The sequence below is a fragment of the Salvelinus namaycush genome, chromosome 20 (genome assembly GCF_016432855.1).
Source record: "Salvelinus namaycush isolate Seneca chromosome 20, SaNama_1.0, whole genome shotgun sequence".
Classification (NCBI taxonomy): Eukaryota; Metazoa; Chordata; class Actinopteri; order Salmoniformes; family Salmonidae; genus Salvelinus; species Salvelinus namaycush.
In genome coordinates, this window is record NC_052326.1 from 21404947 (window position 1) to 21687880 (window position 282934).

At 42.6% G+C, this 282934-nt stretch overlaps 12 protein-coding genes and 1 non-coding gene across 35 annotated transcripts; 5 read left to right on the forward strand and 8 right to left on the reverse strand.

Moving 5' to 3' along the window:
• Positions 1-5460: 5460 nt before the first annotated feature.
• On the forward strand, positions 5461-18472 carry LOC120064695 (protein PHTF2-like). Its single transcript, XM_039015315.1, has 17 exons — positions 5461-5688; positions 5899-6012; positions 7619-7679; positions 7740-7823; positions 7932-8090; positions 9269-9461; positions 9562-9679; positions 15274-15429; positions 15517-15756; positions 15836-15964; positions 16170-16439; positions 16549-16680; positions 16811-16897; positions 17069-17224; positions 17310-17405; positions 17536-17661; positions 17916-18472. The coding sequence occupies exons 2-17, from the start codon at positions 5983-5985 to the stop codon at positions 17934-17936; spliced, it is 2058 nt and encodes a 685-aa protein (XP_038871243.1). The 5' UTR covers positions 5461-5688; positions 5899-5982; the 3' UTR covers positions 17937-18472.
• Positions 18473-26666: 8194 nt separating this feature from the next.
• LOC120065119 (6-phosphofructo-2-kinase/fructose-2,6-bisphosphatase 2-like) lies at positions 26667-36079 on the forward strand. Of its 2 annotated transcripts, XM_039015855.1 has the most exons (15): positions 26667-26794; positions 27520-27645; positions 27994-28090; positions 30642-30708; positions 30807-30881; positions 31074-31130; positions 31292-31416; positions 32222-32429; positions 32754-32900; positions 33126-33230; positions 33326-33455; positions 33540-33602; positions 33754-33818; positions 34332-34487; positions 35818-36079. In XM_039015855.1, exons 1-15 carry the CDS (start codon positions 26707-26709, stop codon positions 35878-35880), a joined length of 1572 nt encoding a protein of 523 aa, XP_038871783.1. In that variant the 5' UTR covers positions 26667-26706; the 3' UTR covers positions 35881-36079. The 2 variants fall into 2 exon arrangements, with proteins under 2 accessions (XP_038871783.1, XP_038871781.1); XM_039015853.1 differs by having other exon boundaries at positions 34332-36079.
• Positions 36080-38150: 2071 nt separating this feature from the next.
• On the forward strand, positions 38151-41462 carry LOC120065120 (ubiquitin thioesterase OTU1-like). The gene is made up of 3 exons (XM_039015856.1): positions 38151-38190; positions 38999-39222; positions 39343-41462. Exons 2-3 carry the CDS (start codon positions 39015-39017, stop codon positions 40038-40040), a joined length of 906 nt encoding a protein of 301 aa, XP_038871784.1. The 5' UTR covers positions 38151-38190; positions 38999-39014; the 3' UTR covers positions 40041-41462.
• A 6480-nt stretch (positions 41463-47942) lies between these two features.
• On the forward strand, positions 47943-51201 carry LOC120064696 (specifically androgen-regulated gene protein-like). Its single transcript, XM_039015316.1, has 3 exons — positions 47943-48047; positions 48305-48500; positions 50012-51201. The coding sequence occupies exons 1-3, from the start codon at positions 47943-47945 to the stop codon at positions 51199-51201; spliced, it is 1491 nt and encodes a 496-aa protein (XP_038871244.1).
• Positions 51202-53906: 2705 nt separating this feature from the next.
• On the reverse strand, positions 53907-65339 carry kif17 (kinesin family member 17). Its single transcript, XM_039015317.1, has 14 exons — positions 65109-65339; positions 64610-64756; positions 64279-64380; positions 63813-64002; positions 56998-57450; positions 56772-56866; positions 56518-56683; positions 56231-56334; positions 55999-56112; positions 55669-55926; positions 55190-55448; positions 54978-55048; positions 54761-54881; positions 53907-54097 (listed from the first exon to the last, which is right to left on the reverse strand). The coding sequence occupies exons 1-14, from the start codon at positions 65337-65339 to the stop codon at positions 53907-53909; spliced, it is 2502 nt and encodes an 833-aa protein (XP_038871245.1).
• Positions 65340-70139: 4800 nt separating this feature from the next.
• LOC120065121 (SH2 domain-containing protein 5-like) lies at positions 70140-80181 on the reverse strand. Of its 3 annotated transcripts, none has more exons than XM_039015857.1 (10): positions 80090-80181; positions 76313-76427; positions 74962-75042; positions 74721-74795; positions 74490-74636; positions 74165-74365; positions 73826-74021; positions 73583-73688; positions 71148-71307; positions 70140-71046 (listed from the first exon to the last, which is right to left on the reverse strand). In XM_039015857.1, the coding sequence occupies exons 2-10, from the start codon at positions 76364-76366 to the stop codon at positions 70840-70842; spliced, it is 1227 nt and encodes a 408-aa protein (XP_038871785.1). In that variant the 5' UTR covers positions 76367-76427; positions 80090-80181; the 3' UTR covers positions 70140-70839. The 3 variants fall into 3 exon arrangements, with proteins under 3 accessions (XP_038871785.1, XP_038871786.1, XP_038871788.1); XM_039015858.1 differs by lacking the exon at positions 80090-80181 and adding an exon at positions 78852-78900; XM_039015860.1 differs by lacking the exon at positions 80090-80181 and adding an exon at positions 76769-76787.
• A 725-nt stretch (positions 80182-80906) lies between these two features.
• Positions 80907-95604, reverse strand: LOC120065122 (heterochromatin protein 1-binding protein 3-like). Of its 5 annotated transcripts, none has more exons than XM_039015865.1 (13): positions 86469-87183; positions 85855-85930; positions 84858-85053; positions 84606-84765; positions 84373-84510; positions 84120-84191; positions 83689-83843; positions 83363-83453; positions 83096-83255; positions 82835-82946; positions 82483-82635; positions 82210-82365; positions 80907-82125 (listed from the first exon to the last, which is right to left on the reverse strand). In XM_039015865.1, the coding sequence occupies exons 2-13, from the start codon at positions 85919-85921 to the stop codon at positions 81864-81866; spliced, it is 1722 nt and encodes a 573-aa protein (XP_038871793.1). In that variant the 5' UTR covers positions 85922-85930; positions 86469-87183; the 3' UTR covers positions 80907-81863. The 5 variants fall into 5 exon arrangements, with proteins under 5 accessions (XP_038871793.1, XP_038871792.1, XP_038871790.1 ...); XM_039015864.1 differs by having other exon boundaries at positions 80907-82103; positions 82143-82365; XM_039015862.1 differs by lacking the exon at positions 86469-87183 and adding an exon at positions 94978-95604 and having other exon boundaries at positions 80907-82365.
• Positions 95605-96691: 1087 nt separating this feature from the next.
• On the reverse strand, positions 96692-182762 carry LOC120065123 (eukaryotic translation initiation factor 4 gamma 3-like). Of its 13 annotated transcripts, none has more exons than XM_039015872.1 (36): positions 182180-182762; positions 164888-164960; positions 127715-127882; positions 124331-124423; positions 123926-123976; positions 123682-123714; positions 121527-121547; positions 118665-118844; positions 118443-118554; positions 118053-118159; positions 115974-116108; positions 114714-114843; positions 113795-114565; positions 113374-113462; positions 112841-113102; positions 112594-112715; positions 111370-111519; positions 110840-111004; positions 110427-110624; positions 110015-110158; positions 109596-109832; positions 108986-109090; positions 108467-108605; positions 108116-108246; positions 107114-107204; positions 100609-100735; positions 100290-100501; positions 100062-100177; positions 99775-99947; positions 99550-99675; positions 99116-99197; positions 98782-98880; positions 98523-98669; positions 98240-98321; positions 97988-98134; positions 96692-97708 (listed from the first exon to the last, which is right to left on the reverse strand). In XM_039015872.1, exons 1-36 carry the CDS (start codon positions 182341-182343, stop codon positions 97527-97529), a joined length of 5364 nt encoding a protein of 1787 aa, XP_038871800.1. In that variant the 5' UTR covers positions 182344-182762; the 3' UTR covers positions 96692-97526. The 13 variants fall into 13 exon arrangements, with proteins under 13 accessions (XP_038871800.1, XP_038871804.1, XP_038871798.1 ...); XM_039015876.1 differs by having other exon boundaries at positions 127775-127882; positions 164888-164987; XM_039015870.1 differs by having other exon boundaries at positions 115974-116099; positions 164888-164987.
• Positions 182763-183533: 771 nt separating this feature from the next.
• ece1 (endothelin converting enzyme 1) lies at positions 183534-211521 on the reverse strand. 3 transcript variants are annotated; one of them, XM_039015882.1, is made up of 19 exons: positions 211439-211521; positions 200075-200161; positions 198447-198585; positions 196940-197152; positions 196627-196751; positions 196261-196407; positions 195832-195897; positions 195250-195438; positions 194805-194947; positions 189181-189295; positions 187963-188073; positions 187766-187864; positions 187153-187230; positions 186726-186829; positions 186286-186396; positions 186009-186076; positions 185488-185678; positions 184847-184942; positions 184489-184665 (listed from the first exon to the last, which is right to left on the reverse strand). In XM_039015882.1, exons 2-19 carry the CDS (start codon positions 200159-200161, stop codon positions 184489-184491), a joined length of 2259 nt encoding a protein of 752 aa, XP_038871810.1. In that variant the 5' UTR covers positions 211439-211521. The 3 variants fall into 3 exon arrangements, with proteins under 3 accessions (XP_038871808.1, XP_038871810.1, XP_038871809.1); XM_039015881.1 differs by lacking the exon at positions 211439-211521 and adding an exon at positions 210315-210510; XM_039015880.1 differs by lacking the exon at positions 211439-211521 and having other exon boundaries at positions 183534-184665; positions 200075-200218.
• Positions 211522-212653: 1132 nt separating this feature from the next.
• On the forward strand, positions 212654-230373 carry LOC120065715 (alkaline phosphatase-like). 2 transcript variants are annotated; one of them, XM_039016800.1, is made up of 13 exons: positions 212654-212802; positions 213047-213124; positions 215213-215335; positions 216473-216592; positions 218502-218617; positions 219462-219636; positions 220106-220281; positions 220492-220632; positions 220818-220887; positions 227876-228010; positions 228177-228368; positions 228771-228890; positions 229040-230373. In XM_039016800.1, exons 3-13 carry the CDS (start codon positions 215230-215232, stop codon positions 229303-229305), a joined length of 1617 nt encoding a protein of 538 aa, XP_038872728.1. In that variant the 5' UTR covers positions 212654-212802; positions 213047-213124; positions 215213-215229; the 3' UTR covers positions 229306-230373. The 2 variants fall into 2 exon arrangements, with proteins under 2 accessions (XP_038872728.1, XP_038872727.1); XM_039016799.1 differs by lacking the exon at positions 213047-213124 and having other exon boundaries at positions 229040-230146.
• A 16444-nt stretch (positions 230374-246817) lies between these two features.
• Positions 246818-252698, reverse strand: LOC120065201 (guanylin-like). The gene is made up of 3 exons (XM_039015995.1): positions 252627-252698; positions 250781-250967; positions 246818-246888 (listed from the first exon to the last, which is right to left on the reverse strand). The coding sequence occupies exons 1-3, from the start codon at positions 252696-252698 to the stop codon at positions 246818-246820; spliced, it is 330 nt and encodes a 109-aa protein (XP_038871923.1).
• A 3222-nt stretch (positions 252699-255920) lies between these two features.
• Positions 255921-256774, reverse strand: LOC120064917 (guanylin-like). Its single transcript, XM_039015507.1, has 3 exons — positions 256691-256774; positions 256196-256391; positions 255921-255979 (listed from the first exon to the last, which is right to left on the reverse strand). The coding sequence occupies exons 1-3, from the start codon at positions 256772-256774 to the stop codon at positions 255921-255923; spliced, it is 339 nt and encodes a 112-aa protein (XP_038871435.1).
• A 19919-nt stretch (positions 256775-276693) lies between these two features.
• trnaa-ugc lies at positions 276694-276769 on the reverse strand. Its single transcript has one exon. It is a non-coding gene; the product is annotated as a tRNA-Ala (tRNA).
• Positions 276770-282934: the final 6165 nt, after the last annotated feature.

Below are 282934 nucleotides of genomic sequence, written 5' to 3' on the forward strand. Positions count from 1 at the left end.
ATGTAATCAGGACTGAGGACAGAATGACACCAAATAAAAGAAAATTGAGGTCTCAAGGAGTATCTATATGACAAGTTATTGTGCAAAGAAAGCATTCGAATGGGGACAAAACCCTTTGTCTAATGCTCAATGTATTCCCAGCCATAATTATCACTTTCAATTCTCATAGACTAGGCCTACTGTTCTATTTCATTATTTTTCTATGGTTTCTTTGAATCGCTTTCTGCTACGGTCCAGGTAAGGAATAACAACAAGACTATAGTGCCCCCCTCTGGAGAATGATGTGACAAGACAAGTGTATAATTTTTGCCATTCAAAAAGGTCTAACATAGGAGTAAAATAGTTACCCCAAACTGAAAAATTATGTATGAGCAATGTATGTTTGTTTTAGTTTGTGATTGATGTTTGTAATGAGATGCATAACAAGTCAGATAGACTTGAGCTTGTTTGATGTCATTGATGTGAAACACGCCTCACTGTCACGCTGGCTACTCTGTCGGAGATAAAAGTGCTGAAGCAAAGACCTTGGTCCATAAAAACAGACTGGAATTCCACTAAAAGGTATATTTATGCCTGTGAGTCCCACTCCTGGGAGAGTATACTTATTTAGATTTTCAACAGTCGTCTGTAGTTTTTGACAACCTGTTTGAGGCATTGAAATGAAAAATAAATCTATAAAGAAATTCGAAAGGGGGGAAAACAAGTCTAGGCTAGTCTAGGTAAATGACCTTTTAATTGCGTCAGACCGAGGCTCTGCATCTGTCCTCGTGCTACTAGACCTTAGTGCTGCCTTTGATACCATCGATCACCACATTCTTTTGGAGAGACTGGAAACCCAAATTGGTCTACACGGACAAGTTCTGGCTTGGTTTAGATCTTATCTGTCGGAAAGATATCAGTTTGTCTCTGTGAATGGTTTGTCCTCTGACAAATCAACTGTACATTTCGGTGTTCCTCAAGGTTCCGTTTTAGGACCACTCTTGTTTTCACTATATATTTTACCTCTTGGGGATGTCATTCGAAAACATAATGTTAACTTTCACTGCTATGCGGATGATACACAGCTGTACATTTCAATGAAACATGGTGAAGCCCCAAAATTGCCCTCGCTAGAAGCCTGTGTTTCAGACATAAGGAAGTGGATGGCTGAAAACGTTCTACTTTTAAACTTGGACAAAACAGAGATGCTTGTTCTAGGTCCCAAGAAACAAAGAGATATTCTGTTAAATCTGACAATTAATCTTGATGGTTGTAAAGTCGTCTCAAATAAAACTGTGAAGGACCTCGGCGTTACTCTGGACCCTGATCTCTCTTTTGACGAACATATCAAGACTGTTTCAAGGACAGCTTTTTCCCATCTACGTAACATTGCAAAAATCAGAAATTTTCTGTCCAAAAATGATGCAGAAAAATTAATCCATGCTTTTGTTACTTCTAGGTTAGACTACTGCAATGCTCTACTTTCCGGCTACCCGGATAAAGCACTAAATTAACTTCAGTTAGTGCTAAATACGGCTGCTAGAATCCTGACTAGAACCAAGAAATTTGATCATATTACTCCAGTGCTAGCTTCCCTACACTGGCTTCCTGTTAAGGCAAGGGCTGATTTCAAAGTTTAACTGTTAACCTATAAAGCGTTACATGGGCTTGCTCCTACCTATCTTTCCGAGTTGGTCCTGCCGTACATACCTACACGTACGCTACGGTCACAAGACGCAGGCCTCCTAATTGTCCCTAGAATTTCTAAGCAAACAGCTGGAGGCAGGGCTTTCTCCTATAGATCTCCATTTTTATGGAATAGTCTGCCTACCCATGTGAGAGATGCAGACTCGGTCTCAACCTTTAAGTCTTTACTGAAGACTTATCTCTTCAGTAGGTCATATGATTGAGTGTAGTCTGGCCCAGGAGTGTGAATGTGAACGGAAAGGCTCTGGAGCAACGAACCGCCCTTGCTGTCTCTGCCTGGCCGGTTCCCCTCTCTCCACTGGGATTCTCTGCCTCTAACCCTATTACAGGGGCTGAGTCACTGGCTTACTGGTGCTCTTTCATGCCGCCCCTAGGAGGGGTGCGTCACTTGAGTGGGTTGAGATACTGACGTGATCTTCCTGTCTGGGTTGGCGCCCCCCCCTTGGTTTGTGCTGTGGTGGAGATCTTTGTGGGCTATACTCGGCCTTGTCTCAGGATGGTAAGTTGGTGGTTGAAGATATCCCTCTAGTGGTGTGGGGGCTGTGCTTTGGCAAAGTGGGTGGGGTTATATCCTTCCTGTTTGGCCCTGTCCGGGGGTATCATCGGATGGGGCCACAGTGTCTCCTGACCCCTCCTGTCTCAGCCTCCAGTATTTATGCTGCAGTAGTTTATGTGTCGGGGGGCTAGGGTCAGTTGGTTATATCTGGAGTACTTCTCCTGTCTTATCCGGTGTCCTGTGTGAATTTAAGTATGCTCTCTCTAATTCTCTCCTTCTCTCTTTCTTTCTCTCTCTCGGAGGACCTGAGCCCTAGGACCATGCGTCAGGACTACCGGGCATGATGACTCCTTGCTGTCCCCAGTCCACCTGGCCTTGCTGCTGTTCCAGTTTCAACTGTTCTGCCTGCGGCTATGGAACCCTGACCTGTCCACCGGACGTGCTACCTGTCCCAGACCTGCTGTTTTCAACTCTCTAGAGACCGCAGGAGCGGTAGAGATACTCTTAATGATCGGCTATGAAAAGCCAACTGACATTTACTCCTGATTATTATCTGACCATGTTGGTCATTTATGAACATTTGAACATCTTGGCCATGTTCTGTTATAATCTCCACCCGGCACAGCCAGAAGAGGACTGGCCACCCCTCATAGCCTGGTTCCTCTCTAGGTTTCTTCCTAGGTTTTGGCCTTTCTAGGGTGTTTTTCCTAGCCGCCGTGCTTCTACACCTGCATTGCTTGCTGTTTGGGGGTTTTAGGCTGGGTTTCTGTACAGCACTTCGAGATATTAGCTGATGTACGAAGGGCTATATAAAATAAACTTGATTTGATTTGATTAGTCTTTGGAGGAAACTTATTAAAAACCCTCTGCTTACTATGTAGAATACATGATAGAATCCCAAGAGAAGAACATGCATGAGCTTGTGCTCTAATTAGTCCTGTACTCATGTCAACATATTGATACTCACATGGGGAAATTACACCACTTCAGATTATTGATCTCATAGGGGTTTGAAAATGAGTAGCAAGTGAAATTCAAATGTCACCTTAGCCTATATCAAGGATCCTTCAGCATGGGTTGACTTTATTCCAAGTTCGACTTATAGTTACGGGTGCTGTCTAAAATACGCTGTTATGTCTTAAGCACAGCTAAACCACGACATTACCATCTTTCATTCATATTTTGAGAATGGAGCAACACTGGATTAGAAATGTACACTGTCAGGATTGTTACTCTCCACTGTGCAGCAGAGGTTTGTGAAACAGTATGATTGTTCTTGTAGGTGAATAAAGCAGTGTGAAGAGTGGGAATCAGAATAGAAGGCTACTTTCCCAGTGCTCCGAATTAGACTAAACATGCGTTATTGCTAGATATTTATCTGTGCTGCTGTGTCCCTGGGTGACATACTCCCAGGACAGGAGAGAACAGAAGTGAGCAGTGCAAGGGGCCAGCTGTGCACGTTAAATGACGTAATCAAGCTGCTTTTACATCAACAATAACAAAAAAACACTGCTGAGGTATGGGTGCACTAATAATGAATATTACCCCATTGAATAGGCCATCCTAAAACATTACTGTTTGTTGCGTTATGCCATAGATTTATTTTTATTTTTATTGAGGTTTCTGTTGAATATGGCCATTATTGACATTAATGCTGACATCTGAAAAGAAAATACTCTTACTCTTGGTTACATTTTGTAGTGAGTCTTAGGAGGGGTGAAGTGAGTGTTCTAATGTTGTGCCCTAATAATCCCCACAGAGTACAACATGCTATATACTGAAATTAACCACACTGAATGACCAATACTGTGTTCACGTTTCTGTATTAATAGTCGCAGGTAAGGATATGCTTTCCGCAATCATTGTCCAATAATTTAGAGAGTGCAATAGGGAACATTTGTTCACAGTTGGTGTATGCATATGTAACAGATGTGAAATGGATAGCTAGTTAGCGGTGGTGCGCGCTAATAGCCTTTCAAACGGAGACTTCACTCGCTTTGAGATCTTGAAGTAGTGGTTCCCCTTGCTCTGCAAGGGCCGCGGCTTTTGTGGAGCGATGGGTAACGATGCTTCGTGGGTGACTGTTGTTGATGTGTGCAGAGGGTCCCTGGTTCGCGCCCGGGTTGGGGCGAGGGGAAGGACATACAGTTATATTGGTCTCTATTGGCCCGTGCAATGGCACCATGCCTGCCTTCACCCTGAATGTTGTATTCTTACGCATAGACAATGTCATCTGGATTTACATGCTGACGGTTGTGGCTGACAAGAGGGTCTTCTTCTCCTCCTGTTATGCCTCTCGCAGTCCCATCTTCATCATCAGCTCCAATAAGAAGGTCAAGAGCAAGTTGGTGTGTGCTGCAGCCGACCATGAACAGCCATCAGCCGACACCCAGGACTTCAGTGACAATATCTCAAATGTAACCCAAGCTCTGGATAAACTTTATGTCCTTCTGGGGCTATTATACCACATGGATGGTCTTCTTGTGATTATTTTGTGTAATTATGTCTGTGTAGCCTACTTGTTATAGGCCTTCTATTTATTTGTGTAAATCATTGCAGTTTTCAGGATTTTAGATTTAACTAATGTGTGACATGAGGTTTGAAACTAGTAAGGGATTTATCATTCTATTGGACAAGCAGGAACTGTGAGGATAGACGACAAATACAGTACAATACAATAATGTAGACAAAAAAACAACAGTAACAAAACATGTAAATAGTTATAAGTAATGCTATGGAAATCAACATCATGTAAAAATCTTTATTTTACTCTATGCATTGATGTTTATTCTAGAAGTCTAGAGTGGTAAAGCCTTCACTCTAGCCGAGCTGTCACAAGTTATTTATTATAATGTGGATATTCCACAAACCACACGCGGCACAGATTTGACAGTTCTGAAAATTGTCAACAAGCAGGCTAAAATGAATCGGATTAACCCGGATTTTTTTTTTTCGGGAAGAGCCGTGTCGGTTTGCATTTCTATGAATTCGCCTTGAAATACAACTGACAACGAAGTTTGCATTTGGAAAATCGTTTAAATAACTGAAATAAAATAAATTGCTCATAAATCTTTGCAATTCCCGCAGTCGAGATGCTGCTAGCTGGTTAGCTGCGCGCCACTCCTGGGCTGAAGAAAAGCTGGCGAGCTAACTTTGCTTAATGGTAGCTAGCTAGCCTCTATCTAGATTAGCTAAATGTGCCGCGAATCTGTTTACCTATTTTGAATGGTGGCAAATTTAGAAGTTGAAACGTGTTTTGTACGAGTTGAAAAGTATAGCCTAGCTGAGGTTGCCTGAATGATGATGATGGCGAGGCAGAGCTAGCTAGTTTGCAATCCTATAACGTTACTGCGCCATCCCACTTGATACTGCTCCTGGATGAGGGTTCTAACAGTACAGACTGATCTTTTAATGTTTTTGGAATGATCTCTAGTATAGAGTTTCACCCGAATACAGTTGGACAATTGTATCACCTATCTTCAACCACATTATCCTTTGGCTTTGGGGTAAGTTTTAGTCAGTTGACTTTCTGTAGCCTATACAGCTAACAGTAGTTTTGTATTGAGTATAACAAATGTACATGCAGCACAATTAAAAACAGTTAGCAGTGATTATTTCTGGTATTGAGTGAACATGTTATGTGTGAATGCCCTTTGTACTCCACAATGGCTTTGTTTTTGCTTTATCTCTAATGTTCTTTCCTTTGTTTTGACAAGCCTGGGTTGCAGTCAGATCTTATCTGCCCCTGTGTCCCCTGGAAAATGACCTGACACAATCTTCATCACATTCATAAAACAACAATGGCAAGAATAGCTTGGTATCAAGAGAAGGTAAGGGCCTCTTTACACTACTTTGACAACACAAACTAGGTCCAGGAGAGATACTTGTGTTGTGTAAAGAGACAGATCTAGATTCAAATCTCTTTAAGAGATGTCTCCCACACTACCACAACCGGCTGTGATTTGAGTGCCATAGGGCGGCGCACAATTGGCCCAGCGTCGTCCAGGTTTGGCCGGTGTAGGCCGTCATTGTAAATAAGAATTTGTTCTTAACTGACTTGCCTAAATAAAACCTCCGGAGGTATGTAAAACCAGTAGATGATATGCCATGTTCAAAACAACTGGTAACTCGGAAATCTCAGACTTCTGACTTGAGTGCGTTCAAGACAACTGGGAACTCAGAAAAAAAACTTGCTCCGACTGAGGAAAAATCCTTTTGAACAGTCATCCAACTCGGGAACTTGGGCCTCTTTCTAGAGCTCCGACTTTCCCATCTGTAGATCACTGACGTCATGATTTGACCTCGTATTTTTCTGTGTTACCAGTTGTCTGGAAAACTCCCAATGGCGCCTGAAGTATTTGAATTTGAAGCGTGCCATATTGGCAAAGATATTTGTAACTAACCTAAGATGGTTCATCTGTGTTTACAGTGGGTGCAAATTAAGCATAGTGGGCAGATAAAGCAAGGAGGTGGGCAAAGCCAAGCACGAGCTAGCGAGATCCTGTTGGCTCGTTGTAGTATGTATTTGCATATTTCCATTTGGGAACGCCTCCTCTGTGAAGTGCGCGTGTGCACAAACTCAATTCAACCTTACACTCCTTCTAAACAACGCAATTTTTTAAAAACTTCGGCAAAGTGTCAAGTCTATAAAACGCTCAATGGGGAATTCGAACTTACACCGCAAGTGGCAGTAGATGTCAGGACCTCGCCGCCTTACCACTGTGAGCTAACTGTGCAGAGACGTATTTGCCCACGATGCAGATCATTTTATTATCAGAGCGTGCCAGTGGACTTCTGGTAAATATGCTTTAGTGAGAACGTGGTGGGATGTTTACCCACCCCCAAAATTAATATTTAGGAGATATTCCCCCCACCCACAACATCTCACCCGAATGAATATTTGTTAAGTTTGAAGGGGTCGAGCAAAGGCTGAAATTGGGGTTGAGTTACCCTTTAAGAAAAAGTCTCTCCCACACCACATGGCCCAACCCGAATTACCGTAATTGCCTTAATACAATTACACAGCGTTCTTGGTCTGTTAGACAAATTGAAAATTAAAGGCTTTTAAAATATCCACATATTTGTGAATCATTGCATTATTTAAGTGTGAAACACTGTGCAATATGGTTTAGATGAGAAGCTCCTGTATAGTTAAAATTTCTAGCGTTATTTTGGTTGTCTAAATACTATGGTGTTTACGGTATGCTAATAGCTGCACTCACATGAAGCAGGAATGTGGCTTTGGCCAAACTACATCCCAGGCTTGTGTAAATAGAAAAGTTGCAAATCTGATGTTGAAGAGAGATAGATCTCACTAGACATATTTTACTAGTGTAAATGGCCCCTAAGACATGCTAGAATTACTGACAATGTAATGAGGGTCTAAAATCCCCTACATGAGATGATACAAACTGAAGTGTGTCCATGTGTCAACAGATTGGTGCATATGATCAGCAGGTCTGGGAGAAATCTCTGGAGCAAGCAGAGTTTAATGTAAGTTCATGACATTTGGCCTAATATGCACACGTTTCTTATATAATCAGCATTTGTCACTAAGTGTCATCCCCACAGGGTATTGACAGTAAACCAAAGAGGTCTGGCCACATCAAGACAGACCTCATTGATGTTGACTTAGTAAGAGGTGAGTATCCATTTATTACAAGGTGTTATATCTTATATCTTACACAATGTCGCTTATTGGATGGATATGGTGCATGCAACACTATTGATTGTCTCTCTTCTATTCCAGGATCCACATTCAGCAAGGCCAAGCCAGATAGTCCATGGACAGCATTGACTCGTAAGGGTCTGGTCAGGGTGCTCCTCTTCCCCTTCTTTTTCCAATGGTGGATCCAGGTGACCTCCAGGTCCATCTCCACCTGTATCCTGGTGCTCTACTTGATGCAAGGTAAACTCGCATCTCACATTAACATTGCTTTAGGCATGGGTCAGATCATGCTTGTTGTCTACTGTTAACCTGTCTAGGACTGGGGTTCCACGTTCCGCTAGCGGAACCCCTCGCCAACAGCCAATAAAATTGCAGGGCGCCAAATACAAATCAACAGAAGTCTCATAAATCAAATTTCTCAAACATACAAGTATTGGGCACCATTTTAAAGATACAATTCTCGTTAATCCAGCCACAGTGTCTGATTTCAAAAATGCTTTACAGCGAAAGCTCCACAAACGATTATGTTAGGTCACCACCAAGTCACAGAAAAACCCAGCCATTTTTCCCTCCAAAGAGAGGAGTCACAAAAAGCACAAATAGAGATAAAATTCATCACTAACCTTTGATCTTCATCAGATGACACTCATAGGACTTCATGTTACACAATACATGTATGTTTTGTTCGGTAAAGTTCATATTTATATCCCAAAATCTTATTTTACATTGGCGTGTTAGATTCAGTAGTTCCAAAACATGCAGTGATATTGCAGAGAGCCACATGAATTCACAGAAATACTCATAATAAATGTTGATGAAAATACGGCTATTATACATGAAACTTTAGATACACTTCTCCTGAATGCAACCGCTGTCAATTTTTTTTTTTAAACTTTACGGAAAAGCATAATCTGAGAACGGCGCTCAGAGCCCAAACCAGCCAGAGAAATATCCGCCATGTTGGGTAGTCAACATTATTCATAAATAGCATTAGAAATATTCACTTACCTTTGATGATCTTCATCAGAATGCACTCCCAGGAATCGCAGTTCCACAATAAATGCTTGTTTTGTTCGATAATGTCCATCATTTATGTCCAATAGCTTCTTTTGTTTGGGCGTTTGGTAAACAATCCAAAAGCGCGATCTGGTCCATTCGGACGAAACGTTCAAAAAGTTATATTACAGGTCGAAGAAACTTGTCAAACTAAGTATAGAATCAATCTTTAGGATGTTTTTATCATAAAAGTTCAATATTGTTCCAACCGGAACAACCTCTCAAGTGAAAGCGCGTGACTGAGAACGAGGCTGTAGGCAGACCCCTTAGTAAAACAGCTCCCATCCGGCCCCCCACTCTCTAAAGAGCAGGTTTCTACCATTTTTGGGTGGCCTGTTAACTTAATGGCTTTCTCTCTGCAGTGGCAGCATCAGTGTTGTACATGGAAGTTCCTGCAGCCAGTGCTAGTGAGCTATTTGGGCCCATGTGTCTGATGTTGTTGCTGGGGACAGTGCACTGCCAGATAGTGTCCACTGAGTCCAACCGGAGCCCCTCAGACAGCCCTGTGAGCAGCACCAGCCCTGCACGAAGGAGGAGGTTGTACTCTTACAGCATGTAACACACACACACTGCTGTGTGCTCACCCTTTTATACACTCTTGCAAACTGCTCTCACACTGTATAACATGTTCCCTCATTTCTCAACATTCATTCAGGCCAAGGAAGGGTAGAGGATTGAAGAGAACAGAGGGACAGGGGAATGACGGGGACATTGAGCTGCAGCCTTGGCAGCTGGAGGAAAACCAGAGGTTGTACAGATCAGAGGAGAGAAGGGTAAGGCCATACAAACAATGACCAGATCCTCTACCTGAACATAAAGCAATAATTCATGTTTGTGAGTCAAGCAGTCGTTAACCCTTTACACTCTAGGAATTGGCCTATATGGATGGGGCTAAATTGAATTGTTTCTTACAGAAGAAATATGAAATGCATAACCATGGTAGCAATAGAAAGGGAATAGTTTGGAGATAATGGGAAAATTATTAGACCAAAGTTGAGGACACAACAGTTCACCGGACACAAGACTGAATCCAAACATTACACTGTTGATGTTATGTGCATTTTACATTTACTGTACTTTTTGCCACATTTGTTGATAGCGAAGTCTGAAAATACTCTTGATACATTCAGTAACATGATAAGAATATTCCTGCAAAATGTGCAGTAGGTGCAACATAAGACAACAAAAATGACAAGGGTTTGAATGAGAGGACTAACTGGTGTCTCCAAGTGGTGACACACCTCTCCAAAGTGTGTAGAGTTCCTAAATTGAAATGCACTTTTTTATGACTCAAAGAAGAGTCTTCAACTATAAGGTGCTTTTTTGAGCTCTCCTAGCTGTGCCGTTGAGGAACTAGAGCAAGCACACTTGTAGTTGTTTTGTTTGGAGCACAACAATGCATCCCTGCCATCACACAATCACTGTTGTTGTTTCATGCAATACAAAAACAGCCCATTATAAATCGCAGTCTGGTTCAGTTGGGCATAATTTCAAAACGTGTTTTATTGCCAACATGACTAGCTAAGTTGTAAAATACGATCTTACAGTGTTTGACTTTCACAAGGCATTTCAGAGAATTTTGGTCCCCATAGAAATTTTGGTCCCCATAGAAAGGAGTAATGAGTGCATTCAGGTGCATCTCTTCTCAATAGACAAACAGGCTCTTTCTGTTCAGAACAACCCAGGGTATGACGCCATGTCATATTGTAACTGAACATCAAACATAGTGATCATAAACGTTGACACTCTATTAGGGCTGACCCCATTTAGTCGACTGGTCGATTGTTTGGTCGATAGGCTGTTGGTCGACCGAGATTTCTTTAGTCGAGCGGTTGCAATTGTGTTTTTTTCAATGTGCACAAAACACCTGTCTAATTCATGCCTGTCTCAGTTGACTAATCCACTGCGGTGGCCGCACAGATGGCACAATCCATCATTCTAAGACGTGATACTGAAATTGTATATGATTATGTAAGAATAATGGTGCAACACTAATAAATCAAATTTTAGTCCTGTCCAAATCTGCCATGTCAATAATTTGTACATGACAGGAAAGTAACAATTCCAGCCAGAATAACCTAATGTTTTTTGGTGAACTCCAAGGTCCTCTGACAATACTAGTCCCGTGCAAATCGACATCCCTATGTTTTGAGAGAAATGTCTGCGTTTGACAGGTGTTGCTCACGGTTTGAGCAAGAAAACAATAACTGCATAGGCTAAAAATGAAGGGCCTACATGTATCAACTTTCACAGTGAATGCTTTTGTTCATATGTTTTGTGCGTATGAATTGAATATTGCCAAATGCACCTGTGAAGAATATTGCACCTATTTAATGTAACCCTTGGTTAATAGATCGCAAAGCAGCATACAACTGACCTAAACGTTTGAGAATGATAAGTTCACTTTTGCATCCATAGCCTTAAAACACATCTACAGTGCAAGTGCACTGTTCAGCTCACATCTGAAGGCTGGGCGGCATTTAGGATGTCTACTGCAGATCGCTAAAATATCCTAATGATTATTATCACACTTCCTCAATTCAAATATTATGGCGACACTGTTATCGCCTGGACTTGTTGAAATATCTTTGTGTAGAAAAAAAACACTCCAGGCTTCCGTCATAACTGTCCATTTTTTAAAAAACATTTTAGAATTACAGGGGGCAGTTTGGAAAAAATGTATCCCGTCCTAGTCTGGAATAACAGACATTCTGGGGTAATAATTACATAACCAACATTCTCTAGTAATACTAGTCCTGTGCGAAATAGGGCTTAACCTAATTGTCTAAGAAAATTGAGGAGCCAGCAAACTCCAACCTAATTAGGTCTATAATCAACAGCCTAACTGTTAAATGTGCCTGGCTTTATACATCATCCATATACAGAATAAGACCCAGATGCAGACCGTTCGAATCACAGATGTTTATTAACAAAACGGGGCAGGCAGACGACAGGTCAAGGGCAGGCAGAGGTTGGTAATCCAGGGCAGAGTCAGACAGGTACAGAACAGCAGGTGGGTTCGGGGCAGGCAGAGTAGTCAAAACTGGAAAAACTGGAAAAACAAGGGCTAGAGAGAAACGAGAGTATGGGAAAAACATGCTGGTAGGCTTGATGAGACAAGACAAACTGGCAACAGACAAACAGAAAACTCGGGTATAAATGCACAGGGGATAATGGGGGAAATGAGCGACACCTGGAAGGGAGTGGAGACAAGCACAAGACAGGTGAAACAGATCAGGGTGTGACAGTACCAGTCTAAAGTTTGGACACCACTGTGCCCTGTTAAACAAGTGTGCCCTGTTAAAAGTTAATCTGTGGAATTTATTTTCTTCTCAATGCATTTGAGCCAATCAGTTGTGTTGTGACAAGGTAGGGGTGGTATACAAAATATAGCCTTATTTGGTAAAAGACCAAGTCCATATTATGGCAAGAACAGCTCAAATAAGCAAAAAAGAAACAGTCCATAATTACTTTAAGGTCAGTCAATATGTAAAATTTCAAGAACTTTGAAAGTTTCTTCAAGTGCATCCGCAAAAACCATCAAGCGCTATGATGAACCTGACTCTCATGAGGACCGCCACAGGAAAGTAAGACCCAGAGTTACCTCTGCTGCAGAGGATAAGTTCATTAGAGTTACTAACCTCAGATTGCAGCCCAAATAAATGCTTCAAAGTTCAAGTAACAGACACATCTCAACATCAACTGTTCAGAGGAGACTACATGAATCAGACCTTCATGGTCGAATTGCTGCAAAGAAACCACTACTAAAGGACACCAATAATAAGAAGAGACTTGCTTGGCCAAGAAACACGAGCAATGGACATTAGACCGGTGGAAATCTGTCCTTTGGTCTAGTAAATCCAAATTGGAGATTTTTGGTTACAACCGCCGTGACGTTGTGAGACATAGAGTAGGTGAACGGATGATCACCGCACGTGTGGTTCCCACCATGAAGCATGGAGGAGGTGTGATGGTGCTTTGCTGGTGACACGGTCCGTGATTTATTTAGAATTCAAGGGACACTTAACCAGCATGAGTACCACAGCATTCTGCAGTGATACGCCATCCCATCTGGTTTGCGCTCATTTGTTTATCAAAAGGGCAATAACCCAAAACACACCTCCAGGTTGTGTAAGGGCTATTTGACCAAGAAGGAGAGTGATGGAGTGCTGCATCAGATGACCTGGCCTCCAATCACCCAACCTCAACCCAATTGAGATGGTTTGGGATGAGTTGGACCGCAGAGTAAAGGAAAAGCAGCCAACAAGTGCTCAGCATATGTGGGAACTCCTTCAAGTCTGTTGGAAAAGCATTCAAGGTGAAGCTGGTTGAGAGAATGCCAAGAGTGTGTAAAGCTGTCATCAAGGCAAAGGGTGGCTACTTTGAAGAATCTCTAATATAAAATGCATTTTGATTTGCTTAACATTGTCGGTTACTATATGATTCCATATGTGTTAGTTCATAGTTTTGATGTCTTCACTATTATTCTACAATGTAGAAAATAGTAAAAATAAAGAAAAACCCTTGAATGAGTAGGTGTATTCAAACTTTTGACTGGTACTGTATATCTACAGAAATAAGGCAGATCTTGCTTCTGTTGACTGTTTGAGTGTTTGTTTAATAGCCTACTGATTCCGTGAGCATCAAGCCTCATGCAACGGCAAAATGACGGATAAAGACATTTCACAACATCTCAAGACATCAGTCAGGAAGTTAAAGCTTGGTTGCAAATGGGTCTTCCAAATGGACAATGACCCCAAGCATACTTCCAAAGTTGTGGCAAATGGCTTAAGGACAACAAAGTCAAGGTATTGGAGTGGCCATCACAAAGCCCTGACCTCATCCTATCGAGAATTTGTGGGCAGAACTGAAAAAGCGTGTGCGACCAAGGAGGCCTACAAACCTGACTCAGTTACACCAGCTCTGTCTGGAGGAATGGGCCAAAATTCACCCAACTTATTGTGGGACGCTTGTGGAAGGCTGCCCGAAACGTTTGACCCAAGTTAAACAATTTTAAGGCAATGCTACCGAATACTAATTGAGTGTATGTAAACTTCTGACCTACTGGGAATGTGATGAAAGAAATAAAATCTGAAATAAATAATTCTCTCTACTATTATTCTGACATTTCACATTCTTAAAATAAAGTGGTGATTTAGGCCAGCATCCCGGAGTCGCCTCTTCACTGTTGACGTTGAGACTGGTGTTTTGCGGGTAGTTTCTTGGCAAGTTCTCGCATGGAATAGCCTTTATTTCTCAGAACAAGAATAGAGTGACGAGCTTCCGAAGAAAGCTCTTTGTTTCTGGCCAATTTGAGCTTCGAACCCACAAATCTGATCTGATGCTCCAGATACTCAACTAGTCTAGAGAAGGCCAGTTTCATTGCTTCTTTAATCAGCACAACACTTTTTGGCTGTGCTAACATAATTGCAAAAGCATTTTCAAATGATCAATTAGCCTTTTAAAATGATAAACTTGGATTAGCTAACACAACGTGCCATTGGAACACAGGAGTGATGGTTGCTGATAATGGGCCTCTGTACGCCTATGTAGATATTCCATTAAAAATCAGCTGTTTCCAGCTACAATTGTCATTAACAATGTCTACACTGTATTTCTGATCAATTTTATGTTATTTTAATGGACCAAAAATTTTCTTTTCTTTCAAAAACAAGGACATTTCTAAGTGATCCCAAACCTTTGAACAGTAGTGTATATGGAAATATAAATTTAAAACATTTTCAACCAATCGATTGGTCGAAAGAACAGGACGACTCTCGGGGACAGCCTTACACTGTATATGACATGAGTTTAAATTAAATGGAAATGTGAAGTTCACATTTGGATTCACGGGTGTTTGGCTTGCTTGTATGACATCAAAGCGGTATTAATATAATTTATTAACATCTCATCAAGTCCTCTTAATTTACAGCATTTCCCTCACTCAGCGGGGAGGGATGTGTGCAACTTTTTGATGCACTAGGTGTTCAAGTTCAGAACAGCTGTCAGTCAAAACCTATAAAGCACTGTGAAGCGCAGAGCCTGAGCTCTGACAATTTATAGCATGTTACTGTACAGCCACTGCATTCAAATTTAGGTGCTTATCAATGCCCAAATCTGCAATTTTGACCCGTATAAGGTTAGAGTGTTAAGGGCTACCAGAGTTCCAAAAGTTCCTATTTTCATGTGTGTGGGGAATCTCAAAATGTATTTGTTACTTTTTGTGTTGCCTGAGCAAATGTGTCTAGCAGGTTGTAAGGCTGGGCGGGGCTTTTAAGGGGCTTTGTCTGTGATTGACATTTTGGCTACCAAGGTGGTGTTGCTGTTTATCCTGCGGATTCTATTGTTGATTGTGATGCTGTTCCAGAACAACCAGAGAAAGTCAGGCTTTGGGGCCTCTGACGAACTTTCCAGTGAGGAGGATGAGGAAGAAAAACTACCTACTGGTGTAGCTGGAACTATACCTGCCTCTGTCCTCAGGAAGAGACGCCTTCACTCCTTCTCAAACCCCTCATCACCTCAGGTAAACCTTAAGAGGCAGTGAGTCCTGCTCTGTTTATTGTAGCCAGAGTGAAAGGGGGACATTTAGTTTGACCTATTATTTGCACAGGAGGAAAGTAGTGGAGGTGCCATGGACACTAAGGTGAAACCTCATGAAGTGGAGCGCCTTAGGCCTGAAGTCTCACGCCCGGCTTCTGACACAGATGACACAATATGGGAGGAGCTTCTTCAGGGGCCTGACACCGCCTCCACTGGCAGCAGTGACAGTGAGGGGGACGGGCGATACGGCCCTGGCCTGACCCTCCCTCCGTTCACCACTCTCAGCAGTGATGATGAGACCCTGCTGCAGGTGGGTCCGTCCACAAGGACTCACTTTAATCACAGAAAGGGTAAGTATATATCAGCTCACCAGCTTTCTCTCCCGACAGGGCCATCTATCGTGGCTGCAGGCGTGCCACCCATCCAGAGACCGGGTCAGTGTCATCATCTGGGAGCAGGGGGAGTGCAAGAAAGCAGATATGTCAGTACTGGAGATCAGTGGGATCATCCTCACACGGGTACACCTCCTATGACCACTTCATTACACACTGATGCCTTTTTGGTAGAATTAACACACATCCAATACAGAGGGAATGCTGGTCTGTAATGCTTTGGGACTGGAAAGGGATTCTGTCTGATTCTATTTATAGAAACACTATTAGGGCTGTGTACTCTGTGCTCCATGCCACTCTCCTCCTAACAGAGGTCATTTCTCCTGTGTAGGTGAAGGTGGTGGAGCAGGGCATGGGTTACCTAGCCCTGGGGGGGTTGTTCACTGCCACACTGGCACTGCTTCCTTTTGTCTTCCGCCTGGCACAGCAGCTGGACATGAAGCGCCTGAGCTCCCTGTCCCCGGTAGAGCTGGCTGTCATGGTGGTGGGGCCGCCCAACACCCAGATCTACGCCTTCTTCTTCATCACCACCGTGGAGAGGCTTTGCCTCACAGGACTCTTCTTCTTCATGATGTGTGTGGCAGAGAGGACCTACAAACAGGTCAGCATGTTAGTCCCACTGTACTGTAGTAGACATACCACTACAAAACAAACATGCTGGAAATTGTGTGGCTGACATACGTTTTTGCGTGGTTCTCTTTCAACAACAGCGGCTTGTTTTCGCCAAACTCTTCAACCACATCACCTCAGCACGAAAGGCTAAGAAGTGGGAAATCCCCCATTTCAGGCTGAAGAATGTTAGGAACATAAAGATGTGGCTGTCGCTCCGCTCCTTCCTCAAGGTCTGACTTACTCTCACTACTCCTATGACTTTTTTAGGTATACTTCAGTGTATGGCTTTGACCAGTAGGGGGTGATTAATGTCTTACCCTCATTGATTAATGTCTTACCCTTTTTTCCCGTTCATCACAGAGACGTGGGCCCCAGCGTTCCGTTGATGTCATCGTCTCCTCCATCTTCCTCCTGGCCCTCTCCATCGCCTTCATCTTGTGTACACAGGTCAGACATATCGATAAGAAAGAGTGTGTGTATCTCTGATAAATACACAGGATTCCAGGAAACACCATGATTTACCTTCCCCTTGTTATGAATGGGCATTGGTTAAGGTCCAACCTGTAGGAACTCAATCGATGAAAGATCGAGTACTCTTTTTCTATCTCTAACTCCCAGCTCCTGAACAGTCACCACACCTTCCTGGACTCGGAGACCAACTGGGAGCTCATGGTGTGGGGTTCCTCTCTCATCCTCTTCCTGCTCCGCCTGGCCACCCTGGGCTCCGAGACCAACTGTAAATACAGCAACGTGTCAGTGCTGCTGACGGAACAGGTGAGGCTCCCTACAACACACACACGTGCACATGCAGACAGACCACTTTAATTCTTTCAGTAATGCATCTCCTCAATTCTTTCAGATCAACTTGTATCTTAAGATGGAAAAGAAGCCCAACAAGAAAGAAATGTTGAACATAGTGAACAATGTTCTGAAGCTTGCAACAAAATTAATGAAAGTAAGCATGTCTTTAAACTTTATCCATATTATGAATATTTGGACTTAGTCACATCTTCTGGGCTGGTAGTTGTTTATTCAGCATTACGTGCAGTGAAGGCATCTAGCTTTTCATACCAACCCTTTCACAGGAGCTTGACACCCCCTTCCGACTGCTGGGTCTGACTGTGAACCCTCTTATCTACAACATCACACGTGTGGTCATTCTGTCTGCAGTCTCCGCTGTAGTCAGCGATCTGCTCGGCTTCAACATCAGAGTGAGTGGAGACACTTCTAATACCACAGTGCTGTAGCAGAACACTGATATGTGGTGGAGCACAATTGGCCCAGCGTTTGATCTTAATTGACTTGCCTAGTTAAATAAATTTAAAAAAATTAAACACTGTTTACCAAACAGTGATTCTTCACCTCTGTCAGAGTTGTTTTCCTCCTAGTACATTTGTATTAACTTCCAAAAGTGAGTATATGTGCTGTGTTTTTAAATGCACCCTCCTTCTTGTCTCTTCTACAGCTGTGGAAGATCAAGCCTTAATGCTAAACCACTAACTGTTGGACAATGGAGACTGCCAACTCCTACCATCCACAGCTTGCTATCTGTGCAAAGTGTGCAAATCTACTGAGTGATCGCCTATGCATCTCAGTGCCTTCCCTCCCAGGAACATTGAACTTTCAATCACACAATACCATTGTGGTCATACACAAGCGTGAACTCTTGACAATGAATGATCTACACATCCTTGAATACTACATCTGCTGCAGCAGTTCCAGTAACCCAGTGCCTGAATCTGGAATGTCCCTGGACCTGACCACTTCCTGGCTCTCACATGGAGAAACAGTAGCCAATGGGTGCCTTCTGAACATGGAGAAATTTGCTGGCCATTTGAATGTAAACCATTTTAAGATATGGAGAAAGGATGGAATAGGAAACAAGAATTAACAAATTCTTATAAAAGAATTGGACATTCCAGTTTGGTTTGACATGTACACTGAACAAAAATATAAACGCAACATGCAACAATTTCAAAGATATTACTGAGTTATAGTTCATATAAGGAAATCAGTCAATTGAAATAAATTAATTAGGCCCTAATCTATGGATTTCACATGACTGGGAATACAGATATGCATCTGTTGGTCACAGATACCTTAAAAAAAGGTTGGGGCGTGGATCAGAAAACCGGTCAGTATCTGGTGTGACCGCCATTTGCCTCATGCAGCGCGACACATCTCCTTTGCATAGAGTGGATCAGGCTGTTGATTGTGGCCTGTGGAATGTTGTCCCACTCCTCTTCATTGTCTGTGCGAAGTTGCTGGATATTGGCAGGAACTGGAACATGCTGTCGTACATGTCGATCAAGGGCATCCCAAACATGCTCAATGGGTGAAATGTCTGGTGAGTATGCAGGCCATGGAAGAACTTGGACATTTTTAGCTTCCAGGAATTGTGTACAGATCCTTGCGACATGGGGCCATGCATTATCACGCTGAAACATGAGGTGATGGCGGCGGATGAACGGCACGATAAAGGGCCTCAGAATCTCATCATGGTATCTCTGCATTCAAATTGCCATTGATAATGTGCAATTGTGTTCGTTGTCCGTAGCTTATACCTGCCCATACCATAACCCCACCGCCACCATGGATTTCACATGGATTTCTCTCTGTTCACAACGTTGACATCAGCAAGCCACTCACCCACACAATGCCATACACGCTGTCTGCCATTTGCCCGTTACAGTTTAAACCGGGGTTCATCTGTGAAGAGCACACTTTCCCAGTGTGCCAGTGGCCATCGAAAGTGAGCATTTGCCCACTGAAGTTGGTTACGATGCCAAACTGCAATCAGGTCAAGACCCTGGTGAGGATGACGAGTTGTACAACTGATTGCATTCAACTAAAATGTCTTCCTCATTAACCCAACCCCTCTGAATCAGCGCTTCCGTGAGACGGTTTCTGACAGTTTGTGCAGAAATTCTTTGGTTGTGCAAACCCACAGTTTCATCAGCTGTCCGGGTGGCTAGTGTCAGACGATCCCGCAGGTGAAGAAACTGGATGTGGAGGTCCTGGGCTGGCGTGATAACACATGGTTTACAGTTGGGAGGCCGGTTGGATGTACTGCCAAATTCTCTAAAACGGCGTTGGAGGCTTCTTATGGTAGAGGAATGAACATTAAATTCTCTGGCACCAGCTCTGGTGGACTTTCCTGCAGTCAGCTTGACATTTCCTGGCCTTTATATTGTCCCCAGCACAAGGTGCACATGTGTAATGATCATGCTGTTTAATCAGCTTCTTGATATGCCACACGCGTCAGGTGGATGGATTGTCTAGGTAAAGGAAAAATGCTTACTAACAGGGATGTAAACAAATTTGTGCAAAAAAATTGAGAGAAATAAGCTTTTTGTGTGTTTTTTTTTATTTCAGATCATGAAACATTACATGTTGCGTTTATATTTTTGTTTATGTTACATGTACTCTCTCAAACACAGCTGGTAGATTATGTAGAAATCTATAGATCTTCAAAATGGATTACTGAACTAACTTAATTACGTATTTTCTTTTCAATATGATGTATTTAACTCTACTCTAATTGTATTTTGCGATATTTAAGGGAATTTAATATAGATTTTATGGGGGCTTTATTTATTTATGGGTTTTCAGTATTTCATTACTGACATACAGTGCATTCAGAAAGTATTCACACTCTGACTTTTTCCACATGTTGTTGTGTAACAGCCTGAATTTAAAAGTTTAAATTGAGATATTGTCACACTGGCCTACACACAATACCCCATACTGTCAAAGTGTAACTATGTTTGTAGACATTTTTACAAATGAACTAAAAATATAAAAACTGGAATGTCTTGACATAAGTATTCAACCCCTTTGTTATGGCAAGCATAAATACAAAGGCACTTATTGATAGATGGGTAAAAACGAAATGAAAAGCAGACATTGAATATCCCTTTGAGCATGGTGAAGTTATTAATTACACTTTGGATGGTGTATTAATACACCCAGTCACTACAAAGATACAGGTGTCCTTCCTAACTCAGTTGCCTGAGAGGAAGGAAACCGCTCAGGGATTTCACCATGAGCCCAATGGTAACTTAAAACCGTAAGCGTTGAATGGCTGCGATAGGACAAAACTGAGGATGGATCAACAACATTGTATTTACTCCACAATACTAACCTAAATTACAGAGTGAAAAGAAGGAAACCTATACAGAATTCCAAAATGTGCATCCTGTTTGCAATAAGGCACTAAAGTAAAACTGCAAAACTTGAATTTACAGTTGAAGTCGGAAGTTTACATGTATCTTAGACAAATACATTTAAACTCAGTTTTTCACAATTCCTGAATGTAATCCTAGTAAAAATTCCCTGTCTTAGGTCAGTTAGGATCACCACTTCATTTTATGAATGTGAAATGTCAGAATAAAAGTAGTGATTTATTTCAGCTTTTATTTCTTTCATCACATTCCCAGTGGGTCAGAAGTTTACATACACTCAATTAGTATTTAGTAGCATTGCATTTTAAATTGTTTCACTTGGGTCAAATGTTTCGTGTAGCCTTCCACAAGCTTCCCACAATAAGTTGGGTGAATTTTGGCCCATTCCTCCTGACAGAGCTGGTGTAACTGAGTCAGGTTTGTAGGCCTCCTTGCTCGCACACGCTTTTTCAGTTCTGCCCATATATTTTCTGTAGGATTGAGTTCAGGGCTTCGTGATGGCCACTCCAATACCTTGACTTTGTTGTCCTTAAGCCATTTGCCACAACTTTGGAAGTATGCTTGTGGTCATTGTCCATTTGGAAGACCCATTTGCGACCAAGCTTTAACTTCCTGACTGATGTCTTGAGATGTTGCTTCAATATATCCACATAATTTCCACCCTCATGATGCCATCTATTTTGTGAAGTGCACCAGTCCCTCCTGCAGCAAAGCACCCCCACCCCCGTGCTTCACGGTTGGGATGGTGTTCTTCGGCTTGCAAGCCTCCCCCTTTTTCCTCCAAACATAACGATGTTCATTGCAAACCGTATTTTGGCTTTTTTATGGCGGTTTTGGAGCAGTGGCTTCTTCCTTGCTGAGCGGCCTTTCAGGTTATGTCGATATAGGACTCGTTTTACTGTGGATATAGATACTTTTGTACCTGTTTCCTCCAGCATCTTCACAAGGTCCTTTGCTGTTGTTTTGGGATTGAATTGCACTTTTCGCATCAAAGTATGTTAATCTCTAGGAGACAGAATGCGTCTCCTTCCTGAGCGGTATGACGGCTGCGTGGTCCAACCTAAGTGTATGTAAACATCCGACTTCAACTGTATGTCCTGAATACAAAGCGTTATATTTGGGGCAAATCCAACACAACACATTTCTGAGTACCATTCATATTTTCAAGCATTGTGATTGCTGCATCATGTTATGGGTATGCTTGTCATCGGCATGGGAGTTTTTTTTAGGATAAAAGAAATGGAATAGAGCCTGGTTCAGTCTGCTTTCCACCAGACACTGGGAGACAAATTCACCTTTCAGCAGGACAGTAACCGAAAGCACAAGTCCAAATAAACACTGGAGTTGCTTACCAATACCACATTGAGTGTTCCTGATTGGCCTAGTTACAGTTTTGACTTAAATCGGCTTGAAAATCTATGGCAAGATTTGAAAATGGTTGTCTTGCAATGATCAACAACCAACTTGACAAAAATAATAATGTGCAAATATTCTACGATCCAGGTGTGCAAGGCTCTTAGAGCCTTACCCAGAAAGACACAACTGTAATTGTTGCCAAAGGTGATTCTAACATGTATTGACTCAGGCAGTTGAATGCTTATGATGTAATCAAGATACTTTTATATATCTAGTGTATGTGGACACACCTTCAAATTAGGTGATTCAGCTATTTCAGCCACACCCGTTGCTGACAGGTGTATAAAATCGAGCACGAGCCATGCAATCTCCATAGACACACATTGGCAGTAAAATGGCCGTACTAAAGAGCTCCGTGACTTTCAACATGGCACCGTCATGGGATGCCCCGGTCAACTCGAAGTGCTGTTTTTGTGAAGTGTAAAAGTCTAGGAGCAATAACTGCTCAGCCGTGAAGTGGTAGGCCACACAAGCTCACAGAACGGGACTACCGAGTGCTGAAGCGCGTAGGGCATAAAAGTCGTCTGTCCTCTTTTGCAACATTCATTACCGAGTTCCAAACTACCTCTGGAGGCAACGTCAGCACAAGAACTGTTGGTCGGGAGCTTCATAAAATGGGTTTCCATGGCCAAGCAGCCGCACACAAGCCCAAGATCACCATGCGTTGGCTGGAGTGGTGTAAAGCTCGCCGCCATTGAACTTTGGAGCAGTGGAAACGCTTTCTCTGGAGTGATGAATCCCTTCACCCTCTGCATAGTATCAACTGTAAAGTTGTGTGGTGGAGGAATAATAGTCTGGGGTTGTTTTTCATGGTTTGGGCTAGGCCCCTTAGTTCCAGTGAAGGGAAATCTTAACGCTACAGCATACAATGACATTCTGGACAATTCTGTGCTTCCAACTTTGTGTCAACAGTTTGGGGAAAGCCCTTTCTTGTTTCAGCATGACAATGCCCCCATGCACAAAGCGAGGTCCACACACAAATGGTTTGTCGAGATCGGTGTGGAAGAAATTGACTGGCCTGCACAGAGCCCTGACCTCAACCCCTTCGGACCCCTTTGGGATGAATTGGAACGCCGACTGCGAGCCAGGCCTAATCGCCAGACATCTGTGCCTGACCTCACTAATGCTCTTGTGGCTGAGTATTTTTATTTTATTGTATTTAACTTTATTTAACTAGGCAACTAGAAGCAAGTCCCTGCAGCAATGTTCCAACATCTAGTGGAAAGCCTTCCCAGATGAGTGGAGGCTGTTATAGCAGCAAGGGGGGAACAACTCCATATTAATGCTCATGACTTTGGAATGAGATGTTCGGCGAGCAGGTGTCCACATCCTTTTGGTCATGCAGTGTATCTTTCCTCATGCAACTTCATCTAACTTGATATGGCTTCATCTAAATAGATTCAAATGTCCACATGTATAATATCAACCAATCAGATACTTTTATCTTAGCAGTCTCATCTTTAGTATTTGTCCTATAATTGAAAACCATCCCTCTCACATTTCCATCAGATATTTCTAGTCAGAGAATGAATGTATCATTCTTGTCCTAAAGAGAGCTGATTATCCAATGAGACTGTACTTGGATACTTTTGGTCATGTAGTGTTTATATTTTTCATTAATGTTTTGCAAATGTTAGAATTTTTATTCCACTTTGACATTACAGAGTAGTTTGTGTAGATCAGTGACAAAAGTCAATTAAATCCATTTTAATCCCACCTTATTAACAACAATGTGTAAAAAGTCAATGGGTGTGAATACTTTCTGAAGGCACTGTAACTGGTTTTAATGTATAGGAATGGTACCCATAGATTGTACCCTTTGGACCGCCATCATCAGCAATGTGCAACTGCAGCCCGCAATTCAGTGTGTTCCTGCATGTGGACATTCCTGCACAGTGGCGGTCAGTACCGTATATGATGAGGGAGACCCATTTTTTTCCCCCCATGAGCATGGCCTTATTTCTATTACAACATGTTGGATGACTGTCATTCATATTCCATTAACCCTGTTCAATATAACATCGATAGGTTTAGGCTACTACATGATACTTTAATTTTCCCAATACCCATCATGAGGTTGCTACAACCTAGCCTATGAATGAAAGTTTACAACGTAGGTGCACACAGGTCAAGAGAGACATTTGAGATGACAGACAGTGACGCATTCAATATTGCCTACATTTAGTTTATCTAGGGTGTAATAATTAGTCCAACAGTTGCAAACGAGAATTTCTATTGGACAATTTCAGGTATTTTTATCCCTGTTTTGTTTGCTTCCATTTAAGAAACGTTTTTTCAACAGAATTGGCAGAATGAATACACACCTGATCACGCATAAACACAGTTCACTTTCATAGCAGCTACATTGTATTCCTTCTCGCCTCTATGCATTCTCCTCTCACCTTTTCCCTTCGTTTGTGGACTTCAATGAACAACACATCCATCAGCTGTATTTGACCAGGCGAATAAACGTTTCCAAGCCAAACCATGTCATAACCGCTACACACAGTCTACATCGTTGTCCCCATATTAGCTAAAGTAACGTACTAGTCAACATAGCTAATAGAACTAATACATTAGTAAACCTGCTACAATCATTCAGTAAAGTTAGTGTATAGTCAGTAAGCAGTTACACTGGCGGCCCCTGGTGGCAATACATTAATAAAACCAAAAGCTTACCTTGGCTTGGAAGAGTTCCAGTGTTGTGTTGGATAGTCATAGCCAGCTAGCTAACATAGCATCCCGCTGTTTGAGTAACTAAACTAGCCAGCTGCCTTTGCTAGCTAAGTAAGTGAAACTGAAAGTGAAAAAAATGGACTCTCTCTCTCTTGCTTCTCCTTCATTTTTGAAGAAATTAATTTGTTAAACTGTTCAATTATTGTCTTTCTCTCTCTTTGAGTCAACTACTCACCACATGTTATGCACTGCAGGGCTAGCTAGCTGTAGCTTATGCGTTCAGTACTAGATTCATTCTCTGATCCTTTGATTTGGTGGACAACATGTCAGTTCATGCTGCAAGAGCTCTGATCGGTTGGAGGATGTCCTCCGGAACCTGTCATAATTACTGTGTAAGTCTATGGAAGGGGGTGAGAACCAAGAGCCTACTAGGTTTTGTATTGAAGCCAATGTACCAAGAAGAGGACGGAAGCTAGCTGTCCCCCGGCTACACCATGGTGCTACCCAAGAGTGCTGTTGAGGCTACTGTAGACCTTCATTGCAAAACAGTGTGTTTTAATCATTTATCTGGTGACATGAATATGTTTAGTATAGTGTTATCTAACTTTTATCTAAATGTTTTAATGTTTTACCATTTTTATGAAATTCACTGAGGAGGATGGTCCTCCTCTGAGGAGCCTCCACTGTTCCTGCAGGAACTCCACCCTCGAGCATCCCATGTTCTGCTAAGCAAATGCACAAATAGTATAGTTTGATAAAGACCTTCAATAGGCTGATGATTGTATTATTACTGCTGTCTGGTCAATGCATATAATCTGATTTTTACTGCCTATGCGCTTCAGAAGTCTGTATATTATGAAGATTACGGTAAGGAAATTGTGACTCAGACACACCTCATGCTTTTCTGGTTTGGAAGGTGTAGTCAATAGTTACCACAGCCACAAAGTCATAAACCCCGCCTATTTCTACAATGTATCTTAAAATGTGATTTTAAACCTAATGTTAACGACACTTCTAGTCTTTTGCCTAACCCTATCTTTAAATTAAGACCAAAAAGCGAATTTTTGTTTTCATGAATTACAATATATTTGGACCGTGTGGCTGTGGTAATTAGTGGAAGGGCATCAACCGGGTCCGCGCCACCAACATACGAAGGACAGCGTCGACCCCGACCAGACATTCGCAACGCAGGCTGTAGTGGGACAGAAACATCGTAGAGCAAAAGATCGCGTATCCGTCGTCAGATTAACCTTTTCAGTTCTAATTGCCTCATCGTCTCGCATATTGCAGGTAAATTGCAATAGCTTTGGTGAGTGTATGTGTGCGAAACAACCAATAAGCCTATTATCAGTATTCCAGACAGACATTTTAAGACCCCGGCCCGAGACTACCATTGCACTACAGTAGTGTCGTCGCTTAATAATATTGCATAGCGTACTGCGGTAAATGGCTTCCTTTAGCATCATTTAGTGATGTCCGTTTTTAATGCGTGCGCTATTTTTGATGATAGCCTCAGATATGGTCGCGCAGTAGGCTACATAGTGGCTGTGAAGATCAGATGTTAGTCTCCCTCACTTTGCTGTGTTACTATGTTCTTGAAGGCTGTGGACAGAATATAAAAGTAGCCTATATTACAGCAATATGTCAAGTCGTATACCATTACTTTGTCATTTATTTGAAAGTTCATATCAAACTCATATTACTTAATGTATTGCCAATTTTGAAGTGCTTTTACATTTTATACCAGTACATCAACTTTACTTTAATTGAATATTGTTCAGATAGTGAGTAAATTAGTAATTCTTATTCAGGGAATAGACATGAACATGTTATGAGTTACTAAGAAATGAAATACTAAAATACTCAGTTACTAGGCCTAGACCTACTGCTACAATAAATCAACCTTCTGTTTCAGATTGTCTGGGGTGATGCTCTTCTAGAGCCTTTGGAAACCTGGCTCAACAAGGACACAACTTCACCATGTCAGCAACCATTCAGAGAAAGACTGGCTTGGCCAACTCTGCTGAAGCCAAGAAAACAGAGCTCAGAATTAATGAGAAGAAATGCTGTAAGTACTGATAAGTCTCCCAGAGAAAACTCTTCAATGCAGGAGAGCTGTGCACAGGCAGGGTCATGAGCAGGACGGCATCAATTCCTCTGCGGTCTGCGTGATTGCCTCAGGTTGTTTTGACTGGCACAGAATGAGTCTGCAGGTGATGTTTTGGCTTTATCTCTGAAAGATGTCCCTATGCCTGACATGCAACACATGTAGCTGATGCACACATTCTCAAGCAAATTAGTTTAAAAGAAATACAAGTGCATCAATAATATTGTGAGAGAATAGTCTTCTCTGAAAATGATTCCTTTGGGCATATTTTGGACAAATGATTCAGTCTCTTTCCACATCATATTTGTATAATGCATATTATATTGAAATATGATTATAATTAGCCCATATTCTGAACAGTATTCAGCCTATATGCAGTCCTGTTGTGTCCGTAATTGATATGAGAATAGCAAACTATGGCTTGCCAGTGCACTTTGATCTGTCCCTTTTCATCTGAGTATACAGTACATGGGAAATCAAGGACAAGAAATGAATCCAGTGATGTTTGATCACACCAACCAACAACTTTGATAGTTCAATTGTTTTGCCTTATCTACTGTATCTCATTTCATTGTCAGTGATGTGTATCATTTGTAGGTATACTGTATAGACAGTATACAGTAGTATCTGATTTAGTCCAATGTGAATGCACTATAGTATGTATGTCTGTCTGTCTTTTTGTTCAGCATGGGCATCCTACATGACAAACTCTCCCACAGTGATTGTAATGATTGGCCTACCTGCCAGGGGAAAGACCTACATGTCTAAGAAACTGACACGATACCTCAACTGGATAGGGGTGCCAACCAAAGGTGAGTGGGGAAAGACAACCTCTCTACAACTTTACATTTGAAGACATTAGACATGTCTGTTTAAGTCTTCCATTATGACAGACTATTGACTATTAACACTCTGGTTTTTGAGAGATCTTTAAATAAGCACATGACTCAACTTTAAATCACAAGTGTATTGTGGCCCACAAAGTAAGGTACTTTCATTATTTAGGTAACTGTCAAGTTTTAAAGCTCCTGAGAACTGAGACGCCCCATGTTGAATAGGATCCTACTTTAAACCAGTCCCATTTCTATGATAGGAGATAGTAGACACTGATAAAAGCTAGTCATAACTCTATTGTTGATGCCATTTTGTTTGTTTTGTAGTGTTTAACTTGGGTGTCTACCGCCGAGAGGCCGTCAAAGCTTACAAGTCCTACGACTTCTTCAGGCACGACAACAAGGAAGCCATGGAAATAAGGAAGTAAGTTACATTTGTTTTATTCATGCAGTGATATGCATGAGTCATACTGAAAAAGCAGTCACAACTGCTTTGCACACTTTAGTTCACATATGAGAGCCAAAGTTTTGTATAAATGGTAAAATGTTAGGAAAAAAATCATTAATCAAGTATTGTGTCTCCATCATCATGGTCAGATCTGAGTCAATCTCATTACTCCAGCAGTACACCAGGTTCTCTCATGCTTAATTTCACAGATTTACTTTGCAGGGTTGGCTGCTGCATCAATGGCTAATGAGTTTCTGAATCAACACACTGTCTGCTGTGCAAGCAGTTATTCAGTGTACAAAATACTCATATTCTATTAACAGAATACAGTGTACTCAGAAAGTATTCAGACCCCTTCCTTTTTTCCACATTTTGTTACATTACAGCCTTATTCTAAAATTGATTGATGAGGAAAAAAATGTATTCAATCTACATCCAATACCCCATAAAAACAAAACAAAAACAGGTTTTTAGATTTTTTTTGCAAATGTATTACAAATAAAAACAGAAATACCTTATTTACTTAAGTATCCAGACCCTTTGCTATGAGACTTGAAATTGAGCTCAGATGCATCCTTTTTCCATTGATTATTCTTGAGATGTTTCTACAACTTGGAGTCCACCTGTGGTAAATTCAATTGATTGGACATGATTTGGAAAGGCACACACCTGTCTATATAAGGTCCCACAGTTGACAGTGCATGTCAAAGCAAAAACCAAGCCATGAGGTCGTAGGAATTGTCCGTAGAGCTCAGAGACAGGATTGTGTATAGGCACAGATCCAGGGAAGGGTACCAAAAACATTCTGCAGCATTGAAGGTCCCCAAGAACACAGTGGCCTCCATCATTCTTAAATGGAAGAAGTTTGGAACCACCAAGATTCTTCCTAGAGCTGGCTGGCCACCAGGCCAAACTGAGCAATCGGGGGAGAAGGGCCTTGGTCAGGGAGGTGACCAAGAAACCGATGGTCACTCTGACAGAGCTCCAGAGTTCTTCTGTGGAGATGGAAGAACCTTCCAGAAGGACAACCATCTCTGCAGCACTCCACCAATCCACCAATCACATGACAGCCCGCTTGGAGTTTGCCAAAAGGCACCTAAAGGACTCTCAGACCATGAGAAACAATATTCTCTGGTCTGATAAAACCAAGATTGAACTCTTTGGCCTGAATGCCAATGTGGAGGAAACCAGGCACCATCCCTATAGTGAAGCATGGTGGTGGCAGCATCATGCTGTCGGGATGTTTTTCAGTGGCAGGGACTGTGAGACTAGTCATGATCGAGGGAAAGATGAACGGCGCAAAGCACAGAGATCCTTGAAAACCTTCCCCAGAGCACTCAGGACCTCAGACTGGGGCGAAGGTTCACCTTCTAACAGGACAATGACGCTAAACACACAGCCAAGACAACGCAGGACTGGCTTCGGGACAAGTCTCATTGTCCTAGAGTGGCCCAGCAGAGCCCGGACTTGTACACGATCGAAACATCTCTGGACAGACCTGAAAATAGCTGTGCAGCAACGCTCCCCATCCAACCTGACAGAGCTTGAGAGGATCTGCAAAGAAGAATGGGAGAAACTCCCCAAATACAGCTGTGCCAAGCTTGTAGCGTCATACCCAAGAAAATTTGAGTCTGTAATCGCTGCCAAAGGTCCTTCAACAAAGTACTGAGTAATTGTGATGTTTTTATTTTATTTTTTATTATACATTTGCAAACATTTCTAAAAACCTGTTTTTGCTTTGTCATTATGGGGTATTGTGTGTAGATCCATGAGGGGAGGAAAAACAATTTAATCCATTTTAGAATAAGGCTGTAACAAAATGTGGAAAAAGTCAAGGGGTCTGAATACTTTCCGAATGCACTTTCCGAATGCACTGCATGTGTGTGTGTGTATACACAGGGTCTGAGGGTCTGTATACACACACACACACACACACACACACACACACACACACCAGCTGCGGGATTCAAAATGAAATTTGCTTCGTTTTTCATAGTAATTTGTGATGGATTACTATTTTCCAACTAGCTGAACATTTTCTAAGCAAGCACAAAACTGTATCCAGTATAATCACTGAATGAGACATGCATCCAAATAGGCTCAGAAAGTGAATGTAGTAGTCTGTGTAGAGAATTGCCCTTTATGGACCTGTAAACAGCTTTACTGTTCTTGACATCACAGAATGCTGATCTAAATATACTGCTGCTGCTGTCACTCTTCTGCTCGTATGAGCCTTGCAAAATGTTGAATCGGTATGTTCCGTCACTGTTCTGTCAGTGTTACTATTCAGGTGTCGGTATAGAAGAAAGATAGGCATACAGTAGATCACTCTGGTCTTCTGGCCCGCTTCCCTTACAATCAAACACGAAATGAGCAAATAAATGGTACAGGGGCCGTTAAGATAAAGTATCTAAATAAAAAAAAGTATAGTAGTTTGGATTGCATACCTGCCCCCTTTGCTGCAGACCCACTTTTGAGCCCTTTTTGCTGCAGGCAACTGTAACTGTATTTCCCTCCTCTCCCACAGACAGTGTGCCCTGGTAGCCCTGGAGGATGTGAAGGGATATCTAACTGAAGAAGGTGGACAAATCGCTGTACGGCATTTACTCTCTCATTTTGGTTCTTTTTTTGTCTACTCGATATATTTCACACCAGTCCATCAGTTTTGTGATGTTTGCTTTGCTTTGATTAGGTATTTGATGCAACAAACACAACAAGGGAGAGGAGAGACCTCATTCTTGATTTTGGGAAAGAGAATGCATTCAAGGTAACATGCAATGTGCTAAATTGCCAAATATATTTTTGTGTTTGAATTGTATCTCCATATAACATTACTCTGTATTATGGACAGCCATTTAATATTGAGATGAATCTGATAGTGTATGGTCATGGGACTCTGCATCCATCCCTGTGGTGAGGCAGTATATTGTTGTAGTCTGAGCTATTTTCTTTCCAACAGGTGTTCTTTGTGGAGTCAGTGTGTGACGACCCAGAAGTCATTGCTGCTAATATTCTGGTATGTTCCGATGTCGCCATGTGGGATTGTAATGCTTTACTATGACCCCAGGCCACGGTCAAAAGTATAACCTATTTATACACTGACTATATCTCTGCTATGTGACTGACGACTCTCGTTGTTTCTTTGCCCACATTCTAATGTGTTATATCTCTATACAGGAGGTGAAGGTATCCAGTCCAGACTACCCAGAGAGGCACAGAGAGAGAGTGATGGATGACTTTCTCAAACGCATAGAGTGCTATAAGGTTACATACCAACCTTTGGATCCCGATGATTATGACAAGTAAGAATGACCAAAGCATATTGTTTATCTCAGTGTTTTGCATTTGAATAGGAGTTTGCCAGGTGGGCTCCGTAGCATTTTTTGGTTGGGGGCCCCCCACCTCGTGGCAACAAAATATAGTGGCTCCCCCTCTTGATGGTGGATAGATAAATGTACTGTAATTCTACCCATTTTGCCTGTGGTGGAGAGAAATGTTTGCAATTGTATAACACATTTCATCTAATTATACTTTTCTTTTTTCATGGGGCAGAGAGAAAAACAGTGCAGTTTTAAAGCTAATACCCTGCAATTCTACACATTTTGCCATGACTTATGCCATGTTAATATGATATCTGAGTGGGAATGACTAACAAAATCAATGAGTTCCCCCTGGAGGTCAGGGCACCTGGGCACGTGCCCTGCGTGGTATTCGGCCATGATTACTGCAAGTTTAGATGGCTGTCTAGACTAACTACAAATTCAAAAATTGATAGCTGACATGGCTGAGTGACATAAGAGAGAAACTGCTGATGGATTACCAATTTTAGAAATTGCACCTGGTGTTTTTCTACTATTCTTTCTCTCAGTTGAAACCCCAACTGAGTTGTTTTATTTTTTTTTGTCCGGGCCCCCTAGTGGCCGGGCCCCTAAGCAACCACTTGCCTCAATTAAAGGCAATAACTGTTCATACGGATCATTTGTTGTTATACTTAGTAGGCGTTAACAATAATTCTTCAGAATTCCTGTAAATTTGCTGCAACAGTTCAGATGTAAGCCGCCAGGTGGAGACAGAATACAGACAATTGTGTTACTGTGTATCCCGTAGGGACCTATCCTTCATCAAGGTGGAGAATGTGGGCCGGCGCTTCCTGGTGAACCGGGTGCAGGACTACATCCAGAGTAAGATAGTGTACTACCTCATGAACATCCAAGTGCACTCTCACTCCCTCTACCTGTGCCGGCATGGAGAGAGCAATCACAACATGGAGGGCCGTATCGGAGGTGACTCGGAGCTCTCCCCAGGAGGAAAACAGGTATGTGTCCTGTCTGCCATAACGGTTAGGCCCACTCTTGAGAACACAGTCAGCATGACACTGACCCCTGTATTTGAGTCAGTGGACACTACCAGTTTCTATTTCGATTTAGTTGCAGCTAATGGAAAATACTAATTAAAGCTCCTGTACTTTGAATTTGAATAAACACTGGTAATCTGATCATGTAATTATATACTCTTAAATAGTTAATAGCCTGTTTACGACTATATACAGTAAAAAGTACCCTGATGGATGGGCTTGTTATTGAAACTAATCTCTTCACTAGTTTTACGGTATCTTTCTCCTTTGCCCCCTCTGGTCCAGTTTGCTCATGCCTTGCACAGCTTCATTGAGGAGCACAAACTGTCTGACTTGAAGGTATGGACTAGCCAGCTGAGACGCACCATCCAGACTGCTGAGGAGCTGATTGTGCCCTACGAACAGTGGAAGATCCTCAACGAGATCGATGCTGTCAGTACTGACTTCACCTCTGATCTCTCACTTATCACTGGTCTAACATAATTAATACCATGAGGGTTTAATTTAGGTAGACACCTTTTGTGATGAAAATGAACTTGTTCTGTGATAAAGGACTTGTAATATTCCTTGTTTGTATAATAATTAATGATTTATCATTACCTGTCAACTCAACTGACAAGGCAAATTTTCCAGAGTTTTCTCTTTCCTGTCTGTTAGGGTGTGTGTGAGGAGATGACCTATGATATGATCCAGAAATCCTTCCCAGAAGAGTTTGCCCTGAGGGACCAGGACAAGTACCACTACCGCTACCCAGGGGGAGAGGTAAAGTCCTACCCTCTTACCACTTTTCTGAGGCCCTGTTCTTGGCAGGGTGAGGGATCACTAAGGCTCAGTGTGTCCCCTCTCCCTCCCTGTAGTCCTACCAGGACCTGGTGCAGCGGTTAGAGCCTGTCATCATGGAGCTAGAGAGACAGGGCAACGTGCTGGTTATCTGTCACCAGGCTGTCATGCGCTGCCTGCTGGCCTACTTCCTGGATAAGAGTGCAGGTGGGTGAGCACACACCGCACAGTACTTTTACTGACAGTTTCACAAACACCAGAGGTAATGACACTTTATTTTGTCTTTCATAGATGACCTGCCCTACCTGAAATGTCCACTGCACACAGTGCTCAAACTCACTCCTGTTGCATATGGTAAGTCTTTGTGTTCATTAAATGCTGAACAAATTGTTCTGACAATTATTTTATGCATGTTCACATCTGAGTTCCTGTTCCTCTATCACCACTTGTCGTTTGTATTGCAATTAGGAACGGGTCACATCAATTTCTCTGCAACTTTCCCCAGGCTGTAAAGTGGAAATGTTTTATCTTAATGTGAAGGCAGTGAACACACATCGCGACCGACCACTTGTGAGTAACATTGCACGTTATCCTCAGTGGCAAGGCTCTGCTCTGTTCTGCTCACATATCACATGCTTCACTGAACATTTTCTTGGTTATTTTTCCTCTTTAACCAAACTAGCTCAAGCTACAGTATGTCTGGTTAAATGAGTAGTTAGTGTGACTTTATATTTAACTTGGAGGCAGCTATAACTGATCACATTTCCCTGCTTGCAAACACCACCACCAATGCTCTGGTCCCCTTTAATAACTGACTTGTATTGATGGGTGTACAACACAGTGTGGTGCAAAGGACAACAGCCTTTGCACCATAACCTTTGCCCTCTGAAGTTGCTTTTAGATTGTCTTTTTTTGCAGAATCACCTTTTTCTTGTCCAATAGCATTTAAAAAAAAATGTGGGTGGTGGTTGGTCAAGGAAAACTATTGTTCGATTGCTGTATTTTGGGGAATTGTCCCAGTAACGCTGGGTGTGCTCAGGTCTTTTTCTTTAATGCACCTGGTGTTTCCCCATCTCCAATCAGGATAATGTCCCGAGGGACCCAGCTCCCATGCTGCTCCGGCGGAATAGTTATACCCCCCTGTCCAGTCACGACCAGTTCAAGCGGCCCAGGCTCTACAGTGCCGGAAGCCGGCCCTGGCTCCCCGAGATGCCAGAGGGGATGCTGCAGCAAAGCCAAGTTAGTGTCAAAAATTGGCACCCACTTAATGAATCACTCTTAATTCAACTCGGTCACATCCCTCTTCCCACCTGCCACCCCCACCCCACCCCAAGCCAATCCCTCTTTATCCTTAGCATCCCCTTACCCTTAAATCCCCTTGATAATCCAGACATGTTGTGGTCTTGTTGGTGGCTTCTCCTCTTTATATTATGTCTGTCTCTCCCCCAACATCAGCTGTTTGTCTTGCATGGTCTCCCTTTTTCTTCATAGGCTGTATGTCTCCAGCTTGAATATGCATAGCACTATTCCTATCCCAAACAAACTGCACCACTTACCTCTTATACTCATTTACGTCTTCTGAAAACCATTCCAGAAGATACACAGTTAAAACGTCTTCCAGTAAGCAGGTGTTATACATTAGTCAGTTAAATCCATCTGGTGATCCTAGGAGAAGCATGCTCTGTACAACAATTAGCTTCAGAGCTCAATACCACACAAGGACAGTAAATATAGACATGTTGATGTTTTGAGATGCATATTCAAAGTTTCTTGTTGTGGTGCAAGTGTGTTGGTTCAATTTGGTTTGTTGTGAGTTCAGTACTATAGCTAGTCCCCCCATTTGTGTCTCTTCCTTTTGTCCCTGTCTGTCTGTCATTACAGCCTCGTATAGGAAGCTGTTTTCTGTGAGTATTTTAGATATATTCCTGCAGAAAGTTTCTGTTTAAGCAATAGGGCCCAAGGGGGTGTGGTATATGGCCAATATACCACGATTAAGGGCTGTTCTTATGTACGACGCAACGTAGAGTGCCTGGATATATCCCTTAGCCATATATTGGCCATATACCACAAACCCCAAAGGTGCCTTATTGCTATTATAAACTGGGTAGCAACATAATTATAACAGTAAACAAGTAATTTTGCTTCTACGCATGGTATATTGTCTGATATACCACAGCTTTTAGCCAATCAGCATTCAGCGTGCTAATTACCCAGTTTATAATTTCATTTATTCACATGAGACGTAATCTCAAACAATGGATTATGTATCACCTTTAAATAATATCGACATACAGTATGATGGAATGCTGTATCATAATTTTCAGTTACTGATAGTACTAATCATTTTGTTCCCTCTTTGTAGTATATTGATGATGGTGTATCATGAGAAACATTTTCCCTAGCAGAGATCTCTGTGCATTGGTTTTTCTGAAGCAAAACACTAGTAGTAATGTAAGACCTGTCTTTTCTTTTTAAGACAATGATTAATCAGACTGCTCTGAAACGTGTTAAGACAGTGATAGAAAAGAGACCAGGAATATTATATGAGTCATGTCTGTTCTGTTTGAAGGACTCCCTGTGTGAAGGAGTCAACTATGACAGCCCAGAAACTAGTGGCTGTTTCCGCTTCTGAGTGACTACGAAGTCACCTTCATGTTCAGCTGGTGCCTCTATCTCCCTGTGACCCTGAAGCTCATCATCCTCTCCTCCATTTCTCTGCATGCCAAACCTCTGGAACAACTGGTAGAATACTGTAACAAAAAAAGCAGTTTTAGAAACATCTCAAGGATGATCATTGGAAACAGGATGCACCTGAGCTCAATTTCGATTCTCATAGCAAAAGCTCTGAATACTTATGTAAATAAGGTGTTTCAACCTGTTTTTGCTTTATCATTATGGGTTATTGTGTGTAGACTGCTGAGGATTTTTTTATTGATTTAATTCATTTTAGAATAAGGCTGTAACGTAACAAAATGTGGAAAAAATCTAGTGGGCTGAATACTTTCCGAAGGCACATATATATATATATACTTTTAGATTAGAAGTTAGTCCAGTGCTCTTTAAAAGTTGAATTATTGTATACTGAAGTTGTCACATTTTATTAATGTTGCAAGTTATTTCCTGTGCCTTTTGGGGCATGCTGAAAGCCTTGCTGGAAACTCATCTGTTCTGTGCATAATAAATATGTGTATAATCATACACATGAAGGTTCCAAATAAATGTCAAGAGGTGTGACTATATATTTGATAGTTTTCCAAGGATAGCCTGCTCTGCTCAAGAATGTACTGTATTCAATACACGGTGGCGTGAATTTTAACATGCCAAATGTTGCCTGTTGATATGTACTTCATTGCATCAATCAGCTAGTTTAGCATTGTTGAATTGTATTTAAGACGTTTCTCCAGTAATTGTATTAAAGAGTCAATGAAGATATAAAACAGGTGTAATTGTTCTCTCCTTTTTGTGTGTGAGTTTTGGGGAAGGAGGTATCAGGTTTCAAGTTCATTCCCTACTCTTTGTATGGCTCAAGATAACTATTAAGCACTACACACACAACTCAGGTCATGTCACTTCAAATGCATTATCAGAATATTAACTATATGAGGCTTTAATATTTCACTGTAATTTGTATTTGACAGATGTATGTACTTGACATGCAGACTGTACAGACAGTGAGTCACGTGGCTTGCTGTATAAAGCAAGCAGACAGGCATCGAGGCATACAGTTACTGTTCGATTGAACTTTAGAATGGTCAAAATTAGTGACCTAAGCGATTTTGAGTGTGGTATGAGTGTCGGTGCCAGGCGTCCCGGTTCCAGTATCTCAGAAACGGCCTCCTGGGCTTTTCACGCACGACAGTGTCTAGGGTTTACCGAGAATGTTGTGACAAACAAAAAACATCCAGTCAGCAGCAGTCCTGTGGGCGAAAACGGCTTGATGAGAGGTCCAAGAAGAATGGCAAGATTCGTGCAAGCTAACAGCGGGCTGCAAACAGGCAAATAACGTCTCAGTACAACAGTGCTTTGCAGAACGGAATCTCGGAACGCACAACTCGTTGGTCCATGTCACGGGTGGGCTATTGCAGCAAATCAAATAACGTTTTATTTGTCACATGCGCCGAGTACAACACACCTTACCGTTAAATGCTTACTTACAAGCCCTTAACCAACAACGCAGTTCAAAAAATGACTATATATTAAATATTTAATAAATAAACTAAAGTCCAAAAATGTAAAAGTTACAAAGTTACATAACAATAACGAGGCTATATAAAGGGAGTACCGGTACCGAGTCAATGTGCGGGGGTACAGGTTATGAAGCTGGTTGAGAAAATGCCAAGAGTGTGCAAAGCTGTAATCTAGGCAAAGGGTGGCTACTTTGAAGAATCTCAAATATAAAATATATTTTGATTTGTTAAACCCTTTTTTGGTTACATGAGTCCATATGTGTTATTTCATAGTTTTGATGTCTTCACTATTATTCTACAATGTAGAACATAGTACAAATAAAGTAAAACCCTTGAATGAGTAGGTGTGTCCAAGCTTTTTGCTGGTACTCTGCACTATGACATTGCTCATCCAAATATTTCTATATTTCTTAATTCCATTCTTTTACTTTTTAGATTTATGTGTATTGTGTGTTGTTAGATATGACTACACTGTTGGAGCTAGGAGCACAAGCATGTCCCTACACCCGCAACAACATCTACTAAATACTGTATGTATGTGTATGCGACCAATAGGATTTGATTTGATTATATTTTTAACTGATAATAAAATGAATCAATCCCCTCTTCAGGCCAAAAGAAAACAAGCTTGTGTATACGTCATATTTGTGTATAGTAACAACATTACGAACGACACAGTTGTGACGTTGTACACTTTAGAGACTGTCATTGGATATTGATTGTTCGCGCCGCGGCAGGGTAACACTTTTCATCAGGTAAGCAAATAAATAATGGTCAATTATTAATTAAACAGGTTCATTACGTAGCATTGGTGTCTATGAAGCTAGTTATGTAAAGCAAGGCTGCAGTGTCGTTAGTTAGTGTAAAGTACCATATTTATATATTTCTTAATTCCATTTAACTTTTAGACGTGTGTGTATTGTTGTGAATTCTAGATACTTCACAGTTGAAGCTAGGAACACAAGCATTTCGCTACACCCGCAATAACATCTGCTAAATATAAGTATGTGACCAATACAATTTGATTTGAACAGTTTAGCCAGCTAGCTTAGTAGCCGTTTGCTAGCCAAGCATTGGCTAGCAAATGGTAGCTAGTTGTCAAGCTAGCTAGCTAACTACCAATCAGTTCATCAATGATATTGCTCATTCATAAATATCAGACAGTTTGAGTTTACCATTTTAATTGAAGCCAGATAGCCAGCTCGTCTAGTATTGTAGCTAGCAGAAGAAGAAGGTGTCCATAACATGCTAGCTAGCTAACTTGCTAACTGGTGACTGTGCTGCTAAAACAAAAATACTCTTGGGAGTGGCAGAACAAAGAAATTGTTGCAGTCAGTTGTTTTGCTTGCACTGCTGTGATCAGCAGTTTAGCCACTTGTTTAGCTCCACCAAAGTGTCATCAGCATGGTGTGACATGAAACAAATAACTTTTTCATTAGAAATGTAAGTAAGTCTAGCTTCAAGGTTCCTTGGTCTGAATAAACTAGCATACACTTCACAGGCTTGTAGGTGACTTACAACTGAAGATGATCCCTTGTTGAATGGTGTTTTTTCCTCCCACAGTTTAAGGACCCCCAGGATGTTGCGTCTGCGTTGTAAAACCAAAAATGGGAGCCACATAATGCAGGGCCTGACCCACCAGTCCAGTGTGCAAGAGCTGAAGAGCAAGGTAGAGGAGCTGACTGGTATTCCCTGTGATGTACAGAAGATCATGGTTGGCTACCCTCCCTCCAGCTTGGACCTCCGAAACAGAGATGCTCACCTAAGGGACTACCCTATCAAATCAGGTAGGCTATGGTGTCTCTTCTTACTTGAATAAATCAAATGTTACATTCACACAGCTGGATAGACTTCACCCTGCTATGTCATGGCTGCATTTGATTCAGAAAATGACACATTTGTTGCAGGAGACACTCTCATTGTTGAGGAGAAGAACAAGATGAAGACCCAGACCATAAATTCAGCTGTAACCAAGGGACCCCGTCTGGAGTCTCCCCCGGTGCTGGCCAGACGGGTCGTTCCAGCAGACAACTCCTGCCTGTTCACCAGTGTCTCTTACGTGGTAGAGGGGGGGGTATACGACCCAGCTTGTGCCCCCGAGATGCGAGGCCTCATCACCCAGATTGTGTCCAGCAACCCCATGGCTTACTCTGAGGCGGTGTTGGGAAAGACCAACGAGGAGTACTGCACCTGGATCAGACGTGACGACACCTGGGGCGGAGCCATCGAGGTGTCCATCCTGTCTAAGTTCCACCAATGTGAGATCTGTGTAGTGGACACGCAGACGGTGCGTGTGGATCGATTTGGTGAGGACGCTGGCTACCACAAACGCGTGCTGCTCATCTACGACGGCATCCACTACGACCCACTGCAAAAGGAGACGCCCGGCTCCGACGCTCCACCCCAGACCATCTTCTCCACCACAGACGACATCATCCTGGCCCAGGCCCTGGAGCTGGCGGATGAGGCGCGAAGGAAGCGGCAGTTTACGGACGTCAACCGCTTTGCCCTGCGCTGCCTGGTGTGTCAGACAGGCCTAGTAGGACAGAAGGAGGCCCGGGAACATGCCAAGGAGACGGGCCATGCCAACTTTGGAGAGGTGTGAGTCAGAGCACTTCCTCACAACCACCACGAACCACCATGCCCCCACATCTTACAACTCTGTGTGTCTGTATGATCCTCTACCTCACTTGATCCAGCATCAGACACTGTGTTCAGTCTTACCTGTTCAGTATTACAACTACATCTGTCAGCTCACAGGCTACTTTACTGCAAGGTTATGAGCTCATGAAAAATATCCTGTATAATTGTTTTGGGGTCATTTTTAGTCTCACCCAACACATAGTGGGTGATTGTTCGTTGAAGTGTTGTTGCTCAGCAATGTAGCATGTGTTCAGTTTGTCGACACTAATGGAGCAGAAAACTTTCTTAACAGACCTGGAGATGCCTGAAAATGCCTTACTTTGACAGTTGATTTGTGGCATAAAAGGTTTAGTATGGCTAGACTCCAGTACTACCACAGAAATCAGAAAACTTTTTCTGGGGCCATTGTGGCATGATACATGTTTGGTTTTACACATCAATGACAATATTAATTTAAAAGGTTTTGTTTGTAGATGCCTCACCAGTACTTGAAAAAAGTGAAAACTGTTGCAAAAGATCAAATATAAACCCAGTTACTTGGTAGAAAAGCTGTTCTTTCATTGTTTTACAGTGGCAATGTCTTTAATATTAGATAATAGCGGAGTTTAGCTAGATTCCTTATAGGTCAATACAACCCTAAATTCTTCAATGGTGCTGTGACAAGCTTATTTTCCAAATGTAGGCTATTACTGAATTAGTTATTTTATGCCGTGTGAGGTGTCTGCACCTTGGTGTGAAACATTAATATTTAATGCAATTATTATTATGCCATGGCACTCTGCCATTAAAAGGCCTTGGCATTACCCATAGTGGGATTGGTTTTTCTTTATTTTTTTGTGTTTTCTATATGGTGTAATTTTATTTACTGAACAAAAAATTTGAATTGTTGTATTTTTGAGCTTTTAATCTTGGAATTGATAGATGAATAGACTTTATGATATATAATGTAAATCTAAGGGATGAATCCTCTTACATTTGCAGTTCAGGTACTGTCTACACAATGTGCTTTGCATCTCAACATTCACTTCATGATCGTGTTTTTTGTTTTTATCTCCCATTACCCTCACTCATATTGTTGGACTATTGTGAGGACCACCAAGTGTTGTCATGTTGAACTATGTATGTTACATCTAAATGCATGTCAGAGGAAGACTGCGACTCTTTATTATACTTTCACCAATGAAAGCCACCTCGGCCTTGCTCTTGCCTGGAAACCCGATGTTGAATTGCATTGAATTCTACGCCGGGCAGAAATGACTGTTTTAATCAGGAACGTTTCTTCCCACGACCTCTACCAGCCAGAATGTTGAATAAATTTATATTTTAATGTACTTTACTGGTTGTCCATGCGGTTGGTCCTTTTGGCGGTAGGAATGTGAGACTATATTCCACAGGAAAGTATAATTACATAAGCTTTTCAAAGCACTGGTAGTGGGTTCAGATTTCTATCACCTGAAGCATGCGCACAAAATAGAAATGCATGTACAAGATGCATGCATACTTGCCAAGCTTATGCATGTGTTTACATGGTTCTGCGCATGCTTCAGGTGATAGAAATCTGCACCCACTACCAGCACTTTGAAAAGCTTATGTAATAATATAGTCCTGTGGATATATATTGTCTCACATTCCTACCACCAAAGAACAAATCGCACCGACAACCGGTAAAGTACGTTAAAATGTCATTTTATTCAACATTCTGGCTTGTAGATGTTGTGAGAGGAAACTTTCCTGATTCAAATGCTCATTTTTGCCCGATGTAGAATTCATTGCAATTCAATGTTGGGTTTCTTGGCAACCCTTGCTATTGAAACGGAGTGTAGAAGACGTTGATATAGATAGTTGAACCCTTTGAACATGAATTCGGACATTTCTTCAAGTGGTTGGTAATGTTACTGGCAAAAAGATTCCTCCCATTATTTTTGTTGGCAGAGACCAGTGTAATGGTGAAAGGCTGGTGATTTGGGGTTTTTCCCCATCAGACTACTAATACAGTCTAAAAGCTCTCGCACATCTATTCCCATTTTTCTAAACAAAATATATCTTTTAGCTTTTGTCAGCTGGTCATAAACAGATACCAAAGTGTCCCTTTCAGAAAACTCGTGACTTGTTATTTATAGAAAATGTATCATCACTAGAAATCTTGTCTTACAATGAAATACTCTGGGTCAGGGCCGAGTTTGTGTGGTAGCCTATACTGCCCTACAAAGGCAAAATGCCGTAACTACGAAGTTGGTCAAAAATATTTTATCTATTGTAATTGCCAGGTATGTTTTCTGATTAATGTGGTATTTCGTTTCCTGACACAAGAAGTCAATTGATCAGAATATATAATGGTGTATCAGAAATTGCTGTCTCTAGACAGAAAAAGACTGAAGACAGATTTTGATGTTGCCTGTTCTTGCTTGGACTTTCCAAAGCCTTTGACGTGTAAGAGGTATGGGTCTGGGGCATGGTTTTAGTACAGAGCTCTCCAACCCTGTTCCAGGAGAGCTACCTTCCTGTAGGTTTTCACTCCAACCCCAGTTGTAACTCACCTGATTCAGTTTATCAACCAGCTAATTATTAAAATCAGATTAGGTATGGAGTGAAAACCTACAGGACAGTAAGTAGCTCTCCATGAACAGGGTTGGAGAGCCCTGTTCTATTGGGTGTTGATGTGATTACATGGATGTTCAAGAACACTTTCAATGAATGTTGCACACAAAGCACTACAGAGAAACTGAGTTTACTTGATTTTTCACAATAAAAGTCACCATTTAGGAGATTATTTGAGTGAATGTGTTTTTGTATTTGGTTTCAGATTCTAATGTGCTTTAAGTCCTGCAAATTGATACCATGTTGTCAACCAATGAATGATCTATCCCTCTTAGCAATAGTACCGCTGCCATTCACTGTTAACCTTTTGCAATGTAGGCTACTCTGTTCTAACAGTGTATGAGGATCTCTGTCAGGCTTTAGTTTCATGTTTTAAAGCATATCTCTCTGATGGGAGAATGTAATGTGGAGCTATATGACAGTAACCCTAGACACCATCAGTAACTGAATACAGTAATGCATATCTGTTTTCCTTATGATAAATTGCACAATACAGATGGGATTCATTTGCAGGATGTCAGCAAAAAGGCCTAGCCTAGGCCGCCGCTAGTGGGTGTTAGATATCGGAGAACTAGTGGCTGCCTAGGGAACAAAAATGGTAATGCTATTGTAGTATACTTGTATTTAAATATTGTACAATTTGGGGCTCTATTCACGCTGTAAAATTGAAGTGTCACAGATTCTGCGATATAAATTTAAAGGTAATTTCAGATTGAGCCAACATATGCAGTGTTTACCGTGAATACTGTCTCTGCTAAAGCTGAAACATTGCCTTTAAATTTCAATTACGTAAAGCTGAATTTCTGCAATGCGGATTGAATAAAGCCCTAAATCTTGCTCAATTTAGTTAGTAGACTAACTTTATAATTATACAGAACAAAAATATAAATGCAACAATTTCAATGATTTTCATATAAGGAAATCAGTCAATTAAAAAAAATTGTATGGATTTGGGACTTAAGATTCACATGACTGGGCAGGGGCGTGGGCCTGGGAAGGCATAGGCCCACCCACTGGGGAACCAGGCCCAGCCAATTAGAATGAGTTTTTCCCCACAAAAAGGGGCGTTACAGACAGAAATAGTCCTCTTTTTCATCAGCTGTACGGGTGGCTGGTCTCAGACGATCCCGCATGTGATGAAGCCGAATGTGGAGGTCCTGGGCTGGCATGGTTACATGTGGTCTGCGGTTGTGAGGCTGGTTGGACGTACTGCCAAATTCTCTAAAGTGATGTTGAAGGCAGCTTATGGTAGAGAAATTAACATTAGATTATCTGGCAACAGCTCTGGTGGACATTCCTGCAGTCAGCATTCCAATTGCACGCTCCCTCAACCTTGTGTTGTGACAAAACTGCACATTTTAGAGTGGCCTTTTATTGTCCTCAGCACAAGGTGCACCTATGTAATGATCATGTTGTTTAATCAACTTCTTGATATGCCACACCTGTCAGGTGGATTGATTATCTTGGCAAATGAGAAATGCTCACTAACAGGGATGTAAACAAATTTGTACACACCATTTGAGAGAAATAATCTTTTTCTGCCTGTGGAACATTTTGGGGATATTTTATTTCAGCTCATGAAACATGGGACCAGGGTTCAGGGACCAAAGGCAGCTATAATGAATCCCAATCCTGCAAACAGGATTAAATCAATTGAATCATTGCCAATTTGCTGGATTAGACATGTAATTTTAAAAGAACCTTCAACCTCCAATAATAGGATTGGAAACCTGTGCATGACTAGTGACACACGTCTACACTCATTTTCAAACAGGTATTCTGTGAATATAAGACATTAGTGGTAGGCATTATTTTAAATACTGTAACAAAATTGCTTACTGCTTCCAGGATCAAGGTTAGCAGCCCTAAAACATGTAGTACACCCAGTGACGGAAGAGGAAGCGATGCACCCCACTCGCTGTTCAATGAATGTCAATAGGCTTCTTCGTCATTGCAGGCGACTGCCTACTGACTGATCTACAAATAAACTTCCATCATCAATAACTACTCGTTATTATTCGTAGATCAGTCAGTCCTTTACAATTGACCAATAATACATACGGTTTTAATCCTCTCGAATTTGGCCATTGAACTAACTAGACCAGCCTCGATGAGTCTATGGAAGACACACCAATTAAGTAGACCAGAACTGACCATTTTTTTCAACGTTAAACGGCCTCAGTGAACTATCTTCATTTATCCACCATCTTTTGTAGACCTACAACTACACTGGCTGCATTTAGACAGGCAGCAACAATTCAGATTTTTTTTTTTTTTACACTAATTGGTCTAAAAGACCAATATCAGAATTGGGTTGCCTGTCTAAACGCAGCCATAGATGTGCAGCTTGAACGAAGCCTTAACTGCTAGGTGTACTGTGCTCTGATTGGTTAATAATGTGTTGCACATGGTCTATTATCACCTGTAGTAGCGAGGTTCTGAACAGAAGCCCCGACGGTACAGGCAACAGGTCAGATGGACTAAACCTGCGCGATTAACGGAATGTGGTGTTACTAGCACAAAGCCTGTAGAATTACAGGTAAGCGAAATTATAAAACAATAGGGAATAGATTACTTGTATATTTTATTTGATATTAAACTGAATGATTCTTGAAATTAAAACAAATGTATAGTCTTCATATTTTGCTGTAAACTATTTGCATGGCTACTGTATTTTGCCAAGATTGTATGGCTACTGTTAATAAGACACAATACCAGCGTTTACTCATATGAGCTATATCCTCAATACAATTGCCTTTGTTAAAACATAGCTGAAATAGTCCTATGGGAGTGGCAAGATCAGAAAAATACTTTGACCCTGGTGTTGAATATCAGCTAGCAAATCTTAACCTGCCTTATGACAATGAAGTGTTATTGCCCATGTTACTTTAATGCCCCCAGCGCATGTGCATGTCTGAACAATTCCTGCAACAATGTTTATAGTGCAGTTTGTCCTAAATGGATGGGGAATGACACATTTGTTTTTCATTGTGTGTCAGGTGACTCACCATCAAAGTCACATATTGGTTAGATTCAATATGCCCAAATGGCTTCAGAGAGCTGAGCCAATTGAGTAAGCCCTTTGATCAGTGGATAATAATATTGTTCTGATTAATAAGTATATGTACTTCTATGTCAGAAGTGGTGAGTTGAAGTAATGATTAACTAGATGATCTGTGGTCTGTCATTCTGAGGAGATGTCAGCAGGTTTTTACCCCACCTGCATAATAGCTATTAAAGCTTTGTACACACAGTAAAGCAACTGAATATACTGTGTGGTGATAACCTTCATACATTTATTTTCCCTTCTTGTGAACCCTCAAGCAATATTTTCCAAGACTTTGCTTTCAGCCATAGAGCACACATTGGCATGCTAGGGGTATGAGGGTTCAAGTATTTTGTCTCTTGGTTAAACATCTGTGAAATACATAGTACAAGACACAATGGAGGTTATTAATTTAATATATTAAGCGCTTGGGACTGGAAGGTTCTATCTGCAAAAAGCAGATTCTGAGATAAGGTAATTGACTTAAAAGTGGCGGCAGGTAGCCTAGTGGTTAGAGCCAGTAACCGAATGGTTTCTGGTTCAAATACCCAAGTTGACAAGATGAAAAATCGATCGATGTGCTATTGAGCAAGGCACTTAACAATAATTTGCTCCAGGGGTGCCGTACTACTATGGCTGACCCTGTAAAACAACAAATTTCAGTACACCTATCCAGTGTATGTGACAAAAATATTTTTGCCGGTAATGTAACCGAGTGGTTAAAAGTGTTGGGCCAGTAACCGCAAGGTTGCTGGTTCAAATTCCCTAGCTGACTAGGTGAAAAAAGTCTGTGCCCTTGAGCAAGGCGCTTAACCCTAATTGCTCCTGTATGTTGCTCTGGATGAGAGCGTCTGCTAAATGACGTAAATGTAAAAGGTTCTGTATCCCCATTGGTTTGAATGGTGTCAGCAATTTTATGTTGTATTCCTTTGAATTTAACATGAATTGGGGTATTTACAGTATCATATAGGTGACAAAAATGCAGATAGAATCTTAAGTCCTAAGCTCTCGATATTTTGCATATCTCACATCTAGTGAAACATACATTGGAACATGCTATACAGTAGGAGACTGATATCCACTGATAAGGCATTTTATTACTTTTCTTTTCTATCCAGTATCGACTGTATTGTTATTCCCCTTTGGAACACTTGTCTTTTGAACCAGAATAGATGATGTCGTGTACTATCCATTGTCTGAATGACCTGCTACTGCCCTGCTATTTGCATGAGATCAGTCTAGATTGTGCAAGGTTGAAAGACAACAAACGTTATCACGAACTTCACATTCAAATTCAGAGCTCAAGAGCTGAAGATTGCAGGTTGGATGTATACTTTACATAAATGCTTGTGGATAGGGGACTTAACTTCCACAGGGAAATGGCCTGGTCAGGCTGGAGCACAGTAACGTGACAAAGCCTCAGCAGTGAACAGAACAGGACTGCTATTGTGTATACTGACCTACTTAGTAGCCCCACTCAGGTGTTGAAACCAGAGTAGAGGCATTTCTTATAAATCAGGTATTACTTTATTATGGTCTCAGTCACAACACCACAAGAGCTACTTCAATATAATATTTGAGGTTTTTATCTCACATTTGTTTGTTAGTTGTGCATTCACACAATATGGAAAAAGGTGTGAAGAGGGATGTTCAACAATAGCTCCATCGTTACCTACATTATTCTACATTTTTCAAAGACATACAGAAGAGGCTACTCTATCTATACCAACAGGTATATGGTTAAGTAGGATGCAGCGTTAAGGAGGGATATCATTTGTATTGTCTTTCATTCTCGCTGAAATTGATCCTGCTGAAGGAGATTAGAGTAGCGTGCTGTAATCTGAGTCACGTGTGGCCAGGAGAGTAGTTAGCTAAGATATCGCACAGAAAAATACTTAGCTATGATACCCTGTTATTCTCCACTAGCTCTGCTACCCATTCATCAGGTCCATGTGAATCTGACTGTTTAGAAATGTGTGTGTGTGTGTGTGTGTGTGTGAGTGTGTGTGTGTGTGGGAGGGGGGGGGGGAGAGAGAAAAGTTTTATTTGTGGACAATTAGATAAGAAATAGTAATGAGTGGTATATTCAAAGTTCCAAGTTTAGTTAATGATTTTATTCATACATCAAGTTGTTTTGTATTTCTTTTTGACAGGGAAAGAACGGTTCTTCACTACCAACTTCTATTACTACCTTGGACTTGAGAAACCTTCATCTTTACAATGCCAAAGAGTGACACATGGCCTGGTGGCGTCGCCATAGGGACGATCACTGGCATGGACAGTGCAGGCAGCTGTGACAGTGTTGTCAGAATGAACTCTGGATTTGTAAGTACATTTGGTCATCCTCACATTTCTCAAGTTGTATTCCTGAACCTGCATAGGAAAGCAAGCTGTCCCAACAAGAAATCGATTTTGTGACAAATGACTGCATTTCACAATTAACTGAATTGACAATAGCTTCAGGGATTTGTGGGGGACAGTTTGACATTTTGGCAATGAAGCCCCTTTTTCTACTCACTCAGTCAGATGAACTCATGGCAACGATTTGTTTGTCTTTTAAGTTGGTCTGGTGTGTCTTACAGAGTGACAATAGCCTCAAGCACCTGTCTGCTGAGGAGAGGGCATGTCTCATGTTCTTGGAGGAGACCATAGAGTCCCTAGAGACTGAGGAGGACAATGGACTGTCCAATGATGAGCCTGACTGCCTGCCCACCACCGGCAACGTGGCCACCAAGATGGCCCACCTCTCTGCCTCCATGGGCCAAAACAAGCTCAACAGTGAGTGACCTGCCCAGGAGGCAATTACATCCTCTTGAATATCAACATACCGTACTTCAGTGGTTTGTATTCATGGATGCCAAAGGAAGCCAGTCTTCCCTAAAAAATTGACCAAGAAAAAGATATACAATTATTTATCTTTCATCTCTGTGTTTTCATAATTTTCCTACAATTTGGAAGAGGCTGAATGTACACTATATATACAAAAGTATGTGGACACCCCTTCAAATTAGTGGATTCGGCTATTTCAGCCACACCCATTGCTGACAGGTGTAAAAAGTTGAGCACACAGCCATGCAACCTTCATAGGTTGACTTTCAACGTGGCACCGTCATAGGATGCCACCTTTCCAACAAGTCAGTTTGTCAAATTTATGCCCTGCTAGAGCTGCCCCAGTCAACTGTAAGTACTTTTATTGTGAAGTGGAAACGTCTAGGAGCAACAACGGCTCAGCCACGAAGTGGTAGGCCACACAAGCTCACAGAACGGGACCACAGAGCCCATAACGCGTAAAAATAGTCTGTCCTTGTTTGCAACACTAACTACCGAGTGACAAACTGCCCCTGGAAGCAATGTCAGCACAAGAACTGTTGGTCAGGATGAAATGGGTTTCCATGGTCGAGCAGCCGCACACAAGCCTAAGATCACCATGTGCTATGCCAAGCGTCGGCTGGAGTGGTGTACGGCTCGCCGCCATTGGACTCTGGAGCTTCCGACGGACGAATCTGGCTTTGGCGGATGCCAGGAGAGCGCTACCTGCCCCAATGCATAGTGCCATCTGTAAAGTTTGGTGGAGGAGGAATAATGGTCTGGGGCTGTTTTTCCTGATTCGGGTTAGGCCCCTTCGTTCCAGTGAAGGGAAATCTTAATGTTACAGCATACAATGACATTCTAGATTATTCTGTGCTTCCAACTTTGTGGCAACAGTTTGGGGAAGGCCCTTTCCTGTTTCAGCATGACAATGTCCCTGTGCACAAAGCGAGGTCCATACAGGAATGGTTTGTCGAGATCGGTGTGGAAGAACTTGACTGGCCTGCACAGAGCCCTGACCTCAACCCCATCGAACACCTTTGGGCTGAATTGGAACACCGACTGCGACCCAGGCCTAATCGCCAAACATCAGAGTCCGACCTTACTAATGCTCTTGTGGCTGAATGGAAGCAAGTCCTGCAGCAATGTTCCAACATCTAGTGGAAAGCCTTCCCAGAAGAGTGGAGGCTGTTATAGCAGCAAAGGGGGACCAACTCCATATCCGTAATCATGATTTTGGAATGGGATGTTCAACGAGCAGGTGTCCACATACTTTTGGTCATGTAGTGTATCACGGTCGCTAGGCAAATTAACTAACAGGTTATAGAGCAAACAACACATTTATCACAACACACAGGTTGTGATATGGCTTTTTTTCCTGGCTTCCATAGTGATTTTTACCCACGCACCGCTACTGTAGTACATTCATCCATTTCAGCAGGGGAAAAAAGCATCTAATGATCATTTTGTTTGTCTTTTAGATGTATCAAAATATCCCAGTGATGAGTACGGTTACCTGGTTCCTACTCCGTTCATCCTGGCCAACAGCACCTCCTGCATCCTGTCCAAGCCCAAGCCAGGAATACCCCCAAATAATGAGAACTCTCACCCAAAGCCCCAGGTCACTGCCTTGGACAACACGCCATCTCAGAGCCATCACCCTTATGTACCCCCTGAGGTCAATGTTGTGGTGATACCCCCTCCATCAAAGCCCAAAGACTACCCTTGTCAGAGACCACCCCCTTCACCCAGGGGCCCTCTGTCCTATGAGACCCTAGTGCAGCTGAGGAAGAGTGCGTCCATGAAGAGAACCCTTCAAAGGTCCACAGCTGAGACCAGAGACTGGAACAGGCAGCCCTCTTCATCAGCCGTTCCCATTGACCTGCACCATGGGAGCACACCCAGAGACCCCTCAGTCACCCCAGCCCAGGTCACACTCCTCCAAGAGCCCAGCAAGCAGAATGACAGTCCTCCAGTAGTGTTCCCAAAACCCCCCAAAATACCCTCCCACATTGCCCTGAATACCCAAAAGGGTACAGCCAACCCCACCACAGACTCCAGTGCCCCTTCCTTGAGCTCATCACCCACTGACAGGCATTTGTCGGACCCCCAAAAGGTGAGAAAGGAGGCCCTGCAGAAGCTGGGGCTCCTGAGCGACAATAATGAGTCCCAACCTAAGTCTGTTACGCCACTGTGCTCCTCCAAATTGCACTCCACCTGTGACCTAACTTCAGCCAGTGTGGAAGTTAAATCTCAACCCCACGGTAACTCAACAAGAAGCCAGCCCTCATACACCTCCCAAGGACCCAGAGAACCTAGCAGCAGGCCGGTACAAAGCAGCAGCTTCCTCCATCGCTCTAGGAGTGAGGAGCAGCCCCCCATACCGCCCTCACACCTGACCAAACCCAGTGGGGTCAAAGCTGCCACCCTAGAGCGTTCTGGGGTGGGGCTTGGGACCTACGTGGCCGACCACCGGAAACCTCCCCAGGATGGACGTTGCACCCCACCTGCTCCCATCAAAGCCCCAGAGCAGGAGAAAACAACCCTCGCTGCCCAGCCAGTGTCCACTCACAAGACCCCGCACTGCCCGGGCTTCAGTGTGGTGATGGTGCCCAGCATGGGAGAAGACAGACGAGAGGCTCTTAGGAAGCTGGGGCTGCTGAAAGACTAGGCCTGGAGAGAAGGTAGCCGTATCTCTTCCCAGTGGATAAATGGATATATAAAAGGGGTATCAAATGGAACAGACTTCCACCACCGTAGGCAGAGAAGCAGCATAAAGAGGGAATTGAATGGATTTCTGTAAATATTTTTAGCACTAAATGTGCTGGTTTATCAGGAAAATACCTTCTTTCTTCCTTTTCTGTCTGTAAAACCTCTTACTGCAGTTTAGTTTTCATGTCAGTTGTTTATTAACATGATATTTGCAAATTGTTTCTAAAGGGTTTTGCTGTTACAGAATCAGTCACTGCACACTTATACAGTAGATCAGAGGAATGAATGCAACAGGCTTATTCAGAGGGGTTGGGTTAAATGCGGAAGACACATTTCAGTTAAATGCATTCAGTTGTACAACTGACTAGGTATCCCCCTTTCCTATTCATCATATTTTTGGTATAATTGCTGTGTAACAGACTGTGTTCATTGTATGCTTGAGATGAGAACATGTATTTGACCATACACTAAAAAGTTAGCCTATTTTGTGTCAGATTGTGAACATTTCCTTAATTTCCCCCAACCAGACTGAGCTTATTGTTGTTAAATTACAGCCATGTTTTTCCAACCATCACAGCCCCATCAGAGAATATTTTTTGTAAAAAAAGATAAAGAATTATTTATATTCCCGAGACCCAACAATACATTTTTGTCTTCTCTAATGGACATTTGTTTTTGGTCCATATCTCTAAAGGCCATACATGCCATTGTGTTAGGGCCCATTGTACCTTTGAGAGGACATTCTGGGCTTTAGAATTTGAATATCAAAATCACAAAAATGCTACTTACAATTATACACTTACTATAAAATGTGCTAATTGTGATGGTAGCCATTTTTAAGAACCAGGAAGAAAAAAAATCAAATCACACCCCCACAAGTGATATCATTGAATATCACTTGTGGGGGTGTGATTTGATTTTTTTTCTTCCTGGTTCTTAAAAATGGCTACCATCACAATTAGCACATTTTATAGTAAGTGTATAATTGTAAGTAGCATTTTTGTGATTTTGATATTCAAATTGTTTCTAATAGGTAAATATAATTTCTTCACATTAAATAAGATATTGTTAATAAAGTGGACATCAAGATGTGCTGTTTTTCACGTACTGTCCCCATTTACTGTAATGTTATTTTTTTATTTTATTTACTATAAACAAGTCCCAAAGAAACGTTTATTCACCCAAAACACAACCTTTCCACCTGCCTTACCTTTTTCCCCCTCGATGCACCCTCCTCTCTTACAGACTACTAATTTTACACATGCCACTTTCGCAATGAGAAAGCCTACTCAGCTGTCTGTGTGTCATCAGATTATCTTGGACTGCACCTCTATGAACTTGTCCTACTGAACAGACCGACCAGTGCTTTCTTTTCTGTTCTGGTCATTGTTGATGTCCAAAGAGCTCTTTCTTTTCATTTAACAGTATAAGAGAAAGGTCAGTATCTTATATATTGTTGGAACACTCTCTGGTAATTGTCATATCATCAGTGTCTCTATAGTACCACTGCAGTTCTCTCTCAGTGAGGTATTATTATAGTGGAGCCGTATCCAAGTCTGAGCAGAGTACTTTGCATACGATGGTGTCACATCTCGCAACTGAAAGAACCGCGGTCGGTCAAGTCATATTGAACAATAGATGAAAAAAATCTATCCATTGCCTAAGTGGGAAACACGATACGGAGAAAGAAGAGATGGTTTGATTCATCGATATTCAGATGAAAGGGACACACAACCCTGAATGATTTTCCATTGTGATGGCAATGTATGTGGTTAGGGACATTAACTTAAATGTCATATTCAGAATTGTCAGAGGTATTGTAATTTGTAATTTTCTGGAATGCTAAATACATTTTTCTGCCGAGGAAGCCTGGCTCAGATTGCTTGTAAAAACCAATTCAAGTTGGCTGTGTCACTCAGCTCCCTGGAGATCACAAGGTCGCTCCACACTTGTCTTGTTTGCAGACAACAGGGAGGTTTGTCTTTGACACATCTTTTCAGAGGCCAGGAAACCGGAGGCTAACCTACACGGTCACCTGTGGCCTGTTAACACTCTGCTAATATGACAACACCACCCTGGCCACAGAGCACTCGTTGAGTCATCCATCTGATGTCACATTGAAACTGGTTTAACATGTTTGTGCATTTCTTCCCTGATGGTGAAGATGACCTTCCTTTACTGATGCTCACAGCTAAATATTTTACAACCAGACGCATTCTGTGAAGTGATTGAGAACTAGACATGAAATGAACAAGATCTACAGAAAATATATTGTATTAACAGTTAATCCAAAAACCACAACAGTGATAAATAGTACATTCAGGGTTGGATAAACCATCATATCACAGCCTTAAGAGTCAGTGCAAGCACTATGGTGTGTGGCATTAGGTAGTAGCATAATGTTAGCTAACATTTAAAAAAGGTACTAAAAAACAAACACACCAGTAACATCACATTGCCAGACCAAGTGTCCATGTAAACGTGACATTATATTGCTGGTTAGCAAAAGTTCAATAGTGCACCAACACCAAAGGGTCAATAACAGTGGATTAACGAAATACTCTACCTAAACAAGTCAACAAATAGTGAGGTCTCTAGGAGTCAAAAAGGGTGGCAGGTAAAATTTGAGAGGTTGCAGAAGAGTGCCCCTCTAGCCCAGCTCTCTCAGTTCCCCTCATAGGGGATGTGCGTTTTGCTTTTCTTCCTCTTCACCTTGCCATTGGATGGGGTGATCCCCAGTGACTCGAGGCGGAAGGGACGAGGGAGGAGGGATTCAGTGCTGAGTGAGGGGCCGATGTTGGAGCCGCTGGAGGTCAGGTGAGGCGTCCCGTTCCCCTGGGGTGCTGAGTGAACTGCTGCAGGGGAAGAGGTCATCAGTGGGACAACAGCAAATATAGGGCAAAGGATCTGTTGAAGTTAAGTGGATAGCAGGCTAGATCTTTTTAATGTTTCCAGTAACTGACTTGGACCCTTATAAAACAATTGTATACTAGCAAGCAGTACGTTGGTATTATATGTGGTGCTATTCCAAAAGTTCATTCCAAAAGTATCTGAATTGTATTATTTTCTTATAATTTCAGGCACCTCCCCCTTCGGCCTGCACACCTTATTAAATACCGATTCATAGTTTGCCTGTTTTTATGTTAACATTAACTACACCTCAGTCACAGTTGTGCTTCAACATCTGCATTGCTTGCTGTTTGGGGTTTTAGACTGGGTTTCTGTATAAGCACTTTATGACATGTAAAAAGGGCTTTATAAATACATTTGATTTGATTTGAGTTGTAACTCCAGTGATAGTTGAACTCAGATAAGAGTGCCCTCTGCAGTTTTCAGTAAGAAAAAAACCCTATCCATGTATAACATTTACAGTAAGAGCAGTGAAAATGCACTGGGCTGGGCGAGGCTAACATAGTTTATTTGTGTAAATACAGTACATTTTTAGTGAGCAGATCTGCTCTCCCTCCTGTAGCCTGGCCTGTGGAGTCAGGGGAAGGGCCTGTAGCTCCTGGTCTTACCCAGTCCCTTCAGGGGCTCACCGCCCAGCAGCTGGTTGGCTCTCTTAGGCTTGAAGTAGTTGCTGGCGAAGTTCTCGCTGTCGCTGCGGTTCAACATCTCCTTATATCGGTCCTCGTCATCCTGCACAAAACATAGGCAACAATGAGGGATCATAGACATTTTATGTTTTAATTCTCATATCCCATAAGGAACGTTTTTAAAAAGATGAGTACACACCTGAAAGGACTCTCCTGTGTCAGCCACTGAGCTCCTGCGTACAGAGAGCCTCTGAGCTGAAGGAGCTACTGCTGAAAGAGAGATGGGACAGAGGATCCACGCAATCTCAACATATAAAATCTACACAAAAAGTCCATCCACTAAAAATGTGAACATTAATCCTATCTTCAAAGAAATCCTCACAACATAATTTCTCCCCGTCCTACAATCACCTGATGGCAGGGACGTTTTCTGCACCACCACCTCAGGCAGCCTCCAGGTGGTGCCGTCTTCATCCCAGGTGGCCTCCTTCCGCAGGCGGTCTAGGTTGCTGTAGTTGCAGTCACGGCGCACCAGAGGGGCCATGCGCTCCAGCAGTGCCTGCAGCAAATGGCCCTCCCTCTCCAGCCTGCGGACGGTGACCAGGTAGTCGTTTCTCTCTAGCTCAAACTCCGCCTGCAGGTCCCGGATCTCCAGCTTGGCCGCCTTCAGCTGTGAAATCACATCAGGAGAACACCACTTAAAACTAGACCATACAGGCTTAGGTTTACTCTTAAATCTTATATCTATATCACAGTTCATAATGTATTCTTAACAGAATCAGCAATCAGAATCAATTTAAAAAAATGTGTGTAAGAAATCTAGTACAGGAACATGCGTGCTAGTAGATAAATCATTCATCTGGCATTTATTTTCCATGAAGATGACCCACCTTGCCCTGGGTGTTCTCTAGGAGCCGACTCTTAGCATGGACCTCCTCCTGGATGGAGTCGTAGACATTGAGCATCACATTGTCACTCTCCTCACGGTTCTCTGCCAGGGCCTCAATCAGCTGCTTCTTCCTCTGGTCTGCCAGGGTCTTCCTCTGTCGGTGTCTCTGCTGTAACTCCTTGTTCCGAGCCTGCTCCCCTCCCACCACTTCCTGCTCCAACTGCTGCAGCCTGGAGACAGGATAGGGCACCAAGTCACACTATCACACCACTGGACATGATGTTATGCAAAGGGTATATTGTGGGTGTGTGGTCACTCACCTCTCGAGGACATGCTTCTGGTCCAGAGGGCCTGGGGTGCCAATGGGAGGGGAGTCTGCATTCTCCTCCCCCTCAGACCCTGTCTGGACACTGGTCACCTGGCGAGATGCCTGTGTCTGTCTCACCTACAAGAAGAGAAGTTACACACGTCATTAAAGGGGCCGCTCTATTCTGATGTGTACTACTACAAAATGCATGCATAACCTGTTATCCACAAGTACTGGGAACTTGAGGCATGTGTACCTTGGCCAGGGCTGGTTCCAAATCAGCATGCTCATGTGGGGCAGCAGTGACACAGCATGATTCCTCCTCAAGAGCTTGTTTCATAAGAATGGAGATCTCTGACTCTAGGCAATGAGAAAACAAGGCATAGTATCATGTAAAGTACTAGAGCAACATCTATACACTTGAGTGCTAAAGGTATTTATCTTAATAAAATCTCTTATTAAAATCCTTGGCTATGGTTGTCTAACTGTGTGATAATGAATTGGTTGGTTATTCTAATGTAGACAGGGATGTTGTAATGGTACCAGCCGTGGTAATATAGTGCCCTCTGCTGGCCCTAGACTTCTCCAGACTGGACAGCTTGGTCTCATATGAAGAGCGCAGAACAGCTATGTCCTCCTGTAGCTTGGCCTTGGACTCCTGCTCAGCGTTATACTCAGCCTGAAGCCTAGCCAGCTTCTCCTCGTACTCCTGGAGGTCACAAATAGGTCAGTTCATCTACCCCTCCCACTCAACAGCCTCTCAGTCAACTAACCCTGTGGAAGAGTACTCTACCCACCTCTTTAATCTTCTCCTTCTCCTCCAAAGTACTGCTGGACTGTGGCCTTGATGGACCAGCAGAGGGCCCCGCAGACAACTGACCAGCCAGAAGCGCTGATGAAAATGGTACAATTGAGAATAATCCAATTTTAGACAAGACATAATAACCTAGCAGTTTGATCTTCTATGTGAAAACTCTTACTCTCAATGGTAAGACAAAGTGTGGAGAAAAACATGGTTCTCACATGACAGGTTGCCACTGCCCAGCTGGCCAGAGATGAGGGCGCGTAGTTGCTTGATTTCCTCCTGATACTCTCGGAGCAGGGCATCCTTGGGGTCCTCATTGATGCGGGGCCTGTTCTGGATGTTCTTGGCCCTGTTGGCGTAGCGCAGGGTGCTCAGGCTCTCCTCATAGTTGTTGTCTGCAGGTGAGAGGCAGGCCACCATCAGGGTGCGAGTGTTCCCTCCCAGGGAGTCCTGCAGCAGCCGGGTCAGCTTGGAGTCTCGGTAGGGGATGTGTTTGGAGCGGCCATCCACCAGGGCAGAGATGACGTTGCCCAGAGCCGACAGGGACAGATTGATCTTGGTGGCCTCACGGAGCCGCTCCCCGGTGGCACCAGTCTTAGACTGCCTCTCACTGCCTGCCAGGTCAACCAGGTTCAGTTTGCCCGCACGCAGGTGGTCCTCGCCAGCTGAATCTGAGACCACAGGACACAGACAGTGAATGTTTGGCCTCAAAGCCAAGGGCTAACACAGACAAGAACACGCATTATGGTTGAGTTAGCTGTCATAATCTGCCGTACTAGTTTCTCTCCCTTCTTTTGGACCCTGAGATCTAGATACACTGTGTATGCATATACAGTGCATTCGGAAAGTATTCAGACCCCTTCTCCTTTTCCACATTTTGTTACATTACAGCCTTATTCTAAATTTGATTAAATTAACATTTTTTCCTCATCAATCTACACACAATACCCCATAATGACAAAGCGAAAACAGAGTTTTTGCAAATGTTAGAAAATAAAAAACAGAAATACCTTATTTAATTAAGTATTCAGATCCTTTGCTATGAGACTCAAAATTGAGCTCAGGTGCATCCTGTTTCCATTGATCACCCTTGAGATGTTTCCACAACTTGATTGGCAGAATTTGGAATGATTTGGAATGGCACAAACCTGTCTATATACGCTCCCACAGTTGACAGTGCATGTCAAAGCAAAAACCAAGCCATGAGGATGAAGGAATTGTCCAAAGACCCCCGAGACAGGAGTGTGTCAAGGCACAGATCTGGGGAAGGGTACTGGAGCACTGAAGGTCCCCAAGAACACAGTGGCCTCCATCATTCTTAAATGGAAGAAGTTCGGAACCACCGAGACTCTTCCTTGAGCTGGCTGCCCAGCCAAACTGAGCAATCGGGGGAGAAAGGCCTTAGTCAGGGAGGTGACCAAGAACCCGATGGTCACTCTGACAGTGCTTCAGAGGGACAACCATCTCTGCAGCAGTTCACCAATCAGGCCTTTATGGAGAGTGGCCAAACGGAAGCCACTCCTCAGTAAAATCACTGCCAAAGGGGCTTCAACAAAGCACTGAGTAAAGGGTCTGAATACTTATTTCAGTTTTGTATTTTTTTATAAGTTTGCAAAAATGTCTAAAAACATGTTTTTGCTTTTTCACTACGGGGTATTGTATGTAGATTGACGAGGGGAAAAAATATTTCATCAATTTTAGAATAAGTCTTTAACATAACAAAATGTTGAAAATGTCAAGGGGACTGAATACTTTCCGAATGCACTGTATATAAGGTTTAGCTTGTCAATCATGCTGTACAACATTGGCAGCTAACAGCTGAATTGCAGCCCATACAGTGGAAGTCGAAAGTTTACAAACACTTATTTTGGAGTCATTCAAAAAAAATTCAACCACTCCACAAATTTCTTGTTAACAAACAATAGTTTTTGGCAAGTCGGTAAGGACATCTACTTTGTGCATGACACAAGTAATTTTTCCAACAATTGTTTACAGACAGATTATTTCACTTATAATTCACTGTATCACAATTCCAGTGGGTCAGAAGTTTACATACACTAAGTTGACTGTGCCTTTAAACAGCTTGGAAAATTCCAGAAAATTGTCATGGCTTTAGAAGCTTCTGATAGGCTAATTGACATCATTTGAGTCAATTGGAGGTGTACCTGTGGATGCATTTCAAGGCCTACCTTCAAACTCAGTGCCTCTTTGCTTGACATCATGGGAAAATCAAAAGAAATCAGCCAAGACCTCAGAAAAAGAATTGTAGACCTCCACAAGTCTGGTTCATCCTTGGGAGCATTTTCCAAATGCCTGAAGGTACCATGTTCATCTGTACAAACAATAGTATGCAAGTATAAACACCATGGGACCACGCAGCCGTCATACCACTCAGGAAGGAGACGCGTTCTGTCTCCAAGAGATTAACGTACTTTGGTGTGAAAAGTGCAAATCAATCCCAGAATAACAGCAAAGAACCTTGTGAAGACGCTGGAGGAAACAAGTACAAAAGTATCTATATCCACAGTAAAACGAGTCCTATATCGACATAATCTGAAAGGCCGCTCAGAAAGGAAGAAGCCACTGCTCCAAAACCGCCATAAAAAAGCCAGACTACGGTTTGCAACTGCACATGGGGACAAAGATCATACTTTTTGGAGAAATATCCTCTGGTCTGATGAAACAAAAATAGAACTGGTTGGCCATAATGACCATCGTTATGTTTGGAGGAAAAGGGGGAGGCTTGCAAGCCGAAGAACACCATCCCAACCGTGAAGCACGGGGGTGGCAGCATCATGTTGTGGGTGTGCTTTGCTGCAGGAGGGATTGGTGCACTTCACAAAATAGATGGCATCATGAGGAAAGAAAATGATGTGGATATATTGAAGCAACATCTCAAGACATCAGTCAGGAAGGTAAAGCTTGGTCGCAAATGTGTCTTCCAAATGGACAATGACTACAGGCATACTTCCAAAGTTGTGGCAAAATGGCTTAAGGACAACAAAGTTAAGGTATTGGAGTGGCCATCACAAAGCCCTGACCTCAATCCTATAGAAAATGTGTGGGGAGAACTGAAAAAGCTTGTGCGAGCAAGGAGGCCTACAAACCTGACTCAGTTACACAAGCTCTGTCAGGAGGAATGGGCCAAAATTCACCCAACTTATTGTGGGAAGCTTGTGGAAGGCTACCTGAAACGTTTGACCCAAGTTAAACCATTTAAAGGCAATGCTACCAAATACTAATTGAGTGTATGTAAGCTTCTGACCCACTGGGAATGTGATGACAGAAATAAAGCTGAAATAAATCATTCTCTCTAATATTTTTCTGACATTTCACATTCTTAAAATAAAGTGGTGATCCTAACTGACCTTGACAGGGACTTTTTACTAGGATTAAATGTCAGGAATTGTGAAAAACTGAGTTTAAATGTATTTGGCTAAGGTGTATGTAAACTTCCGACTTCAACTGTATGTAAATATACCGTACCAGTCAAAAGTTTGGACACACCTACTCATTCCATGGTATTTCTTTATTTTTACTATTTTCTACATTGTAGAATAATAGTGAAGACATCAAAACTATGAAATAACACATTTGGAATCATGTAGTAATTTTAAAAAGTGTTAATCAAATCAAGTCAATCTGGAAAATGTCAAGAACTTTTAAAGTTTCTTCAAGTTCAGTCGCAAAAACCATCAAGTGCTATGATGAAACTGGCTCCCATGAGGACCGCCACAGGAAAGGAAAACCCAGAGTTACCTCAGTCGCATAGGATAAGTTAGAGTTAACTGCACCTCAGACTGCAGCCCAAATAAATGCTTCACAGCGTTCAAGTAACAGACACATCTCAACATCAAGTGTTCAGAGGAGACTGCGTGAATCAGGCCTTCATGGTCAAATTGCTGGAAAGAAACCACTACTAAAGGACAGCAATAATAAGAAGAGACTTGCTTGGGCCAAGAAACACGAGCAATGGACATTAGACCGGTGGAAATCTGTCCTTTGTTCTGATGAGTCTGAATGAGAGATTTTTGGTTCCAACCGCCATGTCTTTGTGAGATGCAGAGTAGGTGAGCGGATGACCTCCGCGTGTGTGGCTCCCACCGTGAACCATGGAGGAGGAGGTGTGATGGTGCTTTGCTGGTGACACTGTCTGTGATGTATTTAGAAGTCAAGGCACACTTAACCAGCATGGCTACCACAGCATTCTGCAGCGATACGTCATCCCATCTGGTTTGCGCTTTGTAGGACTATCATTTGTTTTTCAACAGGACAATGACCCAACACACCTCCAGGCTGTGTAAGGGCTATTTGACCAAGAAGGAGAGTGATGGAGTGCTCCATCAGATGACCTGGTCTCCACAATCACCCAACCTCAACCCAATTGAGATGATGGTTTGGGATGAGTTGGACCGCAGAGTGAAGGAAAAGCAGCCAACATGTGCTCAGCATATGTGGGAACTCCTTCAAGACTGTTGGAAAAGCGTTCCAGGTGAAGCTGGTTGAGAGAATGCCAAAAGTGCAAAGCTGTTATCAGCAAAGGGTGGCTACTTTGAAGAATCTAAAACATAAAATATATTTAGATTTGTTTAACACTTTTTTGGTTAGTACATGATTCCATCTGTGTTATTTTATAGTTTTGATGTCGTCACTATTATTCTACAATGTAGAAAATAGTAAAAATAAAGAAAAACCCTTGAATGAGTAGGTGTGTCCAAACTTTTGACTGGTACTGTAGCTAAATTAACAAATTAAGAAATGCGATAGTTAATAGTCATTGAGGGAGGGAGGGAATATCATGTCACATCCAGGGGGAAGCCTTTGAGCCTAGGTCAGAGTAAAAGACATGTCCTCTGAGAGTAATTGAACAAGGCACCTTGCAGCAACTGGTCTCCATTGGTAGTTCGCCAGCTACTCCTCGACCACAACCAATATGCAGAATATTATGTTATGTACACTGAGTGTACAAAACATTAGGAACACCTTCCTAATATTCAGTTGCATCCCCTTTTGCACTCAGAACAACCTCAATTAGTCCGGGCATGGACTCTACAAGGTGTCGAAAGAATTCAACATGGATGCTGCCCCATGTTGATGCCAATGCTTCCCACAGTTGTGTCAAGTTGGCTGGCGGTCCTTTGGGTGGTGGACCATTCTTGACACACATGGGAAACTGTTGAGCATGAAAAACCTACCAGCTTTGCAGTTCTTGACACAATGAAACCGGTGTGCCTGGCAGCTGCTACCATACCTGTTCAAAGGTGCTTAAATCTTTTGTCTTTCCCATTCACCCTCTGAATGGCACATATACACAATCCATGTCTCAATTGTCTTAAGACTTATAAATCCTTCTTTAACTGGTCTCCTCCCCTTCATCTACACTGATTGAAGTGGATTTAACAAGTGATTTAAGAGATCATAGGTTTCACCTGTTCAGTCTCATGGAAAGAGCCAATGTTCCTAATGTTTCACTCACCGAACAGTTTATTAAGTACACTAATCTAGTACTGGGTCGGACCCCCCTTAACTCATAACATGATGCAGCCACCACTATGCTTGAAAATATGGAGAGTGGTACTCAGTAATGTGTTGTATTGGAATTGCCCCAAACATAACACTTGTTATATCATGAAATTGTTGAATACTCCTTTCTGATTAGCTTGAAGGGCATTCTAGGGCGTGCATTATTTCCCACAGTAGAATTTAATGGCTATAGTTCATTTTTACATGTTTTGTTTGAGCTGCTTTTGAAAGCAAGTCAGATTGAAAACAGTATTGGTATTGTTGAATTCGATTTTCATAATAGCAAGCTAGGACTGATGGTTTGTTTAGCTAAACTAACAAGTCTGTTTGTTTGGTTACCACAGCAACTAGTACTTTAGCTATCTAGTAAACTTGCTAGCTACTTCAATGGACGTTGAACACATTTCTACAGGCAAATGAACACATTTCTAGTGGCAAATGTGTTAATGGTATAAAAGGGATAATCAACTCAGGGCTCTATGCGTTCCCTGGAAAATAATGCAACTCCGTGGAAGCTCAGTTCCTCTCCGCTAGCGCTTCATGGAACACACCTTCCACGTCGTTCATTATTTTCCATAGAACGCATAGGTTAGTATCGTGGAGTAACTACAATGTAGTTTTCTCCTATCACAGCCATTAAACTCTGTAATGGTTTTAAAGTCACCATTGGCCTCATGGTGAAATCCCTTAGAGGTTTTCTTCCTCTCCGGCACCTGAGTTAGGAAGGACGCCTGTATCTTTGTAGTGACTGGGTGTATTGATACAACATCTAAAGTGTAATTAATAACTTCACCATGCTCAAAGGGACATTCAATGTCAGCTTTTTCTTTTACCCATCTACCAATAGGTGCCCTTCTTTGTGAGGCATTGGAAAACCTCCCTGGTCTTTGTGGTTGAATCTGTGTTTGAAATTCACTGCTTGACTGAGGAACCTTACAGATAATTGTATGTGTGGGGTACAGAGATGAGGTACTCATTAAAAAATCCTGTTAAACACTATTATTGCACACAGAGTGAGTCCATGCAACTTATTGTTACTTGTTTTGCAAATGTTTACTGCTGAACTTATTGAGGCTTGCCATAACAAAGGGGTTGAATACTTATTGACTCAAGACATTTCAGCTTTTCATTTGTTATTCATTTGTAAAAATGTGTGTAATTTTTTTTCCCACTATGACATTATGGGGTATTGTGTGTAGGCCAGTGACCAAAAATCTAAATTTGATCCATTTTAAATTCAGGCTGTAACAACAAAATGTGGAAAAAGTCAAGGGGTGTGAATACTTTCTGAAGGCACTGTATATGGTTTTTGAGGTTATTTATGCAGCTGATAGGGCTGTTTTAGTTCCATGGATTGCAAAGAGACAGAAATATGACTCAACATTCCAGCCTCCTCACTAGTTTCTGTTTAACTCACTGAATATGTGTGTATTAGTGACTCATCTGTAGAGGCGGGTTGTGAATGACTGAGTTTGTGTGTGTTGATGCACAGACAGAGGGGTGATCTCACCTGTGTTGCAGATCTCCATGTGAATCGTAAAGATTGAGTGGGAGCGGGAGGAGTCCTTGTTCATCAGGGTGTAGCCCACAGATCGATTCCCCCAGCCCTGCACCATAATGCGCTCACACTCCCCCACGCTGTGCACTGTGTGCAAGGAGAGGTCTCGCACATATACACCATGCTCTGGGTGCTCCTTCAGCTGACATCCGCCAACAAGCACACGCACACAAACAACAAACCTGTCATCATATGAGGACACCTTAACAAACTCACAAACAGGCACACACTTCCCTGTCCTATTCTTAAGTCGCCACGGTAACAACCATTGTGCCGGAAATACAAATGCCCACCGCACAATGAAGCGGTTCCTTTCCTATCATCCCATGGCAAGAAACAACCTCTATATCAGAAACATAAATGTGCAGTACTTAAAAAATTAATACCCCTCTAATATTCTGGTACTATGCTTTCTTACCTCCATTTTCTGTTTGGTGTCATTTCCCAAAAGGTCTCGGATTTCTTCATTGTAGATCTCTAAGTAGGAAGCCCTCACCAGGAACTTAGTATTTTCTGCACACTATCTTACACAGAAGACAACTAATGAATAAGAACCTATTCTTGAGAGGAAACACTTGATAATGAAGCACATTCATGTGACCTACAGTAATACAACCTGGCCACTCAAATAGGCCCTGCCAGTCAAGGCCTTGTCTGAGGTCAGCTTTTCCAACCACAGCAATTCTGAAATAATGATCCCCACCAACTTATCCTTGGTGGCATTACAATATTGAAGGTGAAGACTGTACCTGAATGCTTTCGAAGATGTGCTCAAAGGCCCTTGGGATGACCCCTCTCTGGGCTGCTGGCTCAGATACCCCCTGCATGGTGAAAGACTTGCCACTTCCAGTCTGGCCATATGCAAAAATTGTTCCATTGTACCCTTCAGTCACCCCCTGTCAGTAGAAAGAACAGTCTGTTTGCATCAACCATCACATTTTCAATTGACAGTGCAAGGACAAATTGACATGCTTGTAGATTTTTTTTAAGCAATAGGCCTATATGCTTACAATTAATTTCAGCAGTAGATTGATAGCAGCCTTTTCTCTAAATGATGAGCTCCAAGGTCATTAGCAAGGGGATATACTGTAGCTTAGGTGGCAGTGGCACACTTGTTTTCCTAACTGTGACATGTATTTCATTTCAGATCTCTACTGGAGGTGTCCAATAACCCAAGAGCTGGTGCTGCTGCTTGAAATCCACCAAAATCAAGTTGTGGAAATGTAGTAGGATTTATAGTAGGCCTACCTCAACCAAAGGGTAGGCGATCTCGTTGTACATCTGCTCAGTGGTTTGGCCAATGAAGTAGGTTCCATCAAAGGTGAATTGTTTTGGTGGCTCCTCCTTCGCCCCTGGCTTCTTGATCAAACACTGACACCTACTCATCTCTACTGATACTACCATCTTACAATTCAGGATTTGCTCCCTATCATTCATCGGCCGACACCTGACCACTACCTTCACTGACTCTGAAGCCATTTTTGCCTCTGTCTTCTTGGTATGTCTGATATCAGGCAAGCACTGGTGACAAGTTAGCAAGGCAAAGTCTGACACCAATGTTTGCCTATAAGAATGATCTCTTGATATTGGCTACAAAAGTCAATATCATCATTGATATTATTGGCTACCAATGTCAATATCAATCATCAGTTGTTGAATCCATTTCAGGCATTGTGCAAGCTAGCGGCAAGAAACAATACTTGTCGTTACAATAGTTTAGATTACTGTTCATTTGTAGCGAAACAATTAATCTCACTGGCAGCTATGACAGACTTCCTCCAGCTGACATACTATCTAATCAAAATAATAAAGTCTAACATCAACCTGTTGACCTAATCACAGAAGCAGGATAGCAAATCAGCATGATATAACGTTAGTCAGTAGCTAAACTAGCTATTTCACATTGACCAAGTATCAAAGCAAACACAACCTGTAACATTACCGACGTTAGCTAACATATCAGGCCGTTTATCGGTTGGATTGGCAGATGACATGTCCTTCAATGAATACAATCCGTGCACAAAAACAAAACAAAACTGCTAAACAAAGACTATCAGATCGCCCGGTCGCTCTGTCTGTCTGTCTGTCTTCCCACGGCGTTCCAAGTTGCTAGGCAACCATACACTTCTGCGATCAACCACGTCATGTTATAAGTGCCAAGAAGAATCGTCCAATCTTCCAAAGTCCATTATAAAGATTATATTACAGATTTAGGTCAAGTTCATAGAAATATGTGTTCATTTATGCATATGTACAGTACCAGTCACACCTACGTTCTACATTGTAAAAAAAATAGTGAAGACATCAAAACTATAAAATAACACATATGGAATCATGTACCAACCAAAAAAGTGTTAAACAAATCATAATATATTTTAGATTTTATATTCTTCTAAGTAGCCGCCCTTTGCCTTGATGACAGCTTTGCACACTCTTGGCATTCTCCCAACCAGCTCCATGAGGAATGCTTTTCCAACAGTCTTGAAGGAGTTCCCACATATGCTGAGCACTTGTTGGCTGCTTTTCCTTCATTCTGCGGTCCAACTCATCCCAAACAATCTCAATTGGGTTGAGGTTGGGTGATTGTGGAGGCCAGGTCATCTGATGCAGCACTCCATCAGTCTCCTTCTTGGGTCAAATAGCCCTTACACAGCCTGGAGGTGTGTTGGGTCATTGTCCTGTTGAAAACAAATGATAGTCCCACTAAGAGCAAACCAGATGGGATGGCGTATCGCTGCAGATTTCTGTGGTAACCATACTGGTTAAGTGTGCCTTGAATTCTAAGTAAATCACTGACAGTGTCACCCCCACACCATAGTAGTGGTTTCTTTGCAGCAATTCGACCATGAAGGCCTGATTCACTCAGTCTCCTCTGAACAGTTGATGTTGAGATGTGTCTGTTACTTGAACTCTGTGAAGTATATATTTGGGCTGTAATCTGAGGTGCAGTTAACTCTAATGATATCCTCTGCTGCGGGAGGTAACTCTGGGTCTTCCTTTTCTGTGGCGGGCCTCATGAGAGCCAGTTTCATCATAAACCTTGATGGTTTTTGCGACTGCACTTGAAGAAACTTTAAAAGTACTTGACATTTTCCGGATTGACTGACCTTCATGTCTTAAAGTAATGATGGGCTGTCGTTTCTCTTTGCTTATTTGAGCTTTTCTTGCCATAATATGGTCTTGGTCTTTTCCCAAATAGGGCTATCTTCTGTATACCACCCCGTCCTTGTCACAACACAACTGATTGGCTCAAACGTATTAAGAAGGAAAGAAATTCCACAAATGTACTTTTAACAGGGCACAACTGTTAATTTAAATGCATTCCAGATGACTACCTCATGATAGCTGTTTGAGAGAATGCCAAGAATGTGCAAAGCTGTCATCAAGGCAAAGGGTGGCGACTTTGAATAATCTCAAATCTAAAATAGATTTTGGATTTGTTTAACACTTTTTTCATTACTATATGATTCCATATGTGTTATTTCATAGTTTTGATGTCTTCACTATTATTCTACAGTGTAGAAAATAGTAAAAATAAAGAAAAACCCTTGAATGAGTGGTACTGTATACAATAGTGGTTCCCAAACTTTTTATAGTCCCGTACCCCTTCAAACATTCAACCTCCAGCTGCGTACCCCCTCTTGCACCAGTTTCAGCGCACTCTCAAATGTAGTTTTTTGCCACCGTTGTAAGCCTGTCACACACACACTATACGACACCTTTATTAAACATAAGAATGTGTGTGTTTTTTTCACAACCCGGCCCGTGGGAAGTGGCTCTTATAGGACCAGGGCACAAATAATAATATAATAATAATCAATCATTTTGCTCTTTATTTAACAATCTTACATATAAAACCTTATTTGTTCATCGAAAATTGTGAATAACTCACCACAGGTTAATAAGAAGGGTGTGCTTGAAAGGATGCACATAACTCTGCAATGTTGGGTTGTATTGGAGAGAGTCTCACACTTAAATCATTTTCCACACACAGTCTGTGCCTGTATTTAGTTTTCATGCTAGTGAGGGCCGAGAATCCACTCTCACATAGGTACATGGTTGCAAAGGGAATTAGTGTCTTAACAGCGCGGTTTACCAAAGCAGGATACTCTGAGCACAGCCCGATCCATAAATCTGGCAGTGGCTTCTGATTAAATTAAATTTTCACAGAACCGCTTGTTGCAATTTTGATGAGGCTCTCTTGTTCAGATATCGGTAAGTGGACTGGAGGCAGGGCATGAAAGGGATAACGAATCCAGTTGTTTGTGTAATTAACTCACTCAGGTGCATCGCTATATCATATTTGACATTGTCTGTAAGCTTGAGTTCATTTGCGCACAACAAATCATACAATGATGGAAAGACCTGTGTGCTCTGCAGACAGAGAACAGCTTCAACTTCTTAATCATAGCCTCAGTTTTGTCCCGCACATTGAATATAGTTGCGGAGAGTCACTGTAATCCTAGATTCAGATCCTTCAAGTGAGAAAGAACATCTCCCAGATAGGCCAGTCGTGTGAGAAACTCGTCATCTTGCAAGCGGTCAGACAAGTGAAAATGATGGTCAGTAAAGAAAACTTTAAGCTTGTCTCTCAATTTAAAAAAAAATGTGTCAATACTTTGCCCCTTGACAACCAGCGCACTTCTGTATGTTGTAAAAGCGTTACATGGTCGCTGCCCATATCATTGCATACTGCAGAAAATACACAAGAGTTCAGGGGCCTTGCTTTAACAAAGTTAACCATTTTCACTGTAGTGTCCAAGACGTCTTTCAAGCTGTCAGCTCATTCCCTTGGCAGCAAGAGCCTCTTGGTGGATGCTGCAGTGTACCCAAGTGGCGTCGGGAGCAACTGCTTGCACGCACATTACCACTCAACTATGTCTCCCTGTCATGGCTTTTGCGCCATCAGTACAGATACCCAACACATCTTGACCACCAAAGTCCATTTGATGTCACAAAGCTGTCCAGTAATGAAAAAATATCCTCTCCTGTTGTCCTGGTTTCCAGTGGTTTGCAGAAGAGGATGTCTTCCTTAATTGACCCCCCATAAACATAACGGACATATACCAGGAGCTGTGCCAGGCCCAACACGTCTGTTGACTCATCCAGCTATAATGCATAGAATTCACTGGCTTGTATGTGAAGCAGTAATTGTTTCAAAACATCTCCTGCCATGTCACTGATGCGTCGTGAAACAGTGTTGTTTGATGAAAACATAATCTGTATAGTTTTTTTTGCATTTTCCAACCAGCATTGTCCCAGCCATATCCGCAGCAACAGTAAGAATTAAGTCCTCCATAATAGTATGGGGTTTGCCTGTCCTAGCCACTCGGTAGCTCACCATTAATGGTATCTGTTATTTTTATACATGTCTTACTACTCTAAAGTCGTCTTAATTCTCTCTCAAAAAACTCCCGTGGCTTATTTTTCAAATTGGCATGTTTTGTTTCTAAATATCTGCACAAGAGTGAAGGTTTCATTGAGTTGTGAGATAGTACTTTTGCACATATAACACACTGTGGCTGAGGAAAGGCACTACTCCCAATATAAATTAACCCCAAATCAATGTAGTTCTCATCATATTTGTGCCTCTTCAATGGTCGAACGTCACTGTCTGTTGTTTGATGCTTTCCCGGGTAAGGGGGCAGTAGCTCTTCGGCTGCATCAGATTCACAACTGTAAGTGTCCATGCTAGCTGGGCTAACAACAAATGTAGAATTACTGATGCTAGCATTGGAGGTGCTCGTGGAAGCAGAACAACTTGTGTAGTCGACTTTTGCAGGTGTAGTAGCAGTACTACCTGTAGAGTCTCTATGGACGTGGGCCTTAGTTTTTTATTTCGACCATTTATGAATTTTCACGCAAACGGAATGAGCAGCAGATACTGTTATGGGTGTAAGATGGCACAGTGATGCCATCTGTTGGTAAATGTTCATTACTGCAACTCATGTGTTTTACCGGGGTGCTTGAGATACCCGGAGGTATTGTGATGTACTGAACAAGACTGGTTACTCGCATCAATGCCTCTGTCTCGTCATTTAACATTCAAACAGATACGTTTGGTTAGCTGGAATTCCCGCGAGAGAGTAACAGTTAATGTGATTGGATGCTAATTGTTTGACTTGACTACCTGTATTTGACATTGTGTTGTTATTTCGCTGAACACTAAATGGTTTCATTTTATTTTTGGCAGTGAAACGAGGCTACTCAGGCGAGAAAAAGAGCTCACCCAAATGTATAGCCCCATTGGAAAATATAAATGGACTGTTTGAAAATTTGAAGATTTATATTTTATTTTTTTTAAATATGTGAATCACATTTTATTTGGTGTACCCCAGTTTGGGAATACCTGGTATACAGTATACAATATGGTAATGAATTATGCATAAAAATATAAAACACAACAATACACTTTCGTTCAGCAAGTACATTTATCTGTAATCAAAATGAAGAAATGCTGCTAGTTCTCACAGAACACTTTAAAAGACGGCAGTGAAAAACACAAATTCAAAAAGACAGCTTAACATGAGTCAGAGTTAATGTACAAAAAAACCTTAGTCTGCAAAATCTATAAAAAATGTCCCTATATAGCCTATACAAACACACACATAATATTCCTACGTTTTAAAATATTGTAATTAAAATGTATTAAAATAATATAATTCAAACGTAGGTGAAGTAAAGTAGGTGCAGCTAAAAAACAGAAGAATATACTCAAACACACATAGCTTTTTGACATTAAAACAACCCTACATCCCAGAGCCTAAGTATCAAAATGCTACTCTACTTATCACAATTCACCTGCTGGAAGTAAATTTGATAGTTAGAGTTGTGTTTCTATCAGAAATCTGAAAACAATAACAAAAGTGAAGCATGCAAGTTAATTAATTATATTATATTTAAGGTGTCAGTGTAACATATGGTCAGTGTCTTTTAGAGAATGAGATACATCGATCAATCCAATGATCAGAAATTACTTTTAAACCCATTGTTTCCTCTGGGTATATTTTGCATACTTTCTTTTGAGGCCTTGGTGTAAGGCTAAAGGCAGTGCCTTAGCAACGTTCTCCTCCCACTCATAGCAGTGGTTCACACGGGCACAACTCAGCAGACAGTCCAGCTCCCCCTTGATATCGGTGCAGTGCTCTATCAAGGCAGCAATGGTGCTAAATTCTATGTGGCAGTTCTAGTATAACAACATAAAAAATACTAATTACTACATTGCCAGAGGAAAATACATTAAACTTAAAAGCAAGTCAAATATGAATAATTGACAAGACCGCTCACCTCGAGCAGGTATTTGCCGTTGGAGGTGTTGTCTATTAGGTGGGTGACCAGTCCAGAAGAGAAACGAATTATGAGAGAGCCACAGCCAGGTCTCTTAGGATGGGGGCACAGCAGGTACGACCCCAGGACATCCTCTGCAAGCAGGGAGGAGCTGCTGTCACTGCAACACATGATAAGGATTTAGAGACCACTGACAGTTCAGATGAGTTCTCATCAAGTGACAGTGGTGGAAAAAGTACTCAATTGTCATACTTGAGTAAAAGTAAAGATACCTTAATAGACAATGACTCAAAAAGTGAGTCACCCAGTAAAATACTACTTACAGTGGCAAGAAAAAGTATGTAAACCATTTGGAATTACCTGGATTTTTGCATAAATTGGTCATAGCATTTGGTCATAGCATTTCATCTGATCTTCATCTTCAACAACAGACAAACACAGTGTGCTTAAACTAATAGCACACAAATTATTGTATTTTTCTTGTCTATATTGAATATATCATTTACACATTCACAGTGTAGGTTGGAAAAAGTATGTGAACCCCTAGGCAAATGACCTCCAAAAGCGAATTGGAGTCAGGAGTCAGCTAACCTGGAGTCCAATCAACGAGACGAGATTGGAAATGTTGGTTAGAGCTGCCTTACCCTATAAAAAACACTCACAAAATGTAAGTTTGCTATTCACAAGAAGCATTGCCTGATGTGAATCATGCCTTGAACAAAAGAGATCTCAGAAGACCTAAGATTAAGAATTGTTGACTTGCATTAAGCTGGAAAGGGTTATAAAAGTATCTCTAAAGCCTTGATGTTCATCAGTCCACAGTAAGACAAATTGTCTATAAATGGAGAAAGTTCAGTACTGTTGCTACTCTCCCTAGGAGTGGCCGTCCTGCAAAAATGACTGCAAGATCCCAGCGTATCATTCTCAATGAGGTTAAAATAAATCTTAGAGTGTCAGCTAAAGACTTACAGAAATCTCTGGAACATGCTAACATCTCTGTTGACGAGTCTACGATATGTAAAACACTAAACAAGAATGGTGTTCATGGGACGAAGTTCGCAAAAGAGCACCTGGATGTTCCACAGCGCTACTGGCTAAATATTCTGTGGACAGATGAAACTACAGTTGAGTTATTTGGAAGGAACACACAAAACTGTGTGGACAAAAAAGCCACAGCACACCAACATCAAAACCTCATCCCAACTGTAAAGTATGGTGGAGGGAGCATCATGGTTTGGGGCTGCTTTGCTGCCTCAAGGCCTGGACAGCTTACTATCATTGATGGAAAAATGAATTCCCAAGTTTATCAATACATTTTGCAGGAGAATGTAAGGCTATCTGTCTGCCAATTGAAGCTCAACAGAAGTTGGGTGATGCAGGACAGGACAACGACCCAAAACACAGAGGTAAATCAACAACAGAATGGCTTCAACAGAAGAAAATACGCCTTCTAGAGTAGCCCAGTCAGAGTCCTGACCTCAACCAGATTGGGATGCTGTGGCATGACCTCAAGAGAATGGTTCACACCAGACATCCCAAGAATATTGCTGAACTGAAACAGTTTTGTAAAGAGGAATGGTCCAAAATTCCTCCTGACCATTGTGCAGGTCTGATCCGCAACTACAAAAACCTTTGGTTGAAGTTATTGCTGCCAAAGGAGGGTCAGCCAGTTATTAAATCCAAGGATTCACATACTTTTCCCACCTTGCACTGTGAATGTTTACACGGTGTGTTCAATGAAGACATGAAAAAGCATAACTGTTTGTGTGTTATTAGTTTAAGCAGACTGTTTGTCTATTGTTGTGACTGAAGATCAGATCAGATTTGATGACCAATTCATACAGAAATCCAGGTAATTCCAAAGGGTTCACATACTTTTTCTTGCCACTGTAAGTAAAAGTCTAAAAGTATTTGGTTTTAAACATACTTAAGTATCAAAAGTAAATGGAATTGCTCAAATATAAAAGTATAAATCATTTCAAATTCCTTATTTTAAGCAAACCAGAAGGCCCAATAATAATTATATATATATATATATTTAAATTTACATATAGCCAGGGGCACACTCCAACATAATTTACAAACAAAGCATTTGTGTTTAGTGAGTCCACCAGATCAAAAGCAGTAGGGATGACCAGGGATGTTCTCCTGATAAGTGCGTGAATTGGACCATTTTCCTGTCAAAATGTAACGTGTACTTTTGGGTGTCAGGGAAAATGGAGTAAACTGTACATTATTTTCTTTAGGAATGTAGTGAAGTAAAAGTTGGCAATAAAATAAATAGTAAAGTACAGATACCCCCCCAAAAATACTTTAGTAGTACTTTAAAGTATTTTTACTTAAGTACTTTACACCACTGTCAAGTGAACACTCCATAAAATACACTAGGGACTAGCATCAGTGTGAGTGAGGTAAATGCAAGAGAGAGGACTCACGTGGCAATGCCAGCCCAACACCACACTGCTTGAGCCAGAGCTTCTTCTGTTTCAGCAAGGCTCGGGGCCCGGGCTCTCCTCACTGGCATTTTGTCCTGCCCCTTTCCTGTTTCACACACAAGAAGAGAGATTCCTTAGCATCTTGTGATGATCCCATTCCAAGTGGTCCCTCTAGGGAATTATTTCAACATTACCTAATGAATTGTTTCACCCTTGAAAGTGCTCTCTGCACACTTGGCCCACCTTCTGGAGAGTTTAGCTGATCCTGGAGGTGACGTTGTTTGTGAGGGCTGTAAGTGAAGGAGCGATAGGCCCCTGAGCGCAGTACTTTGTTGCGGATGGCTCTCTTGCGCACCAGGGAAGGAGAGGAGGTGAAGACCTCCTCTTGGCTGCTTGGTTGTTCCTCAGTCGTTGTTCCATTGTTCTTCAATGGGAAGACCTACAATAAAGACCCATAGAAAGTATTAACTGGCCAACTGCTAGGCCAGCAAAATGTACGGGCTCAGCAAAGCAAATAAAAATAGCAAAGTGAAATAATACTTTCACAATTCAGTTAAAACATAAACACAAGTTTGTCCTGACCTTTTCCCCTGGGAGTAAGCCCTGAGTGGGGGCCCTTCGGAATGACACAAGGGCACTGACACTGAGAGGGAAGCCCTGGTTGAGGAGGGAGGGGGCACGGCTGGGCAGTGGGCCGACAGACTCATCCTGCGCCTCCTCTGGGTGCTTTGCCAGGTAGGACAGCTGGAAACAGCGGCACAGCAACAGGTTCAGGAACTGGGCCTGGGAGAAAACAACATACCAACAGAGAGACAAATCAGACACAAGAAACTGCAGCTTAACAGACACACAGAGGAAATTTGTTGACAATCATCTTGGGAGATAACGATCCAATACAGGTTCTTACTGCTCTGGCATGCCTAGCCTTGAAAAGGTGGCAGTATAGCTGGGCATCAGGGCTGCCGGGGTTGTGGGAAACAAAGGCGAACTGGGCTTCCAAGGGGTGGGCAGTGGAAAGGGAGACCCTTGGTAGAGCATGGGCCATGAGGAGGGTCTACAGACAAGGAAGGGGAAAGTAATTCACAAAAGGAAAGAAATGATGTTGTTGACTTTTAAGACTGGGAATTTAAACTTTTACCGTCTCATCTTCATCATACATCTTCACCCCTTTGATGGAAAATTTAAGGGACACAGACCTCCTTTTCTTGCATGTCTGTGAAAAAGACATTTCAACACCTCAGGCAAAGCTTTTTGTGTTTGCCTTCTTTGACTTTGGACTGTCTAGAAATTCCACATCTCCACCATAATAAGTTGTGAACAGTCAAAATGTGTTTTAATGTACTGCTGCTGCTTTCTAACCTGTCATTACCAGCACCTACTTTGAGAGACTTTAGCTGTGTGTGCAACTGCTGCATCTGATCGTCCAAACAGCAGTCGTCCACGTGAAAAGAGCCAACATACTATATAAACAAGAAAGACTATGTTACACATACTATAAATTGTTGATTATAGATAAACACGTAATGTAACCAATTAACAAGGTCTTAAAAGGGACAGATTATAAGGGAAGTAAAGTCCACACAGATTTCATCCTCTTAGGACACACTTTTTTTTTTCAAACTAATATACTGAACAAAAATATAAACGCAACACGCAACAATTTCAAAGATTTTACTGAGTTACAGTTCATATACGGAAATCAGACAATTTAAATAAATCTTATCTAATCTATGGATTTCACATGACTTGGAACACAGATGTGTTGGTCACGGACAACTTTTTCTTTTAAAGGTAGGGGCATGGATCAGAAAACCAGTCAGCATATGGTGTGACATCTCCTTCGCATAGAGTTTATCAGGGTGTTGTTTGTGGCCTGTGAAATGTTGTCCCACTCCTCTTCAATGGCTGTGAGAAGTTGCTGGATATTTTCAGGAACTGGAACACGATGTCATACACATCGATCCAGAGCATCCCAAACATGCTCAATGGGAGACATGTCTGGTGAGTATGCAGGGCATGGAAAAACTGGGACATTTTCAACTTCCAGGAATTGTGTATATATCCTTGCGACATGTGGCTGTGCATTACCATGCTGAAACATGAAGTGATGGTGGCGGATGAATGGCACGACAATGGGCCTCAGGATCTCGTCACGGTATCTCTGTGCATTCAAATTGCCATCGATAAAATGCAATTGTGTTCGTTGTCCGTAGCTTATGCCTGCCCATACCATAATCCCACCACCATGGGCACTCTGTTCACAACGTTGAAGTCAGCAAATTGCTCGCCCACACGATACCAATCACGTGGGCTGTGGTTGTGAGGCTGGATGGACGTACTGCCAAATTCTCTGAAACAACGTTGGAGGCGGCTTATGGTACAAAGTGGCCTATAAAGTACATTATTTTAGAGTGCACATTACACAGGTGCACCACATTTTAGCGTGGTGCATCTGTGTAATGATCATGCTGTGTAATCAGCTTCCTGTCAGGTGAATGAATTATCTTGGCAAAGGAGAAATGCACACTAATAGGGATTTAAATAAATGTGTGCACAGAATTTGAGAGAAATAAGCTTTTTGTGCGTATGGAACATTTCTGGGGTCTTTTCTTTCAGCTCATGAAACACAGGACCAGCACTTTACATGTGTTTATATTTTTGTTCAGTGTAGTAACCAACTCCTATATGGGGAGGAAGATGTGTTTTGCTCTGTCAGTGGATATGGCTTACCTCAGCTGACCTTGTAACTGTGCCATCCTCCCTGACTGGTGTCTCACCCATCATTCTCACTCCTGAGTTAGCCTACTTCTTTATGCTGCTGTTTCTGGAGGAGTTCCCCTGAGTTCTGCAGAATCAGAATATAGCAGAGAGCTTTACAGCACCCAGCATGATAAACATTAGACATGTGAATGATGTGTCATATGCACTGGCCGGAAGTGTTATTTTCCCCATGTGAAAAAATGCTTTTGTAGGCAGGTAGAAGTGATAAAATGAGCTGTGAACAATTCAAACCTTTTCATTTTAAGCTAGAAACAGGTATGTTTGGTGAAATGGTGTAAAGTACTTAAGTAAAAATACTTTAAAGTACTATTTAAGTCCTTTTACTTCACTACAATCCTAAAGAAAATAATATACAGGACTTTTTACTCCATACATTTCCCCCTCACACCCAAAAGTATTTCTTACATTTTGAATGCTTAGCAGGACTGGAAGATTGGAGGAGTCCTGCTGCAACATCATCTATCAGAGCAGTCATCCCTCAGGGTCTACAATGTCATCTCTCAGGAAAAGTGGGGGTTTCGAAAGGAGTGGACGTTTTGAAAGGAACCATATAAGGAGAAGTGTGGGTTTCGAAAGGTGCCACTCAAGATGTCAGTCATGGTCTGCAGAGATGACAGTAAGGAATTTTAGTTATCCCCCCAAAAATGTCTATTCACTCATTGTGAGCTGTGTCTTTGAACGTTACCTACTGGTGACCATGTATGTAACGTTACGTTTTTCGTAAATGTAAATACTAGCTAATGTTAGATACCTGAACTTGAACAATGCATTATTTATTATTGAATATTTTAAATAATAATAATAATAATTGAAATATCAAGTCATTGCGGTTCTAGCAGTTATGGAATTCCAGCACTTCTAGTGTTAAAAGACTCCTTTGAATCGGCACTTCTCCTTATATGGTTCCTTTCAAAATCCCCACTTCTCCTTATATGGTTCCTTTCAAAATCCCCACTTCTCCTTATATGGTTCCTTTCAAAATCCGCACTTCTCCTTATATGGTTCCTTTCAAAATCTCCACTTCTCCTTATATGGTTCCTTTCGACACCTCCACTTTTCCTGAGCGATTCACTGCACTGAGAGATGACATATCAGTAGGTGGCAGCATAGAGACCCTGAGGGATGACTGCACTAAGAGATGATTTCGCAGCTGGATCCTATTGGAAAATTGTCCAATTCATGCACTTATCAAGAGAATATCCCTGGTCTTCCCTACTACCTCTGATCTGGCAGAGTCACTAAATACAAATTATGTCTGAGTGTTGAAGTGTGCCCTTGGCTATCCATTAAAAAAAAATCAAAAAGGAAATTGTGCCGTCTGATTTGCTTAATATAAGGATTTTGAAATTATTTATACTTTTGATACTTAAGTATATTTGAGCAATTACATTTACTTTGATACTTAAGTACATTTAAAACCAAACTCTTTTAGACTTTACTCAAGTGGTATTTTACTAGGTGACTTTCACTTTTACTTGAGTCATTTTCTATAAAAGGTATCTTTACTTTTACTCAAGTATGCAATTGGGTACTTTTTCCACCACTGGTATGGTGGTAGATGTCTTCAGCAATTTCCAAAATTCGAGACTGTCAGGTCATTATCTGCCCCTTCTCCTCTTGGCCATATTATGAAAAGGTTATGTGCACCTGCAATCTAATAGGTTGTTGCGTTGTTGTGTTTGAATCTTCTAATTAATTACATGCCACACATTTTCAGTAGCATACAAATCACTACTACTGGTGTGGATTTAACCAGATGTAAAAATGTATTCCATAGTCTACATCATTCAGAGCATGCAGGTATCACCCATTAGTCTGCAGGGTTGGGTAGGTTACTTTCTAAATGTAATCAGTTACAGTTACTAGTTAGCTTTCCAAAATTGTAATCGGTAAAGTAACTTTTGGATTAACCGAACTCAGTAACGTAATCTGATTACATGCAGTTACTTTTAGATTACTTTCCCCTAAAAAGGCATTAGAAGAAGACAAAAATGTATGTTACCAATTGAACTACATCTATTGCAGGATAAATCAATGTTAAAGTTTACATAGCTGGCCATATATGGATGTTAAATGTTACTTTATGGGTTGGTTATGTAGGCTTCTTCTAACCCATCTCTTCCCCACTACATATAATAATACGATTAAATTATATATTTACATTAAAAACCAAAGTCTATCAGAATTCCAGTCATTCCAATAAATGTTAAACCCCTTGATCTTCAAGAATAGGATTTGGAAATATGGAAGTATAGATTAGCCAAATTGTTTTGCTTGAGCCTAATCCCAAAACGAAGGATTTATTAGCCAGCCCTACTCTGTTGTTAATGATTTTGTTGTCATGGAGGACTGATTGGGCTCATTGATTCGAGTTGAAAAATAAATGCTGCGCTCATGGAATGGCGTGCTTTGAGCGCTACTGAAAAGTACTATTTACATGTGAAAAATGAATACCATATGCTGCATTTGCTATTGGCCTATTGTTTACCTTTTTGTTGGTGACACTTTGATATCTTGATAGCAGTTTAAAGGGCAAATCCACCGATGAAACAATAACAAAATCGTTTCGCCGCCTCTGTTTTGGTAGGCTGAGGGATGGGCCTGGAGAAATGTAACCACTCTCAGATTAATAGACAGAGATATGGATGCAAGTTCTGACCATCCATGATATCAAAATTATTGTTTTAACCATATTATGAGGCTATACCGTGTTTGTTTACATTTACAATGTTTTGGATAAAAACAAGGTTATATTTTGGGTTCTCATGGAGTGTGAAAGTTGAACTAAGCTCATGAGTTCATCATTTATAAGTCAAAAATTGGATGTAGCAACAACAGATTGGCCCTTTAAGTCTATCAAAAGTGTGCGAGTAGGAACGTGTCCATTACGCCTATGGGGGGGGGGGGGTCCATTTGTATTCCATAGGCTGGGATCCGCACCATGCAGCTGTTGCAAGAGCGCATTTTTCACTGGCTGTCCACTGGTTTCAAAAACAATGATTGATAGGCAGCTTAAACTTCTTGAATGCAACCATTATCGGGTTCAAATACACGTTAAGATTTGTGAACAGCCATCCACAACAACCACAATCCGTAAGGTGCAAATAGCTAAATGAGAGAGCAGCAGTGTGATTCACATCAATGCGCTATGTAGATATCAATAAGTGATATCCGTATCGCCGTAGACTACACTGCTGTCATCCTTACCTCCAAGCGTTTATTCAAATGTAATAATCTTTGGATGCTGACAGCAGTCGCACCATTGGAAGACATAGCTTGGACTGTAGCCCACAAAAACCTATTCCTGCTCTTCTCCCGCGATCGATCAAACACATTTCGTGTGTCATCATAGTGGTCTCTGATTTGTGGTCAGACTCGCTCAGGTGGAACAAATTTAAATGTGTGCCTTTTTTCAATGCTGATTTGAATGTCATTGAGAAAACAGAGAAGTGTCAAAGATTGTTTTTTGCAAACATCCTTTCTGAATTTAAAAGTAATCCTTGAAGTAATCATCTAGTTTTTCAAAAGTATCTAATCTGGTTACAATATTTTTGCTGGTAACAGATTACAAGGACCGTTTTTGTAATCTTACATGTAATCCGTTAGTCCCCAAACCTGTTAGTCTGTTCTATGAGCGCAAACATTTATGCAAGGATTCAGTTAAACGCAGGTACAGCTTTGGCAAAGTAAACATGTCAATAAATCAATGCTAATCAAATCTCTTACTTTAGGGCCACAACAACGCTCTTTTCACTTCCGCACTCTTGTACTCCGGACCCCGTTCCACTGTTCCAAACTCTGATTTCCCCTCCCAGTCAGTTATCTCATGTCAAATTGACGCCCGCCCCGACTCAATTCAGAGTTGGCTATTTACCGGTGTGTTTGGGCGGGACTAGAAACGTTTACCTTTCGAGGCATATTTGAGATTATGAAAACACGTTTTTACGCACGACGCGGCGATATAAATCAGCCCATACGCAAAGGCATTTCTGTAGCCCATATTGATGGTCCATACACTCATTGCGTAACATAGGTGTAGACCTAGATATGGGACGTATTCATTACGCGACTTCTGTTGCAAAAGGTTTTTTAAACGGAAGCAAACGGAACGAAATGGAGTGACATACCTGCATTTGTCTGAAAGACACTAGTTTTAACTAATGATTAATACACCCTTCACTGATTTGCAGCAGCCCATCCATCCTGAATTTAAATGTATGTTAATTTCATAATTTCCCCCTTGTTCATCAACATGCTCAACATTGGCATAAGTAAACATGTTATGCATCTCTCTGAATGAGAGGATTCACTTAATGCACCAAATAATGATTTACAAGCTGTATGGACATAGGCCTAATAAATTGTAAAGTTATGGTCTATTTAATAACCCTTTACTCAAACTATCCAGCACTTTATTCATGAGTGAACCAAATTGACATCTATGGATTTGTATTGTGTAGTATTTAAAATGTATACTTCAGCTCCAACAGCAGACACTATTTAGTGTTTGTCTCCCCTTGAGACCATGACAGAATGAAGGAAGTACAAATATAGCCATTTTAATAATGACTTGGGAAAAAGCATAACATAAAGGGTACACACATGCATGCAGGGTATGAGCTACGCTCCTTCAAAACAAAGTATCTTATTCCCAATCTTTCACTATTACACAGAATGTAGAAGAATGTATTGGTCTGTTTTCTTTTCACTTTATAGGACACAACCAATTCACTTTGATTAGCTTGTTTGTTTACACACATAAAATAAATCCCCTAATACTATGCAGTAGTACCGAAAATCACAATGACACAGTGCTTCCTGATCAGTTAGTCTGCAATCAAATGAAGTATTTTAACCACAGGCCCAGCGATGGATATGTTTCACTCATACAATCATTTAAATAACAGAATTTGTAATAAACAATAATTCATTACATGAAAAGTTGGCTGTCATTATGCTCTCAAATTCACTTAACAACATAAGTCTCAATATCCTTTAAGATTTGAGTTCACTCCAGATTAAATGTAGAGAAATCAAAAATGTTGTAGAGGAAGAAAGTTTCCAAAATGCTAAACAAATTATTTGATAAAAGGAATGTGTCCAGGTAAAACATGGTAGAGTGGACTGGGATGAAATGCAAAAAAGTAAAAGACAAGTCACTGATTCTGGATGTCTGCCTATACATTATCAAAATTAAGTGTGTGAGGGAAATAAAAGTAGTGATGGAAATTTCACAATTCTTTACCTAGGCAGTTTTACATATTTTAAGAGGCCATTCTACACAATGGAGATTAAAAGTTGGGTTCACAGAAATTGAACAGTTCCCAAGTACAGTAAATTGACATTAACTAATAACTGCCACATCCCAATCCTACAGAGAAAATAATTCTATAGCCCCAAACTGGAGGAAAACAATGATGCGAAAGAGAGCATGGAGAGAGGCAGAGCACCGCTGTCTTCAGAGCTACAGTTAAACTTCCGCTGCTGGGCAATAGTAAACTCACTTCTTCCCCCTCAGGGACTTGCGAGCTGCTGGCTTGGCCTTCACTGCAGAATTGGCTGCTGCCTTCTTTGCAGGAGGTGACTTTTTGGGCGTTGGCCGCTTCGATGCCTTGCTCATCAGCTTTTTGACAATGGGTGTTTTGGGCTTGCTCGCAGGTGCAGCTTTCTTGACTGGTGGGGGTGCCTTGACTGGTGGGGGTGCCTTGACTGGTGGGGGTGCCTTGACTGGTGGGGGTGCCTTGACTGGTGGGGGTGCAGACCTCTTTGCTGGGGGTGCAGACCTCTTTGCTGGGGGTGCAGACCTCTTTGCTGGGGGTGCAGACCTCTTTGCTGGGGGTGCAGACCTCTTTGCTGGGGGTGCAGACCTCTTTGCTGGGGGTGCAGACCTCTTTGCTGGGGCAGCTCTTTTTTTGCCCTTAGCCCTTGACTGACTTGCCGACCGAGACTTCTTGCTGGGGGGGGGGCGACGCGCTTTAGGTGGTGGCCTCTTCCCAGCTTTCCTAAGGATCGTATTGAACAAATACACTGATAGTGAGTTTCAAATGGTTCACTGCTATGTATGACAATATCAATCAAAATATTCTCATTGGATTAATTCCACTTGACCTTGGACTCACCTCTTAGGAGGGGGTTCATCATCTGAGTCCTCTTCCTCGGACGAGTCCTCTTCCTCATCAGAGTCCTCATCAGACAAGTCAACCCTCTTTCTGCGTTTGTCCTTCTCCGCCACTTTCTGCTCTTTCACTTTTTCAGGGAACAGAATGGCTGGGCTGTGGAATAAGAAGAGACAGTCTGATCTTTAACCTTTCTGTTCCAGGTGAGTGAACTTCAGGAAATACTGTTCCTGGTATAGCACATGCAATGCAATGATGTAGAGGGCAGCAATATACGTCACACAGTAGCAATGTAATGATGTACAGAGGGCAGCAATATACATCACATAGTAACCTTCCTATAGTAGTGTTCTACCTGGGGTAGTAAGGGTAGCAGAGCTGGTAGGTTCCGTTTAGCCCATTCCCAGTGATCTGATCCATCCAGCCCATCATTTTGCACTTCTGCAGGGTCCTCTTCAGGTTGTTCACTGAGGGAAGAGAAGTGCCCAGGGTCAAAGAAGCATCTTTACATCTCTGATTTAACCTAGCTAATGAGAGCGCTCCTGCAGTTGCAGGTAGATATTCACATCTTGCCAAAGCAGTGTTTCTCTTAGGAGAGTCAGGGAGCAGGTCTTACCCACACGGTACTCCATGCTGTCCTGGTTTGTCTCTAACAGGAATTTGCGGAGTGTGGTGGTGCTGCACGTCTTGGGTTCGTTCATTGCCACAACGGCTGTCATGATAGCGTCCTCCAGGGGCCCGCCTTTAAGCAGGAACTTGCCCCCTTCCCGCTTCAGCTGTGAGAGAGTAAGAGGGGCTGAGATAAACACCTCATACAACAGAGATCCAACATCAGACTTCATGAAGTACACCGAATTGTGCATTCCTTTAGTATAAGGCTAACCTGAAATGTTCCAGAGGCACCTTTTCCAGTGATCTGCTCCAGGTGACCCTTGTCCACAGCTCTCACCAGGGCACTCTTTAGGATATCTGGCCTAGGAATGAAATAGTGACTGCATTGGAAATTCTATTTTTACCTCCACCAATACACACCACTAATGGACATGCCATAGTTCAAAGGTACTGCATTAAACATTCTGTAGATTTGGGTTGTGCAGAGGGTTGCATTGCTATGTCAAGTAATACTGTAAGTTAGCATGTGTTTACAAACTCCAAACAGAGAATAAGAGACCCCACCCATCCCAATATAACAGTAAAACAGGTATTTACCTATGCTCCACGTTGAGCTGAGGGAAGTGCTGCTCCACATATTTCTTGATCAGGATATAAGACGCCTCTTTGGGCTCACATAGCCGTGTGATGATCAGGGGCAGAGCATCCCCAAGGGTCTCTGCCTTCAACCCAGGTGCCACGATGATCGGCTTCTAGCACCAAACCATCACAATCAGAATCACTGTCAAACAAAGTGGTGCTCTGTAGCTCAGTTGGTAGAGCATGGCGCTGGCAACGCCAGGATAGTGGGTTCAGTTCCAGTACAAAAAATGTACGCAAGCATGATTTCAGATAAAAGTGTCTGCTAAATGGCATATATTATCTAATATCCAAACTCTGCCTGCTCAAAGCCAATGGAACAATCACATAATAGTCAATTGTAATTGTTAGTGTTGAAGTTTGTAGATAGCCGACTGAAAATGACCTACCCCTTTAGCAGTTGGTTTATTAGGGGACTGCTTCCCAATGGTAAAGCTCCCAGAAAGGCCTTTACCCTTTAGCTGTGAGAGTGAATAAAATGGTAAAGCAACAGGAGTACGCAGGCAGATAAAACACCAGACACACAGGATATAGGGCACCACAACAAGTAACCCACAGATCAAAAACACTAAGACTTCTGCCTACCATTTGCAATTCATGTTAATACATGGTAAGCTTTGGTCAGTGATAAGGACTCCTCACCTGTTTGACGGTGCCCTTCTCCAGCTGCCTCTTGAGAGCCTTCTTAAGGAGGAATTTCCTCTTCTCTAGGTTAGGGTATTTCTTCACAATGTACTTCATGACAGAATGGGCTGAGGCCCCAGTCTTCTCCTTGCAGGACTGCAGAGGAAATATGATGAGTTGCTGGTGTTGCATTCGTGGGGAATAAGGGAGAACTACATAATACAAAGGTAAGTGTGTTGTTGTGTACAGACCTCAATGGCCTCGATGAGGATGTCGTCCATCTTAGGCAGCTGCATGGTGGAGGTGCTCTTATTAGTGAGCGTTGCACGTTTGCTGGCAGACATGGTTGCCCAGGCGGGAATGGCCCTTTTCACTGGCTTCTTGACTTTCTCTTTCACTCCATCCTTCTCTCTGCAAGCAACCAACAAAACAAAGAGCAATTAAACATTCATCTACACCAATATGGAAGCAATAACCACAGGGTATGTGCACAAGCAACTCACTCTTTCTTCTCAGACTCTTCCCCCTCAGCAGTCTTCTCTCCAGTCGATTCATCAGCTTTCTCTCCCTCAGGTTTCTCACCATTCTCTTTTGTCTCTCCTTCACCTGTGCCCTCCCCCTCCTTGGCTACTATGGCAGCAGGTGCCATCTCTTGCTCCTCCTCAACAGAGGCAGACTCCTCAGAACTGGCATCAGGCTCTGGAGAGAGATGTGGGGGGAGGGAGAACGACAAGAGATTGAAAATGTAAATTCAGCAAGCAGATGTCATGCTTTATTCACATACCACTCAACATGAACTCAGAACAATGTCAAATATTTGGGAAGTCCGATTCCACTCTTAAACCACTAATATGAAAGGATTCGATAAGTGACTATGACATATGGGACTCAATTGGGGCAAGAATCAAGTCCTGCCAAGTGGCTACCATATTCACTCCTAGCCTGTCAATGCTGGGTACATATGAACCAATGATTGATAAATAAATAGATCTATCTATTACACACACTAGATGACACATGGGGGCGCTGTGTTGAAGCCACCTTGACGCCATCATCTTGGCACTCCCCCACAATTGTAAAAAATAGTTTGGAAGCCATAGAAATAAAATGTATTAATGGTCATCGTTTTTCATTTTTGCCACATTTACTCTATTACAGACATTGCCAATCCCCAGTAGTGGGGACAGTAACATTAGTAATCTTAAAACATATATACTTTTTATTTTTTTTGTATGTTTAGTTCACATAATATAACTTTTAAGTAAGCATTATGGTGTATGTGAGCTAAACATAGAACAAATATATAAAGTATATCTTTTTATTTTATTTTTTAGAGATGACTAATTGTACTGTTTCCACTACTGTGGAGTCCCAATATGGTCCACAATTTGCTTCAAACCTCTCAAATGCCAATACATAGCATCAGCAATCTAGGGTTTATATACATCATTGATATGAACACCATAGCCTTCCTGTTCATGTTGAGATTCTTGAACTCACCTCCCTCTGGTGCAGCCGAGGGGGGCATCTCCTGGGGTGGTGTCCTAGCTGCACGACGTATAGGCATGACTCCAAACTGGTGACCAGAGATACAGAGGATGAATTAAAACATTTCCTTTGCATGGTCAGATAAGTTATTAACTGTATTATTAAAATCACAATACAGTTTGATACAAAGCAACTTAGCAAGACCCAATGGTAACATCATGGAGTCGTAAAAGTCACCCACTGCTTCTGTTATCCATGTGCGAGGCAACGTTAATCATGGCCTGTGCACTCATCAAATGCAAGTTACTGCCCTTTGCAAAAGTACATTATCGACCAAAATAAATAAAACCAAAATAAATAAGGAGTGTGCAATATTCTATGAAGTTTTTGAATGGTGGGGGGCATGGAAATAGTTAGCAAAAAATCATAACGAGAAGATGCACGTCCTCAGTAATAATATGGCCATTTTGTTCATTTACCCTACACAGTAATGGCGCTGCATAGAGCTGATGGTAAATGCATCGAAATTGCATTGGCAAAGGAGAAAACGGTGCATGCATTTTTGCCAGAGCTCTATCGTCAAACACTTTTTGCAGTTACTAATGTACAATGATTAATATTCTTACCTTTCGACTCTCTACAAAGATGTTGAAATAAAAACTGCTTCGCTCTCCTTTGTTTAGAATTCTGTTTACGTGCCCCTCCCCCTTGAACGTACACGTAGCGTCGTGGTAAGGTATTGGGCGCGTTCCAAAATAAGTGCAGTCGTCCTGCGCAGATTTTGGGCGCGTTCCTCTGCCCAGGCGTTGCTGACTGACGCCTGACAGATCTTACAACGCATCCATAGGTATTTTACGTATCAGCTAAAGGCTCGGACACACCGGTACGTTTGACGTTCACGGGTACATCGAACGTTTGCCGGCCGAGAATATATAGCACATCTGAACAGTGTTGGCAGTCAATCTTTTTTTCTTCTTCTTCAGACGGCAGATCACCGTCTGCCTTGTTAAAATAGTCCAAACCAGAAGGTGGCAGTAGCGTCGCTTTCTTAAGCTTTATTGTGAATGTCCCTCGGCGTTATGCTAGTGGTAGCCAGAAGAATGGGCATTCTGAGCACAGATAGAACAATGAGCCAATGTATAAAAGTGTGAAGCATCCGGTTGGCGGATCCACTCATGACCAAATGTGGTCAGCCCAGTGGCCAGCTGCGGGAGTAGATGAAGCTAGTTGGATTTTGGCCAACATTATGCTAACTTTCTCATCGATGAAACATTTGATCTCAATACAGTTTTCGGTTACCAAAACTAAAATCTGTTACAAACATTGGACAAAGTTTCGTAGATTTTACCCTGCGTTGTTTAGGAGCGCAAGGGTGAATTGAGTTATTGCACACTTCAGGTTAGGCGTTCTCTAAAGAAAATATGCAAATACGTGCTACATCGCGCCAATAGGATCTCACTGGCTCATGCTTGCCTCTGCCCCCTCCTTGCTTGTTCTGCCCACTATGACTGATTTGATCCCATTGGAAACGACAGGCTGTGGTCTATCTTGGGTTAGTTATAAATATATTTGTTCTGAGTTTTTTTCGGTCAGCCACATCTGTAGCCGCATCATTTGGCTTTGTTCACCTAAAATAGTTCCTCATTCAAAATGCTTGAAAATCGACCTAGAATGAAGAAAAGGCATATATCTAATGTAAAGCCCGAACAGTAGGCTACCAGTATGTCAGCTTGTGATATGCACCTTAAAATAAAATGTTTATTAGATCGCCAGCAAAATGTATTATTTACTGTCTTCAGAGAATGATTTTGTAATTTATTTGCAGATAATTGTTGTTTGAAGCTCAAAAAGTAGTAGCAGCAGTTTCTAAACCCAGAGGCGCATCGCGAGACTTCCTGGGACGCTTGCGAAACAGACCATCCCGGGGTTTGAGTAGTCAATAATGAGAAGTGAAAAATAGTTCCTTAGTTGTTAATTTTCTCGAAATCCAACGACACAACCTGGATTCGAGCCAATGTCTTAAGTAGTTGAATATGTTATTACTCCAACCTCATGAGTGACAAGCTAACTCGTTTTTATTTTCATCAAAACAACTGTATCGGAGTGCTTTTGAATTGACACATGCGCAGTTCGGCGCGAGATGACCGTTAGACCTAATTACGTATTACTGCACATGAGTTTAGCTAGCCAACGTCTTCATGACATCGCCTACAAGCGTTATCTGCGATTTATATCGGGAGAAGCAGTTTCTGCATATCTTCATACTGTACTGTCTTTGGTAGCAGTATACAAATCATGAAGGCAAATAAATGGATCTTTCACCGATGCGATTCCCAACATTCACCAAATTCGCGAAAGACTTATCACTAGTAGCCAGCCAATGTTAACAAACTAGCTGCGCCAATGCGGCTACTGTTGTACAAAGCACTTTTGGTAACTAGCCAGATTGTATTTCTATTAATTTAACATGCATTTTATCAGGGAGTCATACTGAGACCAAGGTCTACTTTACAGATAAGCCCTGAATTACATAAATTACATAAAATACACACATCAATATATAAATACAGAATGCAAGCAGAAACAATAACATGGTCATAAAAAACTAACATCAGTAATAAGATCCTCAATCAGCTTTCTTAATTATCCTAGAGGCACCAGAACATCAAATTTAAGAACATGTTGAAGATTGTTCCACAATTAAGGTGAAAGAAAACTAAAAGCTGGTTTACCTAACAGTAGAGACCAAATACGTTTCCAGTGTTAGCCATCCCTGCGACCGGTTGTGGTAACTCATATGTCTAAAGTTTAGTAATGATGTTAAGTATAGTGGGACTTTTTGTTAAAGGGCTTTACAAATTAAAACAAAGCAATGTATCAACCCATGTGACATGGAAGAGGGACAACAAACTTTCTGGTAGAGAATGCAGTGATGAGTACTAAAATTGTCACAGTAATAAAACGTAGTGTACTATGACTAACTGAATCTAACGGCTAAATGAATGCAGCTGCCACTTCATTATACAGTGCATTCGGAAAGTATTCAGACTCCTTGACTTTTCCCACATTTTGTTACGTTACAGCCTTATTTAAAAATCGATTAAAACAAAAACAAATCCCTCAATCTAGACACACAACGTCAAAGCAAAAACAGGTAATTTTTGGTGCAAATTTATTAAAATTAAAAACTTAAAAATCACATTTACATAAGTATTCAGACCTATTACTCAGTACTTTGTTGAATCACCTTTGGCAGCAATTACAGCATAGTGTCTTCTTGGATATGACGCTACAAGCTTGGCACACCTGTATTTGGGGAGTTTCTCCCATTCGTCTCGGCAGATCCTCTCAAACTCTGTCTGGTTGGATGGGGAGCGTCGCTGCAAAGCTATTTTCAGGTCTCTCCAGAGATGTTTGATCGGGTTCATGTCCGGGCCACTCAAGGGCATTCAGAGACTTGTCCCGAAGCCACTCATGCATTGTCTTGGCTATGTGCTTAGGGTCGTTTTCCTGTTGGAAGGTGAACCAGTCTGAGGTCCTGAGTGCACTGGAGCAGGTTTTCATCAAGGATCTCTCTGTACTTTGCTCTGTTCATCTTTCCCTTTAAAAAAAAAAATCCCCACAGCATGATGCTGCCACCACCATGCTTCACCGTAGGGTTGGTGCCAGGTTTCCTCCAGATGTGACACTTGGCATTCAGGCCAAAGAGTTCAATCTTGGTTTCATCAGACCAGAGAATCTTGTTTCTCATGGTCTGAAAGTCTTTGGGTGCCCTTTTGAAAACTCCAAGCGGGCTGTTATGTGCCTTTTACTGAGGAGTGGCTTCCGTCTGGCCACTCTACCATTAAGGCCTGATTGGTGGAGTGCTGGAGAGATGGTTGTCCTTATGAAAGGTTATCCCATCTATACAGAGGAACTCTGGAGCTCTGTCAGAGTGACCATCGGTTTCTTGGTCACCTCCCTGACCAAGGCCCTTCTCCCCCGATTGCTCAGTTTGGCCGGGTGGCCAGCTCTAGTAAGAATCTTGGTGGTTCCAAACTTCTTCCATTTAAGAATGGAGGCCACTGTGTTCTTGGGGACCTTCAATGCTGCATACATTTTTTGGTACCCTTCCCCAGATCTGTGGCTCGACACAATCCTGTCTCAGAGCTCTACGGACAATTCCTTCGACCTCATGGCTTGGTTTTTGCTCTGACATGCACTGTCAACTGTGGAATCTTATATAGAAAGGTATGGGCCTTTCCAAATCATGTCCAAACAATTGAATTTACCACAGGTGGACTCCAATCAAGTTGTAGAAGCAATGATCGATGGAAACAGGATGCACCCGAGCGCAATTTCGAGTCTCATAGCAAAGGGTCTGAATACTTGTGTAAATAAGGTATCTTTATTTTTTATAAAATGACCAACATTTCAAAAAATATGTTTTCACTGTCATTATGGGGTACTGTGTGTAGATTGATGAGGGAAAAAAAGCTATTTAATCAATTTTAGAATAAGGCTGTAATGTAACAAAATGTGGAAAAAGTCAAGGGGTCTAAATACTCTCCGGAATGTACTGTAGATGGTTGCCATAGGACCAATAGGAATGTCGACTGAATAATCTGCTTTCTACCATTTAGCGAGAGGCAGGACCTATTTCTATAGAAGAAGCCGATTTGTATTAACTAATGTATATATGCTTTTAAGTAGTTGAACATATTACTCCAACTTTGTGAAAGTGACACACCGACACATTTACAATTTGATTATATGGCCTCACATGCGCAGTTCGGCGCGAGACGACCTAGACTCAATGACCTGTTTCTACGCATGAGTTTAGCCACAGATAGAACAATGAGCGGTTTTGTTGTAAAACTCTTTGGTTTAGCTAGCCTGTGTCGCCATGACATCGCCTACAAGCGTCACCAGGAATTTCTATTGAAGAAGCAGTTTATGCCCATCTTCATATTGTACTGTTTTTGCTAATTCCTGATGATTTAATAATGTTACTAGCTGCAGCTAGCGAACTAATGTGCAAGTGCCCATTATCAAACCAAACAAAAATGCTTATTGAAGCACGAAACTCCCTTATCTAACAGATGTAAAAGTTGTAAAGACTTGCTCTACAAAGAAAGATGTAGCTATTATCCAGTTTAATTGTTTTAGTTAGCAATTCAGATGAAAAGGGTGTGGATTACACAGTGAAAAGGCCCTATTTTTGTTGTTGTTGTTTTGCTCCCCTTTTGCAGAGGTCTGTGATCTCTGATTGGCTAATCTCTACTGACAACCGAGTGGACCAAAACATTCTATGAGTAGAATCGGCCAGAATGGTCGTTAGGTAGACAGAAGTCATCTCAAACGGTACTGGCGGGGGTTGTGAAAAACAACAGGCATTGAGCGCATTTGAGTGCTAAGGCTAAAGCAACCAACTGTAGACGAAAGTCGAGAATTGAAGTCAGGGGAGGTAGGTGCAACTTCGACAACCGAAAGTCAGACGCTAACTGTGGTTTTGTAAAAAGCAATGTTGAGATCAACATGGCAGTGTTGTTTATTAACTTTTTGGGGGTGGGGTTTCCAACCCCAATATCATTAACGCTCAAACTAAAATCCTGTGTGTACATTGTAAAATCAATGAATGAGAGAGCCTCATATCGCATCCATTTGTTTTTATCCACTAGCCTGCTATATATGAATCACAGCAAAGTTGGTTCCTGTTTCAGTAATGTTCCAGTGGGTCAAACAAAAACACCCTGATTGGGTGACAACAGAGCCTCCCACAATGCAGGCGATGGCTGCAGGATGAAGTTGGCAAAGAGCAATTGCAGAAACTTGCAGTTGACTGCAGTCAAAACTTCATGACCTTTGATCACATGATTTTGTAAAGTTCATGCAAGGCGCAAGTCGGACAATTTGAAAGGCAAAGATGGGCCCTGACTTGACAAAAGTGATCCACTTGAACGCACCCATTCTTACCAGTGTGTTTTCACCTTAACCACATATGTTATAGCAATCTGCCAGTCGATGACGTGGCATGCAACATTGGTTGATGTATGCAACATCAGAGCAGGGGAACGAGACCCACCAGGAATGACATTGAAACGCTATAGCAATCTTCTACAAGTGAACACAAAACAAGATTACTTGGAACTCAAATGTGGTGGCATTTAAGCCATTTAGCAGTTGCACTCTGCAACTCAGAAGATTGCTATATTGTTGATAAGATGTTACACACTTCTCCAGGCATTAAATCAGATTATCTGTAAAAAAAAATGTAAAAAAAGACAACCTGGAACACCACTTGTGGATCTGCAAAGCATCTACAAATGTTCCAGGTAGTCATCATTGCAGTCACACTGTACAGATGAGCAGATCTCAAAAGGCCTGGAGAAGTGTGTAACATCTCAGGAACTAGGGATGCACGATATCAGAAATGGCCGATATCAGCTAAAAATGCCAACATCGGTATCAGCCTGATGTCTTGTTTAACGCTGATGTGCAATACCGATGTCAAAGCTGACGTGCATACCTATATAACACAGATAGATGAGAACATCTTGCATATAACGTAGGTACATGACGTAATGACGGCACGTCAAATTTTGCGCTACACGTGCAACACAGCATTCCTAACCTAGCCCACAATGTCTGCTGTGTGGATCGAGCAGTCAACAAGTCGAGCAGTCATTTGAAAGAGTAGGGAAAGTTCAGCGAGACAACTCAAAGGCAAAATCCTTTAACTCCAAGATAATGTAATTCATTGCCCTTGACAATCAACCGTTCTCTGTCGTGGGTGATGTTGGTTTTCGCCAACTGCTCGAGTACTGGTACACTTTTTTTGACGGGGGGGGGGGGGGGGGGGGGGTACTATTTTTCAGATTTTGCCATATTGGAGTTACAAAGTAGTAGCATCACATTTGGACCAGCAATATCAACTCCATAAGCATGCTGAGTCTGACAGAAAAGTGGGTCGTCAAGGATTTCATACTGAGGAAAGTCAAATTGCATGCTCATGAATATGCTGGTTGTCATACCGCTGCTGCCATTTGAGAACATGTTTGAAACTTGGAAACATGAACACACTAGCTAGCTCCATTTGAACAACTGACTCTAGAAATAAGATCATCAACTGCGCCTGCAGTAGACGTGATACCCTCTGTCATGGTATTGAAACACCTGCTCAACAAAACTGGCAGGGACGTCAACAAATGTGCATAAAATTTGAGATAAGCTTTATGTGCGTATGGAACATTTCTGGGATCTTTTTTTTCAGCTCATGGAACATGGGACAAACACTTTACATGTTGGGTTTATATTTTTGTTCAGTGTATTATTCGTATTCTAATTCCTAATTCTAAAGCCATCGATTCTGTCACAACAATGGAGTGTGCATGCCCATTCTGACTTCGTCAATGCTAAGCTAACCAGTTAGCTAGCAGCTAGTGTGTGACGTAAGTGCTGACTAGTTTATATCAAGTGAAGATGGCCCCTTTTCCCGACGAGGTGGATCTTTTTACTGGCCCACATTGGCGAATGAAACAGTTTCCCCCGGCAACAAAACTGCCCACACAGGCAGTATTACCCGTTTCTGCTCCATTTCTTGTGTCAGTTTCCGTGTCCATATCAGTGGATGCGACATCTGGTCTGATCATTTACTTTCACCCATCTTGAGTGTTGGTGCCTCACAAATATTACCACACCATCTTGGCCAATGACTACTCCCGGTCCTTTACACTCTTGACAGTCAACTCGTTTGTAGTACACTTTGTTTCCAGTCTCGTACTTCTCATCGGTGGGTCAAAGCTGTTTACGCAGAGCCCTGCGAATTCTCTCTGAACACTCTGCTTCAGTGAACGCTTTTCTTGCCGCATCTCAAATCAAATGTCAACAAGTACAGAGGGAAAATTAGGGTTCGGCCCAAAACGTAGTTGGTATGGGCTGTAGCCATGAACACTGTGCATTGAGTTTTTTGCCATCAAAGCCCACTTTAGGGCTGTTTTCCAGTCACATTGTCTTGCTTCACTTCTTGCTTCACTTTCAGCATAATCTCTGTGAGTGTTCGATTATGTCTCTCCAGAAGTCCATTGCTCCATGGACTGTATGCAGCAGTTGTCTTTACATCCATGTTGTAATTTCTCCAGCCATTTTTCTTATTTAATTATTATTGAATTCTCCTCCATTGTCACTGTACAATTTCTGGGGTGGGCCATGCACACTTATCCAAGAATGAAGTGCTTGACAATTTCACTGGGTTTCTTTATATTCACAAATGCTTCCAGCACTGAAGTGGTTGATTATGTGAAGGTACCAAACACTTGGTCCTAGCTCGTGTAGATCTACAGACACGGTTTCATTGTACTTGGAAGCCAGTGGCAAACCCAACAGCTGGTCTGGGCTTAGGTTTGCTGTATTCTGGCATGTCTCACAACTGAACTATCTGCCGTAGAATGGAAATACTTACATCATTATTCCCAGAACTGCTGAGTAATTTCTGAAGTCTGTCAACTGTAGCATGTCAAAACTGTTTGTAAAGTTTTAACAATACTAGTTTTTCCTGTTCTCTGTGACTGTTAGAATCTCCATGAGCTCGGTGTCTGTAAGAATTTCATTTTTACATGGACTCTGTATGATGTCATTGTCTAAAATGTTTACACAACAGTGGCCTGAGGTAGTAAGTTCAAGGGTCACTGGTTGTTTAAACATCACTGCCATGTCATTTTTATGTCTAGTACAGCCCCTGCCTTCTTGAGGGAAGCTTTGCTTAATAGTAAGGGGATATCTGTAGGGACCACCTCTGTTTCAATGTGACACTTAGTCTGACCAATTTTTGCTGGTATCTTGACTCTCTTGGTAGGATAGACGATTCTCCAAATTTGAAAGCTCTGTTGCTTGGTGTCAATCATATTTCGTATGAGATAGCCATCAAGGCATTTTGCACCACACACTGTGCGTGTACATGCAGTATCAATCACAGCAGATCCTAAGGATTCAACTATAAAGATCTCAGAAGCAGATTTGTTTGAAAGCAGTGTAATGTTACACTGCTCTCTCTGTGTTTACATTTTCCTGTTAGTTAAACGTGCTCATTTTTATGAGGAGTCTTTAACCCAATGTTAAGTGCTTTGACAAATAGCACATTTTGATCTCCATCCATACCTGTCCAGTGGATTTGTGCCGGGCAATGGCGCCCTCGTCTGGTTATCTTGAGAACGTGACTTGTTGGCGCCCTTTCTCTGACGCTCAGTGTAATATGCAGCGTCACTCACTTGCATTCCATCTGTTATTGGCGCAAGACGACTTTTTAGTGCCGACTTCATTGACTCAAGTCAGCACAGTACAAGCAGTCAAAGCCAACCGTATCTCCCTACCATCCAGACAGGCAGTACCTACAGGCAGTATCTAGCAACTTGAAAGCTGCATCCAGGAGAACCATGTCGTACTTGCGCATCCTACCTATTGTACCGCTGTTCGAAATCAATTATGTAGTCCGTCAACGCAGCCGAAATGTCTCTAGTAACTGTCAGTTTGAATATGCCTTGTAGGCACCGTCTTTCTCTTCTTTAAGAAACCAGTGCTCTGATCAAAGTTCCCATACCATCATCCTTGTTCAAATCCTCAAAGGAGGGATAATACCACCACAAGTGCTTGCTTTTTCTCGTCCAGATAGTAAGTAGTAAATAACCAGTGTCCAGATTCCAAGTTCATTTTTCCAACTTTCATACGACCACTCCTCGTCGAAGCGAGGTGGCACATTGTAGTTATTAGCCATCTTCTGCTACCAACGTTAACTTAAAATGACAACGACTCGGTTCCAGTTAACAACGTTCACTAAACCATATTTCCACAGTACATGGTTGCCATTGCACTCGGGCCAGGTCCATCAGCAGACTTCCGCGCATGCGTACTAATAACAGAGTATAGGGATAGTTAAAACATTAATTTAACAGTAATTTGGGATGCAAGATGATTTTTAAACCAGTGATTTTGCACTGCGATGTGCTTAACCGGATCCCATAGAATGACAAATGTTGAAAATTCTTCTGAACTCCTGAAAGTGACAACGTAGCAATTCTAATTGAAATGCTGCAGTATAGTATCTGGGATATGGCGCTCCCAGATATGCTTACCAGTCACCAACCTTTGTCCTGCAGAAGCAAGACACTGTAGACTACAGCTCCAATACCATACTGGTTTCCGGTCTGTCAGAAGGTGAAATTGTCTGAAATGTGATCAAAGAATGGTGTGATACAGGCTCTCTTACCCGCCTACATTTCTGCAGGCTGTATGCGAATGCTTTTTGCAGATGTTTGTGCTCATCCACTACAGTTGACAGTCACTTCATTGACTCTACACCTGAATCACAGGTCAAAAGATACAAGAGCATTACATAGGAATTCTGGCAAACATCCTAAGGCAATTTAAGACATGCAAGATATGACTTGTCCTACATCATTCATGCCTCATCAGGCTCAGCTATTTCGTTACAATATTTCCTCACTCGTCTAAGGGGTATAAAATAAGATGTAGGGTCAATTCCTGTGGAGGAAAAGGTACTGTCGATACTTAACTTTTCAATCAAAAAGCATTAATAAAAAGGAACAAACCGGCAACTCTTGGAAGACAATGGAAGTTGACTCAAATTTTTTGTATTTATGAGAAAATAATTGTTCTAGTTAACTTCCATTGTCCTACAAGAGTTACTCAATATCTTTCAGAATCCCTATACTGTAGCCTCATTTTAGAGATAAATGCTTGACACTGCCACACTTTCATCTTCAGACTGTATCGCCAGCAATGTTAAAACACAGTAACAAATCTTCACATTGCAGTGCAGACATCACACTCCATAAAATCACCATTGCATTTGCAATATTTTTTAAATACCTTTTTTGTCTTTAATGTATTTACAAGCTTTTCATTTGCTCGGTAGGTCTTAAGTATTACAAGCACTTCATGTTCAGCAACCTTGGCATTTTCTTTTTAATCTTGCATTTTATCCATTGTTCATTGTTGTTTATTCACGTTCATTTAAGTGTTATTTTGTGGACTGATTTGCATTGCTTCTTGAATGCATATCTCTTCCTCTTGGGAGGTTTATGTACATATCACAGAGTGCACTTCCTGTGGTTATTTACTGATAACCTTTGACCTCTGATGTCTTACAATGTCAATTGTCTCTGTGCATCCACCCTTTCTCTGCCTTCCCCTTCATCCCAAAATAACTTTTTACCCTGTTTTCAACCAAACACGGAATCCAGGGAGGCTATTTATTTCACAATTATTATTGTTATTATAATTAATAATATTATTTCTATTCGTCATCAATGTTTTCCTCATTATGAGCATCTGCAAATGTTAAATAAACTTCCATATTTGCAGTCCTTTAAAAAAATAATAAATTAAAGAGTCTGGAACCTATGTATCTTTAAGTCTCTTCTTAAAAAGTAACAAAAGAAAAGTTAAAATTTAAAACAAAAATATTTTTCTATGTATAATACAGGTATTTAGTGCTTCAGCCGTTGGAATTCAAACTCAAAATGGTCTCAGAACCGTACCGCAGAAAAAATTCCAGCCGTAAACATGTCGTCCTGCCCGCGCTCATTTTGTAGGTTTGTCTGTTTGTTTTGCTATGAAGATGCAGTTATTCTATGTAGCAACAGCTGGCCTCTTGTCCTGGGGGCTTACAGCGGCCGCCTGCTCCCTTGTCAATTATCCTCCGACTCCTCCTCGGCTTCCCTCAGCCAGGTGAAGAAAGCCGTTACAGACTTGAGAGCCACACCCTTGCCCAGCTCCTCTGCTGGGTCTTTGCTGGTCTCCCACTTGTAAAAAGCGTCCTCCGAGATCACGTCCTCATCATACAGACAATCGAAGAACATCCGGAGCAGGTCTGGAGAAAGAGAGACAAGAGGGGAAAAGTGCTATGATAACCATCAAATCCCATGGTTTAAATTAGTCTCCGCTTTCAGTGTGTGTGAGGGTATAGATATGCATGTAGGTTAATGAATACACTTCAAATAATAGCAATGGCTGCATGAGAAAACCATGAAAGGATGTCTGCTGTCAAGAATAAAAAAGTAAAAGTAAAATGCAGGGCAGGAGACAGAACCGTGCTTATATCTTTATAGTGAATATTGAGGTTGAAGGGTCTGATTGGGATGCTACTTACTAGGAGGCTGATCCAAAGTGACTATCAGCGCCTGCAGTGCATAAAGTGCTTGAAGCTGTCGCTCAGTGTCTGAGTTAAGGTACTTGAGTAATACGGGCAATCTCCTCTGAATGATGGCTACGTCCACTCGACAGGAAGCACTTTCATCTACACAAGAAACAAAAGATGCAAAGAATTGTTGAATTCCTCTAGCTATATAATATATATAAAACAACATTGATCTGTTCCTAGCTAAAGGAATGGAGAGCTTACCTTTCACCGCTGCCTTACACACAGCCGTCATCAGAGCTCTCAGGAACGGAGAGGAGCTCATCTGAGATTCATCTAGATTTGCCTGGGATGTGGATGATAACAGAGGAGCACAAAGGAGCTCCGCTTAGACAGAGGTGAAAGCTTCTCGATATCACTGCCTGCATCTGTGACACTTCACTTGAAATATGCAACACTATGCATGTATAAACACAACATGCGTATGACATGAAGTCAAACGTGGCTGTGCTGAGCTGTGTGGCGGGCGTAATACTACAGTCCGTACCTCTACCCAGTCAAAGATCTGCTCATCACTGGCCATGTCCTCCAGCAGCAGTCTCTCTAGCTGCTGGTTGAGCACCACAAGGGACAGTGCTGTCGTGGCGAGGGCTGCCTCATGGCTGGAGCAGTCCGCCTCAGTGAACTGGAGCTTCTGACAGGAGGAGGACATGGAGAGGAGGGGAAATGAAGAGGGTTAGGTTGCTGTGAACCTGTTTCTGTTGGGATGCCTCCATGCCGTAATACAGAGGGTTTATCTCACTAACCTGCTCTGAGATGAAATCCTGGACATCCTCTCCCTCTGGCAAGAAGTCACTCCAGCTGAGGCCCGACTCTCTCCACAAGGTGCCCACTTTCCTATGGCTCTGTGTAGGAGACAGACAGGATAACATGTCAGAAACCTGGCATCCAATAGTTAATGACTTGTTTACTTGATATGCACTATAACGCACTCACACCCGTCTCGTTTACACCTCTCGTCTAAATCATAAAAAAATATCTGACAGCTATGTTAACTGTTCTCTGTGAGGGAAATGTTGTTTGAAAGCGGTAAAGGGGCTAGGAGTAAACTAGGAGTAAAACCGACAAAATGTCACTTACCATTTGTTTGCATAGTATGTGCAGTATTTCAGAAAATAAGATCCCAGCTTTTCCCACAGGAAGTAAAGGTTTGCTTAATTCACTGTGGACAAACAGAGAAAACGATTAGATGTCTCCGGCGGTTCCATCCCGCCCAACTGTTTTTCTTCATATCTCAGTTTACAGAAAGCCACAGCAGGGAATGGAGGTGTGAGAGCCAACATCAACACTCCATAATCAGTGAACTGAGATAGCCACAGTCAGTAATATTTGACAGAGGCAACGAAATGGAGTACATTTGTCATCCTGCAGACTGTGAGATCTTAATAAATGTGGGTTGCATGTGGACTGATCTGATAAGCTCTGTTGATGCAATAGTAACCCCCTCTTGATCTCCATAACTTTACAGGGAGATAACAATACAATATTGTGGTGCTGTAGAGTAGCGGTGTTACCTAAAGAGCTCTCTCATAGAGAAGCCCCTGTCTCTCAGCACAGGGCTGAGCAGCTCGGCCAGATACAGCCAGATATGGGGAATGTCAATGGCCATGTCATCCGCCAGCTCAAGGGTGTCAGCAAACCTGGGAAAGATAATCTGATGAGACGGCCATTTTAGATACAGCACAGTTGTTAGATGACACATGTTGAATGAGAGCAGATGGATATGTAGGCAGGCTGACCCTTTGAAGAACTGGGGCTTGGCCAGGATGTCCTGCTGCACCAACTGGAAGAGGAGCTTGCCCATGTGGTCCCGTGTGATCTGACTGCGCTCCAGAGTGGACTCCACCCCCACACGCACAAACACATGGAGCTGAGAGGACATGTCCAGCTCATCCACACACTGCACAGCCTCCTACAGAGAATACAACAAACACATATCTTTGTTTTACAAACTTCCTTTCGAGAGTAAAACACAAAGGCATTCACATACAGTATGCAATATAATAGCATTATTAAATTATTCCACCTTATAATCGTTGATGTGCAAGAACTCGTCAATGATAGCTCTGGACTTCCTCTCCATCTCCTCCTCAGAGAGGGTAGGTCTGTCTGGAGACTGGGCCACCACAGGCTCTGCTTTCACTGTAGGGAAAAGAACACCGTTACAAGAGTGCTCCCCTTATAGAGTGTGTGAGTGAGTGTCCACTGACTCCGTATGTTTAGTCAGTCTAGAACTGTCCTCCTGTTCCCTCACCAGGCTCCCTGGCACTGCTGCGCTCTGGCTCAGTCTTGTCCTCGCTTACGCTGGGCCTCCTGGGGCTCTCCAGCTCTCTGCGGGGCTCCTCAGGACTCAGGGCCGGGCTCTCCGGAAGCTCCTTGGCACTCCCGCCTCGGACGAAGGAACCGGGCCTCGACGGAGCTGGGCTCAGGGGCTTCTCACTTCGCTCTCTCCCTGCACTGCTTCGACTGGGAGAACACACACACACACATACACCATGAGTGAATGTTTTGCCCTAAAATGGGACGTTCAGAGTTCGAGACCAAATCCATAAGTTTCAAAATGCGATCATTACCTGCCCAAGGTTCTTCTAGTGTCATACTCTAGGTTCTGTGCCGGTGGGGTGGTTTGATGAGATTGGGTGGACTGGAGTGCAGAGTACCGGTTTAAACTGGCACCACCACCACCAGACCGGGATAATTCTGATAGGAGACAAAATGAAGCAGCAGAAATTACATTTCAACCAGGACACAAGTATGACTAGTTCACCTGCATCACCAGTGTGTGTGTGACGGTTAGCCAAGCAGTCTTGAACCTCTGTGGCATATCTAAAGCTATAGCTTGTGTCTGAGGTCGAGCAGATGGTAGATAGACAATACAGTACAACATTCAACCGACCTTTACTTGGCGGTGTCTTAAAAATTCCTGTTACTAGTTGCAGGTGGAACTCCAAAAACCAGAGAATATTCAGAAAAATATAAAATCCACTTTTTTGCACCGAGTGAGGAGTTCCCTTGCAATTTTAGCTGCTGAACATCTCCCATTTCCCGACATCTTTGCAGGAAATATTCAATTTTAAGCGACGCAGCTGCAGCCACATATAGAAGATGACAGTGCGTCACACAGGACCACCCAAACAAAGATCTACACAAATGCAAGAGGCACTCGGTACAAAAAGTGGATGAATTCTCTTGAGTATTTCCTCGTTATCGAAGTTCCACCTACAACTGGAAACAGACGTTTATAAGACGCTGGTGCTTTCCAAATAGAGAATGAAGGAAGTGTCGTCAAGTAAAGGCAGGTTGAAAGAACGTCCCCAATCCATAACCCATCCTATGCTAGAACCCTGTACAGAGTAAATGGATATAACGAGAGCTATCTAACAGTATGTCTCATAGGACAAGGTGTGGATGCTTACAGACGGTAGGCAATTAAGGTCACAGTTATGAAAACTTAGGACACTAAAGAGGCCTTTCTACTGACTCTGAAAAACACCAAAAGAAAGATGCCCATGGTCCCTGCTCATCTGCATGAACGTGCCTTAGGCATGCTGCAAGGAGGCATGAGGACTGCAGATGTGGCCGGGGCAATAAATTGCAATGTCCATAATGTGAGACGCCTAAGACAGCACTCCAGGGAGACAGGACGGACCGCTGATCGTCCTCGCAGTGGCAGACCACGTGTAAAAACACCCGCACAAGATCGGTACATCCGAACATCACACCTGCGGGACAAGTACAGGATGGCAACAACAACTGCCCGAGTTACACCAGGAACACATAATCCCTCCATCAGTGCTCAGACTGTCCATAATAGGCTGAGAGAGGGCCTGTTGTAAGGCAGGTCCTCACCAGACATCACCGGCAACAACGTCGCCTATGGGCACAAACCCACCGTTGCTGGACCAGACAGGACTGGAAAAAAGTGCTCTTCACTGACGAGTCGCGGTTTTGTCTCACCAGGGGTGATGGTCGGATTTGCGTTTATCGTCAAAGGAATGAGCGTTACACCGAGGCCTGTACTCTGGAGCGGGATCGATTTGGAGGTGGAGGGTCCATCATGGTCTGGGGCGGTGTGTCACAGCATCATCGGACTGAGCTTGTTGTCATTGCAGGCAATCTCAACACTGTGCGTTACAGGGAAGACAACCTCCTCCCTCATGTGGTACCCTTCCTGCAGGCTCATCCTGACATGACCCTCCAGCATGACAATGCCACCAGCCATACTGCTCGTTCTGTGCGTGATTTCCTGCAAGACAGGAATGTCCGTGTTCTGCCATGGCCAGCGAAGAGTCCGGATCTCCATCCCATTGAGAACATCTGGGACCTGTTGGATCGGAGGGTGAGGGCTAGGCCCATTCCCCCCAGAAATGTCCGTCAACTTGCAGGTGTCTTGGTGGCTGAGTGGGGTAACATCTCACAGCAAGAACTGGCAAATCTGGTGCAGTCCATGAGGAGGAGATGCACTGCAGTACTTAATGCAGCTGGTGGCCACACCAGATACTGACTGTTACTTTTGATTTTGAACCCCCCTTTGTTCATGGACACATTATTCAATTTCTGTTAGTAACATGTCTGTGGAACTTGTTCAGTTTATGTCTTATGTTTATATAAAATTTACACGTTAAGTTTGCTGAAAGTAAACGCAGCTGACAGTGAGAGGACATTTCTTTTTTTGCTGAGTTTGTCAATTTTTTTCTCTAAATAAGCTTTGTAAAATTCTAGGGATGCATGATATAATCGGTGAACATATCGGAATCGGTCGATATTAGATAATGGCAACATCGGTATCAGCCTGATGTCATTGTTTAACGCCAATGTCAAAGCTGACGTGTATACAGTTGAAATCGGAAGTTTACATACACTTAGGTTGGAGTTATTAAAACTCATTTTTCAACCACTCCACAAATTTCTTGTTAACAAACTATAGTTTTGGCAAGGCGGTTTGGACATCTACTTTGTGCATGACAAGCAATTTTTCCAACAATTGTTTACAGACAGATTATTTCACTTATAATTCACTGTATCACAATTCCAGTGGGTCAGAAGTTTACATGCACTAAGTTGACTGTGCCTTTAAACAGCTTGGAAAATTCCAGAAAATTATGTCATGGCTTTAAAAGCTTCTGATAGGCTAATTGACATCATTTGAGTCAATTGGAGGTGTACCTGTGGATGCATTTCAAGGCCTACCTTCAAACTCTGTGCCTCTTTGCTTGACATCATGGGAAAATCAAAATAAATAAGCCAAGACCTGAGAAAAAAAAAATGCGTAGACCTCCACAAGTCTGGTTCATCCTTGGGAGCAATTTCCAAATGCCTTAAGGTACCACGTTCATCTGTACAAACAATAGTATGCAAGTATAAACACCATGGGTCCACGCAGCCGTCATACCGCTCAGGAAGGAGACGCGTTCTGTCTCCTAGAGATGAACGTACTTTGGTGCGAAAAGTGCAAATCAATCTATATCCACAGTAAAACGAGTCCTATATCGACATAACCTGAAAGGCCGCTCAGCAAGGAAGAAGCCACTGCTCCAAAACCCCCATAAAAAAGCAAGAATACGGTTTGCAACTGCACATGGGGACAAAGAGTGTACTTTTTGGAGAAATGTCCTCTGGTCTGATGAAACAAAAATAGAACTGTTTGGCCATAATGACCATTGTTATGTTTGGAGGGAAAAGGGGGAGGCTTGCAAGCCGAAGACGGGGGTGGCAGCATCATATTGTGGCGGTAATTTGCTGCAGGAGGGACTGGTGCACTTCACAAAATAGATGGCATCATGAGGAAAGAAAATTATATGGATATATTGAAGCAACATCAGACATCAGTCAGGAAGTTAAAGCTTGGTCGCAAAAGGGTCTTCCAAATGGACAATGACCCCAAGCATACGTCCAAAGTTGTGGCAAAATGGCTTAAGGACAACAAAGTCAAGGTATTGGAGTGGCCATCACAAAGCCCTGACCTCAATCCTATAGAACATTTGTGGCCAGAACTGAAAAAGTGTATGCGAGCAAGGAGGCCTACAAACCTGACTCAGTTACACAAGCTCTGTCAGGAGGAATGGGCCAAAATTCACCCAACTTATTGTGGAAAGGTTGTGGAAGGCTACCTGAAACGTTTGACCAAGTTAAACAATTTAAAGGCCAAATACTAATTGAGTGTATGTAAGCTTCTGACCCACTGGGAATGTGATGAAAGAAATAAAAGCTGAAATATCTCACTCTGCTATTATTCTGACAAGTGGTGATCCTAACTGACCTAAAACAGGGAATTTTTTACTACGATTCAATTTCAGGAATTGTGAAAAACTGAGTTTAAATGTATTTGGCTAAGGTGTATGTAACTTCCGACTTCAAATGTAGGTACATGACATAATGACGGCATGTAAAATTTTGCGCTACACAGAACAGTCAACAAGTCGAGCAGTCATTTGAAAAAGTAAGAACATTTCAGCGAGACAACTCAAAGGAAAAATTCATTAACGTCAAGATAATGAAATTCATTGCCCTTGACAATCAACCGTTCTCTGTCGTTTGTGATGTATGCTTTGTGACTGGTCGAGCACCGGTACACACTACCAAGTGCGCTATTTTTCAGATGTTGCCCTACCAGAGTTACACAGTAATAGTACCACTGCTATTAGATTCACAACATACTATGAGCCAAGACCTGAGAAAAAAAATGTGTAGACCTCCACAAGTCTGGTTCATCCTTGGGAGCAATTTCCAAATGCCTGAAGGTACCACGTTCATCTGTACAAACAAGAATGCCGTTTGGATCTTTGCGTGTCAATAAAGATACACGGCAAATAACACTATTTGACAATAACACTATTTGATGCGTTAAATAACACAGTTCTATTATAGAATGTTGTGTGTTCTGAATTTGCACGTGCAAGAAAAGCGCCACCACTACTATCAGTAGTACTCTCAAAGCTGTACAAAAAAGTCTGCAAACAAGCAAACACCGGCCACGAACGATGTGTTTACAATACCGCGTTGGTATTAAAGCATTATTTGTTCGACCGCAGCTTCTGGGGTAGCTAGCTAGCTTTAGCTCGGTACCTAGCTAGCACCTATACAATCGGCCTGAAAACAAAGACCAGTGGAAACTGCAGTCATTTTCATTATTCTTAGCAATGATTTAGAAATCCTTGTAAGTATTAGCTAGGTAGCCACTTGTTGTTTGCCTCTTGAAATTGAACTTCAGTTCAAGAAAATAAATAGCTATTGCACAAAGCTAGCTTCATCTGGCTAATGAGTCTCAACCAGACCGGGTTATGTTTTTATTTATTTACCTTTAACTAGGCAAGTCAGTTAAGAACAAATTCTTATTTTCAATGACGGCCTAGGAACAGTGGGTTAACTGCCTTGTTCAGGGGCAGAACGACAGATGTTTTACCTTGTCAGCTCGGGGATTCAATCTTGCAACCTTTCGGTTACAAGTCCAACACTCTAAACACTAGGCTACCTGCCGCCCCAACCACTAGGCTACCTGCCGTTGTGAAGCTAGCCACAATAAGGATTAGGCACAATAGTGGAATTTGTGGTTTGCCTTCAAAATAAAAGTATATCTTTGAAAGTGATGTAGAAGGTTACAATTGGTGGAATCATGCCATATTTAGACTAGATAATGTTAAACAAGGTTGGAATGTGAAGCAATGAAATGGGGTATCAGTCTACTCAGTGACACCCACAGAACACAACTGTGAGAAGTTTATGCAAATATTAGCATTCTAGCTTTTATCGCGGGACTGTGACTGTGTGAAATCACCTCCCCAGTCAGCCTAGTGTGTGTATTGACATTCATATTGCACTGTACAGCTTTACCTAAGGATTGGGGATCAGTCTACTCAATACCCAAGATATGTTATAGCTAGCTAACTATAGCTACTGAAACAGATGTTGTTTTGCTATGTTTTTAGGGAAGAACAATGTTTGCATCCATGAGCTAGCTAGCTTTTTTATGACCAGCACTAGGTGCGCAAGACAACTTTACCAGCATCATAGCATACGTATCGATGAATTGTTGTGACATATGAAATACGAGTGATAGTGTAATCAACATGTAATAACTACATAAAAAATGTATGAACGCGTAAAATTATTATGTGACGTGCAGTCATATTCAGGTCCTGCTTGGTCAACAAAGTGTTATTTGACGTGTATCATTTTTGACATGCAAAGACCCAAAAGGAGTTCCATAGAAATCCTGGTTGAGAATGAAACAACTGAACAAATGAACAACGAAACAGCACAGCAAGTGAAAGAAATAGGTTTTGATTATGTGTTACTGGTAATGGGGACATACGTAAATGCCAACAAAATAACTTTTTGGTCAGTGTGGTGTGTGTGTGTAACCTTTATTTAACTAGGCAAGTCAGTTAAGAACAAATTGTTATTTACAATGACTGCCTACCCCGGCCAAACCCGGACGATGCTGGGCCAATTGTGCGGCGCCCTACGGGACTCTCATTCACGGCCGGATGTGATACAGCCTGGATTCGAACCAGGGACTGTAGTGACGCCTCTTGCACTGAGATGCAGTGCCTTATACCGCTGCATCCATGTGTATGTGTTAACTATATAACTGTACTAGAATGCTTAAAGGCCGCATTTAAAAAAAATATTGGTTATCGTATCGGCCAAAAATGTCACATCAGTATCATTATAAAATACACTGCATTTCAAACAGTCAGCAATAATCTAATTAATTCAGGTATTGTCAGAAAGGTTAAGTTCTCATCTATTACAGGTTAAGCTCTCATCTATTACAGTTAAATAATGTCTTAATGTGTTTCGGAGTCCATTTGACCGATTCTGTTGGACCAAACCTCAAATGCAAATAGCGAGTTGAAACCACCGGTTGTCAGAGAGGAAACAGTTATTTTCCATCTTTGTTGTTGTGAGTGGCAGGGGGAGGGCTTAGTGTGCATAAATGGGAAGGTGCACAGTCACAGCAGAATGAGCGAAGGAGACAAGACCAAAAGACAACATGAGAACAGGATGTGCAGTACAGAAGTGCTCATAAAAACGAAAAAATAAATAATACGTCGCCCAGCCCTAATGTCTCCTCACCGGAGTCACTGGCCTTGGCCCCTCCGCTGCTGCCCTTCATCCAGTTGAGTGAGGCTCGTGGTCCTAGTTGGATCTTCTCATCCATCTGAGGCTAAACAGGATAACAGACAAAAACAGTTCACCTTCCAATACTCATATCATGTGATCTGGGCCTACAACGCTATAATGACCAACAGTCTCTGAGGAGAATGGAGAGCTGCCTAATACATCATTGGTACTGACACACAGATGTGGGTTTATAGCAGCTCTGTATGGCATGGGGAGCCAGTATGCAAGGATGGGTGTGCTTGTACCCCAACTATCTGGCATTTGGACCCGTATCATTTCACCACTACATTTACATTTTAGTCATTTAGCAGAAGCTCTTATCCAGAGTGACTGACAGTTTCTGCATTAATCTTAAGATAGCTATGTGAGACAACCACATATCACAGTCATTGGAAGCAAATGGGAGTGTTAGGCTTTTTGTGTGTTTGGGGGGGGGGGGGGGTGCAGTGGGATTATTTAAAATACTCTTTGAAGAGGTAGGGATTGGGACTATCAGTATCATTTGAGGACAGGGATGAAGAACCACAGGAATCCTGTGCATGATAAGATGCCTAATTGCAGTATATACATTACAACACAGTAGTTTCATCTACTATACTGAGCTGAAATAAAATATACTAGAAATGTTCTATACGCACAAGGGTGGGCCTGGCCTATTAAATCTATTTCAATTGACCGATTTCCTTATATGAACTATAACTCAGTAAAACTTTGAATGTTAAGTTAATATTTGTCCATAAAGACTTGTGCTTGTAGACCAATGAGAACATAACTCTTCATTGATGAGGTAAACATAATTCATATCATCCAACTTCTACAGACTTGAAGGAACCAAACAAATTATTGACAGATGCCATTTTGTAATTAAAATTGAGTACACTTAAAACCCCAGTGAACCTCCATGGTAAACGAGTCAGTCAAAAGATGAGGTCTACAGGTGCTTTAGTGGCTGACCTTGGAGATCTTGGGGATCTTGGTGGGGTCGATTGTCCTGCTGTTCTTGGTCATAGGCACAGTGTTCCAAGTCTCGTCTCTCTGTTGCACACGCTGCTCCCTTTGCTGTTCTCTCTGCTGCTGTTGTTGCTCTGGAGGACAGAGGAAACACACACAGGAAGGATAACATGTCAACAGGTTTATTAAAGACAAATCAAATAGTGCCCCAGGTTTGAGAGAATACTGTGGGGTGAGTTGACAGATGGGATAGTCCACTGTGGGCCACTGTAGTGTCTCCGTCTGCAGGCTATGGGGAGGGAATGCCAGTGTAGCTCTAAGCCTTAGAGGATGTAGCCCATGGGCCTGGCTGACCTGGCCTTCTCTTGGTGTCCTTGGAAAGCAGCTGCTGGTGCACCTTCCTCTGCTCCTCCTGCTCCTCGATCTTGGCCTCTTTGTGGATCTGCTCGATGGTCTTGGGGCCCTGGTCAGCTCTCCTGGACACCCAGTTGTGCTGTTGGAAAGAGCAGTGTTAGACTTGCGCAAGGAGTTCCCTCAGAGAGACAATCTGGTGTTTTTAATTACTGAACTGCGTACAACTCAATTAGCCTACAGTCAAGGAGCCCCAACGGCACAGCAGTATTTTGTTGATGGCTATGCATGCAGACTTTTTTATTCTATGCTCAAATCTAACTGATTACAGTCTGTTGTTTTCTTCCTCAGAGTGAATTACTGGTCTGCTCAGGGAGCCCGTGTGAAGAACTGAAAATTAGAATTTGTTTTCTCCTATTTATTGTAATACATTTTTTTTTTTACCCTCACTGGTGGGCTGAGCTGCACAGACAGCACACAACCACAAGGCTCGAGTATGCACACACACACACACACACTCACCAATCGGAGGTCTATCACGTCCTGCAGCATAAACCGTATCCGAGACGATGTCTTCCGCTCCTTAACAATTTTCTCCATCTGATTGAAATACTGATCCATGCGAGGCTATGACAAGAAAGAGAGAGATAAAGGGTCATTGCAAAGTGATGTATGAATACAATATTCTCACTATTCACTCCAGTGGACAGCCAGACACTCATGTCATTTCATTCCACTCCATTTTACAATTCAGTGTGATATAGTATTGCCTCAAAGTAAACTGAGCAGTTTGGGAGCAGGTACAACAAAAGCCTTTTTTCTTAGCCTATAAAACACAGACTACTAAATGTGATTTCCTGTCTCAGTGTTAAATGTGCCAGATATACACCATTACAGCATTTGTAAATATGAGGACCACAGAGAGTCTTAAAACTCTGGTAGAGCCCAAAGAGGGTGAACACTGGTACGTGTGTAGGAGTCTTTCCTTTGGCCAGCAGCAGGTTAAAACAGGTCAGACAACAGCAGGCGCGAGGGAGCAGTGAGATGTCTCCTCACCAACGTCCCCCCAGGCCTCAGGGGCTTCCTCATACGACCAGCTGGAAGTCATTTAAGCTCCCTCCCCATGGCTCACCTTGGCCTTCTCAAAGTCCAGGTCCTTGCCGATGGTGGTGAGCAGCCTGCAAAGGCACTCCAGCGATTCCTCGTCATGGTTCTTCAGCAGCTTGACCACGCAGTCGTGCATGATGGCTTCTGTCAGCATCTTGAGCTTGAACAGCTCCCCGATGAACTTGATGTTCCCTATGGAGCGCCGGCGGGCCTTGTCCTTGGCCTCCTCCAGCTCTAACCGTAGTCTCTCTTGATCACTGGACTAGAGAGGAAATGGAGAGTAGATTGTCAGAACTAAGTAACTAGCAACAGCTAACAATGAGCCCCCACTAACTCTCCACAATACATCAGTCCCATACAATTCTCTCCTCTATATTCCCCTACTACAAGGTGACAGACAGATTAGTGATCTGGGTAGTGTGTGTGTGTGTGGGGTTTAGGTACCTGTGCAGAGTCAAGTTCCTTCTGTTTCCTTTCAAACACCACGTCATCCACCTTGTCCCGCTCAAACTCCTTCTGACAACGGTTGAGCAGCAGTTTGCGGAAGTTCACTGTGGTTCCGGGTTTGTCCGTCATGGGCACTTTGAGCTGGAGAATAACAGAGGTAACAAGCTATTTGGTTAGAGGTACAGAGATATAGGGGAAAGAGCAGAGTAAAGAAAAACTGAGAATTGAACGGGAGATGAGGTCTAGAAAGAGTGAAAGGGGGCAGAAATATACCTTTAGGGACATTTTGCTGAATGTTTATGGGGCTTAAGAGGCCCCATGTACAGTTTATATTTTGATGTTGACTAGCAGCATTCAGAGGAACCACAGATAATCATGTCTGAACAATAGTGAGCTGAGCTTAACATACCGTGGTGAGGCAGCGACACATGTTCCCGTAGGCCACAGAGAAGCCGGGCTCGTCGATGGCCTTCTCAAAGACCAGGTCGATGACGCCCTTGAGGCGTTCCTCCGTGTCGATGGTGAGGTCCGTCACCTGCTTCATCAGCTGGTTGAACATCTGAGGAGTCAGTTTGTTGAGGATACTGCGCACCTTCCGGAAGAGCTCCTGGCAGGGCAACAACATCCTCATAATTTATTGATGTGAGAATTCACTCACTTCATTTGATCTTCGGTCTCTTGACAACTCCTTGGTCACAATATCTCTTTCCTGTGTGGAGTCACTGCTGAAGAAACTCAACATCTTGTGGTTGAGTAGGGTGTGCGTTTTTGATTTGACTGTGTGGGTGTGTCTGGGTGTAAGATGAAAGGTTTGGCTCCTACCTGTGTTATAATGACCTCAGGGTCATCTGATGGCCCCGCCCTCTTCATGCCGGGTTTCCAGGCATTCTCAGCCTTCTTCAGTTGCACCTCTTCATTCGCCGACACGTTCAGGATAATCTTCCTGGGCGGGGGCCGCCGGGCACCACTCCCCATGTTCATCATCTGCTGGAGAGAGGAGAACAACATGTCACTTCTACAGCTCGCCACCAACACCACACACATCACCAAGACTTGTTTGCTGAAGTCTAATTCACAACTTCCCTTGAATGAGTATGACTTTGGGAAATGAGTAATCCCTAGTAAACAAACGAGATGCAAATAATTCCCCATGATTCATTTATCTCACTATGATACCAGCCCAGCGATGATGTTGTTCATTACTATACCAGAAGTAATATTCTGTGAGTGTGTGTGCGAGCGACAGCCAGAGAGAGAGCGCGAGTCAGTGAGCGAGAGAGAAGTAACAAAAAGAAGAGACATTATTTGAGAAAGAGATTGGTGTTTGTGTCGGGCGGAGGGGTAGTAATTACGTGAGCCTGGGAGTGAGTGTGACTCACTGCAGCTCCGCCGCGTCCTCCACTCATCTGTCTGCCAAAGTCAGCAAAGGCCGGTGTGAAGTCAGGGCCTCGGGAGATCACCCTGGATTCTACCGCCCGGGTTGGCAGCTTGTTTTGGTTTATCTGCAGAGACACACAGGGAGAGAGCGCGATGGACAGTGAGACAGCTGACCAGCAGGGGGAGCAGTGATCCTTTAACACTGTGGGCCTAGCCATATGGGGAGAGCAGTGGCTGTGGCCTGGTCCAGAAACAACCCTGATCAACCCTAGCCATGATTCCCTAAGCACTTCTGGAGATCTGAAAGGACGATAGGTATAATCAATATGGTGAAAGTTTTACCAAGCCTATCAGGGGGTACTACCATATTGCGTAGATCTATCACCTCCTTTCAGATCTACATGAAGTGCCTGAGGTAGGGGCTGGAATCGGGCCTACCACTGGGGCGAAAGAGACAGGTCAGACCCAGCTACTTTCAGGTCCATCCCACTGTTGTCCACTGAGAGGTGGTGGATTCCCAATCCTAGTCTTAGTTCGCCACTGTGTATGCTGTTTTATGTGTATCAGCTATGCATTTGATCAATTCTGTTTAACAAATTTTGTGACTGGCGCAGTGAGTGAAGTCAGAACCACATGTGGAAGGAGGACTGAAGGGAACATTGTGAGGGAAGGGGGATAACAACTCCAGCGCTCTCAGCTGTCATTGACTTCCCTTAGTACTCTCCTCCAGTGAACATTTTCTCAGGGAGAAAAATATGACTCCCAGGGACTGTACATCAATCGTTGCCAGTCTATTGCTCCTTTTCTGGGGCTGAATTATCAACACTGCCAAGTGTGACATAATAGCTATGTGATTTTAAACAAAACAGGATGTCTATGGGCTAGCCGCTATTGGCTCGGTCAGAGTGCAGCAGAGGGAGATGAACTTACCAGAAGCATATAATTTCATAATGAATAGTTAAAAAAATGACATTGGGCCATGTATTTACTAAAGGGATCAAATAAGGCTACTCACACCGTTTGCTCCATACAAATAACCCCTTCACTTGAGAGCTTTTTTCAAAAGCAACTTACTTTGCTAACATCTTACACTATCCATTTATAGTCCTGAATATTTTTTGTGGGGTTTAGGGCCTTGCTCACAGCTAACTCATTCTGACCACTAGGTTGAAGCTCTGCTCAGCCCACTCTTCACACACCTTGTCCAGCACAACGTCACTGATCTGAGGCAGCCCATCTGGCTTCTGTGTACAGGCAGCCATGAACTGAAAGCCCAGCAGGAAGTCCCGTTTGTACTGACGCTTCCCATTAGTCTCCAGATCTGAGGAAACAACAAGATAGAGGTGAGGAAAACAGCCCTGCTCATCTCATACTGTGCAAAGGTTGTATGACTGTTGATAGTGAAAACTAAGCGAGAGACACTAATGAATAATAACCACCCCCTACCTTCATGGAAGAGGTCTGGGGGTGCTCCAGTGGAGCCCTCATTGTCCCCAGGGGTGGCCCCGCTGTCACTGCTCTCCGTCTCCGAGGTGTGTCCTGCTCCGTTCCTCATGGGCTCAGCCTCCCCGTTTTCCTCAGGGGCTGGGGGCCTCTCCTCTGCCTCCAGGGCTGAGGGCGCTGTTGAGGGAGGGGGAGAGGTGCTGCAGCTCCTGGCGGGTGGCAGGGCCTGGTCTCCAGCAGCCTCTTCCAAAGGCTTGAGCTCCTCCTGGGGGATGGAGGGGAAGCAGAGGGGGTGAGAGAGGGACAGAGCTGCCTTCACAGAGTCGGCTGGGAACACTGATCATGATGGATAACTCCTTGCCAACGTACTCTGACGATAACACCACTTCAAGTCATTCATGTCTGTGTTCCACCGCCACACATGTGGAAACATTTTCCATTTGAACTATTCCCCATATAATCACTCTCCGTCTACTCTGTTTATGCTTCCCCTCCTCCTCCCCCGCAGTGAGTGAATAAGAAGGGTTGTTGCTTACCTCAGTCTCCCTCTGTTGGGCATCTCCAACAGGACTCTCTTCATTTGGTTTCTTCCAGGTCTTTGGTGCATCAGGAGCAGTCTGACATCCTGCAGCGAAAACAACAGCAAAGACATTTTAAAGTCGGCTATAGCCTAACGATTTACCCAAAATTGCACCCACTAAAAATCTATGACTAGATACTTTTACTAGCGGAAAATAGTGGCCTTCCTCTCAGAATAATCATGGTCACTCCAATCACTCCAGCTGTTAGTGTAAGCACTGTGATGAGCTCAGCACTGATCCTGTTTGAAACAGATTCTATAAACGTGGACAGTCTTAGTTGTGTCCAGCAGCAACATTTAACAGTTTATATATAGTATACACACAGGCATCCATGTGACATTCACACGGTCATCTGTACCCATGGTTATGTACATACCTGTAGTGGGACTCTTTCTGGAAAGGGCTTGTAGCTGTGGTTCAGGCTTGTTGTCTGGTGTTATGAATGCCTCTGTCCCTGCTTTGAGAGGGACGTCTTTAGTGTCGGCGGGCTTGCTGGCCTCCGCTGTGGCCTGCACTAGTGGTGGAAGGCCAGGGGGAGGTGCTGGAAAAGCAGGCGCAGGTTTGGAGGTCAGAGTGACTGGCACTACAGCGATGGGTGCGATAGAGTCCGTGACAGCAGGGGGGATCTCTGCTCTCACCTCACTGGGCACAGCCTCACTACAGTCTTCTCTGGAGGCCGGGGTTGAAGCCTGGGGCTGGGGTGGGGAGGGAGAGGAATCTAGGGGGGAGGGCTCCTGGGCCTGGGTGTCCAGCTCAGCCCCAGTGTCAGCATGGCCATTCAAAGCTTTTGGGGTTAGGGTGGGGGAAGCAGCCAGGGTGTGTGGGGCTTCTGGAAGAGGCTCCACTGTGTTTGGGATCTGGGAATGAGTCGTGGGAGGCAGGGTCTTGGGCTCAGCTGCAGAGGGAGTGGGAGTAGCAGGCTCCACTGCAGAGGGCTGCTCAATGGGGTTGGGGCTGGCAACAGGACGAGGGGCAGGGATGGGCGCCACCATCACTGGGGCAGGAGAGGGAAGCTCTGTTTCTACAGGGGGAGATGGGGCAGTTACAGGTGCACTGGCCTCTCGCCACGCCATAGAAGGTTCTGGTTGTCCAATCCCGGGAGAGGAAGGCTTCCGGATAACCTGCTCCAATTTTGGCTTATCATATACTGGAAAAGCGAAGAGATAACACTGACATTAAACACAAAAGAGAAAATTATTTGTGCTATCTCTTTACTGAGTCAACGTCTTGCTCAGGCCTCTGCTCTCAGAGCAGAGATGTATTGTGCCTGGAGGGTGGAGGGGTGAGGGTCAGACCTGGCCCTGGTTTGCTGTCTGCAGCCCCAGGCGTGGGCTGCTGCTGCTTGGAGGGCTCCTGGCTGTAGGCTGGGTGGGCCTGGCCTTGGCCCTGCTCCGGAGTCTGGCTGCCGCTCGACTGCTGCTGCTGCTGCGATTTGAGGTAGAAAATGTGAGGATAATGAGGGTGCGGCCATAAAAACTAGCAACATGGAAAGACAGACAAATAAGCACAAACGAGCACAAAAATAGATTTAAGCGGAAACAAGGAAACCAGTGGGTATGGTTAGAAATATTGGCAACGGAAAAGACGGGGGAAGACAAGAAGAGACGGCAGCCAAGGAAAGCAGGCAAGAGGGGAAAAAAGGAGGAGATGAAGACGCAAAAAAATAAAGAGTGCAAGAGTAGGAGAGAATGACAGGGAAATGGAGGCACATAAGGTAAAACAAAGCAACAAAAAAAGGGAGTGTAAAAAGGACAAGACAGAAAGAGAGGAAAGACACACTGTTAACGTCCAAGGAGAGGACAAGGAGGAAGTGTCACAACAAAAGACTTCCCTCCACAAAATCCAGAACAAGAATTGTCAATTAAGATGATTGCCCTTTTCTATTAGAATGCATTCAGCAATGACTCCTTTTGTTTGAATAAATAAGAACATCTTATTTCTGGATTCTTCATAGAGGGACAAAAAGCAGAAACGACATGTTCCATAACAACATTTACTGTACTAGAAGAGAGGGAGGAGATACACTGATACATGTAGGTAGGTACTAGTAGGTATAGATGTGTAAGCCATAGATCTGTGTGTCCAAGATTAACATGATAACCAACTATGACCAATGAAATACAGTGTGTTTAGGTCACTGTTGTAAAATAGCCATGGTGTCCTGTTACTCAAATTGAATAGCAAAGATTGTGAACCTAAGGCCAGGTAAGTGTGTTAGGTGCAGATCAGTGGGTCAGGGACAGTGGCTGAAGTCTATGTGGCTGGCTGGGTCTAATGCAGTATGGCAGAGGATGGATTAGACACAGACTGAGGAAAATGTTTCTGGTCTGGTGCATGGCTCTCTGTATGTCGTGGTGTCAAAGCCCTGGTGGCCTGGCCTAATTGCCCGCTCCTTCCTAACACCCAGCAGTTTGCCCTAAGCACAGGTTTTACACAGCCATGGATGAGAGGCTAATAGCTCAGCTCAGTGGGTCAGTGTGTGTATGTGTGTAAGTGAGTGAGTGAGAGAGCATTAAGCCTAAGAGCAGGTAGCATGAGAGTAGATGTGTACTTACCTGCGGAGGGGTGGGGGTGGAGGAGGGTCGTCCGACAGGGGGAGTTGGATTCCGGCTCCCTGTGCCCCCTGCCATGATCTCCTCTGTGATGTCCCTGCCTCCCTGATTAGGGTCACGGATACGGATCTGGGAGGACAATGACACAAAAGGAACGCCGTCTCACTAAAGCACCAGTGTCTCAGAGCAACCCTCCCCCAGCCATTTAAAACAGTGGAGCGTGTAATGTACAGGAGTACTGACTGAGTCTAAAGAAGCATTAATATATCTGTGACCAAACGTTTCAGACATTCTTATTAATCTTGTGCAAATGGAGAGAAAAAGCTTAACACTTGACTTTTTACAATATCTCATATTTCAGTAGAGGCATTTAAAAGGGTTTCTGGAAAGATAATGTATTTTCATGTGGGTCCTCAAACTGAACAGCAAAATATATCCCCCGACTCCGGATTGAAGCCATTTTTAAAGTCATCACCCTTCCTTCCTTGACTTTTCAAAAATAAGTATATTTAACACACTTATGTTAGAATTTCGATATCACAAACATAATTTGTGTATTAAGCAGCTTTATGAAGCCATTTTCCCCCTCATTCATCGCCAGTCAGCCTGCGCAGCTGATGGCACATCAAACTACAGTTAACTGCCAAAATAAAGAAAACACCAACAAAAGTGTCTTAATTAACAGCCACTAGAACAGCTTCAATGCACCTTGGCATAGATTCTACAAGTGTCGGGAACTCTATTGGATGGATGCAACACCATTCTTGCGCGAGAAATTCGATCATTTGGTGTTTTGTTGAAAGTGGTGGAAAACGCAGTCCCAGCCACTGCTCCAGAATCTCCCATAAGTGTTCAATCCTCCAACTGTCACATGCAGGTAAGACGTTTTGATTTATATAAAATGTGCAACCCAAGCAGGGATGGTGTTAGACGGGTGATGAGCTGTGCCTGGTTTTCTCCAGACATAGAGCATTGCATTCAGACCAAAGAGTTACATTTTTGTCTCATCAGACCACAGAATGTTTGCCATTCTGCCATAAAGCCCAGATTGGTGAAGTGCTGTAGAGACTGTTGTCCTTCTGGCAGGTTCTCCCATCTCAGCCAATGAACTCTATAGTTCTGTCAGAGTGGTCATTGGGTTCTTGGTCACCTCCCTGATCAAGGTCCTTCTTGCCAGGTTGCTCAGTTTGGTCGGACGGCCAGCTCTAGGTAGAGTATGGGTAGTTACACTTTTTGTTCATTTCCCAATGATTGAGACCACTGTGCTCTTGGAAACTTTCAACACTCTCAAAATGGTTTTACACCCTTCCCAAGATATGCCTCATGTCAATTCTCTCTCCCAAATCTACGAACAGTTCCTTGGGCTTCATGGTATAGTTTCTGCTCTGACATGCACTGTCAACTGTGGCACCTTATATAGACAGGGGGGTTTCTCTCTAAATCATGTCCAAACAGTTGAATTGGCCATATGGGCTCAAAATGGGGTCCCTTGAAACAAGCCCAGCTTTCTGGTGTTAAAGAGCTAGATTAAGGCCTGGCATATATTAAGGCTAAGGCGCCCAAGTGGCGCAGCAGTCTAAGGCACTGCAACTTAGTACTACAGTCCCTGGTTCGAATCCAGGCTGAATCACATCCGGCCGTGATTGGGAGTCCCATAGGGAGGCACACAATTGGCCCAGCGTCGTCCGGGTTTGGCCAGGGTAGGCCATCACTGTAAATAAGAATTTGTTCTTAACCGACTTGCCTAGTTAAATAAAACTAAGATAAACCCTGCTTCTACACAGAAAAACTATACTGGCAGCCTAGATCTAAATTAACCCATGTCATCCCTCATATACCTTCTCTGTAAAATAAATATTCTGTTTCAAAATGCAAGTTAAAAGGGCTGATGGATCCAGATATGTCTCTTCATCAGGGATCATTTCTCATATCCTCTCACAGAATGCATGTGGAAACAGAAGATCTGGTGCCTAACTGAGCACAGATGGCCTACGCTAGTGTGTGTATCCGTATGTGTAATGCTTACATACATAGGGAGCGTGTGATGTCTGTGTTGAGATGGCAGGTTGCTGAGATACTCACTGGTTTTTTCTCACGCTTGGCTGGTGGAGGTTGCTGCGGTGTAGGCACTATGATGGGGGGTGAGGGGGGGTACACCTGCTGTCCTGGATAGAATTGAGGTCCGGGAGCTGAGTCAGGAAGGAGGAAGAAAAGCTGAGTATAGTGTGTGTCACTCGCTGTGTGTGTAGCTGAGGAACAAACTGAGTTGATGGGGTCTGTACAAGAAGATAATTGCACTAGAAAGGACAGATGTGTGCTTTGTGGAGGGAGACAGCTATTTTAAATCAGACTGGTGGGGTGTGTGTGAGATATATATATACACACACACACACACACACATATATATATATATATATATATATATATATATATATGTGTATGTGTGTGTGTGTGTGCTTGGCGGAGACTCACCATACTGAGCAGGGTACTCCCCCGGCCCAGGGCCAGGATAGAATGTGCCAGACCCAGGCGGCTGCACTGAAAACGGCTGGGGCGGCCCCACATAGGGCGTACTGTGGCGATACTGTAGAGGGAGAAATGGAGGGCATAGAAGAATGGGTTAAAAGCCGCGTGGGGGAATAGGTAGAGGAATGCCTACTGGAGAGCAGCAGCAGCCTGGTCAGTCAGTCCCACCTGTGGGATGTAGTACTGGGCAGCCTGTGGGGAGGGGAAGGGCATGGGGGCCATCATCATCATGGTGGGCTGGTTGGGGGGGTATACCGCCGCTGTGGGGTTCTGAGAGCCGGGCCGCAGAGATGGAGCGTTGGTGGGGATGGTTGGCCGCGCTGTCTGCATCTGAGCCCTCTGGAAAAACTGAGAGGCGAGAGACACACACACAGAGACCGATATTACATGTGCGAGAACTTAGTCCCAGAGAAGCAAGAGAGGATCCACAACTTTCCAAACAGCAGTCTCATCATGCGTGTCCTGTGCAGTCTCTCATTTCAGCTTTGTGGACTCAGGGGCTCAGAGAGATGAAGCCAATGAGACCTCAGAGACAGAGAGCATTATCTCTGAGGACCAGGTGTATGGCACTTCCACTTCAGCACACATTTCCCCAAGCAGCATAAACAAACCCACAGGACACGGGCCTGCAGGGTGAGTCCTGACTCCTCCAGCTGGGTTGCCTCTGCCCTCATCAGAGAGAGATCAAGGTTGTGAAAGGTCTCAGAACACAGCGGTCTACCAGCGGCCTCCGCCTCCCAACCTGCTGTGCTGTTACAACAGGGCTTAGAGAGCACGGTTCCATGCTGCCAGAGTCAACCACCAACCAGCGCACAGCAACACCCTGTACCTACCACACATGCTGTTACACGCCACACACGCTGACCTTATATGCAGCCACATTAGTTTACAATGCAGTATCCACAACTTTGAAATTTGCATAAATTGTTCATGTTCATGCTATATAGCAGCGGTTCCCAAACTATGGGTCACTAGTAATTGTGTCTCTCTCTGCCATATGGACACATTGTATCATATACAGAAAGAAAATGGCAGCAAAAGAGATCCACAAAGACATACTGCAGTAACTTTGATTGTAAAGTACATCAAACCACATCGACTGCGTGCACGCCTGTTCGCAAACTGTGTGGAGATATGGGATAAGAGCATGACAACTTGCTATTTCACACCGAGGCCTGGTGGTTATCAACGGGGAGAATATTGGAAAGATTTTTAGAAATGAGAAACGAACTGGATGTAAAAAAAAAACAGACTTGACTTGCCGATGTAACAGACATAGGCTATTTTGAGAACTGAATGGAAGCATGCAGGGGAAATACAAAAACGTTCTACAGATTTTTTTAAATGTTTAAATAATTTTTTTATTTATCCGTTATTTTACCAGGTAAGTTGACTGAGAACACGTTTTCATTTGCAGCAATGACCTGGGGAATAGTTACAGGGGAGAGGAGGGGGATGAATGAGCCAATTGTAAACTGGGGATGATTAGGTGACTGTGATGGTTGAGGGCCAAGGTGTATGTGTATTCAGATGTGTATTCAGAGGAAATATTTCTTATACATACGCGAAACCATGCCCCCTTTCCTTGGCTGTGGAAGTTTCTAACAGACAACAGCAGAAGTGAGTGTCCCACAGGAGTGGCGACTGCTCACCTCCAACGCTTTGAAGAGCACTTTGGGACCTACTTCCCGGACTTGGACATTTGACTGGGTGCAAAATCCGTTTGACTGTGATCCTGGCTCAGTTGGCATGCCAGCAAGTGAAATCACAGCTGATTGAGCTGTCATGTGACTGAATGCTGCAGACAACGCATTCACAGGTCATTATGGAGGAGTTTTGGTTCCTGACTCAAAGGGAATACCTTGCCATTTCCCCCCGAGCATTAAAACTCATGGTACCCTTCGCCAGCTCATATCTGCGTGAAGCTGGATTCTGTGATCTCGTCTGAATTAAAACCAAATATTGATCCAGGTTGGACGTGACAGCAGATATGAGGTGCGCACTGTCGACCACGTACCCTGACTTTGAGAAGCTCCGACGTGACATGCATCAAGCACACCCATCTCATTAGTGGTGGTGAAATAAGAGAATCAGAAATTATGTCAGACTGATTTGCAATTGACTGCCATAGCCAGCCCCCCCCCCCCCAAAAAAAAGTTAACATTGGCTGTTAATTTCAACAACAAAAAAATTCACATGGTTGGTGTCATGAGTATTTTCAAATTGGGTCATGGGCCAAAAGAGTTTGGTAACTCCTGCTACATAGCTAATGTAGACATAACTGGGGCCACAATGTATTATAGGGCTGTTTTGTGTTGTTCTGTTAAATGAGGTGAGGTTTTATTTACAATGTGGAAACAGAGCTCTTCTTCATGCGTCATAAAACACAGAATCATAAATTCTTTTCTCATGACTGCAGAAGTTATGTTTGCAGGAAACTAAATATCACAATCAATGGGCTGCTCAGTGCTGCCAAGCTTTTTCTGGGGAGCTCATAAAATGTTATGCAGCAATCAATGTACTCCAAGCAAGATGAAAGACTCCACACAACAGCTGTGGCCTACATCCTAATGACTAGAGCTCAAGGTTACCACAACCAGTTGACTCGGGTTCAATAATTCTTCAGCGATCAGATACCCTGAAGTATACACAATCGTTCTTTAAAATGCGGCTCCTTTCATAAAAATTAAACACTTTTGGAAAGAAGAAGTTAAGTTCTAATATTCTGCATGCTGTTCATCTAAACTAAGCAAACATGGGAGACTAAGAATGGGGAAGAAGAATGAAGGGAAATGATTGAATGATTACAAAAAGACGTAGGAGAAAATGAGTGAGTGTGGTGTTCAGGCAGTATTATATTGTTATGTTGGGGGGAGAGAGAGGGGTTTTCTACTGAGCATACTTTAGTTAAGATGATGGCCACTGGAGGGCTCGGGGGTTAGAGGTTAAAGGTAAGGGGTTAGGACCGGTAGGTAGGGGTTTTCCTCATGCCATGCATTTGCAGAGAGTACTGACAAGAGTCATTATTACCTGGATGGGCCTGAATCCTCCCTTGAGTATTGAAGCAGGAAAGAGAAAAAAGCCAAATGGGAGACTGCACTGATGAGTGTGGAGCCCAACACAAACACAGTGAGCGGGCAATCATTCACAACACACTCGGGTTGGGTGATATTTGAGGAGACCTCTTCTACGATATGCTACTCCAAATATCACGATATTTGATATAGTTTTGCACAGTTAATGACTAGATAATTCTAGACTATGCAATTGTTGTGCTTATTTAGATATTATAGTCGCAGTGTAATTAAATAACCTTAGTATGGTGAAACGTCATTTTCAACTGCTCCGTTTTGATTTGTAAAGTTCACATAGAGTATTGTCTTGCACATCACGACATATCGTCTTGCACGTCACAATATATCGTCAATATCAAATATCACGATATTCGATCTATACAGAGCTCTGTCTATCTAGCTGCTACCATTCACCAAGGACTAAACTCAGCCAGGCTCACTGGTGGTGTCATCACAGTGGTATTCCCAACACCTCGGGGTACAGACAGAGGGCGGGAGTCTGAGTCAGTCCTGATTGGAACGCTCTTCTCTTCCCTTTCACTTTGCTCTGGCAACATGCACGGTAGAATAACTAAGACTTTGCTCCACTTTAGCAGTCAGACATGAGCTTGTTGTTAGTATCAGGGAACACCAACAATGCTAGCTCTGCTCATTTCAAACAGAGTATAATGTTATGGAATCAACTGCTTAAGTTAAATCTTAACTCAAAATGTTAATATGATGCTTATATCTGACCTTTCCATGGCTGACATTTGAACTCTTACTGGAAAACTGCTCACAGTAAACATCAGCTCAAAAACAAAATTATTTTTGATGTCTCTACACTGGACGTAAAGGCTACAACTAATGTTGTCAAATCAAAAAACAACTGTATCCTTTGTCTGACCTCTTGGTTTGCAGCCCTAAACAATAAAAGACTGAAATTGCTTTCGCAATGAGAAATCAAGAGTAACACGGAGAGGTCGGATGACGTCAGCAGGCTGAATAAAGAGAGGTTTTCGGCAGATGAATGAATTTCCAGATCACTATGTTGCGCTCATTGTGTGGGGGGGATTGCAACTTATGTCAGAGACGAGGCTCATTTTCTCTGGATGTATAATAGCCTTTTTGTTCTGCTTCATCTGCTTTCCAACTCCACTTCCGTGGCGGCACAAGAGAGGCCAGCACAGAGCAGAGCCAGTATGTGACAGTGCATGTAATGTGTACTCTGTGCCAGTAAACAGTTCAGATTCTGACACACTGAGCCTGACTGACCTAGGAGGCTGCCTATTAATAGTCTGTCAAAATGGTCAACACAGAATCATCCAGAAGGATGTTGGACAACAAGTTATGGATGGGGTGGGGGGTGCCTGTCTGCCTGTGAGACCCAGTGTCTTCAAAGGGCATCTGACTCATTACGACAGAGAAATAAACAATTACAACAGGAAGGCGCTAGGGGATTCTCGTCTCTGTGCCCAGGCTCACCTCAGCAGTCACATAGTTATGTTTAATCACACACAATCAAAAACACAAACAATTCAAACAAAACAACATGCAATCATATTTATACAAAACAATTATTAATCAGATAATCTAAAACACATATTGACTCGGAATAACCCTTTCAAAAGGAGAAGGATCGAGAACATAGTGCATGCCAATGTCCGATAAACATCTGAGCAACAGGGCATTAGATGTTCCTAAAATGCTGGAGCAGTGCCATCAGCACCACACTTGTTAACACCAAGTCTGACCAACAGTTTGACAAGCAAGTCCACAACAATGCAACATGAGAAGAGAGTCATCACTATAGTATGGCAAACATCTAGCATCGTTGTCTGACTGGCAGTCAGGCAACTGTCATCTTAGATATGCCTTTAACGACTATGTGGAAAAAATCTCAGAGAATGGCTGTTGACAAACAAATCAGACTGTTGTGTGCCTGGGTGGAAAGCAGGCAGAAGGGGAGACATTCTCATTAACTTAGGGGACACATTTCTGTATAAACGGGGCCAATTTCCACTGAGAGCAGAAGCTCTTTGCCGACCAATAACAGTGGTGTGATGATGTGCACGAAGCAGCTCTAGCTGAGGGAGCAGAAGGGAGAGGACAGAGGAAATGGGGGAAATTACCTGATGGTGGGTTGGTCGAGGGCCCGTCGCAAACTGATTGGGGAGAGAGTGTGAGGTCCGGCAGAAAGAGATAGGATAGCGATGCCAAAGCAGAGAGAGGAAGAGAGTGATAGAGAGAGAGAGATACAGAGAGACAAGATGAGCAATGAGGGGCACACTGAGGCATGGTAATACAAAACCACAGAGAGAGCAGTGGAGCTGCCACGTTGTCATGTTTACTGCCATTAGAGGAGATGATGCAGACCTGGTGGTTCCATATGACAGGGGGGCTGGGGCTGGGGCTGGGCATGGATGACTACATTGAAAGTGCAGATAGAACAGTAAAGTACTTTAAGTATATCATATTAAAGTCATGGGCATACTGAATCCACACATTATGACTGGGTGACATTTTAACATTAGGTAACACAAAATTATCACACTTAACTTGAACGGCTATCTACAACTTTTAGATAACTCAAGACTGGAAAGCATCACAGACGTACAAGTGTGTACATGACTACCTGGCAGACACATCAGGGCTAATCATTACTGAACAATCATTACCTCAGATGACATCGTACCCCTCTAGGCCAATCAAAATGTCTGGATTTCCAAAAGCACAGCAGTCATAATACATACGCATGACACAGAGAAAGCGGGCACTTACCGGGCGACTCTGTGGCTGTGCATTCATTTGCTGGGTCTGAGGAGAATACACTAGAGGTGTGGAGCCAGCATTCTGTCCAGTGGTGTATGGAGACTGTCATAGGGGGACGGACAGCGGAGTGAACGTAGGAGAGAGAGGGATAGAGAGAGGGTGATGATAAACGGAAATGGTAGTTAAGAACAAGTTTAGGAGAGATTTGATGAATTACAACGGTTTGAACATTTTACCTGTGTCAAAATAATTTAGACCAAACAAACTGTTGCTCTCCTCACTAATTAAGAATAATGGGCAGCATGTGTGTTAGCATGGTAATCTAGTGTAGTAGTTTAGTGAAACACCATTGTCTTACGTCAGATAGATTGGTGCAGAAGGCCATTGGGCTATCTGATGACTTGCAAACACTCATGGGATAGATTTTTTAAAGTATTTTGTCTACAATACGCAGTCATAACATTCAAAAATGTTACCAAGGTGACATTGTCTACTGAACCTCCATCCTCAGAGTCAAAAAACAAATCTGCAGCTAATTTTGATGTTTTCATCATGAGCAAGTCTTAACTACCTAATTATATATCTAGCTAATAAGTATTGTGGTTGTAGAATCAGTATTATAAAATTTGAAATGTGCACGAAAATTTGCTAGCTAGCTAGTTTGCTTGCTAGCTAAGCCAGTGAGTCTCATCAATCCATATAAAACGAAAGCGATGTTAACCCAACGCCAGTAAACACACTCAATGCTTAATAAAACATTCCCTTAAGGTAGCTAGCTAGTGTAGTACAATTATATCTAATAGCACAATTAATGTGTTTTCATGATAAGACAGTGTTCTGCCGTGTTTAGTGCACCGAGTTTTGTAGCAGCTGACTACAACTTCAGCAGCAAGCTGGTAAACTAGCTACAGTAATGGCCATTCCAACTAGCACTAGCTAGCTGCTAACAAGTTTGCTCCGCTGATTGACCACAGCTCAGCGTTCAACTGCTCTCAAAGCTCATCACTAAGCTAAGAACCCTGGGACAAATACACCTCCCTCTGCAACTGGATCCTGGACAGGCCACCCCCAGGTGGTAAGGGTAGGCAACAACACATCTGCCAGGCTGATCCTCAACACAGGGGGGCCTCAGGGGCCCCCTCCTGTACTCCCTGTTCACCCATGACTCTATGGCCAAGCAAGACTCCAACACCATCATTAAGTTTGCCAACTACACAACGGTGAAAGGCCTGATCACCAACAATGATGAGACAGCCTATAGGGAGGAGGTCAGAGAGCTGTCAGTGTGGTGCCAGGACAACAACCTCTCCCTCAACATGATCAAGACAAAGGAGATGGTCGTGGACTACAGGAAAAGGAGGGCCGAGCACACATTCATTGTCATCGACGGGGCTGTAGTGGAGCAGGTTGAGAGCTTCAAGTTCCTTGGTGTCCACATCACCAACAAACTATCATGGTCCAAACACACACCAAGACAGTCACGAAGAGGGCACGACAATGCCTATTCCCCCCCAGAGCGCCAAGTCTAGGTCCAAAAGGCTCCTTAACAGCTTCTACCCCCAAGCCATATGACTATTTGCATTGACGCTAAAAAGTGATAAAAAAAAAAAATGTTGTTGCTACTCGCTGTTTATCATCTATGCATAGTCACTTTACCCCTACCTACATGTACAAATTACCTCGACTAACCTGTACCCCCGCACATGGACTCGGAACCGGTACCCCCTGTAAATATAGCCTCATTACTGTTATTTTACTGTGCTACTTTTTCCCCCTTTATTTAGAAAATATAATTTTTCTTAACTGCATTACGGGTTAAGGGCTCGTAAGTAAGCATCTCACGCTAAGGTCTACACATGTTGTATTCGGCGCATGTGAGAAATAAAAATGTCATGAATATTCATGAGTCTCGACATAATCCGTTGGGTGATTGTTTGAGCCTTCTTGAGTGTGTGTGACGTCACACAGATGCTTTACAAAGAGCCGTCTGACTGCAGCCCACGTCCAGGGAGACTCCAGGGAAGAACCGCCATTTCTATTGACTCCTGGCTACTTCCTTGTTCTACGGCTCGACTGTAGCATTGTAGCTAAGCCCAACTATTTTCCTAACCGTATTCTTCTAACCTGCTAAGATAATTCACCTAACCTTCTGCGTTAGTACTCCTAACCTGCTACGCTAGTTCTCCTAACCTGCTACGCTAGTTAACCTGCTATGTAAACAAACCATCGTTCGCGACAAAGAGAGGGCTTGGTTTCCCTGGAGTTTCTCTAGACGCAGGCCACAGTCAGATAAGCCGCCTCCGACATCATTTTATAGAATTTGGCAGTGCGTCTAACCGGCCTCTCAACCACGTGTAACCACACCAGGACAGGACCTCCACATCCGGTTTCTTCATCTGCGGGATTATCTGAGACTAGCCACCTGGACAGCTGCTGAAACTGTGGATTTGCACAACCAATCACCACACAGATATTAATGACCTTGCCTGTGGGTATCCTACGAAAGGAAATTTTGCCTGCTGGAGACACTTACAATGATGTGTTAGAATGACACCATCTGAAGGAAGACAATGGTGAAAAAGACTAATGTTGTCTCAACCTGTCTGGTACTTTCTGTAGGGGTTACGCCTGAGAGCTAAATATGGGATATCTTGTGCTTGACTTCATCTCCCAGGAGCTTCAATAATACCAGCTCCTGTGTTGCATCACTTCATGTGTGCAGTGGAAGGATTTAATCAGCTCTGCATGCTCTTATAAAGGAGGCTGTGGAAATATAGCTGGGATAATTCAAGTTGTGCCACCGGCTGCAGACACTATTAATAGGCCAGAAAGAGCAGCTGAACACAGAGGGATATGGGAACCCTTTCATCACACACACACCGTACGCAAAGGCTGACTCATTCTGGAATCGCCAATAAGTGTTTTTGTGCGTGCTTTCAAGGCAGTAGGAGAAACTAGCAAATCCCAGGAGCAGCAATGTAATTGACTTGCTGTACCAGTGACTAATTCATTAACCCTTTAGCAGGCTCTTATGGAGAGCAGAGGGAACGCGCCGCAGCAGTTTAAAAGTTGCTGATGTCCTGTGGAACTCTATCATTAAAACAAATGTCCTTCTCTTGGACTATTGACAGGCAGCACACAGGACATAGAGAAATACAAAAACACAATATTTGACCAATCAACAGGCCACTGTGCATTTCATTCATTAAGAAAGGAATGCAAACATAGCATGCAGCAACAGGCATTTTGATAAAGATGTTATCGAAAAACAGGAGGAAAGAATGAGAGATAGAAAGAGAGCGAGAGACAAAAATAAAAACAGACAGAAACACATAGGCAGGCAGACAGACCGACCAAAGGTCATACGCAGAGAGGATGGCGGTAGAGACTCACCCCTCCGCCTGCCTCCCAGCCCTTAGGGTAGCGATATGGGGAAGCTGTGGGTACTGATACCTGAGAGAGCGCCGGTGAGTGGGCATGTCCTGGCGGCGTGCCCGCCAAGTTAGGGTGTCCCTTTGTGATATCATGAGCCGTGTAGGGAGGACCAGGGTGCCTCGGTACCTACAGCACACAAAGAGAAAAAGATAAGAGGACATCAGATAATTACAACATGAAGGACAAAGAGGCAGTAGGGTACAGTACATTCAAAAAGTATTCAGACCCCTTAACTTTTTAGAGCCTTATTCTAAAATTGATAAAAGTTTTTTCCTCAATCTACACACAATACCCCATAATGACAAAGCAAAAACAGGTCTAGACATTTTTGCAAATTTATAAAACAAAATAATTTAAATATCATATTTACAAAAGTATTCAGACCCTTTACTCAGTGCTTTGCTGATGCACCTTTGGCAGCGATTACAGCCTTGAGTCTTCTTGGGTATGACGTTACAAGTTCGGCACACCTGTATTTGGGGAGTTTCTCCCATTCTTCTCTGTAGATCCTCTCAAGCTCTGTCAGGTTGGATGGGGAGGGGCACTGCACAACTATTTTCATGTTTGATCGGGTTCAAGTCCGGGCTCCGGCTGGGCCACTCAAGGACATTCAGAGACCTGTCCCGAAGCCACTCCTGCGTTGTCTTGGCTGTGTGCTTAGGGTTGTTGTCCTGTTGGAAGGTGAACCTTCGCCACAGTCTGCAGGCCTGAGCGCTCTGGAGCAGGTTCTTTAAGGATCTCTGTACTTTGCTCTGTTCATCTTTCCCTCGATCATGACTGGTCTCCCAGTCACTGCCGTTGTAAAACATCCCCACACCATGATGATGCTACCCCCATGCTTCACCGTAGGGATGGTGCCAGGTTTCCTCCAGACGTGACGCTTGGCATCCAGGCCAAAGAGTTCAATCTTGGATTCATCAGACCAGAGAATCTTGTTTCTCATGGTGGCTTTTGGCAAACTCCAAGCTGGCTGTCATGTGCCTTTTACTGAGTGGTTCTCTCATCTCCACAGAGGAACTCTGGAGCTCTGTCAGAGTGACCATCAGGTTCTTGGTCACCTCCCTGACCAAGGCCCTTCTTCCCCGATTGCTCAGTTTGGTAGGCGGTCAGCTCTAGGAAGAGTCTTGGTGTTTCCAAATTTCTTCCATTTAAGAATGATGGAGGCCACTGTGTTCTTGGGGACCTTCAATGCTGCAGACATTTTTTGGCAACCATCCCCAGATCTGTGCCAAAAACACAATCCTGTCTCGGAGCTCTATGGACTATTCCTTTGACCTCATGGCTTGGTTTTTGCTCTGACATGCACGGTCAAATGTGGGATCTTATATAGATAGGTGTGTGCCTTTCCAAATCATGTCCAATCAATTGAATTTACCACAGGTGGACTCCAAACAAGTTGTAGAAACATCTCAAGGATGATCAATGGAAACAGATACACCTGATCTCAATTTCAAGTCTCATAGCAAATGGTCTGAATACTTACATAAATAAGGTATGTGTTCTTTATTTTTAATAAATGTGAAACATTTTCTAAAAACCTGTTTTCGCTTTGTCATGGGGTATTGTGTGTAGATTGATAAGGGAATTTTTTTTACAATAAGGCTGAAATGTAACAAATTGTGGGAAAAGTCAAGGAGTCTGTATACTTTCTGAATGCACTGTATATGCTTGTGTGTGTGTTGAGTTATATTATATCCTGTATTTGTTAGTGTGCTGAAGCTGTAACATTTTGGCAAAGAATTGCCGAGAGAATGTACACACTAGGGTTGCAAAAGGAGGTAATGTACCTAGGAACTTGATGTTATATGAAGGTATCAGCCTGGAATATAATTTATTCTTGTGCATCTTTCTCTTTCAAAATGAACAAAAACAAACGCAACTTGCAACAATTTCAAAGATTTTACTGAGTTACAATTCATAGAAGGAAACCAGTCAATGTAAAAAAATTCATCAGGCCCTAATCTATGGATTTCACATGACTGGGAATACAGGTATGCATCTGTTGGTCATAGACACCTTAAAACAAAAATGCAGGTGCGCGTATCAGAAAACCAGTCAGTTTCTAATGTGACCACCATTCATGCAGCGCGACACATCTGTCGCATGGAGTTGATCAGGCTGTTGATTGTGGCCTGGGGAATGTGGTCCCACGCCTCTTCAATGGCTGTTCGAACTGGAACGCACTGTCATACACGTCGATTCAGAGCATCCCAAACATGGTCAACGGGTGACATGTCTGATGAGTATGCAGGCCATGGAAGAACTGGGACATTTTCAGCTTCCAGGAATTGTGTACAGATCCTTGCGACATAGTGACACGCATTATCATGCTGAAACATGATGTGACAGCGGCGGATGAACGGCACGATAAAGGGCCTCAGGATCTCATCACGGTATCTCGGTGCATTCAAATTGCCATCGATAAAATGCAACTGTGTTCGTTGTCCGTAGCTTTTGCCTGCCCATACCATAACCCCAATGTAGCCTATGTTTTTTGTCCCCCCCACTTTAGTTCTGAAATCACCCACTAATTGATTTGTCATTTTTGCAGATTAAGTGTTAACTAGTATTGTAACTATATTTCTTGTTTAACAATTAGCTATGACATAGCCAATTCATATATAGCAGAACTTTTGATTTCTTTGGTCAGCACGCAAAGCTAGGCACAGTGCACAGTTTGACTTGGCTTCTGATATTAACTAGGGTTGTTATCCAAGCAAAATTAGATGCTTAGTTCGACACTGAAGGAGAGGACACATCAGTTGTCAGAGCCTGTAAGTAAGCATTTCACTGTAACCTGTTGTATTCGGCGCACGTGACAAATAAACTTTGATTTGATTTGTCACAAAGTATGAGGTATTTTACGGAGGAATATGAGCAAAACATTTGAGTGAATCTCTGATTTCACTATTCATTTAAATAGATTTTCTGACCGATGCATGCTACATTTGGATCGGTTTGGTGTCTGCGAACCTATGCAGTCTTATCTCAAACATTTGAATCGGGACCAATGTGTATCGTTATATCCTTATTTTACACATTTTATTTATTTTACTAAGACAACATGTCTGTTGTAAATGAATTGGGGTTGAACTGGTGGCAGTTGTGAAAAATAGTTGGAAGATGTCATTATTGATTAGATGCTTTTTTTCAGAAGGCTATTTTCTCTTGAACCAGTCTTTCCATAAGAAACTCATGGACAATTAGGGCTGGGCAATTTTTCAAATGTATTTGATTAATTCAAATGTATGTTTTAGCGCGTCATTACCTGTATTGCAAGAATCAAGGTATTTTGTGTTTTTATGAGCGTTTATGTCCGCTTCTTCTCATGTATTTTTGGTCTAGTCCCCTTCTGTGCTATGTGCATCTTATTCTCTCTCACACACACACACGAGAGATCATTTCTTCCTCTCTGACGAGAAGTTTCAACTCGCTATTGCATTTGATATGGACACAGAAGCACATTGAGACATTTTACTGTAATACGGAAGTAAAAATGTCAAAAAAATGCCCTTTTTATGTTTCAACTTCTCTCAAATTGAGCGCAGAGCAGACAACTGAAACAGAAGTTTTAATGAACATTGATTCTGGAAAGGTAATGCTCAGTTTGTCGCGTGGCATTGAACTACTGCTAGCAGCATTTTAGCTTAAGACTTATACTAGCTGTTTAGTCTGTTTGATAAATGTGCAATAAGCATAAAACACAAAAGGAATTGGCAACTCGTTCTCATTCTGAGAAATAAAAGTAGGCCACTTGATTTCAACATCTGAACAAAGTGGACTGGCTAGCGTGCTGTTCAAACAGTTGGAGACGGACAGAAGGGTGGGTTCATAACAATTCAACTGTTCTACCTTGTTACCTTACAAATAGATACAAGTTGGAAATAAAGATTAGCTGGCTATTCACTAGCACGTGGGCTTGTGTTTACGAGACCTTTTCTATAATTCCTGCTACAAGAAGTTAAGTGAATGTGCATTATGCATGGTTCTGGTTAAATTTGTAACAAAAAGGGCACTTTCATAAACAGTCTTGAAAGCCAGATCAGTGATTATTGCAACAACAAAAAAAACATGTTAAACTAATTTTAATTATTAGTGGGTCTTGTGGTTGTGGGAGGCTTATATTTAGCCTAGGTATAATTTCACAAGCCCTGAATTCATTAGATTATTGCTGACTGTTTGAAATTCAGCGAATTTCACCTTTAATTGTACAACAAAGCTTATTTCAAGATTTTTTTTCTTTAATCAAGACATAGGGGTCTCCCGTGTGGTGCAGCGGTCTAAGGCAATGCATTGCAGTGCTTGAGGCATCACTACAGACCTGGGTTCGATCCCAGGCTGTCACAACAGACCCGGGAGTCCCATAGGGCGGCACACAATTGGCCGAGCGTTGTCCGGGTGAGACAAGGGTTTTGCCGGGGGGCTTTACTTGGCTCATCGCGCTCTAGCGACTCTTTGTGGTCAACTGGGCGCCTGTGGGCTGACTTCGTCATCAGTTGAACAATGTTTCCTCCGACACATTGGTGCGACTGGCTTCCGGGTTAAGCGGGCGGTGTTAAGAAGCATGGTTTGGCAGGTCATGTTTCGGAGGATGCATGACTCAATCTTCGCCTCTCCCGAGCCTGTTGGGGAGTTGCAGCGATGAGACAAGATCGTAATTGGATATCCTGAAATTGGGGAGAAAGGGGGGGTAAAAAATAAAAAGGTACAAATAATAATAATTTAAAACATATGTAACGTGAACCACCCATAAAAGGTTAAAAGAAAGATCAAGATATGATTTTTAGGCCATATCGCCAAGCCCTATGAACAAATATGATCGTTTTTTTTTTTTTTTTTAAGTATAAAGAAAAATCCGGTAACTGATACTGGTAGTTTTGCAACCCTAGCACATACACACACAGAACTCCACAGGTCATTAGACTTGCTTCTGCTGAGGAATGTAAATTAGGCACTTTAAGGTAGGGATCAACTCCTGTCTGGCTCTGTGCAGAGGAGCAGAAGACCTATGCTGTACACGAAGTGGGTTGTGCCTTGCTGTACAGACTTAGGCTCTGCCCTGGGTTGTGCTGCCCGGTCTGTCCCTATGCAGTACTGGGCATGCAGTGTGATTCGTGCTGTATCCCTTTCCCTGACACTGTCCTGTACTGTGAGCTGTAAAACACTGCAGGTGCTGCTGCAGCAGCAGGTCTGGCACAGCAGAGATAATGCAGGCTGGCCGGCTCACCTCTGCTCCCCTGGGCTTTCTGCTGCCCACACACCTGTTGCTGCTGCACATGAGCCTCTGTGAGGTAATGGTAACACTCTCCCTCTTCCGATTGTCTTCTGACAAAATTCTCTCTCAACAACCCTGGTTCACTCTTAATCCCTAACATATCTCGGTTTGGCCCACTTTCTCTGGTTGACAGGATAAAGGCAGCTAATCGGACTGCTGTTGCCAGGGGATGAGTCTCTGCCGGTGACTGATTCCACTGACAGGCAGAATGACAGGAAGGGTGGGGGAGGGGCAGGACCTGCACAGCCGAGCATAGGCCAAGGAAGGGAAGGGAGAGTCCAGAAAGCAGTCTTCTCCTCGGCCACAGAGCAGACCAAAGCCTTCCAGGAACATAGTTTCCATTGATGTCATGCCTGCAGACCGCCAACAAACCTACGCAGTCATTTGAAACTGACACTACTCAATGCTGTGTATACATGTACTTATCAACCAGAATGATGTGATAGGTCAATTACATCAAACAAATCACATCTGTTCAACATAATAAAAAAACGTTAAGTCCCCTATTTAGGGGACTTTGAGCGGTTCTGCACCGGTTTCGGCTGACGTGTTTACAGACGTTGTAACATCCATTGCTGTGTACTCGGTTAAACCTCTGGTAGTCCTGCTTCACATGCCTTGAAATCTGACACTAGGCTTGGGTGGTATACCGTATATATACCATACACCGGGGTATTTGGAAATAGCCACGGGATGGTTTTTCCAATACCGTGAACGGAAACTATTTATTTATAAATAAAATAAAAAAGTGAATATTTGTAGCTACTTTTTAAGTAAATATCTGCAGTCAACTTGTGCAATACTTAAGGAGATAAAGCAGATCACGTTCTACATTTCATCAGTCACAATTTTCATTATGAAGCTTACCGGTAGTATAGTCCCATGGTTTTTGTTTACAAGCACATATCCACAAGAGACCGGAGCCTTGTGAATCATTCATTGTTGTGCAGCCCGCGCCACATGATCTAGTTACAGTATGGAATTTACAACTAAATGTTTGGCAGCTAGATATCTTAACTATTAAGTTAACTGTGCTAAAAAGTCCTGCAGTTTTGATTTGGTTTGCTAATTTAGTAGCATGTTCTCTAGCTAAGTGGTTAGGTTCTTGACCAAGCTTCTTTTCGTAACAGCAAAGAACCCCCTCCTGCACCATTTAGCTAGCATTCCCTATGGGATTTTACATGTAATTGTTAGTCTTGTTAACCTTCGGATTACAGGGGCTTGAAAAAAAGCATCACTTGTGTTCAGTACCGGTATTAGCGAATATCCCGGGATGTGTCAAAGTCGGTATGAAGATACGAAGGTATGACAATCTGCATAGGGAGCGATACGTCACATTTTCTGGCCTATTCAGACAAAGGATCGATTTCCTCTGGCTGTGAACCTCAGCGCTCCGCTTTCAACACGGTATATGAAATAGGAGAGCATAGTAATTGTAGCAATAACAGTGTCATCTTGCTGTGATGTTCTCAGATGGATTTAGAGCTCTCAACGTGAAAACAATAGGGCTGTCAAAGTTAAGTCAGAGTTAACACCTTATAACTGTAAAAAAAATTCTGCGGTTAAATCGAGACACTATTTCTTCACCGCACAGAAACTTTGAAGTCCATGTGTTTTTGACAGACACTTAAGCGCAGAACACAGCTACAGTCAATGCTTGTGCCTTTACATTGATGAAGGCTGTGTGCTTCCAGCCAAAATCATTATGTTATGCCCAATATTACCGTAGCTGTCTTTTTCTTTCTACCCGGATTCATGTGCATGTCGCAGACTGTTTTAAACTACTTGCGAGTCGCTATTTTTTGGTTTGATAACAAACAATGTTTAACCAGCTAGTCATGTTACCTACCTAGCTAGCAACCTGAACTTGACCACTGACTAGGCTATGCAAAAATTTGGATGGCACAGGAAGAACTGAAAAGGAATAGGCTACTCAAAGAGATGCTTCAAAGGTAGGTTGCATATGCAAGAGTTGGGTGTGTATGATTGTGTGTGTGTGAGAGAGGATGTGTGTGAGAGTGGGAGTAAGTGAGAGAAGAAGAGAGGGTGTGGGAGGAAGAGTGTGCAGGCCTACGTGTGCAAAGTTATCTGAACAGTACAGATGGTTACAGTGTTTTCGTAACATTGTTAGACAAGTTAAAAAGCTCTTTGTTCATTGTATACATAGAGCCTGTTCTTCTTTTCTAAAGTCACACTCACTTAGAATGACTGAGGCTTTAACAGCACTTAAAGCTGTGCGTGTGTGAAAGAGAAAGGGAGAGACTAGTGTGTGTGTGTGTGCCAGTGGAGGCTACTCAAAGGAAAAATGTTTAACATTAAATTATACTTTAGATAAAACTACACAAAATATATATAAATGTCACCAAAAAATTGATTAAAACACAATGTTTTGCAGTGAAGGTCTACAATAGCCTCAGCAGCACTCTGTAGGTTAGCACCCTGGTGTAGCCGGAGGACAGCTAGCTTCTGTCCTCCTCTGGGAACATTGACTTCAATACAAAAGGCTCAAGGTTCTCACCCCCTTCAATGGATTTACACAGTAATTATGACAACTTCCGGAGGACGTCTTCCAACCTATCAGAGCTCTTGCAGCATGAACTGACATGTTGTTCACCAGAGAATGAATCTAATACTGAAAGCAAAAGCTACAGCTAGGTAGCACTGCACTGCATAAAATGTGGGAAATAGTTGACTCAAAGAGAGAGAAAGACGATAGTTGAACAGTAGTGAACAAATTAATTTCTACAAAATTAAGGATAAGCGATAGAACTAGCTTTATTTGGTTGTATCTTTCACTTTGCTAGAGAATGCAGCTACCTAGTTTGAGCCGGGTGTTCGTGTAGGCTAACCAGAGAGGGATGCTTTGTTAGCTAGCTGGCTATCCAACATTGGAACTCTTCCAAGTCAAGATAAGCATTTGGTTTCATTAATTTACTGCCACTGGGGCCCGCCGGTGAAACTGCTAAACTGTAGCTAGCGGGTTTACTAGAGCGTTAGTTCTAGTAGCAATGCTAACTATGAAATCACATTTTTATTTGTCACATGCGCCAAATACAACAGGTGTAGACCATAAAGTGAAATTCTTACTTACAAGCCCTTAACGAACAATGCAGTTAAGAAAATACCTAAAAAAAGAGAGATAAGAATAACAAATAATTAAAGAGCAGCAGTAAATAACAATAGCAGAGAGAACAGTCATGACTAGGGTGGCTAGAGTCTGACAATTTTTAGGGCCTTCCTTTGACACAGCCTGGTATAGAGGTCCTGGATGGCAGGAAGCTTGGCCCAAGTGAAGTACTGGGCCGTACGCACTACCCTCTGTTGCGCCAAACCAGGCAGTGATGCAACCCGTCAGGATTCTCTCGATGGCGCAGCTGTAGAACCTTTTGAGGATCTGAGGACCCAAGCCAGATCTTTTCAGTCTCCTGAGGGGGAATAGGTTTTGTCGTGCACTCTTCATGACTGTCTTGGTGTGCTTGGACAATGTTAGCTTGTTGTTGATGTGGACCCCAAAGAACTTGAAGCTCTCAACCTGCTCCACTACAACTCCGTCGATGAGGATGGGGGCGTGCTCGGGTCCTCCATTCCTGTAGTCCACAATCATCTCTTTTGTCTTGATCACGTTGAGGGAGAGATTGTTGTCCTTGCACCACAGTCAGGTCCCTGACCTCCTCCCTATAGGCTGTCTAATCGTTGTCGTAAACAGGCCTACCACTGTTGTGTCATCGGCAAACGTGATGGTGTTGGAGTCGTGCCTGGCCGTGCAGTAATGAGTGAACAGGGAGTACAGGAGGGGACTGAGCACGCACCCCCGAGGGGCCCCCGTGTTGAGGATCAGCGTGGCGGATATGTTGTTACCTACCCTTACCACCTGGGGGCGGCCTGTCAGGAAGTCTTGGATCCAGTTGCAGAGGGAGGTGTTTAGTCCCAGGGTCCTTAGCTTAGGGATGAGCTTTGAGGGCACTATGGTGTTGAATGCTGAGCTGTAGTCAATGAATAGCATTCTCACATAGGTGTTCCTTTTGTCCAGGTGTGAAAGGAGTGTGGAGTGCAATAGAGATTGCATCATCTGTGGATCTGTTGGTGCGGTATGTAAATTGGAGTGGGTCTAAGGTTTCTGGGATAAAGGTGTCGATGTGAGCCATGACCAGCCTTTCAAAGCACTTCATGGCTACAGACGTGAGTGCTACAGGTCGGTAGTCGTTTAGGCAGGTTACCTTCGTGTTCTTGGGCACAGGGACTATGGTGGTTTGCTTGAAAAATGTTGGCATTACAGACTCGGACAGGGATGGGTTGAAAATGTCAGTGAAGACACTTGCAAGTTGATCAGCGCATGCTCGGAGTACACGTCCTGGTAATCCGTCTGGCCCTGCGGCCTTGTGAATGTTAACCTGTTCAAAGGTCTTACTCACATTGGCTGCGGAGAGCGTGATCACACAGTTGTTCGGAACAGCTGATGCTCTCATGCACGTTTCAGTGTAACTTGCCTCAAAGCGAGCACAGAAGTCATTTAGCTCGTCTGGTAGGCTCGTGTCACTGGCTAGCTCTCGGAGGTGCTTCCCTTTGTAGTCTGTAATAGTTTGCAAGCCCTGCCAAATCTAACAAGCATCGGAGCCGGTGTAGTGCGATTCGATCTTAGTCCTGTATTGACACTTTGCCTGTTTGATGGTTCGTCGGAGAGCATAGCGGGAAATCTTATAAGCTTCCGGGTTAGAGTCCCACTCCTTGAAAGCAGCAGTTCTACCCTTTAGCTCAGTGTGAATGTTGCCTGTAATCCATGGCTTCTGGTTGAGGTATGTACTAGAGGTCAACCGATTAAATCGGCATGGCCGATTAATTAGGGCCGATTTCAAGTTATAACAATCGGTAATCAGCATTTTCTGACGCCGACTATGGCTGATTACATTGCAATCCACGAGGAGACTGCGTGGCAGGCTGACCACCTGTTACGCGAATGCAGCATCAAAAGGACCTGGTGGCTGCAAGGAGCCAAGGTAAGTTGCTAACTAGCATTAAACTTATCTTGTAAAAAAAACTATCAATCAATCTTAACATAATCACTATTTAACTACACATGGTTGATGATATTATTAGGTTAACTAGCTTATCCTGCGTTGTATATAGTCAATGCGCTGCCTGTTAATTTATCATCGAATCACAGCCTACTTCAACTTCGCCAAACGGGTGATGATTTAACGAAAGCACATTCTCAAAAAAAGCACAAATGGTGCCCCAATGTACCTAACCATAAACATCATTGCCTTTCTTAAAATCAATACCCAAGTATATATTTTTTAAACCTGCATATTTAGTTAAAAGAAATTCATGTTAGCAGGCAATATTAACTAGGGAAATTGTGTCGCTTCTCTTGCGTTCATTGCACGCAGAGTCAGGGTATATGCAACAGTTTGGGCCGCCTGGTTCGTTGCGAACTGTGTGAAGACCATTTCTTCCTAACAAAGACAGTAATTAATTTGCCAGAATTGTACATAATTATGACATAACATTGAAGGTTGTGCAATGTAATAGCAATATTTAGACTTAGGGATGCCACCCGCTCGATAAAATACAGAACGGTTCCGTATTTCACTGAAAGAATAAACGTTTTGTTTTCGAAATGATAGTTTCCAGAATTGACCATTTTAATGACCTAAGGCTCGTATTTCTGTGTTTATTATATTATATTATAATTAAGTCTATGATTTGATAGAGCAGTCTGACTGAGCAGAGGTAGCTAGCAGCAGGCTCGTAAGCATTCGTTCAAACAGCACTTTCCTGCGTTTGCCAACAGCGCTTAGCACTGCGCTCAGCGCTGTTTATGACTTCAAGCCTATCAACTCCCAAGATTAGGCTGGCAATACTATAGTGCCTATAAGAACATCCAATAGTCAAAGGTATATGAAATACAAATGGTAGAGAGAGATAGTCCTATAATTACTACAACCTAAAACTTCTTAACTGGGAATATTGAAGACTTATGTTAAAATGAACCACCGGCTTTCATATGTTCTCATGTTCTGAGCAAGGAACTTAAATGTTAGCTTTTTTACATGGCACATATTGCACTTTTACTTTCTACCCCAACACTGTTTTTGCATTATTTAAACCAAATTGAAAATGTTTCATTATTTATTTGAGTGTAAATTGATTGTATTTATGTATTATATTAAGTTAAAATAAAAGTGTTTGTTCATTCAGTATTGTTGTAATTGTCATTATTAGAAATATATATATATATATACAAAAATATACACTGCTCAAAAAAATAAAGGGAACACTTAAACAACACAATGTAACTCCAAGTCAATCACACTTCTGTGAAATCAAACTGTCCACTTAGGAAGCAACACTGATTGACAATAAATTTCACATGCTGTTGTGCAAATGGAATAGACAAAAGGTGGAAATTATAGGCAATTAGCAAGACACCCCCAATAAAGGAGTGATTCTGCAGGTGGTGACCACAGACCACTTCTCAGTTCCTATGCTTCCTGGCTGATGTTTTGGTCACTTTTGAATGCTGGCGGTGCTCTCACTCTAGTGGTAGCATGAGACGGAGTCTACAACCCACACAAGTGGCTCAGGTAGTGCAGCTCATCCAGGATGGCACATCAATGCGAGCTGTGGCAAGAAGGTTTGCTGTGTCTGTCAGCGTAGTGTCCAGAGCATGGAGGCGCTACCAGGAGACAGGCCAGTACATCAGGAGACGTGGAGGAGACCGTAGGAGGGCAACAACCCAGCAGAAGGACCGCTACCTCCGCCTTTGTGCAAGGAGGAGCACTGCCAGAGCCCTGCAAAATGACCTCGAGCAGGCCACAAATGTGCATCAATCAGTGTTGCATCCTAAGTGGACAGTTTCACAGAAGTGTGATTGACTTGGAGTTACATTGTGTTGTTTAAGTGTTCCCTTTATTTTTTTGAGCAGTGTATTTAAAAAAAATTGCTGATTAATCGGTATCAGCTTTTTTGGGGTCCTCCAATAAATCGCTACCGGCGTTGAAAAAAAATCAATCAGTCCACCTCTAGTAGGTACATACAGTCACTGTGGGGACTACGTGATCGATGCACTTATTGATGAAGCCAGTGACTGATGTGGTGTACTCCTCAATGCCATCGGAAGAATCCCATTACATATTCCAGTCTGTGCGAGCAAAACAGTCCTGTAGATTAGCAACTGCTTCATCTGACCACTTTTTTTTATTGATCTAGTCACTGGTGCTTCCTGCTTTAATTATTGCTTGTAAGCAGGAATCAAGAGGATAGAATTGTGGTCAGATTTGCCAAATGGAGGACGAGGGAGAGCTTTGTACACGTCTGTGTGTGTGGAGTAAAGGTGGTCTAGAGTTTTCCCCCCCTCTGGTTGCACATTTAACATGCTGATAGAAATTAGGTAAAACTGATTTAAGTTTCCCTGTATTAAAGTCCCCGGCCACTAGGAGCACCGCCTCTGGATGAGCGTTTTCCTGTTTGCTTACAGCGGTATACAGCTCATTAAGTGCGGTTTTAGTGCCAGCATCGGTCTGTGGTGGTATGTAGACAGCTACGAAAAATACAGATGAACACTCTCTAAATATAGTGTGGTCTACAGCTTATCATGAGATACTCTACCTCAGGCGAGCAAAACCTTGAGACTTCCTTAGATATCGTGCACCAGCTGTTTACAAATATGCTTAGGCTCCCGCCCCGTGTCTTACCAGAGGCTGCTGTTGTATCCTGCCGATAGTGTGTATAACCCGTCAGCTGTATGTTCTTAATGTGGTCGTTCAGCCACGACTCGGTGAAACAAGATATTACAGTTTTTAATGTCCCGTTGGTAGGATATACAGTTGAAGTCGGAAGTTAACATACACCTAGGTTGGAGTCATTAAAACTTGTTTTTCAACCACTCCACAAATTTCTTGTTAACAAATTATAGTTTTGGCAAGTCAGTTAGGACATCTACTTTATGCATGACAAGTAATTTTTCCAACAATTATTTACATTACTTCACTGTATCATTCCAGTGGGTCAGAAGTTAACATACACTAAGTTGACTGTGCCTTTAAACAGCTTGGAAAATTCAAGAAAATGTCATGGCTTTAGAACCTTCTGATAGGCTAATTGACATAATTTGATTCAATTGGAGGTGTACCTGTGGATGTATTTCAGGGCCTACCTTCAAACTCAGTGCCTCTTTGCTTGACATCATGGGAAAATCAAAAGAAATCAGCCAAGACCTCAGAAAAAGAATTGTAGACCTCCACAAGTCTGGTTCATCCTTGGGAGCAATTTCCAAACGCCTGAAGGTACCACATTCATCTGTACAAACAATAGTATGCAAGTATTAACACCATGGGACCACGCAGCCGTCATAGGAAGGAGACAAGTTATGTCTCCTAGAGATGCCGTACTTTGGTGTGAAAAGTTCAAATCAATCCCAGAACAACAGCAAAGGACCATGTGAAGATGCTGGAGGAAACAGGTACAAAAGTATCTATATCCACAGTAAAACGAGTCCTGTATCGACATAACCTGAAAGGCTATAACTGCAATAAAAAAGCCAAACCACGGTTTGCAACTGCACATGGGGACAAAGACTGTACTTTTTTGAGAAATGTCCTCTGGTCTGATGAAACAAAAATAGAACTGTTTGCCATAATGACCATCGTTATGTTTGGAGGAAAAAGGGGGCGGCTTGCAAGCCGAAGAACACCATCCCAACCGTTAAGCACGGGGGTGGCAGCATCATGTTGTGGGGGTGCTTTGCTGCAGGAGGGACTGGTGCACTTCACAAAATAGATGGCATCATGAGAAAGGAAAATTATGTGGATATATTGAGGCAACATCTCAAGACATCAGTCAGGAAGGTAAAGCTTGGTCGCAAATGGGTGTTGCAAAATGGCTTAATGGGACAACAAAGTCAAAGTATTGGAGAAGCTATCACAAAGCCCTGACCTCAATCCTATAGAATATTTGTGGGCAGAACTGAAAAAGCGTGTGCGAGCAAGGAGGCCTACAAACCTGACTTAGGTACACCAGCTCTGTCAGGAGGAATGGGCCAAAATTCACCCAACTTATTGTGGGAAATAAAAGCTGAAATAAATCACTCTATTATTCTGACATTTCACATTCTTAAAATAAAGTGGTGAGTCTAACTGACCTAAAACAGGGAATTATTACTTGGATTAAATGTCAGGAATTGTGAAAAACTGAGTTTAAATGTATTTGGCTAAGGTGTATGTAAACTTCCAACTTCAACTACACGTGCTTTCAGTTCGTCCCATTTATTTTCCAGCGATTGAACGCTAGCTAACAGTACGGATGGCAAAGGCAGATTAGCCACTCGTCACCTGATCCTCAGAAGGCACCCAGATCTCTTTCCGCAAAATCTCTTTCTTTCTCCAGCAAATTATGGGGATGAGGGCCTGTTCGGGTGTTTGGAGTATATCCCTCCCGTCCGACTCATTAAAGAAAATTCATTGTCCAATTCGAGGCGAGTAATCGCTATTCTGATGTCCAGAAGCTCTTTTCGGTCATAAGAGACAGTAGCAGCAACATTAAGTACAAAATTAAAAGTTACAAATGCGAGAAAAAAACTAACAAAATAGCACAGTTGGTTAACTTCTTTGGTATAGGGGGCAGCATTTTCACTTTTGGATGAATTTAGTGCCCATAGTGAACTGCCTCCTACTCTGTCCCACATGCTAATATATGCATATTACATAAAACACTCTGAAGTTTCTAAAACTGTTTGAATGATGTCTGTGAGTATAACATAACTCATATGGCAGGCAAAAACCTGAGAAAAAATCCAAACAGGAAGTGAAAATTCTGAGAGAGGTCGTTGTTAAAGTCATCGCCTATTCAATTCCCTGTAATATATGGATCTGTTTGCACTTCAAACGCCTTCCACTAGATGTCAACAGTCAGTAGAACGTAGAATGAAGCTTATGCTGTGTTGTGGGACCGGATGGGATGGGAATGAGTCAGTGGTCTGGCAGATTGCCAGTCCTGGGTCACGCGCTTTCCTCATTATATCGTCTTGCGTTTCATTACTTATAGAGACTGAAAAGAATTCTCCGGTTGGAACCTTATTGGATATAAATGATAACAACATCCTGAAGATTGATTCTCTACTAAGTTTGACCAGTTTATTCGACCTGGAAAATAACTTTTCGAAGTTTTCGTCCGACGTTTGCCTGCATCTGCGCGAGCGTTTGGACACGTGCACTACACATGCTAGCAAAATTAGCTAATTGGACACAAGTAATGGACATTATCGAAAAAAACAACGATTTATTGTGGAACTAGGATTCCTGGCACTGTATTCTGATGAAGATAATCAAAGGTAAGGGAATATTTATGATGTAATTTCGTATTTCTGTTGACTCCAACATGGCGGAGAAATATTGTTACTGAGCGCCGTCTCAGATTATTGCATGGTGTGCTTTTTACGTAAAGTTAAAAAAAAAATCTGATTAGGAACAAGTGTATCTTTAATTATATGTAAAACATGTATCTTTCATCAAAGTTTATGATGAGTATTTCTGTTATTTGACGTGGCTCTCTGTAATTACTCCGGATATTTTGGAGGCATTTCTGAACATGGCGCCAATGTAAACCGAGATTTGTGGATATAAATATGCACATTATCGAACAAAACATAAATGTATTGTGTAACATGAAGTCCTATGAGTGTCATCTGATGAAGATCATCAAAGGTTAGTGATTAATTTTATCTCTATTTCTGGTTTTTGTTACTACTATCTTTTGCTGGGAAAATGGCTGTGTTTTTCTGTGGCTATGTACTGAGATAACATAATTGTTTGGTGTGCTTTCCCCGTAAATCCTTTTTGAAATCAGACATGTTGGCTGGATTCACAACATGTGTAGCTTTAATTTGGTGTCTTTCATGTGTGATTTCATGAAAGATTGATTTTTATAGTAATATATTTGAATTTGGTGCGCTACACTTTTTCTGGATTTTGGCCAAGTGGGACGCTACCGTCCCACCTATCCTAGAGAGGTTATTAAGAGCCAATAAAACAGCAGCCATCTTTCATACCATGATCTGACCATGATGTGACAACAATGTAGGTTGTGTGTAGCGGTTACAGCAGTCATGATATGAAGGTTTGGCTTGGAAAGGGGTTTTTCACCTGGTCACAGACAGCTGAAAGTGAACTGTATTTGCGTGTGACCAGGGGTGTATTCATTCCATCGATACTGTATAAAAACTTTTCTTAAATGGAAGCAAATCGAACAGAGATAAAAATACCAGAATTTGTCCAATAGAAATTCACATTTGCAACTGTTGGACTAATGATTACTCCCTATATCAGATAGATGCAGCCAAGAGTGTGCAAGGTGGTACTGAATGTGTCACTCAATGTCACTTTGATTACTCAAAATTCTCTGTTGTAAACGTTCATAGGCTATTTCACAGGCTAGGTTGTAGCAACCTCATGATGGGTACAGAGAAAATTTGAGTGTCAAGAAGTAGCCTAAACCTATCGATGTTACATTGAGCTGGGTGACTGGAATATGAATGACAGTCATCCAGTATGCCGTAATAGAAATAAGGCCATGCTCATAAAAATAAAATTTAAAAAACATCCCGCATCTTAAAATGGCACCGACCACCACTGCTGTGCACAAGTGTTAAACTGGCCAAATTTGAGCAAATTCAAAAAATTGTGATTAACTAATGCCATTAACACGATTAATTATTTTTATCATTTGACAGCCCTTGAAAAAAAATACGAAATAATTGCATTGAATTTAAACAATACCACTCTTTTGGTCACAGAGGAACGAAATCACTTCATGCTTGAAGATAGTTTTAACGAGATAGCAGGCATTTGAATGGTGTCTCCGCGTCGCTCAGAGAATGCTGGGCAGAACATTGTTATCAATGATATGAACTGGTACCAATTTTGTACTTTCACCAAGTATGATCATATTTATTTAACAGTTAAAGTGAAATATTATAGTAAGTCGTTTATGATTTGATTGTTACTATATTTATATAGCATTCAAATAATTTCAAGCACCAATCCCCCACTTTTGTTGAATAGGAAAGAAATCATGATTTTTCATATACAGCACATTCAGAAAATATTCAGACCCCTTGCCCACATTGTTACGTTACAGCCTTATTTTAAAATTGATTAAATAATTCCCCCCCCTTAATCTACACACAATATACCCCATAATGACAAAGCGAAGACTGTTTTATAGACAAAAAACAGAAATACCTTAATTACATAAGTAATCAGACCCCATGAGACTCAAAATTGAGCTCAGGTGCATCCTATTTCCATTGATCATCCTTGAGATGTTTCTAAAACTTCAATGGAGTCCACCTGTGGTAGATTCAATTGATTGAACATTATTTGGAAAGGCACACATCTGTCTATATAAAACAGTCCCACAGTTGACTGCATGTCAGAGTAAAAACCAAGCAATGAGGTCGAACAAATTGTCCGTAGAGCTCAGAGAAAAGATTGTGTCGAGGCACAGATCTGAGGAAGGGTATCAAAAAATGTCTGCAGCATTGAAGGTCCCGAAGAACACAGTGGCCTCCATCATTCATAAATGGAGGAAGTTTGGAACCAAGACTCATCCTAGAGACTCATCCTGGCCACACTGAGCAATCGGGGCAGAAGGGCCTTGGTCAGGGAGGTGACAAAGAACCCGATGGTCACTCTGACAGAGCTCCAGAATTCCTATGTGGAGATGAGAGAACCTTCCACGAGGACAACCATCTCTGCAGAACTCCACCAATCAGGCCCTTTTGGAGTTGCCAGACGTAAGCCACTCCTCAGTAATATGCACATGACAGTCCACTTGGATTTTGCCAAAAGTCACTTAAAGGATTCTCAGACCTTGAGAAAAAAGATGCTCTGGTCTGATGAAACCAAGATAGAACTCTTTTGAACTTTGAAGCATGGCGGTGGTAGCATAGTGCTGTGGGGATTCAAAAAAAGGGAAAGATGAACAGAGCAAAGTACAGAGACATCCTTGATGAAAACCTGCTCCGGAGCGCTCAGGACCGCAGACTCGGGCGACGGTTCACCTTCCAAAAGGACAACGACCCTAAGCACACAGCCAAGACAACACAAGAGTGGCTTAGGGACAAGTCTCTGAATGTCCTTGAGTGGCCCAGCAAAAGCCTGGACTTGAACCCGATCTAACATCTCTGGAGAGACCTGAAAAAAGCTGTGTAGCGACGCTCCCCATCCGACCTGACAGCTTGAGAGGCTCTGCAGAGAAGAATGGGAAAAACTCTCCAAATACAGGTGTGCCAAGTTGTAGCGTCATATCCAAGACTCGAGGCTGTAATCGCTGCCAAATGTGCTTCAACAAAGTACTGAGCAGTGGTGTAAAGTACTTAAGTAGTACTTTGAAGTATTTTTACTTTAGTATTTGTTGGGGTATCTGTACTTTTCTATTCATATATATTTTTTTAGGGGGTAGATCAGCTTTAATATTGCAGATAAAGTGTAGAATCCATCAATGTAATTGTCTGCATCACTTCCAATCCCCCATATATTATTTTGCAAATATAGATATAGTACCAGTCAAAAGTTGACACACCTATTCATTCCAGGGTTTCTCTTTATTTTTACTATTTTCTACATTGAGTATTCAAAGTAGCCACCCTTTGTCTTGATGACAGCTTTGCGCACACCGCCCTCCAAATTCATAATATAAATAGGCCCGTTTAATTTGGTCAACTTTTACTTGACTACATTCCTAAAGAAAATAATAATTTTTTGTCCATTTTCCCTGACAACCAAAAGTACTCCTTACATTTCGAATGCTTAGCAGGACATGAGAATGGTTCAATTCTCACACATCAAGAGAACATACCTAGTCATCTTATCCTGCAGACTCACTAAACATAAATGTTTTGTTTGTAAAATCGTGCCATCTGGTTTTCTTAACATAAGGAATGTGAAATGATTTATACTTTTACTTTTGATACTTATGTATATTTTAGCAATTACATTTACTTTGGATACATAAGCATATTTAAAAAATGTCAGACTCACTCAAGTAGTATTTTATTCGGTGATTTTCACTTTTACTTGAGTAATATTCTATTAAGGCATCTTTACTTTTACTCAAGTATGACAATTGGGTTGTTTTTCCACCATTGGTACAAAATAAAATAAAATAAAATTGTATTGGTCACATACACATGGTTAGCAGATGTTAATGAGAGTGTAGCGAAATGCTTGTGCTTCTAGTTCCGACCGTGCAGTAATATCTAACAAGTAATCTAACAATTTCACAACAACTACCTTATACACACACACGTGTAAAGGAATGAATAAGAATATGTACTTGAACATAAATGGATGAGCGATGGCCGAACAGCATAGGCAAGATGCAGTAGATGGTATAGAGTACAGTATATACATATGAGATGAGTAATGTAGGGTAGGTAAACATTATATAAAGCGGTATTGTTTAAAGTGACTAGTGATATTTATTACATCCAATTTTAATTTACTAAAGTGGCTAGGGATTTGAGTCAGTATGTTGGCAGCAGCCGCTCAATGTTAGTGATGGCTGTTTAACAGTCTGATGGCCTTGAGATTGAAAAACAACTTCTGTCTCTGGGTCCCAGTTTTGATGCACCTGTACTGACCCTGCTTTCTAGATGTGAACAAGTAGCGGGGTGAACAAGTAGTGGCTCGGGTGGTTGTTGTCCTTGATTATCTTTTTGGCCTTCCTGTGACACCGGGTGGTGTAGGTGTCCTGGAGAGCAGGTAGTTTGCCCCTGGTGATGCGTTGTGCAGACCTCACTACCCTCTGGAGAGCCTTACGGTTGTGGGTGGAGCAATTGCCGTACCAGGAGGTAATACAGCCCAACAGGATGCTCTCGATTGTGCATCTGTAAAAGTTTGAGTGTTTTTGGTGACAAGCCAAATTTCTGAGGTTGAAGAGGCGCTGTTGCGCCTTCTTCACCACGCTGTCTGTGTGGGTGGACCATTTCAGTTTGTCCGCAATGTGTACGCCAAGGAACTTAAAACTTTCCACCTTCTCCACTACTGTCCCGTCGATGTGGATAGGGGGGTGCTCCCTCTGCTGTTTCCTGAAGTCCACGATCATCTCCTTTGTGTTGTTGACGTTGAGTGTGAGGATATTTTCCTGACACCACACTCCGAGGGCCCTCACATCCTCCCTGTAGGCCGTCTCGTCGTTGTTGGTAATCAAGCCTACCACTGTTGTGTCATCTGCAAACTTGATGATTGAGTTGGAGACGTGCATGGCCACGCAGTCATGGGTGAACAGGGAGTACAGGAGAGGGCTGAGAACGCACCGTTGTGGGGCCCCAGTGTTGAGGATCAGTGGGGTGGAGATGTTGTGTCCTACCTTCATTACCTGGTGGCGGCCCATCAGAAAGTCCAGGACCCAGTTGCACAGGGCGGGGTCGAGACCCAGTTTGGAGGGTACTATAGTGTTAAATGCTGAGCTGTAATCGATGAACAGCATTCTTACATAGGTATTCCTCTTGTCCAGATGGGTTAGGGCAGTGTGCAGTGTGATTGCGTCATCTGTGGACCTATTGGGGCGGTAAGCAAATTGGAGTGGGTCTAGGGTGTCAGGTAGGGTGGAGGTGATATGATCCTTGACTAGTCTCTCAAAGCGCTTCATGATGACGGAAGTGAGTGCTACGGGGCGATAGATGTTTAGCTCAGTTACCTTAGCTTTCTTGGGAACAGGAACAATGCTGGCCCTCTTGAAGCAAGTGGGAACAGCAGACTGGGATAGGGATTGGTTGAATATGTCCGTAAACACACTTGCCAGCTGAGTAAAGGGTCTGTTTTTGCTGTCATTATGGGGTATAGTGTGAAGATTGAAGAAAAAATAATAATTTTAGAATAAGACTGTAACGTAACAAAATGTGGAAAAAGTCAATAGGTCTGAATATTTTCCGAACGCACTCTGTGTGTCTGGATTGCAAGCTGAGGTTCTGATTTTTTCCCCTTCTATTTTTCATATGTTCTAAAATAATCCACAGCAGAAGCATCTCCAGAGAGCGGAGCTCCACTGTATGAGAGGCTCCTGTACTGTGTCTCCTCCCCCACACAGACCCTTGCCTCCAGGCAGACAGCACGGCTCAGCACAGCAGCGGCTCTGACACACCGCAGTGGAGAGGGGGTCACCTTAGGCATCAGAGTAAGTAGACTGGGAGCAGCAGGGTAACGGAGTGTGGGCAACACACACACACGGCAGCGGGTAGGTGGGGGGGTGAAGCTGACAGTTATGATGAATCATGTGGCAGTGAGCCCTAAGGTGACAGCCACATCTTCCCAGATGCAGACTGAGCTCAGTGATATGCCCTATGTTTCTGTCATACATTACACACACACACACTTCGTTTTTAAGCTGTAATGAATGTGTAAACTAAACAGACAGTGCAGGGCTCCAGACTAACATTTCCCCCTGGTGGCACTAAAGATTTAAGTTGATTGCACCAGCCCATTATTTGGTGCCATCAATTGTTTTCCACAGCATCACGCAATATGAAATTGGGTATCACCGTATAAAGTAATTTTATTGATAGACCAGTGGTTCCCAAACTGTTTTATAGTCCCGTACCCCTTCAAACATTCAACCTCCAGCTGCCTACCCCATCGAGCACCAGGGTCAACACACTCTCAAATGTTGTTTTTTGCCATCATTGTAAGCCTGCCAAACACACACAAACACACTATACGATATGTTTAATAAACATAAGAATGAGTGTGAGTTTGTCACAACCCTGCTTGTGGCAAGTGACAAATAGCTCTTATAGGACCAGGGCACAAATAATAAAATAAATAAATAATTTTGCTCTTTATTTAACCATATAAAACCTTATTTGTTCATCGAAAATTGTGAATAACTCACTACAGGTTAATGAGAAGGGTGTGCTTGAAAGGATGCACATAACTCTGCAATATTGAGTTGTATTGGAGAGTCTCACACTTAAATCATTTTCCACACACAGTCTGTGCTTGTATTTAGTTTTCATGCTTGTGAGGGCCGAGAATCCACTCTCACATAGGTACATGGTTGCAAAGGGAATTAGTGTCTTAACAGTGCGATTTGCCAAGGCAGGATACTCTGAGGGCAGCCCAAACCAGAAATCTGTCAGTGTCTTCTGATTAAATTCCATTTTCACAGAACCGCTTGTTGCAATTTCGACGAGGCTCTCTTGTTTAGATATCGGTAAGTGGACTGGAGGCAGGGCATGAAAGGGATAACGAATCCAGTTGTTTGTGTCATCCGTTTAGGGAAAGTAACTGCGTAATTGCGCACCCAACTCACTCAGGTGCTTCGCTAGATCACATTTGACATTGTCTGTAAGCTTGAGTTCATTTGCACACAAAAAAAAAAATCATACAATGATGGAAATACCTGTGTGTTGTCCTTGTTAATGCAGACAGAGAAGAGCTCCAACTTCTTAACCATAGCCTCAATTTTATCCCGCACATTGAATATAGTTGCGGAGAGTCCCTGTAATCCTAGATTCAGATCATTTAAGCAAGAAAAAACTATGTCAGTCTCACACGACTGATATGCCAGTCGTGTGAGAAACTCATCATGCAAGTGGTCAGGCAAGTGAAAATGATGGTCAGTAAAGAAAACTTTAAGCTTGTCTCTCAATTCAAAAAAACATACAGCGCACTTCTGTATGCCGTAAAAGCGTTACATGGTCGCTGCCAATATCATTGCATACTGTGGAAAATACACGAGAGTTCAGGGGTCTTGCATTAACAAAGTTAACCATTTTCACTGTAGTGTCCAAAACGTCTTTCAAGCTGTCAGGTCATTCCCTTGGCAGCAAGAGCCTCTCGGTGGATGCTGCAGTGTACCCAAGTGGCGTCGGGAGACAATGCTTGCACGCGCGTTACCACTCCACTATGTCTCCCTGTCATGGCTTTTGCGCCATCAGTACAGATACCAACACATCTTGACCACCAAAGTCCATTTGATGTCACAAAGCTGTGCAGTACTTTAAAAATATCCTCTCCTGTTGTCCTGGTTTCCAGTGGTTTGCAGAAGAGGATGTCTTCTTTAACTTCTCTGGGATATGTGGGACGCTAACGTCCCACTTGGCCAAAAGCCAGTAAAAATGCAGAGCGCCAAATTCAAATAAATTACTATAAACATCCAACTTTCATGAAAAACAAAACAAAAAAACACCAAATTAAAGCTACACTTGTTGTGAATCCAGCCAACATGTCTGATTTCAAAAAGGATTTACGGCGAAAGCACACCAAACGATTATGTTAGGTCAGTACATAGCCACAGAAAAACACAGCAATTTTTCCAGCCAAAGAGAGGAGTAACAAAAAGCAGAAATAGAGATCAAATTAATCACTAACCTTTGATGATCTTCATCAGATGACACTCATAGGACTTCATGTTACACAATACATGTATGTTTTGTTCGGTAAAGTTCATATTTATATCCAAAAATCTGAGTTTAGGCGGGACGCTACTGTCTCACTTGGCCAAAAGCCAGAGAAAATGCAGAGCGCCATATTCAAATAAATTACTATAAAAATCTAACTTTCATTAAATCACACATGAAAGATACCAAATTAAAGCTACACTGGTTGTGAATCCAGCCAACATGTCAGAATTCAAATAGGCTTTTCGGCGAAAGGAAACGATGCTATTATCTGAGTTAGCACCATTGTAAACAAAGAGAGATAAGCCTATTTCAACCCTGCAAGCGCGACACAAAATGCAGAAATAAAAATATAATTAATTCCTTACCTTTGACGAGCTTCTGTTGTTGGCACTCCAATATGTCCCATAAACATCACAAATGGTCCTTTTGTTCGATTAATTCCATCGATATATATCCAAAATGTCAATTTATTTGGCCCGTTTGATCCAGAAAAACACCGGTTCCAACTCGTGAAACATGACTACAAAATATCAAAAGTTACCTGTAAACTTTGCCAAAACATTTCAAATTACTTTTGTAATACAACTTCAGGTATTTTGTAACGTAAATAATCGATAAAATTGAAGACGGGATGATATGTGTTCAATACAGGATTAAAACAATCTGTAGCATGCTTTCTGGTCACGCGCCTCTATCTAACAGTACACAACAAGTGACACTGATTCAAAATGGCCGTACTTCTTCATTACACAAAGGAAAAACCCTCAACTAATTTCTAAAGACTGTTGACATCCAGTGGAAGCGGTAGGAACTGCAAGAAGGTCCATTAGAAATCTGTATTCCCAATGAAAATCCATTGAAAAGAGAGTGACCTAAAAAAAAAAAGTTCTTTATGGTTTGTCCTCGGGGTTTCGCCTGCTAAATAAGTTCTGTTATACTCACTGACATGATTCAAACAGTTTTAGAAACGTCAGAGTGTTTTCTATCCAAATCTACTAACAATATGCATATATTATCTTCTGGGGATGAGTAGCTGGCAGTTGAATTTGTGTATGCTTTTCATCCAAACGTGAAAATGCTGCCCCCTATCCTAGAGAAGTTAACTGACCCCCCCATGAACATAAACGGACATATACAAGGAGCTGTGCCAGGCCTGACACATCTGTTGACTCATCCAGCTGTAACATAGAATTCACTGGCTTGTATGCGAAGCAGTAATTGTTTCAAAACATCTCCTGCGTCGTGAAACAGTGTTGTTTGATGAAGGCATTGTCTGTATAGTTTTGGCCTTTTCCCCCCAGCATTGTCCCAGCCATATCCGCGGCAGCAGGAAGAATTAAGTCCTCCACAGTAGTATGGGGCTTGCCTGTCCAAGCCACTCAGTAGCTCACCAGATAAGGTGCTTCTAGCCCCTTCTTATTAATGGTATCTGTTACTTTTATACATGTCTTACTATTCGAAAGTCGTCTTAATTCTCTCAAAAAACTCCTGTGGCTTATTTTTCTAAATGGTATGTTTTGTTACTAAATGTCTGCACAAGAGTGAAGGTTTTCATTGAGTTGTGAGATTGTGTTATATGTGCAAAAGTACTCTGTGCTGAGGAAAGGCACTACTCCCAATATAAGTGAACCCCAAATCAATGTAGTTCATCATATCATATCAGGTGAGAAAAAAATCTCACCCAAATGTATAGCCCCGTTGGAAAATATAAATGGGCTGTTTGAAAATGTGAAAAAAAAGACAAAATGTATATATTTTACATGTGAATCACATTTTTATTTGGCGTACTCCCGACAGCATTGCGCGTACCCCAGTTTGGGAATACCTGTAATAGACTACGGAGATTGTATTCCAGAAATAAGTTGTTTCATCATCTTTTCATGTTGTGAATCAAAATATTTTAATGTGCAACCTAATCCAGTGATTGTCATGCATTGTGGATTGACAATTATGCTATTGTTATATTTCACTGTTAAAATAGGGCTCTGAAATTTTCTGATTTATTTTGATTCAATAGACAGGAATTTGCCTGCATTTGTATGTGTACTAATATCACAGGGATTTTTTTTTGAGGCTAATTCACCACCTAAGTGGAATCTTAAAAACACATTAGCTAGACCGCTAACACTAAATATACAGTGCCTTCAAAAGGTATTCATACCCCTTGACTTATTCCACATTTTGTTGTGTTACAGCCTGAATTCAAAATGAATTACATTACTTTCTCTTTCACCCATCTACACACAATACCCCATAATGGCAAAGTGAAAACATGTTAGTAGATATTTTTGCAAATGTATTAAATTAAATACAGAAATATCTCATTTACATAAGTGTTCACACCGCTGAGTTATTACTTTGTAGAAGCACATTTGGCAGCGATTACAGCTGTGAGTCTTTCTGGGTAAGTCTCAAAGCTTTCCTCACCTGGATTGTGCAACATTGGCCCATTATTCTTTTCAAAATTCTTCAAGCTTCGTCAAATTAGTTGTTGATCATTGCTAGACAACCATTTTCAGGTCTTGCCATAGTTTTTACTTTAATCTACTTGAAAGTCTAACTATGACATTAAGGAACATTACACGTGGTCTGTGGTAGTGAGGCCCGTTGGACGTACTGCCAAATTCTTTAAAGTGACGTTGGAAGCGGCTTATGGTAGAAACATTTACATTAAATGTTCTGGCAACAGCTCTGGTGGACATTCCTGCAGTCAGCATGCCAATTGCACACTTCCTCAAAACTTGAGACATCTGTGGCATTGTGTTGTGTGACAAAACAGCACATTTTAGAATGTCCTTTTATTGTCCCCAGCTGAAGGTGCACCTGTGTAGTGATCATGCGGTTTAAATCAGCTTCTTGATATTCCACACCTGTCAGGTGGATGGATTATATTGGCAAAGGAGAAATGCTCACTAAAAGGGATGTAAACTAATTTGTGCAACATTTGAAAGAAATAAGCTTTTTGTGCATATGGAACATTTCTGGTATGTTTAAATTTAACCTCATGAAACATGGGACCAGCACTTTACATGTTACGTTTATATTTTTGTTCTGTATAGATTACAACGGCGATGAACAGAGTTGTGGATAAAACGTTAACAGTATGTCACCACGCTCAATGAGAAAAGCCTATGCAGTTGCCAACACCTCAAATGTTGACACATTTACACTGACATCACCCCAGTATTTCGGAGCAAGATGAAAACAACATCGTCTCCCCTCTGCATTCAAGCAGCCCTTGGCAGCTGATTCTGACCAGGCCAAAGAAATTACAAGAGCGGTAGGTAGGCTATTTTTTATAGCCAAGGATATGCACCCATTCTCGGTGGTTGAGAAAAGAGGATTTCAGCACCTTGTGAAAGTGCTCGAGCAACGTTACGAACTTACCACTTGCACTCATTTCAGCAAACACATAGTACCCGCTCTATACAAGCAAGCCAAAGCTTTCAATGAATTGGCCAATGCACCCTGTGTTGTGCTCATCACAGCACGGAGTGGGAAATGTACCATACTACAGACATGCCCCCTTTATGAGAGTCACAGGTGTGCATCTGTCATTGAAGGAGGCAGTGTCATGGTGAGTTCGTAACCAAGTGGCAATTTACCACATACAACTGGGAAAAATCCACTTGTACGGCCCTCCAACTGGTAATTACTAGTGGGAAACTCGTCTATCATCCTAAGTAGAGGTCGACCGATTAAGCGGAACGGCCGATTAGTTAGGGCCCATTTCAAGTTTTCATAACAAATCGGTAAATCGGCATTTTTGGACACCGATTATGGCCGATTACATTGCACTCCACGAGGAGACTGCGTGGCAGGCTGACTACCTGTTATGCGAGTGCAGCAAGGAGCCATGGTAAGGTGCTAGCTAGCATTAGATTTATCTTATAAAAAACAATCAATCTTAACATAATCACTAGTTAACTACACATGGTTGATGATATTACTAGTTTATCTAGCTTGTACTGCGTGGCATATAATTGATGCGGTGCCTGTTAATTTATCATTGAATCACAGCCTACTTCGCCAAACGGGTGATTTAACAAGCACATTCGCGAAAAAAAGCACTGTCGTTGCACCAATGTGTACCTAACCATAAACATCAACGCCTTTCTTAAAATCAATTCACAAGTATATATTTTTAAACCTGCATATTTAGTTAATATTGCCTACTAACATGAATTTTGTTTAACTAGGGAAATTGTGTCACTTCTCTTGTGTTCTGTGCAAGCAGAGTCAGGGTATATGCAGCAGTTTGGGCCGCCTGGCTCGTTGCGAACTGTGTGAAGACCATTTCTTCCTAACAAAGACCGTAATTAATTTGTCAGAATTGTACATAATTATGACATAACATTGATGGTTGTACAATGTAACAGCAATATTTAGACTTAGGGATGCCACCTGTTAGATGAAATACGGAACGGTTCCGTATTTCACTGAAAGAATAAATGGTTTTGTTTTTGAAATTATAGTTTCCAGATTTGACCATATTAATGACCAAAGGCTTGTATTTCTGTGTGTTATGTTATAATTTAGTCTAGGATTTGATATTTGACAGAGTAGTCTGACTGAGCGATGGTAGGCAGCAGCATGCTCGTAAGCATTCATTCAAACAGCACTTTTGTGCGTTTGACAGCAGCTCTTCGCAATGCTTTAAGCATTGAGCTGTTTATGACTTCAAGCCTATTAACTCCCGAGATTAGGCTGGTGTAACCGATGTGAAATGGCTAGCTAGTTAGCGGGGTGCGCGCTAATAGCGTTTCCAATCGGTGACGTCACTTGCTCTGAGACTTGGAGTAGTTGTTCCCCTTGCTCTGCATGGGTAACGATGCTTCGAGGGTGGCTGTTGTCGATGTGTTCCTGGTTCGAGCCCAGGTAGCGGGTGAGGAGAGGGACGGAAGCTATACTGTTACACTGGCAATACTAAAGTGCCTATAAGAACATCCAATAGTCAAAGGTATATTAAATACAAATGGTAGAGAGAGAAATAGTCCTATAATTCCTATAATAACTACAACCTAAAACTTCTTACCTGGGAATATTGAAGACTCACGTTAAAAGGAACTACCAGCTTTCATATGTTCTGAGCAAGGAACTTAAACGTTAGCTTTTTTACATGGCACATATTGCACTTTTACTTTCTTCTCCAACACTGTTTTTGCATTATTTAAACCAAATTGAACATATTTCATAATTTATTTGAGGCTAAAATTGATGTATTTTATTGATGTATTATATTAAGTTAAAATAAGTGTTTATTCAGTATTGTTGTAATTGTCATTATTACACATATATACATATATACATATATATATATATATACATATATATATATATATATATATATATATATATATATATATATATAAATAATAAATACATTTTTTTTTTTTTACGGCCGATTAATCGGTATCAGCTTTTTTTGGTCCTCCAGTAAATCGGTATCGGTGTTGAAAAATCATAATCGGTCGACCTCTAATCCTAAATACCCACTTCCCCCACATGGTGACCTCTGACATCCTCTACTAAGTAAATGGCCTCTATAACAGCATTTTCAGCAGTTAAACGCAACATTTATAAAAAGCAATCCATTATTTCGGTTTTTGAACTCTATAATGTGTTTACAAGTATGATAGCTGTACTTTTAGTTTATGGTTGACGCAGTTTGTAGGCATTAGCCAATCAGTTTCTCAACGAGTTAAAAATCACATGAATGCATCCAATTTTTATTTATGACTTCACAACTGGTAAATTCCCACCTCCCACATGGTTACAAACACAGCATCAGAGTGGAAACTTGAGGCCGAACTTGGGCTGTGGCGGTCATGAAATTTCTTCAGCCGGTGATTGTCAAGCAAATATCTGCCGGTCTCCACATTTACTTTTCATCTGCCAACAAGATAGTAGGCTTAATGAACAGCAAAACGGTAACTGACCGTTAATTAACATAAACACATTTAGCATTTCCTGGCTTCCACGCATAGCCTACAAGCCACTCATTCAGACCTTTGGAACATCTACATTTTAAAAAGTCTAATAAATCTATGTAATCAATCCATAATATATATTTTAGACAGGTCTAAAGATACATGATATGAAGAAAATGGAGTCTATTTCAGAAGAACAGAGTATACTCTGAGTTGTCCTTATGTAAGGCCCTGATCTGGCTATGCCATATGGCTAAGAGCTACTCTAGTTCATTTAGCAGACAAGATTTGCTTAGAATTCCGTGGCATTATTTTTTTATTTATTATTTGATAGTATGAAGAATACAATTGAACATAGCTGAATAAAACAATGGGTTTACCTATAGAAATGGGTATACCTATATGCTTAATTTAGAGTTATTTATGTAACTTTAGTTGTGATACAAACGTTGGTGAACATGTTTTGATTTTTAATACATTCTAAGGCTGCATGATTCAACTAATGATGATTTGAAAACAGTTACATGAAAAGGCATGAGCTTACATACACCTTTGCCAAATACATTTTAACTCAGTTTTTCACAATTCCTGACATTTAATCCTCATAAAAATTCCCTGTCTTAGGTCAGTTAGGATCACCACTATTTTAAGAATGTCAAAATGTCAGAATAATAGTAGAGAGAATTATTTATTTCAGCTTTAATTTCTTTCATCACATTCCCAGTGGGTCAGAAGTTTACATACACTCAATTAGCATTTGGTAGCATTGCCTTTAAATAGTTTAACTTGGTCAAACGTTTCAGGTAGCCTTCCATAAGCTTCCCACAATAAGTTGGGTGAATTTTGGCCCATTCCTCATGACAGCGCTGGTGTAACCGAGTCAGGTTTGTAGGCCACACGCTTTTTCAGTTCTGCCCACAAATATTATATAGGGTTGAGGTCATGGCTTTGTGATGGCCACTCCAATACCTTGACTTTGTTGTCCCCTTAAGCCATTTTGCCACAACTTTGGAAGTATGCTTGGGGTCATTGTCAATTTGGAAGACCCATTTGCGACCAAGCTTTAAACTTCCTGACTGATGTCTTCAGATGTTGTTTCAATATATCCACATAATTTTCCTACCTCATGATGCAATCTATTTTGTGAAGTGCACCAGTCCCTCCTGCAGCAAAGCACCCCTACAACATGATGCTGCCACCCCCCATGCTTCACGGTTGGGATGGTGTTCTTCGGCTGTCAAGCCTCCCCCTTTTTTCTCCAAACATAACGATGGCCATTATGGCCAAACAGTTCTATTTTTGACCACAGGACATTTCTCCAAAAAGTAAGATCTTTATCCCCATGTGCAGTTGCAAACCGTAGTCTTGATTTTTTATGGCGGTTTTGGAGCAGTGGCTTCTTCCTTGCTGAGTGGCCTTTCAGGTTATGTCGATATAGGACTCATTTTACTGTGGATATAGATACTTTTGTACCCGTTTCCTCCACCATCTTCACAAGGTCCTTTGCTGTTGTTCTGGGATTGATTTGCACTTTTCACACCAAAGTACGGTCATCTCTAGGAGACAGAACACGTCTCCTTCCTGAGCAATATGACAGCTGCGTGGTCCCATGGTGTTTATAATTGCGTACTATTGTTTGTACAGATGAACGTGGTACCTTCAGGCATTTGGAAATTGCTCCCAAGGATGAACCAGACTTGGAGGTCTACAATGTGTCTTGGCTGAGTTCTTTTCATTTTCCCATGATGTCAAGCAAAGAGGCACTGAGTTTGATGGTAGACCTTGAAATACATCCACAGGTACACCTCCAATTGACTCAAATGATGTCAATTAGCCTATCAGAAGCTTCTAAAGCCATGTCATCATTTTCTGGAATTTTCCAAGCTGTTTAAAAAGGCACAGTCAACTTATGTTAACTTCTGACCCACTGAAATTGTGATTCAGGGAATTATAAGTGAAATAATTTGTCTGTAAACAATTGTTGGAAAAATTACTTGTGTCATGCACAAAGTAGATGTCCTAACCGACTTGCCAAAACTATAGTTTGTTAACAAGAAATTTGTGGAGTGGTTGAAAAACGAGTTTTAATGACTTTAACCTAAGTGTATGTAAACTTCCGACTTCAACTGTCTGTCTGTCTGTCTGTATACAAATTGTGTGTGTGTATATATATATAATTATATATATATAAAAATAGGCCGATTAATCGGCATCAGCTTTTTTCGTCCTCCAATAATCGGTATCGGCGTTGAAAAATCATAAGCGGTTGACCTCCAATAGGCGTAACCTATAGAAAGCTGATGGGATCCTCTTAAAAAAAAAAAAATGCCATCACTGTTTTCTCACGCAATTGCATAGCCTATAGAAATGTTGCGCATCATGAGCTCATGAAGTGTTTGATTAGATTTTTGAATACATTTGCATTGATGTCAGAATGATTGGAGGGACAACAGAGTGCTGCGTACCATGCAGTTAGCAAGTTTGGTAGGCTACTAATGACCTTCAGCAACATCAGAGCTTGGAGAAGCCTAATTACCGTGACTAAACGGTCACAAGCATTCAGGACTTGTGACCGCCAGTGTGGCGGTAATACGGTCACCTTAACAGCACATGGCCCAACATAACAATCCTGTCACAACAGACAATGCCAGGAACATTGTGTATGCTTATTTTGTACATAATGTTGCTGCTACCTTCTCTTATGACTGAAAATAACTCCTGGACATCAGAACAGCGATTACTCACCACAAACTGAAAGAAGCTTTTTCCTTTAACGAGTTCGACGAGAAAGATATACTGCTCTCCCGGGAACAGGCCCAGATCCCAGTCATTTGCGTGAAGAAAAGATGAAGGAAAAGAGGACGCAGATCGGGCTGCCTTCTGAGAATCCGTAGGCGGAGTAAACTCCCACTGCCATCAATTCTACTTGCCAACATGCAATCATTGGAAAATAAAATTGATGACCTACAATTATCTTACCAACGGGACATTAAGAAGTGTAATATCTTGTTTCACCGAGTCGTGGGTGAATGACGACACGGATAATATAGAGCTGGCGGGATTTTCCATGCACCGGCAGAACAGAGAAGCTACGTCTGGTAAGACGAGGGGTGGGGGTGTGTGTCTTTTTGTTAATAACAGCTGGTGCGGGTAGTCTCATATTAAAGAAGTCTTGAGGTATTGCTCGCCGGAGATAGAGTACCACATGATAAACTGTAGACCACCCTATCTATATTATTATTTGTAGCCGTCTATTTACCACCACAGACCGATGCTGGCACTAAGACCGCACCCAAACAACTCAATAAGACCATAAGCAAACAAGAAAATGCAACTTTAATGCAGGCAAACTTAAATCGGTTTTACCAGAAAAAAAACCCTCTAGAACACCTTTACTTCACACACAGAGATGCATACTAAGCTCTCCCCCATTTGGCAAATCTGACCATAATTCTATCCTCCTGATTCCTGCTTACAAGCAAAAAAACTGAAGCCGGAAGTACCAGTGACTTGCTCAATATGGAAGTGGTCAGATGAGGATGCTACAATACAGGACTGTTTTGCTAGCACAGACTGGAATATGTTCCGGGATTCATCAAATGGCATTGAGGAGTATATCACCTCAGTCATCGGCATCATCGACGACGTCGTCCCCACAGTGACCGTATGTACATATCCAAACCAGAAGCCATGGATTACACGCAAAATCTGCATCGAGCTAAAGGCTCAAGGAGCGGGACACTAATCCGGATGATTAGAAGAAATCCAGGAATGCCCTCAGACGAACCATCAAACAAGCAAAGTGTCAATACAGAATTAAGATTGAATCCTCCTACACCGGCTCTGACACTCGTCAGATGTGGCAGGTATTGAAAACTATTATGGACTACAAAGGGAAACCAAGACGCGAGCTGCCCAGTGACGCAAGCCTACCAGACGAGCTAAATGCCTTTTATGCTCACTTTGAGGTAAGCAACACTGAAGCATGCACGAGAGCACCAGCTGTTCTGGATGACTGTGTGATAACGTTCTCGGTAGCCGATGTGAGCAAGACCTTTAAACAGGTCAACATTCACAAAGCCGCGGGGCCAAACGGATTACCAGGACGTGTACTCAAAGCATGCGTGGACCAACTGGCAAGTGTCTTCACTGACATTTTCAACCTCTCCCTGACGGAGTCTGTAATACCTACATGTTTCAAGCAGACCACCATAGTCCCTGTGCCCAAGGAAGCGAAGGTAACCTGTCTAAATGATTACCGCCCCGTAGCACTCACGTCAGTAGCCATGAAGTGCTTTGAAAGGCTGGTCATGGCTCACAACAGCATCCGGATACCCTAGACCCACTCCAATTTGCATACCGCCACAACAGATCCAGAGATGACGCAATCTCAATCGTACTCAACACTGTCCTTTCCTACCTGGACAAAAAGGAACACCTATGTGAGAATCCTGTTCATTGACAACAGCTCAGCGTTCAACACCATAGTGCCTACAAAGCTCAACACTAAGCTAAGGACCCTGGGACTAAACACCTCCCTCTGCAACTGGATCCTGGACTTCCTGACGGGCAGCCCCCAGGTGGTAATGGTAGGCAACAACACGTCTGCCACGTGGATCCTCAACACTGGGGCCCCTCAGGGGTGTGTACTTACTCCCCTCCTGTACTCCCTGTTCACACACGACTGCATGGCCAAACACAACTCCAACACCATCATTAAGTTTGCCGACGACAAAACAGCAGTAGACCTGATCACGACAACGATGAGACAGCCTATAGGGAGGTCAGAGAACTGGCAGTGTGGTGTCAGGACAACAACCTCTCCCTCAATGTGAGCAAGACAAAGCAGCTGATCGTGGACTACAGGAAAAGGCGGGCCGAACAGGCCCCCATTAACATCAACGGGGCTGTCGTGGAGCGGGTCGAGAGTTATGTTCCTTGGTGTCCACATCACCAACAAACTATTATGGTCCAAAACACCCCAAGACAGTCATGAAGAGGGCAAGACAAAACATTTTCCCCCCCTCAGGAGACTGAAAAGATTTGGCGTGGGTCCTCAGATACTCAAAAAGTTCTACAGCTGCACCATCGAGAGCATCCTGACCGGTTGCAACACTGCCTGGTATGGCAACTGCTTGGCATCTGACCGTACGGCGCTACAGAGGGTAGTGCGTACGGCCCAGTACATCACTGGGGCCAAGCGTCCTGCCATCCAAGACCTATATAATATGTGGTGTCAGAGGAAAGCCCATAATATTGTAAGAGACTCCCAGTCACCCAAGTCATAGGCTGTTTTCTCTGCTACCACTCGGCAAGCGGTACCGGAGTGCCAAGTCTAGGACCAAAAGGCTCCTTAAACCTGTTATGGCTGCAAGGGGCAGAATTGAGTAGCCTGATAAAATGTGTCCATTTCAAACGGCGTCGTACTCAATTCTTGCTCGTACAATATGCATATTATTATTACTATTGGATAGAAAACACTCTCTAGTTTCTAAAACCGTTTGAATTATTTCTCTGAGTGAAACAGAACTCATTCTGCAGCACTTTTCCTGACCCGGAAGTTCAAAGTCTGAAATCGAGGCTCTCTTCCTCTTCATGCCTATACATGGGCAATGAACGTAAGAGTCTACGTACACTTCATACACCTTCCTCTGGGTGTCAAGAAGGCTGTGAGAGAAGAAAGGAGGTGATTATCTCGATCTGGGATGGAATAAACCCTCTTGGAATGACGTGTACCCAACTTCCGGTACTCTGAGGAACGCAATTTGGACAGTGGGGTTGCCTTTTGTTTTGCTGACGTTATAGGCGAATATTATTTCCGGCTTTGATTTTATTTGATACATGTCACCATATCATCGTAACGTATGTTTTTTCAATATAGTTTCATCAGATTATTGAAATTTTTTCGGGAGTTTTGCCGTGTTCCGTTCTCTTCCGTTTGTTTACATGGAGAGATCCGTGCAACCCGGCTAGCGCGCTTGCTAAATGGAGAGAAAGTTGCCATTCTGAATCCAAACAACGACTCATCTGGACAAAGGACACCTTGTTCAACATTCTGATGAAAGATCAGCAAAAGTAAGACCCAATTTATGATGTTATTTCATATATCTGTTGTAGTCGCCGGCGCCCAAGTGTTTCTATTGTGCTAAGCTAAGCTAATATAATGCTACATTTTGTTTTCGCTGTAAAACACTTAATAAATCGGAAATATTGTCTGGCATCACAAGATGCCTGTCTTTCATTTACTGTACACTATGTATTTTTCAGAAATGTTTTATGATGAGTAATTAGGTATTTGACGTTGGTGTCTGTAAATATTATGGCTGCTTTCGGTGCAATTTCTGATTGTAGCTGAAATGTAAACTATGATTTATACCTGAAATATGCAAATTTTTCGAACAAAACATATGCTATACAATAAATATGTTATCAGACTGTCATCTGATGAGGTTGTTTCTTGGTTAGTGGCTATTTATATCTTTATTTGGCCGAATTTGTGATAGCTACTGATGGAGTCAAAAACTGATGGAGTAAGAAGTGGTGTCTTTTGCTAACGTGGTTAGCTAATAGATTTACATATTGTGTCTTCCCTGTAAAACATTTTAAAAATCGGACATGTTGGCTTGATTCACAAGATGTGCACCTTTCATCTGGTGTCTTGGACTTGTTAATGTGTGAAAGTTAAATATTTAAAAAAATATATATTTTGAATTTCGCGCCCTGCACTTGAGCTGGATGTTGTCATAAGTGTACCGGTGTCGGGCTGCAGCCCAAACAGGTTAACAGCTTTTCCCCCTGAGCCATAAGACTGTTTAACAATTAATCAAATGGCCACCAGACTATTACATTGACCCCCCCTCTATTTGTTTGTACACTGCTGCTACTCACTGTTTATTATCTGTGCATAGTCACTTCACCCATACCTACATGTACAAATTACTAACTAATCTGTAACCCCGCACATATACTCTGTACCGGTACCCCCTGTATATAGCCTCGTTATTTCTGTTATGTTACTTTTTATTTTAATTATTTTTTACTTTAGTTTATTTGGTAAATAATCTCTTAACTCTTCTTGAACTGCACTGTTGGCTAACGGCTTGTAAGTAAGCATTTCACGGTAAGGTCTACACTTGTTGTATTCGGCGCATGTGTCAAATGAAGTTTGATTTTTACATTGTTAATTGCATAACGTTTTCCAGCTGTACAGAAACCGAACCCCCAAAACCACAATAAGTATCAAATGGTGGGTTTGGTGAACCGTTACACCCCTAGTGACCATGTAGAATATGTAGCTAGCACCGATGCAACCAATTAAACATTTTACTCGCACGACCAAGTCAAAGGGTAGAAAAATGTCACTAAATGGTCGCAGTCTGGTGCCCTGCAGTGTCAGACGTGAGATATGTGGTTGGAAAATGCTTGCCAGGGTTCACAACCAGCATGTGTGGTATGAGCATATGCATCTGTGGTGGAGCATGAATGTGTGTGTGTGTGTTTGTGTGTGTGTGTGTGTGTGTACTCACGCTGTAGACGGCAGTGACGCCGGGCTGTGTGGGGAAGATGCGGTCGTCCAGGGATGGCTGAACCCGAGGGATCCTGGGACGCGTCATATTAAGGAAAATTCTGGAAAAGGATCAACTTAAGGCCAAAACGGGTCAAAGGTGGAGGCATCAACAAGCTCAACAGCAGCAGGGACACATTAACATGCTTTGGAACATTAATGTTCTGTACTAAACAACAATGTCTTACATCTGGTAAAAACACGTTCCTTCCAATTCAAATGTTCGTACAGTACAAGTTTATCACATCTTTGTACGCAAGTTCTCTAGTTCCTGAGCGGGGTTTTAGCCAATGTTTCCCAATACCCGACACCGCTTGCCCCCCTCCCTAAATGCTCAATCTCCAAGAGTACACTGTGTTCCTTTACCAGGGAGCGTGTGTGTCAAAGGGAAATCCCGACATGGATTTCCAAAACTCCCACTCTAAGAACGTTAGCGTCCCAGATAGACGATTCCTATTTTATTCAAGAAATTATGTTAATTCAAGGTACCAAATTCAAAGGTCATTTTAGAATCTCTTAACTCAATAGGTCAATCATGACTGCTGAAAAGAAATGCATTAAATGTACTGTCTCACATCTAGGACTAGTCTACATAATGACCCCCTTAACCAGGGACAGGCTTTCTATTTCCAGATAGGGTTGTTGACATGTGATCATGAGTCAGGACTCTGTTTATCAGTGACTGCTATGAAAGAGTGACGAGACTGATGAAGAGTGAAGGGGGGGGTGCCGGGGGGGGTGCCAGACAGAGGAGAGGACCTCAGTAACCTGTTCAGGCAGTTCATTGGGACTTACAGGCAGAGGCACACAACACACACACCGGTCACATGATTACAAGGAAATGAGAGCGTTTGGCTTTCTTGCTTTCCCCTCTGACACTTTTTGGCCATTCCCAAAATCCCACCCCTCCCCTTCACTCTTTCCTTGCCTGTATGGGCCCTCATCTCCACTGGCTTTCCGCCAAGACCACCACTCCTCCCAAAAGAGAGAGAATACTTTTTTAACAGTGGAACTGAAGACAGCAGCTACGCAGCATAAAGAGGGCCTGGAAAAGGAAGAAATACAGGATACAGTTGATGTCTTAAATAAAGCCAAACAAACAAGAGTCGGAGTGGACATCCCTGTTGTGAGTGTGTCTTCACTCTAACCTTTAACATAGCCAGGGAACAGCCGTAGTCACAGTCTGGGGAGAAAACAGCGGGGAGTGAATACTGGTGCAGTGTTGTCTTGTGTGGTGTGTCTGTGCTTGTGTGAGGGGGCCTGGAAGGGAGCGGGTAGTGACACTAAGAGAATCTGATCCGTCTGTCCATATGGGCCCAGGACCGGTTGGCAGGGCTGTCTGTGTTGTGGAATGCAAACAGAGAGTGAGAGGGTGCTCTGTGCTGAGCATGTGAAACCAGCGAGGAGGTGGGCAGCAGGGACGTTTCCGCCATGGGTCAGAGGTTAGCAGGCTGCACAACTGCAGAGGGGAAAATGATCAGGTGAGATGAGACAGCTGACACCCCGGGGATTTGGCAGGAGGGACCGCATGACTCTTACTGGAATTACAATCTGATCCGATTGCTCCAATTGCTATTTAGCGCTGAATTGCATAACCAAATCCCTTTGCATGTGCAAAGCAAAACTTTGTTAAAACAAAATGATTAATAAAAAATGGTGAATCCATCAATGCATTTAGCAACATGTGGCTTGTGTGGTAACATCTGGCTTAGAAAAAACTGATGTCAACAAAAGCCAGTGTCCAAGCTACCATATTTTGTTAAGAAAGCCAAATTCCACTGGGACTTACAGTGACATACCTACCTACATATTACCCTCAGAGGCACTGGCACTAACCACTCAACCCTGCGAGCACCAGCCACTCAGAGTGACTGGCCACACTAATCAGTCATTAGTCTGAGATTAATTTAGTTTCTGCAGCAACAGAGGAGGAAAATATGTAATCTATTAGAGTAACAAAAGGCCAAGAGATCAGACAAAAGAAAATAAATGCCTATACACATAGCAAAATGTGGCCAATAGGGACTAGACAAGTGGGCTACAGCAACTGTAGTGAACATAGGCTACTTTATTACAAAACATGTCAGGTTATGATGCAGCTAACAGAACATAGTGAAACCAGGAAAAGGAAAGCCTGGTTTGCCCCAGACAGCAACCTTTTTGCATACAGTGCATTCGTTAAGTATTCAGACCCCTTGACTTTTTCCAAATTATGTTACGTTTACAGCCTTATTCTAAAGTTAAATTTTTTCTTTGTTTTCTTTCCCTCAATCTACACACAAAACCCCATAATGACAAAGCAAAACCAGATTTCGATTTTTTTTTAATGTATATATAAAAAGGAAATATCACATTTACATAAGTATTCAGACCCTTCACTCAGTATTTTGTTGAAGCACCTTTGGCAGTGATAACAGCGTCAATTCTTCTTGGGTATGACGCTACAAGCTTGGCATACCTGTATTTGGAGAGATTTTCCCCATTATTCTCTGCAGATCAGATGTCAGGTTGGATGGGGAGCGTCACTGCACAGCTATTTACAGGTCTCTCCAGAGATGTTAGATCGGGTTCAAGTCCGGGCTCTGGCCGGGCCACTCAAGGACATTCAGAGAGTTGTTCTGAAGCCACTCCTGCATCGTCTTGGCTGTGTGCTTAGGGTCATTGTCCTGTTGGAAGGTGAACCTTCGCCTCAGTCTGAGGTCCTGAGAGCTCTGGAGCAGGTTTTCATCAAGGATCTCTCTGTACTTTGCTCCATTTATCTTTCGCTCGATCCTGACTAGTCTCCCAGTCCCTGCAGCTGAAAAAAATCCCAAAAGCATGATGCTGCCACCACCATGCTTCACCGTAGGGATGGTGCCAGGTTTCCTTCAGATGTGACGCTTGGCATTCAGGCCAAAGAGTTCAATCTTGGTTTCATCAGACCAGAGAATCTTGTTTCTCCTGGTCTAAGAGTCCTTTAGGTGCCTTTTTGCAAACTCAAAGCAGGCTGTTATGTTCCTTTTACTGAGGAGTGGCTTCCGTCTGACCACTACCATAAAGGCTTGATTAGTGGAGTGCAGCAGAGATGGTTGTCCTTCTGGAAGGTTCTCCCATCTCCACAGAGGAACTCTAGAGCTCCTTCAGAGAGGACAATCGGGTTCTTGGTGACCTCCCTGACCAAGGCCCTTCTCCCCCGATTCTTCAGTTCGGCTGGGCGGACAGCTCTAGGAAGAGTCTTGGTGGTTCCAAACGTATTCCATTTAAGAATGATGGAGGCCACTGTGTTCTTGGGGACCTTCAAGGCTGCAGACATTCTTTGGTACCATTCCCCAGATCTGTGCCTCGACACAATCCTGTCTCAGAGCTCTATGGACAATTCCTTCGTCCTCATGGCTTGGTTTTTGCTCTGACATGCACTGTAAACTGTGGGACCTTACATAGATTAGAGGTCGACCGATTAGTTAGGGCCCATTTCAAGTTTTCATAACAATCGGTAAATCAGCATTTTTGGATGTCGATTATGGCCGATTACATTGCACTCCACGAGGAGACTGCATGGCAGGCTGACCACCTGTTACGCGAGTGTAGCAAGGAGCCAAGGTAAATTGCTAGCTAGCATTAAACCTAGCTTATAAAAAACAATCAATCTTAACATAATCACTAGTTAACTACGCATGTTGATGATATTACTAGTTTATCTAGATTGTCCTGCGTTGCATATAATCAGTGCGGTGCCTGTTAATTTATCATCGAATCACAGCCTACTTTGCCAATCGGGTGATGATGTAACAAGCGCATTCGTGAAAAAAGCCCCGTTGTTGCACCAATGTACCTACCCATAAACATCAATGCCTTTCTTAAAATCAATACACAAGTATATATTTTTAAACCTGCATATTTAGTTAAAATAAATTAATGTTAGCAGGCAATATTAACTAGGGAAATTGTGTCACTTCTCTTGCGTTCTGTGCAAGCAGAGTCAGGGTATATGCAGCAGTTTGGGCCGCCTGGCTCGTTGCGAACTGTGTGAAGATTATTTCTTCCTAACAAAGACCGTAATTAATTTGCCAGAATTTTACATAATTATGACATAACATTGAAGGTTGTGCAAAGTAAAAGCAATATTTAGACTTAGGGATGCCACCCGCTCTATAAAATACAGAACGGTTCCGTATTTGACTGAAAGAATAAACGTTTTGTTATCGAAATTCTAGTTTCCTGATTTGACCATATTAATGACCTAAGGCTCGTATTTCTGTGTTTATTATATTATAATTAAGTCTATGATTTGATATAGCAGTCTGACTGAGCAGCAGCAGGCTCGTAAGCATTCATTCAAACAGCACTTTCCTGCGTTTGCCAGCAGCTCTTCGCAATGCTTCAAGCACAGCGCTGTTTATGACTTCAAGCCAATCAGCTCCCGAGATTAGGCTGGCAATACTAAAGTGTCTATAAGAACATCCAATAGTCAAAGGTATATGAAATACAAATGGTATAGAGAGAAATAGTCCTATAATAACTACAACCTAAACTGGGAATATTGAAGACTCATGTTAAAATGAACCACCAGCTTTCATATGTTCTCATGTTCTAAGCAAGGAACTTAAACGTTAGCTTTTCTACATGGCACATATTGCACTTTCACTTCTCCAACACTGTGTTTTTGCATTATTTAAACCAAAATGAACGTTTCATTATTTATTTGAGACTAAATTTATTTTATTTATGTATTATATTAAGTTAAAATAAAAGTGTTCATTCAGTATTGTTGTAATTGTCATTATTACAAAAATCGGCATCTGCTTTTTTTGGTCCTCCAATAATCGGTATCGGCTTTGAAAAAACATAATCGGTCGACCTCTAATATAGACAGATGTGTGCGTTTCCAAATCATGTCCAATCAATTGAATTTACCACAGGTGGACTCCAATCAAGTTGTAGAAACATCTCAAGGATGATCAATGGAAACAGGATGCACCTGAGCAAAATTGAGTCTCATAGCAAAGGTTCTGAATACTTACGTAAATAAGGTATTTCTGCTGTTCTTTATTTATAATAAATTTGGCAACATTTCTAAAAACATGTTTTCGCTTTGTTATTATGGGGTAGTGTGTGTAGATTAATGAGGAAGAACAAAATAATAGATTTTAGAATAAGGCTGTAACTTAACAAAATGTGGAAAAAGTCAAGGGGTCTTAATACTTTCCGAATTACATGTAAAACACTGATCTGTGAAGGGCACAGAAGGGCACCTATCACAGCTCAGTAGACACAGGCACTGCACCCTGAAACTACTTTGAGCCAATCTGTTCCTTGGCCTCAATGCCAGGACAGCCCTGTATCTAAATCCTAAACATAACCCCGAAGTCCATCTCAAGTACATGTTTCCAGGCTCTGATATAGATCACCACGTTCTGCAACAGTTAGTTCATTACCAATCACTCTGGGGCCACTGCAAGCCCCTCACACCTGTCCACTGACCTGCCCCATTTAGAGCCAGCAAAAGAGGAAAAGCAGCTGGTGTCCCTGTATCATCATTAGCTTAATGTAAAGCCACTTACATGCTGAGTGTGTATGTGAAAAAGAGACAGAGATAGAGGTGCTGATAGAACAAGAGAAAGTGAGGAGTAGTTCAGAGTTAGAAATCAAATACGATTTTCTGCCGACTTGACTGCTCCACAAAACAAATTACATAAACTAAAAAGTGTTGCTGTGAGAACCCAAATTCCAGACAAAATGTTGGCAGAAATCTCCAAAACAAAAAAATAAATTAAAAAAATTATCTGGATTTCACCTATCCCCAGTCAAGTCAATGATTTGTCTGTTCTATTCCTGTGCATTTAATCCTATCATATAGGAATCCAGATATCTTTTGAAAACTATTTAACAAAAAAATTCCTCCCAACTCCCTCTCGGAGAGTGGCAGGGACTGCCATTATCAACGGCGACCCTGGAGCAATTATGGTTTAGTGCCTTACTACAGTCTTCTCTAAACGTCTAATAGCACAATGACTAACCCTGAGGCTCCCTCCCAGTCTGCCCATTAGTTGTAGCAGCCTGGAGCTATAGCCTACCTGAGGCTGAGTGCAGCTGGTTCAGAGCGGAGTCACAGGATGTGACTGGAGCCCAGATGGTGCAGACACAAAACCACCCCTTCACTGTACTCCACTCTGCTGCCCCACCAGACCAGGCTCTCAGAGCACTGAATAAACACAGGGTTTAAGATGCAGCCTGCTGTGGCCTGGGACTGCTCTCTCACTACAGTTGGCCTACTACTGACATTGCTTATTCAGACCCCTTTAGCAGATCTTGGAGCAAGATTCTTGAGAAAATGTACAGTTGACTATAAATTTAATAAAACATCTCCTGTCTTTAGTAACAGCCATCAAAGAGTACCGTAGGCTTTTAAATCAGTGTGAGGACCCTATCCCTCCATAACATACAGAAGGAGTTGAGGACGCATGAAAGCGCTGCAAAATTACTCTCTAGGCTAAATGTTGGGGTTCAAATGACTGCACTATGGCATACCTATAAACTAATAGCCAGAATATAATCTCACATTCACAGTGCAAAATAGCACTAAGTCTCTCGTCTGTAAATTAAAATATATTTAAGTACAAGAATCAGCTTGAAAACCTAGAAAGGGGGTTGAGGAGTGAGACACTCCCTGCCTGCAAGGCATAGGCTAGACCTGGGCCGTCTGAATGCTAGCTCAGAACTACTCAGCAGTTTATTTTATCTACAACAGTGAGTGGGCTTATGAGAACATTCAACATGAATACATGACGCACCTGTCCTAAACTCTAACGGGTGCTATATGGCCCTACATGACTTTTATGCTTTATTTGGATCCCTATTACCATTTGCAGAAGCAGCAGCTACTCTTCCTGGCGTCCACACAAAAACAAGACAAGTAAGAAAGCACTGATATACAAGGACAGTCACACATTTAAAACACAACGATATACAAACAATGAAAGAATTACACAAACAATACGACAAAAAAATGGTGTGTGTTAGAGCGTACTCCACTCTGTGTTTGTCCCCTCACAGTCCCCACCATTCCATGAGATGTTGTTTAATCCGTTTTTTAAAAGGTAATTTTGCTGTTTGCTTGAGTAATTGGAGATGGGAGTTCCACACAATCATGGCTCTGTATAATAATGTGCGATGCCGTGAATTCGTTTTGGACTCGTGGACTGTGAAGAGACGCCTGGTGACATGTCTTGTGGGGAATGTATGGGTGTTTGAGCTGAATGTTATTTGATTATGCAGACAATCTGGAATTTTCATCACAGTAATATTTCTCATAAAAACCCTCAACCAGGAAAAAAATGGTATGCCTGTTGTTGATGTCAGTTCCAGAAGTTGGAACCAAGATTATTTCCCCATTGTTTAGTTCTGAATAGAATCATATTTTTAGGGGTTCTGTTCAATTGTTCTGACCAGCAAAATAAAGTTCTGAATCGGTTCTAACAAAAAAGTAACAGTTTATTAACCTCTAACACCTCCCAAACCCGGATCCGGGAGCACCCCCATCAGTAGAAAAGCTACTAGCATAGCCTAGCATAGCGTCACAAGTAAATACTAGCATCTAAATATCATTAAATCACAAGTCCAAGACACCAGATGAAAGATACACTTCTTGTGAATCCAGCCACCATTTCTGATTTTTAAAATGTTTTACAGGGAAGACACAATATGTAAATCTATTAGCTAACCACGTTAGCAAAAGACACCGTTTTTCTTACTCCACCATTTTTTCACTCCATCAGTAGCTATCACCAATTCGACCAAATAAAGATATAAATAGCCACTAACCAAGAAGAAACTTCATCAGATGACAGTCTGATAACATATTTATTGTATAGCATATGTTTTGTTAGAAAAATGTGCATATTTCAGGTATAAATCATAGTTTACCATTGCAGCCACCATCACAACTCGACTAGAATAACTACAGAGAGCAACGTGTATTAACTAATTACTCATCATAAAACATTTCTTAAAAATACACAGCGTACAGCAATTGAAAGACACAGATCTTGTGAATCCAGACAATATTTCAGATTTTCTAAGTGTTTTACAGCGAAAACACAATATATCGTTATATTAGCATACCACATGTGCTAACATCACCCCAGCATTGATTCAAGGCAAAAAGAGCGATAACGTTATCACCACCAAAATATATAAATTTTTTCACTAACCTTCTCAGAATTCTTCAGATGACAGTCCTGTAACATCATATTACACAAGGCATATAGAGTTTGTTCGAAAATGTGCATATTTAGCGGCACAAATCGTGCTTATACAATGAGAAAAGTTGCCAAGCTGCCCAGAAAAATGTTAGACGCCATCTTGGAGAGTCACCTAGTCTAATCAATAAATAATCATAAACTTGACTAAAAAATACAGGGTGGACAGCAATTGAAAGACAAATTAGTTCTTAATGCAATCGCTGAATTACATTTTTAAAATTAACGTTGCTGCGCAATACAGGGTCCGATAACACAAGGCTACATTGCAAGTAATGGCGTTTTATGCATTTGACTATTTTCAACAGAACAATGATTTATCAGCATAAATAGTTCTTACTATTAGCTGAGCTTCCATCAGAATCTTGGGCAAGGTGTCCTTTCTCCGGTCTAATCGTCTTTTGGTCGAAAGATGTCCTCTTGTCCTGTCGAAATGGCCACTAACGTTCAGCATGTACCGGAAAAGTGTCCAACTCTTGAAAGTGCGTCACAAAGAAATGCCAGAAAATCGCAATAAACTGATATAAATTGCTATAAGTCGGTTTAAATTAACTACCTTATGATGTCTTTAACAACTATAACGAATAAAAACATGACCGGAGATATAGAACAGGCTAAACCAAAGCTTGGAAGGAGGCCAGTCCGACGTCCATTGTGCGTCAGGCGCACCGTTGAAAAGAAAGGTACTTCCGCTCCAGGATCTTATATAAGGTCCCAGATTGCGCAATCGACTCCATTCAAATTGTCACCACTTACTGACATCTAGAGGAAGGCGTATGCAGTGTTTGTAGCCCCACAGCGTTCACAGGGACTTATAAACTGACCTGGGAACAGGGACCACGATTTCAGAAATCTCACTCCCTGGCAGGAAAAGTGCTGCAGAATGAGTTCTGTTTCACTCAGAGACATAATTCAAACGGTTTTAGAAACTAGAGAGTGTTTTCTATCCAATAGTAATAATAATATGCATATTGTACGAGCAAGAATTGAGTACGAGGCAGTTTAATTTGGGGACCAATTTTTCCAAGATCGAAATAGCACCCCCCATAGGCTCAAGAAGTTCCTTTCTTGTCCTTTTTAAACAAACCTCTGAAATTGTATTTTATTTAGCACAACAATAAATTACTTCACCAATGGATTGTACAGCTTGCTATGAAGGGGGCAAAGCTATGTACATGCATTGGACAGACAAGTGCAGTGTAGGGTGCGACATGCCGACATGTGACTGAAATTTTGCAGGTGAGGAGAGCGCTGTACATGTTGTTATGACATTAATTATCAGAATTAGGCCCACAGAATTATGCCTATGGAGGAGTGGCTTCTATGAAGGAACTTTGAATGTTTTTGAACTTCAGAGATTTGCTGAACTAACGTTGGACCAGTGCTAGCCATTGATCATGATTCTAAGTAGAGGTCGACCGATTAATCGGAATGGCCGATTAATTAGGGCCGATTTCAAGTTTTCATAACAATCGGAAATCGGTAATTTTGGATGCGGATTTTGCCATTTTTATTTTTTTTTACACCTTTATTTAACTAGGCAAGTCAGTTAAGAACACATTCTTATTTTCAATGACGGCCTAGGAATGGTGGGTTAACTGCCTTGTTCAGGGGCAGAACGGCAGATTTTTACCTTGTCAGCTTAGGGATTCAATCTTGCAACCTTACGGTTAACTAGTCCAACGCTCTAACCACCTGCCTCACGAGGAGCCCGCCTGTTACGCGAATGCAGTAAAAAGCCAAGGTAAGTTGCTAGCTAGCATTAAACTTATCTTATAAAAAACAATCAATCATAATCACTAGTTATAACTACACATGGTTGATGATATTACTAGTTTATCTAACGTGTCCTGCGTTGCATATAATCGATGCAGTGTGCATTCGCGAAAATGGACTATCGTTGCTCCAACGTGTACCTAACCATAAACATCAATGCCTTTCTTAAAATCAATACACAGAAGTATATATTTTTTAAACCTGCATATTTAGCTAAAAGAAATCCAGTTTAGCAGGCAATATTAACCAGGTGAAATTGTGTCACTTTTCTTGCGTTCATTGCACGCAGAGTCAGGGTATATGCAACAGTTTGGGCCGCCTGGCTCATTGCGAACTAATTTGCCAGAATTTTACATAATTATCACATAACATTGAAGGTTGTGCAATGTAACAGGAATATTTAGACTGATGGATGCCACCTGTTTGATAAAATACGGAACAGTCCCGTATTTCACTGAAAGAATGTTTTGTTTTCGAGATGATAGTTTCCGGATTCGACCATATTAATGACCTAAGGCTCGTATTTTTGTGTGTTATTATGTTATAATAAAGTCTATGATTTGATAGAGCAGTCTGACTGAGCGATGGTGGGCACCAGCAGTTTTGTGTGTTTTGCCAGCAGCTCTGCTGTTTATGAATTCAAGCCTATCAACTCCCGAGATTAGGCTGATGTAACCGATGTGAAATGGCTAGCTAGTTAGCGGGGTGCGCGCTAATAGCGTTTCAAACGTCACTCGTTCTGAGACTTGGAGTAGTTGTTCCCCTTGCTCTGCATGGGTAACGCTGCTTCGAGGGTGGCTGTTGTCGATGTGTTCCTGGATCGAGCCCATGTAGCGGGTGAGGAGAGGGATGGAAGCTATACTGTTACACTGGCAATACTAAAGTGCCTATAAGAACATCCAATAGTCAAAAGGTATATGAAATAGAAAATCATATAGAGAGAAATAGTCCTATAATAACTACAACCTAAAACTTCTTATCTGGGAATATTGAAGACTCATGTTAAAAGGAACCACCAGCTTTCATATGTTCTCATGTTCTGAGCAAGGAACTTAAACGTTAGCTTTCTTACATGGCACATGTTGCACTTTTACTTTCTTCTCCAACACTTTGTTTTCGCATTATTTAAACCAAATTGAACATGTTTCATTATTTATTTGAGGCTAAATAGATTTTATTGATGTATTATATTAAGTTAAAATAAGTGTTCATTCAGTATTGTTGTAATTGTCATTATTACAAATAAATAAATAAAATAAAAATCGGCCGATTAATCGGTATCGCCTTTTGTTGGTCCTCCAATAATCGGTATCGGCGTTGAAAAAAGATAAATCGGTCGACCTATAATTCTAAGTTCCATTACATTACACATAATGCAGCTAGCGAACAAGCTTGAGTGTGCAGAGCGGCAACAGAATTAAAAATAAAAACACGTCATACATTTTTGTAGTTAATAAATCCAATGTGAAACGTGATAGCTATCCTAAACTAGCATTGAAAAAGTGAATCCATTCTTCTCTAATAAAAAAATCTCTCCCTAATTTCTGAATCACGCCTGTAGCGTCAGTAGCTACAGTAGACTGTGCATGCGTCGGAGGGAGGGGGAGGAAGCCTACACACACAGGCAAAGATTTTCTATGCACAATTCCAGTTGAGGTTTAGGTCTGAGATAATGTTTTGAACCAAATACAACGCTTAAAATGTTTGATGTACTGTATTTAAGACCAGTTTATTATTAAATCACCCATTCTGATACTGACTAACTCCTTATTTAGAATTTCAGTGAGTTCACTGGCTTTGAGTGTTGACGTACAGTGTGGACACATCCACATACATAGTCCTTCTAGCGTCGTTTAAGACCAGTGGCAAACCAACATAGAGAAGAGTAACGGCCCAAGGCAACTGCCCTGAGGGACACTGCACATATTTAAGTGATAATGCCCTCGAAGCGGCGTTTGGAGGATATATTGGCACGGGTGTTGTTCGTCTTGGGCCCTCAAGCCGTGCCAATATATCCTCCAAACACCAGCTTCGAGGGCATTATCACTTATATTATGGGATACCAACATATTTAAATATTTTAATTAAAAACATTTTGATGAATTTATTCATACTATTTCATCCTTCCACAAGATATAGACCTGACACAAATCTAGGGTTGCTACCCAAGCCGGCTGGTTGTTTGTTCTATTGGTTTGGTTGCGAGAGACGCGACCCAGTTGTTCAGTCCTTTTGTTCTGTATCTATGGACGCGGTTCGTTCTAAATGTTCCATTGCCATACTGGCTGGCAACATTCTTATCCCTTGCTTGCTAGCTAGCCAACTACAACTAACTTAGTCACTTCAAACAGTGCAGCCAGAATAACAGCAAAGTAGCTGCATTTGCGTTTGTTTAAGCTGTTTTCTAGTGACATTTGGATACATCCATAACAATGAGATAATGATTCGCGATTTCACCTGGTGTAGAAAATGTGCTCTCTCGTCAGGACACGTGTTCAGAGGAGCTAGCCAATAACACAGCTAACACATTCACTTCAAACTGAAGCTGGAAAACCTATTCCCCCTCAGGAGACTGAAAAGATTTGGCATGGGTCCTCAGATCCTCAAAAGGTTCTACAGATATACCATTGAGAGCATCCTGACTGGTTGCATCACTGCCTGGCATGGCAACTGCTCGGCCTCCGACCGCAAGGCTCTACAGAGGGTAGTGCGAACGGCCCAGTAAATCACCGTGCCCAAGCTTCCTGCCATCCAGGACCTCAATACCAGGCGGTGTCAGAGTAAGGCCCTAAAAATTGTCAGACTCCAGCCACCCTAGTCATAGACTGTTCTCTCTGCTACTGCACGGCAAGTGGTACCGGAGCGCCAAGTCTAGGTCCAAGAGGCTTCTAAACAGCTTCTGCCCCCAAGCCATAAGACTCCTGAACATCTAATCAAATGGCTACCCAGACTATTTGCACCCCCCCCTCTTCACACCACTGCTACTCTCTTGTCATCTATGCATAGTCACTTTAATAACTCTACCTACATGTACATACTACCTCAACTAACCAGTGCCCCCGCACATTGTATCGGTACCCCCCTGTATATAGTCTTGCTATTGTTACTTTACTGATGCTCTTTAATTACTTGTTACTTTTCTCTCTTATTCTTATACGTATTTTTTTTAAACTGCATTGTTGGTTAGTAAGAATTTCACTAAGGTCTACTGGTTGTATTCGGCACATGTGACTAATAACATTTGAGTTGAAAGACAGCAAACTAGTTGCACTTAGTTTCGTTTGACCCGTTTTCTATTGATAGTTCTTTGTATATATCCATAAAAATTACGCTGATTCATGATTTCGACTGGCTGAGAAAAGCTGCCTGCCTCTCTCATCCTGACACATTAATTACTATGGGATATCTGGAGATCGAATTTGAATATTAAAACAATGTCGCAAATGTCGGAGAAACAGACAAAGATTTATACAAATCTCCGCTGTTGAAAACTAAATGTTAGTCTGAAAGAAATGTGAGATAATGTCTAAAAGCTTTTAATAGTGGAGATCAAGTTCATGAAGTGCCTGGCTGGGCTGATGAGACAGTGGATTGCACAGTCAGATGGAACAGGGTAAATTTTAACGTCATAGATTTAGCTGGTGGTAACCTGTGCAATAGACACCGGCTTGAATGCGGTTTTAACCAATCAGCATTCAGAATTAGACCCACCCGTTGTATAACTGAAGTTATAAACTGGGTAGTTCGAGCCCTAAATGCTGATTGGCTGATAGCCGTGGTATATCAGACTGTATACAACGGGTATGACAAAACATGTATTGTTACTGCTCTGATTACGTTTGTAACCAGTTTATAGTAGGAATAAGGCACTTCAGAGGTTTGTGATATATGGCCAATATACCACGGCTAAGGACTATGTCCAGGCACTCTGCGTTGTACATAAGAACAGCCCTTAGCAGTGGTATGTTGGTCATATACTGCATACCCTCGGGCCTTATTGTTTAATTAGAGAAGCTTCCATTGAAGAACACTCTCAGGGTTATATTGGATAAATAACTCCAACCATGTGATGGCAGGTGATGTAAAGCCATAGCAAGTGAGTTTCTTCAATAACAACTTACGATCAATAACATCAAAGGCTGCACTGAACAATAACCTCGCTGTTCCATGCTGTTTCTAATTAGTGGAACACACCCATAATGTCCCATTCATTCATTTTAACAAATTTAATCAAAATAAGCATGACAAAATAATGCTAGAAAAGTAAAGTGAAAGACAAGAATGAAGTGATGATGGTAGAATAAAGAGTGAGCGAGTGAGGCCTTTAGTTCCCGGCCCAGCCAGGGCTGCTGTAGTAGGGCACTATAAAATCGGTTTTACTTTTTGCCGGATTCTGTTTTTACCCCAAATTCTGTTTTCTTGGGTTTTTGCTCTCAAAAATCACACTTTTTTTAAATAGAAAAACAACAAAATTCAATGTTCTAAGTCCACAACAACACTTCAACCACTTCAGGAGACCATGTCTGGGAAAAAAATCTGAGACATTTTGATTTTGGGCACCAGCCAGAGACCATTTTTTTGGTTAGCAATATTTCTATTGAGCTCATATGACTGCAGAGTTTGCAAAACAAATTGATATCAATCTACCAGGTAGGCATAGGCTACTTTGTAGTTAACAATTAATTGAGAAGGTTTTTGGAAAGCCTTTCCATCTCGACCAGAAGACAGTCATCATTACCATCATCGCTAAAGTGTACACATACACATGCATACCACACACACCTGTTCCGTTTCAGAAAGTTGCAGGAAAATACAAATCACTGATGCATTTTGTTAATGTTTAACTTCGACAAATTAATGCATTTTCTTCATTATTTTATATTGTTGAATTATGTCCTAATGTCAAGATTCTGTGATTGAGTCCACACCGCAGATTTGATAGGGCACTACTGTAGGCTGACCTGAGCCTTTGTTGTCAGACGGTGGGAAGCGCCGCCTTGGCCTCTCGTGCTGAATGCTAAGCAGCACTGCCATTGTCTGGGGAGTGCAGCAGTAGCCGCATGCACCGGGTTTCTCTCTTGCAAACAGGAGTAGCAACTAGCCCCGCCTACCCACCATCTCAGCTTACACACACACACACACACGGAAATCCCATCCATTGGGAGCAGAGGGCAGACAGAGAATAACATGTTCCCACACTCTTGACCTCAGGGAGGCAGAGGAGGGGCAGACACCAGGAGGGTCAGTGAGTTTAATGACATAGTTTTTCTATAGACAGAGAGAAATCTGCATAGTTTGATGCATCTTATCTGTCACCTCGCAGTTGTAGCCTAAACTTTTCTTTGCTCAACCTATAACAATACTGCCTAAGTGGTGGTTACATGGCAGAATTAAGTTATGGAACCCAGTTGACATACAAACAAATATAGTATAAAAATGAAATATAGAAATGAAAGCTGCAAAAGGCCTGAAGAATCTTCCATTATGAGACTGTGGAACAGTCCCACCTGAGCGCCCCGGGGCATGAAGGAGACACAGTTGAACAAGATGAAAGACTAATGAATTTGAATCTAGACCACAAGCAATGCAGAGAGCACTGAGACACAGAGCACCATTGAACAGAGCTTGTAAGTCCAACATCCTACAATGTGAATGAAGCGGTGTAGATACACTAATTAAGAACCTTGGAACACCCTGGATACCACAGAAATCCTGGACTGAAGAACACCATCACTGTTATAGGCAGAAGCAGGAAGCTAATTCAACCCAATCCTCAAACCACCGCCACCGAGCTGTAAATAAAACAGGAGGTGACGGTACGACTTCACAGAATAGCATGAATAACAATGCAACCACAAAACAGGAGCATGTGCACTCTGTACACAATACTTCCATTATGACTGGACATTAGATTGAAATCATAAGGTGTTTTAATTGTAAAAAGCCACTAGGATAGATCCTAACTTTAAAAAATGACCATTAGCAAGAATCCATCTCAAATTGATTAGGACTCAAAGTTGATATTCACAAAGTCCGAACAAATCAAGTAAGAAATTGTTTTTAGGAGGTCTTATTTGGAAGAATAATTCCACTGGGATCAAACGTGTTGACAGGGACCAAGGGTTTCTGAAGTGAGGGAAATGCTCTTGATCCATTTGTTAACAAAAATTATATTTGAATCATGCCACATTATGTTGAAGCTACACAAACTGGACAAAGGTAGCTGTCAAAAGAATCAAAAAGCCACGAGTCTCAGTACGCAGTGACTTGAAATAGCTAGTTAGGCTTACTGAATATTATTCATACAATCATGAAATATGCACAATTAAAGATATCCCTTCCTACAAATAAAATAGGTATAAAGCAAACTGGATCAGACTCATTACACTAGTACTACCGTGCTACAGTAACGTAGCATACATTGCTACCAACAACCAAATGCCTGGCGACACTCCCCTGTCAAGATGGGCATACTGGTGTTACACCGGCTGTCATCTACTACCTGGTGCAACTACCGCCTAGATAGATAAATAACAACCGGTGTTAGCATCCCTTCTATTGAAACCGGGGAGGGGATCCTAGGCCCATGTAACTTACTACTAGCTAACATTCACTCATACTTGCTAGCAAGAATAACTAATGTTACAGTTTTAGGGTGATGGCTACAACATTTGGTTAGCTGGTCCACCCAAAACATTCATCTCTCACAAAGACTGCCCCCAATACTATAGGTTAGCCAATAGGCTAGCGGATTAGTTAGCCGCTGCTACGTGTTTTCAGTTGCAAATGAACCTACCTATCTAATATGAAAGTGGCTGGCTAGCTAGCTAGCTAGCTACCGCCAGTAAACGAAACAAAGCCGGTGGCCCTCTAGCAGTTAGTTAGCCTACGCCACCTCGTCAAATTGAGTGTGATGTTAGTTAGCCCGCAGTTTCTGATCCACAAGTTCAAATTACATTGCCATTGGCCAACAAAATGCATCAAAACCAATTATGTGCAGTTTAGCTACGTTGCCTAGCTAGTTTAGCAAGTAACGTTAGTCAACAAGCCACTAATCTGTTAACTAGCTAACATTAGCCAACTACCTAGCTAGCTAATTGTTCCCCCCTGCTCTTCGAAACATCAGTCATTCACCCGCACCCAACCTCTAACCAATAACGTTACTAGCTTGATACCTAAATGTGTTTTCCCCGAATACCTGACCAAGAGATGCCAGGGGCATTCTTGCCAATGAAGGATACTGAGGTGGCGGCACGGCGTTCGACTGAGGAGCACCTGGGGCTCCCGGTGGTAAAGACACGGAGGTCAGGGTAGCCCGCAGTTGGCTCGATGGAGACGGGACAGTTCCAGGTCCACTTACTGCGACAGTGGCGGGTTTTGGGACTATTTTCGTCGGCAAACTCATTGCAAAAAAACAAAACAATACACTAATAAATACTGATACAAAATATATCTAGCTTGCATAAATATAGCTAGCAAGCGTTGAATATTATTGAAGCAGGCCGCAAATCCTTTTACCGACAGGGCTAGCTATTAGCAACGCAGAAAATCTTTTTTTCATGGAAAGTCGCTGTTCGGGTCTATGGTGTTATTCATGGGGACGGTGGGAGGTTTGCCTCCCTTGCCCGTCCAGGACCTCTGCAGATCCGGTTCAGTTCTTTCGAGCACTGTCACCGGTGTCTTTCCTCCTTCGATAATTTAACATTTGTTATCAACAACTGATTTTTCTATAGCTAGCTAATCATTTTTCCACGGAGATGAGAGACTTCGTTAACATGGCGTTGCGGCCGCTTCCAGTCCGGCAGGACAGACGATTCGACAATTCTCGTCCAATTACGGGTATGTTCGGCTTACCTAGAGCGATCGAAAATGACGCTTAATTTGTTGCATTCATGTGGCCAAAGCTCATCTAGTCTACTGACTGGCACATACATTCATCTATATTGATGAGCACTGCATTATTCTTGTTCTAATAAATAACTATGCTTGGTGCTATTTTTAAAGAATGCATGGTATTTATTATTTTAACTGCAGTGGCTGTCTTGAAGTGTGTGTGTAAAATAAACTCAAATTTTTAACGAGGCAATTCAGTTAAAAACACATTCTTATTTACAATGACGGCCTACCGGGGAACAGTGGGTTCAGGAGCAGATCGACAGATTTTTACCTTACCAGACCGGGGATTCGATCCAGCAACCTTTCGGTTACTGGTTACAACGCTCTAACAACTAGGCTACCTGCCGCCCCATGCTATATTTATGGGGTCGTTCTCAAGAACCGCTCAATAATGTATACAAATGTAATCAGGTTCAGGTACTGTAATATGTACACATAAGGATAATGGTGTATTTACAGGCAAAGACCGAGAAGTCAAAACTTTGTAGTGGATTGTACTGTACTCAGTACTGCATTGTTTGTGTGCAGCGACATCTGTCGTTAATAACCATCAATTGACATACTTTTTTTTGTAAGTAAAAAGACTGAATTATTTTTGCTTTGATATATGGATAGTTTTTATTTGTTTTGGGATCAAAAACTATAAAAAGTCCCTTTCAAGCATCAGACGAGCCATAGAAAAAGATGGGCATACAAAAGAATGGTGACAATATTTTTATTAGATTAGAAAAATAGTTTTATGACACATACAAGCCCTGTCATGCATGAGCAGCTCCAGAATGGGAAAACTCTTTGTTATGTGACTTGTTCGATGATCAATACATCCTTCACAAGTTTCAGGAATTCTCTGATTGAAAACTATTCAAATAATATGTCCCTTATCATATCAGGCATTCAGCAATTCGGAGGATCACTTCTTTACAACATCACTACTGTATAAACTGGAGACATTAAGCAATCAGACTTTACACAAATGATGATGTTGTGTTAGGTTTGTTGATGCAGAAATGACATACACATAGCTTATTGAATCGGATCAATCATGGGCAATAATAAAATATGACTGATACAATCTACTTGACTTGTATTCTAGATGTGATTGACGGTTTCCTCCGGATTATATTGTTTCAGTCCAAATCCAGTAATTGCAACTCGTCATTCTTTTGCAGTCTAAAAATATACAATAAGTGAAGACAACATAGAGGTGGATTGATCAGATACAAATTGTAACAGTGAAAAAGAAAGACAGAAAATAAATATCCCTTCCTGTTGAAAAATAAGGCATATGACAACTCTACATAAAACCTGATTGAGAGAAGTTCCATTAGTTTTCCCTTTTTCATAACCATTTCTTCGGTTTCCAGTGTTAAAATTGTTCCTCCTTTATATAAACATAAAGGCACATTTTCATAGAGTTTAATTGGGGGAAAATAGGCAGCTTTCTAAAACAAATTGTCTTTATGAAGAGAGTTGTGGCTGGCTCAACCTCCAGCCCTCATAAGGACCCTGAGAAGGGCAGAGTGGGTAAAACAGCTGGATTTTTAGTGGTATCAAGACCAATGCTCTCCTTCCTTAGAGACTTTGCCTCTAATTTGCTCCAAATCCCCAATGCCCATTTTGCCACCTGCCATACCGACAAATGGGTAGCAAAGCATCACCAAAGCTCACACTTGTGTTTAGGGTTCATTGGGGAATCTGCCTTGCAGCCAAAGTGCTCAGAGAACTCATGGGAATTGGAGATGGTGCCAATAACTCGAAATCTTGATGGACTGTGTGGATCTGTGATGACGCCCTCATGCGAGCTTTCCGGAGTCCGAACTGAGCACCATACCTACATATAGCAGGAAGCACAGACACACATATTAAGGATTTCAGAGTGAAAAGTCCTTAATTTACATTATCAATGTAATAGGTCATTATAATTAATACATAACACCGTTGAAGGTAGGCATGCTAGAGAATGCATTACTACATTTGCCAACAGACATGGATATACTTTAAGTGGCACAAACCTGGGCAAATCCAACAAAAAATAATTGATGATTGGTCATCCCCAGGGCAGGCAGGGTGGCCTCCTCTCCATTCTTTGCAATCCAGTTCATATAAGCCTTCAAAGCAGACAAGGGTCATATTACAGACAGCATGCATTATCCTCCTCTCGCCATCGAGAACAGTATGAGAAAAAAAAAACTGAAGAGACTCTTTCTGCTCGCCCTCAGCTTTATTTCCTCCTCAGTCCCCACTAACAGACAGCGCTCATGCAGTTCCCCATTTCTGCCATGTGGTTGGCTCATCTGCTCCATAACCTATGACTTTCATTTGACGGAAAGAATGTTTGAGAGCTCACTCTGAGGCTGACCAAGCCTCTCCAAGCCACCTGTTGCATTTCCAGGCTTTGCTGTGATGTAGGCAACCCCGTTTTTTCCACCACAGAGTAAAGACACGACCCACAATGACCCAATCAAGTGAACAAGAAAACATGTAACGTGTGTCATAGTTCTGACCTTCCAAATACTGCATCTCATATTGATGATTCCGAAATGTCTGCACATTTACAGTATGTGTGTGTATAAGTTGAATTGCTCTTGCTCTTCATATTGTCAAGTCTACTTTCTTCTATCCCACCCTAACAACACCTCTCTATCATACACACCTTGTAGGCAGCCTTCAGGCCACCATTGTCAGCTATGTTCTCTCCCAGGGTGTGTTTTCCATTGAGGGGTTCTTTGTTGATGCTGTAGTTACTGTACTGCTCCACCATACACTGGGTCTGCTTCTTAAAGGCCTCCACAGACGAGTTTTTCCACCAGGAGCGGAGGTTCCCATCCTTGTCGTACTCCCTCCCTTTAACATAAAGAAAAATATGCTGTAGAACTGGATGCTTCGTTTAATATCGTAATGTGTCACGTTCGGTGGGATGTTTACAACAGCCTATAATATTTTTTCGTTCTTTTTTTTAAAGAGAGAGGGCAGACAAGATTATGCAGTCGAGATTCTGGTGAATTTGCAGGGGTCAGCTCGCCCTGTGATCAAAGTGTCTCCCCTGCCATGTAAGTATACAGCCTTTATTTATTTTTTTAAATTGTATTTTAGTTTGTAGCAAAACTTCTTATTTCCCATATAAAGTAATAAGAGTTAAGACAATACAACTTCTTTGAAAATTAAAGATCTTACCTTGGTCATCAAAAGCGTGTGTCAACTCATGTCCCATAACTACACCAATCCCACCAAAGTTCAGGGCCCTGGAAATAGATTCAAAATCCTTTCAAGTAAATAAAAGCATTTTATAACTTGCAATTAAATTATTGGCTATGTGAAGACACTCAAAGAGACACACATACTGTATACAATTGATGCAAGTATGGCGCGCACATGTGGTGTACCTGTATTTGTGCCTGAAATGGGGACGTATTAGGGAACTGTATAGGCTGAAGAGGGAAGAGGGACCTACTTTGGCCAAGAGCGGCTGTAAAAAGGAGCTTGAAGGATTCCTGCTGGGAGCACCATCTCATTCTTGGTGGGATTGTAGTATGCATTCACTGTAGGAGGGGTCATGCTCCACCTGTGTATGCAAGACATGGGATATAACACCAACTGAGCACAAAAGTCTGAGATCAGGGTGGTAAAAACCAGTATTTGACTCTCCCCTATCCCCTTCGCTAGGCTGTTGACTTCAGATCAGTGTGAAAGAATGAGAAGCCTGAGCTACTCGGCTATGTAGTGAGAGAAAGGGATCAGTACAGCTGAGGGATATTGGTTCCCGGGGAACGTTTCTGGATGCCAGCAGTATTCCTTAGAGTCAGAATGGGAATTTGTCCCTGTCAGAGCATTTGACCTCCTCTCTGGAGAGGCCAGCAACAGGAGGGTGAGGGCCGGGTTATAGACACTCACTGGTCTCTGTTGGGGATTTTCCTCAGCTGGTCCGCAGTCACTCTGGCAGAGAAGTTGTAGTACTGCATGACATTTTGGAAATACAGGTCAGACACCACCTCAAACTGAGAAAGAGAGAGGAATCAGGTTAGAGAGAGAAAGAGGTTTACACACAAGCAATGCAAACAGGAGATACTGTAAGATCAAATACATTTTTATTGGTCACATACACATGGTTAGCAGATGTTATTGCGAGTGTAGCAAAATGCTTGTGCTTCTAGTTCCGACAGTGCAGCAATATCTAACAAGATTGACAACCCTTCTCAAAACCAGGGTCTTACAGTAAGACAACAAAGAGTTGTGTATTTTTTTATCAACATATGATATGACATGGACAACTTCATAAAACAGAAGTATGCATATTTATTTTAATTGCATATTTACCTACATCATTGAACACTTTGTCAAGCTCCTTGGGGTCCATGATGAATTTTGGATATCCAACCATGTTGTAAATGGCATCAGCCTATAACAGAGAAGATGAGGTGAATTGAGACAGATGCTAACACCAGATGGCACTGCAGAGTTAGTTTCACGAGCCTTACGCTAAACATGACCATTATAGCAAAAAGGACTATTACATTTACATTTGAGTCATTTAGCAGACACTCTTATCCAGAGCAACTTACAGTTAGTGCATCCATCTTAAGATAGCTAGGTGAGACAACCACATATCACAGTCATAGTAAGTACACTTTTCCTTGATAAAAGTAGCTATCAGCAAAGTCAGTGCTGGCAAGAAAAGACAAGTGTTAGTGCAAACAAGGCAAGGGTGTTCTTTTTTTCTTTTTTGTGGACAATGCTTTATGTGTCCTGCCGGGCAATCTCTTATGGAATACAATTGAAATGCTATAGCTGTAACAGACACAGCATACCATACCATGTTAATTACGAGGCAAGAAACATTTCCATAGTTTGCGGTCAGTGTAATGACAATTCCCTCACCCTAACAGTGGAAAACATATTTCTGGCAGTTATTCAAAGCAACTCGTCTCGCCCACCTTCTCTTTGGCTGCATTTTTGGTCTCCTGGTCCATCCAGCCCACATACTTCAGACTATCCTCAAATGCCCATTTGATCTCAGAGACCATATCTTCTGCCTGACAGACAGGGAAAAGGAAAGGCATGTCAGAATCTCACCCAGGGGCAGCTCACAGTGGAGGTAGTGCGTGAGTGGGTGATACCTTGAAACACTTACAATGGCCTTGCTGTCCTCGTCGAAGGTGGCTTTGACAAACAGGGCCCCGAGAGCAAAGCCGAGGGCACTGTCCGTGTCGCTGACGCACAGCTTCCAGCGTGGGGTGCAGCTCTGAAACATCACACTGAACACATGAGAACTATGACACCACACCACCGGAAAACATGACACCACCTACACACAAAAACACTGACATCACCTAAACACACAAGATAGCACTGTCTCTCAGACTATACAAAGTCTATACAAATACTTGAAAACACTGCATGATCCTAACACAGCATCAGTCTTTAACTGTATTAGATTTTATAATGCCCCTCAAGCATGAAGTAGTAGTGTTGGTTTTGCATATGAAGCAAACAATCTTTCCTTGGAATCCTTTACCTCAAGGTGAAGCCAGGCCTTTATCAGAGTGTGTAGGGAGACAGCACATTGCCCTCTAAAAGGGCTGACTGTTGTTTTAGTGAGATTCTCAGAGATTGGCAATGACAGGACACTCCTCTCACCCCCCAACTTCCCCTTTCCTACTGGAGATACTAGAATCCAAACTGAGACTATGCAGCCAGGGGGAAAGGAAGAGGCCAACAGAGTGGAAACGGGTGAGCAAGAAACAGATAGGAGTAGATACAGGGGAAATAATGACAGAGGGAGTGATAGAGGAGGGGAGCTAATAGTGTAGTGTGGATGGTCCCAGGAATTGTGCACACACACTTGCAAACACGCACACACAGGACGAGAAAGCACTTGGTATGTTTTAACAGTGTGACCCCAACGGAAATCAAGGCCAGGGGAACAGGATCTAGCTCAGATAAGGGTTTGGATAGCTGGAACCCCCACAGCACAACACAACACAGCAGATAGCTGTTAGCAGCAGACAGCTAAGGGAAAAAGCTGTCCGGTCAATTTAATGTGTCTAGTGATGACAGTGACTCAGCTACTAAAGTATTTTCTTATCAGCTTCTTGTTTAATTAAGTTCGCTACTGACAAGTGCACATCTTATTACGTTTTATCTATGCAAATTTCCGTTTACAGTGTACTTTATACACATAGTTTCAGCCACTCATTTATTTTTATCTGTGCTATAAGCAAATATAGCTTAACTCTGCTGACTGTAGCAGCAGGAAAAGCCAGTCCCCTTGAGTACTCTTATCTGAGGTCTGTTGCCTATTTCCCTTCCAGCTTAAAGCACTGACATTATCTCCATCTCTCTCTCTCACCTTCTTGGTTCCGTACATGACTTCAAAGAAGCGCTGCTCAGCATCCTGGAACTTTTGGTCCAGGATGGACACCATCTTCCTCAGCACCTTCATGATCATGTAGTTGTTCAGGACGCTGCACAGGTAGGAGTATATTCATTCATTACATCATTCATCACATTAACATTTCAGGAAAGGAAGCAAAATAGTATATATGTACAGTGGCAAGAAAAAGTATGTGAACCCTTTGGAAATACCTGGATATCTGCATAAATTGGTCATACAATTTGATCTGATCTTCATCTAGGTCACAATAATAGACAAACAGTCTGCTTAAACTAATAACACACAAACAATTATACGTTTCATGTCTTTATTGAACACACTGTGTAAACACTCACAGTGCAGGGTGGGAAAAGTATGTGAACCCTTGGATTTAATAACTGGTTGACCCTCCTCTGGCAGCAATAACCTCAACAAAATGTTTTCTGTAGTTGCGGATCAGACCTGCACAATGGTCAGGAGGAATTTTGGACCATTCCTCTTTACAAAACTGTTTTAGTTCAGCAATATTCTTGGGATATCTAGTGTGAACTGCTCTCTTGAGGTCAGGACTCTGACTGGGCCACTCCAATAGGCATATTTTCTTCTGTTGAAGCCATTCTGTTGTTGATTTACTTCTGTGTTTTGGGTTGTTGTCCTGCTGCATCACCCAACTTCTGTTGAGCTTCAATTGGAGGACAGATAGCCTTACATTATCCTGCAAAATGTCTTGATAAACTTGGGAATACATTTTTCCGTCGATGATAGCAAACTGTCCAGGCCCTGAGGCAGCAAAGAAGCCCGAAACCATGATGCTCCCTCCACCATACTTTACAGTTGGGATGAGGTTTTGATGTTGGTGTGCCTTTTTTTCTCCACACATAGTGATGTGTGTTCCTTCCAAACAATTTAACTGTAGTTTCATCTGTCCACAGAATATTTTGCCAGTAGCGCTGTGGAACATCCAGGTGCACTTTTGCAAACTTCAGACATGCAGCAATGTTTGTTTTGGACAGAAGTGGCTTCTTCCGTGGTGTCCTCCAATAAACACCATTCTTGTTTAGTGTTTACATGTCGTAGACTCGTCAACAAAGTTGTTAGCATGTTCCAGAGATTTATGTAAGTCTTTAGCTGACACTAGGATTCTTCTTAACCTCATTGAGCATGCTGCGCTGTGCTCTTGCAGTCATCTTTGCAGGACGGCCACTCCTAGGGAGAGAAGCAACAGTCCTGAACTTTCTCTATTTATAGACAATTTGTCTTACCGTGGACTGATGAACATTAAGGCTTTTATAGATACTTTTGTAAACCTTTCCAGCTTTATGCAAGACAACAATTCTTAATCTTAGGTCTTCTGAGATCTCTTTTGTTCGAGGCATGGTTCACATCAGACAATTCTTCTTGTGAATAGCAAACTCAAATTTTGTGAGTGTTTTTTATAGGGCAAGGCAGCTCTAACCAACATCTCCAATCACGTCTCATTGATTAGACTCCAGGTTAGCTGACTCCTGACTCCAATTAGCTTTTGGAGAAGTCATTAGCCTAGGGGTTCACATACTTTTTCCAACCTACTGTCACGACTGCTGGTCGGTGCTGGGGAGGTTCTCCAGGGAGTCGAGGCAGCAGGCAGGGCACTGGTGGATCATCCCAGGTGAGTAGGCACCTGACTCACCCAGAGCTTCCTGTTTCGCACGTGTGTATGTATAGAATTTCCTGAGTTTTCCCCGCATTCCCAGCATAAGGCGCAAGTAGATTCAGGTGCAGCTGGGAACTTTATTGATCGTTCATTTGCAATTAGATTAGGGATCCCTATTGTTCCTGTTGATGTGCCCTTCCCTGTACATGCCTTAGATAGTCGTCCTTTAGGGTCGGGACTGATCAGGGAGGTCACAGCTCCACTCTGTATGATAACGCAGGGGGATCATAAGGTAGAGAATTAGTCTCTTTCTGATCGATTCACCTGCGTTTCCTGTGGTGTTGGGGCGTCCCTGGTTGGCCGATCATGACCCCACTATTTCGTGAAAACAGGGGGCTCTCAAGGGATGGTAACGTCAGTGCTCAGGGAGGTGTGTAGGTGTTTCCATAGGTGCAACTACGGTGGAGAGTCCAAACCAGGTCTCCACCATGCACATCCCCCCTGAATATGCCGATTTGGCTCTCGCCTTCTGTAAAAAGAAGGCAACTCAATTACCACCCCATCGACGGGGGTATTGTGCGATAAATCTCATGGTAGACGCAGCAGGAGTCACGTGTATTCTTTGTCACAGGAGGAGACGGCGGCTATGGAAACATATGTCTCCGAATCTCTGGGACAGGGATAGATTCAGCCTTCCACTTCACCTGCAGTTTATTTTTTGTGAAGAAGAAGGATGGAGGTTTACACCCGTGTATTGACTATCGAGGTATAAATCAGATCACAGTGAAGTACAGTTACCCGCTACCTCTCATAGCCAGTGTGACAGAGTCATTGCACAGGGCGCGCTTCTTCACAAAATTGGATCTCAGGAGCGCTTACAACCTGGTGCGTATCCGGGAGGGGGATTAGTGGAAGACGGCATTTAGTACCACCTCTGGGCACTATGAGTACCTTGTCATGCCGTACGGGTTGATGAATGCTCCATCAGTCTTTCAATCATTTGTAGACAAGATTTTCAGGGACCTGTAGTGTAGTGGTGTATATAGATGACATTCTAATATACTCCGCTACACGCGCTACACGTGCTGGTGCGCAAGGTGCTTGGTCGACTGTTGGAGCATGACCTGTACGTCAAGGCTGAGAAATATCTGTTCTTCCAACAGTCCGTCTCCTTCCCAGGGTACCGCCTGTCCGCGACAGCGGTGGAGATGGAGAAGGACCGCATTTCAGCCATGCGTAATTGGCCGACTCCAACCACGGTAAAGGACTTGCAGCGGTTTTTAGGGTTTGCCAAATACTACCGGAGATTTATCAGGGGCTTTGGTCAGGTAGTGGCTCCCATTACCTCTTTGCTAAAGGAGCTTTTGGTCACCTGAAGGCTCTGTTTACCTCGGCTCCCGTGCTGGCTCATCCTGATCCCTCTTTGGCATTTATAGTAGAGGTGGACGCGTCCGAGGCTGGGATAGGAGCTGTGCTGTCTCAGCACTCGGGTACGCCACCAAAGCTCCGCCCCTGTGCTTTTTTTTCTAAAAAGCTCAGCCCGGCAGAGCGAAACTATGATGTGGGTGATCGGGAGCTGTTGGCTGTTGTCAAGGCTCTGAAGGCGTGGAGGCATTGGCTTGAGGGGGCTAAACACCCTTTCCTCATTTGGACTGACCACCGCAATCTGGAGTACATCCGGGCGGCGAGGAGACAGGCAAGGTGGGCCATGTTTCTCACCCGTTTTGTTTTCACCCTTTCCTACAAACCAGGTTCCCAGAACGCTAAGGCAGACGCACTGTCCCGGATGTATGACACAGAGGAGCGGTCCACGGATCCCACTCCTATACTTCCGGCTTCTTGCCTGGTGGCACCGGTGGTATGGGAGGTGGATGCGGACATCGAGCGGGCGTTACGTACAGAGCCCACTCCCAACCAGTGTCCAGTTAGGCGTCTGTACGTTCCGTCTGAAGTCCGCGATCGTTTGATCTGTTGGGCTCACACGTCACCCTCCTCTGGTCATCCTGGCATCGGTCGGTCAGTGCGCTGTCTTAGTGGGAAGTACTGGTGGCCCACTTTAGCTAAGGACGTAAGGGTTTATGTTTCCTCCTGCTCGGTATGCACCCAGTGCAAGGCACCTAGACACCTGCCCAGAGGGAAATTACAACCCCTACCCTTTCCAATCGGTGGATTTCGTGACGGATCTTCCTCCGTCACAGGGAAACACCACGATCCTGGTTGTTGTGGATCGGTTCTCTAAGTCCTGCCGTCTCCTTCCTTTGCCCGGTCTCCCTTCGGCTCTACAGACTGCGGAGGCCCTGTTCACCCACGTCTTCCGGCACTACGGGGTGCCTGAGGATATAGTTTCTGATCGGGGTCCCCAGTTCACGTCTAGGGTCTGGAGGGCGTTTATGGAAGGCCTGGGGGTCTCGGTCAGCCTCACCTCAGGGTTTCACCCGAGAGTAACAGGCAGGAGGAGAGTTAACCAGGACGTGGGTAGGTTTCTGCGGTCCTATTGCCAGGACCGGCCGGGGGAGTGGGCGGCTTTCATCCCCTGGGCAGAGATGGCCCAAAACTCCCTCCGCCACTAACCTATCTCCTTTTCAATGTGTACTAGGTTATCAGCCGGTCCTGGCACCGTTCCATCAGAGCCAGATTGAAGCACCTGTGGTGGACGAATGGTTTCGGCGCTCGGAAGAAACATGTGATGCTGCCCATGTGCGCCTGCAATGGGCCATCAGGCGGCAGAAGGCGAGCGCCGACCGCCACCGCAGTGAGGCCCGGTGCATCGGGTCTGGCTCTCGACCCGAAACCTACCCCTTCGCCTGCCCTGCCGGAAGCTGGGTCCGCGGTAATGTGGGGCCATTTAAAGTCCTGAGGAGACTGAACGAGGTTTGTTATAGGTTACAGCTCCCTCCTGATTACCGTATTAACCCCTCGTTCCATGTGTCTCTCCTCAGGCCGGTGGTGGCTGGTCCGCTCCAGCAGTCTGAGGTGCGGGAGGTTCCTCCACCCCCTCTGGACATCGAGGGGGCCCCGGCGTATACAGTGCGAGCCATTATGGACTCAAGGCGTCGGGCGCTGGGCATTCAGTACCTCGTGGAGTGGGAGGGGTACGGTCCGGAGGAGAGATGCTAGGTGCCGGTGGAGGACATCCTGGACCCTTCCTTACTGCAGGAATTTCACCGTCTCCACCTGGATCGTCCTGCGCCTCGTCCTCCAGGTCGTCCCCGAGGCCGGTGTCGGCGCGCTGCTGGAGCCGTGCGTCAAGGGGAGGTCCTGTCACGACTTCCGCCGAAGTTGGTGCCTCTCCTTGTTCAGGCGACGTTCAGCGGTCGACGTCACCGGCTTTCTAGCCTCCACCGATCTACATTTCTTTTTCCATTTGTTTTGGCTGTATTGTACAACCCGGTTCCCATTACGTTTTATTATTTCCCTATTTAACCCTCTGGAGCCATCATGGTTTTGTGCGTGTTTATTGTTGTCAGTTGTCTCGTTTATGTGATTCTGGATTTTCGTTCTCCTTGTTGGAAGATTATTTTTGAGTAGTTACTATTATTACTCATCTCTGTGTCCTGCGCCTGACTCCGCCTTACCCACATCACCTAGACTCTGACACCTACACTGTGAATGTTTAAATGATGTATTCAATATGGTCAAGAAAAATTAAATAATTTGTATGTTATTAGTTTAAGCACACTATGTGTGTCTATTGTTGTGACTTAGATGAAGATCAGGTCAAATTATATGACCAATTTATGCAGAAATCCAGGTAATTCCAAAGAGTTCACATACTTTTTCTTGCCACTTCAGTTTGCATAATGTTTTATAATGTCACCTGTGCTGCTCATATAATATCACTGCTGGACCGATATGAAATCTTACATAAACCATATCATCCCAATGGTTACCTTAATTACATAGTGCTGTCCATCACCATCCAAATATGAATAATGAGTGGAAGGCAGGGCTAGAAAGTGGTTTTAACCTCTTGTTAGTGCTGGCAATGAGGTCAGAGACCTTCTGGAGGTAGTCCTTGGCGTACACCACCACAGGCTCTGAGTCATTGAGGGGTACAGGAGCAAACACATCTGTGAGGTAGGGCATCCAGTCCACCGCAGGAGCCAAGGTCTACAGAAACACAAAGAAACAATGATACTGTCAACATATCTACTGGTGCACCTGTCCTATCAGATATATATATATATATATTTTGCTTTTTTAATCAGCAGGTATGAATAGAAAGCAGTAAGAAAGACCTTGCAGAAAGCACTGTTAAACCAAAATACAATCTATGCAATTTGCACTTTCATTAACACATCTCAATCTGGGAGTCATCTACTGTAGGTTTGTATCTAGTGATACTGCAGGTGGATATCTGGTGTTGACATGATGCTTGGATCAGCTGAAGCAGTAGAGAGATGGGTACTGACCGCCAGATCCTTTGCCTGGATCTTATGGTAGATGAGCTCTTCGTCCCTCCTCTCCTCCTGGGGTACGGTGATGTTGGCCAGGGTGGTCTCAAAGTCCACAATCTCCTGCATCAGCGATCTGGACGTCTCCTCTGAGCCCCCCAACAGGACCCCTAACTCCACCAGGAAGTCTAGGTACGCATTCAGATACTGCCGAGACCAAGTGGGAAGCACAGGGGGAGAAATGTTGGTTAAATTAATTTAAAAACACAATCCAGCGCTAGGAAAATACTGACTACTACAAGCACAGAGTTATCCCTTGAGCTATACATTCTTTCTATATTATTTATACATGGTCTGTCCAAGTGGGGTACTGTAGGGTTTGTACTGCCGCGGATATTTTCTATTCGTAATGAAACACATATCTAGCGAGATAGGTTTGTCATTATAGTGTACAAATTTATAAAGTTAATTTCCTAATTTAATCAGGCATCTGCATCAAGGCACTGATCTATTTCATGTCCTCCCGTACCCTGTCTGTCATCATGCTACAATCTTTAAGCATATTCACCACAGTGCCATAGTGCGGCCGCCTGTCAGTACCTTTGCATTGGCCGTTTTGTTAAGGTAGTAATCCCGTGAGGGGAGCCCCAGCCCGGATTGATCCACCTGTAGGTACGAGGAACAGTTCATGACTACCATCTCACACTTCATTTAAACATTTCAGCACTCTCAGCAAAGTGAGCCTCTTTCTTTGATAGTATAGTATTGCAGGATCTACTCTACAGTATACTGCAGCTTCGATTAACCTTACAATTTCTAATGTCCCTCTGCACATTTTTTTAAAAAGAGCATGTAAATGTATATGTCAATCCTCTCTGAGTAGATCTGGGGATAAGTGATGTTTGATGATTTTTCTGACAAATGTAAATAGAATCAAAAGCTAAAGGAGTGAGGAGGAGGCCTGTGGGAGTAACTGGGCCTACAGCCACTGAGCCTTGGAGCCACTGGGGCCACTGGCTCTTCTCTCACCTGGATAATATTACTGTTGGAGCTTTTGGAGTCAGTGCTGACAAACACAGTGAAGAATGGGGAGCAGCGGTAGTTGGCCGACACTGTGCGTAGAACCTCCTGGAAATTGTTTTTGTCCCAGGAGCCGGTTAGGGCCCATCCCCCCGTCTGAAAGAAAAAATGTATGATCTCCTTCAGAGAGAGGCTCACTTAAAACCTGAGAGGTGGTGATCCTTTATATCAGGGCATTGGATACATTTAGGGTAATTAACTGTATAACATAAAGAACATTTTACACATCTATTAGCACATCATAAACATAGCTTATATGTGCATAGCGCTATGGCAGAAGACTGGATGAGGATGCCTCTTGATGAGCGAACTCACCTGATTAATGAGCTCTTGTAGAGGCTGAGCCCCTAACTCCTCAATCTTAGTCTCATTCATACAGGCCTTGTAATACCTCTGGGCCTTTTTCTCAGCCTTGCTCAGCCCCTTCATCGTGGTGTTCTCTGCCAATCACAACAGGTTTCACAGTTAAGTCTTCTACAAACGTATCTTACATTACAATGGGATAACAAAAATATTGAGAGAACAGTGGGGCAATAAGAACTAGCTAACTGTTTGTTTATATTTCTCTAGGCTGTTAAGGGTGAGAGGGGCAGCTAAGGACACCCCACCCCCTGAGGAGAAACCTTACCCAGCAGGTGCTTCATGACGGCCATGTTGCGCTCCCATAGGTTGCTGAAGGGACCCCAGCGGGACTTTCCCTCAGGGAGGGGGTTGTTCCTCACCCATCCCCCACAGGCAAAGTTGTAGAAGTCATGGCAGGGGTCCACCGAGTGGTCCAGGGCTCCCATCACAGCACTGGCCACAGTAATGCATGGCTCCGTCAGACACATGCCAGGGTGAGCTGCCAACAGGGAGTGGGACAAGACAACTAAACATACTGTATCAGATATCTCTTATCGGCACTGTGCTACTTCAGCCTCAACATGGACAACACTATTTATTTTCTTAAACAGCTAGTATATTTCAAGGTCCTTCAATAAATAATTCAAAATATGTCATGACATGGATGTTTTCAGATCATCTGGAAATCATTGTTTTCAACGGGTTACTGCAAAAAAATATATAACCTCAAAGAAAAATTACTTTTCCTCCTCTAAACTCCTACAGAAATAAACAGTGAAATAGAGGAGAGAAGGGCTCGAGAGGTTGTGCCACAGACGAGGTCACTGTCAGTCATTGTCCCACCGTTCCAACAGCTGGTCCTGATGAACTGCTCTTGCCCCTGGCCTGCACCTGTCACACCTGAATGTTCTCCACAGGTGCAGTGTATCCATCACCCAGCCAGGCCCATCTCTCTGGGTTCCCTGTCTCATAGACAATGTCGAGGCACGGTTGTGGAAAATTCTCAGCAGGCCATTGTCCGATGCTGCCATTGGTTCTAAGATGGGCATTCATTCGTTGGCTTTGACGTGATTGCCATACATTAACTGGCTGTAAAAGCTGAAGTGTAAACGGATGTTCATGGAGTATTCTTTCTCTTTCACTGGACTGAATAAGGAGATGGATAATACAGTATTTTATTAGAAAGTGCTCTGGAATTTTTAAGGGTCTAGTTGCAAAAGCTGATTTATAGCCAAGGGGCATTTGGCAACTCCCTTTATGTTATTTTGGGAGAAGATGTGGAAAACATCTTTATATTTTTAGAGGGATAATAATTCATGACCCAAAGTCTAGTTAGTGGATTCTCATTCTGTCTCGTGTCTATGTTTGAGGCTATGTTGTACATAAGTCTACGTTTCTTTAAGGACAATAAGTTTAAAATGTTTTAATCAATGATCAACATAGACATGAGACAGAATGAGAATGCACTAACTGGACTTTGGGTCATGAATAACAGGAGCTGAATAAAAGGAGTGGAAAGTGAATGGTGTAGTAAAAGCACATTCTTGTGTCGGTTCTCATAACAGTCAGCGGGGGATTTGTCATGTGGGCTGATAGGTGGTTGAATAGGAGGAAGGGGCATTTGCTTCCCTTCTCAAAATACAAGGAAACTAATACTGAGCTGAGAAAATCTTTCAGTAAAGATTTGTACCCAGGAACATTTTGTCAGATTATATGAACATAAAAGAGGTTGTTTGGTCAATTCTTCTCAGGATTATTTAGCCAAATCAGGCTTAACAATCTCAGCCACTCACTCTCTTTGTAGAAGATCCCGACAGTGATGAGAGAGAAGAACAAGGCAACAGACAGAGCACACACTAAGCCCAACAGCCTCCTCTCAGTGTGTGTCTTCTCAGCCCAACACCTGGGACCAGGGCCATGTCGCAGTGTCACCTGTACAGAAACACACACACACACACACACACAGCAATGAGCACCACAGTGTTATCTCCATAGACACACATACACTGGTTACTGTGTGTAATGGTTACAATGATTGGTATACAACCCTTAACCACAGTACTCAGGCAAACAAACCACTCTATGTTCTATGATCCTATGATGAATGGTTTCTTCTTTCTGGTCATAGATGATACATTGAACAGCAGAGGCAGTAGTGCTAATACTGTGTGACTAAAATGTATTGGTTATGGTTGAAATGACTCACATGGTATATTACAATAAATAATGGCTTCCACACAATAATGCCTTTCAACACCCCTCTATATAAAGGTCATGTATTCATATTTTGTTCATTTCTTTATAGTTCTTCAGCCGGCATCATTAAAATGCATTGTGCCTCTGCCCCAGATAAGGGGAAGGCAGAGCACTAACCACAATGGATGAACTAGGACATGGTCATGTTTTTTAAATGTCAGCCTGACTGCGTTTACTGAAAGCTCACTTGAGTTTTAGATCTGCTCAATTACTATAGGAATTAATGTGGCTTCCCCTCACTGAGCTTTACACACACCGCGAAAACCAATTATCCCAGACCTGTTAAAGAATTAGATTTAGTCCCATTAACTAAGGCAAAGTTCAAATGTCACACTGAATGTGAGCAGCCCTGGTGACAAAGTCGCCACAGGCTTCCCAATCCTTCAGACTTTGAGGTTTGGGTGGGTTTGAACTTGTAATCTGTATTGATGTGTGCAATTGAGAAGACTTGTAGGCAGACATGTGTGAAGCCACTGACTCAGACAGCGCAGGTCCATTGTAAAACCTGTTTTGGTTTCAGGTACTGTTGTTGTAGCCTCTAAAATGTTTGCCAACAGTGTCTTCAGTATACCTTTCTCTATCTACGGATATGTTTGTTTCTATGATAATCCAAAAAACAACAATCCACAGTATGTGCAGTATGTTGTTCTGCATTCTCCTACTTAATCAGTTGTGGATATATCTCTGCTCTACTTAGTGCAGGGGAAAAAGAAGGATCCCGCACAGGGGTTATTTCAGAGTTATAAGACTGTTGTATTCTGCTGGGCTCTGCAACTGATTATCCAGGCTTTTTGAAGCACGCAGAAATGCAGATACTGTATGGGCCGCTGTAAAGGGTAGTTTGTTTTATTAAAGGGTTCCACCTGAGACTGAAGTCTTTCTCTTCAAGTAGCCCTTAATGTTAAACGTAGCACATGGCTGACAGAGAATAGCAGGCTGTCAGGAAATAGCATGGCGCTCATAGTCCTCACAAAGACAATAGAAAATCTGCAATTTGATTAGCTCAATGGTTATGAATTTCTTTGGAATGGAATGGAATTTGTCATACAATGTAAGCAGATCATCACATAACAACAAAAGAAGCAGAATGAGTGCGTCTCTAGACAGGCTTGGCATGTGTCAGAGTTTGTCGAAAATGTTTATACAAAGGAATAGTTGTGCCTACCTGCATGGCAGAGGAGGGGTAGATCTCATCTCCGGTGGAGTCCACCAGGTCATCCTCGTCCAGAGTGGCCCTCTTGTACGTGGACATCTGAAAGGTCAAATGCAGAAAAGACTCCCTCAGTGCTTCCATGCTCCTCCAGGCCCTTCTCCTTTCCTTTGGTCAGGATGTGTGTGACGTTTACTTTTTAACAGTCTTTGGGAATTCTAGGTATGGTTTCACCCTCAGATCCATCAGGAAGAGTCTCTGTCTGTCTGCTTTGGGTTGCTCCAGTCCAGGGGAAGGAATATTAAATTCTCTCTTCACCTCCCAGGCACACACTCACCTCCTCCCTTCCCCCTAACCCCCTACTCAACAACCCCCCTGGGGGCTGATCTCATGGGCACCGATAAAACTCACCCACTCAAAAAGTCCTGTAAAGGTTTACAAAGAGCCCTTCCTCTCAAGCAGCTATGTTGTTCTGCTCAGCCTTCTGTCAGTACACTCTCCTCAGGAGCTCCCACTAAGCCCAATTTAGCCAAACGAGACAAAACAGAGAGGGAACTCGCAAAAAACAGGAAGAAGCATTGACTTGATCGACAGGCATGACTGAGTGTGAGGGTGTGTAAGAGGGAGTGTATGTGCATTCCACAGTGGTTTCATTTCGATTTAGGGAGGGAACTTTTGTAGGTTAGTTCACTCCCACTCTCCAATCCATAGGGCTAGACCAGAGGGTGGAGTCTGGATAGAAACACCCTCCCACTGCATGCTTTCAGTTGTTGCCTGGGTTACCGTCACCTGATAGGCATGACAGTTGATTGTTCCAATTCTTACCCTGTCTAACCCTTCACCCAGAAGGATAATGCACTATTTCTTAAAAAAATATTATTTTACTACTTAGGTAAACAGCTGTAATTTAAAAGTGTAGTACTAGTTCTTCTCATTTTACATTTAAGTCATTTAGCAGACGCTCTTATCCAGAGCGACTTATATTTCTCCTGTTATCAATCTATCCATGACACTTGCCCCTAGCCTACACCAAGCTTAGTTGCTTTCTCCTATAACTCCTGCCAATGGCTCTGCGTCTTCAGCCTCCACGGACAGCAAATAGACAGCTCTAACTGCTAGACCAGCCAAACCAAACCCAGCTTTCTAGTACATGGACAGCGCCAGTCAACCCTACTCGCTGTATCACAAGTCAACCCTACTCGCTGTATCACAAGTCCCTAACAGCGCAGCGGACAGCCACTAGTGTTGTCTTAACCTCCACAAGGCCACTCATGCAAACTTCCCCACCGACGTCCACACTGATATACTTGGCTCTCCCTAACGAGGTCCTGCCTAGTCCCATCATCACCCTGTGGAGGGACCGTTCTGATGAGAGAGAGATGGTGGCTAGAGACACAGAGGTGATGAAAGAGGTTAGAAAAAGACTGGGAGAATACTTGTGGCCACCACTTTTTTCAGTGATTTCTAAAGTATATTTCCAGACTAAAGTGGGCTTCAGTTCTCAGCATCATAATGTCTACTCTACTGTATATGCATAGCTGATGACTGAGATTTGAATGACAGACATTTTCTTCTCCTTTTCAGTTTATTAATATGGCTGTCCCTAAGCCTCCTTTTATGTAGCGAATGCATTTTACACACAAACAAAACAATGCGACTCTTTAGTCACAATCTACATTCCTTTTAAAACAACTACATTACAAAGGTAACACATGTAGTGGATGAGCCCAGGCGCCATGTTACTAATCACAGTCCTCGGCCTACATAAGTTGTGGTATTCACCGGCACAAACCCATCCATGGCATGCACTCATTCCCGAGAGCACACACTCATATTTAGACACTTTCTTGGCACTGATGTGTGTGCAGATGTGCCTCAGAGCATTCCTGCATGTTGCCACAGATTGCCGCCGTTAACAACACTGAATTTCAGACCAATGGTGACGCAGACTCCCTTTTCCTGCTGTTGAGAGGTGTAGGAGAGACGAATGTAAAGCTAATGGTAGGAGGTTTGTTGTGACTCAGCAGGAACACCTGTGTAAGTTTGTATCCTGTCAATAGGCTTTTGTCAATGAAAACACCTCTATACTGTAGGAGCCGGATGCTACCGAGGCCACACATAGTGGTAGTGTGAGGTCATAGGCATTCCATAACATAGTAATTCTATGAGATCTTAACAGGAAGATAGGACACATTCACTCTGATTTCCTAAGACCTGTCTGGGTCTGGTGCATAGAATGTTTTGCTGCACCCAAAGTTGATTATTTTATAAAACTTACTGTGATACACAAACAACGTTTCGACCAACATGGTCTTCATCAGGTAAATTAATCCTACATGACCCACAACAACAATATTACCTCAGTTACCTCGACTAACCTGTGGCCCGCACATTGACTCTTTAATGGTACCACCTGTATATAGCCTCCCTACTGTTATTTTATTGTTGCTTCTATTTTTCTTCTTTGTTATTTTAACTTCAGTTTATTTTAGTAAATACTTTCTTAACACTTATTTTTCTTAAAACTGCATTGTTGGTTAAGGGCTTGTAAGTAAGCATTTCACTGTAAGGTCCACACCTGTTGTATTCGGCGCATGTGACCATTTTTCTTCATTTTTTTATTTGCACAGGATCCCTTGGTGTTCTCATGGTCTGGGTCTGTGACATGACTCTGGCTCTACAGTGTCTTTGTTTGTGTTCCTCCACAGCATGTGGGGATGTGTCTCACAGAGCAGCAGATGGCTATGAGAGGTCAATATTCCAGGATTCTTGAACCCTAGTGAGGCCATGGCCTCTGAGGGAGGATAGAAACCACAAGCATGCGTCAGTAATTCGTCACGGATCCTGCAAACCAGACGATTATTTGTATAAGGGGAGTGTGTGTTTGTGCTTGTATTTGGGTATGTGTTTCTGGGATATGGGAAATGGACATGCATGGCTAGGACCACAATTTGCACAAAAGAAAAAAGCAGAGGTTGCTATTCCGAAGGTAACCGCCCTGTGGTGCATACGGTTAAGTTTATTATATTATGTTCTGTAAAATACTATCATTATGTGATCTTGCAGACATTGATTCAGCTTTGATCTAACTTTATTAAAGTAGAGAATCTCGCACATGACCAAAAGCTTCAGGCCTTTAGCTTTTGGGAAGAGGGTTCCAGAGAATTCGGACCCGCAGCCACTCCAAAAATAATATCAGCTTCACAAGGATTAATGTCTATGGTAAATGAGATCATATGGTTATGTGGTTTTGGCCCACGACTGACAACATTGGCCTCTTGTTCATTTGGCGTAAACATAGCTATCCTTGGATTGCCAAATGACATAGAAGATTATCCTCTCCTTCTATTAAATACATTTCCTGACTGGCAAGTGAGTAACAGATATCCTTCAATCTCCTCATGAGGGAGAGAAATTTGAAAATATCTTAAAGATATTTGGGGTTTTGGTAACAGAATGACATGACACTCTTTGATATTTTTTCACTTACAGAAGCCAAATCATTTCAGCAAAAATAAATATAAATGTTGATATTAGTTGGCAGGGGTCTTTACTTCTGTTGAGATAATGGGCATCATGCCAACCCAGAGATGGAGCTAGTAGGCCGCCTATCTATGATAGATATACAGGTGCATTATCGGTACCTGATTAGTATGTCGGACATGACTTACTAGCAGAGTAAATGATTATGCTAGCACCTTATCTAACTCTCTGATGTGTCATTCACATACACCAACAAATACTTGCGTACTATGACCACTCCGAAGGAAGTGATGCTACAATGTGATGCAAGTGACAAAGGTCTAGGGGCAGCCCATTGCATTTGCTTCAAGCACATTGACACCCATAGAGGAGGGATATGCCCAAATTGAAAACAAGTGTCTAGCCATTGTGTTCGCTTGTGACCGTTTTGACTAACACCTTCATGCAGGGACTCTATCACGGTGCACACTGACCACAAGCCACTGGAGGTTATCTTCTGTCTGCCTCAAAGCGACTACAAAGGATGATGCTGAAGCTTCAGCGTTATCAATTAGAGGTAGTTTACAAAAAGGAATAGAGCTCCACATTGCAGATTTCTTGACCAGGCCAGCACTACCAACAACTAGTCATCCGCAATATCGGACAAATGAGACTGTATGCTCTACAAGCTGAGTTTGAAGATGTTTTGACCAGTAGCATGGTTCACATTTCCCTGCCAACATGGGATGCTATCAAAGCTCATTCAGCTGAGGGCAAGACATCTCGAACACTGCAGTCTTTTATCCTAAGAGGCTGGCCAGACACAAGGAAGGGTACTGGTTAGGGACTACTGGACATACAGAGACGAACTCACAGTGCAGGAAGAGGTCGTCTACCAAGGCGACAGGGTGGTAGTGCCAGAAACTCTATGCCCCATGATTCTTTCTCGTATCCATGCAGGGCAGTCAGGGGTAGAAAAGCCTCAGGAAATCCAGAGACTCATTATTCTGGCCCAAGAAATGTCAAACTTTGTGGCTGCGTGCAGCATATGCAATGCTAATCTACCCAAGCAGCGAAAGGAAACGCTGCGGCCACATGACATACCAGCACGCCCTTGGCCTAAAGTGGGAATGGATCTGTTCACAGTCAAAAACGTTAATTTTGTTATTATAGTGGACTACTATTACGATTTTTGGGAGGTGGAGAAAGTGGTTGACACAACAGCGGCTTGCATCAATGACTGTTGTAAGTAGCAGTTCAGCAGATATGGCATACCTGACAGTGGTGTAGTTACAGATAATGTCCCCCAGTTCACGAGTCAAGACTTTGTTAGTGAAAGCCTGGGAATTCCATCATGTGACCTCTTCAACCTACCACAGTCAGAGTAATGGGAAAGCTGAGTCAGCTGTGAAAATAGCAACGGCTTTCATCACAAAGGCTATGCAGGACGGCAAAGATGTGAAGCAAGCCATTTTGGCATGGAGAAATACTTCCACCGAAGCCTTCAGTAGCAGTCCTGTACAGTGCTTAATGTCTAGACGCACTCGCTCTCTGCTGCAAACAGCTCCCAAGCTCCTCACACCAAAGGTCATTAGGGATGTGCAGGCACACGTGTGCACATCAGGAGACGTCAAAACAGTACTATGACCAACCTGCTAAAAATATGCCTGTATTAAAAAAGGCCAAGCTGCTAGAGTGCTCCTGTCACCTCAAGCAATGGATGCCATATGGAGTCTTGGCACATGCATAAGGCACATCAGTGCAAGGTCCTATGAAGTGGAAGTAAAGGGCCGAAAGTATTGAAGGAACTGGAGGTACATACACCAAGGTTCAGGAGAGCACAGAGTGGCCGGATGGGAGGACTGTGAATATCCTCTGGATGGTGTGGGCAGGACTAATTGAGGGGAGACTAGGGAGATCCCACCAGGTCCGTCATCTCTGCCAACCTTGCCTTCACAATGTTAGGAGGATGTGGATGAGGAAGGAAAGGCCCGGGGCTCCCAGAGGTGCCCAACATGCTGCCAGCGCAGTACACTAGGACAAGGGCTAACATAAGACCGCCCCTTTTTGGTTCCAGATAGAACCCTTTTGGGTTTCATGTAGAACCCTCTGTAGTAAGGAACCAATAATTGTTCTTCAAAGGGTTCTCCTATGGGGACAGCCGAAGAAGCATTTAAGGTTCTAGATAGCACTTTTTTTCCTAAGAGTGTACAGGGACTTTGTCCCAGTTACATTACAAAAGGTCCTTTTGTTCGATAAATTCCTTCTTTATATCCATAAAAACTCAGTTTAGCTGGCACGCTTCAGTCAATAATCCACTCGGTTTCCCTCCTTCAAAATGCATACAAAATGAATCGCAAACATTACCAATAAACTTATCCAAACAAGTCAATCAACGTTTATAATCAAACCTTAGGTACCCTAATACGCAAATAAACAATAAAATTTAAGACGGAGGATCGTTATTGTCTTTACCGGAGATAAACAAAAACAAAAAGAACGCGCTCTCTCGGCCATGCGCTTGGAAACACTACAGCCAAAATGGGAGCCACTTAGAAAAACTACTACTAATTTTTCCAAAAACCTGCCTGAAACTCTTTCTAAAGACTGTTGACATCTAGTGGAAGCACTAGGAACTGCAATCGGGGACAATTTCGCCCTATTATAAAAGTGCCAGGCATATTTTTTTATGGTTTGTCCTCGGGGTTTCGCCTGCCATTTCAGTTCTGTTATACTCAGAGACATTATTTTAACAGTGTTAGAAACTTTAGAGTGTTTTCTATCCAAATCTACCAATTATATGCATATCCTAGCTTCTGGGCCTGAGTAGCAGGCAGTTTACTTTGGGCACGCTTTTCATCCGGACGTCAAAATACCGTCCCCTATCCCAAAGAAGTTAAGAAATAGACAATGAACTGATATTTGTTAATTATAAAAAATAAAGATGATAATAATGTTGTAAATAGATATATTCATAAGGGCTGGTGTTAAAATTGTATGAAGTCTCGAGCTAATTTTATATGAAAAAGAGAATGTTGAGATAATGGGCCAACCCAGAGATGGTACTAGTAGGCCGCCTATCTATGATAGATATACAAGTGCATTATCAGTACCTGATTAGGATGTCACGAACTGTAACATGACTTACTACCAGAGTAAATGATTATGATAGCACCTTATATAACTCTCCGACGTGACGTACACGTACACTTTTTAACAACTTCAACATTTTTGTGTTTTGGTGTATTTCTTTTATACCTTTTAAGACCCCCTTTCCATTGGTTTAACCAAAAAGCAAAGCCTTTGCTTATTTCTAATTTTAGGATGGAAGTTGGTTGAAAGATTGACGTGCCTTCATTTAAAAAAAACATAGACTCTTAGCTTTCATTTGACACCAAATTGTATGTGCTCCTATGAACATCACATTAGTGCTCATGTGGCCTTTTACATGGAAATGCCCAGTACTAGATACTGCCCCCCAGGAGTCAAACAAATGTTAACCCTTTAGTATAACCTAGGGGGAAGAGCTGTAGCTAGGAACACATTCCAAAGATTCCAACTTTAGGCACTCAAATGGATACAAACACAGTCATGTAAAAATGTGTTCAAGGTGATTAGACACAGTAGTCACAGCCAGCCTACAACACAAACCAGTCCAAAATATGACATAGGCCCAACACAAGGTCTAATGTTTTACTACCCCGGGCTGCTTGAAGGGCATAGATAAAGACAGACTGCACGGCTGAACACTGCAGCTCATGACCTGTGACGTCAAACGGGCCCTGGTGTTAAATGTCTTCCTCTGCATGCTTCCTTTGGAGAAAACACCCTGATACTGTGAGGTGAGGCCAATATAAGCATAAGAGTAACACAAGATAAACATACAAAAACTAAAGGCTTACCCTTCTTAGCCTGGAACATTAATTTAATAAGACTCTGAGAGGTTCTGCAAATTCTGACACCCAGGTGGGTCCTCTCATGCACTGTTCTCTCTCTATAGGCATACACAACGTCCATTATCATCATATAAATACCACATTAATTATTCCAATAACATGTTTTATATCCAAGTAATTCGTAAAAAACAATGATGAAACTATGTTTATGCAAGTGTTAATAAAGCAATGTTTGTAGAGTTACTTATACCTTTATACTACTTCAACCCCACCCATCCCCTATAAACCAGCACCAAACACTTGGATAATGTCATTCGCACATCCTTGTCAAAGGACACTATGAACTTGGTGTCCGTTCATGATCTTCATTACATAACCCTTACACAGTAAACAATACTGCAGTTAATCATTCTGTATCTGATATGTCAGTCAGTGACATAACCTGAAACACACAAAAAAACATCCCTCAAAAAAACAGTAAAGACTACTGCACAATGAATGGGAGGCACCATGTAGGCTAACGTCCAGGTGTAACATGAGAATACCTATGGAGAATATGTTATCTGCATTATGTGGGATTTACAGCTCAGATAGGCCTAGATAACATTAGATTACCTGTGTCTGCTCCTGCATGTGGCCTAATATTGACTTCCAAGAAACTCTCACGCTCACCCCTGGGCCCTAGGTAGGCTAATGAATAACCACTATGCAAACAAGGATGGCAACAACAAGTGACAAACCAATTATGGATTAAAAATGATTATTTTTCCTTTTTCAATGAAAAAGTGTGTTCAATAGTGTTTTCAAACCATCTTTGCTGTAGTAGTAGGCTATACAGTATCTGCCAACATGATCATAAGACAAACACTTTTATTTAAGTCAGTGAGTAGGTTTGACTAAAATTCAGGGATGACTTGTTTTGGTAATGCAGAAACCGGTTCCCGCTGGGAATTATGCAAAACACACTTGGGTGACCACATGTCCCTGACAGTGGCCTTTTCTTCCGCAACCAAACAATCATGTCCTGCATTTTATCAACAAATTCAAACATCACTAATTTGGACAGAAAAAAGATTGGTTGCTCCTGTATTTCATTCACACATTCCAACCTGTCTTTTGCAGTCATGTTGTGTTTATGGAAAGATGTAGGCCTATATCATCAGGATGTGCTACTGATGTTAAACACTTCTCCAATCGTTGTTGAGATCTGATATTCTGAGCAAGACAAGCATGCCAATGTCATAGGCCTATCGTCAACCAATCACATTTCCCAAATCCTTTCGGGAAAATTCCAGCTAAACTTGGAGAGGACAGTTAGGCCTAGCTACTTACAAAGCTGGTTTATGACGAAGAGCTACAAAAGTCAGTAAACAGCCATATTAGACTGAAAGGCAGGTCAATTTGTCAAACTTGGGAAGTTCTCCATGCTCATTAGTTGCTCATTCAACAGATTTGCTGTTACTTTACTCAATCCTGTTTTAAAAGTCTCAACCAACTAGAACTGTTTCCTTGGCCACATATTCCTAGATCTTCATAAAACAGCTGCACATGTGGTCTCTCATTTCTGCATCACCAAATTTTGCATGAGGGAAGAGTAGGCTAGGTGCAATACAATTATACTGAACAAAAATATAAACGCAACATGCAACAATTTCAAGGATTTTACTGAGTTACAGTTCATATAAGGGAATCAGTCAATTTAAATAAATTCATTAGGCCATAATCTATGGATTTCACATAACTGGGCAGGGGTGCAGCCATGGGGGGGCTTGGAGGGCATAGGCCCACCCACTGGGGAGCCAGGACCAGCCAATCCGAATGAGTTTTTCCCCAAAAAAGGGATTTATTACAGACATAAATACTCCTCAGCACTACCCCCATCAGACGATCCCGCAGGTGAAGAAGCCGGATGTGGAGGTCCTGGAATGGTGTGGATACACATGGTCGGCGGTTAAGAGGCCGGTTGGACATACTGCCAAAATCTCTAAAATTACGTTGAAGGCAGTTTAGGGTAGAGAAATTAACATAAAATTCTCTGGCAACTGCTCTGGTGGACATTCCTGCAGGCAGCATGCCAATTGCATGCACCCTCAAAACTTGAGACATCTTTGGCATTGCTTACAAAACTGCTCATTTTAAAGTGGCCTTTTATTGTCCCCAGCACACGGTGCACTTGTGTAATGATCATGCTTTTTAATCAACTTCTTGACAAGCCAAACCTGGCAGGTGAATGGATTATCTTGGCAAATGAGAAATGCTCACTAACACAGATGTAAACACATTTGTACACAACATTTGAGTGAAATAAGCTTTTTGTGCTCATGGAAAATGTCTGTGATGTTTTTATTTCAGCTCATGAAACATTGGACCAACACTTTACATGTTGCGTTTGTATTTCTGTTCAGTGTAGCTCGTTCGGTACAGCGGGAGCTGTATGGTACTCATTTAGTAAAGTTAGAAGAAAGCTGAAGCAATGTCTTGGAAGATCACATACTGATTAATTAGTATTCTACATAACAGAACCAAATATACCTATAATAGCATAGTATAACGTTACTGTCACATCAAAAACAGCACCGCATTTCTTATGAGGTTTAACTGAAATAAAAAATATTTTATCATCCGGCCAAAACTGCGAATGTCCAGCAAAATCATCTTGTTGTCCCACATTTGGGTATTTTAAAATGTGGTCAATTTAACACTACCTCATGTCATGGTGGTAAACAGTGAAAATTGTAATTGAGCACCATACATTTTTTACGCATCGGGTCATCACACAGAGATGGTCAAATGTTCCAAATGTAGAGTACTTGTTTACAACAACGGCAGCCAAAACATGCATGTAATAAAGATATGGTATGTAATTAATAAACATTTTAAACGGAACAGGTTCTTACCACCATTATTTCAGCTCACTGTCTACGCAGTCCTCTCATATGCCTTCAGCGGACAGCTGTTGGTTTGCCAGACGCTACAAACGACATTAACTATATTTTCAGTCGTGTCACCACACAAGGCGAAAGCTTCACTGTAAATATTGAGTTTACAAGTTACCCTTGAAAAAGCATTTTCCCGACCAATAGCAGGATGAGAAGCGACGGTTATCTATCATTCTAACAACGGATTTGAGAAATGGGCGGGTCTTAATAAAAATGTTTTTTTTACCTTTTCTTATAAAGTTTTACTTGATTTGTGGTTGCAATTAATGTGCAGAAAGTTATCCTGCGGGAAAAAAGGGTCCCACTTTACTAAGGAACCAAAACAATATGCCTTTGTGTTTACAGTGCATGATAGTTTAGCCTACATGTAGGTACAGCCAGGTACATTATTAAAGTATATTGACCCTAATTAGGTTACAATTGCTACCTGTTTTGGTTTATGCCATTTTCAAGGATTTGCAAATAAAGCAATAGATAATTTATCTAAAGCAATAAGGGGTGGTTTAGCTGCAATTCATTTGAATTTGTTCGCACAAGCCTACACAATTTTCTCAAGTGTTGGTGTTGAAGGATTAAGGAACATGAATTGTTGACTGGGTATTTCGTTACGGTCTTAACATGTAGCGCAATAACTTAAGGTGTGGAGATCAAAGAAAATAAAACTACAATAAGCTTCTAAAGTGCCTAATAGGATCAATGGGATTATAATTATTATTATAATGCCCTCATTTTCACAGTTCACCAGGACATTTGTGAAAGTTAGCCTTGAGTGCCAAGCTACTAGGCCTAATGGTTATGTAGAAGTTAACAACCTCTTGGCTCTGGCTGGTCAAATCTTTGTAATCATCCTTTGCTATAATCGTTTTTTGTTCTTACACAAAACAATATATACTGTAATAAACCTAACAGGAATGGGAATAGCAGATGGACTCAGATGGTGCCTATACTAAATAGGCCTACTATTATTCAGTTAATTATTTTATCCAAGGAATTATTGCTACTTAATTGAAATATACTGTTCAAATGTTGTAGCCTCCCTATATGTCAGTGCAGGTGAGGCCCTGCGGTAATAGCGTACTTACCTCAAACGTAAATTCAAGTCTTTCTATGTCTATTCCCCCTCAACTGCTACAGTGTTGGCAGTGGTGAGATAATCCCAGTAGTGTTTGCCGGTTCACACTGGGGTTTGTTTGTGGGGGATACTTGGAGAGAGAGGGCAGGTAGTGTAGCCTTCCTGTATGAGAGGGAGCCAAGGAGGGGATTCGATTAAGCTGTCCCCGGTGCCCGGATGAGCGGAGTTAACAATGGGTGAAAAGTGATCACATTCGTTTTGAAACCAGACTGCTTCCAGGGTTTGTCGGGTGTCCCGTTCAAAACAAACTGAAGTATGTCATGAACATGGAGTAATGACTTAGGATTCTGATGTTTCATATATAAAAATGCTGTTTGTTCTTCATAAAATGCATATGATATCTGCCTTCCCAAGCAAAACTATATATAAAATTCAAGCATATGCCTATCCTATGGAAAATACATGTTGTGTGTTTTTGAATGATGCATCGTGCTGCCTGGTTGACATTGACAATATGACCAGGAGGTGCAGAGTACTGTTCGAGCAGAACAACATGAGTTTCCAATAACCCTAAACACAACTTGTTGATATGTAAAGGGCGCTCCAACCTAAGCGCTTTTGCCCGGTCCTATGACGGGCCATAACCCGGTGCAACCCGGTTTATTCTAATCGAACTCCCTCAATGGTAACGTGGGTCACGTTACCATTTTGTTAATGGTCACTGGTCTCTAGTGACATCTAAAGGACATAAAATGAACAGCAAAAATAATTGAGGATAAATTGGTGCATTTAAATAATCTAGTTTATAAACTGCTAATTATTAATTCATAGTTTATAATTCTGTAATAAACAGTTTATATGGTGTACTGCAATAGACTAATAATTGTAAAAGTCAGTATAGTGCATTAAGCGGAGTCATATAATATCACAATTTGTCAAGCAACTGTTTTCACACATTTATAAACTAGGCTATAAATAAACTAAAGACCGTGTATATGCTATGTATAAACCTCTATATTACGTATGTAGGTCTATAATATGTTTCAGTTTTTCACAAGCTGACAATGAACTCGGCTGATTTAAATGAACGTGAAAAGCTTGAAAACAAATAATTTTGAGTAGCCTAGATGCAACAGTGAAACAGGGCGACAGGCGGCACTCAAGATCCAGCTCTTCATATTATGGTGCCATTATTTATAGCGTGGTTCTCACCATCGAGGTGAAATACCGACCGCTATTCTCAGCGGTCCAGACAGAGCAGATAGGCTTATAAAAGGATGGTCAAAAGATCCTCAAGAACACATATGAAAAGGTGAACGTGCTTTGTCAACGGACAGAAGTGTTTTTGCTACAGAAGCTTAAATAGATCCCGCAGTAAGTTTATTCCTTTAACTTTTTGCACCAATAGACTTTGGAATGTCAGGAGATGTCAATGGTTTATCGCGTGCAGGCTATTTAGAAAATATAAAATTACATTATTGCAATTGGCTGCATTGTCAGGAAAATCGCTGCAATTAAACAATCCGCTTACATAGTTTCATGGTGTGTATCGCTTTCCATCTTCTTAAAGCCATATTACGCTATAATGTAGCTGTTCTGTACGTTTTTGTGATTGCAGATTCTTGTAGGTATAACTCAACCTTCCAACACGTGATTGAGCATCAACACAACAATAGCAATACGTACCTTCCTTTTGGTAAAAACATTTTTTATTAGCGTTTGCACCAATATCTGATTTTTGAGATTGTGATGATTGTTTGCAAGTTTTCACATCACCACACTAAATCACGTATTTAGATATACAGCCAATTTAATTCATTTTGGTTGGTATCCTATGCTGTTGGATGTTCATTTTCAACATTATAAAGGTCAACTAGTAGTGAGTGCTCAACCATAGTAAAATACATGTCAGAATTCACAACCGATACTATTTCTCTAGAAAATAACTAATACACTGTGATGCACAATAACTCAATTGGTTGGACACGCTCACCTTTTACAGGTAAACAGAAAAAAATAAAACACATAGCAAGCCTTTGTTCTTTTCAGGTTTTATTTTAACCAATTACAAATATTAGACAGTCATTGCTCCCTAGACATGGCCATACTTATCTTCCAAGGTGATTTATGTTTGAGCCGACACTAATGGAGTGGAATGTGTAGCATATGCTTAGGAGAGGATGATCTCATCTCATCTACAATTTCTCCTGTACATGCCTTATCTAATGACTGAATTAATAACTCATTGTATGGTCTTATGCAGATATTCATGGAGCCTTTATAAGCTATACAGGCATTACATCTTATCATCTCCTCAACAAGGCAATGGTAGTTCAGAGGGGAAAATAATGCCAGTGCTAGAGACACTGAGACATTAACAATATCACCATAGATATTCTGTATTTTATTTTTATTTAACCTTTATTTAACTAGGCAAGAACAAATTGTTATTTACAATGACGGCCTACCCCGGCTAAACCCTCCCCTAACCCGGACAACGCTGGGCCAATTGTGCGCCGCCCTATGGGACTCCTGATCACGGCCTGTTGTGATACAGCTCGGGATTGAACCAGTAGCAGTGTACAGCATACCCTAGGATAACGCCAAAACCCAGAGTTTTTGAAAGAAAAGGATCAAAACATGCCATTTGGAACACAACATTGATTGAACTGGATTTATTTCTTCTTCTTCTATCACGTTTTGGAGGGCCAAAGTCATCTGTTTGGGGGAATGTGTCTGAGGTCAGTGTTATCCCAGAATGGAGGAGCCTGTGTCACCGAGCCCTGAGCTCACCAACATTATTAAACCTAATCCCAGATCCACTTAAACAGATTGAACCCTGTACAGGGACTCACCCCCTAGAGCTCAGGTACTGAGCTGGCAGGTGAAACTGGAAACATCTGTCTTTCTTTTTTATGCAAATTCCAACCTGGACACTTTTTCTCCTTGACACCATGGGCCGAGATGTACTCTCGATGGCGGTGACCCTCTTTTTCTCTGGCATTCTCCTGGTGGCCATCCTGGCACTTCTCTGCTATTTCACCTGCAGGCTGGCTAGTGTGATGCCGATTGGTGGGCCCGACCACTTCTGAGCTTCACTCAGAGGATAGACCTGCGTATGTGGCACGGTAAAACCTCTCCTCTCCTTAGAGACCAGCTAGCAGATTTGTATGAGCTCAACTTCATATTTTACACACATTTTGTAGGACTTGCGTTGTCTGCGTTGTCTGTTTTAATATCAAAGTAACAGGACTCAATCGCACACAGTTTCAAGACTTTGTGAAATACCATTTTCTTTCACGTACATAATGCTTATTTAGAGCATGTGTAAAAATTCTTTTTTCAAACTCTCTTCTTTATAAACTCTAAACCTAATTTAAAAATGTTCTCTCATTTACTTATGGGTGGAAGTGTCCAGTCAATCATTTGGTGTTAATCGGCTTTGTTATGGCTGTTAAATCTCTCTGTGCTATGGCCCACAATCCCATTAAAGTGACCTTGACCACAGCACAAAAGAGGGACAGGAGAGGGACAGAGGAGGGACTGGGGAAGGAAGGGGGGTATAATAATATATTAAAGGCTGGCTAACCAGAGCCTTTGGGGCCGGGTTGGGACTACATTACCACAATACCACCATTTATTTTCACTGTGAAAGCCTAAGTTGAAACTTACCTGCTTCCCCCTTCTTTGTTGCACTTTACAGCAAACTCATCAACTTTATTTCTGTGAATCAACATCATTTTGTGTGTTCTTTCATCAGCACTGATTTCTCCTTATTTTCCAGACTCACTCTAGTTTGGGATGTGGTATGTGACGGTAGTCCCAGGTAACACTACGACCATGACATTCTTTCTCATCATCTGCTCATGTCTGGCCTGGGGAGGCCTGGGGAAGCCTCAGTTTCCTGGTGAGACACAAACCCATCAATAAATGTAATGTCTTGTAACAGCATCCAACTGTTTGACTGAAATCCATCAGAAAGAGCTAAGAGGGGACACATACTAACTGTTTCTCTCCCTCTTCTCCCTGAAGTGTGCACTTGTTCAATCCTGCTCATAGATTTGAAAGGAAATGGATTTGTTTAGGAAATGTGGTGAAGACTCACTCTAGCACATGCTTACACCAATCCAATGTTTGAATAGTGAATGAGTGCACACTTCAGGGAGAAGGAAGAGAAACAAAATTGGGCTTTGATTTATTGGAGATGTGCAGAAGTCTCCAAATGCTCTTATGAAGGAAGTGCTACTTTTCTGTGGTTTATTGCGTCTTGTTTAGAATAACACGGCTCGTTAGGGTTATAACTGTCAGTCTATTTACCCAGCTGAACAAAGTTCACACTGTATTTACAGTATGGCAAGTGATCCTCTGTTTTCTTAGTCCTTTCTACAAAATGACCAGAATATTTTAGTTCCTGAAAGACTATGTACAGATCAGGAGAAATTCACAAAATGGATTCCAGATGTATAATATTTTTACCCATACAGTAAGAAGATTATGTTCCTTCTTGTTGTAACATCATACATGTGTATGCAGTTCTAGGCTATAGTAGGCAACATGTGATTTCAGAAATAAGAAGCCTACATGCTGGAGTTGTCAGAGGTTCTATGGTTGCCAGAGCCTACAGAACTTGTCATTATTAATACAGACAGTACATGTGTATGTGCTTATAGTCATCCTGTTGGTTCTTTGATATTATCGTCCATACTTGATCATATTATATGTCATGCTGAGACTTGAAAACAGTAAAGCAATAAGTTACTCACAAAGGAACTTTGTCATCTTCTGGGGGTAAAACATTAATTAGAAAGGTTATAACTAGGTTATTAAATACAAGTTAATACGTTATTAATGGCTTCTATCTTTTCTGTGTTTATCAAATTTTTGTCCATCAAAAAATGCTTCTATGGATAAACCTCAAAGTGTATTTTATTTAATTTGGGCATATTCCGTCCCACTTGTCCCACTACTTTCACAGTTGTTACAGATCACTTCCACTGGCCTCTTTTCCTCCTCATTTTAAACTAAAACTACCTCCGTGTTGCAGACCAAGAGAAAGATCCCCTGTTCTGGAACACATGGGCCCAGCATACTTTGAAGAATGCCCTCACACTTCAGAAGCTCAACCAAAACACTGCAAAGAACCTCATCCTCTTCCTTGGTGATGGTAAGTCATGATTGCAGGAGCCTATTTCAATCCATGAGTATGTGCCATACTGTATGATAAAGTGAAGTCTTAACGCAATGTAATGCACTCAGAGAGCTTATGTGCCGCATACTGATTTAATATTTTTATGCAGTTCTAGATTATCTTTCCTAGTGGTTGTAGTAGAAAACGAGTATATCCTCCTCATCAATCCATAGTCGTTTTTATCAAAACATTCTGGTGGACTGATATAATCCAGTCAGAAGTAAATAGAATGTCACACTTTCAAAATCTGATGTTGAGTATGTTAGCCTTCAAGCATTACACAAACATGCTGCCAATGCCAATAGATAACTTGGCTGCTGCTTTGTGTTATGTTGCTGTATGTAGAGACCCATTAAACTGTGTACCCCAAAGAACCTTAACTGTCTATGTTTTTAGATGCAGCAGTATACAGTGCACATTTCTCTGTCATGTATGACTACCAAGCTTAAAAAAGTAATGCTGGATAAAGTGGACATGTACGTCAGTTCACATCCTCTACCAAATCATCTATTTTGACACCAAAACTACCGTTTTAAAGTTTGGGGTCACAGAAATGTCCTTGTTTTTGAAAGAAAAGCAAATTTTTGGTCCATTAAAAGAACATAAAATTGATCAGAAATACAGTGTAGACATTGTTAATGTTATAAATGACTATTGTAGCTGGAAACGGCTGTTTTTTTTAATGGCATATCTACATAGACGTACAGAGGCCCATTATCAGCAACCATCACTCCTGTGTTCCAATGGCACGTTGTGTTAGCTAATCCAAGTTTATCCTTTTAAAAGGCCAATTGATGATTAGAAAACCCTTTTGCAATTATGTTAGCACAGCTGAAAACTGTTGTGCTGATTAAAGAGGCAATAAAACTGGCCTTCTTTATAATAGTTGAGTATCTGGAGCATCAGCATTTGTGGCTTTGATTACAGGCTCGTCAGTCTATTCTTGTTCTGAGAAATGAAGGCTATTCCATGCGAGAAATTGAAGATCTCGTACAACGCTGTGTACTAGTCCCTTCACAGAACAGGGCAAACTGGCTCTAACCAGAATAGAAAGAGGAGTGGGAGGCCTCAGTGCACAACTGAGAAAGAGGACAAGTACATTAGAGTGTCTAGTTTGAGAAACAGACACCTCACAAGTCCTCAACTGGCAGCTTCATTAAATAGCACCCGCAAAACACCAGTCTCAACGTCAACAGTGACGAGGCGACTCCGGGATGCTGGTCTTCTCGGCAGAGTTCCTCTGTCCAGTGTCTGTATTATTTTGCCCATCTTAATCTTTTATTTTTATTGGCCGGTCTGAGATATGGCTTTTTCTTTGCAACTCTGCCTAGAATACCAGTTATTAATTATAAACTTGGATTAGCTAACACAACGTGCCATTGGAACACAGGAGTGATGGTTGCTGATAGTGGGCCTCTGTACGCCTACGTCGATATTCCATAAAAAATCTGCCGTTTCCAGCTACAACAGTCATTTACAATGTCTACACTGTATTTCTGATCAATTTGATGTTATTTTAATGGACAAAAAAATTGCTTTTCTTTTCAAAAACAATGAAGAAAAAAACAAAACAATTTCTAAGTGACCCCAAACTTTTGAACGGTAGTGTATATGAAAACTAAGGGAAAAATAGATAGTCAACTCTAAAAAGATCAATCTCGTTGACTTGTGAAAAGGCAGATCTCAAGTAAAAGGGGGGTCCTTTCCACCAAATGTATAGGTGTCTGTTTAGTGGGAAGAGCAGCTGCTGTGAAAAGCGAGCACAGAGCAATGTTAACCAGATGGAAAACTGAAAGGTGTTAATGCATGAGATGAAAAGGCTCTGAGTCCCTTAAATAGATTGACACCCTAACAGAGCGAGCGCCGCTTTGCTTTTGTTGTGTAGGAATGGGCATTCCCACAGTGACTGCAGCACGAATACTGAAGGGGCAGCTGAGCGGACAGAGTGGAGAGGAGACCCAGCTGGAGATGGACAAGTTCCCCTTTGTGGCGCTTTCCAAGGTCTGACCTGGTCTGTTATCATATAGAAGCGCTAGAAAATAGCATGCAACATTGATCTGTAAGTAAAGGGACAGTTCACCCAAATTACAAAATGACAGATTGGTTTCCTTACCCTCTAAGCAGTCTATGGAAAAGGTATGACAGCAATCCATGCTTTGGTTTAGCTTCCTTGGCACTGTTTCCACATGTTAATGTTTTAGCATTTGTGGCACAAACCCCATTCAAGTCATGGGATGCTTTATTCAACACTTTTATAAGCCATAAAATGCACGTTCTCCCTACTTCTAGTTATGCTACAACCAGCACTGCAGCTGCAATGAATGACAATAGAAAAGTGTTTCGATGAGCTTGCATCGGCTTGTCTTTCAAGTAATATTTCACTTTATCTGGACATTGGATTAACAACATGAATTGTTGCATGAGGCAGAAATAATTCAGTGCAACTTGAGTTTCACAATCAGCTGGATAATGTTGCATACATAGGCTTACGCTTTTTAATTCATGTTTAAAAATTTGAACGGTAGATCTCGGCTTGCATTTTATTTTATTTTGACTCGGAAAGTGAGCTTGACTCAGAAAATGTTGGTGACCACTAGTGTATGGCGTACGATATGATGTGTTATTATGTTACATACTTGTCAAGAAACCAGACATAATGTAACTACTGTATCTGCACTGTTAATGGAGCAGCAATTTCCACACATTATTTATCATGTAATTACACAATCTGCATTTAGAGGTGAAGATGTTTGGAGGGGGTGTATAACACCAACACGGCATGCACAACAATGACTCCTACTACAATTCTATGTAATTGACACATGGTACTGCCCTGTCTCTGCAGACGTATAACACCAATGCCCAGGTAGCAGATAGTGCAGGCACGGCCACAGCATACCTCTGTGGGGTGAAGGCCAACGAGGGAACTGTGGGCGTGAGTGCAGCTGCTGTCCGTTCCCAGTGCAACACCACACAGGGTAATGAGGTCACCTCCATCCTAAAATGGGCCAAGGAAGCAGGTACAGTGTCATCATAACATGTTTATTCACAATACATCTCCACACCAGATCTACTAAGGCTTATTTGGCCATCCTGGGATAAGCAGTAGAGACACAGCATGATAACATTGTAAACGTACTGTAGGCATGCATTGATGTCAATGGGGAGTTTATAGCTACAGATGATCAGGGATCCAATCATTCCCCAGAGACCAGACCAGGCAGGCTGTGACCTTGTGACCTGAGCTCTTCACATAACACAGAAATAGATACTTCACATAATCACCTCAGGAACAGACGTTAGCTCTTTAGTTGCTGACCCACTGATTCTCAGTGGAGATATTTATACACCACACTTATCAGTCTGATATAGTATTTACTCTTAGAATTTCCAGATTCTTTGGATCAATTGGTTGACTTCAGATCTAGCAGACTATTGCACAGAATCCAAGCAGCACATTCAAAAACTGTTTGTGTGTTTGTCACCCAGGCAAGTCAGTGGGAATAGTCACAACAACTCGTGTGAACCATGCCACCCCCAGCGCAGCCTACGCTCACTGTGTGGACAGGGACTGGTTCTCTGATGGCGAAATGCCCGCTGAGGCAGTACAGGCGGGCTGCAAGGACATCGCCAGGCAGCTCTTTGAGAACATTCCCAACATCGATGTGAGTCACAGCATATAATATGGATCCTGATATTACAGAAAACATCCAGTAATCCTGCATGCAAACTGTGTCCATTGTTCAGCCAGTAATATTGAGCAAATTGCATCTGTAATGTTACGACTCACAGACAGTAAATCCTCTCCTAATTATTTTTGCTGTGGATTTCCATAGAGATAAATCAAATGTTTTATCTCTATAATGTATGTCTAGGTGATTATGGGAGGAGGGAGGAAGTACATGTTCCCCAAAAACCAGTCAGATGTGGAGTATCCTGGAGATAAGAAACATTTTGGTACCCGCAAAGATGGAAGGAACTTGGTGGAGGAGTGGACTAACAGAATGAAAAACAAGGTCAGCTGCGCCGTCTTAGTCCATCTTTCACTCCTCTTTACCATGTCCTGCTGCTTCCTCCATGTTCTTCTCTCAGTCCTCCTCCTTTCTCTTTTTTCTTATCAAGGACATTTGAATAGTTTTAAGTTGTCGCATGTTTAGATCAATCCCATATGATATATTGTTTTCTTTTTTTAAATGAACAGAAAGCCCAGTATGTATGGAACAAGAGAGAACTTCTATCAGTAAATCCTAATAATGTGGATTACATTTTGGGTGAGTTCTTTTTTAAATTATTGTTGGTTGTACACTAAACAAAATATCAACGCAACATGTAAAGTGTTGGTCCCATGTTTCATGAGCTGAAATAAAATATTTAAAAAATGTTCCATACATACAAAAAGCTTATTTCTCTCAAATGTTTTGCACAAACATTTGTTTACATCCCTGTTGTTAGTGAGCATTTCTCCTTTGCCAAGATAATCCATCCACCTGACAGGTGTGGCATATCAAGAAGCTGATTAAACAGCATTATCATTACACAGGTGCACCGTGTGCTGGGGACAACAAAAGGCCACTCTAAAATGTACAGTTTTGTCACACAACACAATGCCACAGATGTCTCAAGTTTTGAGAGTGCGTGCAATTCGAATGTCCACCAGAGTTGTTGCCAGAGAATTCAATGTTAATTTCTCTTCCATTCATCTGCCGTCATCACCTCATGTTTCAGCATGATAGGATCTGTACACAATTCCTAGAAGATGAAAATGTTCCAGTTCTTCCATGACCTGCATACTCACCAGACATATTATAATTTTTTATTTAACCTTTATTTACAATGATGGCCTACACCGGTATCTGTGGTATCTGTGACCAACAAATGCATACACTACCGGTCAAAAGTTTTAGAACACCTCCAGGCTGTGCAAGGGCTATTTTACCAAGAAGGAGAGTGATGGAGTGCTGCATCAGATGATCTGGCCTCCACAATCCCCCGACCTCAACCCAATTGAGATGGTTTGAGATGAGTCGGACCGCAGAGTGAAGGAAAAGCAGCCAACAAGTGCTCAGCATATGTGGGAACTCCTTCAAGACTGTTGGAAAAGCATTCCAGGTGAAGCTGGTTGAGAGAATGCCAAGAGTGTGCCAAGCTGTCATCAAGGCAGAGGGTGGCTATTTGAAGAATCTCAAATATAAAATATATTTTGATTTGTTTAACACTTTTTTGGTTACTACATGATTCCATATGTGTTATTTCATAGTTTTGATGTCTTAACTATTATTCTACATTGTAGAAAATAGTAAAAATAAAGAAAAACCCATGAATGAGTAGGTGTTCTAAAAGGTTTGACCGGTAGTGTATCTGTGTTCCCAGTCATGTAAAATCATAGATTAGAGCCTAATGAATTTATTTCAGTTGACTGATTTCCTTATATGAACTGTAACTCAGTAAAATCTTTGAAATTGTTGCATATTGTGTTTATTTTTTTCTTCCGTATATATAGATTTTACGACCTGCCTGTTTCATTTTTTGTAGTCACACTATAAAGTGGCTGCTGTTAATTTGACAGTAATTTATAGGCAGCTTGTTAGGTTGTGGTCTACTGGTATAGAAGTCAGGTGCAGGAGAGCAGAGAGTTGATCAGGCGCACACTTTATTTGGCAGAAGCAACAACAGACGGACGCAACTGCGTCAAATTCTCCGGCCAATGGCGAAAGTGAAAAGCGCGACAACAGTCACAATAATGCAAATGTTTAACAATTAAACATACTTCGGGTTAAACACGGTACCCGGAGAAAAACCAGCCTGGCGCGTCACACAAAACACGTAATAAAACAATTTCACACAAAGACATGGGGGGGAACAGAGGGAATATATATGTAGTGTGATTAGGGAATGTAAACCAGGTGTGCAGGGAAACAAGACAAAACAAATGTAACAATAAAAAGTGGAGCGGCGATGGCTAGAAGACCGGTGACGTCGACCGCCGAACACTGCCTGAACAAGGAGAGGACGCGACAGTACCACCCCCCCCCCCCCCCCCCCCTTGACACCGGCCTTGGGGACGACCTGGAGGGCGAGGCGCAGGGCGATCCGGCCGGAGATGGTGGAACTCCCGCAGCATAGAAGGGTCCAACACTTCCTCCGCCGAAACCCAGCACCTCTCCTCCGGACCGTACCCCTCCCACTCCACGAGGTATTGAAGGCCCCTCGCCCGACGCCTCGAATCCAGGATGGACCGAACGGAGTACACCGGTGCCCCCTCGATGTCCAGAGGGGGCGGAGGAACCTCCCGTACCTCAGACTCCTGGAGCGGACCAACCACCACCGGCCTGAGGAGAGACACATGAAACGAGGGGTTAATTCGGTAATCGGGGGGAAGCTGTAACTTGTAACACACCTCATTCACTCTCCTCAGGACCTTAAATGTCCCCACAAACCGCGGACCCAGCTTCCGGCAGGGCAGGCGGAGGGGCAGGTTTCGGGTCGAGAGCCTCACTGCGGTGACGGTCCGCGCTGGTTTTGTGGCGCACCGTGGCCCGCTGGACGTGAACATGGGCGTCTTCCCATGTCTCCTACGCGCGCCTGAACCAGTCGTACACCGCAGGAGCCTCGGTCTGACTCTGATGCCACGGCGCCAGAACCGGCTGGCACCCCAATACGCACTGAAAGGGGGAGAGGTTAGTGGAGGAGTGGCGGAGCGAGTTCTGCGCCATCTCTGCCCAGGGCACGAACGCCGCCCACTCCCCCGGCCGGTCCTGGCAATAAGACCGCAGAAACCTGCCCACATCCTGGTTCACTCTCTCCACCTGCCTATTACTCTCGGGGTGAAAACCTGAGGTAAGGCTGATCGAGACCCCCAGACGTTCCATGAACGCCCTCCAGACTCTCGAAGTGAACTGGGACACTATATCCTCAGGCACCCCGTAGTGCCGGAAGACGTGTGTAAACAAGGCCTCCGCAGTCTCTAGGGCTGTAGGGAGACCGGGCAGAGGGAGGAGACGACAGGACTTAGAGAAACGATCCACAATGACCAGGATCGTGGTGTTTCCCCGTGAGGGAGGAAGATCGGTCAGAAAATCCACCGACAGGTGTGACCAAGGCCGTTGTGGAACGGGTAAGGGATGTAGCTTACCTCTGGGCAGGTGTCTAGGAGCCTTACACTGGGCGCACACCGAGCAGGAGGAAACATAAACCCTCACGTCCTTTGCCAAGGTAGGCCACCAGTACTTCCCACTCAGACAGCGCACCGTCCGACCGATCCCCGGATGACCAGAGGAGGGTGACGTGTGGGCCCAATAGATCAACTGATCACGGACAGCAGATGGAACGTACAGACGTCCGACGGGACACTGGAGGGGAGCGGGCTCTGTACGTAACACCTGCTTAATGTCCGCATCCAGCTCCCACACGACCGGCACTACCAGGCAGGAGGCCGGGAGTATGGGAGTCTGATCCATGGGCCGCTCCTCTGTGTCATACAGCCGGGACAGTGCGTCTGCCTTCACATTTTCGGAACCTGGTCTGTAGGACAGGGTGAACACAAAACGGGTAAAAACCATGGCCCACCTTGCCTGACAAGGATTCAGTCTCCTCGCTGCCCAGATGTACTTCAGGTTGCGGTGGTCAGTCCAGATGAGAAAAGGGTGTTTAGCCCCCTCAAGCCAATGTCTCCACGCCTTCAAAGCCTTAACCACAGCCACAGCTCCCGGTCCCCCACATCATAGTTCCGCTCCGCCGGGCTGAGCTTCTTCGAGAAGAAAGCACAGGGGCGGAGCTTCGGTGGCGTGTGCGAGCGCTGAGAGAGCACGGCTCCTATCCCAGCCTCGGACGCGTCCACCTCCACTATGAACGCCAAAGAGGGATCCGGATGGGCCAGCACGGGAGCTGAGGTAAACAGAGCCCTTAGGTGCCCAAAAGCCCTGTCTGCCTCAGCCGACCACTGCAAAGGACCCCCCTTCAGCAGTGAGGTAATGGGAGCCGCCACCTGGCCAAAACCCTGGATAAATCTCCGGTAGTAATTAGCAAAGCCTAAAAACCGCTGCACCTCCTTTACCGTGGTGGGAGTCGGCAAATTACGCACGGCTGAAATGCGGTCACTCTCCATCTCCACCTCTGAGGTGGAAATGCGATACCCTAGGAAGGAGACGGCCTGCTGAAAGAACAGGCATTTCTCAGCCTTGACGTACAGGTCATGCTCCAACAGTCGTCCAAGCACCCTGTGCACCAGGGACACATGCTCGGCGCGTGTAGCAGAGTATATCAGAATGTCATCGATATACATCACTACACCCTGCCCATGCAGGTCCCTGAAAATCTCATCTACAAAGGATTGGAAGACTGATGGAGCATTCATCAACCTGTACGGTATGACGAGGTACTCATAATGCCCTGTGGTGGTACTGAACGCCGTCTTCCACTCGTCTCTCTCCCGGATACGCAACAGGTTGTAAGCGCTCCTGAGATCCAGTTAAGTGAAGAAGCGCGCCCCGTGCATTGACTCAATTGCCGTGGCGATGAGAGGTAGCGGGTAACTGTACCTCACCGTGAATTGATTTAGACCTCGATAGTCAATACACGGGCGCAGACCTCCCTCCTTCTTCTTCACAAAAAATAAACTCGAGGAGGCGGGTGAAGTGGAGGACCGAATGTACCCCTGACGCAGGGATTCAGAGACATATGTCTTCATAGCTGCTGTCTCTGCTTGTGACAGGGGATACACGTGACTCCTGGCAAGTGCAGCGTCTACCAGGAGATTTATCGCACAATCCCCCCGTCGATGGGGTGGTAATTGAGTCACCTTCTTTTTGGAGAAAGCGAGAGCAGAATCGACATATTCAGGGGGGATGCGCACGGTGGAGACCTGGTCTGGACTTTCCACCGTGGTAGCACCAACGGAAACCCCTACACACCTCCCCGAGCACTCTCGCGACCACCTCATGAGAGCCCTCTGTTGCCATGAAATAGTGGGGTCATGACGAGCTAACCAGGGAAGGCCTCGTACCACGGGAAACGCAGGAGAGTCAATGAGGAAGAGACTGATTATCTCCTCGTGACCCCCCTGCGTCACCATGCCCACGGAGATGGTGGCTTACCTAATTAACCCGGACCCTAATGGTCGACTATCTAGAGCGTGTACCGGGAAGGGTCTAACCACAGGAACAATGGGGATTCCTAACCTAAGGGCGAATGCTCTTAAAATTCCCAGCCGCGCCTGAATCGACGAGCGCCTTATGCTGGGAATGCGGGGAAAACTCAGGAAATAAAACATGCACAAACAGGTGGACAACAGAGGGCTCTGGATGAGAGTGGTGCAGACTCACCTGGGGTGACGCCAGAGTACTCTGCCTGCTGCCTCGACTCCCAGAGGCACCAACCCGGCACCGACCGGCAGTGTGCCCTCTGCAGTCACAGATGGTGCACATGAAGGCCCCTCCTCCGGCCTCCCTGAGCGCAAGCCCTCCCAGCTCCATTGGCACCGGAGCGGGGGTGCTGGAAGCTGGAACCGACAGAGCCCTCTCTGGATGTCCGCGGGTGACCAGCAGGTTATCCAACTGAATGGACAGATCCACCAGCTGGTCCAAAGTGATGGTGGCATCCCTGCAGGCCAACTCCCGATGGACATCCTCGCGCAGGCTGCATCGGTAGTGGTCGATGAGCGCCCTGTTGTTCCATCCTGCTCCGGCGGCCAAGGTCCGAAATTCCAGGGCGAACTCCTGGGCGCTCCTCGTCCCCTGCCTCAGGTGGAAGAGACGTTCATCGCGGGTGAACTCCTCGAAGTGGTCCAACGCCGCATCTCCTTCTCCCCACACGCGTTTGCCCACTCCAGAGCTCTCCCCGAGAGGCACGAGATGAGGGCGGACACCCTCTGTCTTCCCGAGGGATCCGGGTAAACAGTGCCCAGGTATAAGTCCAGCTGTAATAGGAACCCCTGGCACCGTGCTGCCGTCCCATCAAACTCCCTGGGAAGGGCGAGACGCACCCCACTGGGACCGGGTACAGGAGGGACGGGTAGTGGTAACCCCGGTTGTGCTGATCGAGGCGCTGGAGAGACTCCTTGTCTCTCCCAGCGGTCCATCGTCTGGACAACGCGATCCATCGTGGTGCCGAGATGTTGCAGCATCGCAGAGTGTTTTCGGACGCGCTCCTCAACCCCTTGGACCGGGGTACCTGATCCTGCTGACTCCATGGGTGGTGTGGAATTCTGTCAGGTTGTGCGCTACTGGTATAGAAGTCAGGTGCAGGAGAGCAGAGAGTTGATCAGGCGCACACTTTATTTGGCAGAATTAACAACAGACGGACGCAACTGTGTCAAAACCTCCGGCCAATGGCGAAAGTGAAAAGCGCGACAACAGTCACAATGATGCAAATGTTTAACAATTAAACATACTTCGGGTTAAACACGGTACCCGGGGAAAAACCAGCCTGGCGCGTCACACAAAACACGTAACAAAACAATTCCACACAAAGACATGGGAGGGAACAGAGGGAATATATATGTAGTGTGATTAGGGAATGTAAACCAGGTGTGCGGGGAAATAAGACAAAACAAATGTAACAATGAAAAGTGGAGCGGCGATGGCTAGAAGACCGGTGACGTTGACCGCCGAACGCCGCCCGAACAAGGAGAGGAGCCGACTTCGGTGGAAGTCGTGACACAGCTCATTGGTCTACTGTAATCTAAATACAGTATCAAAGCAGTACTGTAGAATTGACTGTATTATAATGTAAAAAAGTAAATGCTACCGTAATCATAATGAATGAGTGAAATTCATTGAGGGGAGATAGGATTTACATGTCACAGTATTTTACTGTAATTATATGGGATTGGTGCAAGCAGGTTGGCTGCTAAATAATGTGTTTACACATACAGCATATCAATTAATATTTTGAGTTTGCACAAACTGGCAGCGATTACATGGCAAAACAGAGCAAAAGTGTATGGCAAAATGCTCAACCATAAAGGTTTAAGACTTGCTGCCACTCCAATCTGTCCCCTATACATTTTTAATTAATGTCACACTACTACCACATACCAGTTAAATTGGTACAGCATTCTCACTAACAGGTGCAACAAATATAGCCTCTTACAAGGCGAGCCTCAAAATATGTTAATGAGCGAGAAACAACAATACTATGTACACACTAGTTGATAATACCCAATTAGAGTTACAGTATAAATGACAGTTTTCTGATACAGTGCATGTTGATCACTGTTAATCATCTTCTCAGTGTTAAACCGAGCTTCCTGTGTTAACACAGGTCTGTTTGAGCCGGGAGATCTGCCCTACAACCTGGAGAGAAACACTGAGACAGATCCTTCCCTGACGGAGATGGTGGAGCTGGCCATCAAGATCCTGAGGAAAAACCCCAGGGGATTCTATCTGCTGGTGGAGGGTGAGTGTTTTGTCACTCTGGCACCAGTAAATGTGTGTTGCATCAGGTTAATCATTTATATAATGTGAATGTAAAATTTGCAAAACTGAGGCTGCTTTGCCAATGCTGATGCTAGATTTTCTCATCTGCGTGAGAGAGAGAGGTTAACCAGGCTGTGCGTTGGCAGGGGGGCGCATCGACCACGGACATCATGAGGGCAAAGCCAAGCAGGCCCTACATGAGGCAGTAGAGATGGACCGGGCCATCGGCCGCGCCGGCCTCATAACCAGCATCTATGACACAATGACTGTCGTCACTGCTGACCACTCTCACATGTTCAACTTCGGAGGCTACACGCCAAGAGGGAACACCATTTTTGGTGAGTAATGAATGATTTTACAACCATGGATTGTATGTAGATACACTGTATCAGTCATCTGGGTATGATTCTATGCATAGTCACTTTAATAGCTCTACCTACATGTACATACTACTTCAATTACCTCGACTAACCTGTGTCCCCGCACATTGACTCTTTACTGGTATCCCCTGTATATAGTCTCGCTATTGTTATTTTAGTGCTGCTCTATAACTACTTGTTACTTTTAATTCTTATTCTTATTCATATTTTTTTAACTGCATTTTTGGTTAGGGACTTGTAAGTAAGCATTTCACTGTAAGGTTGTATTCGGGTATGTGACAAATACAATTTGATTTGATTCACTTTGTTTCACAATGGATGGTGATGGAGGTGGGGTATTGTTTTCCTCTCTGTCTACAGGACTGGCTCCCATGTTGAGTGATGTGGACCAGAAACCCTTTACCGCCATCTTATATGGGAACGGACCAGGGTTCAAAGTTATCAACGGTCTGAGAGAGAACGTCTCCACCCTTGACTATCGTAAGTGAAGTCTTACCGTCATTGACATAGTGCCATTTTGACAGTCCTCTGTCATAGAGAACACCACTTGGTCTTTGGTATGCCAGAAATCATCCATCTGATCTATTTCTTCTTCCCTTTCTCTCTCTCCACCCCGCCCCTCTCTCCAGAGGGAAATAACTACCAGGCCCAGTCTGCAGTGCCGCTGCGTATGGAGACTCATGGAGGAGAGGATGTGGCTGTGTTTGCTAAGGGCCCCATGGCTCATCTGCTGCACGGTGTCCACGAGCAGAACTACATTCCCCATGTCATGGCCTATGCTGCCTGCATCGGCCAGAACAGAGACCACTGCATGTCATTCGGTGGAGCCTCTAGTCTCAGCCCTGCTCTGCCCAGCCTGGCAGCTCTCCTCACGCTCACCCGCCTCCTCTGCTGACCTTTCACCCCAACCCCCCTCCTGCACCCCACAGGCCCCTCCTCTCCTTATACATGTAATACTCTCACACCTTTTTTCCTGTTGTAATGTGGATCTTTTTGTGTGGGGATTTTCTATTGTTGATTTAAAAATAATAATGTCCAGTTGAATGACTTTGGGACCACTGTAAGGGCATTTAAAGATGAGTGTTTTGAGCGTTGGTGACGTTCAACCAGATTCAGTTTTAGAGTAAATAGGAGGATATCACTTTCACTCTACTGTAACATATAGGATAGGTTGTGTTACTCAACTTTTGCATTGTTCATCATTCTGGTAACACCAAAACTATTTCAAGAATTCTTTCATATCAGTGGGTTTAAGAGAAGGGCATCACTCTGAATTGATATCAATTATTGTATGGAAAAAATGATTAATGATAAAGCAATGTTGCTGCCCACCTATTTGTTTTCTGTCAATTGTATGACTTTGGATTAATCAACTTTTTAAAGAAACCAGTTACTTTTTAGAAACCTACTGTAAAGGGATTGATTTTTATATTCATATTTTATTTCATCCGCTCCCTCGACCTAAACAGAAGACAAACAGTTAACAGAATCTACCTCATCATTTTTTGGGGGGGGAGAAGTGAAAACATTGCAATGAGGAAAGTAGAGGCTATATTTGAATGTATAGTTTAAACTTTTTTTAATTATTGAAATGGTATGTATTCCATGTTCTTTGTACATACTTCCCGAAGGCATTGAATGAAAAGAGTCAGAAACACACCCACCAGTATTTCCAAAAACAGAAGTTGTGGCAAGATCCCTTAGCCAATAAAGGAAGTCCTGTTGGTTTTTCATAAGATGTTGTCATAACATTATTGGTGTGTGTACTGTCAATGGGAAGGAAAATGGGATACGTGTAGTTGTCAGTTGCAGAACTGAATGCATTCAACCGAAATGTGTCTTCTGCATTTAACCCAACCCCTCTGAAATAGTAGAGATAATGGCAGTTTGCTTAGAACTGATTGTGGTTGCACTTTGCATTCTGGAAACCATTTGGAATGGATTAGAACAAATTTGTAATTTCATTAAGAAATGTGTAATGGAACACAAATTAATTAATTAAATGTTTATATTAGAATGTTTCATATATCTTATCAAAAGTAGGATTTATGAAAATAAAAAGTATAGTGCAGTTGGAAATTATTTGAAAGTAGATCTCTGTAACAATGTAGAATAAATGGAATGTAAAGTTGAAACAAACTGATATTCAGCATTTGAGGTTTCCTGCATTTAGTGTAACTTGTCAACAGCATGCACTGCTGTGGCTTGTGTGGTATGTGAATGGACACTAGCCACAGAGTCCTTGGCATGGTATAGTAGTTGAAAAAACAGAGAAGGACTCATGTTGGCTGGAGCATGAAAATTGAGGTTTAGCTCAGATGGGTATGAAATGTAGTCCACACTCTGGAACATTATTTATATGGGTGCCTGCTTGGAATCTGGGCCCTGGGGGCCTGTGTCTGGTGTGTTCTCCCTACATAAACCTCACTGCAGGAGAGGCTTTACTCTGCTCATCTCCCACCATGCAGCCAATATAAGACAGCAATTTATCTGATGCAGTGGCGATTTTGGCATGTACATCTTGGTGGGGAAAACTCCCATATTTGCTTTTAGATACAGGCCAGCAAAGCCACAACACAACACTAAACAATACATTAATTGCACAATAACGGTGACAAACGGTGCCCACAAACTGTCATGGCCTTCAGCAGTCCCAAAACCTTACCACTGCCACACCTGGCTATCAGCGGAGCCTTGTCTGTCAGCAAAACAGTTCATTCAGCCTCATTTACTGCCTTTTAAAAAAACATAGTGTAACGGCAGCCTTCCTCCTCTTCATCTGAAGAGGAGCTGTAACAGGGATCGGACCAAGACGCAGCGTAGCTTGTGCTCAACATGTTTAATTACGAAAGAATAAACGTGAACACTTAACACAATACAAAATAACAAATGTGGCAAACCGATACAGTCCTAGCTGGTGCAGAGAAAACACAAAGACAGGAAACAACCACCCACAAAATCCCAACACAAAACAAGCCACTTATATATGATTTCTAATCAGAGACAACACAAAACATCTGCCTCTGATTGAGAACCATATTAGGCCAAACATAGAAACGGACAAACTAGACACACAACATAGAATGCCCACCCAGCTCACGTCCTGACCAACACTAAAACAAGCACAACACACAAGAACTATGGTCAGAACGTGACACATAGCTGATATGGCTGACTTGCTTGAACAAATGTGGTTTCTACTGACGATTGAGATGTACAAACTATGGCATAAGGGGACGACGTGCGGATAAGAGGCAATTCATAATTTCGATTAAGACATTAATGAGAGAGCTAGGATGGGCGAAGTCAATATAACTATTTGTACGGCACTTTTGAAATGTACAGCGACAGAATTCAGAACGTGGGCCGTTCTTACAGTATTCTCCCTGTACACCAAGTCAGAACTGTAGGATAAATAAAGGAGGCATATAAGCAGACAATGAAAGCTCTTATAATATTTGATGATGATATTTCTCTAAAACAGGCTAAAGGCTACATGTGCACCACCAAGTCTGAACAGTAGGCTAAGTTATGAAGGGAAAAGGGAGCAAATTATTAGGGTGAGGCACATGGACTACTAACAGCTTACTACACAACATACACTTAGTATTACTTTCTTAGCTACAGTTTACATTTCTCCCTTGCATATTACATCATTTATGCAGGAGCATACAATACATTTTTGGACTCACCTTGTTGTGCTGTCCTCACTCGAACAGGAAGGTGGCGCAGCGGTCCTTCGTGGGCAAATTTTGTCATCAAACTTTGTCATCAAAGTCTGGCATTCTCTGGATTTATGGTGCTTTCAAGACAACTGTGAACTCGGAAAAAAGCAAGGTTGAATCATGACGTCAGTGATCTTCAGGTCAGAGCTCTAGAAAGAAGCCAGAGTTCCCGACTTGAATTCCGAGTTGGATGATCATTCAAAACGTATTTTCCCGTATTTTCCTGAGCTCATTTTTTTCCTGAGTTCCCAGTTGTCTTGAACTCATTGAAGTCTGAGATTTCCCAGTTCAGAGTTTCCAGTTGTTTTGAATGTGGCAGAAGTCATGCTACATTGACAGCATGGCCAATGTTGAATGTTTATCCTTTTAAGCTTGGAAAAGCTTGGAAAAGAGACCCTGAAACCCAGACTTCGACCACACACCCACTCCACTGAATAGCAGGCCAGTGATTGCTTTGCAATTCTTGCAGTTAGCCACTGATTCCTTTCAAACAACTCAATACTGAATTTGCGATTTCCAACTTGTTGTGTAATGGCCGATGTACACCTAAACGTTTTATTAAAATGTATCTTCATATGACAAGGATTGAAAAGGATTTGCCAGTAGATTGTCAACTTGATTCAAGATGACTTCTAGCTTGCAAGCTAAGATTTTGGAAGTATGATGTTGACATGATCAGTCCAATCAAAGCTATGGTACATATAACGTGATTTGACTTAATTTTATCTGTGGCCAATGATGGGCACTTGGGCACTTTTAATGTAACTCCATGGTAACACCCAAGGGGCTTGAATTTTCGAGCTCTCCCCAAAGATTTTGCAGTGACGTAGTGTCCCCATAAGTGACAGAACACTGAGCCAATCACAACGCAACTAGAGAACATTACCAACCCCTACGCTCTGTATTAACCACTGGCTGGCCCACCACCACAGAAAGCACGGAGCTTGCACCTGCATTTTGGAGCTGCCTTACTCAAGAATGCAAAAAAGGAAAAAAAATTGTATGCGGCTTTAATAACTCAATGATTTTTTTGTACATTGTTTGGAAACTGATATGTCGAATAAAAAACATGAGCTGGCGCACAACCAGAGAAAATTATTATTATGCTAACTGATATGTGGCATGTATCAATGCCAAAATAACATGCCCTGAATGACGGGTCGCCACTGATCTGATGATATATCTGTAATAAAGTGTTATCTTTTGTATTAATTATTGGGAGAATTTAACAGTTTCAACCTTGATAACATACATATTCAAGTATACTTTTAACTGTCTTCCCTAATCACTGATATGTTGTTTTGTTTTAAATTACTGTAATATAAGAAGAAATAAGTCTAGAATGTATGGCTTCTTCTGTAATACACATATTTAAGTACTTTGCCTTCAATGAAAGAGGCCAATTTCGCCAACTGTTTTCATCTCCTGCTCCATCACAAACAATGCTAATCAGAAACCAACTCGGCTGATAGTAGAGATGTAGATCTTCTTTACATTGTTATTCATACTATACATCCCCCACCCATCACGGCACTACCACTGTCTTCCCAACAGGAGAGGATACCTTTTCTCAGTAAGCACCAAAGGAGACTACAGTAGTCCTGCAGTCAGTCCTTTGATGAATCTGGCATGTGAAATGTGGGTTTTGGATTCTCAATAATATTTTGGAGCTGGTGCATTTCAGCATTGTAATTTTGGATTCTCATTGTTTCCCTGAGCACAGCTCACAGCCCCTCTCCTGGAAATAACAATTTTGTTTGCTCTTTAGAAAGTCCTTGGCATGGTACACATCTTATATAAGTTGTGAGTTACTTTTGAGTTGTGGATTGTTCACCAGATGTCAAAATTTCACTACACTGCAGTGAAACAGGGTTATGATTGGTCTTGAAAAAGATCTGATTGTATCATCAAAGCATCTCACACTTCAACATGATTTTGGCATCAAACGCCCATCAGCTGCACTGACTCATGCTGTCAGGTCAGATAATGCTACCAATGTGTGAAATCGCTCTTACTCCCCACAATCTGTCTGTCTTTCTTTCTCTCCATCATCCTCCGTCTTACTGATTCTCGATATTGCTCCATCTCCCTTTCTCCATCTGCATCTCTCCTTCTATCTTTCCATATCTCTGTGATCTTCAGTTCCACCCGGCTGCTGATCTCCAGCCCTAGAGTGACTCCGTGGGCCTGTGTACCACAGCTGAATAATTGAAAAAAGTGAGGGTGTGGTGAGCCAGGCAGGGGCTGTCAGATCAAACCGAGACAGCAGGAGCAGGCTGACAGCTACGGGCCTACTGTATAAAAGGATCAGTGAGGCTGCAAGAAGACGCTAATGCTCTCTTTTTCAAAGCAGAAATCCTCCTCTTACCCCCTCTGGGCCAGCCGACCCCCATGACCCTGCTCCCCAGTGATTGCGCTCAGTTGAGCGCCATTATTAATCAGATTCACAATGCTTCACAAAGCCACATCTCCAATCCTTTCTTCCATACATACAAATACCACAGCCAATCACACAGTCAATTAAATCTGCATAAGCAGAAACGTACTTCATACAGTAAAATATGGTGGTGGTGGTTGTTAAGGTCAACGGCATCATGACCTTTAGCAAGTACCAGGACATTTTAGCCCAAACCTGGTTGCCTCTGCCAGGAGGCTGACACTCTGTCTCCAGTCCCACATGTACCCAGCCTTTCTGCCTCAGGGCATTTTCTTCAATGTAATCCGCTGTCATGAATGTTGATTGGATCTCAGGTCTTTGAAACATCTTTGTGACTCCTAACTATTATATGGGGATTTCAGTTGGTGATTGAAGGCTTTTCCAACCCTTCCATTCTATTTTTTTTTTATGTGTCAATTCAGTTGATTTCACACAATGTGCCCACCTTACAGTAGTAAAAAAGGCATCTGTCTTTTGTTTCCTTCCCAGTTATTCATTCATGTGGTGTAGTTCATACATATGCATGGATATGTTGTGATGGATACAGTACAGAAATAAAACATATATTTACTTTAGTGAACCAAGTGAATTCTGGGAGATGGAAGTACACCGTACTAATGGAAGAACAAACCTCTTTGGTGGTCTGAATATTCCTGTTTATGTGTGCTCTGTTATATGCTGTGTATTTATACACACGATATGTTGAGAGGCTTATTAAACAAAGTAAATATTTATTCAACTCTATTTATGGACCAGACGCAGACCGGACGAGCAGAATGAACGGTAGATTTACAGAATATTGTTTTCACAGGGTGATGCTGTTCATAGGTTCCTACCGGCCAGAAGGAACACAGGCTACACTGTAGAAGAACCAGCCACAGCCTACACTCTGTATATCCCAGACCACACATCAAGTACCCACAGCAGCAAGGGAATGAGAGAGAGAGAGAGAGAGAGAGAGAGAGAGAGAGAGAGAGAGAGAGAGAGAGAGAGAGAGAGAGAGAGAGAGAGAGAGAGAGAGAGAGAGAGAGAGAGAGAGAGAGAGAGAGAATGTAGACTGGCCCCAGCTTTCGTGTTGTGTGGAGATTCACACAGATGTTACAGGAGGACCACCAGAGGTTGATTGGCCTGATTGGAAACAAATGTTTGGAGGAGGTGGAACTCAACTCAACATGCAACCTGACTCCTGAGTCCTGATTCTCCCACAGTCTTTCTCCTCCCATAGGGAGTTCCTTGTTTCCCAGTATTCAATAACTGGAAGTGTCTTAAACATGTCTTTATATAGTTATCAAACTATGGGTGTTGTTCAAACAACTTTGATAAATGCACAGGTCTCAATGTCGTACTTGGTATTTTAGTCACTTAACTGTAAATGTCAATTGTTCACACAGCAGGAAAATTATGGATTTGTCATTTTCTTGTAGACTTTTGGAGTCCTCTCATTCCCCCAGAATCCAAGCAGCCATAGGTTTTAAATCACATTTTGTGAGAGAGAGGCTTTGATGTGGGAGAGCTACCAGACTACTCCTATGATCCCTGCCTGCGTCTGCCTGCCTGGGTCTCCCTGCCTGCCTTCCCAGTGTGTTGGCTCTTTCTCACAGCTGCAAGCTCATACAGTTGATCCACAGGGGAGTGAAGACCATCCCCCAATCCCTTCAAACCCCACAGAGAGAGACGCCCAGTCTGATTTTAATGAGCCTCTCAAGCCAGAGCGGAGTCGCTACACAGTAGTTTAACCTGAGAGATAGCGATTTAGTGAGCATACATATTATGTGGAGCAACGGTTGGCCACAATAACAACAACATAGTCACATTTAGCTCGACAATTGCAGAAGGATGATTTTGCTGAATCATAATGTTATCAAAAACAAACAAATACACCTGTAATAAAATCACTCTGTGTGTCACGTGCATCATGCAGTACTCTGGTCAGTTTCGTAGGCCTGTTCTGAACTACAGTATGACTGGCTATGCTGTTGTGTCTCTGTTCTAGTAGTACATGTCTGGTTGGTTATAGATGTGTATTATAAAAATACAAATCTTTGAAAGTACAGTCATTTGTGGCTCTGTAATTTCATCACACAAGGACTATTTGACCCTTGGACTCTTACTGCTCTCAGGCTTTGTCATCCCTGGGGTGTTGCAGCTGATTTACTGAAGATGATAAACCAAGAGTAACACAGCGGAAAAGTCAATCATTATGTTGAAAGGAGGATGCATTTGTAATATTTGACTTCTTGAATCTGTGGGGTTTTGAAGATGAGCATGATGGTGAAAGTGTCAGACCTGGCCACAGAAAAACGGCACATGATGAAGCCAACAGATTGAACATTTCTCAAACCAGTGAAAGAGTCCCTTGAGCCTAGCGAGGACAGAAAACTAATCAACCGGCCCTTTTTGAACATTCCTTTTGCACTTGAGTAACCACTCATGTTTCTGCACAGATCAGTGGATCAGCAGCTTCTCTTTGCTGCAGCTAATCATATCTGTGCTGCGTTCATAGACGGCATATTCATCTGATTATCTCCAAAGAGAATGACTTGCCAAGTATGGTTAAAATCCAATTAACCTGATTTCTGAACTTGAAGCTCTCCTCTCAAATGGGTGCCACTCTTGATAATGTGCCCAATTACTACACATATTTAAATACTTTGCATCATTAAATTGTAATTACCAAAACGGGAGTGGTTACCGCTCATTAGTCTAAAGGCATCTCATTTTCTCATTCAAGCTGACAGCATGTGATTGAATGTTTGACATTCTTTTGAAACAGGGAACCCTTTTGGTCTTGATGAGTGCGTGGTGGAAGGCTCCAATACTCTAATTCATCCATTGATCCAGCTAAATTGCTACACAGTGTATTACTGCAACTTACTAAATCTGACTTGTAAAGGGCCTATAGGAAATTGTTACCTCATGACTGAAAAAAGACGAAACATGTCACGTTAAAATGTCTGTTTAATGTTCCACTTCCTGAAGGGACGTAGCCAGGGTCTGAGTCCCTGGCCACGTCCCAGACTGGCTTTGAAGTGTTCTAAGATCTGATATCTTGCCCTAACTGACTGAGCTTACTTTTTAACACACAAACACAAGCATGCAGGCATAAGCACACAAGCACGCATGTGCAACCACATGTGCACACACACACCTCACGGGCAAATCCTTTTTGATGATGGGCAAACCTCTTGAAGGTGGAAGAAAAAACTATGTTTATTTCCTGCAATTCTACATATTTTGCCATGGGGCAGAGAGAAATGTTTGCAGTTTTAAAGCTAATTTCCTGCAATTCTGTACATTTTGCCATGACATGTTAATATGATATCTGAGTGAGAGTTACTAACAAAATCAAGGGATCAAAGATAAAAGTAAAAAAAAGTGTCCCCCCAAAAATAAGAAGTTTAACTGACACAAAAAAGGAAAGTTGTTACATCCAATGCCTGTTTGCCTGAGACTGATGCCACGCAAGCGCTTGTACACGCATGCACATGCATACACACACACATTTGCATTCAAACACACACATGTGCATACACACACACACACACACACACACACACACACACACACACACACACACACACACACACACACACACACACACACACACACACACACACACACACACACACACACACACACACTTAAATAGTGTCACAAATAGTGCACACAAACACATACGGTTGGCCTTGATGTTTTGATTTTTGTTGTCCTTGGCATTGTTGTTTTCTGTTGTTGTTTTCCTTTGTTTTTGTCTTTTTTCTCTTTAGTTCTTTCTGTTGGTTGTTGGTGCATTGGGTGGTGGTTTTGGTCGGGTTGGAGGGGGACAGTGGCTTGGGGGGTGGGGAGTAGATGGGGAGGTTTTTCAGAGGGAACTGTGGGGGGGGGGGGGGGGGGGGGGTCTAGGATGGTTGAGGGGCATCTCTCTCTCGAGGGGTACTGTTGGGGGATCTTGGATGGTTGGTGGCCTGGCGGTTGGGAGCTTGGGCTGGTGCCCTGAGAGGTTGCTGGTTCGGGTCCCTGATTCGAATGGGTAGGGATCTGTCCTTGTGAACTTGAGTGGGGAGATTGACCCTGGTTGCTCCTGTGGGTCGCTCTGGATGGGAGTGTCTGCTGGATGACTGAATGTAATGTAATATGGAGTGGCTTCACTGCAGGTAGATTCTACTGTATGTTTAAAATATATATAGTACCTGTCAAAGGTTTGGACACACCTACTCATTCAAGGGATTTTCTTTATTTTTACTATTTTCTACATTGTAGAATAATAGTGAACACATCAAAACTATAAAATAACACATATGGAATCATGTAGTAACCAAAAAAGTGTTAAACAAATCAATATATATTTATATTTATAAACTGGGTGGGGGTTGAGGCCTGAATGCTGATTGGCTGAACGACATAGTATATCAGACCGTATACCATGGGTATGACAAAACATTTATATTTTCTGCTCTAATTACGTTTGCAACCAGTTTATAATAGCAATAAGGCACCTCGGGTTTGTGATATATGTATATATCAATGGGTGCCACCTGGAGGTGAAGTCTCTTGGGCACATACCCTGCGTGCCAGGTTGGTAATTCAGCCATGATCACTACAAGTTTAGATATCTGGCTAGACTAACTAGACTAATTTACCAATCACATTTTTTTGCTGACATCGGCTAATTGAGTGACTGTCAGTAAGTAACAAATAACAAGAGGAAAACTGCTGATGCACAACCACGTTTTGAAATTGAGACTTGTATGTTCTAGTATTCTACTCTCAACAGTGTCTTCATATGTAGCTACGGCCCTGACTTCCTGCTATGTCATAAACATCCGTTTATACATCTAAACATCAGGCCAAGCCTCAACTCATTTTGTCCTACTTGCTGTCCTTTTATGTAACTGTTAGATGATAAGCTTCTGCCAAGTTTACCAGATTTATCTGCTGCTCTTCCTCTTCGTTGCTCTTTAACAGAGAAGGCATTCATTCAAGGACTTCCACTAGTACTCTAAACTCCATAACTTATTTCAAAGGAGAGACTGAGAGTGTTGGGAAGTGTGTCATTAAACAAACAGGCTGTTCTCAGTTGGTAATTAACAGCATCTAATCCCTGCTCTTTTCCCTATCTCTCCATCTGGCTATGAAATGGGATTATGAACTAATTCCAGTGAGAGGAGGCAGGCAGCTCACCTCAGAGGAAACTCAGCTTCAGAAAGAAAGCGTACCCCTCATTCCCACTGCTGAGGAGAACCACAGCCAGACAGCTAGCAGCAACCTCAGTTCAGCTCAGGTCATGCACAGCTGTGCTGTGTTCACACACCTTCCAGGAGAACATAACTCTGCACTAATCAAGGGTCCATTTGTGCACTGGGCCTCCAAAGGAGAGTTAGTTTGAGGTCAGATAGGACATTGTGAGTAATTTGTACACAGAGAAACTGGGTGATAAATTATTGTGTTGGTGGATGTTTTTGTTTGCGCTGAGGACAAACTTCCCTTGTGTTATGGTTTTGGATCTGATTTTGCGGCTCATTTCAACCAGCCAAATGAATCATTTGATTAAAGGGAATGCACACAAATAAAAATACACTCTTTGGATTTCATAAATGTTTTCCATTGACATGCAAATGTTTATTTTTGTGTTATGTGTTCCATGCTGTTAACTTCGTTGGGATGATTTGATGTGAATTATCTTATTCCCCTTTGTGCCATTAATGATTTATTTTTGAAACACCATGGGTATTGGTAAAACTGGATTGAGCCTCTGTAGTTTTAAATGGGGCAATTTAAAACTACAACATTTACATAATCTAGCACATTTTCTTTTCTTTGGGAAACACCTAGCCCAATAATGGACTAATGGACCCAAACATTACTCCTTATAGTCCAAGGGCCTTACATGTTCTGTTTAGAGGAGAATTGGCAGCCAAAACATTCAAATACTCCATCTTAACTTTTGTGGTGTCCATCTTCCATCTACACACAGGTGTTCGGAGACGCAGATAGCTAATTAGCACAGGCAGTCAACTCTGTCTTCCGTCTGTTTTCTGTAAACAAGGACTGTAACATGGAAATATGGTATTGTGAGAACCCTAACCTGATACAGGTTTGTAGTAATTTAAATTTAAAATAAAATTGTATTTGTCACATGTATACAACAGGTGCAGACCTTACAGTGAAATACTTGCTTACAAGCTCTTAACCAACAATGCAGTTTTAAGAAAAATAATTAGTAAAAAATGGTAAAAACAGTAGCGAGGCTATATACAGCGGGTACCGGTACAGAGTCAATGTGCGGGAGCACATGTTAGTCAAGGTAATTGAGTTAATATGTACATGTAGGTAGAGTTAAAGTGACTATGCATAGATAATAAACAGAGAGTAGCATCAGCGTAAAAGAGAGGGGGGGGGGGGGGTGGACAATGCAAATACTCTGGGTAGCCATTTGATTAGCTGTTCAGGAGTCCTCATTTCTCGATGATATGAAAGATACGTTCCTTATATTTCCAAAACCATACTGCAAGCGATGTGTGTTACCATTTAGAGCAAGCGTCAGGGCTCAAAAATTCAATAGGAGCTAAAGGTAGTTAGCATCTATGAATGGGCTAGGTAGGAAACACCAGAGAAGGTACAAAATGACCACATTTGAGCCATGTTAGCGTCATGCGCTCTCCTGACTATTACCATGTTATTATGACTTTATTCTCTGCTGTGATGTTAAGAGACTTCCAGTCATTGCGCCAATGCTAGTTAGTATTGACACACAAAACTATCTCTAACTTCCTTCCTACTGCAGGTAGAGACATACAAATGGTATCCACAAGTTCATCTGACTCTAGGTATGAATCTCGCAGTGTCGCTTTAAGTGAATGATAATATTGTTTTCTGCTCTCACATTGTTTAATGCACATTGTTTAATGCCAAAACTCCTTGAATGTCTTTCATACAGTTTCATTTATTTTTATGTCATGCTGTTGTTTCCATTGGTAGTATTATCATTGGCCATCTTGAAAAGCTGTGAATGTCCTCAAAGCTTCACCAAAGGAGCCGAGCAAACTGAGTCAAACACGGTACAAGCTAACACAGCCAGTAATGGGGTTTAATTCATAATACTGTTCACCTTTTCCACAGTCAGATGTCTCTGCCTGCCTGCTGTGATACATGTCAATAGAGGGAGTCAGTCAAAGCAATACTGACCTGTTTTTATTTGGGTTTCCCCTCTTCCATGTAAAACAACTGTTGAAAAGTATTCTGGGACCCCCCCACTGTTTCTTCTCAAGCCCTCTTTTTCATGTCACTGGGCTGGAGTTGATCCTTACTGCACGTCAAAACATCCTCTACAAATACTAGCATTATTATAATTGGGTTTTTTGAATGATGGTCCTTTGAAGTGATGCTGTTATCTATTTGCATTTTGTGACACATTATTTGTTGTACAATCGCTGTTATGAACCATCCCCACCCACCAATCATAGTTACAATCATGGTTACATTCAAAAGAATGACTTGATAAGAAATCCAAAAAACATAAATAACCATTGTCAAAGCTTAGTTGGGCATGATACACAGCATTAGGGGTAGTGTAAGGTAAAGGAGGAACCTGGAGTAACACTGTATTTGATAGACCATCTGTAGATGCACTCAGTAACATTTCAACTAACCACCTACTAACCCTAGCTCTAACCCTAACCTTAACCCTTATCCTTTGCATGGTTTCTCAAATGATTGCCTCGCCTGGTTTACCAACTACTTCTCTGATAGAGTTCAGTGTGTCAAATCGGAGGGCCTGTTGTCCGGACCTGTGGCAGTCTCTATGGGGCTGCCACAGGGTTCAATCCTCGGGCCGACTCTCTTCTCTGTATCCATCAATGATGTCGCTCTTGCTGCTGGTGATTCTCTGATACACCTCTACGCAGAAGACACCATTCTGTATACTTCTGGCCCCTCTTTGGACACTGTGTTAACTAACCTCCAGACGAGTTTCAATGCCATACAATTCTCCTTCCATGGCCTCCAACTGCTCTTAAACGCAAGTAAAACTAAATGCATGCTATTCAACCGATCACTGCCCGCACCTGCTCGCCCGTCCAGCATCACTACTCTGGACGGTTCTGACTTAGAATACGTGGACAACTACAAATACCTAGGTGTCTGGTTAGACTGTAAACTCTCCTTACAGACTCACATTGAGCATCTCCAATCCAAAATTAAATCTAGAATCAGCTTCCTATATCGCAACAAATGATCCTTCACTCATGCTGCCAAACATACCCTCGTAAAACTGACAATCCTACCGATCCTCGACTTCGGTGATGTCATCTATAACCTGTTGAGGATAGAGGGCGCTATTTTCACTTTGGGGAAAAATCGTGCCCAATTTAAACGGCCTCGTACTCTATTCTTGCTCGTACAATATGCATATTATTATTACTATTGGATAGAAAACACTCTCAAGTTTCTAAAACCGTTTGAATTATATCTGTGAGTAAAACAAAACTCATTTTGCAGCAAACTTCCTGTCAGAAAGTGAAAAATCTGAAATCGAGGCTCTGTTCCAGGGCCTCCCTATCAATTTGCTTGAAATTTATGACTATACATGCACTTCATACGCCTTCCACTAGATGTCAATAGGCAGTGAGAGGTGAAATGGGGATCCTAGGTATATCTATGGTCAAAAGAGAGGTCTTGGAATGACAGGACCCCAATTTCCTTTGTTCAGGAAGACGCGGGATGGACATCAGCTTTGGCTTCTGAAAAGCTTTCCTTATAGACGGCTAATATCTCCGGCTTTGATTTTATTTGATAAATGTGACAATATCATCGTAAAGTATGTTTTTTCAATATAGTTTAATCAGATTATTGAATTTTTTTCGGGAGTTTTGGCGTGTTCCGTTCTCTGCGTTTGTTCACGATAGACAACTTCGCGCTACTTGGCAAGTTTTGCTTGCTAATTCGAGAGGGAAAAAGGACATTCTAAAACCAAACAACGATTTTTCTGGACAAAGGACCCCTTCTGCAAGATTCTGATGGAAGCTCAACAAAAGTAGGACCCATTTATGATGTTATTTCATATTTCTGTCGAAAATGTTTACTATTAGTTTCCGCCCAGATTTTGGGCGCTCTCTCGCTATAACGTAAGCTGCATGTCGTACTAAAGTTATTTTTAGAATTCTAACACGGCGATTGCATTAAGAACTAGTGTATCTATCATTTGCTGTACAACAAGTATTTTTTAGTAACGTTTATGATTGGTTATTTGGTCAGAATAGGTGAGTGTCAGAAATATATCCGGAGATTCTGGAAAATAGTTGCTACATTTTCACAATGTATAACCACGGATTTCAGCTCTAAATATGCACATTTTCGAACAAACCATATATGTATTGTGTAATATGATGTTATAGGACTGTCATCTGATGAAGTTTATGAAGGTTAGTGAAATAATTAATATCTTTTGCTGGTTTTGTCGCTATCGCTACTGTTGCCTTGAATCAATGCTGTTGTGTGGTTGGCTATTGTAGTAAGCTAATATAATGCTATATTGTGTTTTCGCTGTAAAACACTTAAAAAATCTGAAATATTGGCTGGATTCACAAGATGTTTGTCTTTCATTTGCTGTACACCATGTATTTTTCATAAATGTTTTATGATGAGTATTTAGGTATTTCACGTTGGTCTCTATAATTACTCTGGCTGCTTCGGTGCTATTTCTGATGGTAGCTGTGATGGTAGCTGCAATGTAAAACTATGATTTATACCTCAAATATGCAAATTTTTCGAACAAAACATAGATTTATTGTATAACATGTTATAAGACTGTCATCTGATGAAGTTGTTTCTTGGTTAGTTTGGTTGGTTCTTGGTTAGTTAGGTTGGTTTTGTGCAAGCTACCTGTGCTGTGAAAGAAATGTCTGTGCTTTTTTGTATTTGGTGGTGAGCTAACATAAATATACGTGGTGTTTTCGCTGTAAAACATTTTAAAAATCGGACATGTTGACTGGATTCACAAGATGTTTATCTTTCATTTGCTGTATTGGACTTGTTAATGTGTGAAAGTTAAATATTTCTCAAAAATATTTTTTGAATTTCGCGCTCTGCCTTTTCAGTGGAATGTGGGAGGAGTTCCGCTAGCGGAACCCCGGGGCTAGACAGGATAAAATAGCCTCCAACACTCTACTCAACAAACTGGATGCAGTCTATCACAGTGCCATCCGTTTTGTCACCAAAGCCCCATACACTACCCACCATTGCGACCTGTACGTTCTCGTTGGTTGGCCCTCGCTTCATACTCGTTGCCAAACCCACTGGCTACAGGTTATCTACAAGTCTCTGCTAGGTAAAGCCCCACCTTATCTCAGCTCACTGGTCACCATAGCAGCACCCACTTGTAGCACGCACTCCAGCAGGTATATCTCACTGGTCACCCCCAAAGCCAATTCCTCCTTTGGTCGTCTTTCCTTCCAGTTCTCTGCTACCAATAACTGGAACGAACTGCAAAAATCTCTGAAGCTGGAAACACTTATCTCCCTCACTAGCTTTAAGCACCAGCTGTCAGAGCAGCTCACATATTATTGCACCTGTACATAGCCCATCTATAATTTAGCCTAAACAACTACCCCTTCCCCTACTGTATTTATTTATTTATTTAGCTCCTTTGCACCCCATTATTTCTATTTCTACTTTGCACATTCTTCCACTGCAAATCTACCATTCCAGTGTTTTACTTGCTATATTGTATTTACCTCGCCACCATGGCCTTTTTTGCCTTTACCTCCCTTATCTCACCTCATTTGCTCACATTGTATATAGACTTATTTTTCTACTGTATTATTGACTGTATGTTTTGTTTATTCCATGTGTAACTCTGTGTTGTTGTATGTGTCGAATTGCTATGCTTTATCTTGGCCAGGTCGCAGTTGCAAATGAGAACTTGTTCTCAACTAGCCTACCTGGTTAAATAAAGGTGAAATAAAATAAAAAGATATAAAAAATCCTAAACCTGAACGTAACCCTTAGCCTAGCCCTAGCCCTAACCCCAACCTTAACCTTTATTCTCAACCTAACCCTAACTGTAACCTTAGCAAGCAGTTGCTTATCAAAATATAGTTTGTTGATAGTATCACCAGGTGTAGAGCATCTACAGATGGACTATCCAAATACAAAGTGTAACCTAACCTGGTGCTAGGTGGTCTCGTGTGGCTCGGTTGGTGGAGCATAGCGCTTGCAATGCCAGGGTTGTGGGTTTGATTCCCACTGGGGACCATTGTGAAAAATGCATGCACTCATGACCATGAGTCACTCTGCATAAGAGTTTTCTTCTAAATCAGTGGTTCTCAAATTGGGGACATCCAGATGTTTCAGAGCTTTGTTGTAGCCCTGAGCTAGCTCACCTGATTCACGTAGTCAAGGGCTTGATGATTAGTTGACAAGAATCAGGTGTGCCACCTCTGAAATAGTTCAAATGCATGGAATGGCTGGGGGTTCCTGAGGAGAGGTTTGAGAACCACTGTGCTAAATTACTTAATGTAAGGTGATATTTACATGGTAAGGTCTGCCCTCTGCTGGTTTAACAATATTTTGCTAAAATTAAATGTATAAAATTGTAAATGTGGACACCTGCTCGTTGAACATCTCATTTATACACCTGTCAGCAACGGGTGTGGCTGAAATAGCCGAATCCACTAATTTGAAGAGATGTCCACATACTCTTGTATATATAGTGTATGAATTATTTTAGCTGTTTCACTTTCAATCCATATTGAAACAAATGAACAGTGTCAATAAAGTAGATATATTTCGAAATATTTACAGAATCGGTCCCTTTACAGTAAATGTTGCAGAGTATAAACACATTCAGTCTGGTGGAAAAAATGGGACAACAGATTAGACACAATTTGATTAGCAATAGAAATTTATGATTCACAGTTTCTACAGTGAATTTATCACATATTCCATGGTAATGGGTTAGGGTTAGGGTTAGGGTTCCATGGAAATGTCATGAACATCTGGACATTACTCTTCATTTAAAGCCTTTTGCTGAATTATAAATAACTTGATTTTGGCCGTACAGCTCAAACAACATCAAATACATAACATTCCTCAACTGTATGCAATTTGTCGATCAATGGCCCCTGACACATGGATAGGATGGGCTTATTCATGCCCTGGCTTCATATGCGATGCAGATCTGAAGAAGGTGAAGATGTGTGGTGTAGATAGGAAAGCTTCAGAGGATTGTGTAACAGATGGTGGCAGTCTTACGGTAGACACCCAAAGCAGGCGGGGTGGGCACAGATCTCACACAGATCTGGAGACGTGATGGCATCCACTGGAGAGAGACATCAAACACAGAAGGTTAATATATGCCTCTGGCTGCTGTAGTGTCAGATACAATGCTAATATTGACAACGGGAGGAAGTTAATCAGCCTCGTTAAAGGGCTTGCAGAGCAATAGAGAGGCATGGGAGTGCTCTTTGTCTTGCACACTTTATTGCACTCAAATGCTGTTTGTTCTGTTTTAATTGGGCTCTTGTGAGTAGAATCACTCGTGAGCAACACACATAAATCATGTCGTTAAGTGGAAGTAGAAGGATATATTATACGCAGGAATCATTCTCTTCAGGCAGCAGGACTGGCTGTGTCCAGGCCAACATCTCCTGCTTGTTGTAGCAAGCCGTCTACTGCTTCAGCCTGCGTATGTGGTCCAGCTCTCTGGTAGAGCTAACAACAGGTGCTATGAGAACGCGTGCCTCAGTCTCCGAGAATCGCTTTCCTGGGTTTTCCATGTGTGCTCATGTGGAATAAAATAGGAAATATGTCAATACTGTCACATCTGTGATCTGGATCTCGGATCTCACAGCTTTGCTCAAGTAGTTATGGGGGATCATGTTGTTGATCGTATAAAAAGGATGAATGATATGGGATGGTTGTATTGTCTCTAAAACTCAGTAAATCCTGTCAGGTTACAGAGCACTTTGGCTGCCGCTATTGGTGGTTAGAGGTCATGTCAGCTGATAACAAGGCAGATATTAATCAGTGTTTCACTGAAACCACTCAATGTGCTAATGACTACAAATGTATGCTGAACCCTTCAGAGTCAATCCCTTGAGGATGGATTAGGTTTCCATTATCATTGACTTCAAACACCTTTCAATCTGCATACACCTTTCCCTGAGTACACAACATAAATTAAGTTCAGAACAGGCCCCATAAAGAGGTTGTGGGGTCTTTAACTTCTTATGGCTGCAGGGGCAGTATTGAGTAGCTTGGATGAAAGGTGCACAGAGGTGCCCAGAGTAAATGGCCTGCTCCTCAGTCATAGTTGCTAATATATGCATATTATTATTAGTATTGGATAGAAAACACTCTGAAGTTTCTAAAACGGTTTGAATTATGTCTGTGAGTATAACAGAACTCATATGGCAGGCAAAAACCTGAGAAAAAATCCAAACAGGAAGTGGAAATTCTGAGGCTGGTGGATTTTCAACCAAGATCCCATTGAAATTACAGCGAGATATGAATTTGTTTGCACTTTTGTTTGCTACCACATGAGAGGTAGCTCCGTTCCATCGCTCATCTGAAGTCAATGTAATTCTCTGGTTGGAACGTTATTCAAGATTTATGTTAACAACATTCTAAAGATTGATTCAATACATCGTTTGACATGTTTCTACTGACTGTTACGGAACTTTTGGACATTTCGTCACGTTTTAGTGAAAGCGCTTCGTGACTTTGGAATTGTTTACCAAACGCGCTAACCAAAGTAGCTAATTGGACATAAATAACGGACATTATCGAACAAATCAAGCATTTATTGTGGACCTGGGATTCCTGGGAGTGCATTCTGATGAAGATCATCAAAGGTAAGGGAATATTTATCATGTAATTTCTGTTTTCTGTTGACTCCAACATGGCGGCTAATTTGACTATAGTTCTGAACGCTGTTCTCAGATTATTGCATGGTTTGCTTTTTCCGTAGTTTAAAAAAAATCTGACACAGTGGTTGCATTAAGGAGAGGTATATCTATAATTCCATGTTTATAACTTGTATTATCATCTACATTTATGATGAGTATTTCTGTTGAATAGATGTGGCTATGCAAAATCACTGGATGTTTTTGGAACTAGTGAACGTAACACGCCAATGTAAACTCAGATTTTTTTATATGAACTTTATCAACCAAAACATACATGTATTGTGTAACATGAAGTCCTATGAGTGTCATCTGATGAAGATCATCAAAGGTTAGTGATTCATTTTATCTCTATTTGTGCTTTTTGTGACTGCTATCTTTGGCTGGAAAAATGGCTGTGCTTATTCTGTGGCTTGGTGGTGACCTAACATAATCGTTTGTGGTGCTTTCGCTGAAAAGCATATTTGAAATCGGATACTTTGGTGGGATTAACAACAAGATTACCTTTAAAATGGTATAAGACACATGTATGTCTGAGGAATTGTAATTATGAGACTTCTGTTGTTTTGAATTTGGCGCCCTGCACTTTCACTGGCTGTTGTCATATCATCCCGTTAACGGGATTGCAGCCATAAGAAGTAAAGTTTATGTTGATAATGGGGTCATTGTCCACTCAGATATTTGGGTCCTCAGGAGTAGTTCACTATTTTACAACTTGATGTTAGATGACCCTGAAAGTAGTCTATGGGCCAGGAGAAACTGTAATCCAGGATTCAGTTTTCTTTAAACAGTCATTACAAACTTCAGCTTGAGCAACCATCTAACAAGTTGTAGAATAATGAATTACTACTACTTCTTTAAAGAGTGTCTCAAATGAATCCCATGGTGCCCCCGCCATGAAAAAAAAAAAAAAAAAACAACTGAAAAAAAATGAAATGGGGCCTCCCGAGTGGCGCAGCGGTCTAAGGCACTGCATCGTTGTGCTTGAGGCGTCACTACAGACCGGAGTTCAATCCCAGGCTGTGTCACAACCTGCCGTGACCAGGAGTCCCATAGGGCGGAGCACAATTGGCCCAGCTTCGTCCAGGTTATGGGAGGGTTTGGTCGGGGGGGCTTTACTTGGCTCATTGCTCTCTAGTGACTCCTTGTGACAGGCCGGGCACCTGCAAGCTGACCTCGGTCATCAGTTGAACTGTGTTTCCTCCGACATATTGGTGCGGCTGGCTTCCATGTTAAGTGGGTGGGTGTTAAGAAGCGCAGTTTGGCGGGTCATGTTTCTGAGGACACATGACTCAACCTTCGCCTCTCCTGAGCTCATTGGGGAGTTGCAGTGATGAGACAAGTTTGCAATTGGATATCACGAAATTGGGGAGAAAAATGGGATAAACTGCAACAATAAAAAATGAATGCACTTGTTTTTTTCTAATAGCACTGACATTGCTGATTACTTTGTTGAGGGAAAATGTACTTGCTACGATTGTGATGTGTTGTTGTCTCACCTAGCTATCTGAAGATGAATGTCTCTGAATAAGAGCGTCTGTGTAATTTGAGTAATGCTGAGCAACTTAAAACTTTCCACCTTCTCTACTGCTGTCCCTTCGATGTGGATAGGGGGGTGCTCTCTCTGCTCTTTCCTGAAGTCCACGATCACCTCCTTTGTTTTGTTGACGTTGAGTGAGAGGCTGTTTTCCTGACACCACACTCCGAGTGCCCTCACCTCCTCCCTGTAGGCTGTCTCGTCGTTGTTGGTTATCAAGCCCACTACTGTTGTGTCGTCTGCAAACTTGATGATTGAGTTGGAGTCGTACAGGGCCACGCAGTCGTGGATGAACAGGGAGTACAGGAGGGGGCTGTTGAATTGTGACTCCACCTTGTCCCTGTACTGGCATTTTGCTTGTTTGATTGCCTTGCGGAGGGAATAACTACACTGTTTATATTCAGTCATATTCCCAGACTTCTTTCCATGGTTAAATGTGATGGATTGCGCTTTCAGTTTTGCGCAAATGCCGCCATCCATCCACAGTTTCTGGTTAGGGTAGGTTTTAATAGTCACAGTGGGTACAACATCTCCAATGCACTTCTTTATGAACACACTCACAGAGTCAGCGTATAGGTCGATGTTGTTCTCTGAGGCTGACCGGAACATATTCAAGTCCACAGGATCTAAACAGTCTTGTGTTTGAATGCTAAAATGTGCAGTTTATGAATTTTTACAACAGATAAGGTGGATAGGGGCAATAAATCATATACCGATATTGAATTACAATATTTCAGTCCACCCACTGTTTGTTTATGGTACAGCCTTACCTAGCCTGGAGAAGACCATGGCTGCCTCTTTGCCCTGGCACACTGGATAGAAGGCCTGTGGCAAGACACGGTTGTTACAGACAGAGACCATGTTGGTGTTGATCAACCGCGGGTTAACCATGGCATCTGTGTCGATCAGCTCCTTCAACGCTTTCACAGCCTCTAGGGGATAGCTCCTTTCTCCATCCTGGACACAGTGAAACACATGGATGAGATGGTGAATTCTCTCGTTTACCCTTAAATAACCCTTGATTTTTCACTTTAGGTTGTCATTATTAGGCAACCTAATGTGTTGTTCCACTATTAAGGTGACAGGTTTACAGAGGTGATTCTCATAGCGTAATAGATTATTAAACAGATAAGCCAGTTAATAACCTTGTGAATGAGTTCAAAAGAAGTATGACAGTGTGTGGATTCCAAACAAGAATGAATAAACCCCAACAGAATGAATTGCTATATGATAATTAAAACCAAACAAAAAGAAGCTAGCTTTTTAATGCTCTATACAATTAAAGGACAGTCAGTCATAGGCTGGCAGTCATTGTAAATTATAATTTGTTCTTGATTGACTTGCCTGGTTAAATAAAAGTTGTAAAAAATAGAGAACAGTGTCAAATGTTGATGCACTCCTTTCACTTGACAATGGCCCCACATCTCTTTAATGGTCTATCATGAAGTTAAGCTCTTAGTCAAAGTGCACCATGAACTCTGTCAGTGTGTTGTTGAAAGGGTTCTACTGTATTTCATTATCAGTGTGTTGTTGAAAGGGTTCTACTGTATTTCTTTATCAGTGTGTTGTTGAAAGGGTTCTACTGTATTTCATTATCAGTGTGTTGTTGAAAGGGTTCTACTGTATTTCTTTATCAGTGTGTTGTTGAAAGGGTTCTACTGTATTTCATTATCAGTGTGGTGTTGAAAGGGTTCTACTGTATTTCTTTATCAGTGTGGTGTTGAAAGGGTTCTACTGTATTTCTTTATCAGTGTGTTGTTGAAAGGGTTCTACTGTATTTCTTTATCAGTGTGTTGTTGAAAGGGTTCTACTGTATTTCATTATCAGTGTGTTGTTGAAAGGGTTCTACTGTATTTCTTTATCAGTGTGTTGTTGAAAGGGTTCTACTGTATTTCATTATCAGTGTGTTGTTGAAAGGGTTCTACTGTATTTCTTTATCAGTGTGGTGTTGAAAGGGTTCTACTGTATTTCTTTATCAGTGTGTTGTTGAAAGGGTTCTACTGTATTTCTTTATCAGTGTGTTGTTGAAAGGGTTCTACTGTATTTCATTATCAGTGTGGTGTTGAAAGGGTTCTACTGTATTTCTTTATCAGTGTGGTGTTGAAAGGGTTCTACTGTATTTCTTTATCAGTGTGTTGTTGAAAGGGTTCTACTGTATTTCTTTATCAGTGTGTTGTTGAAAGGGTTCTACTGTATTTCATTATCAGTGTGGTGTTGAAAGGGTTCTACTGTATTTCTTTATCAGTGTGTTGTTGAAAGGGTTCTACTGTATTTCTTTATCAGTGTGTTGTTGAAAGGGTTCTACTGTATTTCATTATCAGTGTGTTGTTGAAAGTGATCTATTTCTTTGTCAATGTGTTGTTGAAAGTGATCTATTTCTTTATCAGTGCGTTGTTGAAAGTAATCTATTTCTCTAGTTCCACTAACTTATCTTCACACGTGTGAACCAGTATCTCTGAACTGCAGACACTTACAGATATTGTTAATCAAGTAACAAACCCTATACACCTCCAGAAGAATGTCCTTATCCCATGTCAAAGACAACAAAGAGTTACAGCACTAGTCACACAACTCTAAACATTTCTGACCATGGACATAAAGAAGAGATATACTCACCCTAATCTCCACACTCAGTGAGCCCCAGAGGATGCAAGAGGTCAACACGAGACAAACACTCAGTGGTTTCATTTTCAGCTTAGCCGGATGTCTCAGAGAGCCTTGAGATGCAGAGAGAGCAGCTTGAATTGAGGTGTGCCTCTGCTCTGCCCTTTATAAACCCATCGCTGGACAGATTATTAAGTCACTTATTAACGCGGGGCTGGAGCCCTCTTTACCCTGGGTACCTGATAACAAAACACAAACGGGTTATGCCACAGGATCCTCTTTTTTTTTTTTTTCAACCTCTGTAGATGCCCCTGTCACTATGTTGTTTGAATGGTTTTATTGTTGACATGTTGTTCCATATTGACATCCTTAGTGCCAATTAAACATCCTATAAATCTAATTTCTCCCATCTCACCCACAGTCATTTATCATTAAACCCTGATAACAAAGCAGCAGGCTATCTGTCCAATTGTATAGTGGTTGTTTGCATTTTAGGTATGATAGTGACTTTGTCAACATTGTTTGGATAGGTCTGTCTAATATTTGTGGCATTTGCAATCCGCAACAAGGAGGCTGAGGCTGTAATTCAATCAAATCTGCCAGAACAATGTATTTGCTGTGACTTCATTTACAATCTACCCATGACGTGCATACACTTCCTTTGGCTGGGAACTGGAAGCATCTACCTATGATGAATATACCTGATAGTACTAGAGGTACCATTGTCTTTGACCATGGGAAAAAGAGATTCTGCTTAATGGGGCAGTATGCAGTTCAAACAACAACAAAGTGGGAACCTGACACTGTTTTTGGTAAACAGCTGAGGGATGGGCTGGGGAAATGTAACCACGGTCAAATTCATAGACAGAGATATGGATGCAAGAACAAACCAGACATTACATCAAAATTATAGTTTAACCATGCTTTGAGGCTATACAGTGTTTACAATTAAATTGTTTTCAAACAATGGTGTAAAAGAAACTTATATTTTGGCCGTACGACAGTTGAACTAAGCTCATGAGGCATTTATAACTTATATTCTTCAATAATCAATGGGTACATATCACTAACTTAAAAGTCCAATACTTATAATACTGAAATGTACATTTGATTGAATTTAGTTATTTGGCTACATGTTGATTATTTTTGGACCCACTAGTGACACAAAGGATATTGTAACAGTTGTCTCTTTGCTTGTCAGTCAGCATTACAAAGAGAAGGTGGCAGAATACATACTTTCAATTTTCTAGCACATACAGTCTGGCTCTGAGAGTAAAAATGGTAGAATGGCCTAAAAACACTGAAGGTTGCTAGTGATTGTCTCTTTGTGCTTGTAAACTGTATCATTATTTTTCTTTAATGCCAATAATAATACTTAACTACACATCTAAAAAACAAATAACATTGCAAGCATCAACTACATTAGGGACGGGCACTTGGGATTCTAAATTAAATACTATAATATGTAGATTTTTTGAGACAGGTGTGTTTGGTATTTGGTATTTTATTAGGATCCCTATTAGCTGTTGCAAAAGCAGCAGCTACTCTTCCTGCGGTCCACACAAAACATGAAACATGCCATAATATAGAACATCAATAGACAAGAACAGCTCAAGGACAGAACTACATACATTTTTTTTAAAGGCACACGTAGCCTACATATCAATGCATACACACAAACTGTCTTGGTCAAATAGGGGAGAGGCATTGTGCCGTGAGGTGTTGCTTTATCTGTTTTATTTAAACCAGGTTTGATGTTTATTTGAGCAATATGAGATAGAAGGAAGTTCTATGCAAAAAGGGCTCAGAATTTATTCTGGATTTGGGGACTGTGAAAAGACCCCTTGTGGTATGTCTGGTGGGGGAAGTGTGTTTGTGTCAGAGCTGTGTGTAAATTGACTATGCAAACAATTTGGGATTTCCAACAGAAGAAGTGATGCAGTCAGTCTCTCCTCAACTGTTGGCCAAGAGAGACTTGAATGCATAGTATTTATATCAACCCTCTGATTACAATGAAGAGCAAAACGTGCCGCTCTGTTCTGGGCCAGCTGCAGCTTAACTATTGGTCTTTCCTTGCAGCACTGGACCACACGACTGGACAATAATCAATCAAATGTATTTATAAAGCCCTTCTTACATCAGCTGATGTCACAAAGTGCTGTCAAGAAACCCAGCCTAAACCCCAAAACAGTAAGCAATGCAGGTGTAGAAGCACGGTGGCTAGGAAAAACTCCCTAGAAAGGCCAGAACCTAAGAAGAAACCTAGAGAGGAACCAGGGTATGAGTGGTGGCCAGTCCTCTTCTGGCTGTGCCTGGTGGAGATTATCAAGATTAGACAAGATTAATCAAGATTAGACAAAACTAGAGCCTTCAGAACTTGCTTTTTGGAGTGTGGTGACCATGGGAAAGATGGGGCAATAAGCTTCCCACCCTACAGGTTCAAAATACAGAGCAGAATCTGGAAGGTTGCCGGTTCAATTCCCAGCACTGGCAACAGTGAGAGTTATAGGATTGGAATATCTACAGGTACTGGCCAAAGGGTTGCTGTTATTTATTACTGTTGTGCAATCTACTACTGTCTATGAATCTACAATATATACCAATTAATCAATGTCTAGGTAGTGAATCAATGTCTAGGTAGTGAAGCAAAAGCACAGTGACAATAGAATACATTGTGGGATGTAAGTTGTGCTCTGGGGCAGCAGTTAGCCTTAAGATGAACTATTAACCTCTCAATGTGTGTGTGCGTGTGGGTGTGTTTTTATGTGTGTGTTGGGGAAAGACAGAAATTTCAAGTTTCAACCAAAAGTGAATAAAGTATTATTCTTTGTGTTGTGCCAGTTTATCAGGTATGTTCTATTCAAGGTTTTCTGATGCAGTTGGTAGATCACTCACTGAAACAAAATGACATGTTCTTCAATTTCTTTTTATTAAACATGAGGCATTTATAAACATACAAAAGAATGCAAAACCCCCAAAACAAAAATACATCTCTACATTAAATAAGTACAAAGACTGGTAAGATAGAACTGTAACAAATCAACATTTCCAAAATAAAAGTCAAGTGATAAAAGGAAAAGAAAATACGTAGACAAATAAGTGCTGAATATGCTCCAAAGTAACATTTTCTAGAAAATGAGCCTCCATCATTTAATATATTTTTTACATTTTTGGTCCAGTTATCTTTTGGGCCAATCATGTCTGAGGATGGCAATTTGAATACATGAAATCCACATTGTTGTCACAATATGCAGAATGATAATGTGGGTGGCTTGTCTTCTGCTGGCAGTCAGGTCGATATCTTGCCTAACAGCCTGTGCAGGCAACAAAGGCACAGATCTCACAGACGTCTATAGGCACAGTAGCTGGAAGAAAGAAGAGAAAGGTCAGTGTTAAAAACATGTTTCAAAATCACTCAATCACTTCAAACTACAACCACATATTGCAGAGACCAACTAGCATAAAAGAGATTCTGATCAATGACTCGCCATCAGCAAATTATAACGGTCTTATCACAATCTGGTCTGTTCCACCAAGTTGGACTATAGTGGATATTATTCTATTGTGTGGCCTTTTCTTACCTAGTCTTGAGAGAGACATGCTGGCCCCTCTCTGCATGCACAGGGGCATGAACTCCTGTGGCAGGGAGGGGTTAGCACAGACGGAAGCAAAGCTGGTGCTGGCGAGATGAGGATTCTGCTTCCCGTTTACACTGCTGCTCTCTGTCAGTTCTTGGAGCTTCTTTACTGATTCCAGTGAGAAAACAAAGTCGCCCTCCTAGAGAGAAGAGAAGAGAGGAGAGAGACACGGTTAGAAAGAGCACCACATCAGTAAGTCATATTGGGATGCCCATAGAGTTGTAATGATAGCTTGCACCAAGTATGCACTTGGTTTAAAAAATCCACTCTGAATTTTGTATGTTAGCTACATTGTGAGGGTTAACAAAAAATATTTTCATTAGTTTACAATTTTTGTCCAATTGAGTATGAGTTTGAATCTGATATTACTGCAGTCTATAGTCTTCATATTATAATGCATTCTAGTAAGGTAAACCTTGCTGTAGGAGGAGCCCTTACCTGCACTTTGACTTGGACTGCATGGGCTTCAGAGACCAGATAGAGAGCCAGGAGCACAAGAGCAATGGAGAGAATGGTTTTCATCTTGTATTTTGACAGGTTTGCTTTGAGCCTTTAGTCTTGCTGTTGTTGGTGTGTTTGGAAGGTTGTCTCACCTCATTCTCTGCTCTCCATTCATCACCCTTCTTCCTTTTAAATGGTTGATTTTCAACTCAGCTCAGCCTTGTTGGCCTGGGATTGGCTAAGCTGCACATGGGAGAAAAGTATTTCTCACGGTTTAATGAGTAGTGATGGTGGATTTTAAAAGGTCATAAAGGGAGATTCATAAATCCTCTCTGACCTCATCCAGTGTGATGTTTTTATGGACCGTTACTTGATGCCTCCACTTACCACGTTGGTTAACAAGTAATTCCTGTACAGTCACACAAACTGTCTTTATTCTGATTCTGAACAAACTTTGCACAGTTTACACAAGCCACACTTTTTTGGTGTCTGAAAAATATTTTTGTTACAATTTATCTGTTGCCTGCAAGGATGGTAAAACATTTATTAAATTAATTGAAAACATAATACTGTTGCAATATTATAATTTGATTATTATAATTACACAGTCAGACATTTTATGAGCCTCATTTATCAGTCAAAACCAGACACATCCATAATCAATCAATCAATCAAGTTTATTTTATATAGCCCTTCGTACATCAGCTAATATCTCGAAGTGCTGTACAGAAACCCAGCCTAAAACCCCAAACAGCAAGCAATGCAGGTGTAGAAGCACGGTGGCTAGGAAAAACTCCCTAGAAAGGCCAAAACCTAGGAAGAAACCTAGAGAGGAACCAGGCTATGAGGGGTGGCCAGTCCTCTTCTGGCTGTGCCGGGTGGAGATTATAACAGAACATGGCCAAGATGTTCAAAATGTTCATAAATGACAAGCATGGTCAAATAATAATCAGGAATAAATGTCAGTTGGCTTTTCATAGCCGATAATTAAGAGTTGAAAACAGCAGGTCTGGGACAGGTAGGGGTTCCATAAACGCAGGCAAAACAGTTGAAACTGGGACAGCAGCAAGGCCAGGTGTACTGGGGACAGCAAGGAGTCATCATGCCCGGTAGTCCTGACGTATGGTCCTAGGGCTCAGTTCCTCCGAGAGAGAGAAAGAAAGAGAGAAGGAGAGAATTAGAGAGAGCCAAGATGTTCAAAATGTTCATAAATGACAAGCATGGTCAAATAATAATCAGGAATAAATGTCAGTTGGCTTTTCATAGGCGATCATTAAGAGTTGAAAACAGCAGGTCTGGGACAGGGAGGGGTTCCATAACTGCAGGCAGAACAGTTGAAACTGGAACAGCAGCAAGGCCAGGTGGACTGGGGACAGCAAGGAGTCATCATGCCCAGTAGTCCTGACGTATGGTCCTAGGGCTCAGGTCCTCCGAGAGAGAGAAAGAAAGAGAGAAGGAGAGAATTAGAGAGAGCATACTTAAATTCACACAGGACACTGGATAAGACAGGAGAAGTACTCCAGATATAACCAACTGGCCCTAGCCCCCCGACACAAACTACTGCAGCATAAATACTGGAGGCTGAGACAGGAGGGGTCAGGAGACACTGTGGCCCCATCCGATGATACCCCCGGACAGGGCCAAACAGGAAGGATATAACCCCACCCACTTTGCCAAAGCACAGCCCCCGCACCACTAGAGGGATATCTTCAGCCACCAACTTACAATCCTGAGACAAGGCCGAGTATAGCCCACAAAGATCTCCACCACAGCACAAACCAAGGGGGGGGCGCCAACCCAGACAGGAAGATCACGTCAGTAACTCAACCCACTCAAGTGACGCACCCCTCCTAGGGACGGCATGAAAGAGCACCAGTAAGCCAGTGACTCAGCCCCTGTAATAGGGTTAGAGGTAGAGAATCCCAGTGGAGGGGATTAAGGCCATTAAGGTTGACCAAAACCATTTGTAACTGGGTTATATACTAAAATGATTTGTCAAACAGAAAACATGCTCTGTCCTCCATAACATGCCATAACTCATTTTAAAACATTGAAGTATAGATTTATTATATACTGAACAAAAATATAAACTCAACACACAACAATTTCAAAGATTTTACTGAGTTACAGATCAACCATAGTAGGCTACATGGGAGGAGAACGCTTAACAGACGGTTTGAGATAAAAAATAATATCATTTTTTTAACCTTTATTTAACTATGCAAGTCAGTTAAGAACAAATTCTTATTTACAATGATGGCCTACCCTGGCCAAACTCTCCCCTAACCCGGACGACGCTGTGCCAATTGTGCGCCGCCCTATGAGATAAGGCCATTAGTCAGTATCCTCTCCATAAAGTCTACACTCAGCAGTATGGACCAATGGTATGAGGGTAGGGCATGTCATGCTCCGTCACTGAATACCAAATCTACCTGTATTTTAAAAGGACACACCTGAGTAAATGAGGAATACAAAGTATATTGAAAGCAGGTGCTTCCACACAGGTGTGGTTCCTGAGTTAATTAAGCAATTAACATCCCATCATGCTTAGGGTTGTGTAAAAAAATGTCCAATTGCCCATTATTTTGGCTACCATGGCTAGAAGAAGAAATCTCAGTAACTTTGATAGAGGGGTTTCGAAGGAGCATAGGGGGTTTAAAAGTGTGGGTGTCAGTCACCAGATCTCAACCCAATTGAAAACTTATGGGAGATTCTGGAGCGGTGCCTGAGACAACATTTTCCACCACCATCAACAATTTCTCATTGAAGAATGGAGTCATATCCCTCCAAAAGAGTTCCAGACACTTGTAGAATCTATGCCACAGTGCATTGAAGCTGCTCTGGCAGCCCAACACTTTATGCTGGTGTTTCCTCTTTTGGCAGTTTTTAATTAACGAGGCAAGTCAGTTAACAACAAATTCTTATTTACAATGACGGCCTACCAGGGAACAGTGGGTTAACTGCCTTGTTCAGGGGTAGAACGAAAGATTTTTACCTTGTCAGCTCAGGGATTCAATCCAGCAACCTTTCGGTTACTGGCCCAACACTCGAACCACTAGGCTACCTGCCGCCCCAATCGCAGTTCCCTGTATTATAACTGATAGGCTAGTGGCAAGGCCCCCGCATTTCTTTATGATACCCCTACCCAAGGTAGAACAAAATACAACCATGTTTTTTCACATCTTTAATATGGCTGCAATCCCGTTAACGGGATGATATGACAACAGCCAGTGAAAGTGCAGGGCGCCAAATTCAAACAACAGAAATGTCATAATTAAAATTCCTCAAACATACATGTATCTTATAACGTTTTAAAGGTAATCTTGTTGTTAATCCCACCAAAGTGTCCGATTTCAAATAGGCTTTTCAGCGAAAGCACCACAAATGATTATGTTAGGTGTCACCGCAAAATCACAGACAAACACAGTCATTTTTCCAGCCAAAGACAGGAGTCACAAAAAGCAGAAATAGAGATAAAATTAATCACTAACCTTTGATGATCTTCATCAGATGACACTCATAGGACTTCATGTTAGACAATACATATATGTTTTGTTCGATAAAGTTAATATTTATATCCAAAAACCTCAGTTTACATTCGCGCCATGTTCAGAAATGCCTCCAAAATATCCGGAGAAATTGCAGAGAGCCACGTCAAATAACATAAATACTCATGATAAACTTTGATGAAAGATACATGTTTTACATAGAATTAAAGATACACTTGTTCTTAATGCAACCGCAGATTTCAAAAAGCTTTACGACAAAAGCACAATATTCAATAATCTGAGAACAGCGTTCAGCCACAAAAGCAAGCCATACAGTTAGCCGCCAAATTGTGCAGTCAACAAAACTCATAAGAAGCATTATAAATCTTCACTTACCTTTGCTGATCTTCATCGGAATGCACTCCCAGGACTCCCACTTCCACAAGAAATGTTCGTTTTGTTCGGTAATGTCCATCATTTATGTCCAAATAGCTATTTTTGTTAGCATGTTTGGTAAACAAATCCAACGTCAGGAAGCGCGTTCACTAAAAGCAGACGAAATGTCCAAAAGTTCCGTAACAGTCAGAAGAAACATGTCAAACGATGTATTGAATCAATCTTTAGAATGTTTTTAACATAAATCTTGAATAACGTTCCAACCGGAGAATTACATTGACTTCAGATGTGCGATGGAACATAGCTCCCTCTCATGTGAACGCGCATGGTCAGAGCATGGCCAGGTCATGGTAGACCTGACTATTTCCTGTCTCCTTCAGCCCCACTTCACAGTAGAGGCATCAGACAAGGTTCTACAGACTGTTGACATCTAGTGGAAGCCGCAGGAAGTGCAAACTCATCCATATCCCACTGTTTGTTCAATAGGGACTGTGTTGAAAATCTACCAACCTCAGAATTCCCACCTCCTGTTTGGATTTCTTCTCAGGTTTTTGCCTGCAATATGAGTTCTGTTATACTCACAGACATCATTCAAACACTTTTAGAAACTTCAGAGTGTTTTCTATCCAATACGAATAATACTATGCATATATTAGCAACTGGGACTGAGGAGCAGGCAGTTTACTATGGTCACCTCTGTGCACCTTTCATCCAAGCTACTCAATACTGCCCCTGCAGCCATAAGAAGTTAATGTCTCCCATTAATGAAATGGATGTATAAATATTTTACTGCAAAAGTGGTTAAATTGATAGATATTGTGAATGCCTAGCTGAAGCTTATGTAACCCAATATTGCAAGCTCTGAAATTGCAAAAATATGGAATACAAGTAGTCAGTTGTCTGCCCTACGTACACAAACAAACAAACAAACAGCATTAGGATATCTTAATGCATCTTGGAAATATAGACCTGTAAACATATATTTGGTTCCCGAGTGGCGCAGCGGTCTAAGGCACTGCATCTCAGTGCTAGAGGCATCACTACAGACCCTGATTTGATCCCGGGCTGTATCACAACCAGCCATGATCGAGAGTCCCATAGGGCGGTGCACAATTGGCCAAGCATCGTCCAGGTTTGGCCGGGGTAGGCAGTCATTGTAAAATAAGAATTTGTTTTTTACTGACTTGCCTAGTTAAATAAAGGTTAAATTAAAAATGAAAATGTTAAATAGAGATACAATAGTTGGAAATGTTAACTATGAACAGTTGATGATGAATGTAAGCTTTACTTTTTGGTTGCTAATTTATAGACACATTTCCAAGTCAACTGGGTGAGGAGACAAAGTAGCCAGTGGTGGTTGTAGTTCTGGGGTTTGACCATTTAGCACAGCTAACTGGTCATTCTGGGCAAGCTGCAGCAACAAGGCCAGCATCCTTGCTGTATGACTGGCGGGGCATTGGGATTTTGGGATTACTGCACAGTTTCCAAGACCAATGCATGAGTCACTCCAGCATGAGAGTTCATTCTTTACATGCAAGTCCAGTTCAGGTATCACATGGGCTGGCCAGCCATGGTTGGTAGCAAAATATGTACATGCGATGGCAATACACGCCAGCACTTTCCAGATGGAATTTTGGCTGTTTAATGGCCTCCTGACATGTAGAAGTCCAGTTCCATGATGTCTCTGTCTGTACTAACTGCCAGAAGGGAGGGCTGATGGTGGAGTAGGCCTATCCTGGACAGTTCTGGGAGATTCAAGATGGCATTGACATTAGACAGGTGTAATTCCTATTGTATATGTGAAAGCCCAGTAAATTGATGGGATTACTTGTCAATGAGTGCTTGCCACCATCATGTTTGGTTGCATTCTCCCCATACATCATAATCAGGGCCCTGTGTTTTGGTTTATCATGTCACATGACCTGGATTTGTACCTTTATTTAAAGCTTTTTCATTCAACTGTCCCCTTTTCTTTTTATGTCAGATGGCCCAGCACCACCCTCAGACAACTGCTGTCATTTTTGGTTTAATTCTCATTTCTGGAAAATATAGGTTGAAATAAAGGTTAAAATCCAGGTCATTTGACATGATTAACCAAAACACAGGGCCCTAACAATAATGTCACTAGATCGCAGCAACTCCAGGGCAGACAAACATGATGGTGGACATGATTTTCTGGAAAAAGCAATGTGCCAGCTCAACCTGAACAGCATGAGTGTACCAGAACATCCCAATTTGCATCACAAATGCAGTGAGCCAGCAGAAATACATCTTGGATTCAGGTAGCCATATTTGACTAACCATGAATCAAAGCTCACTTCTAAATGATAAGGAGGTGAATTAAGAGCCCAATCCTGAAGGCACAAGTTATACCACAGTGGGGGCAAGTTGTAGAGCTAGGGAGAGGGTGTCAGAGTCCAGGGTTGGATTCTCTTTCCTTTCGTTGGAGCCTCCCACTTACCTCAATGATCCTCAATGATCCTCAAAAAGGTTTGTGACTTGGAATACTTGGTGTTGTCATGCCAAGCAGTCTGCTGCTTTTTCTATATCTAGACAAAGGTGTTTGAGCGGTGTTATGGCAAGCATATTAGATTCCCAACCTAGTTGAATTGCACAAAAATAGTATTGAGTACAGGTCATAAGAACAGTACACAAATCTGAATAATGTCTCTCATTTAAAACATGTATATCCTGACACAGAGGTGAAGCGAGAGCCCTATGTCTGCCCGAAATCTCTCCAGTTTTAAGCACTGTCCACTTTTGGGCTCCTGAGTGACACAGCAGTCTAAGGCACTACATCTCGGCGCTAGAGACTTCACTACAGACCCTGGTTCCATTCCAGGCTGTATTACAACCGACCGTGATTGGAAGTCCCATAGGGCGGCACACAATTGGCCAAGCATCGTCTGGGTTAGGGTTTGGCCGGGGTAGGAATAAGAACTGGTTCTTAACTGACTTGCCTAGTTAATGAAAGGTTAAATAAATAAATAAAAATAAGCAGATCCTTAATTACTAAGCAGGTGAGGAGTTTTTGTATGAGAGGTAATGAAAGAGTGTCGAATTTAGTGTAGATAAACATTAATTGCTATTTTGATGTCAGGCTTATTTGATCTAATAGTTTTATAATGCTTAGGTTGTTATGAGCGTACTGATAGAAGTGTGACGCACGTGACATCCTGGCAACTTTGAGAGAAAACACTTTATACTGGATTTGTCCCTGTTGAAATTTGAGAGAATCTGCATATTCATGAGGCTAGCATAGCATCTTTCTCTCCACTGAATACAGGCGGTTGATGTCAACACCCACATCGAATATTGGGGAAAAAAAATCTAATAACGAGATGTATCCACCAATCCAAAGAGAGGCATAGGCGGGAGCTTGACAGGCCGCTGTTCCGCTCTGTGGACAACGAATCTCATTGTTAGGGCAGAGACATAAGTATCTGATCATTATATCCATATCCCTGTATACTTACAGGCGGTTAAACCACCATTTAATGGTATTGTGGCAGCCATATTGGATTTTGGACACCATATTTGATCTGGAGTGTAATCTAGGTGGTGGGGGCTAATGTAATTGCAAGAGTAGGGGCTGAACAAATAAAACCAACAGAGAAACCTTTTCAGTGTCTGAGGCAACTTGTTTTCCATAGAGCCGATTAGATTACAATAGTCACAATATTTAAAACAACATGTGTAACTGTATGTATTTTGTCAGACAGGACCATACAGCACTGAATGAGACCACATTTGACTTGGAAAGTTGTCAATTAATCAGATACCGAAAAACTAAGCTTACATTCATCATAAATATTCATAGTTGATGTTTCCGCCTATTTTACTTCTGTTTTGACAGGTCTATATGTCCAAGATGCATTAATATATCCTAATGATGTTTCTTAGTGTATGTACAGTAGTGCAGACAACTGACTACTTGTAATGAATGCCAAACTCTCCAAACTGAGATACCTGTCTCTATTTTGAAGAGCCAGTAATGATGTTGTTGCACAGAAAGTTGAATAATTGTCTCCCAGTCACGTCTGGTCCGAAAGTATGAATAATCAAACTACCCTGGACTAGAGAGTTTCCCATCCCGGTGGAGTAGATCAGCTACACAACTGCCAGATCTCTCAGATTCTCTAGAATTCAAGCTGAGGGAGGGATAATTTAGACTGTTGATGTGTTGTTGCTGAGAATAAATGAATGTGTGTTCACCCGTATTCTATTAGCTGAATATGAATCATTACACTATTCCCGTACATTTCTATTGTTTTGAGCTACACACTGAACAAAAATATAAACGCAACATGTAAAGTGTTGGTCCCATGTTTCATGAGCTGAAATAAAATATCCCAGACATTTTCCATACGCACAATATGCTTATTTCTCTACATTCTTGTGCACAAATTAGTGTATACCCCTGTTAGTGAGCATTTCTCCTTTGCTCGGCGGTCGGCGTCGCCGGTTTTCTAGCCATCATCGATCCACTTTTCATTTTCCATGTGTTTTGTCTTGTTTTCCTCACACTGTATTTAACCCTCTGTTCCCCCCATGTCTTTGTGTGGGATTGTTTATTGTTTCATGTATGCGCACGTTAGACTGGTTGCGCTGGGTTATGTCAACCTGTATTGTATTTCGTGTTTGTTGTGCCGTGTATTTTTTGTTTGCCTAAATAAAAGGCTCTGTTTGCTACCCAATATCTGATCTTCTGCGCCTGTCTCCCGTACAGCCATTTACGCATACCTGACAGACAGGTGTGGCATATCAACAAGCTGTTTAAACAGCATGATCATTACACAGGTGCACCTTGTGTAGGGGTCAATAAAAGGCCACTCTAAAATGTGCAGTTTTGTCACAACAGAATGCCACAGATGTCTCAAGTTTTAAGGTTGTATACCATAAGGGCACAGGGCAACACTCAGATGCAGACACGGGAGGCAGATGGTTCGAGTCTCTGATATTTATTAGTATCCAAGGGGCAGGCAAGAGAATGGTCATAGACAGGCAAAAAATCATAACAAGGTCAGGGTCTAGGAGGTACAGAGAGGCAGGCAGGCTCGAGGTCAGGGCAGGCAGTATGGTCAGGCAGGCGAGTTCAGAGTCAAGGCAGGCAAGGGTCAAAACTGGGAGGACTAGCAAAAACAGAGAAAAGGAACAGCAGGAGCACGGCGTAACACACTGGTTGACTTGACAAAACAAGACGAACTGGCACAGACAGACAGAAAACACAGGTATAAATACCCAGGGGATAATGGGGAAGATGGGTGACACCTGGAGGGGGTGGAGACAAGCACAAGGACAGGTGAAACAGATCAGGGTATGATAGTATACTATTGGTATGCTGACTGCAGAAATGTCCACCAGAGCTGTTGCCAGAGACTTTAATGTTCATTTCTCTATAATAAGCTGCCTCAAATATTGTTTCAGAGAATTTGGCAGTATGTCCAGCCGGCCTCACAACCGCAGACCACGTTAACCACGCCAGCCCAGGTCCTCCACATCTGGCTTCTTCACCTGCGGGATCATCTGAGACCAGCCACCCGGACAGCTGATAAAACTATGGGTTTGCCCAACAAACTGTCAGAAACCCTCTCAGGGAAGTTTATCCTCACCAGGGTCTTGACCTGACTGCAGTTTGGCATCGTAACTGACTTCAGTAGGAAAAGTGTGCTCTTTAAGTGTGCTCTTTAAGGATGAATCATGGTTTCAACTGTACCGGGCAGATGGCAGACAGCGTGTATGACGCCGTGTGGGCGAGCGATTTGCTGATGTCAACGTTGTGAACAGAGTGCCCCATGGTGGCGGTGGGGATATGGTATGGGCAGGCATAAGCTACGGACAACGAACACAATTGCATTTTTTATCGATGGCAATTTGAATGCACAGAGATACTGTAACGAGATCCTGAGGCCCATTGTCTTGCCATTCATCCGCCGCCATCACCTCATGTTTCAGCAGGACAAGGATTCTTGACTCATCTGCTGTTTACATCAGGGTTTCCCAAACTCGTCCATGGGCCCTAGCACTACACAGCTGATTCAATTAACCAACTCATCATCAAGCCCAGGACCGACTTTGGGAAACCCTGGTTTACATTATTCATATCACCTCCAAATAATCAGTGATTCAACACATTTTCAAAAACAATAACAAGTTTATATTTCCATAATCATCTAATAAGTATATAGTTCAGTATACTGCACATGATATACTGCATGTTTTCCAGGTGTCAGACTTTTGCGTATGCAACCTTATCGCTTATTGCAGCCTATGGTCAGATGAGCACACTATATAGCATCATGTCTGGGCTGTAAACTGAACAAGTCCTCCATGTCCAACAGGCTTATGTCATAGGACAGTCAATAAAGGGAAGTTGGTGGTCGTACTAGTCAGCTGCTGATGACACTTCTGATATTGTTATATATTTACTAGGTTTACTATCAATTACCTTACAGTTATCACATGAGATGTTCCACATAGAAATATATTATGTTACAATAACTATATTGTAGTGCATGAAGTGTTTGTACGGAAACCTTCATTGATTGTGCACATTGACCGCTGTTTTTCAAATGTGCAATCTTCTTTTAGAATGTTTTTTTCTGCTCGCTTCTGCTTTGCTTGCTGTCACTGTAAAGCTCTTTGTGACAACTGCTGATGTAAAAAGGGCTTTATAAAATGAATGTGATTGATTGAATTTGATGGATTGAATCTTCTACTCAGTGACACTTTCAAATAGTAGGACTAGGACCTGTCCAGTGCCCCGTGGGTTGATTAGCGTGGAGCATTGCAGATGGAATGCATCAAGATAGAATGTTTGACACAATATATCTCTATCTGAATGTTTTGTGATTGCCTTGATGCCTGCTTTGGCAGAGCACAACAGCATAAAAACTTGATGACTAACTGGTTAGTCTTTAGCAAAACAGATCACAATGTAATGTAGCATCATGATGAAATGGATAAAATCTCCAAATAAGCACAACAACAACTGAATATTCACTTCAAGCTCTGACAATCTTTTGATGAGAGACACTGACAGTTTTCACGACAAAGCTATAAAGATATAATTTTTATTGGCATGATGGCTCAAAGTCAGTTACTTTATATTGCATGTCATTCTAGCAAACACTTGGAGACTTTAGATATACTGTATCTAAAGTCCTGAAGATAAATCAGTGTTTATGTTGCCTAGAGAAGATTGATGCCCTAGTTTTATTCATATCTTCATATCTTGGATAAGACCCCATGGGTCATATCACAGTGTCCTCCATCCACCTGTCCTTAGTGTGAGTAGAGGGAGAAGTAGTGAGCTTGCGGATAGGGGCTCACTACTTATACACTCCCTATTTCATTTGATGAGTGTTAAACCAATTTACAGATGGTTAATGAATATCATTTTCTCTCGCAACCTATTTTTTAAAATCAGATGACAGATGTAGGGTCCTGACCCCAAGTAGCTCATTCATGCATTCGAAGCTGAGTGGGACCCGATGAGCAGCGCAAGAACAAGCCTTTTGCACCTGAAAGGTGTGACAGTGTGAAATATAATGGGATGTGTGTTCACTCATAGGCTTAATGGTGAGTCAGCCCAGGGAAGGAAGACAGACTCTTTATAGGGGATAGCCATTTTTTACATTCAGCATCAATCTGTCAAGAGGAATATAGTATTATTTCTAACAAGGATATTGTCACGCCCTGACCTTAGAGATCCTTTTTATGTCTCTATTTTGTTTTGGTCAGGGTGTGATTTGGGTGGGCATTCTATGTTCTGTATTTCTAGGTTTTGTATTTCTTTGTTTCTGGCCGAGTGTGGTTCCCAATCAGAGGCAGCTGTCTATCGTTGTCTCTGATTGGGGATCATACTTAGGCTGCCCTTTTCCCTCTGTTTGTGTGCAGGGAGTTTGCACATCGAAGCTGGTCGGTTGTTGTATTCTTTATTGTTTTGTCCTGTTTTAGTTTCACTTCGTGATTAAATTATGTGGAACTCTAAGAACGCTGCGCCTTGGTCTCTTCCTTCCGACGACACCCGTTACAGATATCTATATATATTTAAGGATGTTGTGTATCCCTGGAAATAATCAGCCGCCTACAAATATCTGTACTGAATGAAATAGCACTACCTTTTCAAACCATGTCTATCTTTATTTCCAAAACACAATTCAACACAATCACAATCGTTTGTTGTCTTTTAATTATTATTTTTGCATCTTTTAACACAGGCGTAACACCTAACAAAGACCATGTACTTTTTAAAAACACTTTTAACATAGGCCAGGCCCTGTTGTTACCTCTCATCCCAGCGATAATGCCTTGCATTACACCTGGGAAGAAAACACTTCAATTTGCTCAACTTACCATTGGCTCAACCATTGGCTCAACTGATGCCAAGGCAAACATTTTGAATGTATTTGCCGTTTTATTTCTCTATTTGGTTAGGTCAGGGTGTGATTTGGGGTGGGCATTCTATGTTGTTGGTTTCTATGTTTTGGCTGGGTATGGTTCTCAATCAGGGACAGCTGTCTATCGTTGTCTCTGATTGGGAATCATACTTAGGCAGCCTTTTTCCCTTTGTATTTTGTGGGTAGTTATCTTTGTCAGTGGCACTATAGCCCTAGTAAGCTTCACGGTCGTTTCTTTGTTTCTTGTTTTGTTGACGACATTTACATAAATAGAGGAAAATGTACGCTCACCATGCTGCACCTTGGTCCGGTCATTTCCACCTAGATGGCGATCTTGACAGTATTAGCCCACACAGCTACAAGGATGCACTTTCATTTCATGTCTAGAACCTCATATTGGAGATTATAGATACCCCACTAGTAAAAAAAAAACATTGTCTGATGTCTACATGGCCTGTTGTTTATTCACACCTTTATTACAGTCATATTGGATGAAGCTGGCAGCACTGAATACAGAGATGATGATCGAGTAAACCTGTCTGACTCAACATGTGGTGCTGCTGCCCTGATCAGCAACCCAGAACTAAAATCTTGCGCCAGCTACTCGATTAGTTTCTGGAGGGAGAGGTATGAGATACCATTTATATTACGTGAGCCTGTCCATGAGAGATTAATGCTCCCACAATCTTTCAGATCATATTGCTTCCTCACACAATGATGCAGCTATACCTCTAGTCTACCATTGTCATTCCACATGAAAAGTGTATGTACAGTAACTGCACCCAACAATGCACCCTATATAAGGAATCCTCTATTCAACTTAATTCTAATGACTTCCTGTTTAGACACATATAGGCTTACTGTAACTCCCCAATTGGCTGGTGTCAAACAAGCTAAAGTTGTAACACTCAAGTGCACCTTACCTACGTATTCATGACCTCTCCTCCACAGCAGTGAGCATTATTTAAAAAGTGACGCTAAGCATTATTTAAACTTACTCTGCCCTCTATTGTTAAGCTATGTCTTTGGACAATGTTTATATTGCAGCAGCTCAGTACACAGCTTCTCATTTGGAAAGAATGCTACAAACAAATCATAGGAAATTACATTTGTGTATCTTATTAGACATCTGTTTACTGAATAAACAAGGGTGATAAATAGCTTATACTGAGTAGCAATGATGGCCACATTTAAAATCTTACTATATAATCAATGTAACATGACTCATGTACTGGAGACAGCTCTTCAGAGTGGTCACAAGCTGGCACTGCCACAAAGTCATAAAATCTGATTTTAAACCTTAAACCTTAACCCTTACCTTTACCACCACAAACCCATGCTGGTACTAAGACTGCACTCAATGAGCTGTATAGGGCCATAAGTGTCACATGTGCTCCCTCTCTGGTCTCTAGGTCATCAGGCTGCTCGATATGGCGCACACCTGTCACCATCGTTACGCGCACCTGCGTGTCTTCAAACTCACCTGGACTCCATCACCTCCCTGATTACCTTCCCTATATATGTCACTCCCTTTGGTTCCTTCCCCAGGCGTTATTGTTTCTGTTTCAGTTTCATGTCTGTGTGCTGTTAGTGTTTCTTGTTTTGAATTATGTTCCATTTATTTTATTAAAATACTCACTCCCTAAACTTGCTTCCCGACTCTCAGTACACTTGTTACAGAATAACGCCTCACCTAAGGGAAGCACCATGGAGTGTTTTTTTTTGTGTCAGTGGGAATGACGTCGGGTCTGGGAGCCGCTACAGGCTCTCATGCCTCAGCCAGATTGCCAGGATCCCCTGCCTCCGACGGCTCGTCAAGCTTTCATGCCTCAGCCGGATCGCCAGGCTCCCCTGCCTCAGTCGGATTGTCGGGCTTTCGTGCTTCCACCGGCTCGTCAGGCTCTCATGCCTCAGCCGGATCGCCAGGCTCCCCTGCCTCAGCCGGTCTGTCTGGTTCCCACGCCCCAGCTGGCGACAGGTTCCCGCGCTTCAGCAGGGGTGACTGGTCTGCTCCTGATCTCCGGGATCGTCCCTTTGGTTGGCCTCCTGTGGCTGGAACCGAACGCGCTAGGGAGGGGGTACTGTCACGTATGCTCTCTCTCCGGCGCTCTAGGTCGCCATGCTCCCGCGTCTCAGCCGGATTGACAGGTTTCCTGCACCTCAGCAGTGGTGACCGGTCCGCTCCTGGTCCCCGGGATCGTCATTTTGGATGGCGTTCTGCGCGTCAGGGAGGGGATACTGTCATGTGTGCTCCCTCTCTGGCCTCTAGGTCACCAGGCTGCTTGATATGGCGCATGCCTGTCACCATCGTTACGTGCACCTGCGCGTCTTCAAACTCACCTGGACTCCATCACCTCCCTGATTACCTTCCCTATATATGTCACTCCCTTTGGTTCCTTCCCCAGGTGTTATTGTTTCTGTTTCAGTTTCATGTCTGTGTGCTGTTAGTGTTTCTTGTTTTGTATTATGTTCCGTTTATTTTTTTAAAACTCATTCCCTGAACTTGCTTACCAACTCTCAGCGCACTCGTTACAATAAGCAAACAAGTGAATGCTCACAAAGAGGCGGCGCTCCTAGTGGCCGGTGACTTTAATGCAGGAAAACTGAAATCCATTTGACCTAATTTCTACCAGCATGTCACCTGTGCCACTAAAGGCAAGAAAACTCTTGATCATGTTTATTACACACACAGAGACGCATACAAAGCACTCCCTTGCCCTCTGTTTGTCAAATCTGACCATAGCTCTATCCTTCTGATTCCTGCTTACAAGACAAAACTCAAACAGGAGTAACAGTGACGCGGTCAATACGGAAGTGGTCCGATGAAGCGGATGCTAAGCTACAGGACATCAGTCACCGTCTTCATTAATACGATGTTGTGACCGTATGTACATATCCCAACCAGAAGCCATGGATTACAGGCAACATCCGCACTTAGCTAAAGGCTAGAGCTGCCGCTTTCAACGAGCGGCACACTAATATGGATGCTTAAAAGAAATCCCCAACGCCCTCCGACGAACCATCAAACAGGTGTCAATCTCTCCGTAACTGATGTAAGACCTTTAAACAGGTTAGCATTCACAAGGCCGCAGGGTCAGACGGATTACCAAGATGTGTACTCAGAGCATGCGTTGATCAGCTGGCAAGTGTCTACACTGACATTTTCAACCTCTCCCTGACCCAGTCTGTAATACCTACATGTTTCAAGCATCATAGTCCCCATGTCCAAGAATGCCAAGGTAACCTGTCTAAATGACTATCGCCCCATAGCACCCACATCTGTAGCCATGAAATACTTTGAAAGGCTGGTCATGGCTGACATCAACACCATCATCCCAGACACCCTGGACCCTCTCCAATTCGTATACGGCCCCAACAGATCCACAGACGATGCAATCTCTATTGCACTCCACACTGCCCTTTCCCACATGGACAAAAGGAACACCTATATGAGAATGCTGTTAATTGACTACAGCTCAGCGTTCAACATTATTGTGCCCTACAAGCTCATCACTAAGCTAAAGACACTGGGATGAATCACTTCCCTCTGCAACTGGATATTGGACTTCCTGACATGCTGGCCCATGGTGGTGAATGTAGGCAAAGACACATCCGCTATGCTGAACCTCAACACGGGGGCCCCTCAGGAGTGCATGCTTGGTCCCCTCCTGTAGTCCCTGTTCACACACGACAGCGTGGCCACGCACGACTCCAACACTATTATTACATTTGCAGATGACAGAATGGCGGTAGGCCTGATCACTGACAATGATGAGATAGCCTACAAGGAGGAGGTCAGAGACCTGGCAGTGTTGTACCAGGACAACAACCTATACCTCAACATCAGCAAGAGAAAGGGGCTTATCATGGACAATAGGAAACAGAGAGCCGAGCACGCCCCCATCCACATCAACGGGGCTGTTGTGGAACAGGTTGAGAGCTTCAAGTTCCTCAGTGTTCACATCACTAAGGAACTCTCATGGTCCACACACATCAACACAGTCATGAATGCCTGTTCCCCCTCAGGAGGCTCACAAAGTTCTACAGCTGCACCATTGAGAGCTTCTTGGTATGGCAACTGTTGGGCATCCGACCGCAAGGAGCAACAGAGGGCAGTGCATACGGCCCAGTACATCACTAAGGCCGAGCTCCCTGCCATCCAGGATCTCTATACCAGGCGGTGTCAGAGTAAGGCCCTAAAAATTGTCAAAGACTCCGACCATCCAAGTCATAGACTGTTCTCTCTGCTACCACACGGCAAGCGTGTAACCAGCAAGTCTGGAACCAACCGGACCCTGAACAGCTTCTACCCCCAAGCTATATGACTGCTAAATAGTTCAAACTCGTTTTTCAACCACTCCACAAATGTCTTGTTAACAAACTATAGTTTTGGCAAGTCGGTTAGGACATCTACTTTGTGCATGACACAAGTAATTTAATTTACAATAGTTTACAGACAGATTATTTCACTTATACTTCACTGTATCACAATTCCAATGGGTCAGAAGTTTACATACACTAAGTTGACTGTGCCTTTAAACAGCTTGGAAAATTATGTCATGGCTTTAGAAGCTTCTGATAGGCTAATTGACATAATTTGAGTCAATTGGAGGTGTACCTGTGGATGCATTTCAAGGCCTACCTTCAAACGCAGTGCCTATTTGCTTGACATCATGGGAAAATGAAAAGAACTCAGCCAAGACCTCAGAAAAAACATTGTAGACCTCCACAAGTCTGGTTCATCCTTGGGAGCAATTTCCAAACGCCTGAAGGTACCACGTACATCTGTACAAACAATAGTATGCAAGTATAAACACCATGGTACCGTTATACCGCTCAGGAAGGAGACGCGTTCTGTCTCCTAGAGATGAACGTACTTTGGTGTGAAAAGTGCAAATCAATCCCAGAAAAACAGCAAAGGATCTTGTGAAGATGCTGGAGGAAACAGGTACAAAAGTATCTATATCCACAGTAAAATGAGTCCTATATCGACATAACCTGAAAGGCCGCTCAGCAAGGAAGAAACCACTGCTCCAAAACCGCCATAAACAGCCAGACTACAGTTTGCAACTGCACATGGGGACACAGATTGTACTTTTTGGAGAAATGTCCTCTGGTCTGATGAAACAAAAATAGAACTTGTTCTCATGGAATCTGCATTTGAATGGTGGAATGTGCATTTTGGCTTTGTGTACCTTCTATTCATCTTTGTCAAAGAGTATGTTCAGCTACTTTCTCTGTTGCCATATCAACAGGATTTCCTTGAAAAAATATTGGTAGCCTACAATTTTTTCTGAATCAAACAGTTGAATGAACAACAAAACACAGATTGTGTATGGTCTCCCACAGGAAATGTGGGGTTCAATTGACTTTAAGTTCTGCAATTCTGATAAACAGCAAACAGAACAATCTGTGTTGTCAACAAAGCAACGCTATTGAATTGTCTGAGTGGTATTACATAAGCTTTAATCTTCTGAATCATCAGTAAACAATTTTCCCCCCCCAAATGTCTTGACAACTTGAACAGATATAGAGTACTACTGGTGAAATACTTCTAAGTATACAAAATCCTCAATAAAATGTTCTAAGAATTTTACATTGTTTGCGTAAAGATCCTCATAAAGGGACATTATGTCTTAAAGAGATGAGCACCAGGAAGGCTATCATATGCCAGTGCAAATAATGCAATCAGAACAGGCAGATACTATCTCACATACACAGTATGAAAATGAAAGACGCATAGAAAGGTTTAACCTTGCAAGGGTTTTATAACTTTAAACCAGTCATATGTATGTGTGTATGTGTGTGTCACCTCACATTTGTGGCAGTGACACACCGTCTTCCTCTACTTTTTTGGGATTCCAGAGTGGCACAGCGTTCTAAGGCACTGCATCTCGGTGCTGGAGGCGTCACTACAGACTCTGGTTTGATCCCGGGCTGTATCACAACCGTCCGTGATCGGGAGTCCCATAGGGCGGCGCACAATTGGCCCAGCGTTGTCCGGGTTAGGGGAGGGTTTGGCCGGGGTAGGCCGTTATTGTAAAATAAGAATTTGTTATTAACTGACTTGCCTAGTTAAATAAAGGTTAAATAAATAAAAAAGTAAAAACAATTCAGCAGGCTCCCATGAGTTTGTCTTACTGGAAACAGCAAGGGACTGGGAAATAAGAGCTGACATCGTCTTCCCCAAGGACGTTATCAAATAAAATAAAGATGTATTTGTCACATGCTTTTAATACAAAAGGTGTAGACTTTACTGTAAAATGCTTACTTACGTGCCTTTTCCCAACAATCCAGAGTTAAGAAGTAAAATAAAAATAGAAAACAGTAGCACATTAAATACAAATATTGGGGCTATATACAAGGAGTATCAGTACCGAGTCAATGTGCAGGGGTACTAGGTAGTTGATGTAATATGTACATGTAGGTAGGGTTAAACGTGACTAGGCAATCAGGATAGATAATAAACTGAGTAGCAGTTTTTGTGAAGAGTGTGTGTGTGTGGCATCAATTTGCATGTGTGTGTGTTTGTATTGTGTGTGTGCGTGCATAGAGTCAGTGTCATAGAGTCAGTGTAAAAAAAGGTAAATGCAATAGTCAGGGTAGCCATTTGCTTAACTGTTCAGCAGTCTTATGGCCTGGGGTCCCAGACTTGGTGCTCTGGCACTGCTTGCCGTACAGTAGCAGAGTGAACAGTCTATGACTTAGGTGGCTGGAGTCTTTGACAATTCTCCAGGCTTTCCTCTGACACTAAGGTATGAGTAAATGGCCGTAAGGGAGTCAGGCGCAGGAGAGCAGATATTGGGTAGCAAACGAAGCCTTTTATTTAGGCGAACCAAAACCACACGGTACAACGAACACAAAATACAATACGGGTTGACATAACCCAGCGCAACCAGTCTAACGTGCGCATACATGAAACAATAAACAATCCCACACAAAGACATGGGGGGAACAGAGGGAACTAGGTGTGAGGAAAACAAGACAAAACAAATGGAAAATTAAAAGTGGATCGATGATGGCTAGAAGACCTGCGACGCCGAGCGCCGCCCGAACAAGGAGAGGACCCGACTTCGGTGGAAGTCGTGTCAGACACAGCCTCGTATAGAGGTCTTAGATGACAGGGAGCTCAGCCACAGTGATGTACTAGCCGTATGCACTACCCTCTATAGCGCCTGTAGTGCATGGACAAGGGATGGAAGGTTAACCTCTTGACGCTAGGGGTCAGATATTTTTTATTTTTTAAATAACGTTCCCAAGGTAAACGGACTATTTCTCAGGTCCAGATCGTAGAATATGCATATAATTTACAGATTAGGATAGAAAACACTCCAAAGTTTCCAAAACTGTCAAAATATTGTCTGTGAGTATAACAAAACTGATTCTGCAGGGGAAAACCTGAGAAAATCTAACCCGGAAGTGATATATATATATTTTTAAATCTGTGTTTCCTGGCCAGTCTTTCTTCCATTTAAAGTAGTATCAACCGGCTTTTATTTTGAAAAATGAGCGAGATTTTTCAAAAGTAGTCAGGTGTCCTCAGATTAGTTCCTGCGCGCGAGAGGGTAGCGCTCCATTTTCTTTTTCTCTCTTATTGAGTAGGTTACGGTCCGGTTGAAATATTATCGATTACATTTACATTTAAGTCATTTAGCAGACGCTCTTATCCAGAGCGACTTACAAGTACATACATTCATACTTTTTTTTTTTGTACTGGCCCCCCGTGGGAATCGAACCCACAACCCTGGCGTTGCAAGCGCCATGCTCTACCAACTGAGCCACACGGGGCCGACATTTGTTAACACGATTATGTTTGTTAAAAACAACCCGAGGATTATAAAAAACATTTGACATGTTTCTACGACCATTACGGATACTTTTTGGAATTTTCGAACGGAACGAGGCTTTGGTTTTCTGAACATAACGCGCAACCCAAATGGCGTTTTTTTGTTATAAAAGTAATATTTATCGAACAAAAAGAACATTTGTTGTGTAACTGGGAGTCTCGTGAGTGCAAACATCCAAAGATTACCAAAGGTAAGCGATTAATTTTATTGCTTTTCTGACTTTCGTGACCAAGCTAACCAAGCTAATATAAGGCTAACTGTTCTAGCATTGATTGATACACTCACAAAAGCTTAGATTGCTTTTGTTGCAAAGCATATTTTCAAAATCTGACACAATAGGTGGATTAACAACAAGCTAAGCTGTGTTTTGGTATATTTCATTTGTGATTGCATGATTATAAATATTTTTAGTAATATTTTGCACCCTGCAATTCAGCGGTCGTTTAGGAAAATGATCCCGTAAAAGGGATCCGTAGCGCAGAGAAGTTAAGTGCTTCAAAGTGGAAGGTGGGTCAAGATGTCTCTTATGACAGGTGCCCCAGGTCAATCACTGTGAAGGGCACAGAGGTTTCTAGGAATAAGAGCAGCTCAGTGAAAGATGATCTGCGGTGGCTGTGTCTGAAGTTGGAGAAGCCACTTGGCTCAGGCCTGATCAACCTGATAACCACACCCTGCAGAGGGCACAGTAAGCAGCGTCGAAACACCCAAGGAAGTTGGGACCTGACCTGAAGATAACCTGAACAGCAAAACATATAATTGAAACAGGGTAGAAGACAAACAGGATTCATGCACCATTCAATAACATATTCAGGATGCATTTGTCTTAAGCAAGCCAAAACAAAGGTTGAGTTGTTGATCAGAACTGTCTTATGTAGTTGATTTTGCATCTGGAGAGTGTGCAAAGCTGTCATCAAGGCAAAGGGTGGCTATTTGAAGAATCTCAAATATATTTTGATTTGTTTAACACTGTTTTGGTTACTACATGATTCCATATGTGTTATTTCATAGTTGATGTCTTCACTATTATTCTACAATGTAGAAAATAGTAGAAATAAAGAAAAACCCTTGAATGAGGTGGTGTGTCCAAACTTTTGACCGGTACTGTGCATGCAGTGTACATACTGGCTTTGTACACCCCAAACAACTCTCCCCACAGAAAACCAGACAGCGTGATTAAGGCCATTGGCAAGAAAACACCATGTAACTCCTGTTGCCACAGATATGACATGGTGTCACAATTCGTGTGTATAGGTGGCAGGGAAGTCAGGCTCAGGAGAATTAAACTTGGTAAAATGGAGTAATTTAATAAAACATAACTCCAAAACCATAAATACAAATGAAACAAGTTGGGTACGAGGACCCGTCGCGCACCAAATACAAAACACGACACTGAACATAAAACAATTTCTGACAAAGACATGATGGGAAACAGAGGGTTAAATACACAACAGGTAATGAATGGGATTGAAACCAGGTGTGTAGGAAGACGAGACAAAACCAATTGAAAATGAAAAATGGATCAATGATGGCTAGAAGACCGGTGACGTCAACCGCCGAGCACCACCCGAACAAGGAGAGGCATTGACTTCGGCAGAAGTCGTGACAGTACCCCCCCCTGATGCGCGGCTTCAGCAGCGCGTCGAGACCGGCCTTGGGGATGACCCAGAGGGCGAGGCTCAGGTAGATCCGGATGCAGACGGTGGAATTCTCGGAGCATGGAAGGATCTAACACGTCCTCCACCGGAACCCAGCTTCTCTCCTCCGGACCGTACCCCTCCCAGTCCACGAGGTACTGAAGGCCCCTCGCCCGACCTCTCGAATCCAAAATGGATCGAACGGAGTACGCCGGGACCCCCTTGATGTCCAGAGGTGGCGGAGGAACATCCCGCACTTCAGCCTCCTGGAGCGGGCCAGCCACCACTGGCCTGAGGAGAGACACATGGAACGAGGGGTTAATACGGTAATTAGTGGGTAGCTGTAACCTATAACATACCTCGTTCACTCTCCTCAGGACTTTAAACGGCCCCACAAACCGCGGACCCAGCTTCCCGGCAGAGGGGCAGGTTTCGGGTCGAGAGCCAGACCCTGTCCCCTGGTGCGAACACCGGGGCCTCACTGCGGTGATGGTCTGCGCCAACTTTCTGGCGCAGTATGGCGCGCTGGAGGTGAACGTGGGCGGCCTCGCAGGTTTCCTCCGCTCGCCGGAACCAATTGTCAACCGCAGGAGCTTCGGTCTGACTCTGATGCCATGGAGCCAGAACCGGCTGATACCTTTCTCCCTTTCAATGTGTATTAGTGTTAGTGGAGGAGTGGCGTAGTGAGTTCTGGGCCATCTCTGCCCAGGGCACGAATTTTGCCCACTCCTCCGGCCGGTCCTGGCAATAAGAACGCAGAAACCTACCCACATCCTGGTTAACTCTCTCCACCTGCCCATTATTCTCGGGGTGAAAACCTGAGGTAAGACTGACCGAGACCCCCAGACGTTCCATGAACGCCTTCCAGACCCTTGACATGAACCCCGATCAGACACTATATCCTCAGGCACCCCATAGTGCCGGAAGACATGTGTAAACAGAGCCTCCACAGTTTGTAAGGCCGTAAGGAGACCCGGGCAAAGGGAGGAGACGACAGGACTTAGAAAAATGATCCACAACGACCAGGATCGTGGTGTTACCCTGTGAAGGTGGAAGATCAGTTAAGAAATCCACCTACAGGTGTGACCACGGTCGTTGTGGAACGGATAAGTGTTGTAACTTACCTCTGGGCAGGTGTCTAGGAGCCTTGCTCTGGGCGCACACTGAGCAGGAGGAAACATAAATCCTCACGTCCTTAGCTAAAGTGGGCCACCAGTACCTCCCATCAAGACAGCGCACCGTCCGACCTATCCCAGGATGACCAGAGGAGGGTGACGTGGGCCCAATAGATCAGTCGGTCATGAACAGCAGACGGAACGTACAGACGCCCAGCTGAACACTGAGGGGGAGAGGGCTCTGCACGTGACGCCCGCTCAATGTCCGCGTCCAGCTCCCACACTACCGGCGCCACCAAACAAGAGGCTGGGAGTATGGGAGTGGGATCCATGGACTGCTCCTCGGTGTCATACAGCCGGGACAGTGCGTCTGCCTTCACATTCTGGGAGCCTGGTCTGTAAGAGAGGGTAAACACAAAACGGGTGAAAAACATGGCCCACCTTGCCTGACGAGGATTCAGTCTCCTCGCTTCCCAGATGTACTCCAGATTGCAATGGTCAGTCCAGATGAGAAAAGGGTGTTTAGCCCCCTCAAGCCAATGTCTCCACGCATTCAAAGCCTTGACGACAGCTAACAGCTCCCGGTTCCCCACATCATAGTGTCGCCGGGCTGAGCTTCTTCGAAAAGAAAGCACAGGGGCGGAGCTTCGGTGGCGTACCCGAGCGCTGAGAGAGCACTGCTCCTATCCCAGCTTCGGATGCGTCCACCTCCACTATGAATGGCAAAGAGGGATCCGGATGAGCCAACACAGGAACCGAGGTAAACAGAGCCTTCAGGTGCCTTAAAGCCCTGTTCGCCTCAGCTGACCACTGCAAGCGCACCGGGCCCCCCTTTAGCAGTGAGGTAATGGGAGCAGCAACCTGACCAAAACCCCGGATAACTCTCCGGTAGTTGGCAAACCCTAAGAATCGCTGCACCTCCTTTACCGTGGTGGGAGTCGGCCAATTACGCATGGCTGCAATGCGATCACTCTCCATCTCCACCCCTGACGTGGAAATCCGATGCCCTAGGAAGGAGACGGACTGTTGGAAGAACAAGCATTTCTCAGCCTTGATGTAAAGGTCATGCTCCAACAGGCGACCAAGCACTTTGCGCACCAGGGACACATGCTCGGCGCGTGTAGCGGAGTGTATCAGAATGTCATCGATATACACCACTACACCCTGCCCGTGCAGGTCTCTGAAAATCTTGTCTACAAATGATTGGAAAACTGATGGAGCATTCATCAACCCATATGGCATGACTAGGTACTCATAATGCCCTGAGGTGGTACTAAATGCCGTCTTCCACTCGTCTCCCTTCTTAATATGCACCAGATTGTACGCACTCCTGAGATCCAGTTTAGTGAAGAAGCGCGCCCCGTGCATTGACTCAATCGCTGTAGCGATATGAGGTAGCGGGTAACTATACCTCACTGTGATTTTATTGAGACCTCGATAATCAATGCGCGGGCGCAAACCTCCATCCTTCTTCACAAAAAAGAAACTCGAGGAGACGGGTGAAATGGAGGGCTGAATGTACCCCTGACACAGGGATTCAGAGACATATGTCTCCATAGCCACCGTCTCCGCTTGCGACAGGGGATACACGTGACTCCTGGGAAGTGCAGCGTCTACCAGGAGATCTATCGCACAATCCCTCCGTCGATGGGGTGGTAATTGAGTCGCCTTCTTTTTACAGAAGGCGAGAGCCAAATCGGCATATTCTGGGGGAATGCGCACGGTGGAGACCTGGTCTGGACTGTCCACCGTAGTAGCACCAACGGAAACCCCTAAACACCTACCTGAACACTCTCGCGACCACCCCGTGAGAGCCCTCTGTGGCCACGAAACAGTAGGGTTATGACAAGCTAACCAGGGTAGGCCCAGCACCACGGAATACGCAGGAGAATCAATAAGAAAAATACTAATCTTTTCCTTGCCTCCCTGATAAACCCTGACCCTAATGGTCGACTATCTGAAGCATGAACGGGGAAAGGCATATTCACAGGAACAATGGGGATCCCTAAACTATGAGCTAATCCTTTGTTAATGGAGCCTGAATATACTAGCGCAATATGCTGGGAACGCGGGGAAAATTCAGGAAAGGTAACAGAGACAAACATATGTGCAACAGAGGGCTCTGGATGAGTATGGTGCCAACTAACCTGGGGTGACGCCAGAGTGCCCTGCCTGCCACCTCGATACCCAGAGGAACCAACCCGGCACCGACCAGCAGTGTGACCTCTGTGGCCACATATGGTGCACGAGCGGGAACCCCCTCCATTCTCCCTGTGCACCGCACCTCCCAGCTCCATAGGTATCGGAGATGGTGTGCAGGAGGATGGAACAACCAAACCCCGATCTGGACGTCCGCGAGTAGCCAGCAGGTTGTCCAGCCGGATGGACAGGTCCACCAGCTGGACAAAAGTGAGGGTGGTGTCTCTGCAAGCCAGCTCCCGACGGACATCCTCACATAGACTACAGTAGTAATGGTCGATCAAGGCCCGGTTGCTCCATCAAGCTCCGGCAGCCAGGGTCCTAAACTCCAGTGCAAACTCCTGGGCGCTCCTCGTCTCCTGCCTTAGATGGTAGAGGCACTCACCCACCACTCTGCCCTCAGGTGGGTGGTCGAATACTGTCCGGAAACAGCGGGTGAACTCCTCAAAATCGTCCAACGCTGCATCTCCCCCTCCACACACAGCGCTGGCCCACTCCAGGGCTTTCCCGGTGAGGCACGAGACGAGGGCGAAACTCTTCTCACGGTCCGATGGAGCTGGGTGGAGGAGGAACCCCTGGCAGCCGGCAGCATCTCCGTCGTATCCCTGTGGTATGGATAGATGGATCCTGCTAGGTTCAGGTGGGAAAAGGGCGTTCAGGGGAGACCCCGGTTGTGCTGGTGGAGGCACTGGGAAAACTCCCTGTGTCTCCCAGCGGTCCATATTCTGGACAACGCGATCCATGGCAGCGCTCAGTTTGTAAATCATCTCTGTATGTTCCATGATGCGCTCCTCCACCTCCATGGTCGGGGTACCTTCTCCTGCTGACTTCATTGTTGGTCAGAGATTCTGTCACAATTCGTGTGTATAGGTGGCAGGGAAGTCAGGCGCAGAAGAATTAAACTTGGTAAAATGGAGTAATTTAATAAAACATAACTCCAAAACCATAAATACAAATGAAACAAATTGCGTACGAGGACCCGTCGCGCACCAAATACAAAACCACACTGAACATAAAACAATCTCTGACAAAGACATGATGGGAAACAGAGGGTTAAATACACAACAGGTAATGAATGGGATTGAAACCAGGTGTGTAGGAAGACGAGACAAAACCAATGGAAAATGAAAAATGGATCAATGATGGCTAGAAGACCGGTG

Bases quoted from the DNA above. Each gene is read 5' to 3' on its own strand.
- LOC120064695 (XM_039015315.1), top strand. From the start codon at position 5,983: ATGGCAAGAATAGCTTGGTATCAAGAGAAG. The intron at 7,680-7,739 runs GTTCATGACATT...TTTGTCACTAAG, and splicing joins GCAAGCAGAGTTTAATGTAA to TGTCATCCCCACAGGGTATT. The intron at 17,662-17,915 runs GTGAGTGGAGAC...TCTCTTCTACAG, and splicing joins TGCTCGGCTTCAACATCAGA to CTGTGGAAGATCAAGCCTTA.
- LOC120065119 (XM_039015853.1), top strand. From the start codon at position 26,707: ATGTCAGCAACCATTCAGAGAAAGACTGGCTTGGCCAACTCTGCTGAA. The intron at 27,646-27,993 runs GTGAGTGGGGAA...TTTGTTTTGTAG, and splicing joins GATAGGGGTGCCAACCAAAG to TGTTTAACTTGGGTGTCTAC. The intron at 32,901-33,125 runs GTCAGTACTGAC...CCTGTCTGTTAG, and splicing joins TCCTCAACGAGATCGATGCT to GGTGTGTGTGAGGAGATGAC.
- LOC120065120 (XM_039015856.1), top strand. From the start codon at position 39,015: ATGTTGCGTCTGCGTTGTAAAACCAAAAATGGGAGCCACATAATGCAG. The intron at 39,223-39,342 runs GTAGGCTATGGT...CATTTGTTGCAG, and splicing joins GGACTACCCTATCAAATCAG to GAGACACTCTCATTGTTGAG.
- LOC120064696 (XM_039015316.1), top strand. From the start codon at position 47,943: ATGCCAAAGAGTGACACATGGCCTGGTGGCGTCGCCATAGGGACGATC. The intron at 48,048-48,304 runs GTAAGTACATTT...TGTGTCTTACAG, and splicing joins TCAGAATGAACTCTGGATTT to AGTGACAATAGCCTCAAGCA. The intron at 48,501-50,011 runs GTGAGTGACCTG...TTTGTCTTTTAG, and splicing joins GGGCCAAAACAAGCTCAACA to ATGTATCAAAATATCCCAGT.
- kif17 (XM_039015317.1), bottom strand. From the start codon at position 65,339: ATGGCTTCAGAGTCAGTGAAGGTAGTGGTCAGGTGTCGGCCGATGAAT. The intron at 56,335-56,517 runs GTACCATTACAA...CTCATTGCCTAG, and splicing joins GCACTATATTACCACGGCTG to AGTCAGAGATCTCCATTCTT. The intron at 55,927-55,998 runs GTCCTCGAGAGG...GTGGTGTGATAG, and splicing joins GCCCTCTGGACCAGAAGCAT to TGTGACTTGGTGCCCTATCC.
- LOC120065121 (XM_039015857.1), bottom strand. From the start codon at position 76,366: ATGATGGGTGAGACACCAGTCAGGGAGGATGGCACAGTTACAAGGTCA. The intron at 74,637-74,720 runs GTAAAAGTTTAA...CCTTGTCTGTAG, and splicing joins TGTATGATGAAGATGAGACG to ACCCTCCTCATGGCCCATGC. The intron at 71,047-71,147 runs GTGAGCGGTCTT...TTGTTATACTAG, and splicing joins ACGGCAAATACCTGCTCGAG to AACTGCCACATAGAATTTAG.
- LOC120065122 (XM_039015862.1), bottom strand. From the start codon at position 85,921: ATGCCTATACGTCGTGCAGCTAGGACACCACCCCAGGAGATGCCCCCC. The intron at 84,766-84,857 runs GTGAGTTGCTTG...GGTTGCTTGCAG, and splicing joins GAAGAGTCTGAGAAGAAAGA to AGAGAAGGATGGAGTGAAAG. The intron at 82,947-83,095 runs GTAAGACCTGCT...CTCTTCCCTCAG, and splicing joins CAGCATGGAGTACCGTGTGG to TGAACAACCTGAAGAGGACC.
- LOC120065123 (XM_039015866.1), bottom strand. From the start codon at position 182,343: ATGAGTTTGCCGACGAAAATAGTCCCAAAACCCGCCACTGTCGCAGTA. The intron at 98,322-98,522 runs GTACGGACTGTA...TCCACATCCCAG, and splicing joins AGATCTTTGACTGGGTAGAG to GCAAATCTAGATGAATCTCA. The intron at 98,135-98,239 runs GTAAGCTCTCCA...TTTCTTGTGTAG, and splicing joins GTGTAAGGCAGCGGTGAAAG to ATGAAAGTGCTTCCTGTCGA.
- ece1 (XM_039015880.1), bottom strand. From the start codon at position 200,203: ATGGAAGCACTGAGGGAGTCTTTTCTGCATTTGACCTTTCAGATGTCC. The intron at 195,898-196,260 runs GTGAGAGAAGAG...TCGTACCTACAG, and splicing joins CCAACAGTAATATTATCCAG to GTGGATCAATCCGGGCTGGG. The intron at 187,231-187,765 runs GTGGGCGAGACG...TCTCTGTTATAG, and splicing joins AAAATGCAGCCAAAGAGAAG to GCTGATGCCATTTACAACAT.
- LOC120065715 (XM_039016800.1), top strand. From the start codon at position 215,230: ATGTGGTATGTGACGGTAGTCCCAGGTAACACTACGACCATGACATTC. The intron at 228,369-228,770 runs GTGAGTAATGAA...CTCTGTCTACAG, and splicing joins AAGAGGGAACACCATTTTTG to GACTGGCTCCCATGTTGAGT. The intron at 228,891-229,039 runs GTAAGTGAAGTC...CCCTCTCTCCAG, and splicing joins CGTCTCCACCCTTGACTATC to AGGGAAATAACTACCAGGCC.
- LOC120065201 (XM_039015995.1), bottom strand. From the start codon at position 252,698: ATGAAACCACTGAGTGTTTGTCTCGTGTTGACCTCTTGCATCCTCTGG. The intron at 250,968-252,626 runs GTGAGTATATCT...CACTGTGTCCAG, and splicing joins CACTGAGTGTGGAGATTAGG to GATGGAGAAAGGAGCTATCC. The intron at 246,889-250,780 runs GTAAGGCTGTAC...GTCTCTCTCCAG, and splicing joins CATGGTCTTCTCCAGGCTAG to TGGATGCCATCACGTCTCCA.
- LOC120064917 (XM_039015507.1), bottom strand. From the start codon at position 256,774: ATGAAAACCATTCTCTCCATTGCTCTTGTGCTCCTGGCTCTCTATCTG. The intron at 256,392-256,690 runs GTAAGGGCTCCT...TCTTCTCTCTAG, and splicing joins CAGTCCAAGTCAAAGTGCAG to GAGGGCGACTTTGTTTTCTC. The intron at 255,980-256,195 runs GTAAGAAAAGGC...TCTTTCTTCCAG, and splicing joins CATGTCTCTCTCAAGACTAG to CTACTGTGCCTATAGACGTC.